The sequence below is a fragment of the Nycticebus coucang genome, chromosome 23, assembly GCF_027406575.1.
Source record: "Nycticebus coucang isolate mNycCou1 chromosome 23, mNycCou1.pri, whole genome shotgun sequence".
In the NCBI taxonomy this organism is placed as follows: domain Eukaryota; kingdom Metazoa; phylum Chordata; class Mammalia; order Primates; family Lorisidae; genus Nycticebus; species Nycticebus coucang.
The window spans coordinates 24,061,499-24,320,238 of NC_069802.1; the positions used below are offsets into that span (position 1 = coordinate 24,061,499).

The 258,740-nt window shown below is 39.6% G+C and overlaps 2 protein-coding genes and 2 pseudogenes across 6 annotated transcripts; 2 read left to right on the forward strand and 2 right to left on the reverse strand.

The window, feature by feature from the left end:
* Positions 1-89,860: 89,860 nt before the first annotated feature.
* On the reverse strand, positions 89,861-91,101 carry LOC128575912 (glyceraldehyde-3-phosphate dehydrogenase-like; annotated as a pseudogene). Its single transcript, XR_008377194.1, has one exon. The product of XR_008377194.1 is annotated as a glyceraldehyde-3-phosphate dehydrogenase-like (transcript).
* A 24,832-nt stretch (positions 91,102-115,933) lies between these two features.
* STIM2 (stromal interaction molecule 2) lies at positions 115,934-241,898 on the reverse strand. Of its 3 annotated transcripts, none has more exons than XM_053577575.1 (13): positions 241,234-241,846; positions 181,485-181,615; positions 167,084-167,198; positions 143,503-143,614; positions 139,600-139,715; positions 136,701-136,878; positions 135,780-135,957; positions 131,348-131,515; positions 131,046-131,069; positions 130,499-130,599; positions 130,016-130,254; positions 120,934-121,207; positions 115,934-117,603 (listed from the first exon to the last, which is right to left on the reverse strand). In XM_053577575.1, the coding sequence occupies exons 1-13, from the start codon at positions 241,634-241,636 to the stop codon at positions 117,126-117,128; spliced, it is 2,517 nt and encodes an 838-aa protein (XP_053433550.1). In that variant the 5' UTR covers positions 241,637-241,846; the 3' UTR covers positions 115,934-117,125. The 3 variants fall into 3 exon arrangements, with proteins under 3 accessions (XP_053433550.1, XP_053433552.1, XP_053433551.1); XM_053577577.1 differs by lacking the exon at positions 241,234-241,846 and adding an exon at positions 238,020-238,038; XM_053577576.1 differs by lacking the exon at positions 131,046-131,069 and having other exon boundaries at positions 241,234-241,898.
* Positions 141,661-142,665, forward strand: LOC128575852 (60S ribosomal protein L5-like; annotated as a pseudogene). Its single transcript, XR_008377186.1, has one exon. The product of XR_008377186.1 is annotated as a 60S ribosomal protein L5-like (transcript).
* LOC128575853 (cytochrome c oxidase subunit 6C-like) lies at positions 177,211-177,581 on the forward strand. The gene has a single exon (XM_053577578.1). It carries the CDS (start codon positions 177,253-177,255, stop codon positions 177,478-177,480), a length of 228 nt encoding a protein of 75 aa, XP_053433553.1. The 5' UTR covers positions 177,211-177,252; the 3' UTR covers positions 177,481-177,581.
* Positions 241,899-258,740: the final 16,842 nt, after the last annotated feature.

Below are 258,740 nucleotides of genomic sequence, written 5' to 3' on the forward strand. Positions count from 1 at the left end.
CATGCAAGAGTGAATTCAAGAATGAGCAAACAAAATAAGGCAAAGGCCAGCTTTACTGAGATGGGGAAAGGAACGAGAGGAAAGTTACTGCCCCAGAGACAGGGCCGCGTTTGTGTGCCACTGTCTGTCTGGTTTTGGGCTTGTCTCTTGTCGTCATATTAAACAAAGGAAGGGCTGTCCAGCGAGTTTCTTGAGAGACAGGTAGACAGCCTCCAAGACCAGGAGATCCCCTCCCATTTAAAACACACAGGACAATTTCTGAGAGTTGCTATGGCATTTGTAAACTCTCAACGGCACTGGTGCAAGTTTATTCTAGCATACTAATGCATTCCCACTAGCATATGGTGAGTAATGAGGGTAACCTGAGACTTCCCATTGCCACCTGGGCTTGGACATGTTTGGTCAGGTTTCTCTGCTATCTACTGTTTTATCAGAGACCTTCGTTCAGGGCTTATGACCCTATGTTGAGCACGGCCTGCTGGTTTCCATCTCAACTCAAGCCCAGTAGTTTGAGATGAGCCAGAGCAATAAGTGAGACTTCATCTCTGAAAAAATAAAATAAAATAAAATATTCTGTTAGACAATGTAAGCAGGAATATTTGTTTTCCATAGCTCATGTCTCCTCCAGGCTTTAGGGAGCACCACCGGTGTAGAGCTTCTGGGCACTCTCTATCCCCAAATCCACTCAATCCACATCAGTGGCAGGGGAACAGAACAATGTGTCGGGCTGGCAATTTTGGAGGACAATTAGCCAGACATATCCCTATGCCCCACTCCAAGGCCACTTGGTGACTGAGCACTTTTAAAAGCATGCAATCTCCTCTCCCCCTTCCGGCTCGATATCTGCCTGGAACGGGACCTCATGCAGGAAACATATACAGGTCTGGGAGCAGACTGCACGCAGTTCAGGGTACAACTTACTTCCAGTGCATGAGCCAGGAACACCTGGAAATAGAGCAGATATAAGAACAAGGCAACAAATTCTTTTTTTTTTTTATTGTTGGGGATTCATTGAGGGTACAATAAGCCAGGTTACACTGATTGCAATTGTTAGGTAAAGTCCCTCTTGCAATCATGTCTTGCCCCCATAAAATGTGACTACACACCAAGGCCCCACCCCCCTCCCTCCGTCCCTCTTCCTGCTTCCGCCCCCCATAACCTTGTCATTAATTGTCCTCATATCAAAATTGAGTACATAGGATTCATGCTTCTCCATTCTTGTGATGCTTTACTAAGAATAATGTCTTCCACTTCCATCCAGGTTAATACGAAGGATGTAAAGTCTCCATTTTTTTTAATGGCTGAATAGTATTCCATGGTATACATATACCACAGCTTGTTAATCCATTCCTGGGTTGGTGGGCATTTAGGCTGTTTCTACATTTTGGCGATTGTAAATTAGCTGCAATAAACAGTCCAGTACAAGTGTCCTTATGATAAAAGGATTTTTTTCCTTCTGGGTAGATGCCCAGTAATGTGATCGCAGGATCAAATGGGAGGTCTAGCTTGAGTGCTTTGAGGTTTCTCCATACTTCCTTCAAGAAAGGTTGTACTAGTTTGCAGTCCCACCAGCAGTGTAAAAGTGTTCTCTTCTCTCCACATCCATGCCAGCATCTGCAGTTTTGAGATTTTGTGATGCGGGCCATTCTCACTGGGGTTAGATGATATCTCAGGGTTGTTTTGATTTGCATTTCTCTAATATATAGAGATGATGAACATTTTTTCATATGTTTGTTAGCCATTCATCTGTCATCTTTAGAGAAGGTTCTATTCATGTCTCTTGCCCGTTGATATATGGGATTGTTGGCTTTTTTCATGTGGATTAATTTGAGTTCTCTATAGATCCTAGTTATCAAGCTTTTGTCTGATTGAAAATATGCAAATATCCTTTCCCATTGTGTAGGTTGTCTCTTTGCTTTGGTTATTGTCTCCTGAGCTGTACAAAAGCTTTTCAGTTTAATGAAGTCCCACTTGTTTATTTTTGTTGTTGTTGCAATTGCCATGGCAGTCTTCTTCATGAAGTCTTTCCCCAGGCCAATATCTTCCAGTGTTTTTCCTATGCTTTCTTGGAGGATTTTTATTGTTTCATGCCTTAAATTTAAGTCCTTTATCCATCTTGAATCAATTTTTGTGAGTGGGGAAAGGTGTGGGTCCAGTTTCAGTCTTTTACATGTAGACATCCAGTTCTCCCAACACCATTTATTGAATAGGGAGTATTTCCCCCAGGGTATGTTCTTGTTTGGTTTATTGAAGATTAGGTGGTTGTAAGATGTTAGTTTCATTTCTTGGTTTTCAATTCAATTCCAAGTGTCTATGTCTCTGTTTTTGTGCCAGCACCATGCTGTCTTGACTACTATGGCTTTGTAGTACACACTAAAATCTGGTATGTTGATGCCCCCAGCTTTATTGTTATTACTAAGAACCGCCTTAGCTATACGGGGTTTTTTCCGGTTCCATACAAAACGCAGAATCATTTTTTCCAAATCTTGAAAGTACGATGTTCGTATTTTGATAGGAATGGCATTGAACAGGTAGATTGCTTTGGGAAGTATAGACATTTTAACAATGTTGATTCTTCCCATCCATGAGCATGGTATGTTCTTCCATTTGTTAATATCCTCTGCTATTTCCTTTCTGAGGATTTCATAATTTTCTTTATAGAGGTCCTTCACCTCCTTCGTTAGGTATATTCCTAGCTATTTCATTTTCTTTGAAACTATGGTGAAGGGAGTTGTGTCCTTAATTAGCTTCTCATCTTGACTGTTATTGGTGTATACAAAAGCTACTGACTTGTGGACATTGATTTTATATCCTGAAACATTACTGTATTTTTTGATGACTTCTAGGAGTCTTGTGGTTGAGTCTTTGGGATTCTCTAAGTATAAGATCATGTCGTCAGCAAAGAGGGAGAGTTTGACCTCCTCTGCTCCCATTTGGATTCCCTTTATTTCCTTGTCTTGCCTAATTGTATCGGCTAGAACTTCCAGCACTATGTTGATAGTAAAGGTGACAGAGGACAACCTTGTCTGGTTCCAGTTCTAAGAGGAAAAGCTTTCAGTTTTACTCCATTCAGTAAAATATTGGCTGTGGGTTTGTCATAGATAGCTTCAATCAGTTTTAGAAATGTGCCACCTATGCCGATACTCTTCAGTGTTCTAATTAGAAAAGGATGCTGGATTTTATCAAATGCTTTTTCTGCATCTATTGAGAGGATCATGTGATCTTTATTTTTGCCTCTGTTAATATGGTGGATAACGTTTATGGACTTGCGTATGTTAAACCAGCCTTGCATCCCGGGGATGAAGCCTACTTGATCATGATGAATGACTTTTTTGATGATAAGCTGTAATCTATTGGCTAGGATTTTGTTGAGAATTTTTGCATCTATATTCATGAGTGAGATTGGTCTGAAATTCTCCTTTTTGTTTGGGTCTTTTCCTGGTTTTGGTATCAGGGTGATGTTTGCTTCATAGAATGTGTTGGGGAAGATTCCTTCTTCCTCAATTTTTTGGAATAATTTCTGCAGTACAGGAATAAGCTCTTCCTTGAAGGTTTGATAGAATTCTGGTGTGAAGCCATCTGGACCAGGGCATTTTTTGGTTGGAAGATTTTTTATTGTTTCTTTGATCTCAGTGCTTGAAATTGGTCTGTTCAGGAGCTCTATTTCTTCCTGGCTGAGTCTAGGGAGAGGGTGTGATTCCAAATATTGATCCATTTCCTTCACATTGTCAAATTTCTGGGCATAGAGTTTCCGGTAGTATTCAGAGATGATCTCTTGTATGTCTGTGGGATCAGTTGTTATTTACCCTTTATCATTTCTGATTGAGGTTACTAGAGATTTTACTTTTCTATTCCTCGTTAGTCTGGCCAATGGTTTATCTATTTTATTTATTTTTTCAAAAAACCAACTCCTTGTTTCATTAATTTTCTGAATGATTCTTTTGTTTTCAATTTCATTGATCTCTGGTTTGATTTTGGATATTTCTTTTCTTCTACTGAGTTTAGGCTTAGATTGTTCTTCTTTTTCCAATTCCATAAGATCTCTTGTGAGATTGTTGATGCGCTCTCTTTCTGTTTTTCGAATGTAGGCATCTAAAGCGATGAATTTTCCTCTCAAAAATGCTGGCCTGGGGAAAGACTTCATGAAGAAGACTGCCATGGCAATTGCAACAACAACAAAAATAAACAAATGGGACTTCATTAAACTGAAAAGCTTCTGTACAGCTAAGGAGACAATAACCAAAGCAAAGAGACAACCTACACAATGGGAAAGGATATTTGCATATTTTCAATCAGACAAAAGCTTGATAACTAGGATCTATAGAGAACTCAAATTAATCCACATGAAAAAAGCCAACAATCCCTTATATCAATGGGCAAGAGACATGAATAGAACTTTCTCTAAAGACGACAGACGAATGGCTAACAAACACATGAAAAAATGTTCATCATCTCTATATATTAGAGAAATGCAAATCAAAACAAGCTTGAGATATCATCTAACCCCAGTGAGAATGGCCCGCATCACAAAATCTCAAAACTGCAGATGCTGGCGTGGATGTGGAGAGAAGGGAACACTTTTACACTGCGGGTGGGACTGCAAACTAGTACAACCTTTCTAGAAGGAAGTATGGAGAAACCTCAAATCACTCAAGCTAGACCTCTCATTTGATCCTGCAATCCCATTACTGGGCATCTACCCAGAAGGAAAAAAATCCTTTTATCATAAGGACACTTGTACTAGACTGTTTATTGCAGCTCAATTTACAATCGCCAAAATGTGGAAACAGCCTAAATTCCCACCAACCCAGGAATGGATTAACAAGCTGTGGTATATGTATAGCATGGAATACTATTCAGCCATTAAAAAAAAGGAGACTTTACATCCTTCGTATTAACCTGGATGGAAGTGGAAGACATTATTCTTAGTAAAGCATCACTAGAATGGAGAAGCATGAATCCTATGTACTCAATTTTGATATAAGGACAGTTAATGACAATTATGGTTATGGGGGAGGAAGCAGAAAGATGGAAGGAGGGAGGGGGTTGGGGCCTTGGTGTGTAGTCACACTTTATGGAGGCAAGACATGATTGCAAGAGGGACTTTACCTAACAATTGCAATCAGTGTAACCTGGCTTATTGTACCCTCAATGAATCCCCAACAATAAAAAAAAAAAAAAAAAAGTGCTTTTGCAGTATCCCACAGGTTTTGGTAGCTTGTGTCTTCATTGTTGTTATGCTCAAGGAAGTTAATGATTTCCTGTTTTATTTCTTCCTGCACCCATCTGTTATTCAACAGAAGATTTTTTAATTTCCATGCCTTTGGGTGGGTTCGAGCATTTTTGTTAGAGTTGAGTTCCACCTTTAGTGCTTTATGGTCTGAGAAGATACAAGGTAAAATTTCAATTCTTTTGATTCTGTTGATATTTGTTTTGTGTCCCAGGATATGATCAATTTTGGAGAATGTTCCATGGGGTGATGAGAAGAATGTATATTCTTTATCTTTGGGTGGAGTGTTCTATATGCGTCTATCAAGCATAGTTGTTCTATGGTCTCATTTAAATCTCTTATATCTTTGTTTCATTTCTGTTTAGAGGATCTGTCCAGCTCTGTAAGAGGAGTGTTAAAGTCCCCTGTCATTATGGTATTATCAGATATCATATTGCTCAGACCCAGTACGGTCTGTTTCAAAAATCTGGGAGCATTTAAATTCGGTGCATAGATATTTAGAATTGAAATGTCTTCTTGTTGTATTTTTCCCTTGACCAATATAAAGTGACCATCTTTGTCTTTTTTGACTTTAGTTGCTTGAAATCCACATGAATCTGAAAATAAGATTGCAACTCTTCTTTTCTTCTGAATGCCATTTGCCTGAAAAATTGTCTTCCAACCCGTGACTCGGAGCTTTTATTTGTCTTTTGAAGCCAGGTGTGTTTCTTGCAGACAGCCAATGGATGGCTTGTGTTTTTTAATCCAGTCAGCCCATCTATGTCTCTTCAGTGGGGAATTCAAGCCATTAACATTTATTGAGATAATTGATAAGTGTGGTAGTATTCTATTCATCTTATTTGGTGAGAGTCCATTGCTTAGTTTTATCTTTTGCATCAGTGTGGAGGTCAGGTTCTGTCCTTTAATTTCTGAGTTCTTACTTTGCTGCTGATCCATTGTGGTGGTCAGTGTGCAGAACAGGTTGAAGTATTTCCTGTAGGGCTGGTCTTGTTGTGGCGAATTTCCTCAATGTTTGTATATCCGTAAATGATTTGATTTCTCTGTCAATTTTTAAGCTTAGCTTAGCAGGGTACAGAATTCTGGGCTGGAAATTATTCTGTTTAAGTAGATTAAAGGTAGATGACCATTGTCTTCTTGCTTGGAAAGTTTCATTAGAGAAGTCTGCGGTCACTCTGATGGATTTGCCCCTGTAGGTCAACTGGCGTTTACTCCTGGCAGTTTGCAGAATCTTTTCTTTTGTCTTGACTTTGGACAGGTTCATCACAATGTGTCTTGGAGAAGCTCGGTTAGAGTTGAGGCGACCTGGGGTCCGATAGCCCTCTGAAAGCAGTGTGTCAGAATCTTTGCTGATATTTGGGAAATTTTCTTTTATAATATTCTCTAGTATGGCTTCCATTCCTCTGGGGCATTCTTCTTCCCCTTCTGGAATTCCTATAACTCATATGTTGGAACGCTTCATAAAGTCCCATAATTCTGACAGTGAACGTTCTGCTTTCTCTCTCTTCTTTTCTGCCTCTTTTACTATCTGAGTTATCTCAAGAACTTTGTCTTCTACCTCTGAAATTCTTTCTTCTGCATGGTCTAACCTGTTGCTGATACTTTCCATTGCATCTTTAAGTTCCCTAATTGACTGTTTCAGTTCCTTTAGCTCTCCTATATCCTTTTTATATTCTTCATATCGTTCATCTCTTATTTGATTCTGTTTTTGGATTTCCTTTTGGTTATTTTCCACTTTATTAGCAGTTTCTTTCATTGTTTCCATCATTTCTTTCATTGTTTTCATCATGTGTATTCTAAATTCCCTTTCTGGCATCCTAACATTTCTTTATAGGTGGAATCCTCTGCAGTAGCTACCTCATGGTCCCTTGGCGGGGTTGTTCTGGACTGGTTCTTCATGTTGCCTGAAGTTTTCTGCTGATTCTTCCTCATGAGTGATTTCTTTTATCTGTTTCCTTACACTAATTTTCCTTTCACTTCCTCTTGCTCTTTAAGTTCTCAAGCCTGTGGACTAAGGGTTACAGGACCAGAAGGGTGAGAAGGTTGAAGAGCAAAAAAGGGATGAAAGAAAGGAAGACCGAGTGATAAGAAAAAAAAGAAAAATAGAGAAAGGAGAGGGGGTGGGTAAAAGGAATATTGACAAAAAGAAGAGAGGCACAGAAAGAGGGAGACAGAGCAATATAGGTGTACAGTAGGGTACTTTGACACAACCTTAAAAAAACCCCACCTTCTGCGGGTGCCCAGTTGGGTGGTTCCCCTGAGGTCAGCAGCTCTTTGCTAACCTGATCAGACACAGTACCCCACCTCCACCAAGTAGAGAGGAAAGACAAAAATGCTATAAATCAAACCAAAACAAGCAAACAGAAAACTTTATGGGATAAAATTGGGTGAAAAAGCAAATAATAGCGGTAGAAACACTAGCAAAAATGAAGTTCTAGTTATTGAAAAAGGCAGCAATGGGAAATTATAATTAAACTAGAAAAATTGAGAAAGAAAAAGGATCTGTATGGAAAAGGTTGAAATTAAAAAACAAAACAACATCAACAACATCAAAATAAACCAAAAAAAACAACCAAACCAAAACAAAGAAAAAAAAAAACACAACCAAAAACAAAGCAGTATGTAAATGTTATTGAATATTGTCTGGGCAACACTTGGTCTTCTGGGAGATGAGATGTTAATCACAGTTCTGATATGACTGGAGGCTGCTGATTTCTCAAACCCCAGCAGGTAGACACCCTAAATCTCTCTTCAGCCCACTTAAAAGGCACTTTGAACTTGTAAACTTGCTCAGCAGAAGCTTTCCCAGGAAAGTGCTTGTCGCTGGAATCACTGCTGAAGTGAAGGCAACAAATTCTTCATGAACTTACATAAAACTTCTGGTGTCTAGGCGTGCCCAGTTTAGGGCCTGGAGTATTTATATGGGGGTGATCTTATTGGTTCCTAAATGTTTATTTTGATTCATGCAACCATTATTTATAGATAGGCAATAAGTTTTAACAGCTGAAGCTAGACCAAGAGATATTAAATAAGATATCTTGATAGAAGGTGTTACTGTCAAGAGCACCCTCATCCAGAGGTGGGATTCACATGGAAGGCCTAAACCAAAGACAACTTGGTCTCACCAAAGAACCAGACGCCAAGGGTCTTCATGACAGCAGAGGTCAGAGAACCCCAGCTAGGAGGGGTTTCCTCACTGACACAGGCCACTTAAGCTTTAGCAAGACTGAGCCTTGCTCTTCCATCCTCTGCAAGCCCACCTGCCTTCACCAGGCAGAGAGATACTGTCTTTGGATGCAGATTACTCTTGCTTGATCTTGAATATTCCCTTGGCTTTTTTCCTTAGCAGGCATTATCTTAGGTTAGGTCCACCAGAAGCAAACCTAACACAAGGATTCATGTGTTAGCAATTTATCAAGAAAGTGCTTCCAGGAAAAACTGATAAGGAATTATGAGGGGGGAGAACCCAAGGAAGGATGCAATTTCTGGTGAAGTCCCAGCCTAAGCCTGAGCCATCAGGGATGCTCTGGAGTGCAAATTATCTCCCAGAATGTGTCCAGACTGTATGCCAGGTGAGCAAACTCCCCAGCACAAGCATAGAGTCAGCACTCTGATAGTCCTGTACAGATGAGATGTGTCTTACTAAGGACCTGGCCTTGATTCTGTATAATTTCTGAGCCCCAGAAGGAACTGCAGGGAGCAATGGTACAGGTTGAAAATTCTACTGCACCCAGGCCTTGAAAACTCTAGATGAAACAGAGCCAAAGGAAGTTGACAAGATAAATTTCAGCCTTGATGCAGATGTACTAGCCAGATTTCCAGCAGCCTTCTGATGATCTTGGCAGTGGAAACCACACATTAGAATGGATTAGAACAGAAAGAAAGAATCTCGGTTTCTGGTGAATTCATGAAGCTCTGATATAGACTCTAACTTTGGATTTTATTTTACAAGAGAAAATTAACCCCCAATTCGTTTAAGCCCCTGTAGTTGGATCTCTAATACTGGTAGTCAAACAAAATTCCTACCTAATACAACTGATGAACTACCATCAGGAATTTAAAGTATAAACTTAATGTTAGAAATCAAAGTCCTGCCAGGTGCACTGGCTAATACCTATATAATCCTAGCACTCTGGGACGCTGAGGTGGGTGGATTTCCTGGGCTCAAGAGTTTGAGACCAGCCTGAGCGAAAGCAAGATCCCATCTCTTTCTATTTCTAAAAATAGAAAAAATAGCCATGTGTTGTGGTGGGCACCTATAGTCTGAGCTACTTAGGAGGTAGTCTGAGCTACTTAGAAGGCTGAGGCAAGAGGATCCCTTGAGCCCAAGAGTTTGAGGTTGCTGTGAGATGTGACACCACAGCACTCGACCAAGGGTGACATAGTAAGACAGGAAAGGAAAGGGCCAAGCTGTCTTTCCAACCAAATATTCTCCCCAAGCAGGTCCACGTACCCACCATTAGGTGGCAGATGAGCTAGTGAGGGTGTTGGGTGTCGATAATACCAATTACTGTCTTATGTATTGCCCCCAAGGAGGGATCATCCAAAAAGTTCAAGAAGTTCTTTATTCAAAATTTTCAATACTATAATCATAAATAAAATCTTCATCAGAGTAGAGAAGGATAGCTATGAAAATGTATATTGAGGCCGAAGTGGGTGGAATGCTTGAGCTCACAAGTTCAAGACCAACCCAAGCAAGAGCGAGAACCCATCTCTAAAATTAGCCGGGTCTTTTGGTGGGCACCTGTAGTTCCAGCTATTTGAAAGGTTGAGGCAAGAAGATCACTTGAGCCCAAGAGTTTGAGGTTACTGTGACCTGTGATGCCATGGCACTATACCTAGGTTAACAGAGTGAGACTGCCTCCAAAAAAAAAAAAAAAAAATCTAAATCCATCTCCTTTACAAGATTAAGAAGAAGTGAAAATAATGTAACCTAAATTTTTCTGCTATCATATTAATTTGAAATTTTTTTTAAAAGTCAAAGAACAAAGGATTTCATACTCATTTTCCAAAATGCCCCCCACTTGGTCATTCCCTACACTAGACATGTGCTGCCCCTCCTTAACCTCATATTCCCTTTCCCTTTACCCTAATCCTTCCACCTTTATAATTTTTTTCTGTTCTATTGAAATCTCCCACCTATTATATATCCATGTGGGGGTTGATGTGAGTCTAAGTAAAAGAAATAGCTTCTAGAAGTGAGATGCAAGTGACAGAATTCAGCAGAAACATGAAATGAGAACAAAAGATGACTGGAGAAAAACATCTAGGCTATTGACACTCCAACTAATTTCACTTAATGACAAAGTGGCTATGCAAGCCTAGTAGGCTGGGAAGCTTGGGAATGCCACAGCAATTCACTAGTCATACATAGAGCTCATTGGAATTACCACTGGTTAAGGTTATGGGGTAGAAAGTTGCAAGAGAATATCAGGACCACATAGAGCACCAAGAATAGGCCAGATAAGCTATAAAATCATTGCTTGAAAAAAAACGAGGAATGGAAGATTAAAAAAAAAAAAACACTCAAAAGGAGCTAAATTCCATAAAAATGTCAAACCCTTCATTAGAGAGAAGACACCACAGCTGCCTTCATCCCTGGTGAAGCAATGAAGAGAGTAATAGACAATAAATAGAGATAATGAGAAAACCGCTTAAATATCCAGGAACTTGTAGCATACGTGAGTTGGCATTGTGGATTAAAATGCTGAGTCAGGAGACAAGATGGCGGACTGAAGCCAGCTTTCAACAAAGGCTCCCGTCCAGAAGGAGAGTTAAGGGACAGGAATTTAGTAAGTATCCTGGTGGACTTGAGCCTCACCAAGAGAGAAGGCTGAAGAACGCACATCAACACCGCTGAGGCAAGTTGTGATCACAAGGACGCAAACAAAAGGTACAAAATCCACCACCAAGCGGACGGGAGTCCCCCTCCCCCATGAGACCGGCTCTGTAGCCCCACAATTGAACAAGTGGGCAGAAATTAAAGCCCCTCCCACTACACTCCACGGGAGAGACCTTCTAAAAACTGGACCTACCTCCCCTACTGGGGTGCCGTGGCGTTCTCCTGCCGGACATAGGGCTGAATAAAACTTTGGGAATCCTTTGCCGGCAACCCTGAATCCCCGGCGCTCCCCTCCCGCCCACTGAGGTCTGGAGGCCTGTCCCCCAGGACTTCGGATCCTTGGGTGATTTCTCAAGGGGAGTGGACAGTCCCCGAGTTGCGTCTGGTCAGCATTGACTCTGAGGCGCGCCGAGTGAGGAGAGGGCACCGGGCTGAGGGGGAGTCACGCCTCGCGGCACTTCCCTGCGGTGCAGTGCACCAACCCTCCCCGGGCATACGGGGCCCAAGACTGAATCAGACTCTGGCCTCCCCGCTGAGAGCTGAGAACCCCTACTCTCACTCGGGGTCTGAGGGCCTATCCCCCAGGAGTTCGGCTCCTTGGGTGATTTCTCGAGGGGAGTGCACAGTGCCTGAGCTGCGTCAGGTCAGCGCTGACTCTGGGATACGTGAGCGAGGAGAGGGCACTCCGCTGAGGGGAAATCAAGCCTTGGCGGCACTTCCCTGCAGTGCAGTGCAGGAGCCCTCCCCGGGCACAAGACTGAATAAGACTCTGGCCTCCCCGCTGAGAGCTGAGAGCCCCTACTCTCACTCGGGGTCTGAGGGCCTATCCCTCCGGAGTTCGGCTCCTTGGGTGATTTCTCGAGGGGAGTGCACAGTGCCGGAGCTGCGTCAGGTCAGCGCTGACTCTGGGATACGTGAGCGAGGAGAGGGCACTCCGCTGAGGGGAAATCAAGCCTTGGCGGCACTTCCCTGCGGTGCAGTGCAGGAGCCCTCCCCGGACCGTAGTATTGCGTGAAACTGAATGAAACTCTAGCTTCCCCCCGCCCCACTCCCAATCCGGGTCTGGGCGCCCATCCCCCAAGAGTTCTGATTCTTGGGGGATCTCTTAAGGGGTGTGGACCCAGCACAAACTGCGGCCGCTCAGTGCTGACTCTGGGGCGCGGGACAGAGGAGAAAAGGGTCGCCTGAGTGCCCACACCAGAGCAGCAGTTCCCTGGAGGTAGATCAACAGCCGTTTTTTCTTTAACGGCAGAACGCTCACTTCTGGATATTCTGAGGCCACACCCCCTGTCTCCCTGGGCAACCAGAGGAGGCCACCTGTGTCACGACTCACAAACCCAGAAGCCTCCAGGGCGGGGCCGACCCAGAGAGGTGTTCAGACGCAATTCTCCAGCAGCAAGGACGTTTGAACTCAAAACAGCCCGTCTCCTGTAGGCGACGACAGGAACAGAGACAGAACCTCACAAAGTTGTCTGTTCTGTTCTGTTCTGTTAGCAGCATCCATCAGGGACGGGGCTAAGCCTGAGTGAACACCTCCTTCCCATCACCTGCATCAAACACTCAAAGATGTCAGGCCCCATCTCCTCCTGCTAGATAGCGGCAGTCTGCGGGGGCCTGGCAGACTTCCTCGCGATTCAGGCAGGTGCAAACCCCTGGAGTGTCTGTTCACTGCAGGCAACTGGGTTAGCCATCTGCAGAGATACCAGTGACTGGGTCCGACGGAGGGGCAAAGTGGGGAAGGAGACGTCAACCTTCCCAGACTGCTCTGTTTGCGGGGTGGCTCCTCCTGACTCCACGCTGCACTGGAGTGAGCTGTCTCAGAGGAGTCACCAGGCCCCTGTGATCCAGTTCCCAGAGACCTCTTGAACCCTCCCACCTGAGACAAGTGCCGATTGAGACAGTTGATTCGGACCTTTTGAACTGGGCTAATAGACTGAGGACTTTTCAGGTGGTGCCCTGGGTGTGCGATTGTAGGAAGGTTTGATTCTCCTTTTCCAACTGGGGCCAGAGGTGGGCAGGCGGGGTGACTTAATTGCTGATTTTTCCACACAGCTGAGACTTCAAGCCAGAGTAGAAGTTGCAATAGGATAGAACAGAAACCAGCTGAAAACAAGACAGAACCACTTTGCTCCACCACACCAGACAGGGCCCCAGTTTCTCAGGCCACAACACTGTACGGGCCCTCGATAAAACCCCAGGGGAAAAACCAAAGGGAGTAAACCATGGGGCGGAATCAGCGGAAAAACTCTGGTAACATGAATAACCAGAATAGATCAACCCCCCCAAGAAAAGATACGGCAGATGTGATTGAAGATCCCATTCATAAACAACTGGCTGAGATGTCAGAAGTCGAATTCAGAATTTGGTTTGCAGACAAGATTAATAAAATGGAATTAGGAATTCGTGGAGAAATTCAAAAACTGTCTCAAGAATTTAACGAATTTAAAGACAAAACCACCAAAGACTTAGACACACTGAAACAAGAACTTACAGCCCTCAAAGATATGAAAAATACAGTAGAATCCCTCAGTAACAGAATGGAGCAAGCAGAAGAAAGGATTTCTGACATTGAAGATAAAGTCTTCGAACGCTCCCAATCTCTCAAAGAGGAAGAGAAATGGAGAGCAAAAACGGATCACTCACTCAGAGAGCTCTCAGATAATTCGAAAAAACATAACATAAGGGTTATAGGAATTTCGGAGGCTGATGACGTGGCAGCCAAGGGCACAGAGGCCCTTCTACATGAAATTATGAAAGAAAATTTTCCAGACATGCCTAGAGAATCTGAAATTCAGATAGCAGACAGCTTCAGAACCCCAGCACGATTCAACCCCAAAAAGCCATCTCCCAGACATATCATAATTAGCTTCACTAAAGTTAACATGAAAGAGAAGATTCTCAAAGCAGCCCGGCGAAAGAAAACTATAACGTACAAAGGTAAGAATATTAGAATAACTGCAGATCTCTCTGCTGAAACTTTTCAAGCAAGAAGAGGCTGGTCATCAACTTTTAATCTCCTAAAGCAAAAAAACTTTCAACCCAGGATCTTGTATCCAGCTAAACTGAGTTTCATCTATGATGGAGAAATTAAATACTTCAATGACATTCATATGTTGAAAAAATTTGCCATAAGTAAACCAGCTCTTCAGGATGTTCTCAGACCTATCCTCCACAATGACCAACCCAATCCTATACCACAAAAGTAAACTCACTCAGAAACTTCGGATCAAACTCCAACTGCCACACTGGCGAAAGGATTAAAAATGTCCACTGGACCTTTGAAAAACTCGATACCCAAAATTCCACCAGACTTATCCTTACTCTCCATCAATGTGAATGGCTTAAACTGTCCTCTAAAGAGGCATAGGTTAGCTGACTGGATACAAAAACTTAAGCCAGATATTTGTTGCATACAAGAGTCACATCTCAACTTAAAAGACAAATACAGACTCAGGGTGAAAGGATGGTCATCCATATTTCAGGCAAATGGTAATCAGAAAAAAGCAGGTGTTGCAATTTTATTTGCAGATACAGTAGGCTTTAAACCATCAAAAGTAAGGAAGGACAAGAATGGTCACTTCATATTTGTTAAGGGTAATACTCAATATGACGAGATCTCAATTATTAATATCTATGCACCCAACCAGAATGCACCTCAATTTATAAGAGAAACTCTAACAGACATGAGTAACTTGATTTCCTCCAGCTCCATAATCGTTGGAGATTTCAACACTCCCTTGGCAGTGTTGGATCGATCCTCCAGAAAGAAGCTGAGCAAAGAAATCTTAGATTTAAACCTAACCATCCAATATTTAGATTTAGCAGACATCTACAGAACATTTCATCCCAACAAAACTGAATACACATACTTCTCATCAGCCCACGGAACTTACTCCAAAATTGATCACATTTTAGGTCACAAGTCTAACCTCAGTAAATTTAAAGGAATAGAAATTATTCCGTGCATCTTCTCGGACCATCATGGAATAAAACTTGAATTGAGTAACAACAGGAATCTGCATACCCATACAAAAACATGGAAGTTAAATAACCTTATGCTGAATGATAGCTGGGTCAGAGATGAGATTAAGAAAGAAATCACCAATTTTTTGGAACAAAATGACAATGAAGACACAAGCTATCAGAACCTCTGGGACACTGCAAAGGCAGTTCTAAGAGGGAAATTTATAGCACTGCAAGCCTTCCTCAAGAGAACGGAAAGAGAGGAAGTTAACAACTTAATGGGACATCTCACGCAACTGGAAAAGGAAGAACATTCCAACCCCAAACCCAGTAGAAGAAAAGAAATAATCAAAATTAGAGCAGAATTAAATGAAATTGAAAACAAAAGAATAATACAACAGATCAATAAATCAAAAAGCTGGTTTTTTGAAAAGGTCAATAAAATAGATAAACCTCTGGCCAACCTAATCAGGAAAAAAAGAGTAAAATCTCTAATATCATCAATCAGAAACAACAAAGACAAAATAACCACAGACTCATCAGAAATCCAAAAAATCCTTAATGAATATTACAAGAAACTTTATTCTCAGAAATATGAAAATCTGAAGGAAATAGACCGATACTTGGAAGCACGCCACCTTCCAAGACTTAACCAGAATCAAGTGGAAATGTTGAACAGACCCATATCAAGTTCAGAAATAGCATCAACTATACAAAACCTCCCTAAAAAGAAAAGCCCGGGACCAGATGGTTTCACGTCAGAATTCTACCAAACCTTTAAAGAGGAATTAGTACCTATATTACTCAACCTGTTCCAAAATGTAGAAAAAGAAGGAAGACTACCCAACACGTTCTATGAAGCAAATATCACCCTGATCCCCAAACCAGGAAAAGACCCAACAAGAAAAGAAAATTATAGACCAATATCACTAATGAATATAGATGCAAAAATATTCAACAAGATCCTAACAAACAGAATCCAGCAACACATCAAACAAATTATACATCATGACCAAGTTGGTTTTATCCCAGGGTCTCAAGGCTGGTTCAATATACGTAAATCTATAAATGTAATTCAGCACATAAACAAATTAAAAAACAAAGACCATATGATTCTCTCAATTGATGCAGAAAAAGCTTTTGATAATATCCAGCATCCCTTCATGATCAGAACACTCAAGAAAATTGGTCTAGAAGGGACTTTTCTTAAACTGATAGAGGCTATCTACAGCAAACCCACAGCCAATATCATATTGAATGGAGTTAAATTGGAATCATTTCCACTCAGATCAGGAACCAGACAAGGCTGCCCATTGTCTCCATTGCTTTTCAACATTGTAATGGAAGTTTTAGCCACCGCAATTAGGGAAGAAAAGGCGATCAAGGGTATCCATATAGGGTCAGAAGAGATCAAACTCTCGCTCTTCGCAGATGATATGATTGTGTATCTGGAAAACACTAGGGACTCTACTACAAAACTCCTAGAAGTGATCAAGGAATACAGCAGCGTCTCAGGTTACAAAATCAACATTCATAAATCAGTAGCCTTTATATACACCAACAACAGTCAAATTGAAAAAGCAGTTAAGGACTCTATCCCATTCACAGTAGTGCCAAAGAAGATGAAATATTTGGGAATTTACCTAACAAAAGACGTGAAAGATCTCTATAAAGAGAACTATGAAACTCTAAGAAAAGAAATAGCTGAAAATGTTAACAAATGGAAAAACATACCATGCTCATGGCTAGGAAGAATCAACATTATCAAAATGTCCATACTACCCAAAGCAATATATACTTTCAACGCACTCCCTATTAAAGCTCCACTGTCATATTTTAAAGATCTTGAAAAAACATTACTTCGTTTTATATGGAATCAGAAAAAACCTCGAATAGCCAAGACATTACTCAGAAATAAAAACAAAACAGGAGGAATCACACTACCAGACCTCAGACTTTACTACAAATCGATAGTGATCAAAACAGCATGGTATTGGCACAAAAACAGAGAAGTAGATATCTGGAATAGAATAGAGAACCAAGAGATGAATCCAGCTACTTACCGCTATTTGATTTTTGACAAGCCAATTAAAAACATTCAGTGGGGAAAAGATTCCCTATTTAACAAATGGTGCTGGGTGAACTGGCTGGCAACCTGCAGAAGACTGAAATTAGACCCACACCTTTCACCATTAACTAAGATAGACTCTCATTGGATTAAAGATTTAAACTTAAGACATGAAACTATAAAAATACTAGAGGAGAATGCAGGGAAAACCCTTGAAGAAATTGGTCTGGGTGAGTATTTCATGAGGAGAACCCCCCGGGCAATTGAAGCAGCTTCAAAAATACACTACTGGGACTTGATCAAACTAAAAAGCTTCTGCACAGCTAAGAACACAGTAAGCAGAGCAAGCAGACAGCCCTCAGAATGGGAGAAGATATTTGCAGGGTATAACTCTGACAAAGGTTTAATAACCAGAATCCACAGAGAACTCAAACGCATCAGCAAGAAAAAAACAAGGGATCCCATCGCAGGCTGGGCAAGGGATTTGAAGAGAAACTTCTCTGAAGAAGACAGGCGCACGGCCTTCAGACATATGAAAAAATGCTCATCATCTTTAATCATCAGAGAAATGCAAATCAAAACTACTTTGAGATATCATCTAACTCCAATGAGACTAGCCTATATCACAAAATCTCAAGACCAGAGATGTTGGCGTGGATGCGGAGAAAAGGGAACACTTCTGCACTGCTGGTGGGAATGCAAATTAATACATTCCTTTTGGAGGGATATATGGAGAACACTCAGAGATCTAAAAATAGATCTGCCATTCAATCCTGTAATTCCTCTGCTGGGCATATACCCAGAAGACCAAAAATCACAACATAACAAAGATATTTGTACCAGAATGTTTATTGCAGCCCAATTCATAATTGCTAAGTCATGGAAAAAGCCGAAGTGCCCATCGATCCACGAATGGATTAATAAATTGTGGTATATGTATACCATGGAATACTATGCAGCCTTAAAGAAAGATGGAGACTTTACCTCTTTCATGTTTACATGGATGGAGCTGGAACATATTCTTCTTAGTAAAGTATCCCAAGAATGGAAGAAAAAATACCCAATGTACACAGCCCTACTATGAAACTAATTTGGGACTCTCACATGAAAGCTATAACCCAGCTACAACTTAACAATAGGGGGAAGTGGGAAAGGGGGGGGTGGGTAGAGGGAGGGGAATCGGTGGGATCACACCTATGGTGCATATTACAGGGGTATTTGCGAAACTTGGTAAATGTAGAATATAAATGTTTTGGCACAGTAACTGAGATAACGCCGGAAAGGCTATGTTAACCACTGGGATAAAAATGTGTCAAATGGTTTATGAAGTGAGTGTATGATGCCCCATAATCATATCATTGTATACACTTATGATTTAATAAAAAAATTAAAAAAAAAAAAAAAAAAAAAAAAAAAAAAAAAAAAAAATAAAATGCTGAGTCCCTGGTAGTGCAGGCCTTTGCAAACTTCAAGGGCCTTCTCTGAGTGCAGGGAGGGAGCACAGTGAGAATCATAGCAGAGCAGGAGACATGAGAGAAATCCCTGGGAGGTACAAAGAGCCTTCATGGAGTGCCAAAAACAGCTGCAGGCCGTGTCCTAGGTCTTTGCCAAGGGCACTGTTGGTATGCAATTAAGGCTAGGGGCAGGACAGGAGGGTAGAGACAGATTTTTCTGGATGCAAAAAGCCAAAAGGAAAGCAAAGAGAACTCCTAGTAACCAAAAAGTTTGTAACCACATTGTAAAGCAGAGAGAAATGCCCCACACTCCAGTTCAGATAGCTGGTGGCTGGGATGTAAAGCATAAAAAACATTCCCAGAGTCTTTTTGGTGCTGAGTTCTCAAGCTCTCCTAGAGAAGAAAAGGTCCTGACACCATCCTCAAAATATTTGAAACCAGAATGGACTGGATCTAACTAAGCCTGCAGCAAGGCCCAGACCCAGCTCAACTGCAGATTAGAGTCACTCAGGCTTGCTCACTAGCCACCTGAAAGGAGGAGGCATAGGGGGGTGGTGCCTGTGGCTCAAAGGAGTAGGGAACTGGCCCCATATAGCAGAGGTGGCAGGTTCAAATCCAGCCCTGGACAAAAACTGCAAAAAAATAAAAAAGGAGGCATGGGTATCACTATTCTTTTGCACACAATAATGAGCATACAAACAAAAATTGTAAGATCTATGATGACCCATACTCAAAAGAACAGTTAGTCTATGATCCAGATGTCAGAATTAACAAAAAGGATTATAAAATAATTCTGATAAAAGATGGAAAATCCATTATCCAGTTGGAGGATAATCAGACAAAAAAATAAAAATGAAAGCTATATAAAAAAATAAAAACTACAATATTGAAATAAAGAATTCATTTTAGATCTTAACTAAAGACTATATACAACATTAAAAATAGAATAGGTTTGAAGTAGTTCAACAATAATCATTCAAGTTTAAATAGAAAGCCAAAAAGAAAAAATTGAAAGGGGAAAAGAGTACCTGAGATTTGTGAGATAGTATCAGATCTTCTAATAACAAGGAATTGAAGTCACAGAATATAAAGAGAAAGAGGTGGAAAAAATAGGATAGAAGTTGAAAATATAATGACCATGAGTTTTCCAAAAATGGTTAAAGATTCAGAAGATTGAGGAAAATCCATCAAATTTCTATTAAAAATTCTTCAGGATTATAGAAAAGGATATCAGGTGATATCTGCAGGAAAAAATGAAGAATTTTAGAAAAGATAAACACATGTACAGGGAAAATACCTATGTGTGTGTGTTTTGTGTTTAAACTTAAAAAAACTGTTAATTATCTAAATCATAATTTAATAGTTTTGTTTTGTTTTGTTGGAGTTTTTAAATACATCGACATAAAACATGAGTCAATACAGAAAAACAAAGATTGAGGGGATGCAAATGGAATTATTACATTGTAAGACTCTCACATCGCACTTGAAGTGGTATGATATTGTTTGAAGGCAGCCTGTGATAAATTACAGCTGCATGTTGTAACTGTAAATAAAATCATAAAAAGTCAACAGAGAAGATAAAATGGAAAACTAAAGAATAATTGTTTAATTTCCACCCCAAAATAAAGGACCAGGAAAGGAGGAACAGAAGAACAAAAAATAGATATGATAAATAAAAATATATAATAATATCAATGAATGTATTAAATGTAAATGGGCCAAACACACCACATAAAATGTACAGATTGTAAAAAAGAAAGCCTTGAGCAATACTGTTTACAAGAAACACACTTAAATACAAAATCATGTATAGAATAAAAGTAGAAGAGTGAGAAAACATTAATATATATCATACAAACACCTGAGCTGATGTGTCTATAAACATAAGACAAAGAGGACTTCAAGACAAAAAATTATGAAAAGTATAAGCATTTAGTAATTATAAAGAGGTTAATTCTTCTGTAGCACTGTGGTTAAGTTTCAGCCACATGCACTGAGGCTGGTAGGTTTGAACCCAGCCTGGGACAGGTAAAACAACAATGACAACTGCAACAACAACAACAACAACAAAAAAATAGCCAGACATTGTGGCAGGCGCCTGTCATCCCAGCTACTTGGGAGGTTGAGGCAAAAGATAGATTAAGCCCAAGAGTTTGAGGTTGCTGTGAGCTGTGATGCCATGGCACTCTACTGAGAGTGACATATTGAGACTCTGTCTCAAAAAAAAAAGAAAAAAAGAAATAATAATCCTAAATGTGTCTTTACTAATAATAGACTTTCTAAGTATATTAAGAAAATTTTACAGAACTAGAAGAAGAAATAAATAAACCTACAATCATGGTTAGAGATTTAATACTTAGTAGAAAGAAAAAAGAAGGCAGCAGGGTAAGAGGGATCTTCCTCATGAAAAGCAGGGGTTCACTAACATCCCATGTGGGGTTATTATTTGCACCCAACGGATACCTCACTTAATAATGCATTGACAATTATTGACTTGTTTCTTTCTTCCATTCCTGTGAGAGTTTCCCACTCCAGGCTTTCCTCCTCTTTGCTCAAATCACTACCATGGAACATTCAATTACCCACTGCTATGTTAGAAAGTTGAAAAAAAAAAAAAAAAAGAAAGTTAGGCTTCTCTTGTGACCTTCCAGTAACCTCTCCATCCTCAACTTGATCTTACAAATGGAGGTACTTCAGCAGCCATTGAAAAGGAAGGACATTTTCCCACTTCTTTGAGCCACCTGACCACCAACTGGCTTCTTATTTTCCAGGTCTCAACTTCAATGAACTGTCTTCAAAGAGGACATCCTTGACCCCTTTCTCAAAAATATCTGTCCCCATCCACAAGTATTCTCTTTCATTAACCTTCCTCTCTGCAATAAAAACAATTTGTAATTAATGAATCATTTGTTTGATTTTTCTTCTCTTTTCCTCCTAGACAGTAAGGTGTAGGATCTAGGACCCTATCTGTCTTGTTTCCTCCATCAGGCACTAGGCATAGAAATCCAAGGTGAGAGAGGCCACACTATTTTCCCAGCATCAGACATCTACAAAGGGACAAAACCCAGATCCAAACACTGGTCAGCCCAGGAGTTCCTTCCCCACAGCATCCAACCTGTTGCGTGGACTCCTGCACGCCCTATATGAACACTAAAATTGTTCCAGGTTTAACAGAACTAAAAGAAGAAACAGAAAAATCTGTAATCACAGTTAGATATTTTCATGTTTTGATTTTCCTCAATAGGAAAAGAAGGGGTTACAGCATGTAAATTCTAAGCAAGTGGCTTAAAATACACCCCAGAGTTAGGGGAGAAGTTGATGTGCGTGAAAAGTGAGTCACTCAGGTGGCCTGCATGGCTCATGTGCCCGCTGTCTGTGCTGAGAGTAAGGACAATACAAGGTACTTTAAAAAATAAATCCCCAGATCTCAGTGACTGTACATAAGAGATGTTGACTTGGGATCCCTGGGAAGTACAGCGTGGTATTCCTCATGGATGAGCAACTCTTCTGCAAGTGATACTGTTGTGACCCTTCTGCAGGAAGAACCTAAAGTGGAAATCTTTAAGGGTCAGATCTGAGTGTGGGATATACCAGCGCTTCTCAAACTGTGACATGCATCAGAATGACCTGCCCCTGGAAAGTCCGATTCTGTAGAACTGGGACTGGGCTCAAGAATTGCCAACAAGCTCCAAGGGGATGCTGAGCCTTGCTGGGTGGCACCAGCATAAATTGCTTCTGCCAACAGTTTTTGGCACGTACTCCGTAATATGGCCGTGCTCAACTACAGGAGATCCTGGCAAATCAAGTCTAACTGTACACTAAGAAAGAAGAGGAAACGGGTTTGATGTATGTTTTTTTTAATTACTAACTTATCCAGGCAGCCAGGGAAACAAAAGAGACTTATAAATTAAATGTACAGCTCCTTCTCTTAAGCAATCCTCTACCTTGGATAAGATTTCTCACCTAAAGAATCACAGTCAATTAAGAAGAGATCAGTGACTATATTCTGAGACCCTATCGCTATATCCTAATATATTGAGGCTAAGAAGGAGAAGGGGGGATAAAAGTTAAGAAACACTCATACACACACCCATGCACACGCGCACACACACACACGTACTATTAGCCAAGGAGACATCTGCGTACCTGGACCTAGGCAAACCTCTTCTTGCAAATAGAAATGCTAATAGGTCCTTAAGTCTTAATAAAATATTATTAGGCCTGTCAGTACATTCACTCACCTACAGGAGACCACACTTAATGCATATAACTCCATGACCTTTAAGATGTTACTTATATTTTTCAAGATGCCCCTGAGAGTGCTTACTCTGTTCCTATCTAGCCATTGGTCACGGGATAACAATGCTTTGTGATATAAGTAATTGCCCAGAATACTCATCACCCTCCAGGGTTTCTCTCTTCCCTATAAAAATTGTGTCTCTGGGTTTGGTGGGACTGCGGGAGGCAATTTATTCCCTTCTGGCCTTTGGCTGAAATGTACTTAAAAACTGTCTTTAAAAATATAGAAATCTTTGAACTTTGCTCAGTAACCCTTTCCAATTTGCACCCACTCTCCCTAGCAAGGAATCCTGCCTTTGTTTAACCTAAGTGCTTCTTGTTATAGTTAATTCATTTTCCTCTCATTTTGTCCTCAGGAGAAATGAGATATTTGGCCAACAGTATTATAAGTTCAAGAACCTTTCAAAGACTTAGAGATCAATGCAGAGATTAACTTTACTGAGCACTGTACCATATGACTAATCCTCTGCTTAGCCCTGGGGATAAAAGGTGGATAAGTCCATTGTCTAGGCAGTAGAAATTATTTGTTAGTAATAACAAAGTATAAATATTTCTTGAACAAAATGTATTCTATAGTTTCTCTTTAACGATGAACCTCAGAATAGTATAGATATAATAGGCCTAGAAGTCCCTCCTTCTAGGAACAAACCAAAATTGCTCTCTCAAGATCCGAGGAGACATTCTCACGGTTGTCTGGGGCTGTGCTCAGCCTAAATGAGCAGTGAGAAAGTCATCCCCAGCACTCCGCCAAGTTCAATACCATTCACAACAATTCAATGAGTGCCACGTCAGGGCAAAGTCTGAGCTAGGTGTTATGACAGATACAAATAAGGGCGAGATTGGTTTCTGCCCTTCTGGAAACTAACAGAGAAGCACTCTATTACAGAAATGGAATTACAACTCTTCTGAATGCCAAATCTTATTCATCAATAGTGGCTGAGCTAAGTGCTATACTGACAATTACAGTGCTTGGTCTAACGTCAGTGAGAAAGGACCAGGACTAATTGACAATGTCTGCCTAGGACATGGAGGGCAGGGTGGCAGTATGTTTTCTAAGTGTTTTCTACCCCTGTCTGGCGTGTCAGATTGGGATTTTACCCGGACAGAGGAAGATTGCTTACTTGACCTGCTACTTTCCGTTACTAAAGTTGCCTGCTGACAAAGGTAGTGTCCAAAGAAGTGGTCACTGGGGCCCCAGGTGCCGGTTGGTCAGCCCTTATTACTCCAATAACTACACCTAGGAGGAAAGTAAGCCTTTGTCACTTTTATTTCTTGTCTAAAAAAGAACACTTGAATTGCACAGGATCTGATCTTCCGCCATGTATGTTTGGTGTGATAATTTCTAAGACCAAAAGCAAACACAAAAATGGAATTTGAAACAAGCCTCTCCCTGTCCAGCACAGGGTTTTTTCCCTCTTCCTTGAAGTGACCTCCCACAGCAATGGCCTCCATTGCTCTTCCTTTAGAAGCAAGACCTAAAAATGAACAAACGCTTTCCTGAGACAGCCTGACACTTTCATAAAGAGTATTATTAAAATGCGAGAGAAAGAAAAGAAATAATTACAGAATTGCAAATTGTGTAAAAACTAACTTGGTTTCCAAAGCACAGGTCTGTGACCCTAAGCATCCCAGTTAGTCACAACTAACAAGAATGAACCCCCAAATCCCTCACCCTCGGGTGACCGTCTCCCAGGCCGATCTGACCAGCAAAAACTAGCAGGGACCCTTGCCCGGCTCCTCCACACCTCTCAGCAAGTGGCCTCCAGGTGCCTGTTTGTCATCCTGGTGTTGGCAGCTAGTTCAAGGACAAACTTGGACTTTCTTTCACAACTCTCACCACCTACCTGCTGTCATCCTCCTCAATTTCATATCTTAGCCATGGACCTAGTTTCCTCAAACTATTCACGGCTGTACTAACTGGCATTCACTGAGATCCAATGAAAGTTACTGCTCCTGCCTTTATCTGCTTTGATTGAATTCCATAAGATCAACTGTGTTGAGTCATTCCTCTATCTCCCCACCTATACTCATAAAGAAATGATCTTGCTAATGTTCACTCACTAGAACCTTACCATATTCCTATTGACCATGGCTTGGCAAGCAAAGCTCTGATTTGCAGAGGCTGAGGCTGGTCCTGGCTTAATGGGAAAGAGTGCAATGATCAATTAGCAATCTTTGTAGGAAGGCCACTGGCGTCAGCCAGTATTTGGCAACCCCAATTGGAATTATAAGATAACTATAACACTAGCCCAGAGTTTCCATCAAAGAAAAGGGACTTTCTTTCCTGGTCAGCTGGGGCAAGAAGCATTCATTTTGGCTCCATGAGACAGCAGCTACAGCAACCACGGAGGAGAATAAAACCAAGTTTCTAGATGAATTAATCCATTTTTCTAATGAGCTCTAGGCCTTTTCCATTGCTCCAGTTCTATCTTCAGCCAAAAAGTAGGTCCTCTTTAAGAAAACTTGACTTCGTCCACGTGACACCTACATGATCCTCTGTTGCACAGATTTGTGGGGGATGCTAAGGTGCTCACTCTCTTGAACATAATGAGGCCAAAACTGCTTAGGCCAAGCAGCTTCTGGGGACACTTAGCCCTCCAGCTTCTGAGTACTCAGAAGAGGTAATTGGGTTGCAAAACAAAATAGAATTCATCGCACTTTAACCTTTTCCTATGTTACATGTCTAAGATCTAAACTGATCATAATTTTATAGATATCTAAAAAGAATAAGTGATTTCACTCTACCAAAAAATACCCAGGAATTGAAGTGCAAACATTCTCATGATGAATATAAAATAAACCCCAAGGATCCCATGCCTCGTCCAGGCTTCCTCTGCTAACCTCGGCTCTCATATAGTAAGAAGTAGGAAAAAACAGTCTTGGTATGTTTTTATGCCAGAGGTTGCCATATCAAAAAAAAATAAAAAATTGGCCAGGTGTGGAGGCTAGGCCTATAATCCTAGCACTCTGGTAGGTCAAGGCAGGTGGATTGCCTGAGCTCATAGGTTCGAGACCAGCCTGAGCCAGAATGAGACCCTGTCTCTAGAAATGGATGGGCTTTGTGGTGGGCAACTATAGTCCCAGCTACTTGGGAGGCTGAGGCAAGAGAATCACTTGTGCCCAAGAGTTTGAAGTTGCTGTGAGCTATGACACCATGGCACTCCACCAAGGGCGACAGAGTGAGAAATAAATAAATACACTGTAAGAAATAAGGTGAAATAAGAATAAGAATAAGAAATAAGCTATAGATAGAAAAAGTTAAAGAGTTCTCAGGTAGCACTCTCCAATACTTCTAGCCTATACCTATATCAGCACTTTAACTCTCATTAAGATTCTCCTTTTTTTTTCTTTTTTTGGTTTTTGGTTTTTGGTTTTTGGCTGGGGCTGGGTTTGAACCCACCACCTCTGGCATATGGGACCGGCGCCCTACTCCTTGAGCCACAGGCGCTGCCCTCATTAAGATTCTCCTAAGACAATGTACTCAGCCCTACTATGAAACTAATTTATGGCTTTCATATGAAACCTATAACCCAGTTAGAACCTAAGAATATGGGGAAGAGGGAGAGGAAAGGGAGGGAAGGGGAGGGGGAAGGATGGATGGAGGGAGGGTGATTGGTGGGATTATACCTGCGGTGCATCTTACAAGGGTACATGTGAAACTTACTAAATGTAGAATATAAATGTCTTAACACAGTAACTAAGAAAATGCCAGGAAGGCTATGTTAACCAGTGTGATGAAAATGTGTCAAACGGTCTATAAAACCAGTGTATGGTGCCCCATGATTGCATTAACGTACACAGCTATGATTTAATAATAAAGAAAAAAGAAAAAAAAGAGGAAAAAAATAAGACCAAAAAAAAGATTCTCCTAAGAACTTTAAGTTTTTCGGGGCATGAAAAATGTTCACATTTTATCAACTTGGTAAAAGATGGGCTAGGCACAAAGCTTCAGAGGAAGGAGATGAGGTCAAAGACGTTTACTTCACTATTGAGGCAAACTCTTGGTTTTACTGCTGCCTGGGCTCCTAGTGAGGTCTCCTCAAATAATTTAGAAATAAAAAGGGTAAGACTGAGGGCAGCGCCCATGGTTCAGTGAGTAGGGCACTGGCCCCATATACCGAAGGTGGCGGGTTCAAACCTGGCCCCGGCCTAACCACAACAAAAAATAGCCGGGCGTTGCGGTGGACGCCTGTGGTCCCAGCTACTCAGGAAGCAGAGGCAAGAGAATTGCCTAAGCACAGGAGTTGGAGGTTGCTGTGAGCTGTGATGCCAAAAGAAATAAAATAAAACCTTTAAAAAAAAAAAAGGGTAAGACTGGAGTTATAACTTTAAGACTAAAAAAAAGAAGCCAGAGAGGAGATAGGCAAGGTCATTTAAGGCAATGGAATAATTTATGTGACTAACTCCCTTCATTCAGATTTCATGTTGAACAATCTCCCTGTTGTAATTTTTTCCCATGTCATCTGTAATGGGTTGAATTACGGCACTCAAAAAGATATGTCCAAGTTCAGCCATCTGGTCCCTGTGAACATGATCCTTCTTGGAAATAGGGTCTTTACGATGTAATTAAAGACCTCAAGATGAGTTGATTCTGGATTTAGGGCAGGCCCTGACTCCAGTGGCTGGTATCCCTATAACCGAAGGGGGGCAAACTGAACCAGGAAGTGCCAGGAACCACCAGAGGCTGGAAGACACAAGGAGGTATCTCCTCTAAAGCCTTTAGAGGGAAGGTGGTCTCTGGAACTGGAAGAGAAAAAAACAAAATCTATTTTAAGCCACTAATTGTATGACAATCTATTACAACTGCCCCAGAAAACCAACACAGCCGGCTCTACAGCCACAAACCAATGGAGAGGGTCCGGTGAGGGACACACAAAAACAAACCATTCCTGACCACGGCACTGGTCTGTGACTGCTGTAAGGGACAGTGCACTCACCTAAGGAGTTACGGGTCTACCCCTTAAATAGCTATGCTCACCATTGGGCGTTTAAAAATTAGCATTCTATTTCCACACAGCAATGTTATGCACTTGGTGTATTAATTAGGTTATACGACAGTGTTTACCCCAGATCTAAGTGTCTTCACCCTGGAAAGCCACTGTTCTGTAGCTGTGTCGTGTGGGACGTGTGGCATATGCAGCAGCAAAACAGAGTGCACTGCAATTTCACACCAACTCCCCTAGGCCTTGATCCAGAGGAGAAACACACAACTTCTGTTGAGAGCCCACCAGCAAAATTTAGTCATATTCCTCACTGCTAAAGCAATGTGAAAGGTATGGGGGCAAGTGAAATATTTTCCCTTTACTGCCATGCTTGTGAATCCACGCAGGTTAAAAAAAAAGACCCTCGGGCGGCGCCTCTGGCTCAGTCGGTAAGGCGCCGGCCCCATATACCGAGGGTGGCAGGTTCAAACCCGGCCCCTGCTGAACTGCAACCAAAAAATAGCCGGGCGTTGTGGCGGGCGCCTGTAGTCCCAGCTACTCAGGAGGCTGAGGCAAGAGAATCGCTTAAGCCCAGGAGTTGGAGGTTGCTGTGAGCTGTGTGAGGCCACGGCACTCTACCCGAGGGGCATAAAGTGACACTCTGTCTCTACAAAAAAAAAAAAAAAAAGACCCTCTTTCTTAGTAGACACAAAAAGGGAAACTTCTGAACTTGTAATGTTGAAGTTTAGTTCTTCAACTATGGCAAATTTCTTTTATGCTTTCTAAGGGGATACCAGGTAGCTTTTTCTGGGCCATATACATCCTACTATGTCAGCACTGTGTGCAAAGAAAACATTTTTAAGTTATTTTTAATATCTACATTACAAAAACACTAAAGGAGTTCTCCAAGATCTTCCCTAGCCTAGCATGCTGTGACTTCACGGGTTTGAGACCAGCCTGAGCCAGAACAAGACTCTGTCTCTAAAAAATTCCAGATATAAAGCAGCTTCTGCCATCATGATACAAATGTGCAAATCATCCCACCAACACCCCTCCTTCCAGGTACTATAAAATTTTTATTCCAGCCAGGCCCATGGATGAGTGTCTATCGTCTTAGCTACTCAGAGGTGGGAGATCACTTGAGCCCAGGAGTTCAAGTCCAACCTGGGCAACATAGGGAGACCCTATCTTTAAAAATAAAATAAAATGTATTCCTTGGAATTTCCAGGAAGAGGATAGCCTGGAACAAAAATTCAACTGCAAAACCAAGACCAAGAAAGAAACCATTGTTATGCCAAAAGTTAATTACAAATTCTTCCTGAAATACCTATCCACCATTATAACTTACTAAGTGGAGTCATATAAACATACCAAAACCATTGATATTTTGAATCACGTAGCACCAGAGGTCTTAATAAGATGCTGTACTCAAAGTAGGATTATCTTTCCCAAAGCAAGAGGAAAAGGCTTTACCTTCAGGGGTCCAAATCATGGACCTCTTCCAGATGTTGTCTGCTTCCAGAAATCATCTGGAATTGCACCTATTCTATTTCATCCAGGTCTCAAGGCCTGAATCCAATCCAACTTCGCTTCCCATCATTTCAAACAACAACAGCAAAATCTGGATCCCAATAATTACCACTGAGTATGATTGGGGGGGGGGAGTAAACACTCTTCAAATTGCGATCTGCTGCAATTTTCAGCTGAGGTAAACAAGCTTTACAAACACAAACGTTTGCAGAAAATTCTTCCTGTGCTGGTAAAAAATGTTTTTAAATTGATGCAGGTGGCCCTGGTGTGACTCCAGCAGAGCATTTGGGTATTCCCTTAGGGGCATGCTCCCTTCCTGCTACTTAACTGTTATTTTTGTCTACAAATTAATAGGCACAGTTAACCTGGAGTGGGGATTTAACCAGTGAATGGGGAATTGGGGCCTCAGAGACTGCTGTACAGAGGAGGGAAGCCAGGTTGCTCCCAGAAGCACTGCCAGTTCCCTGTAACAACACCTTAAGGTCAGAAATAAATGTCTTAGCTTGCAAGGGAATTGGCCTGAAGGAAGAGCAAAAGGAGAGCTCATTTAACTTACAGCAAACAATCCAAAGTGGTGGAACTTATTAGAAGAAATGTCGTGTTCTATCACCAGCCTTGCAGTCTGCTGCTACTCATTTAAAGCAGGGAATCTAGAGATCTCTACTTAGCATCCTCATTCAGTGGTATTATTGGGCACCAGCATGAACAAGGTCCCAGATACTGTTGCACAAAGCAAACAGAACCAGATTCTGCTCCAAAAGGCTGGCTAGAAAGATAGCACTTACCCAAATACTTGATTAAAGGGAAACAAAAGTTCTGCCATGTATCCATACCTAACTTTCTCATGGTCAGCCTAGATTTGAAAGCAAGGCTGTTTTACCACTGTAAGTCCTAAGCCAATGCTGACTGAATGAAGATAAATATGGTAGTTTGTCTTCTCAGCAGATCTGTTGAGAGTTGGATAAATCCAAATGGTAGTCCAAATTTAAATGATCCAGATTAACCTACCAGTAAAAATTTACCAACTGTCTTCTGTCATAAACTATACAGTATCTTTCCTTATCCTTCACTCTTTTACAGAAACAACATCCCCAGTTTTGTTAGTGACATACGTCTTCCTCCACTCCCGTTAGATGATATTAACCCCACAGCTGGCCTGGCTAACAAAATGAGGACAGTGCATCCTTCACCCACCAAGATGGGCCAGGGTAAGCAATCCAATTAAAACCAATGGCATTGGCGGGGAGGGGGGAAGGGGGACACAGATGGAGAGAGAGAATCTTCTATCACCTCATTTTCTGGCTTGGATTAGTCAATGCCAATTTGCCAGGCAGAGGGCGAGGCCTGAGTTAAATGACCACAGCAACAAATCATGGGAAGTAGAGATACCAGGGTCTGACAATCACTGGTGACATCATTTAAGCCTGAATCCAGCCATGCGTAAAGATGAGATTACCTAAACTTTTCAGTTATTTATGTCAATAAATTCTCTTCTGTTGTTGCTGTTTAAATATGTTTGCGGACTGTTACTTTTTGTTACTCCAGACTGAAAGAATAAAGGTTTGTTACTCCAGACTGAAAGAAGAAAGGTTTGTGTAAGTATGTATGTATCTAGCACTGTGAAATTAATATTAAAATACAAAACACATAGACTCTTCCAACAAGAAATTTACATGCTAGTTTAAATAACACATATTATGGAATAGCAAAGTAGACATTTTTTGTTACAATTTAAACAAGGTACCACTCTGGTAGGTTTCCAATAAAATAAAGAACCTGACAAGTTATTATGTTTCCACAAGGAAAGGAAGTAGGCTTACACAAGGTCTCATTTTTCAATTCTAGCGACCAAGCACTAAAAGGACCCATTACAATGATGACATTAGAGTCTTGTTAGAATCATTTAGAGACCCTGAAACCTCCACCTGCTAGCTACCTTCTTGCTTTATTGTTCAGAGTGCCTGAAGCTTAACTGAGATTCTGAATTCTAAGTTAGGGTAAAGACCTGACACTGAAATCTCAGCTACTCCAAGCACAAAGACTGTCAGAGATGCTATAAAAATTATACACAGCAGCAGTGATGAAAGGGAGTTACAAAGAAATCGTGCTCCTCAGAGCTTTATGAAAATAGCATTTCAAACTGAAACTAGAAATCTGGAAAACAATTTGTACTACATAAAAGTGGAGAAATTAGAGTGTTAAGGTCCGTGTTTTTAATGTTATGAATAACCTAGGAATGGATGTAGGAATATTATGATCTGGCTCATTCTCCCTCAGTGGAATAATGCCTTGTACTTATTTTTGTAAACTATATTGAAATGAATCTTTAGGGTAAATATGCAAATTTTTTTATGAAGCCTTTCTTTCTATGATGAATATATTTAGAAAATTGGTATATAAACTAATATATTAAGATGAAAACGATAAAACATTTTGAAAAGTCGTTTCTTTTTTTGCTTCAGGTTAATACGGGGTACATGCAATTTGGTTATATAAATTGCTTTTGTAAGGTTGAAGTTTACATTGCAGATATGTCCTTCACCCAGGAAGGGTGCCACATACACCCAAGCAACATATCTGTTGGGTGGGAACATACCCAACCCATTCTCTCCATTGAAATTTAATTTAGTTTTTGTCTCATTTAAGCAAGTAGTGGTTAACCCGCTAGTTTCAAATTGGTACTGAGCACATGTGATGCTTATTTTTCCATTCTTATGATACTTTGCTTAGGAGAATATTCTACAAATCCATTCAGGTTGTTACAAAAGATACAAAAATCTTCCTCTTGTTTATAGCCGAATAGTATTCCCAAACAGTATACATATACCAAAATGTATTCATTCATTCTTGTACTGAATTCAGGGCACTAGGGTTGTTTCCATGCATTTACAGTTTACAATAAACGTTGGAGTGCAAATGTCCTTATGGAAAAATATCTTTTTTTTCTCTTTTGGGTAGATAACCTAGTCATGGGATTGCCAGATCAAACGGCAGATCACCTTTTAGTTCCTTGAGGAACTTTGAAGCACTTGGTTTCAAGTTAATTACCAAATATGGCTTATGGAAACCACAGTCAATCCAATCCCTCCCCACTCCGGGAGAGGTCTGGTGTGGTTTGCCCAAGACCTCAGGCTGGCGCTAGCTGCCATCTGATCCCCGCTGTGCCTGCTGACTGGAGTGATAGTTCTGCACAGACTTCAGATGAGTCCCAGTCTTTGCCCTACTGGCTCCGAAGTGAGCTGAGATTTAGATCACCCAGCGGGAGTTAGACCACGCAGCTCACTCGGAGCCAGTAGAGCAAGTGGGAGGCCCCAGCACGCTACTCCTCATCAGGGATCCCAGTCTGGTTATCTTTGTCTCCCTTTCACCTGCTTCCTAGAAGTTTCCTATTCCTTCTCTCCTCTCTGAGTGTCCCACATTCACGTTGCCTCTCTGCACTTCTCTTATTTTAAATGTAGGAAACCTGTACTTTCATCAACATTGTAAACACTTCTTGTGTGCACATCTCACTTATTTTTACTACCCAAGTGTCAAGTAATTGTACACCGGAAGTTGCCTGCACCTTTCCCTAATTTTCTTGAGAAGAGCAAGTATGTTGGCTGCTTCTGGTTTGACATTTTTTGACCTTTGTGGGAGTTTTGATATATTTTGGAAAAAATATATATGTAGTTACAAAGAAGTAATGTTAATCTTCGAAGTTTGATAGACATAGAGAATGGTACAAGGGAAAACAGAGTCCTCAGAGATATTTACAAATGATACATGTAAACTAGTTGACATTGCCACCAGGTGATGCTTTTCCTATTTTTTTCTCCCTTCCTCCCCTCTGCAAAAGACACAAAAATGGCCCATAATACAGATACTCAAAGGGCAGGTACATGCATCCTATAAAGCATCCACATTGCTACTAGCCCTTTGTGGCACCTAAGAAAACAAGAAAGAAAGATCATTTTTAAAAATGACAGATTTACTGAGATATAATTCAGCTAAAGTGTATCCTTTAGCTGATTGTGAATTACAATAAACTTCGACTGCATGTGAATTATAAACTGCTGAAACTGACTCAAGAAAATCAATAAAGAGATCAGTAATTTTCCCAGTTCAGTTAGGTTATCTAATTTGTTGGCATGCAATTGTTCATAGCTTTCCACTATACATCTTTTTATTTCTGTAAATCAGTAGTGATTACCTTTCCTTGTCCCTAACTCTAATAATTTGATTTATTTTATTTGTTGGCCAGTACAGTTTAAGGTGTGTCAGTTTGGTTGATCTTTTCAAATAACCGATTTTTGTTTTCATAGATTTTTTTCTATTTTTATTTTATTCTATTTTATTCCTGCACTAGTCCTTATTATTTACTTCCTTTGCATTGTGTTTAGTTTGCTCTTCTTTTTCTAGTTTCTTAAGGTAGAAAGTTGGGATACTGATTTGATATTTTTCTTCCTTTTTAATATAGGAAATTAAAGCTACAAATTTCCTAGTAAGCACTGGCTTACTGCATCCCTTTAACTTTTGGTGTGTGTGTGAATTTTTTTTACTCATCTTAAATTATTTTCTAATTTCCCTTATGATTTCTTTTTCAACCCATTAGTTATTGAAGAGTATATTTTTAAATTTCTGCGTATGTGTAATCCTCCCAGATTTCCTCTGTTACTAATTTCTAATTCCATTTCATGATGATCAGAGAACATACTCTGCATGATTTTAAGCCTTTTAAATTTATTAGGGCTTGTTTTATGGCCTAACACTGTGGTTCCCGACCCCCAGACTGCAGACCAGTACAGGCCTGAGGCCTGTTAGGAATCTGGCCACACATATCACTGCCTGAGCTCCATCTGCTCACCACCCTCCCTCCATGGAAAAAATACCTTCCATAAAATTGGTCCCTGTTGTCAAAAAGGTTCCAGTCAATGGCCTGTTAGGAACAGGGACACACAACAGGAGGTGAACAGTGGGTGAGCAAGCAAAGTTTCCTTGGCATTTACAGCTGCTCCCGTCACTGGCATCAATGCCTGAGCTCCCCTCCCCCATCCATGGAAAAATTGTCTTCCAGGAAAACAGTCCCTGGTGCCTAAAATGTTAGGATCACTGGTCTAAAACATAGTCAATTCCAGAAATAACTCAAGTGAACTTGAGACAAATGTTTATTCTGCTATTGTTGAGTGTGGGACTCTATAAATGTTTGTTGAGTCTAGTTACTTTATAGTCTTTTTCAAGTCTCCCATTTTCTTGTTGATCTTAAGTCTTGTTGTTCTATCCATTATCAGGAATGACTTCTGTGTCTTTGAACCTAATGTGTGTCTATTACAGCATGTATTTGGATCACAATTCTGCCAATGTCTATCTTTTAGTTAGAGAGTTTAATCCATTTACATTTTATGTAATTAACCGATAAAGTAGGATGCATGTCTGTCATTTTGTTGAGGGGTTTTGTGTATCTTATGCCTTTTTTTATTGTTGTCCTCTATTCCTCCAGGGCTACATTCTTTTGTGTAACATAGACATTTTCTTGCATCATTTTAATTCACTTGCCATTTTTTTTCTATATATTATGAGTAAAACAAGATTACTATCTTTCCTCAGTAGTTGCCATAAGGATTGCAATAAACATCTTAAACCGCCTAATCACATTAATACAAACCTAACTTTAATACTATACAAAAATTCTTCTCTAACAAAGTCCCATTCCCTCCACCCTCTGCTGTACGACCATTAACGCAAATTACATTGATATACACTATGAGCCAACCAGAAATGTTATAGGATTTATGTCTATTTATGTCTATGATAATTACTACTTTATGGAATTGTCTTTTTGTGTTTGTTTCCCAGAACTTTATTATTTTTTAGTAAATCATAACTTTGTACATTGATGCACTTATGGGGTTCAGGGTACTGCTTTGATATGCAATGTGAAATGCTTACATTGAAGTAAATAACACATCCATTACAATTATACTCATTTCTTAATAGTTTTGAAATGTACCATTGCATCGTGCACATTAGGTGAGGTCCCCCCAAATACCCTCCCTTCTTCCATATCCCCCCCTCCCTCGCCCTCTCTCTCCTCTTCCCTTCTACTTTCTGGACGATAGTTATGTTTTGCCATGCATGAGTGTGTAGGTGATTATATATTGATTTCATAGTAGTATTGAGTACATTGGATACTTTTTTTTCCATTTTGAGATACTTTACTAAGAAGAATATGTTCCAGCTTCACATCTTTTATGTTTGCCTGGATGCAATTGTCTTTTAAATAAGATAGGAAAAGAAAATAGTTACAAAGATAAATATATTTAAATACATATAAATATATAAAAATATATTTACCTATAGAGTTACTTTTACCAGTGATCTTTAGTTCTTCATGTGGATTCATTTCAGCTCAAAGAACATTTTTTAATATTTCTTATAGGGAAGGTCTACCAATGACAAATTCTCTCCCTATTTTTTTTTTTATTTTGGGATGTATCTCAACATTTCCTGGATTTATGAAAGATGGTTTTGCTGGATATGGAATCCTTGATTGGCCAGTATTATTCTTTCAGCAGTTTGAATATGTTGTTACACTGGCTTCTGACCTCTCTGAGTCACTTCTCCCTTGTTCCTTTGCACAGGATGAGTCACTTCTTTCTTGATCCTTTGCAGATGATGAGTCACTTTTCCCTTGATCCTTTGCAGATGATGAGTCACTTCTCCCTTGCTCCTGTGCACAGGATGAGTCACTTCTCCCTTGCTCCTTTGCACAGGATGAGTCACTTCCCCCTTGCTCCTTTGCACAGGATGAGTCACTTCCCCCTTGCTCCTTTGCACAGGATGAGTCACTTCTCCCTTGATCCTTTGCACAGGATGAGTCACTTCTCCCTTGCTCCTTTGCACAGGATGAGTCACTTCCCCCTTGCTCCTTTGCACAGGATGAGTCACTTCTCCCTTGATCCTTTGCACAGGATGAGTCACTTCTCCCTTGATGTTGCAAGATTCTTTGTCTTTAGTTTTCTTTTTTCTTAAGTTGGAAAATATTTAATATATTATAGTATGTCCATAAAATGGAATATTGTACAGCCATTAAAAATCATGATCTTGAAGAATATCTAATGGCATAGAAAAATATTTAAAACATTATTTTATTTATTTATTTATTTCTGAGACAGAGCCTCAAGCTGTCACCCTGGGTAGAGTACCATGGCATCACAGCTCACAGCAACCTCCAACTCTTGGGCTCAAGCGAGTCTCCTGCCTCCACCTCCCAAGTAGCTGGGACTACAGGCACCCGCCACAACACCTGGCTTTTTTTTTTTTTTTTTGGTTGCAGCCATCATTGTTGTTTGGCAGGCCCAGGCTGGATTTGAACCTACCAGCTCAGGTGTATGTGGCTGGCGCCCTAGCCGTTTGAGCCACAGGTGCTGAGCAATAAAACATTATATTTTGGGGGCGGTGCCTGTGGCTCAAAGGAGTAGGGCACCGGCCCCATATGTTGGAGGTGGCGGGTTCAAACCCAGCCCCGGCCAAAAACTGCAAAAAAAAAAAAAATTATATATTTTTTTTTCTTTTCTTTTTTTTTTATTGTTAAATCATAGCTGTGTACATTAGTGCAATCACCTGTACCCATTCTAAGATGCACCATAGAGGTGGCCCCACCCATTACCCTCCCTCCACCAAAACCTCCCCCTCCCTTCCCTTTCCTTGGCCCTTTCCCCATAGTCTTGTGCTATAGTTGGGTTATAGTCTTCATGTGAAAACTATAATTTAGCTTCATAGTAGGGTTGAGTACATTGGATACTTTTTCTTCCATTCCTGAGATACTTTGCTAAGAAGAGTATGTTCCAACTCCATCCATGTAAACATGAAAGAGGTAAAGTCTCCATCTTTCTTTAAGGCTGCATAATATTCCATGGTATACATGTACCACAATTTGCTAGTCCATTCATGTGTCGATGGGCACTTGGCCTTCTTCCATGACTTAGCAATTATGAATTGGGCTGCAGTAAACATTCTGGTACAGATGTCTTTGTTACATTGTGACTTTTGGTCTTCTGGGTATAAACCTAGTAAAGGAATTATAGGATCGAATGGCAGGTCTATTTTTAGGTCTCTAAGTGTTCTCCAAACGTCCTTCCAGAAGGAACGTATTAGTGGGTATTCCCACCAGCAGTGTAGAAGTGTGCCCTTTCCTCCACATCCACACCAACATTTCTGGTTTTGGGATTTTGTTATGTGGGCTACTCTTACTGGGATTAGGTGATATCTCAGAGTAGTTTTGATTTGCATTTCTCTGATGATTAAGGATGATGAGCTTTTTTTCATGTGTTTGTAGATCTCGCATCGGTCTTCTTTAGAGAAGTTTCTCTTCAAGTCCCTTGCCCACCCTGAGATGGGGTCACGTGTTCTTTTCTTGTTAATACGTTTAAGTTCTCTGTGGATTCTGGTTATTAGACCTTTATCGGAGGTATAACCTGCAAATATTTTCTCCCATTCTGAGGGCTGTCTGCTTGCTTTACTCACTATGTTCTTGGCTGTGCAGAAGCTTTTTAGTTTGATCAGGTCCCAGTAGTGTATTTTTGATACTGCTTCAATTGCCTGGGGAGTCCTCCTCATAAAATATTCACCCAGGCCGATTCCTTCAAGAGTTTTCCCTGCACTTTCTTCAAGTATTTTTATAGTTTCATGTCTTAAGTTTAAATCTTTTATCCAGTGAGAGTCTATCTTAGTTAATAGTGAAAGGTGTGGGTCCAGTTTCAATCTTCTACAGGTTGCCAGTTCACCCAGCACCATTTGTTAAATAGGAAATCTTTCCTCCACTGAATGTTTTTAATTGGCTTGTCAAAGATCAAATAACGGTAAGTATGTCTTTAGTTTTCTATATTGTGTTCAGCATAGACCTCTTCGAGTTTATATTCTTATAGTTCATTGAGCTTCTGGGGTGAACAGATCATTTATCTGACTTGGAAAGTTTTATTGAGAACTTCTTGAGTACTCTTTCTGCCCCTTTCTCTTTCTCCTTTCCTAGAAATCCCATCCCCATGCAATAATACATTTCATGGTGCCCCACAGGTCTCTGAGTCTCTATTCCCTTCCATTTCCTTATAGTTTCTCAGACCAAATAATGGATAATCTCCATTTACCTGTCTTCAAGTTCACTCACTTTGTCTTTATTCACTTCAAATCTAGTCCCACTAATAAATGTTTCCTTTTGGTTACTGCATTTCTCAATTTCAGAATTTCTACTTGGTTCGTTTTTGTAATTTCTATCATTTCATTGATATTCTCTATTTGGTGTAGTATCATTCTCATACTTTCCTTTAGTTCTTTAGACCTAATATCATTTAGTTCCTTGAACATAATTATAGCAGATGATTAAAGTTTAATGTCCAGTAAGTTGAACACCTGCTTTTTCCTATATATCATATTTTCCTATTTCTTCATGTGTCTCATAACTTCTTGTTGAAAATTAGACATTCTAAACAGTATAATGTGCCAACTCTCATGAGCAGATCCCCACTCCAGGGTTTGTTGCTCTTTTTCTTGTTGTTGTTATTGTTGTTACCATCGTTCCTGCTGCTATTGCTTGTTGATTTAATGACTTTCCTGGACTAATTCTGTGAATTGTGTACTCTTCATCCTGGAAAGCCACTTGAAAACTAACCTGTTTGGTTAACTTAGTGGCCAACTAATTATTGCACAGATTTCTTTTACTACCTGAAACCAATACGCCTCTCAGTCTTTGCTTAAGGCTTTGAATGTGTACATACTGGGAGACATATTCATTGTTCCTGCAGGCAGTTTACAATTCTTCCCCAGCCTTTATTTCCTACTTGTACAGAGACTCAAGCTAAGGCTGATGAAATCACCTTAGAGTCCCCTCAGGTCTTTCCAGCTTTTTAGATGCCAGGACTACATCAGAGATTTTCTAAGTTCCCAGGGCATCTCATTCCCCAGTTGGTCTTGCAAGTTTTGTGGCCAGCCACTTGTTAGCCTGATAGCACTACTTCAGACTCCTGTGATGTTAAATAATTGCCACCCATTGTTATAAACAAATGCCTTACAGACAGGGCTGCTTGCACAGAGTAAGTTCTGAGTCAAGTCAAATAATGCCCTGAGAATGAATGGAGCCTTTCAGCAAACTGCCAGGCAGGTTAAATCCAGACACCTCCCTTTGCCTCCTCCATTGGCTGTTCAGCCGCTGGTTTTCACAGCTATCATAGTTGCAAGTATCTTGGTTTTCAAGGCTACCACAAAGCGGAGGAGGGGAGATGGAATTGGGGAACATTAAAACACAATAAGATCGCTGTTTTTATGCATATTCAGTTTGAATAAATATGCCTTTGGTTATCAGAAGCCTTTAATTCCCAGAGCTCTGACAAAAAAACATAATTTAGACCATGTTTCCAGTGTCCTCATTGCTTTTAAGGAGAAGCCCATCTCTGAGGTCCTTACTCTGCCATTCCCAGTGGCAGCGGCTAGTCACATGTGCAATTGTAGCATACGACAACCTCAAACTCCTGACCTCCAGTGATCCACTTCACCTTCTGCAAGATTCCTTTAAGTAAAAAATAAAACTGTAGAAATAAATAACATATGCAATTTAATAGAAAAACAATAGAAATCATGTGACAGTATCTAGAGATAAATAAGTAACAGCATGCAGTTGCCACTGTTTGCTTATTACAACATTTCTAATGTTTTTTTTTTTTTTTTTTTTTTGAGACAGAGCCTCTCTATATCACCCTTGGTAGAATGCCGTGGCCTCACAGCTCACAGCAACCTCCAAACTCTTAGGCTTAGGGGATTCTCTTGCCGCAGCCTCCCAAGTAGCTGGGACTACAGGCGCCAGCCATAACACCCAGCTAATTTTGTGGTTGTTGTTGCAGTTGTCATTGTTGTTTAACAGGCCCAGGCCGGGTTCAAACCCACCAGTCTAGGTTTATGTGGCCAGCACCCCTAACTGCTGAGCTATGGGTGCCAAGCCAACATTTCTAATTTTTAATTTCTACTGCTGAACCAAATATTTAAATGGTGCCTGATGTCACGTTCACAACTAATAGGTGATTATTCCTATGATTCTCAAATATGAGCAAATATGGTTCTATCAAGCAAGAAGAGAGGTTTTATTACAAGAGCAGAATAAAAACAAAATCCCAATGGCTTAAGCTCCAAATTTCATATCTTATCATACTACACATCCAGTAGTGGGGTGAAGTGGGAAATCGCTGGCCATCACAAGGAGATCCAGGCTAATAGAAATTTCTTCCTGATAGGTGATTGCATGATCAGCATTACATGGAGAAGTGAATCTCCCACTGGTTCTTTCTTTCTTTTTTTTTTTTTAGACAAAGTCTCACTTTGTTGATGTTGATAGAGTTCTGTGGCATCATAACTCACAGCAACTTCAAACTCTTGGTCTTAAGCGATTCTCTTGCTTCAGCCTCCCAAGTAGCTAGGCTACAGGTGCCCACCACAAGGCCCAGCTATTTTTAGAGACGAGGTTTCTCTCTTCCTCAGGCTGGGCTCGGACCTATGAATTCAGGCAATCCATCCACCTTGGCCCTCCAGAGTGCTAGGATTACAAGAGTGAGCCACCATGCCCAGCCTCTCCCACTGGGTCTTAAAGTTTCCACTCAGAAGCAATGTCATTTCTGCTCAGATTTCAGTGACCAAAATAAATCACATGGCCATGTCTATCTCTGAATGGATCAGAGAGATGTAATTCTCTCATACAGCAGGAAGAAGGGAAGGGCTAGAATAATTGCAAAGAGCTAAAATATTTACTTCAATGGATCTTGTCATTTTATTCTTTATCATTCTTAATTTAATAAGAACTATTTAAGACTAAGAATATATGTCAATTTCCAGAAGGCTGCTTAACAAACAGGAAAAAATGCTTGATAAAGTATTAAACTCTAGTTATCACTCAACTTATTTTCCTGAAAAATCTGGTAAAATAAATTCTAGTGGGAGAATTCTGGATTCCCCTGTTAGATCTGATGATGTTGATAACTCTGAAGATCTTATGCCCTACAATATCATTAGGTAAAAATGATTTGGAGGCAGAGATTCAATGTCACTTTTTTTTTTTTAAACATAGCTGTGTACGTCAATGCAATCGTGGGGCACCATACACTGGATTTATAGACCGTTTGACACATTTTCATCACACTGGTTAACATGACCTTCCTGGCATTTTCTTAGTTATTGTGTTAAGACATTTATATTCTACATTTACTCAATGTCACTTTTTATATTTATTCTTTCATTCAACAGACCCTTATAAGCTAGCAACATAGAAATCTATTTCACTCATTTAACAAATATTCAATGCCCATTTATTATTTGACAGATTCAGTCCTACAAACACTTATTAGCACCTGCAATGTACTGGGAATGAAAACAATATTCGGACAAGGGAATGCAGAGATTAATTCAATCCAATCTCTACTCTGAAAAGAGAACACGGATCAGGGAAGGGTAGTGGCTACGTGACCAGCTGATGATGATACAATGGTGGAGTCCATTGTACCATCCTGGGGAACTCCCAGGAATTCTCTCTCAGTAAACCTGGCTTTCAAGCCCCATGGAAGGCCTTAGATTGTCTGCCCTCCCACTACCAAAAGCAGGGTGGAGAAAATAGATTTTAGGTGGGTGAAGTAATGATCCCACTTCTAGGTCATGTTTCTCAAGTTTTAGTGTATCAAAGAATTATCTAGAAAACGGTTAGTGATGCAGACGCCCAGGGCCTATGTCAAATGTTCAGATTCAGTTGGTGCAGCCTATGCTGCACTCATAGCCTCACTCATAGACTCTCCTTGTTGAGGATTTATTGTGTCTTCCAAAAAATTCATATAGATTCAAGGAGGAAGACATACTACACACACAGCCCATGTATCTTTTAACAAGAGAGAATTGGGGCATGAAAGTACACAGGAAGGACGCCAGGTGAACACAAAGGCAGAGATCTGGTAACACAGGAAAAGCCAAGAACACCAAAGATGGGCAGCAAACTCCCAGAAGCCAGGGGAGGGGCATGGAACAGTCTCCCTTCCAGCCAACACCTGATCTCAGACTTTGAGTCTCCAGAATTGTGAGACATTAAATTTCTGATTTTAGTCCTCCCAGTTTGTGGGACTGTGACGGTGGCCCCAGCCAAATAATACACTCGTCTTTGCCACCACAGTGACTGGCACCAGAGGTCCAGGTAATCATCCCAATTATTTTTGCCTGAGAGCTTTCTCAGGCTGCCAAAGTTTGCTTTGCTCAGCTGAGTATCAGAGCAGACATGCCAGGATATTAATGCCCCAGAAACCACCTGCCACCAAGCTGGTGTGTAAATGCCACAGATCCCCCACTTCTCAGGACTGATAAAGGTACCCTGCCACCCAGCTTCTCCAGGGCATTAATCTTTGGTAGCCCATAGTGGTAGGGGGATTGAGAACGCACTAATTTCCGGCTGCCTGTCTTCCTTGCCCCCTTTCCCAGTCTTTTACCAGTGTTTCCTTCACCTCCCCTGTTCCCTCAATCTTCGTCATGGGCTCTGTTTTGGAGGGTTGTAAACTAAGACATAGTCTTGGGGTGAGGCCTTGCGATCTGCATTTTAACACACTCCCCATGTCTTTTGAATGAAGGCAGCTTCTGGATCACCCTTGGGGGACAGATTGTTTCAGGGATTCCAAGTTCTGCTCCCAAGACCTTGGAGCAACCCGATTAAGTTCTATTGGTTTCTCTCTGGCACAACCACTTTGCTGAGTCATACTTTTGTATCACATCCTTGATAATTATAAATGAAATAGCTCCTAAAAATGACTTCTAAATTCATCATAAAACTCTAACTGAATATACACAATCCCTCCCAAGAAATTTTTTTCTCCAAGAAATTTATGCCAGGAAAAGTTAAATTTCCTCCAAGGAACCAAGCTGCACTCTGTGACAGTCAGAGGTAGAAGGCATTTTCTCTTTTTCCCTTTTTGCCCTGAGGACCAGGAAGCTCTAAGACAAATCAGATATTCTGTCACTGTAATTATTGAGCCTATATTCATGTCAGTTTCTCGTTGTTTTCATGTTCTTATATTTCAATTCTATCTATATTTTCTTTTTGAAAGATTCAAGAAAAAATAAATAAAGCAAAGATTAGAGTGTGAACAAAGAATAATAAATTTTCCAAGGTTACCCAAGCTCCAAGACAAACAGCTTCCCCTTGGTATTCTCTGTTTAAGACTCCCCAATTTTAAGTGGCACATTTCACTGATAAAGGAAACTGGATAAAGGAACTCTGAGTAAAAATGACTAATGTTGTTTGACCTATACCAGTCACCCAATGACATTCGTTTGGCCTCTCAATCTGAATATTTCCCACACTTAAAAAAAAAAATTCCAGGAAAAGAAAAAAATTAACTCCGTCCATTGGGTCCCCACAGGGAAATTTTACCATCACTGCAGAGTTGTTGGCTGAGAAAGAAAGTAACCAGGCACGTTTCCTCTGGGGGAAACCCCTGGAGAAAGCAAGAATTCTACTTCCCTTTCAACTCCAGAGCGGCCCACTTTAGGACAAGCGCAAGTTTTTTACCTATGAAGTTAGACTCTCTGAGTTCAACTTCCTGCCAGCCTCACGGGCAGTTCGAAGAAACCCTTAGACAAGTTTCCGCATGAGAACAAGCTCAGTGGTCACCCGGAAGTGACAGCTTCTCTTGGTAAAGTGAGAGCCAGAGTGGAGACAGGGAGAGGACCGCAGACAAGCACGTGTCCCTGCAGGCATCTTTGCAGGGAGTTTAGCACACTGTACGCACTCTGAATTTGTTTGGCAATATAATTTATTTACTTGATTTCTAAAATGACATCCTGGTGAGGTAAGTAGGAGGGAAAATGATTTTTATTTCACAAGTAGGGGGAGAAGAAAGCCCCCAAAGAGTGTGATTTACTGCAAATAACTTGGAACTATTTATCCCCAGTCATTACCTAACAGCTTGCAACTCTTCCTGCGTCTGTACCTCCGTGGACATGGTCACCACCCCCTGGCTGAGATTCTGACAGCCAAGCATGGCGCCTCCTCAGCCCTCCCCTCCCGTAACATGGTAACCGAAATCAGGCCCCTCCTCCCCTGCTCATTGCCATGACCCTGATCCTTCCTTATTTCTCATTAGGCTGTTCAGCTAGTCAGTTGCTTCCTAATCCACCATATTTTGACTACTCTGTGCCAGATTCTGAGCTAAAGGACTAAGCAATCATGATAAAGGAAGGAAAGGAGTAATCCTTGCTTCAAAACCAGAAAAACTCCAGTGTGCAAAAGTAACACCATAGGGGTCAGAAGAGGGGGCCGTGGGTCCACAGAGGGCAGGCCTTCATTAATCCATTCATCGAGCAAATACTTAAATAAACATTGGACCAACTATGGACCAACCCTGGCTAGGGTTGGGGATGGTGAACAAGACCATGAAACACTCTCTACCCTTGGAGTTTGTGTTTTCCTAGAAAAGATAGACAAAAAAAAAAAAAAATTGCACTGCTGAAGGATGATGAGATGATAGATAGATACAGTGATATTAATAACTAAAAAAAAGTGAAGTCAGAGGGAAATCAGTAGGTTCCAATATATACAGGATGATCAGAGAAAGCCGCTTAGAAGATGTTGGAGCTGAGACTGGAAGAAATGAGGAAGCGTGCCAACCCCCAGGCACAAGCTTCTAGGCAGAGAGAGCAGCGGATACACATGCTCTGCCACAGGACGTGCACGTCCCTCCAGCCAGGGCCCAGGAAAGCCTTCGAGGAGACAATGAATGCCAGCCAGCTTGAATAATGGATGAGGCTCCAAATGGAAATTGACACAAAGCATCTAGCCCCGGGCAGACGTGAGCAGAGCCCAAAGCCAGAAGAAAGGGGTGGTGCATTCTAGGAGGGCCACATCATTAGCAATATCTGGCCACAAAACAATTTTGCTCTGTGCCACCAGCTCTGTACCCCATGAAATCTCCAGGCTTCCTGCCTCATTCCTGCTCGCTGTCTTTCTGTACAGGGGTTGCACGGAAAGAATTTCCTTGTAATCAGTGACCACATTAAAAATGGCCTGACCAGGCACTACGGTTAAGGCTTTGGTCCATTTCCACATACTGGCCTGGCCTGAGGGTCTTGAGGAGGGGATGGGGTGGAGCACCTGGAGCCTAGCCCACAGGTCCCCTGGGAAGTGCCTTGTGGCTTTCAGGGGTGCCCATCTCCTTTCTAAGCATTTGAGCTTGGGCCTTGCCTTGCTTTAACTGTTTTGCAACAATAAGCACTGCCTCAATTTCTCCATCTGTTCTACAAGGACTCCCCCTGCTTTCAGAGCCCTGTGAGGTTAATTATGCACAGCCTGTAAGTCTGGTGAATTCTTCCGAGTGTGGCTTCACGTCGACATGAGATTAAGCCTTCAGTGGTAGGCAGAGGGCTGGTTTACATTTCTACATCAGCTCTCCCGATTTTCACCACAGAAGCAATTTCATCACTCCAGAATTCACAAGTGGAGGGGGAAAACAAATCCCAGTTTTATTTCCATGCAATCCAGAAACAAACAGCTCCTGGATGTCTCACCACAGAGGAAGCGGGGGGGGGGGGGGGTGGGGGGGGCAGGCGAAGCACCACCAGCAGCAGGTGCGAAGGAGCCTGGTGGCAGGGCCAGCACTGCCAGAAACAGCCTCGGGGGCAGGAAGTAATTTGGTCAGACTGCAAGGGGGGCAGGGAAAGGAAGAGAGACGCACAGCAGAGGCACACAAACACTGCTGGCTGCAACCCATCCCCGGGGACAGGAGGCTTAGGGGGCTTCCCATAAACAACAAGCAGCTCGTCACCTCATCTCCTAAGCCAACCACATCTGCTCTGTCACACCCCTCAGACCACAGCACCACCCGTCTCCATCATCTCACTGAGAACTTGGCTTCTACCCTGGAGTCTCCCCTCACTGTCTGATCAGTCACTAAGCAAGGAAGCTTGTGAGGTGCAAGGCTGGGCTTTTTTTTTTTTTTCATTGAGACAATCTCACTCTGTCACCCTGGGTAGAGGGCCCTGGCATCAGCCTAGCTCACAGCAACCTTAAACTCCTAGGCTTAACAGATCCTCCTGTCTCGGCTTCTCAAATAGCTGAGGATACGGGTGCCCGCCACAATACCCAGCTCGTCTCAAACTCCTGAGCTCAGCAATCTCCCCACCTCGGCCTCCCTGAGTGCTAGAATTACAAGTGTAAGCCACTGCACCTGGCCGCAACACTGGGCTTTAAAGACAGCCCTAAACTGGCCAGCAGGACTCGCTTATCCATGAGGAAGCCTGAGCCAGACAGCGCCTGACCGTGCCCATCTCCTGGAACGAAGCTCCCCACCCAGAGTTGCCTTCTTTCTCAATCACCTCGTCTGTTTCCCAGACCTGTCCTCAGCACCCCACTCCTGCTCTGACATTGCTGCCTGCCCTACAAGACCCTCTACTTCTCAGCCAAGAGCCATGCCCCGCAGACATGTTTCTGGCCTTGGCCTTCTGTTTCCAGCCCCATCATGTTCATGTGGAGTGAGAGGCCAGATTCTGCCTCTGCGGTAACCACCGAGACCTTGATTCATTTAGTTGAATGCATTTAACAAATAAGCAGACCACTCCTGCTATGCGTCACACACAGCCCTGAGCAGTGGGGACACGCAGGTGCATGCGACAGAGAAGACCTCTGCTCTCGGGGAGTTTAGGACAGGTCCACAGGACAGAAAGGGGAGAATTGGTTACAGATGAGATCAGAGAAGTTCCTTAGGGCCCTGGGAGCTATAGTAAGGACTGGGCGTTTCATTGGGAAAAAAGAAGACACCCAAAGGTTTGAAGGAAAGGTTTATTCTGATTTGGATGTGTGTTTAAAGATCACTGTGGCTATTTATAGGGCATGAGTGGAATTAGAGGGGTCAACCAGGAGGCAGCCGTAGGGGTCTTGATGGCGGAGATGAAGGCTCAGGGTGTGTCACTGTGGAAGTGGTGGTCCTTCCTGCCACCCAACACATGGCCTTCACTCCCTCATGAAGACCTCTTCACTGCCTGCCTAGACTGTTACAGTAGCCTCTAATTGTTATCCTTTCCCCGAATCTCTCATTAAATCAGCTCTGGCACCAATGCCCATAATGTGCCCTAAATTACAGCTGTGAAGTCACTTCTAGCTGTCTACCCTTCTAATTGGCATAGCCCCATAACCCAGCTTGGATTAATGAGCGGCACATGGAGTCTACAGGCTAGTGCTTCCCGGACAGACCTCGCTTTTCTGACAAAAATGACAATAGACTCAGCTGGCACAAGTTCGGCCTGGAGGTGGGACGGCCACCTGGTAGGTTTGCAGGGGCTTGAACTATGGTGGCCTGGTTCCTAAAGGCACCATTGAGCCCTAGAGCAATGGTTCTCAACCTTCCTAATACCACAGCCCAATATAGTTCCTGTGGGTCGCCACCCACAGGTTGAGAACATGACCCTAGAGCATGACTGGGTAGCCTGCCTCTGAACTCTTCGTCAGCTGAGAACAGTTAACCTCTATTTTGGTTAAGATACTGTGTTTAGATTTCTATTAAAAGCAGTGGAACACATTTCTTCACCAGAGCAAGGAGCTCAGGTAATGAATTCACCTGAAACGGTAGCAGAAGTTAGTCCCAAGTGTATTCCTGCTAAAACAAAGGGAGAATCAGGGTCTGATGGCAGGTAAGTCACTAGCATGTAAGAATTTTCAATGGGGCAGTCACCAGGACTCTGGGGTCTCCTGTTAGGAGGACATGCTGATGGAGAAAGGTCACTGAGCCAAAGCACTGGCTCAGCTCCTCATAGATGATGGTTCTGGATGCCCGGATCCCACACTCTCAAACTCAGTGCATCATGGGGGCATCCAGAGAGGCCTCAGAAGGTGTGCTTTGGAACAGTCTTCTAAAGGCAAACATTTCCATGAACTGCTGTGTGGGAAGGCTAGACAGTGTCTGGAGACAAGACTTACCCTCCAAGGGCCAAAGGAGCAGCAATCAGAGGCCACCAGTCAGGCTGAAGCATCACATTCCAGCCCCAGGGTTTGGTCCAGGCACAGGGCAGGCAGCTTCCAAGAGGCCAGAGAGATGGAAAGGAAAGTTTCCCAGTAGGAAGAGGGCAAAATCTAGGAGTCACCATGGATCTTGTTAAAATGCAGATTCCAAGTCATTTAGTCTGTGAAGAGAATTTCTACCAAGCTCAGAGGATGCCGAGGTGGTCAGCATATGACCATATTTTGAATAATAATGTGGTTAGCCACACATAGAAGACAGAAAGTAGACCCGCACCTCTTACCATTGACAAAAATTTACTCTCCCTGGATAAAAGATCCTAAGACTAGGTGCTGTACTTTGAGCACGCAGAGCATTGAGAGCAGAGTTTCTGGCCCAGCAGCGTGGAGACAGAAAGTACAGCACAGCCAGGAGCCCAGACCATGAATATCTTAGAGTCTCAAATTCAAATCCAAGTGCCCTGTGAAGCTGTGTTCCCCTTCTTAACAGTTTACTTTTTCTATTTGTCTCCAATTCTGGTGTCCTCAGTTAGGGGATTTAGCCCCAGGAAAGAGCCCATCAGATCTGGTACTGGGCCCCAACGCCCCCAGCCCAGCCCTCCCCAGGCTTGCCTCATCCTGCCGGCTGCCTGCGGGGAAGCCAGCCCAGTGTGTGTGGGGCTATACCTTCTGTCTCCCTCCCTTCATGAGCAAAAGAAATTCCCTTTTACTCTTCCTTTCTCTCATTGGCATAAATCTACCAGCAGCCTTGTCAGCAGAGATCTCAGACAGATCAGAGCATGTCAGTCACTGTAAAGACAGAAAAAAATTAAACTTGCATTATGAACCAAGAATAGTTCACTGGTTAAGAGCCTGGGCTTTGGAATCAGATGTGAGTTTCAACCCCAATATTACCACCAACCAGTGTTGATGTGACCTTGAGCATCTTACTTAACCTCTCTGGACCTTTGTTTTAACATCTATAATTGTCCCAAAGGTCACGCATAAAGTTGCCATACACAGGGAAAATAGGAAATTGTAGCTAAACATACCTTTATTTACAAAATATTCATGGCGAAATTTTACAAAGTGGTGGCCAACATATGGCCAATATTTTGTAAATATTTTTTTGTAAACTTTTGTAATGAATATTTTATAAATAAAGGTACACTTAAGTACAATTTCTCATTTTCCCTGTGTATGGAGACTTTATGGGTGACCCTTGGGACACCCCATAATATCTACCTCTTTCAGTTGATACAGGAATAGATGAGTTAGAATGTATTTGAGACCAGAGCTAATACATGGTAAGGACTTGATGTTTTTATTATAACTCAGTGAAGTGTTATGATGTTTGAATTAAAAAATGCATAGAAAGCCCTTTGCCTTGTGGCCCAGGTATATGGCAAATGCTTCACTATGTAATAGCTGTTAGGATTTCCTCCAGCCCACCACTATGCCAGGTGATGCAACAATCACCAGGGAATTCAAGGCTGTTCCCAGGAAGCTTTGCACCTGAACTAGGGAAGAGATCTGGCATGCAAGAAAAACTGGGGAGTCACTTAACATTCATTTATGTAGTTTTCTCCCCAAAAAACTCAATAAGTTTTTCAAAAAGTCTTATGTGGAAGCCAGAGGTGAAGTCAGGCAAGAGTTCAAGAAGGCAGAGTATTTTTCATTTATTCAGCAAAGATTTTTTGAGCAGCTGGTAAATGTACGCCGTTCAATAGTCTAACAACAGTGAGAGAATGGACGTCGCTGTGGCTCCAAGGCCCTGACCACACCTTGCCCAAAGCTGCCCCTGAAGAATCCTGGGACTCACCCCCTGTCAAGGACCTAAAAGGACCACAGCCAACAGCCTGGGACTTCCAGGCCCTCAGGACCCGCTCCAGGGCTCCCACTCCAAAACGTCACCACCCAGGCCCCAGCAGTTGAGAATATTTTGAAAACAGTCCCAAACACAGTCTAGTGGAGAATACCAACAAAGAAACGATGAATTACCAAACGGGGTGACAAGAGCAGAAATAGTGCTATTCACAGACATGATGCAAACAGCTTTGCCAGGCAAGACGGATCAGCAGAGGGGATGGCAGCAGAAAAGGCCCAGAGGGGAGAAGGAGCAGCTTCTGGCCAGTTAGGAAGGCCCAGGAGGAGGATCGCAGGGCATTTGGTGAGAGCAGTGGCGAGGCGGAGGCACTAGGAAGGTGGGGGCGGGGTCTCTGCCAGCCGGTCCAGCCTGGGGAGATCCCTGCAGAGACAGGAAGCTGGGGTGCTTTCTGCAGTGAGTGTGATGTGGACCAGGGGGCCAGCAGGGTGGTAGCAGAGAAGTTGGAGGCAGGAATTAGGATGAGAAATGACAAGGTCCCCAATCTAACTAGGGACAGAATTGGTGTGTGCTGTCAGGGGAACTGCAGAAGCAGCAGAAAGAATAGGTCTGCAGCTGACTGGATGAGGACAAATGAGGTGATGCAGGCAGGGGGTCACCCAGGCTTCAGCCTGGCCACAGGCACAGGGGACACCATCCCCCAACCCAGGGCAACCAGATGGGGACGATGACGGCCAATGATATATACAGAGGGGGCGAGAGATTATGCAGCCACCTGACCCTCGTGAGGGATTTTTTACAAATGTGCAAAGGATGACATCACTCCGATCGTACTGTCCTGCAAGAGCCGCCTCTCACTCGGAATGAAACCTAAGTCCTCCACCCCTTTAATCGCAGAGTCAGGACACCCCCCACATGCCTCTCTAACCTGAGCGCCCAACCTGGCCTCTTGACTTCAGCAACACTGGCCTGTTTCTCTTCACTATGCCAAGCTCATCCTTGCTCTCAGGAACTTGCCTTCCGCTGTCCCTCCCATGTAGTCTGTGCTTCTCCCCAGTTTCCTTGCCAGATAGGGCAGCACTTCACTGTCACCTTCCCAGAGCTGCTGCCCACCCTCTGCCGCCCACCCAGACGCTCCCGTACATTCTCCTTGCTTCTCTTTCTCTGTCATGGCCATGCCTATCCGGGACGGCCTCAGGCATGCATGATTGGTCTCTTCTCAGTCCCCCCCATCAGGATGTAAGCCCCACAAGGGCAGAGCCTGGGTCCAGCATGTCACCCCTGTGCTCCTAAATGCCCAGGGCAGCCCTGGTCCAGAGTCCACAGTCAGTGACTATCTCTGCATGAAAAGAAGGGCCCATATGGGCTGTGTGCCCATCTGCAGTGCTTGGTTTTGACTTTGGAGGGATACAGAGGGGAAACAGGACACACAGCTGACCAGTCAGGTTGATGATCACAAACAGCACACTCAACAGTAGGGCTGATGGGCATTTAGTAAAGGGGCTGGTGGCAAAAGTGTAGACAGGGACACAGAAAATTTGCACAGGATGAGAAGCACCCCAGGGCCAAGACAGCCAGACACGGTTACATATCATGACAAAAAAGTATCAGAGGGACAATCCCTAGGACCCAGAGATTGCGGGAACCTGCAGGAGCCAGAACAACCCAGAGGAATAGAGCTCAAGGAAGACCCTCACTGTCCCAGCACTGGTCACCTGTCAGTGCCTCTCACTGGATAAATCCAACCAGAAGCCAAGAAGAAGGAAGCCCAGGTGACAATGTTCCTGCAGCTCAGCTCTTCCTGCACGAAGATAGAGTGCACAGAGGTAAAATCTGCCTCTTGGGAGCAAAAGGAAGTCATCTGGGCTTGGTTTTATTAGCACCATCAGAACCACATGCAAAATAGAGGAGAAAGCATGTTCACCAAAGTGAGGCTGGCAGACAAGAGCAACAGATTCGCACTCCGCATACAGATGATAAAAAAAAACAAAGGTCTCCCTTTCCATTGCCTCTCCTTCTGGTCCCTTCGGAGTCTGGCCTTCTTTTTCTTCCCGGAGCCCCTGCCACAGCTCTGCACTGCCCTTTGCTTGTCAGACACGGGACCAGCATGGTGGCTGCCATCTGTAGACACGTCCTTTACATGTTGGAACCGCCCCGGGTTGTGGCGCAGAATAAACTGGAAGCATAAAAAGATCGGTGTTCTGAGATCCTCACTGAGCTCAAAAGCAACGGGAGGCCAGAGATTTGAATTTCATGCGCTTCATCACCTGGGCTGCAAGTGTTGAAGATGCAGAATTCCTAAAATGCTTACCTTAGAAATGACACAGGACTCGGGCTCAGAATCCCTGGAGGATTTGGGCTGCTCTGCGTGCACCCCACAAACTTGGATGTCTGCTTTTCCAGCGCAGAGTTAAAGCCTGCACGCGTGAGTGCACATATTCCCAGGAATCATTGAAGTTCTTTGTATCATTTGTTTCCGAGGCGTATAATTCTGTGTTTCGTCCCAGAGGCATAGCGCAGGCCTCACGAGCATTATCTTCTAAAATCTTTAAAGGTAGCCGAGCTCAATGTCCTTTTTTTCATATAATAGAAGCGTAGGGGAGGTGAGGGGAGAAGAGAAGTTTTAAATTCAATCTTCCTCTTGTCTAAGGAGGCAAATGCCATGCTGTGAGGGACATCTTTCACCTTGGCGAGGGCTGGTGCATGAAACATTCCTGCCTTCAGAACCTGCACTCCAGGGAACAGCAGCGCCAGGCAAACCTGGCCCCCAGAGTTGCAGGCACCCAACGGTTGTTATTTGTTGCTGGGCTTCTTCATAACCGTTGAAGACATGTTCCCATTGTGGATCCCACCACTGAAAAATTTGTTTTCTGCTATTTGCATCATTAAAATCAAAGATCAATGCTGTGCTCCAAGAGGGATTTTGAGGGGCTGATCAGTGCCCCTCGTAGATTAAAGAGTAGCCTGAAAATGTAAAGGTTTTGTTTCTGCAGAGTTTAGAAACAGGCCGGATGGGGCTAGGAGAGCGCTCTGCAGGCCCTGGCCAAGTGCTGGGCCCGTGGAGGCCCTGCGAGAGGCTGACTGGGAGCAGGGAAAGGTGAGAGGGAAAAGGAAGACAAGGGTGAGAAAGTGGAGGCCGCGGAGAGCAGGAAGGAGAAGAGAGGAGGAGATAAATATGATGATTAAAATGATCAGTCCAGGGTCATGCAGCTAGCAAGTACGAGAGACAGGACTTCGATTCAAACCTGGGTCTATTTGACTCCAAAGGCCATCTTCCCTCCCTCACAGGCTGGGGGAGGTGTCCCAGGTGGCTCCCAGCACATGAAGGGCACTCTCCTAGGAAAGCCCCCACTAGATCTGTCTAGCTCTCCTGACTTCCGCAAATGCATTTTTAGCGTATGCCAGACAATGTGCTGGGTGTTTGGGAGCCAAAGATGAAAAAGACATACATCTCACCCTTGAGAAACCCACAGTCTAGTACCGAAACAGATGTGCCAATGGATCACTAGGAAGGTGGGGGCAGGGGTCGCTCTCAGCCAGTCCAGGGAGCCTGTAGTAAGGATAAGAACACGAACAAATAGAAAATGCCCAAAGATCAAATATGAAGCACCGTAATTGATCTAGAGAATATGACAAAGGTAAATAAAGATAGGGATATTTGACCTGGGTTTTGAGGCATGATTAGGAGTTCAGACAGCAGATGATGGCTAGTAAAGGTATTACCAGCAAAGGAACAGTTATTCCAAAATGGAAATATGGGAACGAAATATGGAAGTGATGAAGTAGAGATTTGGTTCCATAAAAGCATAAATATCCCCGAATAGAAAAATGACTTAGAAATAGAAAATAACAAATTCTCCATTGTTGCAAAGGTCCAACCAGGGTGTAGACAAATCCTGTATTGAAAAAATAAGGGCCTCAAGGTGACTTCTACTTAGACTCATCGGTGCTCCTGAAGGCGTCCCAAACTCCCTCTGTCCCTGGTTGAACTTTGGCTCACTCTGGAGCTGGAGTATAGTGCTAAGGTGGTGGACATGGCCTTTAAATCAGATCGTCCTGAAGTGGAAGTGTGGCTTTTCACCTCCGTGAGGGATCAAGTCATTGAACCTCCCTGGTCCTCAGGTTCTACACCTGTGACTCAAACATCTACCTCACCTGTTAGAATTAAATGGATTAACGGTGTGGAGAGCTCAGTACAGTGTCTGGAGTAGATTATGAGTCCCTAATATGGAACCAGGAACAATGACATTATTATTACAGCAAAAGGTGGGAAGCACCACTGAGGTAGATGCCTTTGACCTCTCTTCCCACCTTGCCAAGGTGCTTTGTGCTCTGGAGGCAGCAGCTGCTGGCAGAAGCCAAGTACACAGGCAGCACGCACAGGCCCAGGAGGGGTGAGGAGGGCGAGGCAAGCCACGTGAAAGTGAAGGGGTCAGATCCTATCTTTAAAATTTTATATTGAGTTCATCATAGATTTTTTTCTGCATTCATTGTGATGCTTTTAAATATTGTATTAACATAATATTTATATTGATTCAGGAGCTTTATAGCACCTCTTAAATTTATAGCACCCAGAAATTTATTTATTTCTCCTTCCCCCATCCCAACACTGCAGGCAGACAACCCATCCCCTCCCAGGCCATCCCTGCTGCCTCTTGGGCAGAGCAGTCCACACTGCAGCCCCACGGGTCCCAAACTTGCTTTAAATCCTCCTTCCCAGGACATCCTTGCTGTGCCCAAGGTCCCTCAGATCCCAAGACTAAACAGAAACAGCTTCTACATTTGGTAATACCTGACTCCACTTGGTTTGTCTTTTTTTTAATTTTTTCTTTGTTTTTTGCCTGCTCTATTGTGAATTTTATAAAATAAAAAAGAACTTTAGAATTAGAAGGCTGAGAGCTCTCCATTAGAAAATCAGCCTGAGTTGTGTCATTACCCTGAGGAACCAGAGGAGTGAATTGAAACTAATACATAAAATTCACATCACCTCCAAATGAGTAGTCTTAATACAATCTTTGCTGAGAGCCTGTGCTCCAAGGACCTGTTTTCCAGGTGTAAAGTGTAGCAGGCTTCCACTAAGCGATGGCCAGGCATGTTTTGCAAAGTGTGGGAGACTTAATAAGTCTCAGCGTTAGCAACTTCCTTAAGTCTTGGTCCCGCTGACTTCTCCTGCTCTGCACCAGCCCTAAACGAGGCTGTTAAGTAATTCAGTTTGAAGAACTCTTATGGAGATCAATTTTACTAATGCACACACAGTGTAACAGAGGCCGGGCTGCTGTGGAGAGAGGAATCTCTCTCTCTCTTTTTTTAAATTGGAGAACAAGACTAAGAATTACCGATCAGGTTGGACCCGTGGGCTGGTTTCCCCATGGATTAACATTTCCTGACTTTGCACTTTACAGAAAGGCTACGACTATTTACATTATGTGCAAGCCATGCCTTGCGATCAGAACTTCTGCCCAGCTTTAACTTGACGCTTTTTGGGATTTCAATGCAGACATCAGAATCCCTGAATTTCTGATGAGAGTTGTCACTCAGAAATGGCAGCAAAGGCCTAGAATTAGCACTTCTTTATCTTACTGTTCTCTCTCTCTCTCTAATATATAAATTACCCACACATATTTTACATGTTATATATATATATATATAATTTTGGAGTGTTCCAAAATGTTCTTGATTCCTTTACTGATTAACCCTTCTGTAATACATTTATCGTCTGGATGCAAACAGTTACATTGTGAGCTCTATAACTTAGCAGCTATTCACGAGGTGGAGATCTTGTTCAAAGGCAAACCTTGGTCATGTCTCTGAAGCCTTCAGTGTCAATGGAAGTCAGGAATTAACAAACGGCAAACCATATAGAAACAGTGCATTTGAAAAGGTAGAGGCTTAAATGCTTTTTAAAGAGTGATTTAAAAATATTCTAGAAACTGGTCAGGGAATCATTTTGGACAAAGACAAAGTGACCGTCTCAGTCTATCTGAGCTGCTATAATAAAATACCATAAACTGAGTGGCTTATGAACAACACAATGTGCCTCCCACAGTTCTGAGGGCTGGAAAATCCAAAATCAAGGGGCACTTGAGCCAGTGTCTAACAAGAGCCCACTCTCTAGTTCACAGATGGCACCTCCTAGCTATGTCCTCACATGGTGGAAGGAACGAGGGTCTCTCTGGGACTTCTGTGATAGAGGCCCTCGTCCCCTTCATGAGGGTGGAACCTTCATAACCTGATCACCTTCCAAAGCACCCTCCACCCCGCCACCTCCTAATACCATCGCCCTGAAGGTTGGGATTTTAACATATGAATTTGGGAAGACACAAATGTTCAGACCATAGCAGTGACCTGAGAAGTTCACTCTTATTAAATACAACACTTTTTGATCACAGTGAACAATCTAATCAAGACCCTACATATCTCCCCCCACCCCGCTGTTCCGTATAAAATCTATTCTCTTAAGAGCTCTGATTTCCAGTAACAGAGCTCCCCATTTTCATGCCTCTCTGACTTGGATTTTTCCAATATAATCTTGTCTATGTATTAAGTACATATTCAGCTTGAGCCTATGAAAAAGTAGGACATCAGAGAAGCTTTAGATCACTCAGGCTACTTCATACCACTTAGCAGATCAGGAATCTACAAGGGCACACGAAATGTGTTTTAAAATATCTTTTGCTTTCCAGCATCTAACTTGAAATAGGCTTCCAGGAAAAGAAGACAAGAGGCTGGGAAGGAGGGCGGACACAAGCCTTGATGAGGGTCCTCTGAGTGTCAGACGCTTTGCCAGACACTCACAACCTTCCCCATCATCTGGGCTGTCATGATTAGAAAATATCCATCTTTTTGTCTTTTTCTTCAGTTTCAGAGAAGCTCGTTTGTTCTAAAGTACCTTATGTATCTCATTTTAATTACTCTTTGTATTAATTTGGTTGCAAGTTACAGAAACTCAGTTCAAACCACTTTGAATTGGGTAAAACCAGAGACATATTGGCTCAACTCTGAAGAGAACTTGAGAAACCAGGGAAGCACAGGGATGCCCCCAGTTCTATGACAGGTGGAGCCTGGAGATTGAATATCACCAAGATTTGCTTCCTAGGCTGTCTTTTTCTCTCTGGGTGTTGGCTTGTTCTTCTGCAATGCACACTGCTTTTCTCCCCATACAGGGGGTGGGAGGAACATGGTCCTGCCCAAAGCACTTGAATTTGACATCGTAGAGCTTCTACTTAGGAAGCCAATGTCTCTTATCTCAAGACCAAAAACTTCAGAGAGAAGACTCTTTGACCTAGCCTAGGTCAGGTGCCTAAATTGTGGGTTCAGGATCCACAGGACGGTGCTGGCTGTTGCCATGGCAATGGGAGGAAAGCCGTTTCTGAGAGAGAAGGAACAATATGTAGCAGCCGCCTTCAAGCATTCTACACTCCTCTAGAAAATATTTCTCTTCCTAGTAAATCCTTAGCTTCATTCCTAACATATAACAGGCTCCCGTAAACATTTATTGAATGTCAAGAGTTAAAAATAGAAAGTAGGAGAAAAGGAAATAAGCAGATTAGACAAAAGCCGGAGCTGGCGATGATGCCAGTTCAAAGAAGCATCTCTCCCCCGCGGGGGAGCTCACTATCTACAAAAGCACCACTGAAAGCCTGAGGGAGATTCACCCTCGCTGTTCAGTAGACATGAGGCCACCGGTTCCCCTCCACTGACTCTGAGCTGGGCCCGACCCTCAGACCAAACGATGAGGCCCTCCAGCTGCCAACCTTTCCAGGCTTATTTTATCTTCTCCTGCAACAATTATTTTTTTTCTTTTTAGCAGCCAGGGTGAGAATCCTTCCCCCAGGGAAAGAGCCCCTTCTGTCAGGCGAATGCTTGAATCAACCCACTCCAGGGCTTGGGTCAGCTGTTGCTTGGGATCAGAGGAGCAGGTGGGGTTTCTCTGCTTCCCAAAGGGGTAGGAGGAGGGCGAGGTGGAGGTGCAGGAAGAGGAGACGTCAAGTCAACAGCATATCCAAGGAAGCCTCAGAAGAAAAAGGACTCTGATTGATGGTGGAACATGGCCGGGAGTCTCCCCACGACTCCATGCATCCTTTACAGAACACTCCAAAGCCCCTTCTCCTCAGGGGGTGGCCTTGTTGGAAAAGCTGTGAACAGGATAGATTCTGTGTCCAGAATAGTGTGAGGCACCTGAAGAGGTGGAGCATGTGGGCAAAGGGGGTAACATCTGCCGTGTCCCCAGTGCACAGATGTGGAAGTGACCTGCCTGCTGCGCCTTAGTCTGCACTGGCTGGCCCCCAGCAGGACGCCACTGCAAGCATTTGAGGTGAGGACAGCTGGCCTGCCCAACCTATTCCTTAAGGGAACAAGTTCAAGTTCTAACAACAATTCCATCTGTTCAGTCTAGCCCTTATAAATAGGTCCCATGTTCCTGTTACTTGGTTGGTTTTTCTGACCTGAGGTCTTTGGTCCTCTCTCTCCCTTCCCTTCCTCACTCCTCCAAACCACAGCGCTGTGCCTCCCCCAGCCTGCTTTCTCAATCTCCTACCTCCATCTGGAAAAGTCCCCTTCCTTCTTCATAACTAACCTTCAATGTTCCTTTTCTTTCTTTCTTTTTTTTTTTTCTTTTGAGACAGAGCCTCAAGCTGTTGCCCTGAGTAGAGTGCTGTAGCATCACAGCTCACAGCAACCTCCAACTCCTGGGCTCAAGTGATTCTCCTGCCTCTGCCTCCCAAGTAGCTGGGACTACAGGCACCTGCCACAATGCCCGGCTATTTTTTGGTTGCAGCCATCATTGTCGTTTGGCGGGCCCAGGCTGGATTCGAACCCGCCAGCTCAGGTGTATGTGGCTGGCACCTTAGCCACTTGAGCCACAGGTGCCGAACCTCAGTGTTCCTTTTCATAGGGAGCCTTCACCTATCTCCCCAAAGCTAGGTCCATGTTCCTTTTACATGACCCTGCTTTCCTGGCTTATTTCAAGTATCTCACAGATCTTGATGAGATAATTGTGCACTTGTCACATACCTGCCTATCTCTCCCACTGATCATAAACCACATGTCTGTTCTGTTCTCCATCCCAGCCCCAGCCTTCCCCAAGTACAGTGCCTGTCACACAGTAGATGATCAGTAAATGTTTGTGAAATGTGTTGAAGAAATGATTACATGAATAAATCTCTGGGAAAACCACTAGCATATGAAAACCTATGAAAAAAACTGTCCAGATGGGTCCTCTCCCCACCTGCCCCAGGTCCTCCCACTGTCCCCCACACAGGCACACAGAGCCTGCAGCCACAGCTCTGCCAGCAGCAAGGACCTCTTAGGCTGCATCCCTGGGAGGGGAGCATACCTGCCTCTAGAGTCCAAAGATCCCAGCATCAGGCAAGTGGGGAAGAAGAAGGCCACTCCTCTGCTGACCCCTCCAGTCCACCTGGCCACTGCGACAGCTTCCAGGAAATGTACATGTGTGTGTGTTTGGGGGGTGGGGGGCATACGCCCTCTCCCTAAGGCTGCTGAGTGTAGAAGCAACAACAGAACCTTCCAGAAGGCTCTCATTGCCCTGGGTCTCTGAACACATAAAACAGACAGCACAATGTCCATTTTCAAATGTGGCCTGAACTGCAGCTGAGCAGGCTAGACACACAGAGAGCCCAGGTGTGACCCAGGAAGACCAGAGCGGAGACAAGGCATAAGTGCTAAAACCTCAGGGGCAGGGCCCACAGCCTGGAGGGCTTAGATGAGGTGGATGGAACTGGGCAGGTGCTGAAGACACCTGTGGCTGGAGCAGAGGGGCCGGAGGGCTGGAGAAGAGCCAAAGCCGGAGGGCCCAGAGCGGGCAGCCTGACCCAGGTTAGGAAGTTCGGGCCTGACCTTTAAGTAATAAGGAGGCTTCCCATGCTTCAGGGACAAGCTGTTCTCAAAGAGGAGTTTGGGGACAATTTAATGCTGCTTGAGAAATATCAGTTTGGAAAGAATAAAAGCAGTGGGAATCTAGACCTGGAGCTGGCCAGCTGGCTCGGGGCTGCAGCCACGGCTCTCAAAGGCCAGGGTTGGGGATGGTGGCTAAAACCACAGGCACAAGAGGCTCAGGGAGGGAGAGAAAAGAAAACACAGGGTGTGTGGAGATCAGCTCCGTGGGGTTTTCTATTCACGGCCACAGAGAGGTTTCACTTAGTTGTGGAAAGGAAAAGAAAACAGTTTGAAGGGAACACGTCTGTGTTCTCGGCCTCCTGAAAAGGTCAGGCATGTGACGAGGTATTAAAGGCAGTCCAAGAGACAGCTGAGAGGCAGCAGGATGCCTGCATGCATTACTTATGAGACCCCACTGAAATGTAAATTGGGGTGAGTTTATTGGGTCTCTCGGTCTTAAATAGAATCATAAAGTATTCATTGAGTCCAGCCAAGGCCTTTCAGATCTGGAGCTCAGCGAGAAATACGTGGCATGCTAAGGTTACATTAATAAAAAATAAATAAATGCGTGTCCAGGAAACTCGTGCTTGTGCATTATAAAACTGCCCATTCTGTAGATATTAATGTTTAATGTGTTTGTAAAAAGCAGTCGGCTTTGCCGAGCACAGCAACAAAAATGTCCCACACCCCTCAGTACTTAACATCCCAGCATGTCTCCTAAGTGCTTGGGTGGAGAACATGCCAGCCTGGAGGATGGGGGGGCTTTCCGGGCAGTCTGGTTGAGCCACATTAAAAAGTTGCTTCACTAAGAGGAAATATGCTCACTCCCTCGCTCCTGCTGCTGACACAAGAGAGAATCGAACTTGCCTACCCGTCTCCCTCCACGTTCGACCAGCTCGCTGTGCTCAGGAGAAATGGGGAGAGAAGGTGGTGTTTTCACCTGAATGCATAATGACTAGAAACCAGTTTGAAGAAAGACACTCAAAAGATAACCACTTCAAAATAAACGAAGTTTGCTTTATGGAAAAGATCGGATAAACACCCAACTCAGAGAAACCAAAATATTTCCTTTGCTTCAGACCGCTTCTACCACCCCAGCTGTTTCCTAGACATTTCTAGAAAGTTCACACCAATTGATCAAAATCATCAATTGTGCCTTTTCCTAGGCACCTTGGGTAGGCTGCACTTGGTAGCTGTGATGTTTTGCTTTTGGTCCCGACTCAGTGCAGAGAAATCGCTGTTTCCCCTAAGCCGATTTGCAGTCAGAAAACGTTCCTTCACTCCCCTCCGGACCTGCCGACCAAACCTTACCATGGTACCCTTCACCCTGAGGCACCACTTGGAACTAAATGGTAAAATGAGAAAGGACAGGTGTGGAAAGTGGAGCTGACCACTCGGGAATGGGAATACATACTCACAGCCTGCATCAGGCCCCCACCTCACCTGCCACTGAGGAGCCAAGCGCAGCAGGGAGTGAGATCGGCTGGAGACAGACTCTCCTTCCCTTCCCCTCCACACCCTGGAATTCAGCAGACCGGTTCAGTCCCGTCCAGTCTTGAGGTCCCACTGACAGCGTCCCTGAGAGGACCGGCCTTTAGCTTTAGACATACTGAGCAAAATCGAGCTTTACCCCTTACATAGGGGAGGAAGCCTGACTTCAGACCCTCCAAAGGAAAGCTTTGCTTCTCCCATCCAGTATTAGGATCAGTTTGTGTTCCCCAACAAATATGTTGGCCGGGTGCAGTGGCTCACGCCTGTAATTCAGGCACTCTGAGAGGCCAAGGCACCTGTCTTGCCATTTCCAGGCCTCCAGCACATGCTGTTCCCTGACCTGGAATGCTGTCCCTTGGCAACCTCCAAAACCACTGCTGGTCACCCCTCCTCTAGGAAGCCCTCCTAGATAACCCCATCCAGTGTCGACGGAACATCCGTCATCACCACACATATCCCACCGTACAATGTCCTGCAGTGACCTGGGGCCAGCCAGGGCTCCGTCCTCTGGCTCATGTCTATATCTTCAGGACATGAGATGAACCCCAGATAAATATCTAACTGAACTAAGGAGGTAGAGGCGAGGTGGAAGAGGAGAGAAAGACAGGGATGAGGATGGGAGGACTCAAAGAGAGGAAATACTGAATCAGGAATGGGCCAACAACCATGACAGGTTTGCGTCCAAAGGACTTTGCCTGGAATGAGCCTGGTGGGCAGGCTTCTGCTGAGGAGGCTCCTGGTAGTGGCCTTGGGACATGGTGTGGACCCATCCACTGAGGGAAGACACTGGGGAATGTGAAGTGCCAAGTACTTCCCTCTGAAGCACTCGGGGTTTGGCTTCTGGGAGCTGCTTTCCCCGGGCAGCCTCGTGCCAGCTTGCAGCAGGGAACAATCTTCCAGGCAATTAACTTCAGCCGTGCTAAAGTCAAACTAGGACTCCCCGGAGCCCAGGCTGCCTCGGCTCCCTGGAGCAGACCCGCCTCCATCGCCTTCTGCCTCTGGAGCAGACGAGTGGATGAATGAATCAATTAATGGGGTTTCGCCTGGCGGGATAAATAATACTTGGCCCCAACAGGGTACAAGGAGCACAGGTTTGGGAGTCTGACAGCCCCAGTTTGGCATCTACCAACTCACAGTTCCCACAGTTCTCTGACCAGCTTAGCCTCCGCCAGCTCCCCCTCCCTCAGCGGCAAAATGCCTCTTAGTCTTAGTGAGAACTAAAAACAAATGGGTAAAGTTCCCAGCACCTAACAGGGGCTTAATGTCAGGCATTTCCTCCCTCCTTTATGCCTTCCTTACAACAAGTAACGTGTGAGGAGCGCCCCCCAGAGGCAGAGCCTTGCGTGCTGGGCCATTCCCAGGCATCATCTCATGTAATCACCGCTGCCATCCTTACAGTGAGGCAAAGGTTAAATACTTTCCTGTATTCCTTTTCTGGGGCTGTTGTAACAAAGTACCACAAACCATGTGGCTTAAAATAACAGAAACTGCCCAACAACTCTGGAGGCTACAAGTCCAAGATCGAGGTACAGACAGGGTTGGTTCCCTCCAAGTGCCATGAGACAGAATCTCTACCCCGTGCACCTCATCTCATTTCTGGTAGCTGCTGTGAATCTTGGGGTGCCTTAGCTTGCAGGTGCATCACCCTGAGCTCTGCCTTTGCATAACATTTCCCTATCTGGGTGTATTTCTGTAGAGTCCCACTCTTTTTTTTTTTTTTACCAAGTAAAAAAATTTTATTAATATTTCAAGCATAACAGGGATCAAACAATAAAGGAAGCCCCTGGAAGCTTAGTTTTATGTAACAAATTTCCTATTATCATAACTTCTATTTACATTTGTTTACCTTGTGTCAGCCAAGGCAGTCAGATAAAAATAATAAATAAGCAGTGTAACAATCATGAAGGAAGAAATAGAATTATCATTATTTTTCTGTGATGTAATTTTTTCATAAGAAATGAAAAAATCTAAGAGACTATATTAGAATTGATGACACACTCTTTAGTTTTTTTTTTTTTTTTTAATTGCCGTTTTTGGCCAGGGCTAGGTTTGAACCTGCCACCTCCAGAGCATGGGGCTGGTGCCCTACTCCTTTGAGCCACAGGTGTCACCCTAGAGTCCCATTCTTTATAAGAAGACAGTTGCATTGGCTTAGGGCCCATGGTCAGGACATCATCTAAATTGATCCTCTGCAGAGGCTTTATTTCCAAATAAAGCAACGTTCATAGATTCTGGGATGTCAACATCTTTGGGAAGGGACACAAGTCAAACCCCAGCACCTCTCATGAAGGTCAGCAAGTGCAGAACCAGGACTTACAACCATATCCTTCTTTTTTCTCCCCAGAGCTGCCTTTAGTTTAGTATTTCGTGCAAAAGTCCAGGAAAAATGCAGTGTTCGTGATCTAACCACAAGAGACACCTGCTTGGGAGGTGGCGTGTCAGACTGGAAAGAGATCTTAAAGTCTCCCAGTCTGGTCCTAACAAGGATACTGAGATCAAAAGAAGGACAGTGACTTGCCCAAGGTCACACAGCTGGAGAGAAATAGACCGAGTGTAGAACTCCAGGCCTGGGCCCCTTGCAGAACGTCTCCCCTATTACTCTGCAGCAGGAGCTGCCACCCTGACTCTCTCATCAATGCTGAGAAAGAAAACATTTCTTAAACGCAAATTCTTGAGTAAAAGTTTCAAATACTCAGTTATACAAAAGCGCTGTAGTAAGCAAAGTGTCCGTCTTAAGCAAGATGAAGAAATTATTTATTGTTATCATTACTGTTATTATTATTCTAATACTCTAGTCAAAATCGCCAGTAAGTCTAAGAACACCATTTTCCTCCTGTGTCCAGTTTCAGGAAAACAGGCATTGAAAACAACCTACAGAAATTGAATCACAGTTTCAGCTAAATACATATTTAATTCCTTATGTATTTTTTATATTTTGTTTTGTACAGGAGTGTTTACCCAGTTAATGGTGAAGTGGAATCTATTGTCACCAAGTTGCTGGGGTTTTTTTTTATTTCTTTACCCAGTCTTGAAGTGCCCCCTAGTGAAATGTTTTTGCATTTAAAAATTTGAGAAATAAGCTGAAAAATAAGATTGTCAGAATGCTGCAGAAATTTTTAGAAAGAAATGGGGAGGAAATTGAGGGTAGAGGGATGAAGGTTTTTGATTCAAAGGGATTCTTCTGCAATCCGTCCCTGAGCCCTTTTCTATATGTGCACTCATGCGGTGGCCTTGCAGATACAGCCCTGAGCCGGGAGGGTTTTACCCACAGAACATACAGCAGAGAAATCCCTCCAGCAAACTTGCCGCTAGGCAGAAGGCAGCGCCAGCACAGCCACAGACGCTGTGACCACACACAAATCAGGAATTCCGCCCCTTCCTCACGGAGGTCCCGTGAAGCTTCTGCCAACACGAGGCTGTGCATTTTAGGGACCATCTTTCCACGTGAGGGAAATCTGAGACTCATAAATTGGCCATTGCAAGTCGTGCAAATTTGTATTGAAAATACCATCTGACGAGGATGCTGGGGGGAAGGGGCAGAGTATATGCAAACTCTCTCCCGTTTCCACTCAGTTTTCCTTTAAACCTAAAACTTCTCTGAACAATAAATTAATTGTTTTAAAAATCCAGCATTTGGTAGAGCAAAGGAAATCCAAAGAAAGTGATCTTGGTAGCTAAACATCACCGTCTTCTAATTAGCACTTTCAAGCCTGCCTAAGCACCGAAATCACTTACAGCGCTTTAACAAGATACTGTTCCCGAGCCCCACCCTCAGAGGTGGAGTTTTAATTGGTTCAGGGTGAAGCAGGCAATAGTTTTCCTTCAAAATTTTCCTCAACCAGTCAGGTGTGCAGCCAGAGCTGGGAAAGTCGGACCCAACAAAGCCCGGTGAGGCTCTAGGCTCTCCTGGGGCCTGTCTAGAATGTCATTTGGGTTCCAGTGAGGCCCTCCTACAAGCAGGGGGATGGGAGCTGCTGGCCATGCAGGAGGGACAGACGTGGATTTCACGTGTGCCCGGTCCCTGAACCCCTGTGGCAAGTTAGTAAAGTTGCTTCTGATTCCAAATTGGCATCCCAGGTTAATCCGCTCACAGGACTTAGATCTTCAGGTCAACTCAGATTATCAGGGAAATGTCATAAATGGGATCTACCAAAAAGCAGTGCAGGAATCACAGCGCAGTGCTGGGGAGGGCAGTGTGTGTCCCTAGGGAAATGTACCTGACTCCGGGACAGCCGAATAGCCCAGCAGCACCATGCAGGCCAAGGTCCTAGCCCTGCCTCTGTTCCCTGTCCCCAGCTTTCCCCAGCCTTTGTCTGTTACATCACCATAGAGCTCAAGGCCTGACTACTCCCTGGGGTCCTTGTAGAAGGAAGGGAAAGGCTGTTCCCTCTATCACACACAGGATCCAGCTGTGGGTCTGATGTGTGAACCAGCCAGGGTAATATCCAAGGTGACACCCAGACAAAAACAGTGCAAATTACCTAATTCAATGATTCTCAAGTACCAAAGTTCAGAAGAATTACCTGAGGCCCTTATTAAAGATGCAGATCCTGGGCCCCACTTAAGAGATGCTAGTTCAGTAGGCCTGGAGTGGTTTCCAGGGATCCGTTCATTCATTCAGCAAATATTTACAAGTCCCTACTTTAGGACAAGCAGTGCTGGGGCCTGGGGAAGTGGTATTGAACAAATAGCTCTTTGCTTCCATAAAGGTGACATTCTAGCGGAATCTGCCTTTTTAACAAGCTATGCAAGTTTTTTGGGAGCCAAAAGTTCTGGATCATGCTCCAAGAAATGCTGATCACTCCACAAGTTCATGTTACAGACGTGGACACTGAGAGCCAGACAGGTGCAGCAAGCGGCCGTGCCATCCCCCACCCTGTCTGTGGGCCAGTCCTCCCAACGCCAGCTCCCTCCTCTTGCGCACACTCTGCCCAAAGTCACCCAAACATTCTGCAGATGATATATATATATATTTTTTTTTTATGATTAATCCTTTCCATATTCCCAACTGGATAAAGAAGACACTTGCGTTAGCTACTCACCAGGTCTTCTTGTCACCAGTCACGCAGCAAATTAATATCATGGTGATAAGAACGTGGAGTGTGGTGCCTCCACCTCTCTGGGGAGCTCCATCCCTGCACAGGGCCTTCCTCTGGTCTTAGGACCACTACACTCATCACGCCATGGTACAGTACAGCGGGTTGTATTCCTGAAAGGTTCCCACAACATGCTGGTTCCCAGGCCTGCTCCAGCCTTCTGAATCATTTTATAAATGTTCCCTGGGTACTTCAAATGTGTTTCCAGGTGCAGAAACCACCAACCTATAAGAAACAGCCCACACTTTTGATTCAAACGGGCCCGGGGGGTCCAGCCCCAGCTCTGCTACCCACTAGCTGTATAGCCAAAGGTCAGTTGTTCGACAGCTTTCTGAGATTCAGTCCCTTTACACCTTCCCTCACAGGGCAGGGGGTGAGGACGGTAGGCCTGTGGCACAGTGCCCACGTGCAGGGGGTGCTCAGGCAGCAGTGACTCTCATTGCTAAGCTGCACCCTTCACTGGGCTTGGGCATGGCCCAGAATACGGCTCCAGCCCAGGGGGTTTCAACCTTTTTTATCTCACGGCACACTTGAACTTGTGGTTAAACTTTCACAGAACACTTAAATTATGTTGATAAAAAAAAAATAAAAGAGTAAAGAAAAAAAGAATATACTTACTGTGCTTTGAACTTCTTTAGAAAATAATGATCTTTACAATTTTTCACGGCACAACTAACCTCTCATGGCTCACTGGTTGAAAAATCAGTGCTCTTGACCCACCTGATGTTGGTAAGTTATTTAACCTAAAGCTCAGCTTTTTCTTCTTAAAATGAAGATGATAGTAATCATAATAAATGAGTTAGTTCATGAAGAGTTCAATAAAGCTCTTAGCCCAGTCCTGGCCCCAGGAAAGTGCTCAGCAAATGTTGGGTGTTTTGATAACATCCAGCTTCTGTGCCTTTGTTCACTCCATTAACCCTTTTCTCCAGCCTAATGGACCTTCTACCTCCTCTGGTTACCCCAGCCAGCTACAAAACACCATCAAAATGCAGTGGGCAGGGTGGCGCCTGTGGCTCAAAGGAGTAGGGCGCCGGCCCCATACAACAGAGGTTGTAGGTTCAAACCCAGCCCTGGCCAAAAACTGCCCAAAAAAAAAAAGTGCAGCGGGCAGTCCAGGGGCTATGGAAGCCAGAGGTCCTGGGTTTGAAGGTCAGAACGTGGCCTCATCAGTATTTGTTCTTGATTCTTTTCTTACCATCTCTGAACCTGTTTTCCCAACAGTAAAGCAGCATGTAAGGTTCCCAGACTTCAGAGATAACACTTTGTCAGAGATAACACTTTGATACCCAGCTAATGTAGTCTGAGCTCCATGCTGTGACTTTTAGGATGTATTTCCAACAACCTGTAGACAGCACCTCCGTGTTTCAAAAACACCCTCTCGCTGCAGACCCTGAGCTGACACCTCTGCTGTTCCCCTCTTGCTGTCACGTTGTCATTGCTACTGAAAGCCACTATCCTCTCCATGCCACTGTGTCCCCAGCATGTGAAGTATCTCTTTCCTATTTTTCCTCTAAGCACCGATTCCACAGGCCATGGTGTTAGATAAATGTTGACTGAAGGCCTCAGCAAAATATCAAGAAGTGTCAATACTGAAAAGAACAGTTTCAAACAGTACTATCAGCTGTCCCTACCCTCAAAGTTCATCCTTCTTGCCCCCAATTAGAACTCCACTAAGAAGAAAGGGGGAATAGAACTTCTTGGGGAATGAAAGGACGAGAAGGTCTGGGGAGATCTGTGGGGTACAGCAGCCATCCAGGGGACCCATGCCTTTTCTGCTGATCATGAGAAAATCACCCAAGAAAAAAAGAGGAACCTCCTCCCAAAGGAAGCTGAATAAAGGAACCCAGAGAATGACCATTGCAGAAGCCTTGTCAAGGCCCAGTGGCCACATGGGAACTAAGTCCTCACCACTGGCATTGACCGCCCCCTCCACAGGACCTGAGGTTCTTACCAGGGCAGGAGGGGCCGGCTCCTGAGCCACTGACTGTCCAGCCAGAACAACACCTTCCATGCCACAGGACTGCTGATATCAACCAACTCCCTGCATGAACATGTACGAATAGCCCAAGACACCAAGAGCCGAAAGGTTGGTGCACAGAAACATTTGTTTGGGTGGGGATGGAAAGCCTCCCTACCTCTTTGGGAGGGAACTCATCACCTCTCCTTCCTAGTGCCCTCTACTAGGGGCTAGGGACACCCTTCTTTTTGTCCCAGGCCAGCTCTGCTGTGCCCAGCCCACAGGGGGAAGATCATTGTTCTCAGACGTCCTGCTACCCAGCAGACAGGGGTTGCAGCCAGAGCCTGGGCACTGCTTGATGCAGGTTCTCTGCTGGGTCCTCCCAAGAGGGCCCTGGCTTCTGGTGGTAAAGCGCATCCTGCATTCAGCAAGTCCTATAGAAATGTCTAATGCCAAATCTCATCCAAAGATGACCCTAACTTAAACAAATGGTGTTCCATTTCTTTGGTCAATAATCATGTACCAATAGGGGCTGATCAAGGGTCGCAAACGTCCCATACTAAGGCAAGATGTTAATAATTTGAAGAACTGGAGAGGAGGGGAGACAGAATATATGCTGCTAACTCTATACTTTCTGCTCGATTTCTATAAATCTAAAACTCTATTCATTGAAAGAGGTGCTCATTGGTTTAGTGAGTTTTTCTTGCCATGGGAACATAAGGCCTTACCCACCAAGTTAATAGTTAATTTAAATGTCAGCAGGCAAATAAAATCATTCCTAGAGGAAGAAAGAATCCCACCTGAGCAAATATACACTCACCAGCACGCCCTCCCAGCCCTCCCAGCGGACAGCCAAGTGGCCCCACAGCCAGACTAACACACTTACACAAACACCCACTGCTCAGAACCGCCCTGTGCTCTAGTTCTGTGGTCAGAGAGGCCCCTTGCACCTCCTTAACCATAATGAACACTAAAATGCTCCCTAAATGCTCACATTCGAGTATAAATGAACCAGTAGACTGGAGGCCGGTTGGTGGGGGGCTTTGTATTACATCCCAGCTGCTCTCGGGGCTGGGAATTATTTACTCACAAAGGTGAATCCTTTCCCTGGGGCTGCTCTCCTCCAGCAGCATCCCCGTGCCTGCTTCCTGATGAATGTGTACAGAAGATCACAGCCTGGACGTCCTCACGCCCCAGCGGGCAAGCCACCGCTCTGTCTCTCCAGGGCTGATGAAAGCCACGTCTGCCCACCCTGACTTAGTCAATTTGTCTGCTCCAGGGGGAAAAAATTACATGGAAAGGATGGCCAATTTTAAGACAGAGGTTGCTTTTTCATTATTGTAAAACATTGAGTATAAAGGAATATTTATCACCCTTTGCTTACTGCACTTGACTCTGGTTGCTAAAAATAAGAAGCCCGTGTTCCCATTATCCTGCAGGTGGTCAGGTTTGCCTTGGCAAAGGCGCCAAGGAGCTGAGCAGATCCAAGGGTATGCCAGGATCATCCCCTTGCCCACCACATTTCCTCTGCCCCCAAGTCCTGGGCAGGTATACGATTCTCCCCGGTCTCTGCTCAAACACGAGAAATCTCAGCAAGGCATTTACCGGCACGCCCCCGCCATCCCCGTCCAGGAGGGGCCCTGCGCCTGCACTACGCCTCCCCTGTAGGACAAGCACGATAAATATTCATCACGAAAGCAGAGGGGGAGGAGCAGTAGCAGAGAAAAGAGGGCAGCGCGGGCCCCACACACAGACAAGGAGAAAGCAAGTCCGTTCCTAAGCCCTCTGGCTGACAACTCAGGAAAGTGCTAGGAGACGGACACCGCCAGGAAGACTGGGCTGACAGGGGATCTCTACTGCGTGGCTCTGTTTGGTGATGGACACTGACTTCAAGGTGAAACAACTCAGCCACAGCGCCGCCGCTGGCCGCTGGCCGCAGGCGCAGTCGTCAGCCTCGCCTCGCAGGCGACCTCTAGCGGTGAGCTTAAGACGCCTTCAGCACACTCAGGGTCCAGCCCTGTTCTGTTTCCTTGGGTGGATAGATAATGTCAAAGGGAAATAGCTCAAATTTGCAAGGAGCCCAAAACTGGATAAGAGTGACGGATACCTAGATAAATCATGACAAAAATAATAGTTTTTATTAGTAGTAAAAGACAACCAGAAACACACATGAGATTGGTTTATGGAACTCATTGCAAAGAGAAGGATAAGACACCAGGGAGAACCATGGGCCATTTTAGCAACACACTGACAAGAAGGCCTGGGTACGAGACCAGGCTTGTGTTAGGAGACCGTGAAGAGTTTTTGACTTTTGAGGCTTGGCTCTGGAGAGAGGAGGAGGGAGCCTGTGTCCCTGGGTCACTGGGACACAGGCTCCCTCCTCTCTCCAGAGGGACACAGGCTCACTAAAGGATGAAAATCTAATGGGCTATGGACCCTCCTCTCCCCCACACCATACCCCATCAGCCAGAGCTGGACGGTGTCAGGAGGGGAGAGTCAGGTGACTGTCCTCCTAACAGCTCTACTCCAGAAGGAAGTAAGAACAGGGCAAGGTAAAAAGCAGCCCTCACTGGTCCTGGCCAGGACTGGGAGATGCTGGTGGGGTTTGTGGTTAGGGCAATGGTGCTTCTCATTTTGTCCGCTTACTCTCATGCCTTGGTCCTGATCCCTCAGGGTCACAGTGTAGCCTTGTCTGCAGCTGAAGTTCTGTGAAATTGTCTGTTGGAGTGCCAGGCCAGCCCTGGCTGTCCGGGGGCTGCATTTCTCTTTCCCAGCACTGTTAATTACTACCATTTATTCATACAATAAACATTTATTGAGGTCCTACTATATGCTGGGCTCTGTTCTAGGGACCAAGAATACAGAATAAAGATGATGAACAACGTCTCTGCCCTGTGGAGTTTGCAATGTGGTCAGGGAGAGAGACGATTAACAAGCACGAAACGGCATCACCCTTTGGGAGTTCTGCAGGGAAATTAAGCAGGATGGAGCTAAGGAGGGACCTGGATGATTTGAGGTAGAATGATTCAAGGAAGCCTCTCTAAGGGGATGAATTTGAGGAGGAACCAAATGAAGTAAAGGAGGAAGCCACAAGAATGTTGGGAAGAGTCTTCTCAACAGTGAGGCAAACAAGAGTGGAAGCCCAGAGCGTGGAGTGGGCTTGGCACATGTGGAGAAGCAGCAAAGTACTCATATGGATGGAGGACACAGGGGTCACCCTTGGCCCTCAAGTCATCAGCCAGACTTTGAGGCCACACTCAGGGTCTAGCACACTTGAGCCTTCAGCAAATTGCATCTTGTCACTTACTGTTTCATCACAAATAAAGATTGAATGGGGCAGGAAGGGCTCACTGCAGAACATCCCTGCAGTTGGCAAGACGTCTCATTTCATCAGCCCTAGATCTGCACTGGCAAACACATTCAAACTTTCAGAAGGCATTTATTGATCTTTGTTTGCAATTTTAATCATTTACTTAGAAAGCATTTGCAGCCATCAGCCTAGGACTTGGCCATTAAGCCGGGGCATGGATGGGCAAGGAAGAAAAACGCAAAGGAGGAAATTGTATTTAATCAAAGGAGGAAAAGAAAAAACATTTTACGGTGGGGGAAGGGGGGACTTCCTCCTTCAGCACCCTGGACAGTTTCTTTCTCTGATGAATTCATCTGAGAATTGCACTTTAGCTAGAGTCATTTTTAAAGCCCTTTCTCTTTTACAGAGAAAAAGGTAGGGGGACGTGTGTTTCATGCAATGAGATAGCCCCGGAAGGTTTGTGCTGGGTTTCGCTCAGCGCTAATCTCCACATTCAACTCCACGGCGCTGCTTTCGCTGAGTCAGCGCCGTTCCTCTAAGTGACCTGATTCTGTAATTCCATTATTAATATTATGAAAATGGCTTTCCTCTACACTATTTTGTGCTATCAATGGAAAACCACAGTTCCTAAATGCATTAGCCGGTGCAGGCTCCTGCAGGATTATTTGCATCCGTATAAACCGAGTTAATCACCACCCGCTGGAACAACCAGTCACCTGGCGCCAGGCCCTCCCCGGAGGCCGCAGGTTGCAGCCGCCGCGGGCGGGATCTCTCCCGGGTCCCGCGCTCTCCTGAACGCTGCAGATTTTCCTGCTCGCGATGGCGGCAACATCTTGCAATTTACTTTGCAGTTTTTCCACTCCTGCTCTGACAGTGATGTAAGCCGGTTCCCAGCCCCCTCATCTGCAGGTCGGAGGTGGTAAACGGCTTGTGTTAAAACCGAGAAGCTTAAAGAGGGAAAGAAACGTTCATTAGGAAAAATAATGAGCCAGGGGATAATAAACGTCAGAACAGCAAAGACGTCGCTTATTTTTCACGGTATTAAATTGCCTTTGGTATCTTAGGTCTGGAGGTACTATTTTACTGATTTACAGTTGTTGAAACCAAAACTAAGGCAGAAGGGGATCCAGAGTGGGGAGAGAGTGCAAATTAGATGCTGAGAAGGGGGGTTTGATGGGCTCCAAGCCATGTATCTTTCCTTGCCTAAGCCTCCCTGGATGGTCAGGCATTTCCCATTTCCCACAGACAGTACTGTGGCAATCATTAGAAAATCAGCAAGTTGGAAGCCGTGGAGAAAGAAAGGAAAGGCGAGGAAATCTTAAAATGCAAATCAGATCACTGTATGCTCCACTTACTACTGCAGAGGCCGGTCCCAGAGAGAGAGGAGTCCCCATTTCTGCAGCAGGCAGCCTGGGCTGAGCCATCAAAGCACACACACCCTCCTCTGCTCTCACCCTCCCTCATGGGCTGCATTCTCTCCCCCTTCCCTGGGCTCTCCCAGGCCTCCGTCTTTCTCTGGGTGCACCTGCCCCCTCTGATGCTCCTCCTACCTCACTCTAAATGTAGCAAGTGCCTCCTCAGCCTTCCACTTTCAGGTGATGTCACCTCCTTTACTGCCCAAAGAAGAGGTGGTTGTACCAGCTTCTTAAGCATCCTAGAAATGCTTTATTGTTGTGGTTGTTTGTTATTGTTTGGGGGGCTTGTTGGTTTTTTGTTTGTTTTGTTTTGTTTTTTGAGACAGAGTCTTTCCCTGTCACCCTCAATAGAGTACTACGGAATCATACCTCTCGGCAACCTCAAGCCATCCTCTTTCCTCAGCCTCCTGAGTAGCTGGTTCTATAGGTTCCCGCCACCATGCTGGGCTAGTTTTTGTTTTGGGGTTGTTGTTGTTGTTGTTGTTGTTGTTTGGTAGAGACAGGGTCTTGGTGCTTCTCAGACTGGTCTGGAACTCCGGAGCTCAGGCCTCGGCCTCCCAGAGTGCTAGGATTACAGAATGGCCAAAGTTGAGTCAAGTGTCCACCTCTTATCAACCAGCGGCAGAGAAGGAAACACGGCTGTAAGCAGTGGCCCACCTTCGTACTTCTTGAAGCATAAGGACTAAGCAAATATTGCCGTAGGCGCCCTCTCCAGCTGCTCTGAGCTTGTCCTATATGTCAAACATTTGTATGACCCATTGTCTCTGGAGGCACCAGTATAACTCTGAGGAATACTATATATGTATCTTCAACTTTACTGAATGTGGGCAAATTTTCCTCAAAAATGATTATACCAAATTTTCATTTCCGACAGCCATGGGTCAGAGATCCTATCACTCCACAGCCTCTCCAAAACTTGGTTCTATCAAACCTTTTAGTTTTTGTCAATCTGATGATGTGAAACAGCGTCTGATTTTCCTTGTAATTTTCTTCTCTTAATACGCATAAGGTTAAACACCTGTTCCTCTATTAGTAACTGATGTTTCCACTTCTTTAGTAAATTATCTCTTAACCATTTTACCCATTTTGACTAACCTGTTTGTCTTTTTCTTACTGAGTTAGAGAAGTTCTTTTTGTATTCTAGGTATTCATTCTTTATTTCTTCTTACCTGTGGGTTATCTTTTTTATTTTCTTTTTTTTTTGTTTGTTTGTTTTTTTTTTTTTTTGTAGAGACAGAGTGTCACTGTACCGCCTCGGTAGAGTGCCGTGGCGTCACACGGCTCACAGCAACCTCTAACTCTTGGGCTTACATGATTCTCTTGCCTCAGCCTCCCAAGCAGCTGAGACTACGGGAGCCCGCCACAATGCCCGGCTATTTTTTTTTTTTTTTTTGCAGTTTGGCTGGGGCTGGGTTTGTGCCCCCTCGGCACATGGGGCCGGCACCCTACTCACTGAGCCACAGGCGCCACCCATCTTTTTTATTTTCTTAAAAATGACTTTTGATAAATAGTTTGTTTTCATGCAAATAAAATTTTACAATGTTTGCTATGGTTTGTGAGTTTGGAGTATTATAAAATTTTAAGTTGGGGCATGAAGTTCATACAGAAAGTTTTATTTTCTTATAAACATTTTTAGATTTTCATATTTAAGTCTTTCCATAATTAGGCTTTGAACTCACATGATGTTAGAAGGATGTCATTTTATTTTCTCCATATTAATAAGCAACTGCTAAGAAATCAAAAACCTTCATTGAGGAACGCCGTCTTCTCACCCATCTGCAATGCTCACCACATACGCAGGGCATTGAGTCTCAGCTCTCTTTGCTCAGCTCGTGATCTGCTCACCTGCACAAACACTGTTCATCTTTGCTCCAGCGTCACCATTAGTCTTGCCTGAGCAGTCCTCCTGCCTGTTCTTCCCCTTTGACTTGATCTTGCCCAGGTGTGGCCTTCAGCACAACATAGAATGTGGAGGCTCCCCACTGCCATCCGGAGCCTGTCCACAAGTCCATGAGTAAGCGACATGGGTGTTGCATGACCGGGGATGCAAACAAACAGCAGCTTTGCCGTGGGTGTAAACTCACTCCTATAATTATTAAGTCAAGAAACAGACTACACGAGATGAGATGGAGTGTAGCGAAGATCTTTATTTAGGGGTTTGATTTTATACCTTTCTAGTTACGTACACACTTAATCTATTATCTATTAGTTTCACCATTACCTCAATTTACCTATCAGAAATCAGTTAAAAAGGAAATATCCTGTTACCATATCAAGACAATCACTTTTGTAGTAAACATCTTCTTTTAGACACTGACTAATCTCTGGGCAGGTGTGTAAACAAAATCATAAAGAAGAAAGTAGCCACAGGGGAACAGAGTTAATGGAAGAATATCTTCAAGCATTCACTCAGTTTACTCAGTATGAAGTAATGACTGTGTCTTTTCCTCAGGGCAGAATACCTATAGACCTCTGACAATATGTTCTTAACATATGTCAACCCTCTGGCCCATATCTCTGAGGAAGGGTGGCATGCCCTTTGATCTCAGGCTTCACGGGGTGCACAGTTTCAGAGAATAGCTTGTGGAATTTTAACTCCAGGGACGCCAACTCCGCGTGTGTCCCAGGGGGGTCCAGGTCCCTTAAGCCTCTGGAAGAAAAGCAAGTCATTTTAAACTCACATTGAGCTCACTTTGTGTGCTTGATGTAGGATATGTCTATTTCTAAATCTTATCCTACACATGGGCTATTTGCTTTACTATCTGGACCACTAATAACATCTCTCCCCTTTTCATTTATGCATTCAGCAAAGAAAGGGACATTTTGTACTTCTTCAAGCTGAAAGATCCATTGCCCACCTGAAAACAGACACTCCATGAGCAGAATTGCGCTCACCAGCATGATTCCAGTGCATCAGGTGAACATGGTCTGCGTGCACCTGTGAGAATTCAGGAGGAGAGTGAGAGAGGAGTGGTCTCTCAGGGGCAGTGTCCTCCTCTACAAAAGCCAAGTAAGCCAACCGGGACTTCAGGATCCAGTGTCAGGTGAATAGCAAGACAGGACAGGATTGGAGGAAAAGAATTGTAACCTGGCTTCTTGTTCTCCCCTCTTTCATCATGGAGCCTGCACCCACCATTCACTCCCTCTCACCCCCCTTTCTTCTTTTGCCTGATAGAGCAGTAAGGAGAATTCAGGTTTACCACCCTCAAGACTCTGCTGTCCAAGTCTCATGGTTTAAGTTACTGCTCAGATTCTCTCATCCCAGATTGCTACCATTCGTTCTCCTAAGGAATTCCTGTTTCTTTTTATGTTTCTCTAACTTCTTTTTTTCTTTTTTTTTTTTTGTAGAGACAGGGTTTCACTTTATTGCCCTCGGTAGAGTGCCGTGACATCACACAGCTCACAGCAACCTCCAACTCCTGGGCTTCCGCGATTCTCTTGCCTCAGCCTCCCGAACAGCTGGGACTACAGGCACCCGCCACAACGCCCGGCTATTTTTTTGTTGCAGTTTGGCCGGGGCTGGGTTTGAACCTGCCACCCTCAGTATATGGGGCCGGCGCCCTGCTCACTGAGCCACAGGCGCCACCCCTGTTTCTCTAACTTCTATTTGACATGTATGCTTATTATAAGCATCTTCAAAAATGGCAAAGGGGAAGATATAATCTAAACACATGCCCCATTTCACAGATACACATCTGAGCAATCTGAGCATCAGGGAGATTGGAGAGACCTGTTCCAGAATTTGTGGTGTGCGAGGCTAGGATATCAGACTCTTTGTTCCAGTCCAAGGTCTATCCTTTTTATGTCTGCCTCTTTTCTCATTGGCCTTCTGGACCAGAGAATTAAAACTCTAATGGCAAATTTGGCTGACAAGGACTTACCAGGCTTTTCTTTGCACAGGGATTTCCAGGAAACCCTACTGAAGCAGAACTTGGTTTCTAAGAACAAGGCACTTGTTGCCCTGGCTGTGTAGGTGTGTGGGTGTGTGCATGCACACTGTGTATACCCACTTTAGTAATTAAGCATGCACTTGAAACTCTGCAGGAATAGTGACCACCTCATACCAATTCCCTTTCAATTCCTAACCCCTCAGCACTCCACTGAAGGCAAGGAGTTTTAAAAGCTCCTCAGGAAAGGAGGGGAAAATCTTGACACCAACTTAAAAGCTCCGTTTACCCAGCAGGAACCATCGTTTTGCTATCAGCATGGAAGCCTAGGCTGAAATATAGGGCCTGATGCCTGTTCAGAGTTCAGAAGAAAGCTCTGTAGTAAAAGGGGAGGTGAGGAGGGGTGCAGGGCGGGTTCACTCAGAGAGCTCAGCAGTCACAGGGAAAACTTCCCCAAGTACAAGCAGGTCAAGCGTGGTTGAAGTACATTCAGTCCCACAAGGGCTGGGTGGTTCCTTGTGTGCAAATGGTTATCAGGCCACCCAGCCCAGGGCTCCAGACACTGGACACAGGAGTATTTAGTGCTAGTTCAGGGAGGCTTGGGGTGAGGCCCAGGAATGTGCATTTCTAACCTGTTTCCAGGGAAACCGGTGCTGCTGGAACACGAGCCACTCGGTGAAAGCCACAGTGCTGATCAATCCAATTAGACATGGTAAGAGTCTCCAGTACCATTATAGGTACCAGGTTCTCCAGGGCAGAGAAATAATTAAGGCACAGTATATCCCTCCAGGAGCCTTAAGTATCAAACACTTCCTCCGCTGCTTGCAAAGGTGCTTCTTGTGCTTTTGAGATAAGATTGTGTTTCCAAAAAGCCAACAACTTAAAAAAAATTTCAGGAAGCTTGAAAATATACACACATAGAATTCTCCCAGAAAGTACAGAAATAGCGCATCTGCGATGGGACCCAGGAATCTGCATTTTCAGCAAGTTCCCCAGATAATTCTTATGCACATGAGAGTTGAAGGTGGACTTGAATTAAGGCAGGGTTTTCCAGAAGCCCCAGAACTACTGTAAGGGACATCTCAAGAGTATCCCATTGGAACTCTCACCATTTGGCAAATTATTTCTAAAATAAGCCACTCCTTCCTATAAAAAATCCTGAATAAAGAGCTCTGGAATAACAGGGGAAAGACGGAAAGGACCAAGGAGAGGTAAGTTTCACTAGTCCTGGGGCAGAAAGCAGGAGGCAGTGGGGAAAGGTGTCTGGAGGTAATGTGGCAGGTTGCAAGACGGCCACGACATGTTGTATCTCCTCCCAAAAGAGGTATTTCCCCATCCTTGAGTCTCAGCTGTTCACCTGCTTTGATCAATAGAACATAACAGAAGGGACATTGGGTGAGTTCCAACCCTAGGCCTCAATAGGCCAACAGCTTCCCTTCTAGCTGTCCTTGAAACACTGCAGTCACCCTGGGACCCAGCTAGGATAGCCTGCTGGAGGTTGAGACTACACAGGATGCCCTGGTCAAAAACTATTCTAATCCTTCACAAACCAGCAAGCCCTAGTCTCAGACCACAAAAGATTGAGCAAGATGGACCAGATCAGCTGGAACCTGGTTCAAATCATCTGCAGGGTGATGAGATAGCTAGATGGCTGCTGCCTGAAGCCTCCAAGTTTTGGGGTTGTTATTATACAGCAAAGGTTAACTAATACAGGAAGGAGGCCAGGGAGTGTCAGGGCAATCCTGAAAACCAATTTCATTACTGGGGCATCCTGCCTTAGGCCAGATCCAAGAATGTTACAAGGCCACCCTCTGGCTTCTCCAGCCTCCAATTTCCCCCAGACTTCAAAGCTCTCCCTGAGTAGTAAACAGGAAAAGGCAGATCCTTCCAACATGCTACCTTGGCTCACCCTCCCATTGCCCTGAGCTGAGTCATTGCAGAGGAGAAACAGCAGCCATTTCACCATGTGTCTCAATTTCCTGAGAAGGCAGAGATGGTGGGTCCCCTATACACACAGGTCTGAGGAGTATCCGCATCATCTAGTGCACAGTTGAACCCTGAAAGGGCCTCTGTACAGTGGGGCATGCACACTGAGCTGACTCTTAGCAAACGGGGCAGCTGCCTACGCCAGTGGCCAGGTGGTGTGTCCAGTGAGGAGTGGATCAGCAATCCGGCCACCTGGCTCCAGTTCTGCCTGCTCTCTTTGGCATCTCAGGGTGGGCACTTGGCCTCTCTGAATCCCAGGTCTTCAACTGTTGGATTCAATTACCAACTGATTTCTGGGAATCTCTAGAACAGGACACAAAGCTGAAGTAAGAGATTCAGGCCACAGTTCTGGACAGAGCTGGCTTTGCCAATGTGCAACCTATCAGAGCCCCAGGCTCAGAAGAGCCCTACGTTGGCTTTAAGGCTCAATTGTCGCCATTTTATGGGCTTAATCATTTTATCTTTGAATTTGGGCTTGATAAGTGAAGTCCAAAGGGACGATAGAGGATGCACGCAAGCAAAGGAGATGCGTAAAGGATTCAAATCTGCCTCTCACATTTTCATATCATGGTCACGGTTCCCCCTGAGCACAGAATTCCAGTGCACCCAAGATGTGTGGGGCTTGAGCTGAATTCAGGCCTTTGACTAAGCCCTGAGAGGCCATAATTTCTGTTCAAAATTTGTTTCCAATGCAAAAAGAAGGCAACAGTGCCCTAAGAATCATGGATAACTGAGAGACGTGTTGGGGTGGATTGGGTCCTGCTCCCCCAAATCCCTGCCCTGAAGCCCTAACTCTGAATACCTCCAAATGAAACCTTATTTGGAAACAGAAAGATGCACATGTTAATTAAAATAAATTAAGTTGGGGGAGGACACACTGGACTACGGTGGGGCCCTTACCCAACACGATTAGTGTCATTATGGAAAAGGGAAATATGGGCACAGTCACACAGTGGGGAGAACACCTTGTGAACATGGGAGTTATGTTACCACAAGCCAAGGATCTACCAGAAACTTGGAGAGAGGCCTGGAAGACTCCTCCTCGCACTTTCAGAGGGAACAAAATCCTGCCAACACCTTGGTCTCGGAATTTCAGCCTCCAGACTTGCTAGACCACAAATGTCTGCCGTTTAAGCCACTCAGTTTGCGATACTTCATTACGACAACCCTAAGAAAAAAATACAGAACCCAGTGATATGCTTTCTTCCTCCTGTGACTTCCCAGGATTAGCCAACCACAAATTCTGCAAATGATGACCAAGGAGGAAAGAGAAAGACAACCTACAAATCCTTTGTCTTTCCATCCTTCCTTACTCACCAGTAAGCCAAAGGCAGAGAGTGTTGGTGGAAAGTGTGCACATCAAAAAGTGAAATAGACAGTTGAGTTAACGTTCGTGCAGCATTTCTGCTGTTCTTCTAAGAACAAAATATAGATGCGTGTATATGCTATGAAATTCAAGTTATGTAATTTCAGTAATTGTGCGTATAAGTTAAATACTCTTATATTTGCATTCAAAAGTGGCATTGCATGTTATAAAGATGAACAGTGGAATTCATATTAATGATAACATTTTTAGAGTTTTCTTTCCTTAGAACAACATTAAAGAGCAAATATAAAATGCCGTGATCACTTAAAAAAGAGACCATGGAAGACAGGAAGAAGCTTTACATTTACCTTTACCGGCACTTTGTTCCCTACTTTTGAAAAAGGGGACGTGCACTTTCATTTTGCACTGGGCCCTGCACATTATGTAACCAAGAGCTGTAGGAAATGCTATCATTCTACTCCAAGCTCTGAACTTGTGCTTCTACCCAGCTGCTCAGTCTGGACCTTCCTGATATCACTTCTTATAGCTGTATCTATAAAGAAAACACATGTTTACACAGTCACGTTACCCAGGTGTGCAAAAATGTCACCATTTTCATTTCTCCACGACTGAAACTTAGTTCTCCAGACTGCATTCACCACTGAGGATGCAGGAAAAACATGTGGATAATCCGAGGAAACTCGGTGACTGTGGGATTTGAACTCAGTCAAGCCTGTGCTCTCCGCTCCCTCCCCAGAGACAGATTAAAAACTGAGAACAAGTCTCTGGCCTCCAGAATTTGTCCATGCTGAAATGTATTGAGATATGATATTCTAATATTGAAATGTCTATGTTCTATGTTTACGCTTCTGTCCACAGGGTCCCTCCCCTGTGTCCTTCCTGTGCTAACCAAGAGGTCTTTCCACCTTCAACAGCTTACCTCAGCCTCTTCTTACTTTTCTTGGGTCTGTTGGAGCCTCAGTGGTTTGACTTAAATCTTCCTACCCTGGACCACAGGTTGGCAAACTATTACTAGGGGCCATACCTGGCCCACTACCTAGTTTCATAATGTTTTACTGGAACAAAGTCAAGCCCATTCATTTACACACTGTCCGTAGCTGCGTGCACTCTATGATGGCAGAGCTAGGTAGTTGCTACAGAGGTCATATTACCCACAAGTCTAAAATACTTATTTGGTGCCACCCTGACTTAGATTCACTGGCTCTTATTTCTACCTACATTCCTTCATTATGAAGTTTTCTGCCTCCTGGGGAAGCAGACTTAAGTCCTTTCTACTTTGCAAAATTTCACAAACTTCCCAGGGGGTTCCATCAACCCCAAGGACATTTATCCATGTCCTGAAATGAAAACTCATCATTGCTTTAACCCCCATGGCATTTTCTCTGCCTATTCTCCACCTCCGATGAGCCATCAGATCTTTCTTGCCACTTTGGACAGCAAAAACTGATTTTACATAATTGTGCAGTGGCCTCTCGTATTATCTTTTTATATGTAATAAATTCCCTCTAAACACAGCAGCTCGGGGAAACACACACTTAACACACACTCACAGTTTCTCTGGGTCAGGAATCTTACACGACGTGGCTGGGCGCCCCTGGCTTGGTGTCTCTAATGACATTGCAGTCAATCTGTTGCTGGCCTGACTTCCGTCATCTCAAGGATCAACTGGGGAAGGATTCCCTTCCAAGACTGTTTGCTGGTTCCAAAAGACGTGCTTCCAAGCTCACTCATGTCCACCTTTCTACGGGGCTGCCTCGTGGCACAGCAGCTGCCTGTCCCCAGAGTAAGCAAACCAAGAATGAGAGACAGCATGCAAGATGCAAGGTGAAAGGACCGTCTTTCTTGTGCCCTATTCCTGGACAACATCCTATCACTTCTGCCATATTCTGTTTGTTTGAAGAAAGTTGCCCACACTCAAAGGAGGAGTATCAAAATAACATGTGCACGGGACCTCGGACCCACCACTTCACATCACTCTAATGCTTGTGATACAAAAACGATAACAACAAAGCTTTTGCAGCAGAAGCCTGAGCTATCAAGACAATTGTGTCTGCTGCTACCTTTAAAAATCCATTCAGGAACCTATTGGAAGCCATTGGTGCCATCTTATTGGCCCCTTCATCTCATTCTTCCCATGAAAGCAATAGGTTCAAAAAAAAAAAAAATGCACCATTAAGAAAAACCTTAGTTATTGTCTTCTCCTTTTATCCTTCTGTCTTTACTCGACAAAGTATACTGGAGGTCTAAAATCTATCTGTTCAGACAAAGAAATGAAGCAGGTAAGATGAAATAAAGGAAGACAAGTAGCCAAAGCAATGCACCATGAACCCGCCACAGTTCCCAGCACATGACCAGGTAAGCAAATTAGATCCGCCTAGATCCGCCTACAAATGTCAGCCAACAGGCCCTTCAGAAACAGATTGCTGTAAAGCACTAATTGAAGAAAACTATGGCCACTGCTCAAATGGGACCCATTGTTTACAAAACAGATATTTTCTTCTCTCTGGCTATTCCAGGGTCTTTGCTCAATCCCACAAAAGGAACATTTTACAAGGTCCTACATTCAGATCTCAGCCTTGATTATAACTAATCAAGAAGATTACAAACATTTCTTCAGCTTCCTCTTTTGAAGGAAGAGTAAGTAAGGATAAAAATAACAGCCCCTGTTTCCTGTGCTTGTGTTTTGTGTTAAGCACTTTGCATAAATTATCTTACGTATAATTTTTGTCCTCACAACAACCCTGTTATATTCTTTTTTTTTTTATTGTTGGGGATTCATTGAGGGTACAATAAGCCAGATTACACTGATTGCAATTCTTAGGCAATGTCCTTCTTGCAATCATGTCTTGCCCCCATAAAGTGTGACACACACCAAAGCCCCACCCCATCCCTCCGTCCCTCTTTCTGCTTTTCCTCCCCCCATAACCTTAATTGTCATTAATTGTCCTCATATCAAAATTGAGTACATAGGATTCATGCTTCTCCATTCTTGTGATACTTTACTAAGAATAATGTCTTCCGCTTCCATCCAGGTTACTACGAAGGATGTAAAGTCCCCATTTTTTTAATGGCTGAATAGTATTCCATGGTATACATATACCACAGTGTGTTAATCCATTCCTGGGTTGGTGGGCATTTAGGCTGTTTCCACATTTTGGTGATTGTAAATTGAGCTGCAATAAACAGTCCAGTACAAGTGTCCTTATGATAAAAGGATTTTTTTCCTTCTGGGTAGATGCCCAGTAATGGGATTGCAGGATCAAATGGGAGGTCTAGGTTGAGTGCTTTGAGGTTTCTCCATACTTCCTTCCAGAAAGGTTGTACTAGTTTGCAGTCCCACCAGCAGTGTAGAAGTGTTCCCTTCTCTCCACATCCACGCCAGCATCTGCAGTTTTGAGATTTTGTGATGTGGGCCATTCTCACTGGGGTTACATGATATCTCAGGGTTGTTTTGATTTGCACTTCTCTAATATATAAAGAGATGATGAACATTTTTTCATGTGTTTGTTAGCCATTCATCTGTCATCTTTAGAGAAGGTTCTATTCATGTCTCTTGCCCATTGATATATGGAATTGTTGGCCTTTTTCATGTGGATTAATTTGAGTTCTCTATAGATCCTAGTTATCAAGCTTTTGTCTGATTGAAAATATGCAAATATCCTTTCCCATTGTGTAGGTTGTCTCTTTGCTTTGGTTATTGTTTCCTTAGCCGTGCAGAAGCTTTTCAGTTTAATGAAGTCCCATTTGTTTATTTTTGTTGTTGTTGCAATTGCCATGGCAGTCTTCTTCATGAAGTCTTTCCCCAGGCCAATATCTTCCAGTGTTTTTCCTATGCTTTCTTTGAGGATTTTTATTATTTCATGCCTTAAATTTAAGTCCTTTATCCATTTGAATCAATTTTTGTGAATGGGTAAAGGTGTGGGTCCAGTTTCAGTCTTTTACATGTAGACATCCAGTTCTCCCAACACCATTTATTGAATAGGGAGTCTTTCCCCCAAGGTATGTTCTTGTTTGGTTTATCAAAGATTAGGTGGTTGTAAGATGTTAGTTTCATTTCTTGGTTTTCAATTCAATTCCAAATGTCTATGTCTCTGTTTTTGTGCCAGTACCATGCTGTCTTGAGCACTATGGCTTTGTAGTACAGACTAAAATCTGGTATGCTGATGCCCCCAGCTTTATTTTTATTACTAAGAACTTCCTTAGCTATACGGGGTTTTTTTCGGTTCCATACAAAATGCAGAATCATTTTTTTCCAAATCTTGAAAGTACGATGTTGGTATTTTGATAGGAATGGCATTGAATAGGTAGATTGCTTTGAGAAGTATAGACATTTTAACAATGTTGATTCTTCCCATCCATGAGCATGGTATGTTCTTCCATTTGTTAATATCCTCTGCTATTTCCTTTCTGAGGATTTCATAATTTTCTTTATAGAGGTCCTTCACCTCCTTTGTTAGGTATATTCCAAGGTATTTCATTTTCTTTGAAACTATGGTGAAGGGAGTTGTTCTTAATTAGCTTCTCATCTTGACTGTAATTGGTGTATACAAAGGCTACTGACTTGTGGACATTGATTTTATATCCTGAAACATTACTGTATTTTTTGATGACTTCTAGGAGTCTTGTGGTTGAGTCTTTGGGGTTCTCTAAGTATACGATCATGTCGTCAGCAAAGAGGGAGAGTTTGACCTCCTCTGCTCCCATTTGAATTCCCTTTATTTCCTTGTCTTGCCTAATTGTATTGGATAGAACTTCCAGCACTACGTTGAACAGTAAAGGTGACAGAGGACAACCTTGTTTGGTTCCAGTTCTAAGAGGAAAAGTTTTCAGTTTTACTCCATTCAGTAAAATACTAGCTGTGGGTTTGTCATAGATAGCTTCAAACAGTTTTAGAAATGTGCCACCTATGCCTATACTCTTCAGTGTTCTAATTAGAAAAGGATGCTGGATTTTATCAAATGCTTTTTCTGCATCTATTGAGAAGATCATGTGATCTTTATTTTTGCCTCTGTTAATATGGTGGATAACGTTTATGGATTTGCGTATGTTAAACCAGCCTTGCATCCCTGGGATGAAGCCTACTGGATCATGATGAATGACTTTTTTGATGATAAGCTGTAATCTATTAGCTAGGATTTTGTTGAGAATTTTTGCATCTATATTCATGAGTGAGATTGGTCTGAAATTCTCCTTTTTGTTTGGGTCTTTTCCTGGTTTTGGTATCAGGGTGATGTTTGCTTCATAGAATGTGTTGGGGAAGATTCCTTCTTCCTCAATTTTTTGGAATAAATTCTTCAGGAATAAGCTCTTCCTTGAAGGTTTGGTGTAAAGCCATCTGGACCAGGGCATTTTTTGGTTGGAAGATTTTTTATTGTTTCTTTGATCTCAGTGCTTGAAATTGGTCTGTTCAGGAGCTCTATTTCTTCCTGGCTAAGTCTAGGGAGAGGGTGTGATTCCAAATATTGATCCATTTCCTTTACATTGTCAAATTTCTGGGCATAGAGTTTCTGGTAGTATTCAGAGATGATCTCTTGTATCTCTGTGGGATCAGTTGTTATTTCCCCTTTATCATTTCTGATTGAGGTTACTAGAGATTTTACTTTTCTGTTCCTCGTTAGTCTGGCCAATGGTTTATCTATTTTATTTATTTTTTCAAAAAACCAACTCCTTGTTTCATTAATTTTCTGAATGATTCTTTTGTTTTCAATTTCATTGATCTCTGATTTGATTTTGGATATTTCTTTTCTTCTACTGAGTTTAGGCTTAGATTGTTCTTCTTTTTCCAAATCCATAAGATGGCTTATGAGATTGTTGATGTGCTCTCTTTCTGTTTTTTGAATGTAGGCATCTAAAGCGATGAATTTTCCTCTCAAAACTGCTTTTGCAGTATCCCACAGGTTTTGGTAGCTTGTGTCTTCATTGTTGTTATGCTCAAGGAAGTTAATGATTTCCTGTTTTATTTCTTCCTGCACCCATCTGTTATTCAACAGAAGATTGTTTAATTTCTATGCCTTTATGTGGGGCCGAGTGCTTTTGTTAGAGTTGAGTTCCACCTTTAGTGCTTTATGGTCTGAGAAGATACAAGGTAAAATTTCAATTCTTTTGATTCTGTTGATATTTGTTTTGTGTCCTAGGATATGATCAATTTTGGAGAATGTTCCATGGGGTGATGAGAAGAATGTACATTCTTTATCTTTGGGATGGAGTGTTCTGTATGCGTCTATCAAGCACAGTTGTTCTAGGGTCTCATTTAAATATCTTATATCTTTGTTTCATTTCTGTTTAGAGGATCTGTCCAGCTCTGTAAGAGGAGTGTTAAAGTCCCCTGTTATTATGGTATTATCAGATATCATATTGCTCAGACCGAGTACGGTCTGTTTCAAAAATCTGGGAGCATTTAAATTGGGTGCATAAATATTTAGAATTGAAACATCTTCTTGTTGTATTTTTCCCTTGACCAATATAAAGTGACCATCTTTATCTTTTTTGACTTTAGTTGCTTTAAATCCACATGAATCTGAAAATAAGATTGCAACTCCTCTTTTCTTCTGAATTCCATTTGCCTGAAAAATTGTCTTCCAACCCTTGACTCAGAGCTTTAATTTGTCTTTTGAAGCCAGGTGTGTTTCTTGCAGACAGCAAATGGATGGCTTGTGTTTTTTAATCCAGTCAGCCAATCTATGTCTCTTCAGTGGGGAATTTAAGCCATTAACATTTATGGAGATAATTGATAAGTGTGGTAGTATTCTATTCGTCTTATTTTGTGAGAGTCCATTGCTTAGTTTTATCTTTTGCATCAGTGTGGAGGTCAGGTTCTGTCCTTTAATGTCTGAGTTCTTACTTTGGTGCTGATCCATTGTGGTGGTCAGTGTGCAGAACAGGTTGAAGTATTTCCTGTAGAGCTGGTCTTGTTGTGGCGAATTTCCTCAATGTTTGTATATCCATAAATGATTTGATTTCTCCATCAATTTTTAAGCTTAGCTTAGCAGGGTACAGAATTCTGGGCTGAAAATTGTTCTGTTTAAGTAGATTAAAGGTAGATGACCATTGTCTTCTTGCTTGGAAAGTTTCATTAGAGAAGTCTGTGGTCACTCTGATGGATTTGCCCCTGTAGGTCAACTGGTGCTTACTCTTGGCAGTTTGCAGAATCTTTTCTTTTGTCTTGACTTTGGACAGGTTCATCACAATGTGTCTTGGAGAAGCTTGGTTAGAGTTGAGGTGACCTGGGGTCCTATATCCCTCTGAAAGCAGTGTGTCAGAATCTTTGCTGATATTTGGGAAATTTTCTTTTATAATATTCTCTAGTATGGTTTCCATTGCTCTGGGGCATTATTCTTCCCCTTCTGGGATTCCTATAACTCGTATGTTGGAACGCTTCATAAAGTCCCATAATTCTGACAGTGAACGTTCTGCTTTCTCTCTCTTCTTTTCTGCCTCTTTTACTATCTGAGTTATCTCAAAAACTTTGTCTTCTACCTCTGAAATTCTTTCTTCTGCATGGTCTAACCTGTTGCTGATACTTTCCATTGCATCTTTAAGTTCCCTAATTGACTGTTTTGGTCCCTCAGCTCTGCTATATCCTTTTTATATTCTTCATATCGTTCATCTCTTATTTGATTCTGTTTTTAGATTTCCTTTTGGTTATTTTCCACTTTATTAGCAGTTTCTTTCATTGTTTCCATCATTTCTTTCATTGTTTTCATCATGTGTATTCTAAATTCCCTTTCTATCATTCCTAACATTTCTTTACAGGTGGAATCCTCTGCAGTAGCTACCTCATGGTCCCTTGGCGGGGTTGTTCTGGACTGGTTCTTCATGTTGCCTGGAGTTTTCTGCTGATTCTTCCTCATGAGTGATTTCTTTTATCTGTTTCCTTCCCCTAATTTTCCTTTCACTTCCTCTTGCTCTTTAAGTTCTCGTGCCTGTGGACTAAGGGTTAGATGAGTCCTTTTGGTACAGGACCAGAAGGGTGAGAAGGTTGAAGAGCAAGAAAGGGATGAAAGAAAGGAGGATCGAGTAAAAAGAAAAAAAAATAGAGAAAGGAGAGGGGTGGGTAAAAGCAATATTGACAAAAAGAAGAGAGGCATAGATATAGGGAGACAGAGCAATATAGGTGTACAGTAGGGTACTTTGACACACCCTTACAAAAAAACCCACCTTCTGGGGGTGCCCCATTGGGTGGTTCCCTTGAGGTCAGCAGCTCTTTGCTAACCTGATCAGACACAGTACCCACCTCCACCAAGTAGAGAGGAAAGACAAAAATGCTATAAATCAAACCAAAACAAGCAAACAAAAAACTTTACGGGATAAAATTGGGTGAAAAACCAAATAATAGCGGTAGAAACAGTAGCAGAAATGAAGTTCTAGTTATTAAAAAAGGCAGCAATGGGAAATTATAATTAAACTAGAAAAATTGACAAAGAAAGAAGATCTGTACGGAAAGGGTTGAAATTAAAAAACAAAACAACATCAACAACATCAAAATAAACAAAACAACAACAACAGAGAAAAAAAACACACAACCAAAAACAAAGCAGTATGTATATGTCATTGAATATTGTCTGGGCAACACGTGGTCTTCTGGGGTATGAGATGTTAATCACAGTTCTGATACGACTGGAGGCTGTTGATTTCTCAAACCCCAGCAGGTAGACACCCTAAATCTTTCTTCAGCCCACTTAAAAGGCACTTTGAACTTGTAAACTTGCCGAGCAGAAGCCTTCCCAGGAAAGTGCTTGTCGCTGGAATCACTGCTGAAGTGGCTATCCACTTACCCAGTTGTGCCAAAACCGGTCTCACTCTGCCCCTGAGGGTTAGGGCTGCAGGGCGGCTCAGACCCCACCCTTAGGCTACTCAGTGCTGGTTTACCAGCTCCCACCCAATTCTAGCTCTGTGACCCTGAGGGCGGAGCTTGCCGGGGCAGATCACTCACAATGGCTCCCTGTGGCCCACAGCTAAACACTATTAGCTCCGTCTGGCTCAGCAGCTCAGACTGGGGCCCTAGACAATGGCCAAAGTTCTCCACATTCCGGCTCAGGCTCTCCCCAAGGCAGCTCAACTGAGTGCCAAGTCCAAAGACACCAAAGCAGTTCACAGGTAAGGCCTTTCCGGTTTGCAGTCTCGCTGCTACTGAACTTACAGTTGCGGGCGGGTTTAGACCGATTGAACACACGTGACCACTTGCCGGTTTTCCACTGTTTTAGTCCTCCTCTTGGGGTCCAGAAGTCTCTCACTGACTCTCTGTATCCTTACAGGGGTGATGATAAGCAGATCCCACCAGCCAGAGATGCCTGGAGTCCTATCTCCCCAGACTCACGGTGCCCAGATGCAAGGAAGCTGTTACTTGGCTGCCATCTTGCTCTCCTCAACCCTGTTATATTCTTTTTCTTTTTTTTTTTTGAATTCAGGGAACTTTATTGATGTTACATGACAAGGTGGGGCTCCTTAGGCCCCTCTTGTTCTTGAGGAGGTCTGGTGTGGAAACTGTCGAGGGGAGATTCTCAGTGAGGTAGGGGACTGAGTAGACAGGGGCACCCCAGCAACTAAGGGCCTTTCTCTTCCTCTCGTGCTCTGGCTGGGGCTTGTGGTCTGGGGGTTCTTACTCCTTGGAGGCCATGTGGGCCATAAGATCCACCACCCTGTTGCTGTAGCCAAATTCATTATCATACCAGGCAATGAGTTTGACAACGTGGTCGTTGAGAGCAATGCCAGCCGCAGCATCAAAGGTGGAAGAATGGGTGTCACCGTTGAAGTCAGAGGAGACGACCTGGTGTTCGGTGTAACCCAGGATGCCCTTGAGGGGGCCCTCTGATGCCTGCTTCACTACCTTCTTGATATCATCGTATTTGGCAGCCTTCTCTAGACAGCAGGTGAGATCCACAACCGACACGTTGGCAGTGGGTACCCGGAAGGCCATGCCAGTAAGCTTCCCATTCAGCTCAGGGATGACGTTGCCCACAGCCTTGGATGCACCAGTTGAGGCAGGGATGATGTTCTGGAGAGCCCTGCAACCATCACACCACAACTTCCCAGAGGGGCCATCCACAGTCTTCTGGGTGGCAGTGATGGCATGGACTGTGGTCATGAGTCCCTCCACAATGCCGAAGTTGTCATGGATGACCTTAGCCAAGGGGGCTAAGCAGTTGGTGGTGCAGGAGGCATTGCTGACAATGCAGAGGCTGTTTTCATACTTCTCATGGTTCACACCCATCACAAACATCACCCATCAGCAGAAGAGGCAGAGATGACGACCCTTTTGGCACCCCCTGTAGGTGAGCCCCAGCCTTCTCCATGGTGGTGAAGACACCAGTGGACTCCACAACATACTCTGCGCCTGCCTCACCCCATTTGATTTTGGTGGGATCTCGCTCCTAGAAGATGGTTATGGGATTTCCATTGATGACAACCTTCCCATTCTCAGCCTTGACTGTGCCATGGAATTTGCCATGGGTGGAATCATACTGGAACATGTAGACCATGTAGTTGAGGTCAATGAAGGGGTCATTGATGGCGACAATATCCACTTTGCCAGAGTTAAAAGCAGCCCTGGTGACCAGGCGCCCAATACGACCAAAACCGTTTATTCCAACCTTCACTTTCACCATGGTGCCTCGGAGATGCGGCTGGTGCTGCACTAGAAGAAGCAGCTGTCTGACGAATGGGAGGACCAGAGCAACCCTGTTATATTCTTATATTGTTTTCTTAGATGAGAAAACAAGTTCAGAGGAATTATTTTTCCCAGGTCACACAGCTATAAAATAATGAAACTGATTCAAACCCATTTCTATCTGAGTCTTGAATCTATTCTTTTTTTTTTTTTATTCTTTGCAGTTTTTGGCCAGGGCTGGATTTGAACCCACCACCTCTGGCATATGGGGCTGGTGTCCTACTCCTTTGAGCCACAGGCACTGCCCCTGCATCTATTCTTTTTACAGGATTGCCATATAAGGAATAAACCTGGTATAGGCAGTCCCCAGGGTTTTGAACGAGATAGGTTCTCTAAGTGTGTCCTTAAGTTGAATTTGTATGTAAGTTGAAACAGGTACATTTACCTGTTACTTGAAAATAGCCTCCGTTCATAAGTGTGAGTCATATGTCAGTCAGATGCTTGTATAACTGTATACACATCCTCCTGGAGTACCGATGATCTAAAAAGATTTAAGAGAAAATATTGTTTCTATAATAAAATAAACATGAACATAAAATTAACATGAACATATTAAGTATAGAAAAAAATAACATGCATTAGAGGTGTGGGGGCTGTTTTTGTTTTGTTTTTGAGATAGGGTCTCACTCTGTCACCTGGATTATAAGGTGCTTTCATCACAGCTCACAGCAACCTCAAATTCCTGGGTCAAGTGATCCTCTTGCCTCCGCCTCCTGAATAACTGGGACTACCGGCATGAACCACCATGCCTGGCAGTTTTTCTGTTTTTTGTAGAGACAGGGTCTTTCTCTTGCTCAGGCTGGTGTTGAACTCTTGGCCACAAGTGATCCTTCGGCCTCAGTCTCCAAAAATGCTAAGATTACAGGTGTGAGCCACTATGCCTGTCCCAGCATTGCCAAGATCAAATAAATATCATGCTTTTGGCCTGTGGATTTGGACCATACGTCAAGATCTCTGGAAAGATGGGTTTCCTGTTGGCTGTAATTAAGGTTTGTGCCATCAAAAAGTTCAAGGATCTCAATGCTCCTTGCCTCTTCCCATGTAAGCAACCAACAAAGTGAGAATACCAAGGTACTAGATAAAGGTTTTGATTTTTGTTTTCTAATACTGTCTTGATTCCTTGTGGGACTTCCCGAGCACAGCAATAGCAGCTACTGTACCAGGGAAAACAGAAGATTGTTTTGTTCCTTCCTGGCTCCCCCCATCCCTCCGCCCGCCACCATTGAGTTCAGATGCAATCCTATTGAGATCCTCCAAGGGGAATGAAACATTTTGATTTGCTCGTGGATTTCAAAGGTAACTCCCTGGGAAATACCACAGCAATTGTGTTCAAATTCACCTGAGTACAATGTATTTGCTTATTAGAAAACAAATCTTTGCAACAGGAGCCAGCCCTATATAAGATCAGAAGGACCATGCTGTGTCTTACTGAAGGTTACTGATCATTTCTTGAGATGTGCTAATTGTGTCATGTTTGAGAGGAAAATAAAGGGAGCAAAGTGGAACCATTTGAAAGAGAACAGCTGAATAATTTAAACCCCGTTTGCTGAAGATTCAGACATACCCGAACTAATAGACAAGGGCCGTTTACAGAATGATATAACAAATCACTCAAAACTGAGTGCCTTACAACAACTATTTATGTGGCTTACAGTTCTCTGGGTCAGAAGTTGGGCTGTGCTTAGCTGGGTCTCCCTCGTGTGCCTATGGTCAGCTTCCAGTGTGTCATAGGGAGGTTGGATGGCCGTTGGCTGGAGCGGTGGGGAAGCCAGGCACATTTCTCTCATCTTCCCACAGACAACCCAGGCATGTTCCCACGGAAGCTGGCAGGGCTCTCAGAGAGTGAACAGAAGCTGCCAAACCTCCTGAGGCCCAGCTCAGAACTGGCTTCGCGTCACTTCCACTACATTCTACTGGACAAAGCAAGTCACGAGCCTGACCCAGATTCAAAACTCAAAGATATAGACCCCACTCCTGACGACAGGAGCTGGGAAGTCACATTCCAAAGGGGTGTGTGGGTGCGATGGCTCACACCTATAATCCTAGCACTCTGAGAGGCCAAGCCAGGTAGATCACTTGAGTTCTGGAGTTCGAGACCACCCTGAGTAAGATTGAGACCCCACCTCCTCTAAACATAGAAAAACTAACCGGTGTTGTGGTGGACGCCTGTAGTCACAGCTGCTTGGGAGGCTGAGGCAAGAGGATCTCTTGAGCTTGAGGTTGCTGTGAGCTAGGCTGACACCATGGCAGTCTACCCAGGGTGACAGAATGAGATTCTGTCTCAAAAAAAAGGAAAAGAAAAAACATAAAAAATAACTTAAAAAAAGAGTTTGTGTTGAAAAAGTGGAAAACTTGCAGCTTTTGCAAACATTTACGAACCTATCAGATAACTTTGAGGGGAAGGAAGTAAGTTCAACATGTTTTTTAAGCCGCAGGACTTTTATGCACCCAGGTGGATTTTCAATCTCCCAGAGGAAAGCAGAAAGTGTGGCTTAGGCAGCCATAGAGCTCTCGGGGGTTTGTGCAACTTGTAGGCCTGAAGCTCTGAGAATCATCTCTGGGAAACATCTCTCTGCCTCATTGTGAATTCCCAGCCTGAATCAAGAAATATATCTGTTTTCAGAGTTTAAGGGATGAAATGCCCTTGATGGCATGGACATTTTTTTGTGAGGAAAAATGCCCCTGTTTTATAGTAGGGTTGAGAGGGGGAAGAATGCACTAGATAGTCCCTCAGCCGGGGAAGACCACAGTACGTGTCCCAGCAGCCCCCCAACCCCGCAGCCATTGCTGCAAAGTCAGCTGAATTACTCGATAATGACAATTCTTTGCACTTACCGAACACATGTCCTCTGAGGAGCACCAAGTAATTTACAATCACTTATTAATTAATCCTTAGCACCCACATGAGATGAGGATGTGTTATTATGCATCTTTGACAGATGTGTGAAGTTGGCAAAGGGAAACAAAACGACATTAAGTTTCTGTCCAAGGTCACCGTGTTGTCAAACTCACTGGACACGTTCCCAGCTCTGCAAACCTCAACAGTCATTTGAGGAGCCTCCCTTGATAGCAGCAGAGTTCCTTAGAGCTGAGATCAGGACATTTCTGAAAAACTCTGAGTTTTCTAGACCAAACATGAGGATTTTGCTGTTGTGTTTCATTGCAGGGGGAATGAGGGGAGGTGAGGATCCTTTTTACTGTTTTTATAATAAATCTGGGGTTCAGGTGTCCAAGAAGAGCTGGTTCTAAAGGCAGTTTGTTCACAGAGAAGGTGCACGCCCCAGGCTGAAAGAGGATGCCATAGCAGCTCACAGAGACAAAAGGGGGCTGAAGAAGGAGAGGGGAGCACGTGTTGCCAAGACCGTGTTTTTCATAACAGCATCCAAGTAGGGGACAAACGCAGATCTCACACCAACAATCCACTCAACCAGAGTGAACCTCCCTCGCGCAGGCGAATAAATTCTCAGGGAAAGCTACTGGCTACAGAGGAGGCTTGGAAACCTCTTTCAGGCATCCTTTCCCATTTATTTTCAAAAGGATTTCTTCCCTAAGTTAGTGTTTTTACACACACACAAACCAATAAGAATGGGTTTGTTTTTGTAAAGGAAAGGGAGAAGCTGTTCACATCAAAAGAAGAGCTACAGGCTACCGTGAAAACGGAGAAACTGAGGTTAATATCCCTGCCACCAGGGATGAGACCCGTAGCCACCAACCTTGGAGCAGCACAAAACCAGCTGCAGCCATGCTGGGCAAGTGACAACAGACACTTTGGAAGACACAAAAGTCTAGAAGCCAGTTGGGAGTTTGGGTGTTGTGACATCCACGGTCCACTTAATGACAGAAAGCTTTGCGGTGTCTAGAACATGGATATGACAGAAGGCTGTGCTGACTGACGGAGCTCTCTGTCCCTCTCTCACCAAATGTGTATTGAGCTTCCACTTTGCTGATGGCCCTGTTCTGGGGCTCCAAGAGACGTGGCCACAGACTACAATAAAACATTCAATAAATCCATTTTCTTGGACCTTCTTCTACTCCCACTCTCTCCCTGCAGGCCTGTTTGCCACCTAGGCACCACCTGGGCACCATGTGAGTCCTACTCCCAGCAGATAGGGAGAGGAATCAGAACTCTGTCTGAGGAAACTCTCCCCTAAGGCTTCCTGGAAGACCCAAATGCCCCATCTCCAAGGCAGAAGGCCATCGTGGTGGAGCAGACGTCAGAAGGGCTGTCCCTGTAGGGACAGCAAGGAGCTACCCATCATGGCCAGACCACAGTGTACTGTAGGACCCTTCCCTGAGACAGCAGGCAGAGTTGAGGACTGCAGGGCCAGGGGACCATGGGGACAAGTGTGGGATTGTGCCTGGGGATCAGCCTGGAACTTACAGCTATTGTCTCCCATCTTGAAGTCCCCTGGGGCCACACTACATCCTTTTCATAAGTTCTGTCATCGTGAGCTGCAACTCTGCTTTTTTGTTCCCAGGTCCTGAGATTAATCGTGCATGTCTGTATATGACAGGGGGAAATATGTCCTTACATGTGTTTTAACTAATGGCTTACTAGTGACTGAAATTTATCATCTTCAGTACGTCTCTGTTCCTCCCATCTGCCCTCGCCTGCTCAATGACAACATTTCAAAGCCATATTAACCTGGTTTGAGTTTCGTCTCTGCTTCAGAGTAGCCCTCCATGAAAGACTTAACTTCTAAGTTTCGCTACTCACAGCTGATATCCTTGTGGAAAAGAAATGACGTATCCTACAGAAAGCACTTGGCACAGAGGTGACAGTCAGTAAACTTCTTCCTCTGCGTTCCCACAGCAGGCTGTTCATCCAACTGTATTTGACTTACAAGGTCAGACAATTAAGTTCATAAACTCATCCAAGAAAAAAATGCTACATACCTCATTGCTGAATATCACCACCATCACCATCACAGGCTAGAGACTGCTTTGTATAACAGTCAGTGACAACTAGCCCTTTAAGTTAACAATGAATAATAGAAAAGGGAAGAAGAATCTATGTTGACTGTAAGGGAACAGAGACAGAAATAAGAGGCCCAGCCCTGGGGAGGTCACAGTCATCATAATAGATTTGCGTTTGCACATTCACCGGGGAGTTAGAACCATTCACTTGTTTATGATCAAATCCGGTAATTTCAAATATTTACAAAACCTCCATCAAATCATATGCAGCCACCTTTTAGAAGATAATCTTCCAGAAATTTGCTACATAATCAATTCACTCTATATTTGAAGAGACAAAGGGAAATGATGGATGATAAAACAAGTTGCTTCCAAAAGGGAATAAAAGTATGATACAAAAAATAACGCCTGACAGAACATGTGCAACACTGGTAAAGGATTTGCACACTTTGGGTAGAGCCTCTCCAGGGACTGCCAATGTCGGTTTACATGTAAATTACTAACCTACTTCATATGTACCATACAGAATGCAAAGTTTGGCAATCATCTGAGAAACAGCAAGTAATGGATCATAAGTTAACACATGCACTGTTTGGAGACAAATTCCATTTTTTCTGACCTATTTGGAAGTGAAGGTTAAAAAACAAGATCCTAAAAGAAACAAAAAAAGAATTCTCATTTGAGAATTCTTCCCAAATTCAGTATGTTAATTAATTCCGTACGTCAAGTGACCCTAGGTAAGACTTCAGTTATCTTCTGGGTCTAATTTTTCTTTTTTTTTTTTATTAAACCATAGCTGTGTACATTAGTATGATCGTGGGGCACCATACACTTGGTTCATAGATCGTTTGACACATTTTCATCACATTAGTTGACATAGTTTTTGTAGCATTTTCTTAGTTATTTTGCTAAGACCTTTACATTCCACATTTACTAGGATTCACATATACCCTTGTAAGATGCACCGCAGGTGTAATCCCATTAGTCCCCCTCCTTCCCCCTCCCTCCCCCCTCCCTCCCCTTCCCCTTTCTCCCTATTCTTAGGTTATAACTGGGATATAGCTTTCATGTGAAGGAATTTTTCAAAGGCCACCTGTTTTCTGCATCAAGCTGGAAAACATCTTTCTTTGGAAGCTAAAAGGACTATTTTATAAAAACAATAAGAGGGTCAAAAAATTACCTAGCATCTAAAAAATTGCATCTTTTGCACCAGGAAGAATGTTTTTCCATCTTCAGCAGGTGGTTACCTGCTCTGCATCTCCACCAGGTAGCCAGCCCCAAAAACACCAGAGAGGGACCCGCCAGCACCTAAATTATCCATCAGCCCCTTCCTGTGACTGGCTGGAGAGAAAGGAGAAGCAAATCTTCAAATATCCTCCTACTTTGAGCTCTGCTCAGCACAACAATATTTCTATAATTCCATGCTGTTAAGGAACGAAATGTACCTTCAGCTGCATTGTATTTTGAGCCAAATACACTTTTGGCAATCAAAAAGAGATGATTATTATTCGCTCCCACCCCAGCAATGTCCTCTGTCTTAATTTAGCCCAATAATGGCTCTGGGGATAGAAGTGTAGCCCTAGAGTAACACATTCCCTCGCCAAGCAGGAATCAGAAAAGGGAATGAGATCATAAGACAAGCCAGCAGGTCACCAAACCAGGGGGAAGGTGACTGCTCTCCAGTTCTAAAGGGAGACGCGGAAAAAGCAAGAATCAGCACCTGTTCATCCACAGAGCTGTCATTATATATGACCAGGGCAACAGAGAGAGACGGATTACAGACGTACTCACACATGCAACACACGGGGTCGGCAGAACAAACCAAAATAAGGATATTCACACTGGCAAAATGATGGGGCTTCCTGCACACACAGAGGGGCACGTATGCACACACCCCCGGAAATATTTTCTATAAATGAAGAAATATGATCTTTCTCAACAAACTTAGATTTCATGACCTTCTGCTTGGAAGGTATCACATGACTAATCTGAGCAAACATGAACTTCATCAGGTGAAGGGTGCATGCAGCCTCGGCTCAGCAGACCTTCACATTTTCTATAATAATAGATGGTTGTGTTGTCATAGCACTACTTAGCATGCAGGTTGTCATAATCCCCAGGGTCCCCAAACTCCCCCTTGCTATCTATCACTGAGTACAATGGAGTAAGGCAAACATAATAGATTTCATTCAAATCAACTGCACAATTGGGAGACAGCTTTAAATTTTATTTGGTAATGAGGGTGGTTTTATTGTTGCAGAAACTGGAGGACTGCAAATCAGCCAGATTTCTGGTCCATAAAAGGGCCAGTATTAGAGTCTGGAGGAATGCGATGTTGAAAAGAAGAACTGTTCTCTGGATTTATGTGTAAATAAAGTTAAAGCACAAACCAGGGAAACTAGACTCTTTAATATGGCTGGTCTCCTTTAGAAATATTTATACAAGCCTTTGAACTGAGCCCAACAATTCAGAGTTGAAGCCATGCGGTGTTTTCAAAATCTTATCAAATATTAAAAACCCCATTTTGCAGAAAAACAACACTTTACATGCTGAAAATGCAGAGTAATATTTAAGCAAACTTCCCTTTGTGTTGCACCAAGTGAAACTTGAGGGTTTTTTCTTTCTTTTTTGTCTTTTACATTCTGAGGAACATCTTTTCCTTTGTTGCAGAATCAGTGAGAAGCTGGCATCCTGCAAAGTTTTATTATATTCCTGCTAGATTCCCCTACAGGATCCCAGGCTTTGAGCAGTGGCCGAGCACAGTCCCAGGGCCTGGACCACGTATGGAGGTCGCACAACTGGTCTACAGGGGCCTTGATGGTGGAAGTCACAGTCGCCTGGCAGGAATGCAGATGAGCATAGAGAGTTAAGTCCAAGGTCATTAGCTGTTTCCTATTTCCACGGCTTGCATAGGCTGTCCCATCTACCCAGCTGGCCCTTCCTCATCTCATTTTCTCAGAAAACACACATGTAATTCTAAGCTCAGGACATCTTCCTACCGACCTACCTCCCAGCCCACTTCTCTTCCTGTTCTCAAGTCACTCACCTTTTGCAAATGCTGCCAATTACACTGTGAGCATTTTGACAGGAGAGCTGAGTTTAACACGGGACTTGCAGACCTGAGGTGAGACAAAATTGTCCCGAGGTGGACATGCAGACCGGGTGTTTCCTATAACAAGATTCCATTAGTCAAAGGCTATAGAGCTGGAAATACATGCTACGGATAAAAGGTGACTTGTCTTCAAATCTTTCTTGAAGCTAGAAAGGTTGTCAGAATTTTAAAATGCTCCAGAGACTGTGGGTATTTATTTGCTCTAATTCAGAATCCATTTACCTGGGGGGGAAGGGGAAGCTTCTGAAAACCTGGACGGAAAGATCATAAGGCTTCACGTGTGGGAATCTTTCAAATTACCTCTAGCAGGGCGCAGCTGGGAGTGCCAAGCTTGTTTCAGAGGGAGGAAAACAGTTGGGTCCTGGAAACAGCAGGTAAAGCAGCACAGTCTCAACATTGGACGCAGAGGAGGAGGGACAGCAGTCAGGAGGCAGGGAGGGCCTTTGGAAGGCCACAGCCGCATAAATCAGGGTGATCTGGTCACCGCTGTGGTGGAAGGTTTATGTGACAAGCTTGGGCTGCTTCTCTGATGCTGTAGAAAAGAACTCAGCTCCTGCTAACAGGGGAGCTGCCTGAGAACGAAGGTCACTGAGGACTTTTTTCTAGACATCTGCTGTAAATGTTGCTGAACTTGAGCCGGAATCCAGACTCCAAGCTGCCTAGCAGGAAAACCAGGATGTGGCAGGAGTGAAACAGTGCTAAGTCCACCACTGGCACCCAAGATTCAGGTGTTCAGCTTAGGGGTGCAGAGCATTCAGGGCCCAGTAGAAAGAAGGTCATCTCTGTCATAATCAAAAGCCCAGGCCATGGAAGGCTCTGCACAGGGGGTTAAGCTGTTTGGATAAGCTTGAGAGGGCAGAGAGGGTTTATCTTATGCACCATTTCTGATGAGCTCAGAGCACCTGCCCAGAAGGCTGTGTTGAGAAGGACTCAGGCTCCTCTGGCACAGCCTGCAGCCCCCTGTACACAGCCCTGCTCACTCCTCTGTATTTCCTACTAACAGGGGGAGAGTGTTCAACAGTTAGCCCCAACCCTCAATGGGGCAGTCTTTGTATCAAAACTGTGCCAACCTCCACGTCCCCACCCCAGAGAGTACAGGGGCTTGAAGAGCCAGCTTACAGGAACCCGGAACACTGGGGCACTGGAAGGAGGAGCCCTTCTGGAGCTTTTCCAACTCTTAACATTTTAGGATGTAATCAAGGCGATAAAAACAAGGAAGTTTACATCCCACTAAGATTGGCCCAAGATATCACTGACCAGGCTTCTGTAACAGAGCAGTGCAGAGTCCCTGTTTCTGAGCTCAGCTGTCAAGTGGATTAACCAGGACTAAGAAGGAAGCGATCTCAGAACCCAGCGCACCAACCAAAGAATTCAACCCGCATCATCTTAGTGGGTTGAGCTTGAAGATAAAATTGAATACTTACTATTTGTCTGCTGAATACTAAAGCATATTACACAAAATAACTCAAGGCGAAATATTTAATTAGCTGCTCCAAAATGGATTTGTTCTGAAACCATTAATCTAATTAGCGTAAGCAACTTCCCTTTCTTGGCACTTGCCCTGTTTCTGTGTGAGGCTGACACACAGCTCACGTTCGTCTACTTACGTGTACGGATGTCTCTAAGAGCCTCCCCCCCAACCCCTGGTAATACAGACTGCGTTTCTGCTCCCCGGCTTCCCAGTTTGCGGGTAACATTCATTATCCGCAAAACAAATCGCGCCAAATGAGAAACATTCGATGTTTCAAACTGTACAGACAAGGGGCTATTTTTCCAACGTGCACCGCAGATGTGGCAGCTGGATGCACGCGCGCGTGCAGGCTCTAAATGAGCAGCCCCCATAATAGTGACAATTACACGTCGCAATATGGTCTGTTTCTGCTCATCAACTCAGGAATCTCCAAGGGGTGGGGAATTCATCATCTTGTTCTTTTTAAAATTTCAGCTTTATGGACTCTACCTGCTTACTGATAAATTAGATGTTATTGAAAAATGCAGTAATAAATTTAGAAACAAAAATTATTCCCGCTGAAAAATTACATAATCAACATTGTGAAAGCGGCTGGAGCGGGGAGTATCTGAGATAATACAATACTGCCATCTAGAGGAGGCAAGGAGAAACACAGCCTCCTTTCTTTTTCTGAGTACTTTCTTCCAGAATTGCCAAAATACGCATGTAAAGGAGTTTGCTGGTATATGTGGGGGAGGACACTCAGATTTCTAAATAATACGCTCTCCAGATCAGAGATTTCCAAATCTTTCAGGGAAGCTTAGCTTTTCGGAGCCCCGAGGAGGTGTCTTAGAGGTCTGAGCAGGGTTTGCTAACCAGGAGGGAAGACGCAAACTCAGACGTCCACTAGGCCCGCCAGGAACCTGAGGGAATGAGCAGGCCCATTCTCGCCACTGACTGGTCTTTCTGGGTGTGTGTGTGTGTGTGTGTGTGTGTGTGTGTGTGTGTGTGTGTGTGTGTGTGTGTGTGTGTGTGTGTGTGTGTGTGTGTGTGTGTGTGTGTGTGTGTGTGTGTGTGTGTGTGTGTGTGTGTGTGTGTGTGTGTGTGTGTGTGTGTGTGTGTGTGTGTGTGTGTGTGTCTCTCTCTCTCTCTCTCTCTCTCTCTCTAAGGAAAGCTGAAAGCTTGTACATGTGTGAAATCTCAAGGTACCTTCGACAGCCTCTAAAAAATTTAACTGTGCAGTCTGAATAAAATATACCTGAGGACCAGCCTTGGCTCAAAAGGCAGCCAGATTGTGACGCTTGGGATGAAAGAAAGGCGTTTCCAGTGGCCATTTGAGAAAGGAAGAGAGAACCAAGGGGGTCGTGACTGGCTTAAGAAGGGATTGAGGTGAGATTCTGTGCTGTATGCTGACGTGCCAGTAGTTAAGAGGCAAGAGAAGATTCTAACACAAAGTTAGCCTTACCTGTCCTGTCCTCTGTAACTCAGAGAACTGTGTGGTGTAGGACTTAATGAAAACGTGTACAATGGACCGTACACAAGTGCAGTGAACAGTTTCCCCTCATCACCACTTAACACTGAATCATCACTGTGTTAGCCCAGTCCTTTCTCCTAATCCTGGGGTCACACCTGAGGAATCTTCTCCAAGAATTGTGAACCAGGTGTTGGAAGACACACTAGGACGGAAGGAAAGGACAAGAAAGTCCTCCCCAGCCCCCCAATTTTTTTAATACAAAAATTAGGACAGAAATTGCAAAGAAGAAAACAGGTATTGTTCTGATGCTGTTTTCAAATAATTGCAATGAACAAGGGAAAAAAATCATACAATAGCCAGAATATCCAATAACCAAAAGAGAGTCAGAGAAAAAAATAACAACAAAGTGATGCCAAGCTCTCGGTATGTCTCTGCTGAGCAAAAACGTTTTTGCTGGCAGCAAACAGAAACCAGGCAAGGTGAGATGTAATTGATTTGCTTTCTTCAGCTGCCTTGTACCAAGGCATTCTCTGTTCTGTTTCCCCTCTTGATTAAATAATTGCAGGTGTATTCAGTAGCAGAACAAAGAGAACCAAGACATATGTATCACAGTGTGTTTAGCTAATTCCACGTTCTTTTGTTAAACAGAGGGATTAAAGATGGACGTTTCAAATACGTATGTCTAGAAGGAAAAGGGTCGCAGTGAAGAGCAGGGTAGGCGAAGGTGTAGCCTGCCAACTCCCCTTTCTCTCTCTGTACTAAATTTTTTCTTCTTGTTTTCTTGATTTATGACAAAAGAGTGTTAAAATCCCCGATTTTAATTGAGGGTTTGTCTGGTCTTGCCTTAATTCTCAGAGTTGTTGTTTCATGTCTATAAAAGCTCTATTATTATGTGCATACAAGTGTTCATATTTAGGATTTCTGTGCATTTCTGGTGAATTAGCCCTTTCCTCATTATGAAATGTCCCTCTATGTACATAGTGGTAATCTTTGTCTTGAAGTCAACTTTGAGTGAAAGTGGTATAAGCAAACCAGCTTTCTTATGCTATTTTCATAGTATATCATTTCCCCTCCTTTTTTACATGTACATTTATAAATTGTATCATTCATAGGTATCCAGAGAGTCTGTTCCTTTTAAATGAGTTTAGTCAATTCACTTCAACTAATTATTAGTATGATTGAATTTCATTATGTTATCTTGCCACTTGTTTTATACTTTTCTAATCATTCTTGCTTGTTCATGTTCCTCCATTTCTCCTTATGGTACAATCAGATTCTAAGGATTCTATGTCTTCTATGAGGTTTTAGCTGCACCTTATTTTTTATAGTGTTTGCTCTGGGGATTACAATACTCGTCTTTACCTTCTCACGCTGCACGGAGTTCATATTATATATACTTCATGTAAAATGTAATATGCTTTCAAGATTAGTTTCATTTTTATCCACCATTCTATTACTGTCTTATATTTTGTGCTGCACATTGTCTAAATTTCAAAGTTCAATGTTACCTTTGGTTGAAAGTATTAGGCGTTAACAAGTGGAGAAGTACAAAAGATAGTGTTTTATATGTATATACGTATTTACCGCTTCCAGTGCTTTTCATTACTTTCTGTAGTTCTGAGTTTCCATCTAATAATTCTCTTTAGGCTTTTCTTTGGTATTTCTCATAATGTAGATCTGTTGGCAGTAAATTTTCTCAGCTTTTATCTGAAAATCCACTTTATTCTAATTTTTGAAGGATGTTCATGATGAGTAAAATAGTCTTTGTTGACAGTTTTCTTTCTTCTCTTAATACTTGGAAGATGTTACTCCATGTCTCTGGCCCTCATTGTTTCCTGTTAGTAGTCATTTGTCATAAGCATTACTGGTCCCCTTCAAGTATTGGGTCTTCTTTTTCCTGGCTGATCTGTATCCCTGGCTTTCAGAAATATGGTTATAATGCATCTAAATGGATGCATTTAGAAATTACCTGCTTTGAAATTACCTTGTTTAGAATTTACTGAGCATCTTGAATGAATAATTTTTTCTAGCAAATTCAGGAAATTTTCAGGTATTATTTCCTCAAATATTTTTTCTGCTCCATTTCCTGTCTTTTTTCTCTGTCTTGAATTCCAATTAGGTAGATATTAAACAGCTTAATAGTTTCCCATGCTCACTGAGCCTCTGTTCATTATTTTAATTTTCATCTTTTTTCTCTTTCTTCTTCAGATTCAATAATTTCTATTGATCTCTCTTCAATTTACTGTACTATTGAAGTCTCCAATCTTCTGTTAAATCCATTCAGTAAACTTTTCATCCCTAACATATATCTTTTGTTATATAATTTCCATTTAATACTGTTTATTGCTCCACTGAGGTTTCCCATTTGTGAAGTTGTTATGTCCATCTTTTTCTTTTAGTCTCTGAACATATTTATAATGGAAGCCTTAAAATCTTTGTCTGATAAGTACATCATATGGTTCATATCAATTTTATTGACTGGTTTTTGTTCATTTGATCATAGGTAAAATAAGCCTAATTCCTCACATTCAAGCAATTTTTTTTTATTGTTTGCTGGGAATTGTTGATGACACATTGTGTTTGCTTCGAATAAGGTTAGTTTTGTTCTGCATAGCAACTAATTGTTGGAAAATTTTTCTGCTCTGGCTTGGTTTTATTCTCTGTTAGGGTAGTTCTGTTTTATATGTAGACTTAGTCCAGGATATTATTGCAGCGGTTGGTAAACATTGTTTTTACAAGACCAAATAGCAAATATTTTAGCTTTTGTGAGCTGAATATGGTCTCTTCTTCTTCCTCCTCTCCTTTTTCTCCTCTTCCTCTTCTTCCACCTTTCCTGATGCTGCTCCTACTACTTCTGAAATGTAAAAATTATGTTTAGCTTATAAGATGAATAAAAACAAGGCTACAAGTCAGATTTGGCTGCAGTTTTCTGACTATATTCCCAGCATGTGGCCTGTTTGAGATCTCAATGCGATGCCTGAAGTATTCATTGAAAACATTCCTTTCTGCACTGGCCAAAACTCCAACATTTCACAGTACTCTATGACTCTGGACCAGGGGTGCTCAAACTACGGCCCGCGGGCCACATGAGGCCCACCAAGGACATTTATCCAGCCTGCCAGGTGTTTTTGCCACAGCTGCCTGTCCTGCTTAGCAGCCGACTTGTCCCGGGCCACAGTGCACATGTGTGGAATGTGTGCCAACTCTCCAACTCTGCTCCTTCTCTCTGTCTCTCCCTGCCATGTGATATTGCCATCCTCCTTAGCAACCCACTATCCGGGCTGCAGTGTGCATGTGTGGAATGTGCCCCACACTCTCCGATTCCCCTCCTACTCTCTGACTCTGCTCCTTCTGTCTGTCTCTTGACTCCTCATCTCAGTCTCTGGTGTAATCGGAGGAGTCACCAGGTTGTCTGTGCAAAGCCTGCTGCTGCCTAAGAACCGAGGTAAGAACAAGTTAGGATTTTTTTTTTTTTTTTGAAGTTAGGAGGTCTTTTTTTTTTTTTGTGGTTCGTAGGGCCTTTTTTTTCCTGAAGTTAGGAGGACTTTTGTTTTGCAGATGGGACACTTTTTTAAAGTTGGTTAGTTGGTTGGGGGTAGTTTCTAGGGGGGTTGTATCACAGTGATAACGCAAATAGTCAGCGCTCAGTGCTAATGCAAATGGTCAGAGCTCAGAGGTAATGCAAACAGTCAGTGCTCAGTGGTGATAATTGTAAGTGCTCAGTGTTAATGCAAATGGTTAGTACTCAGTATTAATGCAAATTGTCAGCAGTCAGTGTTATCACAAATGGTCAGCAGTCAGTATTAATGCAAATGGTCAGTGTTCAGTGTTATCACATTGGGGCCCCAAACTGGTAATCTGTGTAGGGCCCCATGGGAACTTAGTCTGGCTCTGCAGATAGCTGAGGAGTAGGAAACCCAATTTAATTGCCAGTAAGTGCATTTATATTCTGATTGCTATTCAGTTGTGTATAATGTTGTATGTTGTGTGCTGTGTAAGCCCCGGTTCACACTGTTGTGATCTCTGAGCAGTGAGAGTTCAGCCATAGGCTTGTATGGCTGAACTCGCATTAGATTCAGAAGAAAAAAGGCACACGTGCCTTCTTTTTTCCTGCAGTGGAATCTGATCATATGGGTCTTCTCACCCATGTGATCAGATTCCAGGGTGAGTTCACAGATCACAGTACGGTTCACACAGGGTAGTGTGAACTGGAAAGGTGGTGGAGGAACCGGCTCAGTAATCATACCTGTTCCCGCACTGCACCAGTGTGAGCCTGAGGTAAAAGTGAAGTTCCACCATATGGGCACTGGCGAGGCTGAAATGATGTGGACTGGCAAGGATGCATTGATGGACACTGATCAGACTGCATTGATGGGCAGTGCAGTCTATATGTCTCTGTGTGGGCAAAGTTATTGCTGGTATATTGTTTTTGGAGCATTGTACATATATATTGGTATTTTACTAATAGCAATTTGGAATCCCTAGTAAACAATGATATCAAGAAAGAGAAAAATTGAGTCAGAGTGTAGGATATTCAAAAAACAGTGGACTTATAATTACTATGTCATCCAGTACAAGGAAAGAGCTGTGTGTTTTATATGCCAGAATATAGCGTCTGTGTTCAAAAATACAATTTGCATCAACATTATCAAAATCAATATAAAGATAAATATGATAGTTTGGTCAGAGAAGTGAGAAAAGATAAAATATTAAAACTGAAATATACATTGACAACTCAGCAAAATTTTTTTATGAAGCAGAAACAGCTAAATACTTCATCACTGTGAGCAAATTTTCAAGTTGCCACGATAATAGTGTACACTGGCAGACCATTCATGGAGGGAGAATTTGTTAAAGAATGCCTTCTTTCTGTTGCCAAAGAAATGTGTCCAGAGAAGGCCGATTTATTTAGTACAGTGTGTCTTTCAGGACCCTCAATTACACGAAGGATTGAAGAAATGGGAGACAATTTGCATCAGCATTTGCAAAACTCCACAAAAAAACCTTTCCTATTTTTCCTTGGCACTTGACGAAAGTAATGATGTTCATGATTCTGCACAACTTCTAATTTTTATTCATGGTACGAATGACTATTTCGAAGTCACAGAAGAGTTTGCTGCACTGCAAAGCATCAAAGGAACAACTACAGGAGAGGATATTTATGAAAAGGTTGGCCAAACTGTGAATAGTTTGGAGCTGGACTGGGCAAAACTAGCCAATGTGACAACTGATGGTGCTCCTAGCATGGTGGGAGCTAAGAAAGGAGTAATTGCTTGCATTAACCAAGAGATGGACAAATATAACCATTCTCATCCAATAGCCATACACTGCCTCATCCACCAACAAGCGCTGTGTAGTAGATCACTGAAGTGGGACTCTGCTTTGAAAACTGTGGTATCTTGTGTTAACTTCATTAGAGGTAATACACTAAACCACAGACAATTTCAGGAATTTCTGTCTGAGCTAAATGTTGCCTGTGAAGATGTTCTGTACCACACAGAAGTCCATTGGCTGAGTTGAGGGAGAATTTGAAACACTTCCATGACCTACCTCCACAGATTACAGCTTTTCTGCTTTCAAAAAACAAGTACCAGAGCTCAATGATGCAGAATGGAAATGGCACCTTGCCTTTCTGACAGATGTTAACAGAGCTACTCAACAGTTTCAATGTGCACCTTCAAGGAAAGGGGAAGCTCATCTGTAATATGAAATCACACATGAAAGCATTGAAGTAATATTAGGCCTCCTCATCAAACTAGTGAAGGAGGAAAATTTCTACCATCTCACAACTCAAAATCTGTTAGCAGAAAATCCATCAGTTGCATTCCCAAATAAAACGTGTGGATTCACTGGAAAAGTTGCAAAAGGAGTTCCAATTTAGATTTGAAGAGCTTCATCTCCATGAATAGGACATGCAGTTTTTCCATAACCCATTTTCTACTGACATTGAAAATGTGGATACGATTTACCAAATGGAACTGGCTGAACTGCAGAATTGTGACTCTCTGAAAGACAGATTCATGTCAAGCAGCCTTCCTAATTTCTATGCATCTCTCCCCTCTAAGACATATCCTAATCTCAGTTCCTCCCAGTTTGTCCATAAAGATACTGGATTGCCTTTTTTAAATGGATGAGTAGTGCTCCACAGTATGCATATGCCACATTTTATTAATCCATTCATGTCTGGGTGGCACTTAGGTTGTTTCCACATCTTTGCAGTTGTGAATTGTGCTGGTATAAACATATGAGTGCAGGTGTTCTTTTTTTCCAAAATAACCTTTTTCCTTGGGGTATGTACCCAGCAGTGGGATTACTGGATGAAATGGTAGGTCTACTTTAAGTTATTTGAGGTATCTCCATACAATTTTTCATAGAGGTTGCACTAGTTTGCAGTCCCACCAACAGTGTGTATGAGTTCTTTTCTCTCTGCATTCACACCAGCATCTGTTTTTTTGCGACCTCTTTATATAAGTTATTTTCACTGGAGTTAGGTAATATTGTGGTTTTGATTTGCATTTCTTTAATGATTAAAGATGCTGAGCATTTTATCATGAGTTTTTGACCATTACTTAACAAAGGAGGTGAAAGATTTCTATAGGGAGGGGTAGCACCTGTGGCTCAGTGGGTAGGCACCAGCCTCATATATTGAGAGTGGAGGGTTCAATCCCAGCCCCGGCCAAACTGCAACAAAAAAATAGTCAGGCATTGTGGTGGACATCTATAGTCCCAGCTACTCAGAAGGCTGAGTCAAGAGACTCTCCTAAGCCCAGGAGTTGGAGGTTATGTGAGCTGTGTGACACCATGGCACTCTACTGAGGCTGATAAAGTAAGATGCTGTCTCTACCAAAAAAAAAAAAAAAGATTTCTATACGGAGAATTATGAAACACTTGGAAAAGAAATTGCAGACGATATAAACAGGTGGAAAAATATACCATGCTCATGGAATGGCAGAATCCACATTTTTAAAATGGCTAGTCTACCCAAAGTGATTTACGGATTCAATGCAATCCCAATAAATTACCAATTCCATTTTTTGCAGATCTAGAAAAAATAATTCTATGTTTTGTATGGAGGGGAAAAGACCCTAAATAGCCAAGGCAACTGTACATAAGAACAAAACAGTAGGCATCACTTTACTAGACTTCAAGCTATATTAAAAGGCTACAGTAACCAAAACAGCAAGATGCTGACACAAAAACAGAGAAATACACCTTTGGATCAGAACAGAAAACCTACAGATGAAATCATCCTCATATTTCCATCTGATTTTTTGACAAAATAGAGAAAAATATACACTGAGGCAAAGTATCCCTGTTCAATAAATGGTGCTGGGAAAACTGTATAGCTACAAGACTCCAATAAGATCTGCACCTGTCACCACTCACAAAAATTAACTCAGGATGGATAAAAGACTTTAAGCCAAAGGCAGAAAATTGTAAGAAGCTAGAAGAAATTGTTGGAAAAACTCTTGTACATATAAGCCTAGGCAAAGAATTCATGAAGACAACTCCAAAGCAATCACAGAAATGACAAAAATAAATAAATGGGACCTAATCAAATGAAAAAGCTTCTGCACAGCCAAGGACACAATAGAAAGAGCAAATAGACAACACACACAATGGGAGAAAACAGTCTCATGATGTACATCTGATAAAGGACTGATAATCAGAATCTACAAAGAACTCAAGCAAATCAGCAAAAAACAACCAAACAAACCCATTGAAAAGTGAGCAAAAGACATAAACAGACACTTTTCAAATGAAGATACATTTATCTGTTTTCTATTTGGTTATGGCAGACCAGTTACTCCATTAGGGCCAGAAATGGAAGTCAAGATAAATTCCACTTTAAATAGGTTGAGTTTTAATGATGCTGAGACCTAGAGGGAGCAGATTATGAGGATGGGCAAGATTTATAAAAATACAAGTTGTTAGTAAAAGACACTTGCTATTACATCAAGAGAGAAAAAACACAGAGATGATAAAATAAAAGGGGGAAATATTGGGTCAAAAATAAAGCTGAGGTCAGAGCTGCACTGGGACCCGAGATGGGCACCCTCCCGGACCTCCGTAAGAACTGCGCCGGGACCTGCGATCAGCACCCTCCCAGATCCCGGTAAGAGCTGCGCTGGGACCCAGGGTCGGCACCCTTCCAGACCTCTGGAAGAGCTGCACTGGGACCCGGGATTGGCACCCTCCTGGACCTCCGTAAGAGCTGCGCAGGGACCCACGATCGGTAACCTCCTAGACCCCCAGAAGAGCTGTTCCAGGACCTAGGATCGGCATCCTGCCGGACCTCCGGAAGAGCTGCACTGGGACCCGTGATTGGCACCCTCCTGGACCTCGGTAAGAGCTGTGCCAGGACCCGCGATCAGCACCCTCCAGGACCTCCATAAGAGCTGCGCTGGGACCCTCGATTGGCACCCTCCCAGAACTCCAGAAGACCTGAGCCCACCCAGACCCCGGTAAGAGCTGTGGGCCACCGCCAGGCCTCCCCACACCCTGACCAGGAACTCCGGGAGCCACACAACCCCGCATCCTCCCTCCTATACCTTACCTGCATCCACACCACCCGCTCATCTGGCCAGGGACTCTGGTAGCTGCGTGCCATCCAGAGCCCTCCCTGCCTCTGCACGGAGCCCTTCTCCTGGCCAGAGGCTGCTGGAGCCTTGGGCCCTCTGTGCCAAAGTCACCGGGTGCCAGGCACTTTCAGAACCATGTGCACCACCCCCAAAACTCCCTGGCTGGGGCATCCCCAGAAGAGCTACACAGGATCACTGCCTACAAAGATCCAGCAACAACAGAGTGATCCCCCCAGGGTCTAATCTCAGAGAGACACCACCCCAACTCTGAGGACGGCCAGAGGCAATGGTGAAAAACAATCATGAGACAAAATCAAGGGGAAAACTCTGGCAATATGAATAATCAGAGTAGATCAATTCCCCCAAGGAACAATGGGGCAGACACAGCACAAGATCCCATGCACAAACAAATAGATGAGATTCAGAAATCGAATTCAGACTCTGGATAGCAAATAAGATTGAATTAGAATTCCAAGCAGTAACCCAAAAGATGTCTCAAGAATTCAACAAATTCAAAGACCAAAGAAAAAAGATTTTGACACATTGAGACAAGAAGTTGCAGCCCTCAAAGATCTGAGAAACACAGTAGAATCCCTCAGTAACAGAATGGAGCAAGCAGAAGAAAGGATTTCTGACATTGAAGACAAAGTTTTGAATGCTCCCAAACTCTCGAAGAGGAAGAGAAACAGAAGGCAAAAACAGATCACTCTCTCAGAGACCTCTGGGATAATTCAAAGAAAATCGATATTCATCTTATAGGGATCCCCGAAAGCGATGAAGTGGCTTCACAAGGCACAGAGTCTCTTCTCCGGGAGATTATGAAAGAGAACTTTCCAGACATGCCAAGAGATTCTGAAATTCAGATAGCAGACGGTTTCAGAACTCCAGCACAATTCAACCCGAATAAGACATCCCCCAGACACATCATAATCAATTTCACTAAAGTTAATATGAAGGAGAAAATTCTGAAAGCAGCCAGACAAAAGAAAACCATTACCTACAAGGGGAAGAATATTAGAATAACTGCAGATCTCTCTGCTGAAACCTTTTAAGCTAGAAGAGGATGGTCATCGACTTTTAATCTCCTAAAACAAAATAACTTTCAACCCAGGATCCTGTACCCAGCTAAACTGAGTTTCATTTATGATGGAGAAATTAAATACTTTAATGACAGTCACATGTTGAAGAAATTTGCCACAACTAAACCAGCTCTCCAGGATATTCTCAGCCCTATCCTCCATAAAGACCAACATAATCCTCCACCACAAAAGTAAACCCACCCAGAAAATTTTGATCAAATTCCAACTTCCACAGTCGCAAAAGGATTAAAAATGTCCACCAGACTCTCGAAAGGCTTATCAATATTCTCAATTAATGTGAATGGTTTAAATTGTCCTCTAAAGAGGCACAGGTTGACTGACTGGATATAAAAACTCCAGCCAGTATCTGCTGCATACAAGAATCGCATCTTACATTAAAAGACAAATACAGACTCAAGGTGAAGGGATGGTCATCTATACTCCAGGCAAATGGAAAGCAGAAAAAAGCAGGCATTGCAATCCTATTTGCAGATGCGCTAGGCTTTAAACCAACCAAAATAGGGAAGGATAAGGATGGACACTTCATATTTGTTAAAGGTAATACTCAATATGATGATATTTCAATTATTAATATTTATGCACCCAACCAGAATGAGATTTATAAGAGAAACTCTAACAGACATGAGCAACTGGATTTCCTCCAGTTCCGTGGTAGTTGGAGATTTTAACACCCTTTTAGCAGTGCTGAATAGATTCTCCAAAAAGACGCTAAGCAAAGAAATCTTAGATTTAAACTTAACCATTCAACATCTGGACTTAATAGACATCCACAGAACATTTCATCCCAACAAAACTTTAATTCTTCTCATCAGCCCACGGAACATACTCCAAAATCGACCACATCCTGGGCCACAAATCTAATTTCAGCAAATTTAAAAAAATAGAAATTATCTCTTGCATCTTCTCAGACCATCATGGAATAAAAGTTGAACTCAGTAACAACAGGAATCTGCATACCCATACAAGAACATGGACTGAGGCTATGTCTTTGAACTTGGCCTGAAGACCACTTGACACCAATTGATTCAAGATAGGAACAGGCCTGCCTGGATAAATCTGAAGAACAATGTCTTTCAACAAAGACCCTGTTTGAAGGCTGGGGATAAGGGGAAGGAAATGGTGTTAATCAGGCTGTCCTGTTCACGTGCGATTGCACCACAATATGCCCACTCACAGCTCTTATCAAGTGTTGTGGCTGGCACCTCTAGTAACTGCAAGCTCGTGTCCTGGAATCAGACTACTAGTTAGCAGAAGCCCTAACACTGACTTGCCTCTGGTCCTGTATGTTCCTGCCACAGCCAATCTCCCCATGTCCCTGACAAACCAGTACCATTAAATTATCCTTGATTTAATAAATACTTTTGAGCTATAGAATGCCTCTCTCCACGAGTTTCTACCTCCCCAACATTCAGCTTACATTTCTATCACTACACTCACACAGGAACTTCTGTCTGATCTGTCTCCCCTATTAGATACAAAATTCCTTTAAAATAGGCAACTGTCATTTCTCATCTTTACACTTTCAGACCTTATCAAGATGTCTGGTATGTGGTAGGCTATTAGATACTGGTTGAATGAATTAAGCAGATTCTATATTGTCTCTTACCTGTACTGCTTTGGTTGGAAAATCCACCTCAATCATGTAAACAAGGTGAAACTCTCCCATCCAAGACCTGAAATCAGGAGATCAGTAAAACCAAAACTTAAACCTAGGGTTTCTTTCACTTACTTTTCAAGTGAGTACAAAAAATACATATATAGTCAAAAATCTTACTGGTTGGTAAATGAAGAATACAAGAATAGCTACATTTGAAAGACTAACTGCAAACAACTTAGAAAACCAGTAGGACCCCAAGAACTTAATGGGGGGAAAAACATAGACAAATTCACTGAAATGAAAAATATGCAAGGCTAATAAAACATTAAAAAAAAAAACCTTTCCAACCTCACAAGATGTTATCTATTAAATTAGCAAAAGTCTAACCAAACAATAATTCCAAAATGATGATGTAATGTCAAAGAGCACTGATACATACTCAAGTCTGGGGGGTATCAACATGGTCAGATGAACAAGCAACCTTAAAAAGTTATAACAAATGTATGCATGTGAGATTACATGTGTGTATATATACGTTATTATGTAGATAGATATAAAAATGTAAACTGAAAATACTTTATATTTTTCTATGAATTTATTTCTTTAGAGGCAGGGTCTTGCTATGTTGCCCAGGCTACAGTGCAGTGGCATGATCATAGATCACTGCAACCTTGAACCCCTGGGCTGAAGCAACCCTCCTCCCAAGTAGCTAGGACTATAGTCACACACATTGCACCCAACTAATAGATTCTATGTTGTCCAGACTGGCTGCAAACTCCTAAGCTCAAGTGATCTTCCTGCCTCAGCCTTCCAAAGTGCTGGGATTGTAAGTGAGAACCACCATGCCTAGCTAACATCCTAAAGTGTTGATTAGAATTATGCAGTATAAGTCAGAAGTTAAGAACATGGCTCCACTACTTACTAGCTATGTGATCTTTGGCAAATTATTAACACTTTGGGCTCAGTTTCCTCATTAGTAAAACTTTTTTTTTAAATAGCCACCTTAGAGAGTTGGTGAAAGATTAAATGTGAATATAAAGTGCCTAGCACAGACAGTGCTCAAAAAATGCTAAAATCTATTTTTCTGCATATTGGAAATTTGGAAATAGCCAAATGTTTAAGGAGAGAATGATGGTTAAAGATTATGGTAAATCCGTACAATGGCATATTATTATACAGTCATTAAAATGTTATTCATGAAGAACTTTTAATGATGTTGGAAAGATGCTTATATTAAGTGAAAAAGCATGATATAAAATTGAATATATAGCATGATTTCAATTATGTAAAATATACATCAATACGTAAAAAAAGATCTAGCGGAAAACATACCAAAATATTAAAAGCAATTATTTTGAGTAGCAGAATTTGACCTGGTTGCTATTATTTTCTTCTTTACATTTTTCTATTTTTTTTTAACAGTAAAGAACGTATTACTTTTAAAGCCAGAAAACACCATAATTTTAAGATGCTAAAATAAGGTAACAAATGGATAATTTTAAAAATTTATAGAAATGATCAACTTTTCACATACAAATGATATAATACAGAAATTATTATAGCTTGCCAAAACTCAATTATTTTGTCTAGAATTTACAAATAAGCATAGAGTATATTAATATTAATGCAAAATAAATATTAATAAGCAACATAAAGCAGTAAATATCCCTTGATTGAATTCATTTATAAAGTGTGAAATTTAGCACAAACAACACATTCCCTGACCTACAGGGCCACCCTGAGCAGGAGTGCTGGCCTCCAGCTGGCCCTACCAGAGCTCCCTGCTGGCAACTTCTCCTTCCTGCTCCATTCCATGCTCCAGGGGCTTTTCCCCTTTCCTCTCTATCCAGCTACAAAGTTCCCACCCCTTTTGCAATTTTCGAAAGGAAGAACTCCTCCTGTCTAGTTGTAAGAGAAAGAAAGAAGATAAGGCTTTCTCACCACTTTGAATAACCCTTACAGAATACTTTCCAATTCTTTATGTTCCATTTTTCCCTTTCTTAAACAGCGTTAGACCCTGTACTCCTCAGTTCTACCTTTCAGGTTATTCTACTTTATCATTAGTCCAAGACACCATGTTCATTTTAGTCAACCAATCTTTGTCATTATAACACTCAGTCTATTAAATATATAAATAGCAGCCTACATAAATGTCATTCAAGTTTTTAACAACAGTACTAAAGAGAATAAACAATTTACAGGAGACATCAGAAATTTCTTCATAGTCTTAATAATTAAAGGCATTTTTTGGAGCAAATCTCAAAACAGACTTCTTATTCATCTATCAGCATTTTCACCTAAAGAGCCCTGGGTTAGACTTTTGTAAGTATTTTAGCCAAAATGCTGAAAAACCATTCTAGCTAATAAGTAACAGCTGTTCACCCAAACATCATCCACATTGCATTAACCAGATCATTTATGACTGAATTTTTCAAAGTGGTATAAGCAGAAACTCTCCAGATGTTAATGTACTTTGTGGCCATACAAGATTTAACTCTCACAGTAAAAGCTACTTTTATACAACCTACTAATTTAATGAACTCCAAACTTTAAAAATTAATACAACTCAATCTAAATGCACCATAAATTTATATTTGTTAATCTTGATGTTAGAACATTTAAACATTTTAAACTACATAAAAATATGACAAACAATATAAAATAGAAAGAACTTTGTTGACAACTTACTTCCAAAACATCACTATTTCTTATAATGCAATTAAGCAACAAGACAGCTTACACAGCTCTTCAAAATATATAGTGTTTTTTAGTGGAGTGTTATCAACCAAAATCAGCACAATCCCACACAATGATGTCTCCAATTTATTACCTTTTCCACAGTACAAATTTTCACAAACCATAAATCCGTTGAAGTTATTCAAAGTCTGTAAACATGTGCCTGAGTCCTCCCATCACCCCATCTCAGTTTAGGTTGTGAATGTTTTAAGTCCTTCAATCAAGTTTCACTCTTCCACTTGCGTTAAGGAATTGAGAGCCCCCTCGCTTTAAATTATGTCTATTCTATCATACAGGCTGCAATGCAGTAAATCACAGTGAAAGCCCTGGGGAAAACAAAACAACATGATCTTTACAGCAGGACTTGAAACTTTACAATATTAAATGCATTTAAAGAAGGCTTCCCATAATAAAAGCGTGGGTTTTCATTTCCAGAAATCAAGTCAATTAGAAACCCTAGGTTCTACTTAAAAATCCATTTTGATCTAAAAGTGAAAACAGTCCCCTATCCATAGTCATTTTATAAACGCTATACAGTTTCACTTGCAGATATTTTCTTTTCCAGTCTGGAAAACAGTAGTGCAATTAGTTTTACTTCTTTTAAGTTATTTAGTCCAGGATGTAAATAGCTCTGTGGAAAGATAAGAAGATGCTCTGGTAAACAAGAAATTTTTGCAAGCCCATGCTGGCTTACTAGTCCATTAAAGCTTGTAAGTCCATAGTGGCTTTCAACAAAATGTTGTATAGACAACACTAGTAACAAAGCAGAAATAAATAGGCAGAAATGACTGTAAACTGTCTCATCTCTTAATGATTTTTCAGTAATAACTGGCTTCATGAATTGATTTTATAGTCATTTAAATAAACAAACAGTAGACAGTTGTCCCGAAGGACACTCCACTATGGCACTCAGTCTGGAAAGCCCCAATGGAGTTACCTTCCGAAAATTAAAACAAAAAAGGGAGTGGAGGGCAGGAGACAAAAGTTTACAGATGCCACTTGAATGGGATTCCATCGAGTCTGCCAGTTCACTTAGATTTCTTCTTAAAAAGGCTTTTGATTTTTGATGGCTTTTTGCTTTTCTCTCCATTATGACAAAGGTCATGTGGGATGCTGCTTATCCTGGCAACATTTGGGGCTTCCTGGACTGGTTTACTGTCATTGCCAGCTGAGGAACATGAAGGGTGGCGAGGCTTAGGCACCGGGATGCCACTGGAAAGCTGGTTCATACTACAGGATTTCTCCAAGATGCCATTGTACACTTTGCTTGCAGGGCTGAAGATCATACTTTTAGTTTCTGTCAGACCTGCACAATCAGGAGAGCCCCGAGAGACATCTGCAGCTATGGGCGAATCCCCTCTGGAGGAATCCTCCAGTGACAGCTCATCTCTCGATATCTTCCGAGGAGACAATGTTTGGTATATCTCAAGGCTCAAAGGAGGAGATTGTTTCCTTCCGATGGAAGAATTTAAGGAGTCACATTCTGAAGCTGTGTCTGGCACTTCCCTGAATGAGAAAGAGGTAAAGATTTTAAATCAGTATGTTCGTAAGGGGTACTAAGCAGACTAGCAGACATTCTAACTAATTCTAACTGAAACAGCTTTCATTATTTAATCTATTGAAATTCCAAAGGGAGACATGCTACAGTTCTATTGTCATTTCAACAAAATTAGAAAATCACTACTTTAAATAATATAATTTCTCAAAACTCAATGTGTAGTTTCTGAAATAAACTGTAATGAGATCTTATAAACTAAAAAACAAGAGAAATTAACACTTTGTCACAGAAATAAAAATGCTTAAATTTTACAAATGATTCTGCTAACATTTCAGCTACTTTTTGCTCATCATTATTGTTTTGTAATGGATGTTTTGTTCATCATTATTTTTCTCTCTAAATCAGATTAAGAAATGAGAGGTAGAGTCCAGGCAAAAGTAACTGGTAAAAGAAATGAAGTGGGGAAGCTCGGAGGTGAAGGCAGAACAGAAAGGCGAGAACACACATGATCACAATCCACCAATGAGAACTACGTCAAGACTGCATCTCCCTTGTCTTGGCAGCCCAGATTATAAGCAAGTGCACAGCACACAGCAAGGACTAAACTCATATTTACACTAATAAAATGAACAAATTGAATGATCTCTCATCTGCAATGGCCCATGATTACTATCATTTTTCATATTATTGATAATGCAGGTTTATTAGGGGTCTGGCATTTGCTTTTGACAAGCATTTTATGTTAATACTACATTATACATTAGATTGCTGAATTTATTTAACCATTTCTACATACTTTACTCAATCATGTGAACACTGTCTCTACTATTCTACAAGCACCCAAAAGGTACAAAACCTCTTGGACAAAGACTTAAATAATGGTTTCATATATCTGTATGTGTGGTACAGTTCTCAAATGCTTTTACAATTTGATAATGGGTAGTGATAACAGAAGGCAAGAAGCAGTTCTGACATGAAGAAATGATCAGACTCAGAAATTAATCATGGACAGGAACATTTCTGCAAAGTTTCTCTTTGGAATGGATGTCAATGAACAGAAGATATCACTGCTCAGATTCCAAAGGCAGAAGCTTTTACAATTTGATAATGGGTAGTGGTAACTAATCAGACTTGGACTGTAAGTAGTACAACTTAAATTAAATTTTCACTTTTTTTAAAATTTCAGATTAATGTGTGGGTACAAACAGATTCCATAGTTGCACTTGTAAAGTTAAAGTCTGATTTGTAGGCCAATGAATTTTCACTTTCAGAGTACATATTCTTTGCAGTGTTGAACTTAAACATGTGGACCATTTATGCTATTTTTCTATTTCTTTTCTTCTCCCACAGTGACAGGTAGTTGAGTTAATTTAAGTTTAACACATGTAAGATGACTTACCTCAAAGGTGAGGTTTGAGTAAGCATAGATGTGCGTAATACATACAGCATAAAAAGTGAGAGTATCAAATATTATTATTTTGTAAGAATTCTAGTGGTTCAATAGAGGAGAGGAGGGAAAGTTCCCTGAATTCAAATTCTTCTCATATTTTGAGCTAGCCATGCGTTTTGACATTACTACTTGAAATAAGAACTGGACGTTCCGTCACTGCAGAAAGTTCCAGTCGTGCAGCTCTGGACTTTTCTTTCCAATTTCCAGAAGCTGCATAAGACCAGTTTCATCAGTAAAGCCATTCTGCTGGTAACTGTGGTGGCACTGCAGAGACACACGGAAAGCTAATCATAAAGCACTGTGTCAAATTCCCCACTTTCAATGAGGATGCAAATCCCTTTGCAACAGGGCACAGTATTGCTTACCAATATGGCACAGTATCTCTTGCTAATCATAAATTTTTCTTTTATTAGGTGATAAAACAATTATGGATTAAAAATTATTTTTAGTGATAATGTCACCCAAAGTCATATGATAGAGAGCTACAAGGACCACTGAGACACCCGGCCCATCCCTTTGTTTCCACATGTGTATGGGAAGACTCTGGGGCCACAAGGCTACTTAGTGGCAAAATCAAAAACTAACACCAGTTTTTCTGACACTTAATACCCTACTGCTTCAAAAGAGGAATGTAGTGTAGAAACAGAGCTCTGCAAAGATTTCATATAGCACTGGTATCCTTCAGTCAAACTGGAATATACTGCTGCTATATCCATTTTGTAAAAACAAAACAAACAAAAAAAAAGAGTTATGAAATTATATGTCAGGAACCCTTAAGTTCCTGATATTTCTTTAAACCTTTGGTTTTGATACTGCTTGTATCTTAGCACATAAAAGAAGAAATTCCTAAGTGGCAACAAATATTTAACAACTGAGTCACATATGCTGTTTCTTTGTGTTCAAGTATACTTAAGCTCATGCTTTCATATTTTACATCTAAAATTGCTCGTATGATAAGTTTATGTTCTGAGACCTGAGTTAATGGAGTTCAGTAATCTCTTTGCAGTTACAGCTCATGATCGGCAGAATTCTAAGATGCCCACCCAATTTTCAATCCCTGGTATACATACGTGGGTCATTATGAACATTTTGAGATGCACAAATTCAAGAACCATAAAACCCACATGGATGGAAACAAATGAAGCCCTCCCAGCAACACTGATAAGTCCAGCAAGTTGAAACTTGCACAGATGAATCAGAAAGGGTGCTGTCAGCTGTGCTCCTTGGAAGTGAAGTGATGGTCCTATATAATACAGTCTTTCTCAAAACTTTCACAGTGACCTATGTATATCTTCTTCTAGTTACTCAACCAAATACAAATAAATGTTTTAAGTGCTGCTATGCAGGCATTTCACAGATAAAATTAAGGCCCCAAACTAACTGACCTTAATATAGAGATTCTTATCCAGGTGAGCCTTTTAAATTTGAATCTAGAGGTCAGAGACAGAAATCAGAGACTCAAAGCAAAGGAGAGATTCATGGAAGTGAACTCTCCGCTCTGGATTCATAGGTGGAGCCCATGTGGCAAGGAACAGCAAACAGACTTTAGGAACTGACAGCAGCCCCCAGCTGACAGCACGCACAGAATGGGGACCTCAGTCCTATAATCACAGGGAAATGGATTGTGCTACAACCCAGGAGCTGTGAAGAGGACCCTGAGCTGCAGATGAGAATGCAGCTCAGCCAGCACTTTGATGTAGCCTTCTGAGACCCTGAGCAGAAAAGCCAGTCACACCAGGTTGGCCTTCAGATATGCAAAACTAAGTTAATAAATGAGGCAACTAAGTCTGTGGTGACTCGTCATGCTGCAATGGAAAATTGACACCACACCCACTCCTCCTCACCCCCACCGGCCCAACATGCACTGTCCATTTTTCACTGCCAATACCATTGCTTCTCAGCAGAGAAGTAAATGGCCTCCTCCTCCTCTTCATTCCGATAAAGTGCAGGGCAGCTTGACACAGACAGGATATCCGGGTCAGGGGAAGGCAAGGACTGCTGCGTGTGCTGGGGATGGTGAGGATGCCGAGGGTGCGCCGGGTGAGGAGCGTGTGAAGGAAGCTGAGCTCGCTGAGACTGTGGGGAGGACGGCACAATGCTGCGGCGAGAACGGCACAAGCTGCTGCTTCTGGCTAAGGATCCAGGGGGTTTAGCCACGGTCCCTGAGAAACACAGACGAAAACGCTCATAAAGTCCAACGCTCTTTAGGGTCACTACAGATATACACAAGAGAACTGATGTCACTAATACGTCACTATTTAATCTCCCTTTATTGAACTAACTATACAATTATTTTCTTCTCTACCATCGATACTAGGAAGATTAAGAAATAAGAAATAAAAATGTAACAAAAGGGAAGACAGCTCTAATAAATGAACAGAAATGAACATAAACATATGAGGCTTTAATAGAAAATCTAAATATACTAACCACAAAGGCTTAAAAATTTACCTAAGATAACAGATCCTTAAATTTAAAAATCAACAGTCTATTCATAAGAAATCTGTATTGTACTGCAAACTTTCTTTAATGACTGTTAGTTAAATGGGGAAACTATCAGTGTAATGTAGACTGGAGTTTTACCAATTAATATCTCTTGAAATATCACAACTTGTTTAAATTTCAAGTAGTTTTTATTAAATCAAAGACATCATTTAACTACTGTATGCACAGTCTCTCAGTTGGTTAGAGCTGAGGTCAAAACTTGGTTCTTGAACATGACTGCCATGGCACTAAACATAAGTCTTAGATCATCCTGTTTCTGCTACTGGTCTCAGCCTAGACCCACACATCTGTCTTCATCGAGTGGGTAGTCCTCTCCTTTCCCTTAGCTGGAACACAGCTATATCATCAAGTCAAACTACCACTCTTTGCTGATGAAGTAACCTTATACTTAGAAAATCCCAAAAATTCCACCAAGAGACTCCTGGAATTGATAAATTTATCAAAGTCTCAGGTTACAAAATCAAAGTACACAAATCAAGAGCATTCTTATACACCAACCAGCCAAGCTGAGGATCAAAGCAAAGATTCAATACCTTTCATAATAGCTATAAAGAAAATAAAATAACTGGGAATATATGTAACCAATGAGGTGAAAGATCAATGCAAAGAGAATGGTCAATCACTAAGAAAGGAAACTGCAGATATAAACAAATGTAAAAACATATCAGACTCGCAGATCAGCAGAAGCAACATTGTTAAAATGTCTATACTACTCAAGTGATCTACAGATGCAATGCAATCCCCATCAAAATACCAACATCAGTTTTCCCAGATCTAGAAAAAGTAATTCTATGCTTCATTCTGGAACAAGAAAAGAGCCCAAATAGCCAAAGCAACTTAAGCAACATGAACAAATCTGAAGGCATCACTTTACCACACTTTAAGCTATCCTATAAAGCTACAATAACTAAAATAGAATGGTAGTGCCAAAGAAATAGTGACAACAGACCAATGAAACAGAACAGAGAACCCAGATTTAAAACCATCCTTATACTGACAAAGCAGACAACAATATACTATTGTCTAAAGAATCCCTATTCAATAAATGGTGCTGGGAAAACTGAATACCTACATGCTGAAGACTGAAACATGATCCACACTTCTCACCACTCATAAAAGTAATTCATCATGGGTAAATGACTTAAATCTAAGGCATGAAACCACAAAAATTCTAAAAAAAAAAAAAAAAATGCTGGAAAAACTCTTCTGGACAGCAGCCTTGGCAAAGAATTTATTAAGAGGTCCCTAGTAACAAACACAACAACAAAAACGAATAAATAGGACTTGATTAAATTAAGACTTCTGCACAGCCAAGAAACAATCAAGAGAGTGAAAAGAAACCTATAGAATGGGAGAAAACACTTGCATGCTATACATCCAATAAAGGGTTAGTGACTAGAATCTACAAAGAACTCAAGCAAAAAAATCAAGGGGAAAAAACCAAACAACCCCAGTGAAAAGTGGGGAAAAGACATGAACAGAAGTTTTTCAAAAGAAGACAGACTAATGGCCAATAAACACATGAAGAATTATGTTCAATGTTACAAATCGTCGTGAAATCCAATTAAAACCACAATAAGATATCACCTAACCCCAGTGAGAATGGCTTTTATTAAAAAGTCCCGAACAATAGATGTTGGCAAGGATACAGAGAGAGAGGAATACTTATACACTATTCATGGGACTGCAAACTAGTATAATCTCTATGGAAAACATTCCTCAAAGAAAAAATCTTACAGAGTAGGAAAGATGAATATCAAATAAGTACATGTTAAGCATGTTCAACCCCATTAGTAATCGGAACAATGCAAAATAAGACCTCAATGGATTGTCAGAAGTTTATACATTTGCCAATACAAAGTGATAAATAAGAAAGGGAATACTTATGTATTGATGATGAAAATGTAAACTGGAACAACCACTTTGGAAACATTTTGGCACTACCTAATAAAATTGAGTATAGCCATATTCTGAAACCCATCCATTCAGGTCATAGGGATACACCCTGGAAAAATGTCTTTTTTTTTTTTTTTTTTTTTTTAGTTCTGTATGTTTGTTTATTAATGTTAACATTTTCTTTTTTTTTATTTTAATTTTTTTATTAAATCATAACTGTATACAATGATATGATTATGGGGCATTATACACTCACTTCATAAACCATTTGACACATTTTTATCACATGTACTTATTTGATATTCATCTTTCCTACTCTGTAAAATACCTGTTCATGTCTTCTGCCATTTTTTTTTTTTGTGTGTGTGTGGTTTTTGGCCGGGGCTGGGTTTGAACCCGCCACCTCCGGCATATGGGACCAGCGCCCTACTCACTGAGCCACAGGCGCCACCCATCTTCTGCCATTTTTGTACTGAATCATTTTTTTGGTCCCATGGTGATTTGGAAGAGTTCCTGATTTATATTCTTAATGCCCATCCATTGTTATGTGTATTGTAAATATTCTCTCCCAGTTTACAGTTTGTGATTTCATTTTAATTATGTATCTTTGATGAACCAAAGTTCTTAATTTCACTGTGGCCTGTATTAAATTAGATCTTATTTATCAATAAGTAATAAACTCCCTCAAACTTAATGGCTTAAGATAACAAAAAAAAAAAAAAAGAAAAAATCTGGTCCCTACCATTTGATCCAGTAATCCCACTCCTGGGTATTTACCCAAAGGAAAAGAAATCATTTTATCAAAAGGACACTTGCACTCGAATGTTTATTGCAGCACAATTCATAATCACAAAGATGTGGAATCAACCCAAGTGCCCATCAAGTCCTGAGTGGATTAGCAAAATGTGGTATATGTATACCACGGAATACTCCTCAGCCATGAAGAAAGATGGCTTAATTCCTTTTGCAAAAATATGGGTGGAACTGGAGATGATTATCCTAAGTCGACTAAAGAATGGAAGAACAAACAACACATGTACCCACTATTAAACTGGAACTAACTCATCAATGCTCGTGGGCACAAATGGAAATAAACTCAGTAGAAATCAAGCAAGGAGGGAGAAGGAGGAGTTGATAAAACCACACCTATGGGTACAGTGAACAATAATGGGGTGATGTGCACCCTTACAACCCTGACTCAAGCAGCACAAAAGCAATCCATGTAACCAAAACATTTGTACCCTGTAATATTCTGAAATAAAATAAATAAAATATATAAATAAAGCCAAGAAGTTATGTTCCAGAATCCCAATTCTTAACCACTACATTATACTGCCTTTCTAAAAATAGAAAACAATAGAACAGAATGGAAGAATCCCCCCTCCCAATCCTTATGCCTTTTTTTCTCTTTTTTGTCTAAGATAAGACCTCCAATAAAATGCTGAAGTAATGGTGGCGCCTATAGCTCAAGTGACTAAGACACCAGCCACATACTCCAGAGCTGGCAGGTTCGAATCCGGCCCAGGCCTGCCAAACAATGGCCGGGGATGTGTTTCAAGACCCCCAGAGGATGCCTGAAACTGTGGATGGTACCACGCTGTATATATACTATGGTTTTTCCTATACATACATATTTGTGGTAAAATTCATAAACTTTACCTATAGGCACAGTAAGAGATTAACAATAACTGATAATAAATAATTATAGCAATATACTGTAAAAAAAGTATTGCAAATGCAGTCTCTCTCTCTCAAAATATACTATTATACTGTATTCACTATTTTTAGCCCATAGTTGACCACAGGTAACTGACACTCTGAAAAGCAAAACTTGACCAATAAAGGGGACTACTCCCTGACTTACTTCGTGATTCTAATATAATCTTGGTGCCAAAATCAAATAAGGACAGTATTGGGAAAAAAAGTATTGACTAATCCAATGTATAAAAAAAAATGCAAAAACCTTAAATTATAAACCAAATCCAACTCATAAAAATAGTACATTGTAGCAAATATAGTTTCACTGACATTTAAAAGATTTAAAGATTAAAATTCAACAGAATACAAATAAATGATCACCTCAAATTATACAGAAAAAGAATGAGATAAAAGTTAACACCCACTGATTTGAAAGAAAAAAATTCTTAATAAATGAAGAGCAAAAATGAATTTCCTTAACTGAAAATAATCCACCTAAAACATAGAGCAAAACTAATACTTTATAGTGAAATACGTGAAATACGGAAACATTCTTAAAGTCTGATATGGTAATCACTATTGCCTGTAGTTACCACTTTACTTCACTATTTTCTTTTTTTTTTTTTTTTGGAGACAGAGCCTCAAGCTATTGCCCTGGGTAGAGTGCCGTGGTGTCATAGCTCACAGCAACCTCAAACTCCTGGGCTTAAGTGATTCTCTTGCCTCAGCCTCCCCGGTAGCTGGGACTACAAGCACCCACCACAACACCCAGCTATTTTTTGGTTGTAGTTGTCATTGTTTGGCAGGCCTGGGCCAGATTCGAACCTGCTGGCTCTGGTGTATGTGGCCTTAGCCACTTGAGCTATAGGCGCCGCCATTAATTCAGTATTTTTTGAAGGTCTTATCTTAGACAAAAAAGAGGAAAAAAGGCATAAGGATTGGGGGGAAAATATATTCAAAATAAAAAACCCCAAAGACTCTCATAAGAGAATTCAATGTTTCCGGATAGAGCATCAGCATACTAAAATCAATAACATTTCTTCACCAGCAACAAATACTCTGAAGTATAATTTTTTTAAAGAAGGGTAATTAACATACATACCAGAAAAAGCTATTAAGGTACCTAGAAATTAATCTTTTTAAAAAATGATATGCACAGCCTACACATAGAAAACAACTTATCACTTTTATTTAAAGATATAAAAGATCTTAATAAATGGAATTTATCAAGAATTCTTCCCAAATAAATCCATTAATTTAAAGAAATGTTTTTAAAAATCAATGAAACATTCCATGGAATTTCACAAACTGATGAACAAAATTGAGAGCTAGAGGCATTTATGTACCTATGGAGAAAAGTGGTGTTACAAATAAGCAGGGCTAGAGCAGGAATGAGGCTAGGACAACTGTTTACCCATACATCAAGGATATATTTAGATTCCAACCTCACACTATGAACAAAAATAACTTCCAGGTGGATTAAAGGACTAAGGGATTAAAGAAAAACTTAAAACCTTTTAGAAGAGCAAATAAGAACATATTATCTTTCAAAAAGATATAAAAAGCACAAATCAGATTCACATATTTGCCACTAAAGAAGCCACATTCTAGGAGAAGATACAACTCTCACTCAAAGAACCAGAAAATAAAAGGAGTGCTTCCAAATAGGTAAGGAATCTTGGGGGGGACTCTACAGTAATACTCTGTAAAAAGCAACCCAGAGAGGAACAAACCTTAATAACAAATGACAATAAATGAAATGGTACTCAACCTCAGCAGTCATCAGGAAATAAATATCTTAACAATAGTGAGGTATTACTTCACACCCATCCAAGTTGCAAAACAAACAAATCGAGTTATTGCAAGTATTGATGACACTACAGGCACACAGGCACTTACAAACAGTGGGCATATGAACTGGTGGAACCATTTTGAGCAACTTAGCACTGTCTAGCAAGAGGTGTCTTTCTACTGACCCAGCAATCTATTTCTAGGTGTCCACACAGAGAAACTGTCAAAGTTATGCACAAGGAGAGACAGGTAAGGATGGTTTTTGCATATTTGTAAGGGCACAAAAGTAGAAAAAAAATCAATGTCAGCAAAATGTGAATAAACTGTAGTTTTAAATATAATAAACAGTGGTTAACTCACAGTTACAGTGAATATAATCCATCTATAAACATAGAAAATTTTTGAAACGTGCTTTTGAACAAAAAGTTCCAAAATAATACATACAATGTGAAACAATAATACACTGAAACAGACAATTGTGTATCTACTGCTGTGGATATATATATAAGTTTGCACTTTTATATAAAAGTGCAACAAACTTTAGAATGAGTCACAACTTCTGAGTAGGAAAGAGAGGCAATTAAAATGGAGGTTTAGCAGCCTTATCTATAATAATTTGCTTCAGAGAAAATAAATAAGCAAATATTAAAATCTAGTTACCTTTGTGGTAGCTGGGCATATTGTTTTCAGTAATTTCAGGTACATATGAAAGCCTTTATTACAAGAAATTTTAAATAAATTGCTACTACATTGTCATTAGGAGAGGACTTAGCAGATATTAAAAGTAGTTATAAGGAAATAACTATCATCCGTTCTACTACCCACACAAAGCTATAAACATAGATAATATTCTATGTTTAGTGTTACTTTGTTCTTAACATACTACAGGCATGCTTAACTTGTCATTATTTCAAAGTTATAAAATTTACATATACCTATGGAAAAAAAAATTTAACTGCTCAAAAGGGTATATAAAAGAAGAGCCTTCGTTCTACTTTAGACGCTAATATATTGCCAAGACTTTCCAGTTTATCCAGTCCAGAAATTATGCTTTTGTAACTTAGCATGGAGTACCACTGCAGTGCCACTGGGTGGAGGCAGAGGCCTCAAATTGTAACGTGTGACATCAGTTTTTTTTCTTTTGGAGATAATACATTTGATCACAGCATTTCTAAACCATATTAAATTTAAAATCAATTCTTGTATTTTTTCATATTTAAAAGGTCAGATTTATCTGTATGCCACAATCATTTAAAACTAGGGTAATTATTCTCATTTAGTATTGTTTTCTTTTAACAGACATAATATATATTATCTATTCCCTTTTGCTTTTTGAAAAAAGCAAAAAAAAACTAGTTACACTAGAAAATGCATCTTCATACACATTTATGATTTTAAGGAGAACCTATGACTTTAAAAAGCTATAGCTTTCAAACAAAAGCATATGCTTATGAATCAGTGTTGTGTTTGATAAGCTTAAAGAAATGTAATTCAAGTAACAGGCACAAAATGACAATATTCAAGTTGCGGATCCGGTCCGGATCTAAATGTGACTTTGCAACCTTCACTGCAGCATAGAGCGAGTGAAATGAATGGGGTCACACACGTCCAGTGTTCACCACATTCACATTCTGTCCACCCCTCCTGCCTCCTTAAGAGCCGAGTGGCTCCTCACTCTCCGTGTATCATCTGCCATTAACCCAGAGAATTAAAACGACAGAAATAATACAAGCACATAGTCACTGAGAATTAAATTTCAAATTCAGGGCTTTATTTCATAAAGTTGCTTTAAAAATTAGAACCCTTTGTAAATCGTAACTTCAGAAACACTATAATGACTAGATAGGAAAATTCAAACTGGAAAAGGCCATACATGATTTAACTGGTCTCAAAGAATATAATTTCCAGGTAAGCTTCAACCAATCAATGACTAAATTCTGTTTTCCAATCTTTGGAACCTTGTTCTAAGATACACCGTCACAAATATTTGAAAGATATATCAGGCAGGCAACAATCAGCATGAAGAGTTTTTTAAATGTTTTCTAATACAATGGTTTCTTCCTAATGCATTTTAAAATTCAAAACTTCTAACTTTGTAAAAAGTAAAAACTAATATATTTAAATTTTATCTTCACTTAAATGATTTCTCACAATGTAAAAATTTTCAAAGCATAGAGCACAACAAAGCAATACCAATTTACATGGAAGAAAACCATCTCTGGAAGAGTTCCATTTTCTAACAACTATATATATGTGTGTGTGTGTATGTGTGTCTGTATATATGTGTATATATATATATGCACACACATATATATAAAGTTTTCCCAAACATAAACACAGTTTTTAAATTTCTTTTGGTAGAAGGTTGAGTTAGTAATACTCTTTCAATAAAAGAGCAGAACTGGAAAAGCAATACAAAATACTAAAAAACATACATAGTAGGAATAGCAACTGAACTTAAATAAATTTTCAGACTAGCTCAAAGCACATAGTTCATTAGTGGCAGAGCTAGGATTTGAACTCGTGTTTCCAAGCTCTTCCCCTGACTTTTATTTCTTCTATAGATTAAGCTTCCATTTGAAAAGATGTCTTCCCTCACAGCTCAGCATCTCATTCGTATACTGATTTGACATTTGTAATATGCCATCCTTACTGTCAATTGTCTCTTTATGTCACTCCCCCATTTCAATTTAATTACAATGTATTATATATCAACCTAATTATTTTTATTTTAACAACAAAGTTTTATATTCACTTAATATAATGAGTTATTACATAATAGTTCCTCAAGTAGACATTGTTGATCAATGACATTAATTAAGCATTCAGGTTTCTTACAAATATGTATATAAATTTATAATGTATATATAAATTTGTAATACATATATACATAAAGTATATATATGCACATATCATACAGTATTCTCAAACAGTAAATACTTAAATTACTAATAAAAAGAAAAAATGAAAAATAGACAAAATTTTTACCATCAATTTCAAAGTACATAATTCCTAAAAGCACACGGTAGAAAGTTACTTTAAAAACTGTACCAATGTTTTCTGTTGAACTCACCACTTACCAGGAAATTGTGACACTATTGGGGGTGTATCTTCATCTAAGTCATCAACTCCTCCCGCAATTGGATAGGGTGGAATAGAGACTCTGGGCATCACCACCCAGCTGTGATCAGAGTACAGCGACGAGGTCAGGCTGGGGAGGCCTGAGTTATGGGCTATCTGAAAGCCACAGATCTTCTCAATCTGCTGCCAACGAAAAAGTCGTTCTCGTAAACAAGTCGTCAGCTCAGAGAGAGCTTTCCTGGAAAAACCAATACAAGAATTACTTATTGCATCAAAGAGTCTTTACTATGGCACTGAAAAAAGGCAATTATATGACCAGACTGTGGCAATTAACTAATTTCAAAAGGAAATTATCCACTGTTAAAACTTCGGTAAATTGTATAATTATATGATTAAATGATAAATTTAAATATAAACTGTCTATAAATTATTCATTTCAACATAGTAGCAAATAAAAGAGATAGCTAAAATAACATTCTCACTTTGCTTCCAGAATTTTGTGGTCTACCTCATCTAAGGAGGAGCTGTGTGCAACATGCAGAGTCCCAAAGACTGTACTTCTCTTCTTTTTAATTTTTTCTGCCTAGAAACCAAAAAGGGGAAAAATAAGACTAGGTTTAAAAAAACACATATGCTAAGGAAGTTTATTCTGACTTTGAATGTACTAATACTAATCATCATAAAACCAGGGCAGAATTACCAACCAAGAAATAGCCCTATTTTCAAAAAAAAAAGACAAAAACAAAAAAAGAAAACAGATGAGGAATAAAGCATGCTGTCCAAAGTAAATCAATTTATCCTGGAAAATTTTTCTCTTACTTCTGTAAGAGAAGGGTCTGTAGATTCAGGTCTTTTACAGACCTGAATCTTCTATTAACACTGGAAAAGAACATTAACTATATCCTACTGCAGTGGAGGTGTTAATGAGTCATCTGAGCATTTTTTTTCTTTGCTAAAATTCAGATTAAGACTTATTCTTAGTCTACCCAATTTAATAAGTGTCAAAATTAATTTCTAGTAACTACTAACCTGAATCAGATAGGAAGCAGCAACCTAGAGGAGAAAAGCTCCGTATAAAACTTTTATAACAATAAATAATGATAATTTTTAAATGACACTAAGGTCATTTTGAAAGGCATACAGTTCTCTAAATATAGTAATTGTACTTTAAAGGCTACGATTACAAGAGCCAATTTACGCAGTACGTTACAATTCAAGAAAAGAATCTGTAATAAAAAAACTTTTATTCAGATCTTTTTATCCCAGTTGGTTAGTGCCTCTAAAATTCAGCCTAAGAAACAAGCTTAGTAAATTTGGAAATACAAGAATACCTCATCCTTAGCAATGGCTAACTGCATTTCAGCATTTTGTCTTTTAATATTGTAATATTGTACTTCAACTTCGTGTGTTAATTGAAGCCATTTTTGAAGTGCATCTGGAACGGACCAGCTGCTTCTTAGTTCAAATTCTTTTTCAGCTTTTTTCAGAGCCATGCGAACCTGGAAGAAGGGAGGGAGGGAAACAGGAATGGAGAGAGGGGAAAAAGGAAGAATTAAAATATTTTTTAATACCCAAACTAAATGAAAAATCAGTTTCATTTATACTCTTTGTAAACACTGTTTTAAATTGCAACACCTAAGTACGTTCTCCTAAGCAAAACTATAAAGCCAGAGGGGATAGAGGGGGCTTATATATATCTTAAGTTGCAATATTTTGATTTTATATTTTAATATCCAGGCTTACTGAAGGAAAAAAATCCAGGGTACATACAAATTAAAACTTTATCACACTTTTCCTATAATATGTATTTGGTTTATGAAGAAATGTACAAAATCAAGTGGATACCTATTCTAATACCGCTTCTGTTCCCAGAAGATCCTAATGTAGTTTCTTAATTATATATTCTTTTTGGTCATGTAATTATACCTTTTTTTCTGTAGTTTTTCATGACACCTTTGTGGCCAGTTATATCTCACTGTTTCAAGCATATCTGCCTATTATACTACATAGTCTGTTTTGCCATTTCTGCTACTTAATTCACTGCTTCTAATATACCAGAAAGTAGATAAGTGAGCATTTGCAGACCATATATAATCTTAAGAAAAAAGGATTCTGAATGGGACTCTACTTAATTTTTCCATGAGAAACTATGCATAGCCCAAACTATGCATAGTATAAGGATGTCAGGGTATTTTTTTCACCTGTCCTTTAACCAAGCCAGACAATGAACAGAGAAAACTAAAGTTCTTAGTGTGTTAAATGGTAATAAAAGTCCTAAGGAAAAAAAGTCTTAAGGAAAGCCTCATTAAGAAACAACACAGAAGGAAGAAACAATACATTCCTGGAATGATGTACTTAAAAACTAGCAAGAGCTCACACTAAAGATGTAGAAAGATACATGATGGAATTTAGGAAATATAAGTCAGGCAAAGTGATGAGTGAACTACAGAGCCTCCTGCTTCTGGAGCACCACAAATGCAGAAAGGTAGAAGGGTTTTCCTCAAAGTGACTAAAGTAACCGAAATTCCATTCCTAAATTAAAGAGCAGAGATTTGTTTGATTTGAACAAACCCATTTTACTTAAACCACGACGAGTACTATATGCAAACTTGTAATAAAAAAATATAGTTTTTAGATACTATAAAAAAAGAATTATGTAGAAAAAAATTCTAGAATTCCAAAATTATAAACAAAAATTCGCAATAGAACACGAAATAGTTAATTTTTAAAAAGAGAGAAATTAACATAAAAGTAGGATGGCACTTACTCACTGCAAATAAATCTCAAGCAACATTTGCCTGGCATGATTCATTACACAATGTCTTGGGAGACTATTGTATTTAATAAGAGAGTTGGGTAAGCCATGTGGCGTCCCTGCTGATCTCTCAGGAAGACAGAACCTGAGCTGAGGTCCTGTGACACGTAGTTGCATATAACATCACAAAATGTACGTCAGCAAGCCCTTTTTCTCAGGAGATTTTAAAGCTAAAATTTCTATACAGTTTTCATTTCCATGGAAGCATACAAAGAATCTCAACACAAATTATTCTCTTTATTCATAAAGATTGTCCATAAATTTACTTCACGTAAAGGAGCTCAATGGAACACATTCAACATGGAAACTACATATATATTTTTAGCATAAAGTGAGGCTGAACACTGATGAGATTAATTGTCAACGTCTCAAGTGGAAATTTTGACCTTTTAATAAGGGCAACTATTTAGCTGTTTCTCTGGTTATTAGTCATATATTTAGCATTTGACCTAAATCCCAATCCTTAAATTTAAGTTATATTGTCATTTATTGTAATAGAACATAGTAAAACATTGAGTAATTAATAGTTTTTGCAAATAAGGAATTACTATTTAAAATTATAACTATTTACATAAATTGTGAATCTTAGGAATAAAACAATAAGTAACAAAAAAAGATGCCACAGAAAGGAACAGACTAAATATCTGAAAACCTGACTTTCAGATTTGACCTTATCATGTGTTACCTTTGACCTTCAGAAGGTTCTTTACCTCCTGGGAATACTGTCTCATGCAGCACCACAGTATTATCACTTGTGTTGACTAAAGTCTTCTTTCTTTAAACTTTTTTTAAGAACCAAAATAATTTATATAAAAATATTTAAATCACACAAAATTTAAGTAATACTATTAGTCACCCGAAAGTCTTTGTTTTAAGGAAAATAACACTATGTAAAATATATGCCAGATTTTTCTGCCTTCTAATTTTAAGAGTTAAATTATCCCTCAGACAAAATACAGCAATGTTTTCAACTATGTGGAATTGTGGGTTATGTAACATTATGCATAATTAATACTTCCCAGTTAAACTTATTTCTATAAACAAAGCATTTAATAGTATGGGAATACACAGATTTTGGAATATGACATACGAAATCTTGCCTTTGCTATGTAATAGCTGTGTAACCTAAGGAAGTTATTTAACCCCTCTACATACCTCATCTCTGCATGAAAATAATATTTGTATTGTGAGGATTAAAATTTATAACCAAACCATTGGCAATGTGTGTAGCATACACTTATGGCATACAATAAGCACCAGAGAACTGTGTTTCTTATTCAAATAAAAATGTTGGATAGAGTTCTTTCTAAAATATGTTTCTTTGGTTTTTATCTCCGACTAACCCAAGATCTCATTAGGATTACTGTGGTCATACTGGTACATCCTCTCATGGTAACTTTCGGTCTACTGACAGGTGCAAAGTCTCTTTGCCAAAACTTCAGATTACAATGTTCACGATTCTTGAGTCCATTGTTATTGTTTTTAATATTGTGTCTTTTCTCTAACTATGAGGCAATCACCTGTATCATTTTATGTCTCTGTAGATACTGCTTTCTGATTTTCCCTTTCTTATCTGCAAAATTTAGAAAAGTAGGTACCAGCAAGACGTCTTGCTGGGAACAGGCCAGGCATTCTCACAGGAGTAAAGGGACCAGTATCTAACTCTTAGACACAGTGTAATTTTGGCTCAGCCTTTTGTGTCAAATTCCCTGATTCTTTATTACATTCTGATAAGGTTTGTCAGGTAAGTGAGACATGACTATAAAATATCTTAGAGTAAATTTAAAATAATAAACTCTTTACAGGGAAGAGATCCAAAAAACAGATGACTGAGGTCTGAGGGAAAGAGTGGTTACCACTAACAAAAGAGATGGCTGCGATTCAAGCACATGAATTTTTGTAAAAAAAAACTTGAAGGAAATAGTAATTCACAGTGAATAATTTCCCATGAGTTGAAATTAAATGCCATTCATCACATAATTCTTACTTAACACTCAGTTGAAAAAGCAACAGTGCATAAAACAGAGTGGAAAGCACAACATCTAGGTTCTTGCCCCTGCTGTACAACTGGTCACCAAGTTTGATCAAGTTTTCTAATCCTTTTTTTGCTCCTGAGTTTATCAGTTAAAAAAAAAAAAAGGTCAAAGTCAGAAGGATATGGGACTACAAAAGCAGAGGTTGGAGTGACTGTGCTCTGAGGACAGAGGAAGGGGCCTTGGGACAAGTAATGTCCACAGCAGAGAAGACAGGGAACCAGGTCCTCCTCCACAGCCTGCAGAAGGAATACGACCCTGAGGACACACTGCAGACGCACTCTGACCTCTGTAACATAACATCAGGATAATACATTTGTGTTTACTTAAGCCACTAAGTTTGTGGTAAACTTTTTACAGCAGGAATAAGAAATGGATGCATCTGCCTATAATGAAATTCTCCTAGAACCTCATCTTCTCCACAGGACTCTGACACCTAAGTACCTACATCCCATCTTGTGCAACTGAACAGAATAAAGGATATCTTTTAGACAGCTTCAGAATGTTCAGTGATTATGTTCTAAAAGCACTTTATAGTTCAAATGGATGTTTTAAGAGATTCTTTACCTTTGCAGAGAATTTCAAAATTAGATATACTTTATTTTACTAGGTTACAGTCAGAAACACAAATATATTACAGATGTTAAATAAACACCTTAAATTTACTCAAGACATTGAACATGGCAAGATTTCATGAATGAGTGAACATGATGACAATTTTATCTTTCAAGTTGCTACTTTATTATTTTGTCATATTGACTTTGACCAATGCTAGAAATATAAATGAATTATTCTTTTATTAACTGAGGAACTGTACACAATGAAATTAAATGCAGAAGACCATACAAAAACAAGACCTGGCTCCTCAGAGTGGCAATACAAATGGCCAAACGATGATTTTTTTAATGTAAATACCTGTTCTAACTCCTGCTCTGCATACTGCCGCCGACTCAGTTCACATTCAGCCCCCTCCCTCAGCTCTCTCAGCCGACAAGCCTCCTCCTTTGCGAAGTTGATCTCATCCATCATTTTGCGCTCTAGATTTTGCTTTTCTACGGCAACATTTCTGTTTTCTTCCTGTGCCTTTTCAAGCCTTATGGAACAATGAAAATGAGAATTCCTCACGTTTCCAAAATCTCATTTTTTACAAGAATACTGTTTTCAAGCAATTAGATACATATTTCAATCTAAATTCACAGCATTTTCTATTAAATGTAAGTTTGGATAATAAAAATATTAGGCAATAACCACACCTACAGTGCATCTTACAAGGGCACATGTGAAACTTACTAAATGTAGAATATAAATGTCTTAACACAATAACTAAGAAAATGCCAAGAAGGCTATGTTAACCACTTTGATGAAAATATTTCAAATTGTATATAAAACCAGTGCATGGTGCCCCATGATTGCATTAATATACACAGCTATGATTTAATTATATATATATATATATATATATAAGGCAACCTAATATACAGCTGTTTTGGTTATCTTGGGATCAAAAGATAGGGATAGCAAAGAAGCATTCTTCTACAAAAGGTTTTTAAGAAATTCAGAATTATTTAAATCCAGTTAAAAATAAAATTTAACTACATATATAATTCCACCTACATTTGGTTTACTTCCACTGGTTTTCTACCCAGGAATTTCCAAGTGTATGAATTTATAATAAACTTCAATTATGACAATATTATACTTTTATAAAACATGAAATATGCATATATTCCTAATGTGTGTAATAACCTAAATAACTGTTTAAGCACATGCCCATACTGTATTTTTTCAAACTGTATTTTCCTCCATAAACTGTAGTTTACAATTTCTTTCACTTACCTCTCTTGTAAGTCCATTAGACTTTGCTCTGCAGTTTGGAGACTTTCTAAGTCTTTCATCATTTTTGCAACATGTTCTTTTGATGACTTATTCTGTGTATAAGCAAACCAGCACCCTCCAACACCAATTACTATAGAAACTGTGAGGATAAAATCTTTCATCCAATTATGAGGTGGGCCTATGAAGAGAATTACAGATGATTAATATTTGAATTATAATAAAACATCAACACACAGAGGCATTTTTAAAAAAATAGTAGGTACCTAAAAATAAAACAAAGGTCTCCTTCCTAATATAAACTCTAGTCTTTTAAAAATCCTTTCTTCAAATTATCAATGTGTTTATTATAACTACCTGATATATTGAACCTACAGAACAGAAATAAACCCATATGAACACACTACACCTCTGCTGGTGGTAGAGGAAGCAGTGCCCAAAGTCACTGGGATCCTTGAACAAGCAGCAGTATCTCCAGTCCTGTGCTGCCAGAACGGTCGTCCCTGGGTAAAAGGAGTCATAGGGAGCACCATCATCGCCATTCCAACTCTTCTCCTCCAGTCAAGTTAGGCAGCTGTCCTGCGTTCAGACATAAACTGGAACCTAATCATTCGCCCAAAAGGATTTTCCCCCAAGTATGCAGCTATGTAACTATTTAGGTTAATGGTGTGTCTCAGCTGTTACTGGCATCTCGTAGGTACTGGATACTGCTGGACATGCTGCAATGCACAAGACAAGGGCCCCTCTATGAGTAAAAAGGAATTATCCAGTCCAAAATGTGGAAAGTGCTAAGGCTGAGAAACCCTGGGTTAAATGATCAGAGCTAGTATTCCAAAACTTTAGATGGCTATGTGTCAGAAACATGCCAGGCAGGCTGTTAACTGTAATCATTAGGTCTAAAATAACGAGTAAATAGCCAGGGCCTACTGTCTTCAGGAACTCAAAACAGAAATTGCTATTCAAATTTCCTTGAATTTGAATTGGCAGCCCTGACTGCCAATACACACCAATATTCAGGGGACTCTCTGGAACAGACACACATGATAGCTAATGTGATATATCACTTTAATGCTCTAAAGAGATATAGTTTACAGTAAAAAACTGCTTAAATACTCAGGCCTCCAGCAAGAAGACATTTTGCAGTTTGATGACATGAAAAGCTCTACAGAAATCCCAGGTTCCTATGCTGACAACTGTAGGGTTGCTCTAAGTTTGAGGAACATGACACGTAGCACGTTCTGCGCCAGAGACCGCCAGTGCTCTACATCCTCACTTACGATGGGGAAGAGACACCAAAGGCAGCGGCAGTCTAAAAGGATTTGTTTTTATTTCTCCCTCAGACTAAGAGGTTCAGCTCAGGCTTCTACTCTAACTACGGACCCTATTCTCTGACTCTAGCTGAAATACCATCACTACAAATAACAATAAATACGTGGAGAAATCCTAAACTCTATCATAAGTGCTACAAACTAGAAAAAAATATAAGTACAAACTCCTTTAAAATGTTATTTCTGTGTTCATTTGACAACGCTGATTTTTTATAAATCCAACCCAGGTGTTCTGACTGTGGGACTCATTCACTAATATAATAATTCTAAGACAAACATACTAAAAAGGTTATGCATCGTTAACTTTTTAACTGGTATATTAAATATTTGTTTACAAAAATATTTTTTTTGGCTTAGAAAGTGTGTTCTCAGATTAATAAAATATAAATATTCCTGATCAAGTTATAAATAGACAAATTCTATACTTTAATTCCTATTTTCACCCATCATTCACATACAAAAAATTTGACAGAATCTCAGAAGACCATCTCCTGATGGATTCACTCAAGAACTCAGACAAGGAAAAGGTTAGAAAGGGATCATCTTCTATGGAATGCTTGGCATCTGAGTAGTGTGCTCCCTCCTAGGGTTTGTAATTTTCACAACTCTAATAACGGGGAGTTCCAGCTGTTTCACCAGCTGCTCTTTTAGCCTGAGCCAAAAAAGAACTACCAGTAGTTACGAAATTGATTCCGCCAAGTCCAGTAACCTTTGTTTAGAAGGGCCATCCTCAAGACGGGAAGCACAGAAACCTAAAAATCTCCTAACTCCAAATACTCAGATAGAATAAACATTAATTTCCTAATTTATAATTTGTAGAAGCCATTTTTTATTAATTATTTTGTTAAATATTAATTTTGTTATTCCTTTTTAGCTTCTAAAAAATAAAACATAACTCCTCTAAACTGTGTACTCTTCACTTTTTTCCAAAGCTTTCTGAAATTTGAAATTAAATTAAATAAACACTTTAAACTTCTCTTCTGGGTTAAAATAGTGTTTCCATCAAAGTAAAGGAATACAAGGTTTATTTTCTTTATAAATACGACCTAACACTTCCTGAAAGGGTCCTCTTCAAAACAATCAAATAACATTATTCTCCTTGTGTTTCTATCAGGGTAGTCTGTTCTTTATAAAGCTTCCAGTGGGCCTTTGCTTTAGATCTGTATCTAAAAGCCCTTTACTTTGTGATTAATGAAATCATTAGGATCCACTACTTCTGCCATCAAGATGATCAGATTCTTGACGTGAAATGAATCTTTGGTGAACTAACATAAACATTAAAACTGTTATAAAGATCCCAAGTTTTAAGTCTAGAAATTCTAAATTATCAACTAATCATAGCCTTTACAACTTTTAATATCAGTAACAAAATTTGAAAATTCCACACTCTTTGTTTCAATGACAGAACATCCTATCATATATACCTTTTGTTTTAAGACAGTATTACATTTTTTTCACAGGCAACACATTATTCTTCTTAGTGGTCTACTACCTTTCTTACTTTTTCCTTCCTTAAACAACATAGAGACAATCACATTATTCATTTACAAAATCCTCTAAGAGAGAATACTAACGTGTTACAGGTCCAAACAAAACCACATCCAGTGCCTTGAGCTGAAGTTTTTGTCTGTGACTCCGGTCGCTGATTTTTAACTGGAAGGTCATAAATGAAGGTTCATGCACTGCTATCCTGTTCATTTACAAAGAAAAAAATATATATACATATATGTGTGTGTGTGTGTGTTAAATGAAAACATTTCTAGTATATAAACTTAAGTAACACACTTTACATTTTATATACTATATACTATTGATCAGAGAGTATCCATTTGTGATTAGTACTTTATTACATGTTTCAAAAACCTTTTCAATGCCAATTTAGCTACAGAGAGACTCCTCTATGTTACTAATGTAGTTGCTATATTGAAAAGTTTTTGTTTTCTAAGGTTACTTTCTGTTACAACTTACTATGTATAAAGTTGAAGATATTTTATAATATTAATTAGCTCTCACATTTTACTATCATTTCACAAAGAACAATAAAAATTGTAACTTACCTAATATCAATAGCAGACTCTGAAAAACAGTCCTCAATTTAGATAATGTTCTTTTTCTTTCTTTACAGGTATCGAAAAAAATCTGTACTTTTATATTCTGATATTTAAACTGTTTAAAACTGAGCAAAATACAGCGAAGCCGTAAGTGGGAAGCAAGAAGCCTCCATGGGCTGAGGTGGTGCGTAGAGGGATTTATGTAGAAAGTGCTGAACCCTTTTATTAGCAACCATTTTATTATTTCTTTAAAGCATGTAAGGGGCCAAAAGGCACAGATGAAATAAGGAAATAAAATTACTTTCGTTTGGACTACAAATCCAAGCAGCCAGTACTCCATTAATATTTCTTTTTTTTTTTTTTTGGTTTTTGATTTTTAGCCGGGGTGGGTTTGAACCCACCACCTCTGGCATATGGGACCGGCGCCCTACTCCTTGAGCCACAGGCGCCGCCCTCCATTAATATTTCTTAACAATCAAGTATGATGCCACTAAAGATCTTGTTGCAAAGTCTAATAATATCACTACAATTAATAACAATGATAATAAAAACAACCAAGTACTGTATGCTGGGTCCTGTGCCCGTGACTTTACTAAGACTCAGATTAATATGAGGGTACAGTGTTTGCATTTGTTAGGTAAAGTCCCTGCTGTAGTTGTGCCATGTACGCTTACACTGTGCCTATTAGGTGAGAGCTCACCAATCGCACCCCCACACCTCCCGCAACTTGAATTGAGTTTTTCTCTGGGGTGGGCCTGTATTAGTTCATCTACTGGCTTCATGTTAGTATTGAGTACATTGGATACTTGCTCTTCCATTCCTGTGATACTTTAAGATGTTTTCCTTTCTGTTCACCTAAAGTCCTCAATGGATTGGATGTGAAAATTAAACTTTTACAATTTTTTTCTATAATAACATGTTCACTATGTTAAAAAATTAATCTTGACAAGTGTGTGATGATGTCTCTACAATTCTAACTAGAATTTGAGGCATCTCTGGTAACCCTGACTGAACCAAAAGAACAAAGTGGCTGTAACATTAATTGTCAAACACAGATCAGCCTATTTATTTCACATTGTTGTTATATTAAAAAAATTCCCAAAAGACAACATAAGAAAAATACTATAATGCCTCATATCCAGGACAACACATAAAATCAAAATACCCTGACTCCATTTTAATAGTGTAACTTAGGAAACTATTATTTAAAAGTAAGAAATGTATTTAATTTTTTTCTTCTTTCTAGCATCTACTTGTACCATGAAAATAAAAGATGTTCAATAAAAACTCATTATAATATTATCCTCAAAATTTCATCATACTAATTATGTGCATAATAAAATCAGAAATACTGATGCTGATATTCAGAATATATTTAACGTAGATTTGAAAATTTCCAACTCAATCCAAGACACAAATTTCGAAGGCTATCTATTTAAATAGAACATGTAACCAAAGTGATTAGTGATAAACATATTATTTCAGTATGTGTAACAATTCAATTGTAATAACTGATTAAAATTGTTTTGATATAGGAAATAATCCAGGAAAAAATAAAATATACAAAATAATCTTGTAGCTTTTTCCCCCTCCCTACTGGGCCTGCAAGTTTGTGTGGGGCCGCGGACGCGGGTCTCTATTCTGCAGGATGGGGTTTGTTAAAGTTGTCAAGAATAAGGCCTACTTTAAGAGATACCAAGTGAAATTTAGAAGACGACGAGAGGGTAAAACTGATTACTATGCTCGGAAACGCTTGGTGATACAGGATAAAAATAAGTACAACACACCCAAATACAGAATGATAGTTCGAGTGACTAACAGAGACATCATTTGTCAGATTGCTTATGCCCGTATAGAAGGGAATATGATAGTCTGTGCAGCTTATGCACATGAACTACCAAAATACGGTGTGAAGTTGGCCTGACAAATTATGCTGCAGCATACTGTACTGGCCTACTGCTGGCCCGCAGGCTTCTCAATAGGTTTGGCATGGACAAGATCTATGAAGGCCAAGTGGAGGTGACTGGCGATGAATACAATGTGGAAAGCATCGATGGCCAGCCTGGTGCTTTTACATGCTATCTGGATGCAGGCCTTGCCAGGACTACCACTGGCAATAAAGTTTTTGGAGCCCTGAAGGGAGCTGTGGATGGAGGCTTGTCTATCCCACACAGTACCAAACGATTCCCTGGTTATGATTCTGAAAGCAAGGAATTTAATGCTGAAGTACATCGGAAGCATATCATGGGACAGAATGTTGCGGATTATATGCGTTACCTAATGGAAGAAGATGAAGATGCTTTCAAAAAACAGTTCTCTCAATACATAAAGAATAACGTCACTCCAGACATGATGGAGGAGATGTATAAGAAAGCTCATGCGGCTATACGAGATAACCCAGGCTATGAGAAGAAGCCCAGGAGAGAAGTTAAAACGAAGAGATGGAACCGACCCAAAATGTCCCTTGCCCAGAAGAAAGATCGGGGAGCTCAAAAGAAGGCAAGCTTCCTTAGAGCTCAGGAGCGAGCAGCTGAAAGCTAAACCAGACACCAATTTTATATATTTCCTGATTTAAAAGAATAAACTTATTCATAAAGCAAAAAAAAAAAAAACAAAAACAAAAACAAAATAATCTTGTAAGGATAAAATGTTCTGGTAGAATCACTGCAAGTTTGAACATGTATATCCTTCAACATTATTAGGTTAACTAATAGAGATTTAGAAAATAAAATATAGAAAAACAAAAACAGGTTTCAGACATCTAAGGAATAAATTATATCCTAGATTTGGGTATTAGATTTGTTTGGGTTTAAATGCTGCCTTGGGCAAAATATTTAAGTGCTTTCTGATAGCTTTTTTAACCTGTAAAATGGGGATGATAATACACCTCATTTTAATTATGAGGCTTAAATGAGATAATATTACGTACTCCCATATAACATACATTTTTAAATGGTTGCTACTATTTATTTTTTCTTTATTAAACTTTATTTTTTTAATTGAGATACAACTGATGGCCATTGTTATTGTTGTCATTAAAAAAACACCAAAACTGTACATTAATTCATTCAAATAGTTGTTTTCATGAAAATGAACCAATACCAAATGAATACTTCTCTCACAGATTTACCAGGTAGTAAGATTTGACTATTGATGCTATCTGCAAATTATATAGTTGACCTGCCTTGTAATTCTCAAAACTACTCTCTATGGAAATAAATTTTTTTAGAGGTCCAATTACTTAGGCAAGAAAAATTTATTAAAATTTGAAAACACTTACTTTAAAAAAGGTTAAGGAATAGATATTTATATTTCCTTTGTGCCCTTAGCCTCACAAGTAACTTGTAGATTTAGCACTGAAAAATGACATCTATTGTATATAATTTTCCCAGAGTAGAAAAATACATTTGGATAATGAAGACTCACCTGGGAAGTGTTGTTCCTTTGACATTATTGTCTCTAAAATTCTTCTCATATTGAGGAAGCTCAACAAATTCTATCAACCACTGAAGGGTGTCCTCAAGGGTCCAATTATGAACTGTAAGAGATAAAAGGGGAATGCATATTTTACATATTCAAATATATACACATGTATTTATAAATACACACACAATAATTTCAGAGAAAATAAAGATGTTAGATTTAATCAACAGGAGCACAAAGATAATAACTAGCACTGTATGAGGAGAAGCTCAAGACAATGAGAGGAACCTCCTACCCTGAGAGGCTTACAGTCTGACACAGAAGAGACAGATAACAGCAATTAGGACAAATACTATTACAGTTAAAGCCAGCATTTATACAAAGCTTTTACTGGATGAAATAATTTATCCTTTTCCTAGCTGTAGAAAATTTACCAGATATGAACTTGTTCATTATTTAATCTAGCCATCCATCCATATAATACGGTAATACTGTAAATGTATCAGGTTCCATTCTAAGCACTAGGCATATAGCAGTGAACAGGATGGATAAAGTGTCCTGGCCCTTATGGAACTAAATTCCCTTGGGGTCGAGGAGGGGCAATCTACCAAAGAAAGAAAAAGGAGGGAAATTTCAGATCATGATTAGCTATTAAAAAAGAAAGGAAAGATGTTAGGATAAGCCTCTCTAAGGAGCTGACATCTAAATCGAGACCTAAAAATTTCAGGAAGCCACACTGTGAATATCTGAGAGAGAAAGATCATAGAGGGAAAAGCTAGTGTTAAAGCTTTCAGATAGGAGTGAGCCAGTGGTGTCTGAGAAACAGGCAGAAAGTCAGAGATAGCCCAAGTCATGAAAGAATTTCAAGAACTCTGCATAGTTTTCTAATTTCAATAAAAAGAAGAGGGATAAAATAATCTGGTTTTAAATGTCACTGTTGAATGCAGAGAATGAGTTGTATGGGATAAGGCTAGAAATAGGGAGAGAGAAGGAGACCATTCCCTACATACACAAGAAAGGCCTTGGACAGAAGAGAAGACGAGGACAAGTGTCAGATTGAGAACACTTTCTGGGAATAACTATAACAAGATGTGCTGATAAAATGGACAGAGGTTAGTAGGTAGAAGAAAGCCAAAAGTACAGAGGTGGTATCATTAACTGAGATAGGAAAGAATGGGAATGAACAAATTGGAGAAAAAAACAGAGATGGCAAATCAACAATCTAATGAATCATCTCAAGGAATTAGAAAAAGAAGAGCAAACCAATCCCACACCTAGCAGAATAAAAGAAATAATGACAATCAGATCAAAATTAAATAAAATGGATAACCAAATTATACAGATGACCAATGAAACAAAAAGTAGATCCTTTGAAAAGATAGATAAAATAGACAGACGTCTTGCTAGATTAACCAAACACAGAAAAGAAAGGACCCTAATAAGTTCAATCAGAAATGAAAAAGAAAATACTACAAAGGATAGCATAGAAATACAAAACATCATCTCTGAATACTATAAAACCTCTATGCACAAAAACTGGAAAATGTTGAAGAAATGGACAAATTCTTAGAAACATCCAAAATCCTTAGGCTCGTTCAGGAACAAACTCCTAACCAGATATCAAGTAATGAAATCAAAGAAGCAATAAAAACCTTCTAAGAAGATTAGTCCTGGACCAGATGTTTTCACAGCCAAATTTTACCAGATCTGCAAAGAAGAACTAGTACCTCCACTGCAGAAATTATTTCATAACATGGAGAAGGAAACGACCCTCCCCCAACTCATTCTACAAAGACAGTGTCACCTTGATACCAAAGCCAGAAAAGGACACAACAAAAAAAGAAAACTACAGAGCAATATTTCTTATGAATACAGAAACAAAACTTCTCCATAAAATTCTAGCAAACCGAATTCAATAGCACATCAAAAAAATAATCCACCACCAGTGAGTGGGCTTCATCCCAAGAATTCGAAGATGGTTCAATACATGCAAATCTATAAATGTGATACACCACATAAACAGAAGCAAGAACAAAGACCATATGATCGTCTCAATAGACATAGAGAAAGCATTTGACAAAATTCAGCACCCTTTTACAATAAGAACTCCTAAGAAAATCGGCACAGAGAGAACATACCTCAAAAGTATAAAAACCAATTTAACAATAAAAAATAAATAAATAAATAAAAAGTATAAAAAGCATTCCAGCTTAGATCTAGAACTAGATAAGACTGCCCAATGTTAGCCATTTCTATTCAACATAGTGCTGGAAGTCCTAGCCAGAGCAATCAGACTACAGAAGGAAATCAAGGGTATCCCCATGAGGACAGAAGAGGTCAAACTATCACTCTTTGTGGACAATGTATTTTATATCTAGGAAATCTCAAAGATTCTTCCAAGAGATTCCTGGAACCAATAACTAAATTCAGGAGAGTCTTAGGATACAAAATCGACATACACAAATCAATAGCATTCCCACGCACCAGTGTTTTTCAAACTTTTTAATCTCACAGCTCACTTGAATCTATAGTTAAACTTCTGCAGCACACTTAAATTATGTTGATCAAAAAATAAGAGTAAAAGAAAAGAATATACTCACTGTGTTTTGAACTTCTTTCAAAAATAATTTAATTGATAATCTTTAAAAGTTTTTGGAGCATACCTAAGATCTTCTCACAGCACATCCATTGAAAATCACTGCTGTACACCAAAAACAGGCAAACTGAGAATCAAATTGAAGACTAAATCCCTTCACAATAACATCAAAGAAAATAAAATACTTAGGAATATATTTAACCAAGGAGGTAAAATATCTCTACAGGAAGGACTATGAGTTACTGAGGAAAGAAATCACAAAGCATGCAAACAAATGAAAAAATATATCATGCTCATGGGTCGGCAGAATCAACATTGTTAAAATGTCTACACTACCCAAAGTGATCTACAGATTCAACACAATCCCTATTAAAACACCAATGTCATTTTCTGCACAGAAACAGATATATGCAGAAACAATATAAACAATAATTCTATGCTTCATATGGAACCAGGGAAAAGCCCAAAAAGCCAAAGCAACCTTAAGCAAAAAGGGCACATCTGCAGGCATCACTTTCCCAGACTTCAACCTATACTATAAAGCTATAATAACCAAAACAGCATGGTACTGGCACAAGAACAGAGACACAGACCAATGGATCAGAACAGAAAACTCAGCTATGAAACGATTCTCATATTGTCATCTGATCTTTGATAAAGCAGACAATAACATACACTGGAGAAATGAATCCCTATTCAATAAATAGTGATGGGAAAACTGGAGAGCCAGATGTAGAAAACTGAAAAAGTTCTGTTTTTAGACATGTTGTGTTTGAAGTATGCATTAGACATTTAAGTATAGATAATACAGGTGCAGTGAGATATACAAGTCTGGCGGTCAGGGGAAAGTGGGGCTAGGGATAGAGATCTTAGTGGGTAGTCGTCAGTATACAGATAATCTTTAGATAGATACTAGCAGACTGGGTCTAAATCACAAACAAAATGGTAACTAATGCCTATGCTCTTGAATATTTATTTTAAATTAAGTCCTTTATATGCATTTTCATCTTTAAGACTTTAAAAAAAAAACTCAAATGAGGTCCTCACATGATCATTTCCACTTTGGAAATGAAAAACTGAGAAGATAATGAAACCAAAACACTAAGTAGCAGGACTAGATTTGAACTCAGGAAAACCAACCACATAATCTGACTTTACACTGTTCTAAAAGCATAATAGTAAACAACAGTGAAGATATAAACAAGTAGGGAAACACTGAATGCAAATCAGGTATTCCTACTCATATGAAGGGTAATGATGAGTTTATCCAAAGGAAAGGATGGAAATGTGCTTAAAGATTGAGAAGTTTCATATTGTTTGCATTTAATTTCAGGGTTTTGGAAAACAAAGTACTGAAAGACCACAGAAGAGGTCAAGACAGTGAAGAAAACAAGAGAGCAATAAAGGAAGGTCTGGGAATCCATCTGTTATAAATAACTCTGAGAAAAGATCTTTATAATAAACTACATACGTTTTCACATTTGCAAGCAAAGCTAGGTTTCCATAATCTGCCCTTTCGTTACGTGTTGTTTCACAAACAATATGTTCAGCTAAAAACTACATATGGAAATTAATAATTCTGAGACAAAGCTCCATTTTATTGGTAATGCTCTCTCTGTCACATGTGCCTGCCATAAAGCCCGGACAGGGCCCTGCGGCTCCTGTATCCATGCAGACAAATAACTTAGGATATCAGCCAAAGCTTCAGGCCCTGGGTGCTTTCCACTGCATTTAATACATTCAAACTAGCTTTTTTCTGTTACGTTTCTTCCTATTCAAGATGAAATACATTGAGAATTGCCCTGTCTTCACTGCCAAAAAACCCTCAGTGCAGCTGCACCTCACACACCCACACAAAAACTTCAGTCAAGCAAACAAGATAAGATTCTCTCTGTCATTTCTATGACTGTTCAACAGTAAAAGCCCCTGATCTAAATAGTCTAGCACGATAAAATAATTTCTCCCAAAAAGCCAGTAAAGAAGAAAAATCAAATGAAAAATAATACATAATTCAAAAGCCCAAATCTTAAATTATTCTACCTACTAAATTAAAAAAAAAAAAAAGTGTAATGGCTTCCTTGACAATAATCTTTAAAACAACAAAATCCTAACATGAAACAGTTCATTTGGGGAGGAGGCTCACTTCTCCTTTTGCTGTGGTTTCTTTGGTGATACCTAGTAAACACCTTTACTTCTCTTCTCATGACCAGGACTTGCATTTTATATTAGTCTTCTCTGTTCCGAATTCTCTGCTTGTCTTTCAATTTTCGGAACAGAGCATACCTGTCTTTCCCTGGGGCCTCTCTACACGCCACTTGCTCTTTATGAGCCCCTTTTCTCTATCCATCTGCCACTCTGGGCCTATCTGTTAAACCCTGTCTCTTCTAAAACTTTAACTCTTCAAGTGAGCCCTTACAAACATTGCTAAACGACCATAAATCCCTCTGTACTTTTTGTACATAGCATTTAACTAATTATAATTGTATGATTATTCCTTTAATGTCTTTTTATTCCACTAAAGCCTGAGTTCTTGCTCACTGCTCTACTTCTAGCACTTGGTACACAGGACGCAAAAAATTATTTGTTGGATGCACTTGAATAAAGTAGGACATATTTAACTAATAAATGTGATGAAAAATCTATTTTTACATTTTAGAAATAGGTATTTGTCCACATAACAAATTCTTGATGGTAAAAGGAGTTATTCATTTAAGAATTAGCTGTTTCTTGTAACCTGCCTGTCACTGGTCTTTCACACACGCTGTTGCTGAACAACATTTCCATCAGAGGGCCGGCAGAGGAAATGAAAGTCCTTTAAAAAATGTATTTCCCAATCTCTAGACTACAGAAATACCAATTTCTGCATTATTAACTTACATTGTTTGTGCTCAAAATTGTGACCGATGCTATAGGTTGAGGTCTTGGGTGATTTTTTGGCAATTTATTCTAAGGCCCGTAGACAGAACCCTGCAATGCAGAGAGCTGATTCTAGTTCTAGCTGTGCCACTGATTCACAGTACGAAATCACAGCCAGCACAAAAGTTAAACATTACATACGAGCAATCTGCCGCACAGAGTTGCATTAATGGACTCAAGATTCTCCTAAAGACATCAACTACACATGGATGGTACTAGTGAGTTCTTCCTCATAGAGGGGACTCCTACAACTTCAAAGAGGGGCTCTGACAGCCTGAAAGGCAAGATTTCAAAGAGCCATGGATTCAGAACTGGAGCACAGCTCTAGAGCAAAGGGAATGGTGAGGGACAGAAGAGAGGGACAGTATGGTGTGTGGAACCAAAATTTCAAGAGACAAGAAGGAGTGGGAATGTAGAATGTGTGGCACAGGGACACATATTTGTGGATTTTTATAGGAATTTTTATAGGCAAGATGAGGCTTCCTATTTCTGATTATTTCCCATCCCAACTTCCTGCTGCTATCAACAGGGTGCTTTTCACAACAGGAAATAAATGATTCTGAACCCAAACAGATTCTCTCTCTCCTGCCTACTTGCTGCTCTCAGTCCCACTACCATGTAACTATTCTGGAGCAGCCCTTGAAAAAGATGAAACTACCTAAGAAAAGAAAGCTCTGAGACAGCAGCAGGGTCCTAGTCATGGGGAGAATGAAGAGATACGAAGGGCTAGAAATAGCCATCATCAGATAAGTAAGTAAACTGGCATTCCCGGGGCCACACAAATAAAGTAGTCCTTTAAAAAAGACACATAAGTCATGCACAGGTACTTCCTCAGGTTGTAACTAGGTTACAAGTAGATGAAATACTTTTACTGACTGTGATCTTTCCCTTCCTGAATTTCTATGTCTACTAAATGGCACATCATGTAAGCTGTCATACTTTGTAATTATTTGGTTACATCTTATGTTGCTACTATATTGTAAGCTTCCATAAGACAAGGACTATTGAGAAAGTTTCCATTTAAATATTAGCTGGATGTAACTGGCTTTTTTCTTCCTTAATAAAAAAAGAATTTGTTTCGTTTTGTTTTGATCTCCTGCTATCTCACAACTGTTTGAAAAATAGACAATACTGTTCTCATGATATCTCATTTCAAAACCGTATTGGAGAATTACTCCAGAACAAGATAAAAGACATCTGTAACACAATGGAGGTACCAATTGAGAGCTCTGTGGTTTACAGTGGTACGAGAAGAGGCTCTGGGAGCCCTACCTTCGGCAAATCTGCTAGAAAGAAATCATCATAAAAGATGAACTTTAGAAAAATAATATATATGTATTTACTTGTTCATCTATAAAAGGCAACCTTACAAAACCATTGCACCCAGTGCACTTAGTTATATACTTGTATTAACTTACAGGCCTAAAAACACAAAACGGCTTAGAAAAGTACTAACATATAAATTTTCACCTCTTATATTCAAAATAAGTACATGGCTATCCTAAAAAATCTTCAAAGCTGATTTGTTTTTTTCGTTGTTGTTGTTGTTTTTGAGACAGAGCCTCAAGCTATCGCCCTGGGTAGAGTGCCACGGCATCACAGCTCACAGCAACCTCCAACTCCTAGGCTTAAGCAATTCTCTTGCCTCAGCCTCCCAAGTAGCTGGGACTACAGGTGCCCGCCACAATGCCTGGATACTTTTTGGTTGTAGTTGTCATTGTTGTTTGGCAGGCTCGGGCTAGATTCGAATCCACCAGGTCTGGTGTATGTGGCTGGTGGCTTAGCCTCTTGAGCTATAGGAGCAGAGCCTTCCAAGCAAATTTAGGTGATTTGTGAAATCACCTAAATAGTATGGGTAATAATTGATTTCTAAATATAAAGTGCTCTGCACATCTGTGGATAGGTATTAATAAACAACAATAGCTAACATTTTGTATCCGTTTGGCAATTTCCAATAATGATACTAAATGCTTTATATAATTATCTCATGAAATTCTCTCAACAACCCTGTAAAATAGGTATCAGAAGAAATATTATAATCATTGGTGTACAGCTCAGGAAGCTACAGCTCCAAGAGATTAAGTAACTTGCCCAAATTCACACAGCCAGTAGGCAGCAGAAACAGAATTCAGCCTCTCCGCCAACTGCTGACACGAAGCCCCAGCTCTTCACTGTCCTGCTTCTTCCCCCCTCCCCTTCTGTGTTTTGAGAAGACCTTAAATACAGCCAATTCCCCATCAGCGAGGACGGATTTTGGATATAACAGACATAACCACAATATTCATTTTGCTTCTCATTTCTTAATTACGCTCCTGATACTTTTTGAAAATGCTATATTCTAAATTTATGATTTAAAAAGTATTTGAAATGTCTCTTGATGTTAAGAAAGCAACTGGTATAACAGTTTCTTTTGGCAAGCTAAAGTATTTTAGAGAAATCAATTTCTGATATCCTGAGGTAAAACAGTAGAGTTAAATACAGTACAATTTTTAAATACATATTCACTGCTTTTTTTAAAAGCAGAAAAATATCTTTATGAGTATCAAAAGGTTTGGTAAGGGAGTCAGAGAAAAGAAAAAAAAAAGAATAAACAACTTTAAATAACTATATTTAAAGTTGGCCATGTAAAATGTTTATAGAAAGAAGTTATATATTTTGAAGCACCATGTACCATCAGCTAAAAACTCACTAGCAGTTTGAAAACGTTTACATTATTGGCACATTATATAAAATACTGTGTTCTAAAGCAACTTAAGTATACACTGCAATTACCATGCTCAAATTCAATTTTAAGTTTAAAGGCCTCAGAAGTTTTTACAATGACAGACATAACTTAACACTGGAAAATTTAATTAACCAAAAGTTCAATATACAGTAGTGGGACTTTGAGGATGAAAAGAAATTTTAACTAATATATTTGTTTTGTTAAATCTAAAAGCTGAAGAAGTTTAAGGCATTCCACATTTCATCTGAACTCAGTTGGTTTACAGACTTCCTGGTGTCACTTCTGAGCGAGACTTTGGATGCTCAGCTGCTCAGCACAGTCAAGATGGGCTTATCTTTAGAACAGTGCAAGAATTAGGAGCTCCTCATATGCACGGTGGTCAGCAGGGCATGTCTTTGTAACATGGACTAAATTCCCACAACATGCTATATTTGGATGCCTAATGCCACACCCTGATCTGGGGGAGTTCAGATTTTAGGAGCTCTGCCAAAGAGAAATACATCCTTTCACTCATGAGCTCCTTACCTTTTATCATGCATGTATTTAATAACTTTTAAAGATACTAAAAATGCTGGTAAACGTCGGAACATTCAAAATTTAAAGATCACTAGGGTATTTTTGTTCTCAGCAGTGATACAGGGGATGCTAAAGGAAGGCTTTATTACCTTTTCAATTATAAACTCCAATCTCATTATCAAGGAGACTGAGTGTATCAGCAACACCGCCCCCCATGAAGATGGTGAGAGATAACAAAGATATATCTAAATAGGAACTGGAGAAACAATGAGTCTAGACTGTTCTGATGATATAACTGACAAATGGACAAAATTTATATAGAAATGACTTTCATGAATGTGACTTATCATAAATAACAAGTATAGAATCAGAAATGTTGTATAAATAGGAAATTCAAGCAACATGCTTTCTTTATAAAAGATTCAACAAAACTAGTGGACTCAATGGCCATAGCTAACTAAATGTTCAATCAAGTTTTTCTAAACACCTCATTATGGTGTCGCTGAAGATGACGCCTTAGGGACAGAGTGGCTAAATGTCTGGGAATTCTTTCTTCCATTTTACACTCATCATTCCTCTTTTTTTTTTTTTAACAATGTGCTGAAAATGAGAATATTTCACATCAAATGAAGTTAAGTTCTTTAAGAACAGACAATATTTCTTATTCATTTCTATACTTCCAACATGTTATACAATGCCAAAAATATAGCAGGCACTAAACAAATGTGGGATGGTTGTTACATAGTAGGAACTCAATATTCACTGGATAAATGAAAGGATGAAAAAAATATTCTTTTAACCAGGCTATCAGGAAAACATCACTTTCACTGATTCCTTTTAGTGGCATTTCTAGAGCAACAAACTTTTCAGAAGTATGACTAAGATTCATAAAATGAAGAGGAACATAATTTCCAAGGAATATGTTTAATGGAAAAGAAATACTACTTCTGAATTGTACTTTTACAAATGCTTGCTTTAATTTTCTGGTATTATTTTTTATTTCTCCTAGAATTTGAAAGTTTCTTCAAAAGATTTTCTATATAGGAAACTTGGAATTCCTTCAATCAGAAAATATTTACTAAGTGCACAGTAATTTGCCTAACAATTGCAATCAGTGTAACTGGCTTATTGTACCCTCAATGAATCCCCAGCAATAAAAAAAAAAAAAAAAAAAAAAAAAATTGAGTAAAAACGTCAGAGTCAAGGAATTATTAATTGCCAAACCTAGCAGAAAGCATGATGTAAGAAGAGGCATTAACTTTTAGAGTGAGTTCAACAAAAATGAAAACGGAAGCCCAGTTAATAAATACTTTCTTCATAAAGGGTATTAAATTAAAAGCCAACTAAAAACTGAGCTTTTAGTGCTAGCTGTCACACGATGTCCAGGTAAGAAGAGACATTACATTCAACACATATAAATGCTGGTTTCTTGAAGAATAGAAAAATTCACCAATTCCAATGGCAAAAAATATTTTCAAGGCAATTTTACTCAGAAAATTTCTGTGTGATCTCCAGTTACACATGCTTTTCCTTAGTGCACTTGGCATTTAAAAATCTAATAATTCAGTCATGTGCAGTAGCACATGCCTAGAGTTCCAGCTACTAGCAAGGCTGAGGCAGATGGATCACTTCAGCCCAGGAGTCAAGACCAGCCTGGATGGTACCTAGTCTTCCAAAAAAAAAAAAACACCTAATAATTCACAAACAACTTCTAGGAAAAGTTCACTTAATTGTGACAATGGTGAAAGCATTAATAATAAGCTTCCCATTCACAGGGATCTTTGTCAATGGCTACAGAGTTAACACAAGGAGGGCAAAAAGTGAATGAGGTACTTCAGTGATAAATATGAATTCACAAACATTGACTCTTTTGCACAAAGTCACTGGTTAATACTCACTTAGATTTCTCTCCATAGTCTTTTCCAACTCTCAAATTCATTTCAAAATCTTTCAACTGCCTAGAGGTAGCCAGATCCCGTATGATGCTGAGAAGACAGGCTAATGGTAGCCAGTGTTTACATAAGGTAGACAGCAAGACGGCGGCCTTGCAAAGGCAGAGCTCCATACGAGGCAGGCTACTGAAGGAGACGGTAGGCAGAAGCAGCCAGGAGGTGGCTATGAGCAGGGGAGTCAGCAAATAATATATTAACAGTAAGAGAACCAGGTTTTTCGCTCTTGGTACAGACAGAGAAAGAGGTTAAGCTAGAATTAACTCAGTAGTGTTGGATTCAAACGAGAAGTATCAGATAACAGTGTGAATTCACGACTTTTATACAGAAGGAGAAATAAATATAAGAGATGTATGTGCTTCTTAATTCTGACTGAGAAGATCTGAGAACATTATCTTAGTAGTAATGAACACACCCAGTGGCGAAATCTTGGTTTCTAAACAGCATTTCAACTAAAAGTAACCATCGTTTTCGGGTCTGGGGCTGAGATTAAAATTCAATGAGCCCAGAACATCTTTTTCTGTCACAAAGTAAAGAAGGCTCAAAAAACAACAGAGATGTACAAAAGGATATAGAAGCCAGTGTGAAACTCCTTCTGCTCTTCAAATTTAGGACAATTTGAGCATCATAACAATGACAGTAACAAATTAGAACACTCTGAATAAAACAGAAATTCAGGAATTCACACTGACACTGACATAAACAGACAAATGCAGATATCAATCTTCAGAACAGTTGTAAGATTTTGAAACTCAGTACTTCCCCAATCTTCAGTTTCAAGATATGTCTTTATTATCGCCCATCTTTTTCAAGGTATTAATAATACACTCTGTTTAAATCTATTCCTTACAGTGGAATGCCAACTGGTAAGTCTAAGGAATGATGGAACTGGAAAAGTTGCCAGTTGGCAGCCATGACAGTACACGTAACAATTAATTCTGATAAGAAACATTCACAGATGTTAAAACTAGTGGGTAGAAGTGAAAGAGGAATGTAATTTTATATACATAGTATTATGTACATAGTATTTTATATACATAGTATTATATTTATAGTATTCAAGTATCTCCCCACAAAAAAAAATTTATTAATCACAGAGAGGGGGCAATTATATAGTTAAAGAAATATAGGAAGCATTACTTTTATCAAGTGACCAAAGTAACACAACTGTTAATAGGATAAGTTGGGACAAGATGCCACCAAAAAGGCTGCAATGAAAGGAATCATTTCTGTGACAGGCTAGTCCAAAATATAAGTTGGTTCTAATGTAAAATTATCAAACAAACCTTAATTTAGATATATTCTACAAAATGACATTTTTGAAGATTATTGGCCAAAGTCAGGAAAGTCCAAGAAATAGTAAGAAATTGTTCCAGACTAAAGAAGTCTACAGAGATGGGACAATTGGGTAAAACACAAAATGCTGTAAAATTTGGACATATAAAGCTATTATTAAGACAAACAGCAAAACTGGAATGGGTCTCTGCACAAAGCATATATGGGAGTTCTTTGTTTTGGTCCTGTGACTTTTCTCTAAATACAAAATCACTTTCAATTAAGAAATCAAAATTTAAAAACGACATTTTTTCAATTCTTCTTCAATGAATAAAGGTAGAGAATTCTATTATTAATTGCTAAATTCTCTACCACTTTGTAGCTTGTAATTTTCTTTAAGAAACCTTTTAATCTTTTAATAATACTAATACCAATAAGAACAAACCCTAAGCCTTTATTAACTCAAGTGTTGTTCTGCATCACTATACTCATTAACTCATTTAATCCTTAACACAGCCCTCTAAAGTGGGTACTATTATCAACTATATTTTACAAATGGGGAAAGGTAGTGACTAAGAAATTAAGTTATTTGCCTATGGTAACAATCTAGTGTTATACAGAGAATTGAATACAGGCAGTTAAAAACCAGCTCTTACTCACTTTGGGATATTATCTGTCTGGAAAAGGACAACTGTACCATGGGGTTTCTCTACGTATCAGTATTTAAAAGGTAAGAGGCCTCTCAACCCATAATAAGTTTATTTGTTGCTCAGAACTCGTAATAAGTTTAATTTAGCAACAAGTTGAAAAGACTTAAGATCCTAAAACCATAATATTAAAAAACTTCTAATGTGGATTTAAAATGTTTATCTACCAAAAAAATTAATAAACCACTATAAAAATGTTTATGATCCCTTCTAAAAACTAGACTTTGAAAGGACATTGTTTTCCTAACTTTGTATTTGGGAATAATATGAAATTTTGGTAGTCTTTTTTAGAAATATGGTGATTACATTAGTTTAAATTACTAAAGCACTTAAATTTTACTATTGTTTTCAACTTTTATGGGCTGGAGATGAAAACAATCTCCACCTCTACCTGTTTACAGATTATTTTGCTTTTTCTAATAGTCTATTCAATAATTCCCAGTTCTATTCATCTGTATTTCTTTGTTCTCTTGCAAGTAATTTACTTCCCAGATCCTGAAGTACTCTCTTATTTTAACTTTTCAGGACCCCCCCCTCCCCTACCAGACCTCTTGCTATGCCAATGAAAGGGAAAGTAACTCTGCTTACTCTGGTGAAGTAGTGTTAGAGACAAACCAAAAAGTTATTATCAAATAACTGAATTCAGAGTCCTTCTTAAACTATAAATTGCCCTTTCTTAATACTGGATATTCCATACAAACCAAATTCTTTATATATCTAGGAAGTAATGAATATTTGTTTTAATAGAAACAAAGAGGCAAATGAAAAGTAATAAAAATGATTTCTAAATCCTGCCCAATCAACTTCCTTGAAAATAAACAAATTCCTATGTTCTAGAAAACAAATATAAATCCAATTTGCAGTTTATACATGCCTTTATTCAACACAACACAAATGCTACTAATATAAATATTGTACCAATTTGGTATTTTAGAGAATTCTGATCCTTGCTTCCTGTTAATATAAAGAAAAATGAAAAGTGTTCACAATAAAATCAAATTAATTTTTTAAAAAATACTATCCCAATATGGTATTAGCTCATTTCACCAAAACAACCAAAACGGGATTTAATAAAATGTCTCAATTTGGGCAATGATATACTCAATTGTCCTAAAATTCAGAGTGGAACCAAAATAGACCCTTGAGAAAATCTATTTACAGTCCAAAAGTTTTGAACCACAAGAGTTAGGAACTTGTAAGACTGTTCTGAAAGAGGAGCTATATTTTATATCACATGCTGCCTGACTCCCCCTGCCCACTCATCCCTGAATCCACCAGAACCTTTTAAAGATTTTCTTTTACCTACTTTACCCAAAGTTTAGCTTTTCTTGCACATCAGTCATAATGGCTACGTACTTCTCTCTGCCTTCTTCTGAGAGAAGACTTCTGGTCACTGTGGGAGGAACATGGGGGGAGTAATAATCAAAGGCCTCCAACCTGGAGATGAACACAGTGATAGGTCTAGAATGGGCCACATGACCTAAGCCAGTTACTTCCTGGCATTTTTCTAACTAGAGCAGGCAGGGAAGATTCCTGTTGCCTTTGGTCATGATACCGGGAAAATGAAAGCCTAAAACAGCCACAGAGCTAGCCTCTAGCAAACACAATAAAATCAAAATCCAAAAGGAAAGAGACAAAGACAGAACCAGGATGGATTAAGCCTCTGACTATGCACCAATATCTTCCTATTAAATATAATTTTAAATTAAGATGAAAATTTGACTTCTGTAGCAAATATTGAAGTGGGTCATTCTATTAATATATAAGCACATCGTAAAATCTCCCATCTTTTAAAAAATAAAAAATACTTCTTTCACATCATACCTTCCTCCAGGTTTCTGAGTCCCATTTCTCTCAAAGTCAACAATATTTACTGCCCTCACTTCTTCTATAATCCACTCCAATTAGACTTTCACTTCTACCCCTATTGTGAAAGTGCTTCTGTCAAGATCAACAACTTTAGTCTGGACCTTGCCGATCCAATGGCAAAGTCTCTGTCATCTTCTTATTCCAACTTCCAGAGCAACTGACAACTTCTGTTCCCTTTTTCTCTCTCTTTCTGTTCTTTAAGAGATGATAGTCTTGCTATCTTGTCCTGGCTGCTCTTGAACTCCTGAGCTCAAGTGATCTTCCTGCCTCCACCTCTCAAGGTCCTGGATTACAGGTGTGGGTCAACACAGTTGGCTGCTGTTACCACATTCTTAAAACATTTTGTTTACTAGGTTTCTAGCCCCCCATTCTCCTGGTTCTTCTGATATCTCACTGGTCATTTCTCTTTAGCCTTCTCCCCTAGACCGCCCCCCCCTCTGCTTTTTGATCTCATAGCACTCAGCCCTCCACCTCTTTGCCTCATGATTTCAACTAGGATTTTTCAACCTTCTCCCCAGCCCCAATCAGCCTATTTAGACTTTTCCCTCTAATTATACCCATCCAAAAAAAAATTCTAATAGAAACAGGTACACAAACCTAAGCATCATTCTCGATTACAGTCACTACCCCCCACTGGTACCATGAATTCAATCCCATAGCAAATCCTGCCAGCTAAACTACATCACTCGTCAGACTTCCCTGCTACCCCCCCCCCACCAGATCACCATCACCTCTCACCAGGTCACTGTCAGAAGCCTCAACAGGTCTCCCACTTCTACTTCTGATCCCTTCCCCAGTAGTCTAATACCCACATGGTAGTTAAAATCATATTTCTGAAAGATCAATCACATCATTACTTTGCTTAAAACTCCTCAACGGAGTTACACTTGCAATCTATTTACCTTCTAATTGCAGTAAGTCCCGTACTCCTTAGTGAGCCCTATCAGGTCCTGTGAAATCTGGTCCTGTACATCTCCCAATCTTATTTGTCTCCACTACTCTCCCAATCCCTCACTATTTTCTAGCTATACCAGCTTTTTTCTAGTCCCTCAAACACACCAAGTCACACTAGCCTCATAGCATTAGCCTGGCTGCTCCCTAAACTTGGAATGTGCTTCCACCAGATCTTCCCCTGGCTCACGCTCTATCAGCACTCGGGTCTATAATCACGTATCACTTCTTTGCAGAGTTCCCCTTTGACCATATTATTTAAATAGCCTTTGTTCTGTCACTGACTACACTGTTATCCTCAATGACTTTTATCATACAACTCATCTGAACCAGCAGTTGTGTGAATGTGTATATGTCCACACATACGCACAAGCAAATCTGTTCACAGTTTCCCTTAGAGAGTGGCAATTCCAAGAAGGCAGGATATCTATTTTGTTCCCTCAAGCCTAGAACAATGCCTGTCTCACAGAAAGAACTCAATAAGTATTTGATAACTGAATGGATAAATGAAAAAATTAAGTCTGATTTTTGTCACTTACATCAAACTTCTCATTACTTGAAATAATTTGAGTTTCTATCTCGTCATTAAAAAAAATTACTAAAACAAACTGATAAAATTTTAATTAAAAAAGAGGATACTCTAATGTCCAGCTAGTCAGTAAAGCATGTTGAACAATCAGTTACGCATAGGAATTTATTAAGCATTTAGTTCTGTTATAAATTCAGCCTCCCATATTTAAAAGAGCCCAAGTTTCATTGGACACTAGAGTAGTAACTCTTCTAGGCATTCCTAGTAGTTTTTGAAAACTACTCAAAAAATCTAGATGCAGCTCTAAAACACTTTAACACATCCACTAACTTAAAACTTACCCTTCCCTCTTTTGAAAGCTTCTAAGTACAGGTTTAAAAGAGAATACAGTCTAATGTCATGGTCAGATTCATGCAATTGAGCATGCTCATTAAAAACAGAGGAGAGAAATTTAAACAACTACCAAAGCAGTTCAATCTACAACTATCTCACACTGAAATCTGGGTTATGCTTACCTTTGCTAAGATCACAGGCTCTGGATCAGTGGGTATGCAGCTAGTACACAGAAACCTATTTTTATTCATTTCAGTAGAGGTGTGGCACTATCATTAAAATTCTCCCATAAAATAAGTGGTACTGCTCAAAACATGGAAAATAATGATATTAGAATTCCATATGTTTACAATATATAATTCAGAAACTAAAGAAATGCTTGAGCCAAGTTAAAAAGTAAGGAATTTCTTAGGCTTCCCCTCTCCAATTACTTGGCCCTCCATTCTCCTTTCCCCATCCTACCTCCATCCCCCTCCAAAGTTTAAGACATTAACAAGAATTGTCTCTCAAATTCTTCACAGGAAATGAATTCCAAGAAGAATTTGAAATGGTGACATGTATGTGAGTTACTGCCATCCCAGTGGAGAATTATTCTGTCAACAAGTTTCTCTTGCTTGTCTAAGCTTAAATTTATCTTTCATTAGCCTAACAAAACCCTTCAATCCATAAACCAACACAATTGTCCATGAAGAAAACAGACACTGATACTAAATGAAAATCTGTAATAAGACCACCTCTTATACACAGTAGGGATTCAAAAAGTACTTGGTGAATTAAATTTCTTTTGAATGCTCAACTTTTAAAATATGAGTCAAGTATTTCCCTTTCTCTTGTAAGCACAGTCGGATCTACCAATTCTTAAGAAAACCCTTTAATTTATCATACTATTCATATGTAACAACCGTTCGATTTACCTCCATTTTCTTGGCTATCACTTAAACAGGGGGTTACCCACTGTTTCTACTTCATGTCTTTCTCTTACTTCTCTTAATTTTTTTCAATCTTGAATAATAACTTACACCTTAAAAAAAGTGGTAGATTTTTATCAAAATTTAAAAGTCCACTTATATTTTCATACTCAGAAGAAAAATCTTATGGATATAAAGGATCTATATACAGGGAGAACATAAAGTTCATGGGCAATTTAAAATAGTTAAACATAGTAAATTACACACGAACTTTAAGGACACCCTATATAAAAAGGAGGTATTTATAATCCTCTTACTTTTAGGAATTTAGTATCAATGGTTAGGAATTTTTTATTTATATTTCCTTTTATATAATATTTATATTTTTGTTGTCCTAAACAGAAAGGAAATATTCTTGCCATTTTGTCTCTGGTGAGGCTTAGGTTGACTCGAAAATAACCATTATTAATTGTCTACATCACTGTTCCCTCAGACAACTTCAGTTCCTTTTAAATTTTAATCCTTAAAAAAATAAACATTCTCCTAAATTTCCAAATATATATTTAATTTATAAATCCCAAAATTAGACAGCAGATTTAGGTAAAATAAGATCCATTCTAGTCAAGTGCAGTGGCTCACACCTGCAATCCTAGCACTCTGCAATTCCAAGGCAGGCAGATTGTTTGCGCTCACAACTTTGAGACCAACCTGAGAGCAAGAGCAAGAACCATCTCTACTAAAAATAGAAAAACTAGTCAGTTGTCATGGCAGGTGCCTATGCTCCTAGCTACTCAGGAGGCTGAGGCAAGAGGACTGCTCAAACCCAAAAGTTTGAAGTTGCTGTGAGCTATGACTTCAGAGCACTCAATCCAGGGTGACAGAGTAAAAAAAAAAAAAAAAAGAACATTCTGAGTAGGATAGAAAGATTACCTCCTCTTTGTCAACCCAGTCAATTTTCACTTTAAAAACACTATATTATTTAATGAGTTATTATTGTCTATTATAGCCATTAAATCTTGTACATAGCCAATAGTTTTCTATCTACATTCTTCTTCATTGGGTATCTGCTACTACTTAAGTACATTCAGTAATTCTCATACCTCATCCGGGTATCTGAAATCTAACACTAGTTTTTAAAATGGCCTTCATATATATTGGATTATTGCCCTGTGCAACTTGACCAAATATTCTCTACAAACACACAAAAAGTTGTGTTCCAATCACTGTTGAAATTTTTCTACTTCAGGTCAGCATCAGCTTCTACATAACAATTTCACTTTTCCCCAGTTGACAACATTCCTCAAAGATCTTGGGTACATTTCACTGTCCACAGATTTGTATCCTGCGATAGTTTAAGTATACAGCCTAATCTATTCATTTTATTAATGAATATTATGAGACAATCAAAAATACTGCAAACCCTTAAATATTCCTAAACATTTAGTTTATATGCAGTATTATTACTGAATGAGAAAAAAAAATCAACATTTAATAAACGCCTACTGGGTTTTGCCAGAAATTATTCCAGGCACTTTTATTACTTTACTCATTTATATTATTCACACAAGAATAGCATCTTAGAAGTGAATTTTAAAACATGCCTAATGTCTCAATGTTCATAAAAAGAAGAGCCAGGATTTAAAATTGGACAGTTTGAAAGCCTATGTACTTCTTATAGCATGCCACTTCCACTTCCAGCAAATTTTCGGGTAACTAAAAAAGGAATGATTTTCATATTGACATGGTTCCTAACTAGCAGGTGCCTCCTGGCTCCCCTGAGGGAGCTACCATCTATGTTCTACTCCCTCCCCTCCTCCCAGAACTGCTGGTCAGCCTTCACACCTACCCTGAACACCGCCTTCTCTGTATAGCACTGCCAGAGAGTCGCTCACTCCCACTGGTGAGCTGACTCCCCGACCGAAACGTTCATTATTGTACATATCACCTGAGGTTGTAATTAATAGTCTGCTTTGTGTACTCTCATCTTTCCTACACTGTCTGCTCTGTATAGCCCAGACCTATGCTTAACTCATGTTTAATACTCAGGATCTGGAATAACGCCTGCTCAATACAAAATAGATACAGTCTATTCTGCTACAGGTGCCTCAGTAACATGAATTAGCTTCAGTGCATCTGGTAATTAAGAATCATGTTGATAAAAAAAAAAAAACTCACATAATTTCATTTGTGACTTTTCCACAGCTGTTATGCTTTCACATGGCTGAGCACAGCAAATGGGCACCAAGTATACTAATCACCAACCCACCAAGCTATGAGCAGGATGTCCACGCACTCTCCTCTGCCACTTAGCTCAATTGGGCCAGCCTCTCTCTTCAGAAATGTTTTTTGGTCAGTTCTCATCCTCATGAAATTTGTCCTTCATTTTTTAGCCTCACTCCTACTTAAGACCCCCTTACATTAAGTTATCTTCAGTTATAGTTAATGTAAATTCCTCTCCTTACTACAGCATTTATTGACTAGGATTTAAAACTCTCTTTGCCTGTATTAGTATTTTCATTAATACAGTTAATGCTGTAGTTACAAAGCTCTATAGGTTTTAAATAGTCTGCTTCAACTCAATTTACCCCATAAATGCTATCATTTTTAAGTTCATAATTTAACAAAACATAATTTTCAGGGATACATGTACCTCATTGTAACAGAAATGCCTGTTCTGAAAATATTTGATAAAATGAATTACTGAGCATCCAGGGCTCAACAGGCATTATACTTTTCATTCATTCAACAAATATTTATTTAATAGCCAAATAAATATTCACTGCAGAATGCAAAGTTTATACACTGCACTCTGGAGACAAAACATTGATGGGCAAAGAACGAGTGTGTCTGTCTGCATAGGTGTGCATGTTTGCACATATACATATTACACATAAGTGGATTTTGGCTCACATCCAACTACACAACAATGAATTAATATTACTGTTAGAGGTACATTCTAATCTCTACTTCAGCAATTTTCAAACCTTTTCAAAACAACCACTTTTTGTTTCCCCAGAGAAATGTTAAATAGAAACAAAATATACAGATAAAACCAGTACCCTCACATTCAACATGCCTGTCCTGAGGCTTGATAAACTACAATTTAAAAACCAGTGCTCTAACAGTAATGCCGTACCTTTACATGACCCTTTTAATAAATAAAAAGAGCCTGGGTTGAGAAAAATCAATGAAGTCACTCTTCCAGTGGAGGCTTGTATCACTGACTCCTCTCCCCTCCTACAGAGCTATCCCGGTAGGAGCCTTGACACTACTCCTCTGAAGCTCTTAGAGGGTGAAAATTAAGGTAAAGAGCCTAGGGAAAAAGTGATGTGGGAGGCTATTCAACTTGAAAAGGCCTTAAGCTAAAAACACAGACAAGGAAACATTCTCATGATCACAAAAGATCTACCGAAGTCACTAGTTGGGAAACCAAAAAGGAGTTTGAGGATAGAATCCCCTCACTATGAGGTACATTAATAAACAAAACAGACAAATGCCCTTCCTCTATTAAGACTTTCATTCTTGAAAGGGGAATGTGTGTGAGAGATAGACAAGGGAAGCAAATAGAATAAATCAATTATATAATATCTTAGAAGGTGGTGGATATCATGATAAAAAGAAAGCATGAAACTGAGTAAGAGGGATCAAGAGTGCCAGGAAAAAAATGTGAAATAGAGTAGCTAGAGTTGGCCTTACTGAGAAATAACTCTTGATAAAAAGTTTAACAAAGGAGGTGAGAGACAGTTAGCCATGAGGACATCTGCATTCTTGAATTTGTGAGACAACAAAGGGTCCTACAAGGAGCAGAATGAGTGAGGGAGATGGATGAAACCGAAGAGGAAAGAGATCACAGAGGTAAGGGGAGAAGAGGCCAGACCATATGAAGGCTTATAGGTCTTTGTAAAAAATTTGGCTTTAATTCTAAGGTCTACTACAAAGTATTGCAGATCTGATTTATATTTTAAAAAGATCACCCTGCTAAGTAAAAAATACACTGCAACAGAGCACAAATACATGTATACAGGGAGACCAATTAGTAAGCTATTGCAATTATCCAGGCAAGAATGGTGGTGGCTGAACCAGGGTGTTCTGAGAATTAAGTGCTCAAGTATTTGTTCTTCATTCAAACATAGTTAAGTGGGTTGCAATCAATGTATCATATACACAAATCCTAAGAAAATACTAGTAACAATGTAATGGATCTCCAATTCCCCTACTAGGATCTAGGATCTATGTAGTGCCAAGATATTTCATGTAAATAAATAAAGTCTGTTACTAATTTTCCACATTCTATCACTTATTGTACACTTATTTCTATTCCCATATAAGTTCATATTATTTTAAAAAGATGTAGTGAGGGGAAATGGAAAATTTTTTTAAGTCTGTATGTCCTTAAAGTCAGTGATAACCTTTTTTCCCCAGTATATTTCAAAAGATGTCTCTTTTCAGAAAGTAAAATCAAACATGTAAGTAAGCTATAAACCATCTTTTACACTAAAAAAAAAAAAATACTGGGCACTGGTAAAATCGTTTTCTGTATCTTCCTCTTTCCAAACGTTACTATTGTAAAGATGACTGATCTTCATAGAGAAATTATTAACTCACAGATTTTTCAGGAAGTGCTAAAATCTATCTCAATCTCTGCCTGCTTTCTTTCTGGCCTAGAAGACCTACAAGCAGCAACCTAAGGGGTAAGGAGACAGTTACCTCTAAACAAACCACTAAAAAGAATAGACAAAAAGAAAATGTAAATTCCTTCTCCTTACATTTCATTCGCTGTCTTTCAGAATTTGTTCCAGAGAGTCCCTAACAAACCATGGGGTATAAATATCAGGCCCCAGGATTGGGAACACCAGTAAAAAGTCTGTTTCCAACCTTGCTGGAGGAAAAACTGGTTCACTAGCAAAGTCTTGAAATAGACTGTACTATGCTCCATTATTTTACCTCCAAGAAATACAGTTGACAGCATCCTTTCTGATTCACCCACGCAAGTTTCAACTTGCTGGGCTTATCAGTGTTGCCGGGAGGGCTTCATTTGTTTCCCTCTTATAGGGATTCTATGTTTATTGATTTCTGTGTATCTCAAAAATTTCATAATGACCCATGTAGAACATTCACTTCCACAATACCTTGTGAATCTGGCTGCAATTACCTTTTCCTCTTTGTCCCCTTTAAATTCAGCCAGTCACTGCCCAGGCCTGTGGGGCCTTCTTCCTTCCTCTTTGGGAGGCTGCTCCAGCTCCCTGCTCCTACTGACTCTCTGTCTCTACTCTCTTTCCTCTCATACTCCCTCTCTCCTTCTAAGAATATAAAACAAAATCTATACTTTTATATCCTAATCTGAGCCTAGAGAAATTCTTTTTACATCTCACACATAGGACCTACTAAGCTTTCTACCCTAACAACTATCAAAAGTCTAGTAAATGTTATTATTTCTTTATATTCCTACTTGGTAATTTGTCCTAGCTTCCTTTTCATGTCATTACTCAAATTTATAGATAAAAAATACATCCTACTAAGATAAGTGCTCAACTTCCATGAAAGAAGAAAAGCACTACTAAAAAGATATTTTGGTTGAATGGTACTAAATAATTAAACTTCATGATTTTTTTAAATACCTTTCTACTATCAGGGATCAAATTGAGGTTTTGCGTCATAACCTTTTTCTGCCCTAAAGAATTACTGTCCAAAAGACTGCAACTATTAAAGGGCTCATAAAGGAGTTACCACAGGGAAAATTTAAAAGTTCTAGCCTCCTAATGACTTTAGGACCTATTCTCTACAATTAAAAAGAAAACTTTGGGTTTCTATACATTTACTTGATAAACCTTTTATAATAGTGTCATTTATTTATTTATTTATTTAAATATCCAATGTACTCCATACTAATATGAACTCAATATATAAACAATTACATGCTCATAAGAATAATAAAACACTAATACAGTCCAGTTTGGGTGTAGAGGGAAGTGGGAGGAGGGAGTGGGGGAGGATGCTAAAAAAATAATGTCATTTAGAAGCTAAAACAATTCTTTACAACTTTAAGCTCTCACACATTTTCTTATTTAGTTTGATATAAGGTATCAAATTATCTGAGAATGGCCTAATGCTTAATAACTCTAACAAATATAAAAATCAACTTTTAAAACCAAAAATGGAAAAATTACCTACTAAAATATAAATATCCTAACAGAAATGTTATTTTGCAGGGTTTTTTTTTGTAAAAACATATGCAATTAGTGAGTTTACAACGGCTAAGCAAGGCAGAATAACAGAAAGAGAGGAGTCGAGATTGCCACGAAAGACTTACCTTCTGATGTTTTCCACTGTTTCCATAAATCCTCAACAGTGATGTGCTTATCTTCTCTGTGCAGATGGCTGTGTTTATTAGTAGCATCTTTATATTTCATATCTTCTCTAATAAACTACAGGAGAGAAAACACTAAATTAAACATACTTAAATTCACTATTTTAGTCTAAATAAAGTGAGAAAAAGATAAAATCTGATATTCAGTAGATGACTATTTTCAGATAATAACCAGCATATTTTTGGCATTTTACAGTCACACTCTTACATGTTTGTAAAATGTATTAATGAAATGTGTTCTACTATAATTATAACAGCAATGACAGTATGTAAAGTACTTACTCAATACTCATTATTTACCAGATACTATTATTAGTTATATAATAAATATGTCTACATAGTTGTCCCTCAATATCTATGCATTTACATCCACTTAACCAACTGCAGATCAAAAATATTCAAGAAAAAAAATGGTTGTATCTGTACTAAACACATAGACATTTTCTTGTCATTATTCCATAAACAATAAAATACAGCAATTATTGAAACAGCATTTACTTTGTATTAGAAGTAATCTAAAGATGATTTGAAGTATCTGAGAGGGTGTGGGTGGGTTATATGTAAATGCTACACTGTTTTATACAAGAGAGTTGAGAATCTATAAATTCTAATGTCTACAGGGGAAACCAATTCCCTATGGATGCCAAGGACAACTGTAAATACACCCAACATGTACAAACACACACATACATACATACATAAATATATAGAGAGAGATAGCAACAGTCATGTAACTTTATGACAGTCTTATAAGAAAAGTATCATTTATCCCTATTTTACAGATGAAAAACTAAGGCCCAAAGAGGTTAAATAATTTTTCTAAGGGTGAAAAGAATGGCAAACAGCAAAGATAAAATTCCAACCCAAGCCATTCCGTTATACTCAACAGTATAACATACTACTTCAATATTTCTGCATATATTTTTACCGAATATTTAGTGATAAGAATATGTATTTCAAAATACAATAAATATTAATCTTCTTGATTATTGTATATTTTTATGCTCTCATGGCTTTCAAGCTATTACTTATAATTGAAGGACATTTGATTATGATGTTTAGAATTATTTTACAAAACTAAAGTATAACCTCTATAACTTACTTTAAAATACATGTAGAAAGAAAGTACTAAAATTATCTTTGCTAAAAACCAATTTACATTACTTCTTCAGTTGTTTCCCACTATCTAACAAATAAAAGGTGCACTCCTTTTTATGGCTTACATATCACTTATTAATCTTATATTTGATAATCTTTTAGGCCTTACCTCTTTACACTTTTCTCTACATAAACTCATAATTCTACTTAAATAAAACTAATCAGTTTTAAACCTATGCTTTCTCTATCTCTGTATTTCTGATTTTTCTTGTTTTATTGTTTTAATTGGCATATTTATTAGTTTTTAAATAGTTCCAAAAATAAGATCATATAAAAGATTATTTCAGGGCGGCGCCTGTGGCTCAAGGAGTAGGGCGCTGGTCCCATATGCCGGTCCCATATGCTGGAGGTGGTGGGTTCAAACCCAGCCCCGGCCAAAAAAAATAAAAATAAAAATAGAAAAATAAAAGATTATTTCTGAAATCCACAATACAGAAAGTAAAAACCCCCCATACTCCAAATGTCAATGGCATATACATACTGACAATGAATATCATCTTCAAACAAAAGACCAAATTTTGTTTTTGAGTAGAATTGTTCTCTCCTGAAACTACTAAGGAAAATTTTAACAGCTGTGGAACACTGAGCAAATCATGTCACTTTTCTGATCACCAAAGGCTTTAGGTGCAAAATTAAGAAACAAGCTTCTAGGATCAATAATACTATTCAATATGTCATCAACAAACTAGTTAGTATCTGTCAGCAAACTGATACTGGTCTATAAGATGTCTAAAAATTGAAAGTAGCAATTTAGGAACTTTTTAGGGACACTTTCAAAGCATCTCAGTTAAGCATGTGACGAATGAATTTACCTTGCAGACCTTGTCCACAATTGACCGGGAATTAAAAATCTGGTCCTTCATCGTCCACAGTTTGAAAAGCACTAATCTAAAAGATCTAGTCTAGCCTTTATGTATTCTGTTGTTACAAATAGTATCTTATTCCTTTTTTCTCTATGCCTCTTTTTTAAGCATAAGTCATTAAATATGAAATGTCTGGTTTCCTCAAGTACTAAGTTTGACACTTGATATCGCTGACATTTCACCTTGACACTTGGGTGTTTTATTTTTATTGTGAAGGTATATTCTCATTCTTTCAAACACACATTTTGGCTTGTGACTGATTATCTTTCAATTTTTTTTTAGAGCAATTTTTGGTTTTCTAAAAAAACATGGTTAAGTTCACCGTATCAACAGAAGTAAAACTAAAAACTATATGATCCTCTCAATAAATGCAGAAAAAGCATTCGACAAAATCCAGCATCCTTTTCTAATTAGAACACTAAGGAGTATAGGCATTGGTGGCACATTTCTGAAACTGATCCAAGCTATTTATGACAAACCCACAGCTAATATTTTACTGAATGGAGTCAAACTGAAAGCTTTTCCTCTTAGAACTGGAACCAAAAAGGTTGTCCTCTGTCACCATTACTATTCAACGTAGTGCTGGAAGTTCTAGCCAATATAACTAGACAAGATAAGAAAATAAAGGGCATCCAAATCGGAGCAGAGGAGGTCAAACTCTCCCTCTTTGCTGATGATATGATCTTATACTTAGAGAACCCTAAAGACTCAACCACAAGACTCTTGGAAGTCATTAAAAAATACAGTAATGTTTCAGTATATAAAATCAATGTCCACAAGTCAGTTGCTTTTGTATATGCCAACAACAGCCAAGATGAGATGTTAATTAAAGACACAACTCCCTTCACCATAGCCCCAAAGAAAATGAAATACTTAGGAATATACCTAACAAAAGGGGTGAAGGACCTGTATAAAGAAAATTATGTAATCTTAAGAAAGGAAATAGCAGAGGACTTTAACAAATGGAAGAACATATACCATGCTCATGGCTGGAAAGAATCAACATTGTTAAAATGTCTATACTTTCCAGAGCAATTTACCAATTCAACGCCATCCCTATTAAAATACTGACATCCTATTTTCAAGACTTGCAAAAAATGATTCTGCGTTTTGTATGGAACCAGCTAAGGTTTTGTATAGCTAAGGCAGGTCTTAGTAATAAAAAGAAAGTCGAGGGTATCACCATACCAGATTTTAGGCTGTATTACATGGCCATAGTGGTTAAGACAGCATGGTACTGGCACAAAAATAGAGATATAGACATTTGGAATCAAATAGAAAACCAGGAAATGAAATCAACAACTCCAGCCACCTAATCTTCGATAAACCAAACAAGAGCATCCACTGGGGGAAAGATTCCCTATTCAATAAATGGTGCTGGGAGAATTGGATATCCACATGTAAAAGACTGAAACTGGACCAGTACCTTTCTCCACTCACAAAATTTGATTCAAGATGGATAAAAGACTTAAATTTAAGGCATGGAACAATAAAAATCCTCAAAGAAAGAGTAAGAAAAACACTTGAAGATATCAGCCTGGGGAAAGATGTTATGAGGAAGACTGCCATGGCAATAGCAACAACACCAATAATAAACAAATGGGATTTAATTAAACTGAAAAGTTTCTGTACAGCCAAGGAGACAACAACCAAAGCAAACAGACAACCTACCCAATGGGAAAGGATATTTTCATATTTCAAATCAGATAAACACTTAATAACCAGGATCTATATATACCAAGAACTTCAATTAATTCACAAGAAAAAAACCAACAACCCCATACATCAATGGGGAAGAGACGTGAATAGAATCTTCTCCAAAGATTACAGACAAATGGCCAGCAATCATATGAAAAAATGTTCATCATCCTTAATTATTAGAGAAATGCAGATTAAAACCACCCTGAGATATCACCTAATCCCAGCAAGAATGGCCTATATCACAAAATCTCAAAACTGCAGATGCTGGCATGGTTGTGGTGAGAAAGGAACACTTTTACACTGCTGGTGGGACTGCAAACTAATACAACCTTTTTAGAAGGAAGTATAGAGAAACCTCAAAGAACTCACCTAGACCTCCCGTTTGATCCTGTAATCCCATTACTGGGCATCTATCCAGAAGGAAAAAAACCTTTTATTATAAAGACACTTGTACTAGGCTGTTTATCACAGCCCAGTTTACAATTGCCAAAATGTAGAAACAACCTAAATGTCCTTCAACCCAGAAATGGATCGGTAAGCTGTGGCATATGTATACAATGCAATATTATTCAATCATAAAAAAAAAAATGGAGATTTTTCAGCATTTGTACTAACCTGGATGGAGGTGGAACACATTATTCTTAGTGAAGCATCACAGGAGTGGAGAAGTATTAATTCTATGTACTCAATTTTGATTTGAAGACAATTAATTAATGACAATTAATGACTTGGTGGGGCATGGGGGAAGAGGAGAGCAGACAGGGAAGGAGGGAAGGGCTGGGGGAAAGGAAAAGAAGAAAAATTAAAAAAAGAAAAGAAAATAGTGACTAATCCACATAAATTGGTTTTAATTTTGACTAAAGTATTACTTACACATTAATTTTCAACTCAACATGTTAATATGTTTAAGATATTATATCCTCATTTATAACTGACATATGTTTGTAATTTCTCCTTTATAATAATATATTTTCTCCAACTTTAATATTAGGGGTACCCAGATCAAGTAGAATGAATTTGATATATTTCTTCTTTTTCTACTGTCTACAAGATTTAGCATGACCTGTTTTTTTGAAATTATCTTTTATTCATAAATATTGGTTGTCTATTTTTTGATACTTGAAAATAAGAAATTAACTGATGACTCTATACTGAATCTCAGAGTCAAAGCATTCTATAATAGACATACTCTTATTTGACAATGTGAATGTTACTTTCTTTGCATTATTATTATTATTGCTTAATATTTCAATGTAGCAATTGTCTGATTGCTTTTCTGAATGTATTTATGTTCATTCGTCCTTTATAAGGTTTTTGTTTCTAATCAAAAACAAAAACACAGATAAGTCAAAAATTCACATTATTTTCAAATATGAGTTCTGTCATGGAACCAATGCAGCACTGGCAGCTCAAAATATCAACGAAGTGCTTTGGGAAGGATGTGGCTAATGAACTCACAGACCAGCTGTTTGAGAAGTTCCATTCTGGTGACTTTAGTTTGAAAAGGAGCCCTGAAGTAACCTGAGGACCCCCCCCCCCCATAATGATGTACTGAAAGATACAATGGAAATGTATCTATCTCAACTTACTTGGAAGTTAGAAGCAAGGTTTGACATTACTATTCAAACAATAATAGACCATCTGAAACAAGTCAGCAAGGTAAAGAAACCAGGTAGGTGGGTTCCACATGAATTAAATGAGCATCAGAGGAGAAATTCTCTCTGAGCTTGCCTTTCATTGCTGACACAACATAAAGGTGAACCATTTCTACACCATATTGTTTTGAGTGATGAAAGACAGCTTCGGGTGGCGCCTGTGGCTCAAGGAGTAGGGCGCCAGTCCCATATGCCGGAGGTGGCAGGTTCAAACCCAGCCCCAGCCAAAAAACCACACACACATATACACACACACACACAAAAGAAAGACAGCTTCTTTTGATAATCGCAAGTATTCACACAATGTTTGGATGAAGATGAAGTGCCAAAAAACAGTCCCAAACGGAATATTCACCAAAAAAAACTAATGATGTCTGTTTGTTGGTCCAGCACTGGTATTGTCCACTACAGTTTCAACAAAGCTGGTCAATCGATAATAGTGGATGGCTGCTGCAACCAATTAGATGAAATGATAAGGATGCTTGTGATGAAGCAGCTAAGGTAGTCAACAGAGACAGGGCACTCCTCTTTCAAAACAACACTCAACCATATCTCATACAAACAACTCTGCTCAAACTACAAAAGCGGGATTGTCATCTACCGTATTCAGCTGACCTTGCACCAATTGACTACTCTTTCTTCCAGACTTTGGACCACTTCTTGCAAGGAAAAATATTAAATTCTCAACAATTTATGGAAAATGCCTTTTGTGATCTGATGGCTCCAGGCCTCTTCATTGCTGGCATAAAAAAGCAGGTAATTATGGTAATTAATTACTGTCATCCTAATGATAATTAGGATGACAAAGCTGTGTTGGCAGTTTAGGAATAATATTTGATTAACTGTACTGCTTCTTATTTGAGATATAATACACTAAACGTTTCATTCAAAATCAGGTATTTCATATTTTAAGGGAGCTCTCTGATTGGCCCAGCCTCTCCTGTCATCCCTCCTATTCTTGACTGACATCTTCAAAGTCCAGTGGAAATACATAGAAAAATCACTGCCACTGAAATACTCAGAAACTACCTCTCACTTGGAAAAGGTCCAAGAGCTGGAGATAAATTCTAGGCTGAAAACCATGATGAAGGTTAACTATGGTTGCCAGTTGTACATTAGAGAAAGGAGGACGTCTTGGAAATGGTCCGATCAGTTGGAACAAATGGCAACTGTTTCATTTAGGTGATACAGATTAAAAAACAATGTCCTACATAATTCTCAGCATCAAATGAACACAACACAAAAGTAGAGTTCTGGGGCTTCAGGATCCACATTTTTTCAGAAATAAGCTAATTTCCATATAGACTGGATGTGGTATTATAGCTATTCATCTACTTTGGAAAGACCAGAATGAGTTTGTGACTATATGCTAAACGTGTACTTAACAAAATGAGAGATTATCTCAAAAAAAGCAAATTTTAAAAAAAAGTTTATGAAGATGCCTATAGCTCATGTGTTATAAAGAAACTATCTCCTCATAAAAAGTTGGGTGAAGACTGAATAAATACACTGAATTAAATTTTCCCTGGAATTACCATCTAAAAATATTTCTGTTTTATGGGTGGGGCCACACCTTTGGTGCATCTTAGAATGCAGAATACAAATGTCTACATACAATAACTAAGAAAATGCCATGAAGGGTACGTTGAACAGTTTGATGAGAATATTTCAGATTGTATATGAAACCAGCACATTGTACCCCTTGACTGCACTAATATACACAGCTATGATTTAACAATAAAAATAAAAAAAAATAAAATAAAATAAAAATATCTCTGTTTTAAAACATGACTGCAGGATATCACCATAACTCTTAACAGACCACACAAAATAAAAGTATATTCTGTATCTCACAGATCTTCAATATGTTGATCACAGAATGTGACTAGAAAACACTATAATGAGAAATACTTTATGTTAAAGCTAAATTGGAAAATGTTTAACTGAACCAAACACACTAGAAATCATCAGCTCCCATTTAACTCTCTTCCCAACATCCTACTGAGGGAAAAAGCATACAATTCTGCCTGTTCAAACTTTTCCAAAACTCAATAGAAAACTGCTAATTTTAGAAATGAGGCAAGCTAGCTAGAGAAATTTTAAAAATGGTCACTAATTACTGAAAATGTATGAAGAAAAGACAAATATTTATTGAAATTCAGGCCTTGAAAGAAAGCTGAAAGTAGAATCTGAAGTTCAGTGGCATTAATCTTCAAATAATGTACAGCAAATAATATAGAGTTCCTTGGTGAACGCAAATCCACTATGGAAATCCTAAATTGACAATACAAGTAAAAGTGGTCACTAATCCCCGTTCTCCTTACACACATAGTGTGACCTAAGCCCCTGTCTCCTCACCTAGAAAACAGGGATATCATGTGTCTTAACCCCCTCAAGAAAAGTACTTCTAAAGATAACGTAAAACAACATATATACTTTATAAACCATGACATTGTAATCACATAGGTTAGGTTACCTAAAGATAAAAAGAATTTACATTACACCTCCCTCATATGTCAGTCTAGCATAGTACTTGACTTCATGACCACCAAAATACTTTCTAGAGCAAAACTGCCTTCAAATACTATGTGGTCAGTGACTTGTAGCACTATGTCCTTACAGAAATTCTAGCAGGCCAAACACTAGGTGCATTCACAGAAAACTTAGGCTTTTTTATAAAAATCTTCAGATATAGGCCCGGCACGATGGCTCGCTCCTATAACCCTAGCACTCTGGGAGGCCAAGGCAGTGGATCTCTTGAGCTCACGAGTTCAAGACCAGCCTAAGCAAGAGCAAGACCCCTGTCTCCACTAAAAATCAAAAAGTGAGGCAAGAGGATCGCTTGAATCCAAGAGTTTGAGGTTGCTGTGAGCTATGATACCATAGCACTCTATCAAAGCTGACAAAGTGAGCCTCTGTCTCAAAAAAAAAAATCTTCAGATATGAACATGTAGTCATCTTTTTGTGTGTGGTAAAATTTCTACTCTCTTCGCAAATTTCAATTATTATATATAATACAGGATTTTTAACTATGGTTGCCAGTTGTACATTAGATTCCCCAAATTTATTTCATAACTGACAATTTATAACCTTTGACATGTAAGGTTACAGGACTTTGCATAATAACCATTTCACAATGTATACATATCAAATGTCGTACACTTTAAATATATACAATTTTTATTTTTTATCAATTATATCTCAATAAAACTGGGGGAAATTGTTTTAAAAAGAAAGAAAATATTGGAAAGCCAAGAAATATATTCTAAAAAAAAAAAAGAAATTACACAAGTATCAATGAAAGGGTCAATGAGGATTATTTTAACATAAAAATACACTATAATACACTATATTATTCTAAAGAACAAAAGGACAAAAAATAATCAATTATAAGAAAGAAAAAGGAATTTGAAAAACCCTGAGTGTTTCTGTACAACAAACTGTACAACATGAAAAGGCTCAGCATAAGAACTAGACTGACACAGAGCCAAGCTTTACTAATAGTACAAATCTTGGCATAAAACTTAGATCAATTTAATAGCAACTTAGTGAGGAAGCAAAAGATAAAGGCAAGTACAATAGAAAGCAGACTGTGATATGCCATATGGTGAGGGCAATTACAAGGCCCATTTGCCTGGACAGTCCTTGTTTACACCTGTTGTTCTAGTGTAATTATTAATAGCACTCTCTTGAACTCTCACAATTATTCCAGTTTGGAGGATAAATTACATGGGCACTCTATCTATAATAATAATATAAGGTTAACAGTGTTAATGTTATAGTAGAGGCAAAATTTTATTTAATTCATTTGTGAAATGGGAATAAACAGATTCAGTACTCATGCAAACTCGTGTACTAAACTCTCCCTATGTATGTATATTTATAAGCAGTATCATTCTGTGCTCCAAAAAAATGCTCAGGGAAGGAGGGAGCAGGACTCGCTCGCTGTACCCCAGGGCAAGAGCTGAAGCAGAGAAGCCCACGGTCCTGATTCATACCCCTATTCCTCTGCCCCCTTCCAGTCTATCCACTATGTTTAATATGACCTTCTTGCTGAGGTAAATTAAAAACTAATGAAACAGGAATGAGAAAAGATTTTTTAAATGAAAATATACAATTACCATGTGGTCTAAGGGAAGCTGAAATAATTTGAGAAAGGGGCTAAATGATTCACTAGTTGAAACAGAGGTGTGGATGGAATGTTTCAATGCTCCAGGATGCCATAAGATAATTTCCAGTTTTGGGCTCTTCATAGACAGATCTCATATTATGCGGTAATCATTCACAATTTATAACTCGATTGCGTTTCATATTGTATACTTATCATTTGAAGTATACTTCTTTCTACAGAAACTGTGTTATGGTGGTTAACTTCCTAGTTCACCACAAAAACCTAATTAATCTATATGTATTATGCCTGAACTAAATGCTACCAATGTTGTTTCTCCAATAGTCAATAAGTAAGGCACCCTCAACAAAAAAAGGAACCCACTATAATAAATCAGAATTTGGGGATAGAGGTAGATGCAGGGATGTACAATCCTTTGGCTTCTCTGCCCACACTGGAAGAAGAGTTGATGGGCCACACATTAAATACACAAACACTAATGAAAGCTGATGAGAAAAAAAAAAAAAAAAGGTACATATATAATTTTCATGACATGCACAACCTAAGATAAAGTCCTCGGGGAAGGACGCGTTCAGGTTGGCATACCCATCAAGAACAGTGACTACCATGGCTTCCAGTGCTTTGGCCAAACCTCAGATGCGTGGCCTCTTGGCCAGGCACCTGCGGATTCACATTGTTGGAGCATTTGTTGTATCCCTGGGGGTTGCAGCTTTCTATAAGTATGCTGTGGCTGAACCAAGAAAGAAGGCATATGCAGATTTCTACAGAAATTATGATTCTGTGAAATATTTTGAGGAGATGAGGAAGGCTGGTGTCTTTCAGAGCGTAAAGTAATTTTGGAATATAAAGAATTTCTTTGGGCTGATTAACATAGACGTTTGTCACTGACCCGTGTTCCTGAGCTATGAATATGAGTGATAAATAAACTATTAATAAAAAAAAAAATAAATAAATAAATAAAAAAAAATAAAAAAAAAAATAAAGTCCTCATATAATCTACGCTCAGACCACAGTTTGGACACTGCTGGATGGTAAGAAATGATAGGAGAAGAGAAAGTTTTCTGGTTTCTGTTGTACTTGCTTTTAGGGACAAGCAAATATATGACTAAAAATTAGTTCTTATCAAATGTCATAAACAAAAAAGATAATTCAATAGCAGTCGGTAAATGAATTGGAAAAGCAAGAGATGGAGGAGGAAGTCCAGTAAACAGGTACTACAACTGTCAAGGCAAGACATAAGAGCCAGGTTATTCAACTAAATAAATGCTGAGGCAGGACAGACATTTCACAATTTAAGAAATATTCTAGTTATAACTAAAAAAATAAAGACACATTTTCTTAAGATCTCAAAAACTTACACAATGCTTCTTTACTATATACGTTAGAGAAGCACCTTAATTTAACCAAAGCTAAGAATCCTCCCTGCAGAAAAAATACAAACAGTTCTTCTTTATAACAATTGCGTGTCCATAGTTTCTTGTAGGACAAAGAAATTTTTAAGGTTGAACGTGGCAAAAGTAAAATCACAAAGTACAGGGAATGAAAACAGTGTTATTTGTAAGAGCATCATAGTAGCCAAATATATAATACTGTGACTAATCTGATAAAAACTCTTATAAAAGCATAATGTAAAAACTAGACAATTTATTAAGGCACAAATGGTAAGCCATGAACCATTTTCTCATTGATCTAATCATAAGAAAATAAGATTTATAATTATACTGTGTAATCATAAGCAGTCAAGGTAAAGCATTTTCAGCTACCATCAGTGTCCTGAAGATTTACCCAGAGGTTTTCAAACTTCACCTGACATCAGAATCACCAAGAGGACTTAGTAAAACAGATTGTCAGACCTGACCCCCAAGCTGCTGATTCATTAGAGCTGAGGCTGGGGTAAGAATTTGCATTTCTAATAAGTTTTCATGTGAAGTTAATACTGCTTGTCCAGGGAGCATAATCTGATTTATTCCTTGGAGCAATTTCTCACAATTTTGCCAACTCCCTTTCATCCACTTCTTCTCTCCCTTGAGGCCCAAGGATTTGGCTGCAAAGGTCTTTGTCCTTCCTCATTCTGCAGGCTAAATACAAACTATTAGAGTGCCCCAAACATTTTTCTACCTTGCTTTTAAAACATGAATATAGCTTCCATATCAACTTGAATAATTTAACCTGAATAGAGAAGAGGTAACTAAAATGACAAATGATTATTTTGTGCTCAATACACTATTAAATATCAAAATGCCTTCAAAGAAATGCCAAAAGATAACTTTCACCCACGTACAGATCTTTCTTCTAAAGACTCCTCTTTACAGGTATCCAAAAATCACTACTTCTAAGGTATCTTTGATCAATAATTAGGCACTCACATTCCAGATATAAATTAAATTTTAAAATTAATAAAATTTGCAACCAAAATACAAAGTCATAGTGACAAATCTAAAGGAAAAGGTTTTTTTCCCCAAGAGAAGGAATAAAATATAGAGCATAATCATGTCTTCCCATATGAAAATGATATATATCTAAATTCTCTGCCTCACTCATTCCCTTTTTTCCTAACTTAGTATTAATATAAATAAGTGGGCTTTTCTTACAGGTATCACAGGTTTCAGAGCTAAATTAAATCGTCAAAAGCAGAACAGCCATCACAAGGTCAGTAACTGATGTGCTAGATGTTGAAGAAACGTGCATAATAGTGACAGTGGAAATCAGAGAATAAATACAATGAGCAGTGTCTCTGGAACTTGCTTTCTTAAAAAATTTTCACAGTTGTCTGTTCTTATAAAAATGGACTAAAGTCTATGTAACTCATGACCTTGATTTACAATTCATTAGTGCAGTGGTCTCCAAATTGGGTGTGGCCCAGCCCACTAGGGATGTACAGTCCAATCTATTTCAGAAAGGAAAAAAAATTAGAATTTCTATTTACATTTAATTTTACCTCACTTTTTATTTTATAATTTAATAACACCAAGCTTTTATATTAATGAAGTTAACCTAGGGTAGAGCCCCTAAATAACTTTAAAATAAGGCCGAACACAAATGATTTTAACTTTCAGTGCCACCCACTGACCTCCAAGAAGATGAAGCTCTTTAAAAACTCTTACAACAAGAGCTGCCGTGAAAATATTAAGGCAATGGGAGGGTGAGATGCATAGAGGGGACATGGGAGCTCTGTGCCCTTCCCCTAATGTCTTGCCCTCATGCCTTGCTCTATGCATTTTTTCCATTTGGATGTTCCTAAGTTGTATATTTTATAACAAGCTAGTTAAATGTAAATAAAATGTTTTCCTGAGTTCTGCAGGCCATTCTAGCAGGTTATCACCTGGTAGGGAGTTCATGGAAATTCTGGACTTATAACCAGTGTCAGAAGTACAGGACTTGTGACTGGCATCTGCAGTACTAAGTATTAGGACTTCAACAAATGTTTTTGGAGGACCCATCTTAACCCACAAATTGGCTCTTTATAGGAAAAGTCTGCCAACTCCTACTTTAGGAGAATAAGAATTGAGAAGATGTATGTCTCTACATGTCATTGAACAGAGAGACATTTAAAATAAGAGAACTGAGATTTTGTTTTAAACATACTAAGTTTAAAGTAAGAACTCTCTAAACATCAGTCAGAAAGTAATACCCACAGATCAGGGATATGGATTGGTTTAGACATAGAGGAGTCAGGAATAACCTGAAAAATGGATGCGCATTCTCAAAGGAAACAGCATGTCAAGACCTGATCTTTAAAGAATGTCACTACTGGATAACAATGTAATTAAAGTATGTCATTGTTATATAACATTAGATAGTAATATAGAAAGCAATGTAATTTAGCATTATATAAACTGAAGGTATTCCAGCAATGACAAATCCAACAAAGAGGTTAAAGAGGTCTGAAAATGACCAAGGGATTTGGCTAGAATAAGACCACAGTCAAATAAAAGTAACAACTTTCATAGAGAAACTAAGAGGAAGACTAGACCAGGGGAAGGTCTATTCTCTAATGATTCAAAACTAAAGACAGTGGGTACAGTAAATTACCTAGTTGGTGGTCTCCAATGAACTACATCTCCTAGTTATCTATATCCTTGTATAATTCTCTCCCATATAGATTCTGAGATTAGCCAAATGAGTTGCTTTAGCCAATATATTAGTGAACGTTGGCAAGCAGAGGCATGGTAAGCTTGCACAAGGGAACTTCCCTCTTGGAACACTAGCACTTGCCATGCTGTAATAAAGCTTGAGCTAGATTCCCAAATGATGTGAGGTCACACAGACAGAGATCATGAAGAAAAAGAGGCCATCTTAGACACCCCAGTCCCAGCAGAGCTCCCAAATGAATACAACTGCCATGGTGACTTCAGCTTATACGTAAGAAAACACAGGAACTGCCTAGCCAGGTCCAGTGAACCCACAGAAGAAGAAGAAATAATAAACTGTTGTCATCTTAAGCCAGTGGTTCTCAATCTTCCTAATGCCACGATGTATTTCATTGTTACATAGGGTTCGCGACCCACAGGTTGAGAACTGCTGCCTTAAGCCATTACATCTTCGGATGGTTTATAAAGCAACAATAGATAACTGATACAGTGGAAACAGAATATATACATACTTAAGAAATCCAAGAATATGAGATTGAAAATTTTTATAGAACTAGGAATGCTTATATACAAATAGGGGACCCAGAAAAACTGTAAATATAGAGCTAAAATTAACATGTAAAAAAAAAAAAAACTAAAGAAGCTAAAAATGAAGGCCTTGAGCCATATGAGGAATCTTAAAGTTAACATTAGAAATGCAGTTGTTGTGTTGTAAGAGAGTATGAGGGGAAATGTTTCTCCACCTACTTCATCACTTTCATCTACTTCAATTCCACCATCTTTGTCATCATCCATTTGTTTATGTATTGTTTGAAGAGCTTCCAGACTAAATCTATCTTCTTCTGTAAAGCATGGTGGACTCAGTGACATGCAGGGATCTGAAATAGAACAAAGGGTAATTACTAACTTGCCATAGCAAAGCACAGGCTACAGTTAGAAAATGTCATTTTTTTTTTTTAAACCGACACAATTAAACTTTAGACTAAGTCAAACTAAGCAGCTTTAACATGTCTAGCAAAGTATTCTTTACATCAAAAGTATATTATACAAACACAACTGACTAAAAATAAATTACCTAATTTAATTAGAATTAGGCAACTACAACCAGGAATTACACTAATAGTAACTTCAGGTTGCCTAAAATCGTCTACATCTTTAACCATTTCTTAGTCAATCTGTTATATTTGTAATCATCTCCCCACTAGAAAAAATGATTTCCCCTCACTTAAAAAAACTAAAAACCACAGAATATAAGGTGCTATTTTTATACAATTCAATTTAGCTAAAATATAAATCCTAGGAAAGTTATCACCAAAAAAAAAAACCAAGGGACGTGCAGAATAGTCACATGATTTTTTTTCATTTTCAAGTTAATCCAAGGGTCTACTCATACAACTTAAATACATACACACCTTCTTAGGGTTCAATAACAACAGAAAAAGGAAAAGACTAACTGAATTCCTTTTTAATCTTGTTCTTCGTGGTTTTCTAATATACATTTATTGGTCAAATCTCTTCCTATAAAATATGAGTGAATCCTCATATTCAGGTTGCAAAAAAGTAACACATTTAGAGAGCAAGTTGGGTTTTTCTTTTTTTCTGGTAGAGACAGAGTCTCACTTTATGGCCCTCGGTAGAGTGCTATGGCCTCACACAGCTCACAGCAACCTCCAACTCTTGGGCTTAAGCGATTCTCTTGCCTCAGCCTCCCGAGTAGCTGGGACTACAGGCGCCCACCACAACGCCCGGCTATTTTTTGGTTGCAGTTTGGCCGAGGCCGGGTTTGAACCTGCCACCCTCGGTATATGGGGCCGGCGCCTCACCGACTGAGCCACAGGACCGCCAATGGCTTCAAATCAGACTGATGAAAATTACCTTCTATTCACATGACTAGTAAACAACCTATGTATCAAAATGGAAAAGTACTGCCGAAGCTTTACTCACTCTCAATCTGGCTGGCTGGTGGACTAATAACAAATTCCAGGAACTTACTTGCATTTTACTGGGTCACCAAAACAATATCCTTTCAAAATGCCGTCAGAGCCACATGTATTTCTAGAAACAACATGGCCTTAAAGTTTAACATGCACAGCATAGGAGAGGGGCCTTAAAGTTTAATATGCACAGCATAAGAGAGGGGCTAAGTTAAAGTTTGATTATACTAAATTTTTAACTATTGATGAAAGTATCATTCTGGCCCTAATCATTAATTAACTACTGTCAGTTAACTGGGGACAAATCACTTGTCCTTGTGTTTTGGTTACCTCATCTCTATAATAAAGCAAGCAGACTAGATACTTACTAAAGTCTACTGCTGCTGTTAAGTACCTAAGAATATCTAATTCTGTGCTTAGGAAGAAAAAAATTGGAAGAAGAGAAGCTAGTACTTGATACTCAAAGATAATTTTATTTTCTAAAACACAATTCTAACTTATATTATCTACAATGTTTAGACTTATAGCCAAAAATATATTTTGGTGATTTAAAATTTTTAATAGTTTAAATTCAAAATCTAATTTTAATTTCTTTAATATTACTCTAATTTTAATTTTTTAAGGAAGAAAACAGAAGAGAAAGGAAACTATAAAACTGCGAATTGAAATTATAAGTTATATGTGACATACAAGTATGTGTACATACAAATACATAAAACACTGATTAAAAATTGCTAAAATTAGGCGGCGCCTGTGGCTCAGTCGGTAAGGCGCCGGCCCCATATACCGAGGGTGGCGGGTTCAAACCCGGCCCCGGTCAAATTGCAACCAAAAAATAGCCGGGTGTTGTGGTGGGTGCCTGTAGTCCCAGCTACTCGGGAGGCTGAGGCAAGAGAATCGCTTAAGCCCAGGAGTTGGAGGTTGCTGTGAGCTGTGTGAGGCCACGGCACTCTACCGAGGGCCATAAAGAGAGACTCTGTCTCTACAAAAAAAAAAAAAAAAAAATTGCTAAAATCTAAGAACTTCTATCATAATGTTCAATTATGATCTCTAAATCACAAACCACCAGAACCTTGCTAGGTCTATGAGTTCCAATTTTTTGGCAATTACTTTGACAGACGGACAGCAGAAGACCATTTCTAGGTACCTAAGCAATGTGTAGTGTAAAGACAATCTGTATACAACGTGTAACTGCCTCCAGCAGACCTGTATTTTACACATACTTTACTTTGCTAAAAACCATATAACGTGAATGAATTTGCTGCAGCTGGTATATAAAGAAAGGGTCAACATCATTCACTCTAATTAAATAGACTTTGTTGTTAAACTCTCTGAGTTAATAATGAGGGCTGTACAAAATTTAGACAGCTTTAGGAGAAAATTAGGAGTAACATATGACCTGAAAAAAATTCATATAAAAATAAAATCAGTAATTACTTACTTAAATGAACATATTTCATAAACACTAACTCTTCTAATGAAATTCTCTTTCAAGGTCTACCTCTCTCTCAAGATCTACTTCAAGATGTAACTTCTCCATGAATTGTCATAAATACTATCTCCCAGCATTCACTCTTTCTCCATTCCATCCATTCAATGACTAACTACCAAGCACCTATCACGTGCCAGTCACTGGAAAACTCATAAAACTTATATTCTAGTGGGGGTCTATGAACATAACAAGATAAATAAGTAAAAGGCACAGCTGTATTAGTAGTAGTATATATTAAGGATAAAAACTAAGCAAAAAGCAGATATGAAATATCAAGGATTTGAAATTTGATTATATCTTGATGTTCAAATCGTTTTACCGAAGTCACACTTAATGCTCTTCTTTATTAATCTCTAAATCAGCAGTTCTCAACCTGTGGGTCGCGACCCCTTTGTAACAATGAAAATACATCACAGCATTAGGAAGACTGAGAACCACTGCTCTAAATGATTTATACGTCACTTATCTTAAATCATTCCATAAAACTAACTAAGATTATAACAGGGCAGGGAATCTGTTCTTCCTTTCTCACATGTTCATAACACCCAGGACTTAGCTTGGTGTATTTTAAGCCTCTGATAAATTCTGTTACTTCACATCTTAACTAAATCACAAACTTCTAGGATTTTCTACCATGCAAGGCAGTGACAGGCATTAGAAATTAAAGAGATAATAGAGTGTCCTGTATTCAAAGAAGCTCACAGTCTAATGAGAGAAGAGACATGTAGACCCCCCTACATTAGGCAAACTTGGCGCATTTTAACTGACCTGTAGTTGACAACCTTGAGAAGAGAAGAAAAATACCTGGAAGAAGACTGATTTATCATATGTTAAGTGACATGAAAAGACCATGGAGATAATATCTGCCTCACATGGGGCATTCAGAGAAGTGCTAGTGGGTTAATATGCCTGAAGTATAAAGAAAATATGGAAATGGGGTAGAACACTGCTCAGAAGCCAGATCTCTAAAATCTCTGTTTTCCATACTACGGGATTTGGATTTTTTCCTGAAAACTTTAGGAAGCCATTAAGGGTTGCAAGGAAGAGACTAACACAACCCAATTCCTTACAGAAAGATCACTCTGGCGACAGTGGAACAGGATAGAGGCAAGACTGAGAGGCACAGCTGTGGGCACAAGCTGCAGCAACCCTGGCAGCACTCGGAAGTCCAGGCCTCCCAACAGCAGAGGAGCCAGATGGGGAGACTGCACTAGGGTTTGGTGCTTTGCCAAGTGAGAAGAAACAACAGGAGTTGACTTATGGCAAAAGTCATCCATTTCTTCACATAAAACTTTAATTCCTTTAAAGTACAATCACTTACAGCTTATAAAAAGCTCTGTGCCTATAGTTAATCTGGTATAATGATTTCAAAATAAACTGCTAAACTACAAAAACTGTCCTTCTTTGTCAATATTTCATGGACATCTACTTTAGCTACCCAAAATGTGCAGGTGCACCTCGTGTACTCCCTACCCAGATCATCTTTCCCATTCAAACAGAATTCACTTGTTCATCCAAACAGAATGCAGAGCGCCTGTAACGCGTGGGACTTCCTCCACTCTGTACCCTCACCTGGGTTAAATGCAATGTGATATAATGTGTCTTTTTAGCATTACATGCTGAGCATTCTTTTCTTTTCTCTGGATCCACAGCGGGACTTCATACTGAGGGAAAAGGAAGTATCTGGCAACAGAACGAAGCCAAACCGAAGCCAGCAATCAACACCACAATTAAATTCCACCTCGTTTTCCTGTATTCTGAGCCAAACATGAAGGCTGATTATGCAGAAATAAAGTTAAATGAATTAAAATTATTTCACCTAATAAGAAATGTCTGCTGTATTCTAGAAACCAATTTTATTTTATGTACGTATTTGATTCCCTGCAACCTTGTGTGAGGCACGTATTATCTCCATTTTTCAGATGTGGATGTGAAACTCATGAATAACTTGCTTAAAATTATACCCCTAGAATTGACAGTTGACTTCTAACCAAGTCTTTAAAACTCCAGATCTATACTCAAGTGTCAGTATAATGAACATAAATGAGTCAGTGTCACTACTGTCATAAAAAAATAAAGTATTACTTTCAGAGATATTGTCAGGTCCTGGCTGAAGGACCTGAGGAGCTCAGAGCACCAAGAAGCATAAATGTGGCCAACGGAAGGGGCTCACTTTACACTTCTGGAATATTCACCATCTAGAACACATACCTATACCTTTACTTTTCTTTTGATTGTGTATCTCCACTTTAATTCACATTTCCCTTGACAAACCAAGAATATTAAGTATATTATACTGTATGATAACTTCAAACTTAACTGTCAGCATGCACTTTATTAGCTTTGTCCTCTTGGTGTCTACCTCAATGATTGACATATTTTTTGAATGGTTTAGATACCCATAATATTAGAAGCCAAATAAATTAACTCCTAACTTCAAGTAATGTATCTAATGAATATCTAAAAGTCAGACTCTACCTAGGTTAGAGGCCAGGCATACAAAAGGTAAAAACAAATAAATAAAGTTAAATATGGCAGATATATGTAATAGATATATAATGGTAGCAAATCTAAGGAATAGGCAAGTCTACATGCCTAGCAAGAAAGGCTTCAAGAGGCGGCGCCTGTGGCTCAGTGAGCAGGGCGCCGGCCCCCATATACCGAGGGTGGCGGGTTCAAGCCCAGCCCCGGTCAAACTGCAACAAAAAAATAGCTGGGTGTTGTGGCGGGCGCCTGTAGTCCCAGCTACTCGGGAGGCTGAGGCAGGAGAATTGCCTAAGCCTAGGAGTTGGAGGTTGCTGTGAGCTGTGTGACGCCACGGCACTCTACCGAGGGCAATAAAGTGAGACTCTGTCTCTACAAAAAAAAGAAAGGCTTCAAGAAGAAGTGACATTTACACTGACTCTTTAAAGATGAGTAAGTGGCTCAGCGCCTGTAACTCAGCGCCTAAGGCGCCAGCCACATACACCAGAGCTGGCGAGTTCCAATCCAGCCTAGGCCTGCCAAACAACAATGGCAACTACAACAAAAAAATAGTCGGGTGTTGTGGTGGGTGCCTGTGGTCCCAGCTACTTGGCAGGCTGAAGCAAGAGAATTGCTTAAACCCGAAGAGTTTGAGGTTGCTGTGAGCTGTGACACCAGAGCACTCTACCGAGAGCAACATAGTGAGACTCTGTCTCAAAAAATTATAGTAATAATAAAGATGAGCAAGTATTCTCTAGGAAGACATGTATAGGCAAGAACATAACTTGCTAGCCATTATTACACTAATAAAATGGTAATAACTGTCAATTATGGAGTGTCCATTATATATCACATAAAATATATATAAAAAATAAGTATTCTATATTTCACTATGCCTACAATAGGCATTATTCCCAGTTAGTCAGGTAACTAAAAGAAAGACAGCATCAGTGTCCATCCACAGGATCTACAGATTTTTTTCAAATTAACAATGAAGGAAAGGGTGGCACAGTGGCTCAAGGAGAAGGGTGCTGGCCCCATATGCTGGAGGTAGCAGGTTCAATCCCAGCCCCAGCCAAAAAAAACTGCAAAAAAAAAAAAAAAAAAAACAATGAAGGAGAAAAAAATATTGATAAGTTCTTCACTGAAAGCCCCAACTCGCAGGTTCTTCTGCGTGCAAAGCGCTCTCAAATGTATCCAGGGCTGGTTAACTCCTTTTATTCCGACTCAAATGTTCCTCCTCAGAGGCCATCTTATCTCCCTATCTAAAATAGCCTTCCCTTTGAATCTCTCTGCTTGTTTAATTTTTCTTCACAGCACAGTACACTACATTATGTATTTATCTGCTTACTGTCTAACTCCCCCACTACAATCCAAGCAGGAGATCACAGGCTTTTTTTTTTTTTTTTAATTATTCCTCTTGCCTCAGCGCCTAGAACACTACCCGGCACATACTAAGTGCTCAAAACATATTTGATTGCCAAATTAACCAATTAGTTTTTCAACATAAATGTTTGAGAAATTACTTAGCTGGTTATAAAACTAAGATGTAGAAATTAACAACAAAATTTCTGACCACTTTATGACACTGAAGTCAAATCTAAATAGTCGGTACAAACCTAGTAACATTAGTCTTCTGCTTAAACTATTCAATACCCCCAAGAGCCTAAAGTCTCTCCCTTATCAAACACCATTGTTTAAATATGTATTTAAACAATATGTATTTTTGTTTACTGAACAAAATACACAACATACCATGCAAAAATAACCAAAGGTGAAGGACTAGGCCTGCTTTATCTTTCCCTAGACATTATTACTATTATGTTATTATTACTGTTATACATCTTATTATATACATATATTATTTTACATTATTATACCTAATAATCTGCCTGACTTTTACATGTAAGCAACTACATTTTCGGTGGCCTTATGAAAGACAAATTGGATTTCAGTAATCATGGTTAGAAAAGGAGAACACAAGCACACACAAACAGGAGACAAGACAAGCTGCGGTAGCCACGGTAGGACAGACTGTCCAACAAGCTAATTCTCAACTGTGAGTACTGTAGTGCCTCCCTTCTTCCCTCCCAGCTGCTCCTGGAGGTCACTGGTACGAGGCACGAGAGAAGGAAAGAATACTGAATAATTGCGATGCAGAGGCCAATCCCACACAGCAAAGAATTGTCCTCTGCCGCCGTGCCAATAGGAAGAAGAAAACACCAGCACAGGATGGGTGGAGTAGCACTAAGAGGTGAGTCTGTACAGACAGCCTGGGGCTATCAGTTAGTGAAACACAATGAACACCAGTAAGAAGAATCTAAAAGGAGCCACGGATGGTCTTTAAGCAAGACTGACATGATGAAAGCTGTAACAGGAGAAATAAAATTTATTACAACTTTTGTGTAGCACTTTCAAGTTTAAAAATGCTTTACCATGTAGTCAGTTTTATATTTTTTAAATGCTTTGTCTTTTAGAGCAGTTTTAGGTTCACAGCAAAACTGAGCAGATGGTACAGAGACTTCCCACATGCCCCCTTGCCCGACACAGGCACAGCCTCCTGCACTACAACACCCCCCCAGCAGAGTTGTACACGGTACCACTGATGAACCTACACTGACACATCGTTATCACCCAGAGTCCATAGTTTACTTTAAGGTTCACGCTTCGTGTTGTACATTTTATGGTTGTAGACAGATAAATAGCAACATGCATCCACCATTATAATATCATGCAGAGTGGTTTCTGTGCTCTGCCTTAATTCGTCACTCCCCTCTAACCTAAAGCAACTGCTGGTATTTTTACTGTCTCGATGATTTTGCTTTTTCCAGAATACCATATACAGTAGAACCTTTCTAAGTTGACCACCCAAAGGACTATAATAAACTAGCCAACATACAGAGGTGGTCAACATATGGAGCTAGGCCTCTTGTACTGATACATACATGTGGTGCATGCCTGGTCTATGAAAATCAGGTCAATTTAAAGAGGCTATCAAAGTAGGGAGGTGGTCAGCTATGGAGATTCTACCACAGTTGAAATTACGCAGTCTGCAACCTTTTCAGTTTGGCTTCCCTCACTTAGTAACATGCACGTAAGTTTCCTTCATGTCTTTTCATGGACTGATGACTCTTTTCTTCTACTGTCTGGATGCACTCAGTTTATTGATCCATTAACCTACTGAAGGACATCTAGGTTGCTTCCACGTGTTCACAATGGCAAATAAAGCCACTATAAACATCCACATACAGGTGGTTGTGTGGAAATAATTTTCCAACTCTTTTGGATTAATACTGGACTGCAATTGCTGGATTGTACAGTAAGAATACCTTTGTAAGAAATCACCAACCTGTCTTCCAAAGTGGTTGTATCATTTTGCCTTTCCACGAACAATGAATGAGAGTTTCTGTTGCTCCACATCCTTACCAGAAGTGTTGTCAGTGTTCTGTATTTTGCCCATTCATTCTAAGAGGTGTACAGTATATCTCACAGTTTTAATTTGTGTTTCCCTGCCAGCATATGATGGGGAACATCTTTTCATATGCATATCAGCCATATGTATCTCCTTTAGTAAGATGTGTCACATTTATTTCAATCTAGAGTATATGTTTGCTATCAAAGAATGCCTATCACAACAGTCTAGGCAGAAAGTAACAGAATATGAACTTCTACAGAAACGGCAGTAGGAATAGAAAGACAAGGTTATACTGAAGTGATAACTGAATGTAATATGAAAATGGAGACAAATATGGCTGACATATCAGGCCTAAAAGTCATCCAGATAAAACAAAGGTATATTTGTCTTCTATTTAGCTGAGCCAGGCCAAAACAGAGTTACAAAATACATCAAATGTGATTCCACTAAATATTCACTGGAAGAATACATATGCCATATTCTATACTTTGTCATCCCAGTAAACTGAAATTGAAAATAAGAACTTAAAGAAATGAAGATGAAAAAAGTAAATGAAGTCTTTAGAGCTAGTTCCCCTCCTATAATGCCTTTTAAGTCAGCAAATTTCATGTAGGAAAAAAACAACTAAAAAGGGAGCCAGGTGACTCTTAATCACAAACCAATGGCTGTGGCCTACTATCAGTGTATAACATCATATGCTGCCAAGAACTTGGCTTACAATGCTGGCAACTATTCATGAATGTCATGATTTAGATTTTCTTAATTACTACCACTGTGAGAATTCTTTTTTTTTTTTTTTTTTTTTTCCAGTTTTTGGCTGGGGCTGAGTTTGAACCCACCACCTCCAGCATATGGGGCCAGCACCCTACTCCTTTGAGCCACAGGCGCCGCCCCACTGTAAGGAATTTTTTAAACAAATATTGTTTGTATTTAGTACTTTTACTAATAGTTCTATCATTTGGCAAATCAAATAATTCACTACAAATATTTTTATAGTAAATTTTCTCTAAAATCTTTGGGATTACTTCTTCGGTATCATTTTTCAATATACCAAAGACCTGATACAAACTCAAAAGGAGAGTGAATAATGTCTTCCTTCTCTTCTGATAGCCTCTCCAGGGCAGAGTCTGTCTCATACTCTGAGTATTCTCTTACATTTCCAGTGTCTAGCACACCATAAACACCTCACATAAAAGGATCCACAGATATTTCTTTTAAAAAAAAAATGTAATAAATAAATAATAAGGATGCTGCATCCTTTTTTAAAGAATAATGAATACCAATATATAACATTTTATTACCTGGTACATGATAGACATTCAAAATATGCTAACATTTATGGACAGGATATTATATGCCAGAACAATAAATGAGAAGGGGGACGTTGTAATTGGATAGGAATATACAATGCTACACCAGGATGCTATAAAAATGCATGCTATACAGGGATAGGTACACACAATATTATATCCAGGAAGCTACCAAAATGCAGGCAGTGAGAGAGGATACCCAGAAAAAGTAAGGTCTAAGAGAACAGAGGTCTTCTCCAGGAGGCCCCAAGGATACACCTGCAAAGTCCTCCCCATGATGACTCTGCTCTTAGGAATTTTTAGACTTAACTTCCTGGGACCTGGAAACTTACGCTTCTGTAAAAGCCTGTGGTTCTATAAAAGTTGGAACCCGCTTCTCCAACTTGATTCAAATTAACCAATAAGAAAGCTACCCCCGGGCTGGAACTTTTTGACCGGAGATAAAAAGGAAAAGACTGAAGCAGTCAGGGAGCACGGCCATATTTAATTTTTCTGTGCCATAGCTTGCTGGCTAAAATAAAGCTCTTCCTCTTTTAAACACAGTGTTTGGGTGTTTACTCTCTGCCATTGGGCCTCATCTTCCTGCAACAAGGGGTCTCTAGAATCTCTACTACCTACTCAGTCACTGAACAGTTCAACAATTAAATCTTTCGAGGTTGGAAACTACTGCAGATGTTCCCTAATCATGGCTTAAGTATTATTCTGAATAGAAAATAGAGGGCCCTTCCTGAGAACCCCTCCTGACTGACTACTGCCTCTTGGAGCTCTGAATCTCTATAATCACTAACTTTGCAAAAAAAAGTACCTATTAATTTACCTGAACCCTAGCAAAAAGAAATGTGTTAGCTAAAAATTCTCCTTTAAAAAATTGCTAACATCACATATACCTTCCAAATTGTTTAAATAGTTTCATCTTACACAAATTCAGCTCCTTAGGTCCCTTCCCACTTTTCAGGAACATTTTAAAATTTATCATCTTCTGATTACTTCACTCTCACCTATTCCCCCATCTGCCCCACCGCCAGGCAACTTAAGTTCCTGTTAATCTTCTCAGATCCTCTCCAAATAAAAGTGGAAACCACGAGGTACTCCCTCTGCCTCCAAATTATCTTCATAGGCACTCAATTTACCAACACCCCTCTATCCAAAAAAATCTCTACACTTATATCCACAGTTAATGATATGTTCTGTCAGAGTATGTAAGTAAAGAATAGGTATTTTCTTGCTTTGCAGTTTTTGGCCGGGGCTGGGTTTGAATCCGCCACCTCTGGCATATGGGGCTGGTGCCCTACTCCTTTGAGCCACAGGTGCTGCCCAAGAATAGGTATATTTATACAGCTATATTTATCTATATCCATTGACAGCTACCAATTTTTTTCCATTTGTTTAATACTACAAGCTCCTAGAAAGCAATAATTTTTTGTCTATAACACTGTAACATCTTTAGTATGTTGGAAAACACCATTGGCAAGAGGCACAAAAAGAAAATAAATAGGTCCACTAATACAGTTATTTATTGACTCCTGGTTTCCAGGTGCTACTGAAATTTTAATGAAATATGTTACACGTAAAAGATTTGGGCATACATACCCATACAAAATCCCAGAAGCAATTCCCAACTTTTCTCCAAAGTTCAGAAAAATCTCACTGACATACACAACTGTAATGAACATAACCAAAATAATTGAGAACCAGGATTCCAAGAAGCACTGGCTTTTTTGAAAACATTATCTCATGCCAATAACATTTTGATTAACACCTTATATGCACAGAGTAGCGAAAGAGCTATGCTTATTTTTACTTATTTTGTATTATTTTGGAGAAGAGACTATAATCATTCAAAGCTATCACAATACTGTGAATGTAATTAGCACCACTGAACTATACACCTAAAATGGTTATAATAGTTAATTTTATATTAGGTGTATTTTACCACAATAAAGAAAGAAAGCTACAATCAAAACAGAAGCTACAGTGAACAAAGATCATTAATACTACCCTACCTATACCAACACTAGGGAAATAAAGAGAACACTGTTATTCCCAGGCACTAATCCAAAAGCAATACATGGTTTATTTTACTTCTAAGCGCAAGAACTGAACAACAATCATACACATTTTATAAATGAGAAAGGTTGAACACTCTATAGATAGAAAAAGAACTTTCAATTTATTCTTTCCCTCCCTGCTACTGTATAGCTTCGGGAAAGTTATTTAACCCTTTGCCTTAATTTCCTTATCTGTAGAATGAAAAAAAAATAGCAACCTCGCAAGGCTACTATGAGATATATAACATCTAACAGTGTATTACACATATTTGGACTCAATTAACAGCACTGGATAGATACATATTAATGTCATCTACAAAGAAACATACAGTGCCCATAGCTAATAAATGGCACAGTAAGAATTAAATGTTAAGTCTCCTGAAATTTAAGTCCAGTCTATTACATTAACAGTTACCAAAAATTTATTATTTTTAAAAAATTAGACTTAATTCTAATTATCTTTTGGCTGATTCCAAAACAAATAAACAAATAAATACAAAGAAAGAAGCAGGGAGAAGAAAGAATTTATTGTGTAACTACTACATTCAACATTAATTGGATGCTCTGCCCCATTGACTAGTTCAAATGTTTCCAGCAACCCTGCATGTTAATATCAAACTACTTCTCATGATAAATAAACCAAGCTTTTTCATAGGTAAAGTAATTTCCCCAAGATTAAACAGCTAGTTGTCTTGCTGAAATTCAACCCAGGTTTTTCCAAATCTAAAAAACTTTATTTTTTCCTGTATCCCATAACTTGTTAAAAGAAAAAGATTGCCTAGTTTTAAAAATACCCCCCAAAATATCATGCAAACAAATTCCAAAACAGGAATTCTAAAAGCAGGTTCATTAAAAGTGCCATTTGTTAGAAATAAATAACCTTTAAAGCACTATTTTGAAAAAGAAAATGCTCATTTAAAGATAAGTTTTGCCTATTGGATTTTGTGTTTGTTTCAACAATTATTTTAGAAAGGTCTTAATATTTCCAAGTAAAAACAAATTCACATTTCCAGCAGGGAAGCAGAGGCCATTACCACATCACCTCGTCTCAGCAACAAGGATAATATCTCTTCCATGTACTATTCCATGATGAGAGAAGATTTACCAAACTGTACTACAGTCATAAAGCAAGAGGAGAACCAAACCTACCTGCAATGTGCTTGTGCCACAGCAGGGAAATGAGGCCGCAACCAAGACTTGATGTTCAGTGATGTTTGTATATCAAGTATTTCTAGGTTAGGAACCACTTATACAATGTAAAAAGAAACAGCCAACGAATCTCTTTTCTCATTAAAAAAAAAAACTCCAAACACAGCCACTGTTTTTGTTTTGTTTTATTTTGTTTTCATAAAATCCATTCACATTAAAGTTCTGCAAATTTCGCCTCAAAGACACAGGGCTATAAAGTAATGTACAAAGGTTACTGAAATCTTTATTGGCGCTTAAAACATCAAGGCAGAAAACATAATAATGTCTCTAAATTTTGAAAACACTAATATCTTCCTAGTTTTAAAAAAACAGCCTCTTTAAGACATGCAAAGGCAGGAGAGAGAAATTGGAGATGTCAGTACTTGTTCGCAGCCTGCAGAAAGCTTTCATGCAAAAATTTGAATCTGGAAAAAGATCTGCTTAATAGTTTATGCAAGAACTGACACCAAAGTCTTAAAATCGTTTACTTCATTCTCCAATACAACTTTTTCTAACTATCCTATTTCACCTGGCTTTTTGTACCATATAAAATTCTAACATCTATTTCTGCTGTCAAAAAAGTAGGTAGAAGGGAAAGAAAGAAATTCAGAATTAGAGTTACTGGAGATTCCTTACATGTAGCAAACACTGCTTGTCAACCAGTATGTAAGCTAAAATCTTCTCGGAGTAACCTCTTTTCTCTGAAAGTGTTCACTTCAACTCTTCCACGGTAATGATCCAAGGGCTCTCTCTCACAGAATGCCAGGTTTTATTGAAAATAACACTAAAATATAATTATTTAATCAATATATTAAAATATATGCATACAAATTAATATTGCCCTTCCTATTCAAAGTTGTCTCTTAGGAATGTATATACAATTGCTCCACCAATTCATCCACTGTCCAAAATTCATAACACTCTTTAATTACCCAAAAGAATTACTCCAAAGCAATTGTAATGTTTTCTGCATATTCTTAACAATAGCATAATTCCTTCCATTTATGGTAGATTTAAACTTTGTAAACTACTCAGGCAATCAATCTGTAGAATATCATTTCTGATGCAAATGGGGTATCAGATTCCAGTAAGAAAAAAAGTATTCCCATGTGGTCCATAAACAATAAAATAAATTCCAATTCATTAGCCCTCCAACTTACTTTTATATTTTTTTAAATAATTGTGATCTTAAAAATAACTGCATAATAATGTAAGTTTCTAGAAGAATAGTATCAAAGATATAAAACGTGCCAGAAAATACATATCCATAAAGCCAACTGAACCACCTAACAATTACAAGGACAATATAGTTTAAGATACAACAAGCTCTTTTATTTAATACATTTTCCAAACTACTGTTTTCTCAATATGAACTAAAATTAGTGAAAGTTATTGACATATATGTTCTGTTCAGTGTTATAATCCCATCACCTAGAATACCAATTGGAACACAGAGAGTAGAGCAGTGAACTCAGAGAGTGGAGCAGAAGCTCTGTAACGGACCACTGCTCTACACTGACCACCTCCCTAAGATGATGCACCACATGTATATATCAGCACAGTAGGCCTAGTTCCTTACAGTGACCACCTCCAAATGCTTACCAGTTTGTTATAGTCCCTTGGCAGGTCAACTTACAGAGGTTCTACTGTATTTACCTATTGAATGAATCAACCATACAGAAAATTAATATATGCCCATGGATTTAGCTGATTTATATTTTCCTGGCTTAATTACACTAAAAAAAGTTCTCTTTTTCTATGGAATGATCAACAAAACATAACCGAACCACAGACTATAATAAAGTACCAAACACTTCAGGTAACAGCAACTTCATTCTTAAAACTGCTCAGGCCAAAAGTTCTGGAGTCATTCTTTTACTCTTCCCACGTATATCCTATCCCACATCAGGAAATCTGTTGGCTCTATCTTCAAAGTATTACCCAGACTCTGCTCTATTTGAAGCTACATCACGTCTTGCATAGGCTACTGTCCCTCACCCTCTGACGTCTTCTCTCCCCTCCTTTCCCAGCTTAATCCATGGCCACTCATAATCGCTCCTCTGCAAACACCCTTACTGCCTGTCTCTCATTTTCATCACATTTGGTTAGCAAAGTTAGCAAACACTGGTTAACAAACACTGGTTAAAATCTAAGTCTTCACCAACCCTGCACCTACATCCATGCACCTAAATAGAGGCTCGTATAATGTTTCCAGTTAATAGCCACACACCTCAACTGCACCATAATGCCACCAGGCAAGTTATACTACAACTCCCTGGTATGTTTACTCTCCCACTCTGTTTCACACCTTGATCCTCAATAACAAATGCTTTCTCCCCCTCCTTACAGTGATGACTTTGCTTCCTTTATTTCACTGAAAGAAAAAAATTTTAATGAATTTATCAGGAGTGAACTTTTATAAACTCCAATGACCAAGCAAAATGAACTAAATCACACAATTCATTAGCCCTCAAACAATTAATTCAGTTCAAGAGCATCACTACAAGAATTCATCCTTAATATTTTGCTTTCAATGAATTGTTCCCATTAGCATACTAGTTGTTTCTCCCATTCTTAAAAAAATAAAAAAGGCAAAAACATTTTCAACCTCACTTCACTACTGTCCCATTTTTTTGTTCCCCATTGCAGAAAATCTTGAAAACATTCCTAACTAACCATCTCCAATTTTTCTCCTCTCTTTCTCTTGTAAAATCCACTGCAATTGGACTTCTGTACACACCACTCCACCAAAACTGCCCTGGCCAAAATCACCAATAACCTCTCCATTACTAAATCCAATAGATAATCTCATTTCTCATGTGACTTTGCCTATCAATAAGCACTTGCCACTGCTGGTTATTTTCTCCTTCGTTAGTTTCTGAGACAACATCATAACCTAGTTCTCACTGACTGCTCCTTCTCAGTCTCCTTCTACAAAAGACCTGAGAAAACTTTGGGGGATGATGTTTATGTTCATTATCTTGACTATGGTGATCGTTTCATGGATATATGCATATATTAACACTTAGAAAACTAAACTTTAACTGTGAACCATTTATTGGATGTCAATATACTTATACTTCAAAAAATGTTTTAACCTATCAAACCTATCAGCCTGCACATACCATTCCTACTTTTGAGATTGTTCAGAGATCATGAAACCAGGATTGTTAAAGGTGTCTGCAGGGCCTAAGATGTTTAAAAAAAAATAAAATAAAATCCTGGCCACTAAGAACAGTTATTTCCTTCTCATACAATTTTCTCTCTGTATCTTGGAACTACCATTTTCGATTAAACAATTATTTTCCTAACAAAAGAGAGAATCAGATCAGGCTCACAGAGAGTTATTACATTCCTTTTGTCTTCTAGTACCATTACAGCATCAGAAATAACCTGCTGCCTTCCTTGTTTTGTCTCCAAATATAATATCTAAAAATGCCTTTTATTATTCTTAGTATTCTTTGCAAGCCTCAGCTGAGCCTGGCCTTTAGTATCATGAAGCTAGCTGTCAGTTATCTCTGGCAATTTCTTGTTTACTATCAATTATGTGTCCTATTTCTATCTTTTTACAATTTTATACCCTGTCTCAATTAACGGCTACCAGTATCAGATATCTCAATAAATATTATCAAGAAATAGGTAAATAAGTAAAGTAATACTTGAAGCATAATAGGAAGAATTGGTTCATTAAAATATTTCACAAAAATCAAGCACTTTTACATGTGTCTACACAAAATTGTTGAACTAGCAAGCCTTCATGGAAATCAAATGCCAAAGGAGCCTCTCTGGTTACAACTCAAAGCATTAAACAGAACTCATTAGCAATAAAAGACTCAGGGAGGCACGGATTAGACAGTGCCAGATTTGTGTTCTGCATAAACTATTCACACAGTTGCAGAATGTGGATTAAGAACAGACTGGAGGCACAGAGACAGGTTATGTTATTATCTCAAGCAATGAGAGGCTGTGCTAATAAGGTCAGACAAAAACATATTTACAAGGTAAATTTTACTAGCTCCTGGTAGCAGGAACGACAGTAGTTCCACTATAGTATCCATCCACCATAATGTGCCACCACATAGGAAAAGACTTAACTTATTATCAAGTACAAAGACAACTTTGCATTTTGTAATTCTAGAGAAAGTTTAAGTAGCTATTTAAACTAAATTTCTGAATGATTAGATCTAAAAACTAAACTCATACTATCTACCATAAACTTTTTTTTTTTTTTTTTTTTTGGTCAAAAGGAAGCCTCTTCTTATAATCTAAGAAAATTCCATCTATCACATGACAGACTGGAACACTGCAACAGTTCTCCTCCGCTCAGGACAAAAGGAAAAGATAGATTCAAGGTGGCATTAAATAGGCAGAAACTGGCCTGGGAGGATATGCTGTCAAAAAGACTGACAATTACTGCATTCTTCCTGCCTGCAGAACTCAATCAGAATTTTCTAAGAAATTATTTCAAATGAACTAGAATGAAATGAAAAAAATCATTCATGAAACAGTGCTGATCATTTTTAAGTAATATTAGCTTTGCTTCCTCAACTGCTATTATTGTGTAGGTCCTATATAAAAGTCTTACTTCCACTGATACCACAATCCGGGCATAAAGTAGCTTTCATCTAGAGAAACAGCTTTGTCACTAAAAGATGTGATTTCTCTCCTAAATGTAGTAATCCTCCTCACAGTTAAGATTAATATTCTTTGCAGATCAGAAATATGAAGATGATCAGAAGAGTGGGTTGGTCTTCCAAAAACAAACATTTAGCTCTATTCATGATAGGCAGAAAAAATAAGTGAGAACATCTGGATTTCATCTAATTATTAAAAGCTCAAATCCAGTTCCCACCTCTCCATCTCTCCTCCACTCCCCTAAAAGATAACCTCATCACTTCTCTCAAAGCCTTCCTATAATGGCGTCCCTATCTCTAACACCACCCCACAACAAATGTACTCCCCTTTATTGCATACTATTCATGTCATATTCACAACAAAGACCACCAAAGGGAGTCAGACCAAAGCTCAAATCTCAATTCCACTATTTCTTAAGGATGTAATCTTCAACAAACTTCTTAACATCTTTGCATCTCAGCTTCCTCAGCTGCAAAATTAGCATAAAAGAATCTCTCATAGGTTGCTATGAATAAAAAAATAAACAGTTCTAGAAAACCCATAAAACTAATGTAGCTAACATCTATAAAACCCAAAAAAGAATATTCAACCCTTTCTCTATGGCAGGCATAATTCATACCTCTGTAATGAGGATATATGTAATACATTCTTTAAAAGAAAATGTTTTGATTTTCAGAAGAAAAAAGCCACAAGTCAATATACTAGCTAAACCCAAATTAAATCCACTATTCAAGTCAATAAAAGTATAATTCAACACATATGTTCACTGAATTCTCATAGAACACAGCCTCAGTTAATAAAAATTTTGCATTCAAAATGTTGACAAATTTAGCACTTGATGGTGTTACTTCCAAAAAACTAAAAATCTGACCAAAATAAGTAAAATGTTTTAAAACTTACTGAAATTATGCTATACATATTCTCTACAAAGCTACACAGACAAAAATGCTTGGGATTTTAAAATTTTAAAAGCCTCACAAGCCTGGGTTCCTCCTTTAAACATGTACATAAAGGATCTATCTCATCATTTCACAAGTAGAGGAAGGGTAAGAAAGGAAGGAAAGAGGAAATTCTTAAATGAGATCGGACAACAAAACCAAGGATAAGGATTAGCAATTAAAATATATGCCCTGCTTTTCGGAGGGGCAGGGGTAACAGGGACAGAGCAGGAGGGAAGGAGGGTGCTGAGCACACTCCCCCGCTCATGGTTGGCCCTAGTACACTACAGAGAGAGGGAAGATGTTCCCTCTGGGCAACAAGAAACCACAAACACTGTGCAGCATATGGAGGTTTCAAAGCTCAAATAATAACAAACCTTTCTATTAGCAGTATCACCTTTAAGAATTTGAAGGAAACATTAATTTTCAAAAATATATTTAGAGACAATAAAGAATTAAGGGTGGAAATACTGGATTTCAAGGAGCTACTCCAACAAGCACAATTAGTTTGAAAGTTTTCATGCCAATTATTAAGATTTTACTAAAATAATACTAAAGTAATGGTTTTTTAAGTAAAATTTCAACTGAATTTCTAGCAACCACAGAGGACCTTACTTCTTATTGTATTAAATGAATTTTAATCCCTGAAGAGTATAACAAGGCTCTCTTTGTCTAGATTCTGAGGGGGAAAATTCAATAAATACTTTGACAACCGTTTTAATTACCTGTAACTTAAACTAAAGTCTTAAAATTCCTTCTTCCCCCTAATGTCACGTATACGTTTCTACTAAACTTTTGGGAGTAATACACTTAACTATGTACCTGAAGAAGTCAAAGTCTCTCTCAATCACCTAGCATTTCATTTCAAGGGAAGCAAAACAAGAAAAGCCCACTGACTCGGGAATTGGGAAGCCTGGGTTGCACTGTCAGCTGAGTACACTAGCTAGTTATAGATAATACTGGGCATTTCTCCAGCGTCCATGGACTCCATTCATGTAAACTGGAGGCTCACACAGACCTCAAAGGTTCCTTCTAACTCTCTTTCTTTGACATTTTACCTACATTCACCAACTTTAAAATCTTCCACTTACTTGGTTTATGGTAGCACTTCTCAGTTGTCCTCACGAAATCTGTGTGAAATAGATAATTCTTTTTCAGCTGCAGAATGTGAGGCCCAGAAAGTGGGAAATATACCCAAAAAAGTAACCAACAGAGCCAGAAGCAGAACCTAGCTCAAAGTCCTTTGGGCTCCTTCAAAGATTGATTATTCAGAAATCTCACAAACTTGAAAAGCTTAAAACACAAATATAAACAATTGTATTAAAGCAATGTATAGCACATAGTCTATTTTTAAAATATAATGTATTCATATACTAAATAATTGTGTACGGACAAAAAGTATGTGGCACGTACCTCAAAACATGGAGACAAAACAGACCAACTCAACCTATTTGATAAAAAGTATTAATTGGTGACTGAATCTTTCACTTACAACTACTAGTTTTGTCATCATAGAAAGATGGTACTTCTATCTTATGCTCTTCAAAGAACTCAAAATTAAACCATATGGGATTTTTTCTACCACAAAGAAAGTTCCCAACCCAGATGTCTGCATTAATGAATTCTATCAATAATCAGGGGGAAAGAAATTCCACTCTTAGAGAAACTCTACCAAAAATTAGAAAGAAGAGACTTCCTTATAAGGGTAGCAAATTACTTACACCAAGACCAAGAAAATAATATTAGAAATGAAAAATTTAAAGCCTTCCTCACTCACGAACATAACTATAAAAATCTGAAAGTATTAGTAAATTAAACTCAACCACAAAAAAAAAAAAAAAATACATCATGATAAAGTTGAATTCATTCCCGCAATGGAAGATTGGCTAAACATTAGAAAATCAATTAATGCCAGGCGTGGTGGCTCATGCCTGTAATCCTAGCACTCTGGGAGGCTGAGGCGGGTGGACTGCCTAAGCGCACAGGTTTGAGACCAGTCTGAGCCCGAGCAAAACCTAAAAATAGCTAAAAATATATCTAAATATCTGAAAATAGTCCGGTGTAGTAGCAGGTGCCTATAGTCCCAGCTACTTGGGAGGCTGAGGCAAGAGAATTACGTGAGTCCAAGAGTTTGGAGCCGCGACACCAAAATACTCTACCGAGGGTAACAAAATAAGACTCTGTATTAAACAAAACAAAAAGAAAACTAATATAATTCACGTTAACAGGTCAAAGGGAGAAAACTCATTTAATCACGAGAACAGATGCAGAACAATATTACATAAATTTAAACATTAATGAATGAAAAAATGTATAGGAATATAAGAGAATATCCTTAATCTGACAGCAAACTACATTCTTATTGGTAAAGAACTAGAGAAAGGCTGCATTATCTTCATTTCTATTCGAATAGTACTAGAGTCCTACTCTGGTAAAAAAAAAAAAAAAAGAAAGAAAGAAATGCAAGGCAGAAAGACTTGAAAAACAATAAAAACTGTCATTTGCAGATGAATGCTCTAAAAACAAATTAAGCAAGAACTTAGTAAGGATGCTAAATTTTAAAAATCAATGTACAAAAACCACTTATATTTTTAAATATCAACAGATAGAAAAAGAAAGTGTAAAGATGCCATTGAAAAGCATCAAATACTTTTTTAAAAACTCAAATTCAAAATGATACACAAAGAAAATGAACGGGGAAAAAAATCACCTCATTGGTGTCTATTGATTACTAGGATACCAACTCATTACTCTGAAAATTGATACAGAATTGAGTATTTTTCCTTCCCTTTCTGTGTGAACTCTATTTCACGAAAACCACAAGTTGATGAAAGTTCTTAAAGGTCTAACTGATAAATGCAAAATAGGGTGTGACTATAAAGGGGGGGAAACAAGGGAATTTCTTTGTGATGACAGAACAGTACTGTGTCTTGGCAGTGGTTATATGAATCTATATAGAGAGTTATAGACACATACCAAAATTTAAAACTATTATAAAAACTTGTGAAATTTAAGAAAAGTCTAGAGTCTACTTAATAGTACTATGCAGACTATAGCTGTTACTTACGTATCTGTTTACTCTGATTAAGTAATGTACTACATTTATGCAAGACGTCACCTCTGGAGAAAAGTTCCGATTTTTAAGACCTCTCTGTAAAATTTCTGCATCTTCTTGTAAGCCAATAATTAGTTGAAGACCAAGATGCTCCCTGGTGGTCTAGTGGTTAGGATTTGGTACTCTTATCATCTTACCTATAATTAGTTCAAAATAAATGCATCTTTTTAAAAAGCAATCCAAGAGAGAATAGCGAGGAATTTAAATTTTCGTGCCTAAAACACAGTGTGGAAGGAAGAATTCTAAATTGCTCCCAAGATTCCTGCTCCCTGTTCTATACACCCTGTGTAATTCACTTCTCTTGAATGTGTGCAGTACTTGTGAATACAAGGGTTATCACTACTCTGATTATGTTACATTTCAGGCCAGAAAGGATTTTACAAATGTAATTCAGAGCCTAATCAGTTGACTCTGAGTTTACTTCATAAGGGAATTTATCCTACACTGTCATGACCATATCCAGTAAGCTCTAAAAAGAGGTCAAAGAGATGAAAAGTATGAGACAGATCCACCTGCTGGCCTAGAAGAAGCAAACCTCCGGGTGCTGTGGAGAGTCACATGGTAAGGTATTCCCAGGCTGTTGCTAGGAAGAACAATTTGCAAAAAATTACCAAGAAATTGGAGACCTCAGTACTATAACCACAGGTAACTAAATTATGCTATCCGAATGATACTAGAAGAAGAGTCCATACTCCAGATAAGAACCACCACCTTGGTTTCAGCCTTGTGAGACTGAGTAGAGAACCCAAATAAGCTATGTTCAGACTCACCACCAACAGAAACTCTGAAATAATAAACATATACTGTTTTAGGATGCTGAGTCTGTAGCAATTATTATGCCAAACAGAAAACTAATACACTGAGTTTGATTAGTATTCCTTAAACTTGCTTACAAAGAGAATGACTCTGAGGTAGTAGATATGCCAAAAATAGATCCATGTACTTTTGCGAATTAACACGAACTTTCAAACTTTGAACCTTACACCTTCATGTTCTGGCTTTCATGAGACCAAACTACCCAAAGAATTTCCATGGTTTGGGATTGCAACTCTAGGTAGCCCTCATAAATGACAGAGCAAGATGAAAACTTAAAACTGATGAAACTTGATTATGGCCAAATTCAAATTATAGGAAAAAGCAGTTTTTTACAATTCTCATTTGTAGCAGATTTTCAGAACCCAAACCAAACTCTTGCTTCTCCCTAGGAAGAGGCAATTCTACTAAGAAATTTCAGGAAAAGGAAAGGAGTATTTGCATGTTCATGTTTCCTAACATGCAAAGAATTCTCAGAATGTCCAGATCCATAATACTTGTTATCCTAAAGATTGGGAACTGGCAAACCCATTTCAAAAATAAAATGCTAGAATAGATTCAAAAGGCAAAGTGGGGTGATCAAAACAAAGTACCTGGTAATAAATAAAATAATGGCAAAACCTTTAGGGAAAAAAAATGTTAAACTTTATGAGAGCATTAAAATGACTTCAACAAAGATAGATATACATATACCAAATTGCTAGATTGGAAAACTGAATGTTATAAGGATAATAGCTGTCTCCAAATAAAGTTAATGGAATAAATGAAGTTCCACTCAAATTCCCAATAGGTTATCCCCAGAGTTTTTAAGCTGATTGCAAACCTTATATGAATATGAAAAGAGCAAAAAATAACCAGTCTTTAAAAAGAACACAGTAAGAAAACTTTCCTATATAAAATATTAAGACTTGTGAGATGACAGTAACTTAAAAACATCGTAAGTATTGTCAAAGCAATAGCAAAATAGATCAGTGGCAAAAATAAAGAGCTCAGAAACAGACCCACACACATAACAGACACTTGCTATGTGACAAAACTCACACTACAGATTGGAGCTGGAATTGACTGAAGATCCATATGGAAGAAAAAAATGGAAATCAGACCTGAATCACAAAACATGAGAAATCAGTTCCGAGTGAATAAAAAACCTAAATTTGAAATACTAAGCTAAAACTAAGCTGAACTACAGGTAATACAATAGTACCATAAAAGTAGGAAAGGATTTCTTAAATAAGACACAAAAAACATTAAACATAAAGGGGAAATCCAGTTAATTTGACAATACTAACATTAAGAACTTTATCTACCAAGACACTATAAAGGACATAAAAAGACAAGGCACTAATTTAGAAAACACAGAAATATAAGGAATTAAAACAAAATCTGTAAGAAAAAAATGGACCAACACAATAGGAAAATGGACAGAATACTTGATTCTACAGTCTCAAAAATCTAATTAACCAGAAATATGAAATGATGTTCAACTCCAAAAGTTATGAGTGAACTACAAAGTAAAACTCATCAGAAGATACTATTATTACATGCCTATCACATACAAAAATTTTTTTAAATGTATAATGCCCAGATTGATGAAGCTAGAAAAGTAAATGAAGCTAGAAAAGATATATCCCTTTGACATATAACTTGGCATTATAAGTGAAGTTAGTACCATCTGACCCAGCAACCTACATAACCTTGAGAAACTCTGAAAGATACGCAATAAAGGGATTGCATAGGTACTGTTCAAAAAAGGCCAAAACCAGAAAGAAACAAAATGTTCATTAGAAAAAAGAATAACTTTGGAGTATTTAGAACTGAAATATTGCAGTAAGATGAATTAACTACAACTACATACAACAAAATGGACAAATCTCACACTTTTATTTAGCAGAGACAAAAAATACAACACAGAGATTCTATTAAAATATAGTCCAAAAATATGAAATTAAATAGTATCATCTAGGTAAATAAACATATGTAAGTGGTCAATGTAAAAAGGAGAGGAAATGGTCAGCCCAGAAGTGAGGATACCTCTGGCAGTAGGAGAGACTGTAATTAAGAAGAGAGAACATGGGGGAAGGAGTCCTAGAGAGGGTGATGAAGTTCTATTGCTTGACCTGATGGTGTTTTTAAGTGGTTCCCTTCATTATCCATTAGACTACATAAATGTTTTAATGTTCTTTCCTATATTTTATATCTGACTCCAAAAATATTTCACTCTAAAATATAAGTATGTATTTCATGAATAAAACGTAATGGATATTTATATTAAAATGGCTACTATCTAAAATCAGGTAAATTAATGTACAGTCAGGCATTGCTTAACAACAGGGATACATTCTGAGAAACGTGTCACTGGGCAATTTCCTCATCATTCAAACATCACAGATTATACTGACACAAACCTGGATAACACAGCCTACTATATATACAACTAGATGTACGTCACAGTCTACTCTTCCTAGGCCATAAACCTGTACAACATGTACTGTACTAAATACTGTAGACAACTGTGACACAATGGGAAGTCTTTGTGTATCTAAACACAGAAAAGATACAGTGTAAATACAGTATAAAAGATGAAAAATGGTACATCTGGCAGTTATATGAAAGCACCATCATATATGTAGTTTGTCACTGAGCAAAACATAATAGTTATGGACTGCATGACTATATAAGGATATAAAGCACATGCTCCTATTAAAATATTTTAAGTGATTCATCTGAAAATTGCTTCATGTAGAGGACTAATAACATCTATAATAGTAGGATTTATATGTGGCTAAGCTATACTACTTAATTAATCAAACACTAATATAGACGTTGCTATGAAGGAAGGTAGCATCTAAAATCAGTCCACTTTAAACAAACAAGATTATACTCAATAATGTGAGTGAGCAAGATCCAATCAGTTGGAAGGTTTTAAAGGCAAAACTGAGGTTTCACTGAGAAAAAAGAAACTGCCTCAAGACTGCAGCATCAAGGTCAGGCACAGTGGCTGGTGCCTCTAATTCTAGTACTCTGGGAGGCCGGTGGATTGCTTGAACTCAGGAGTTCAAGACCAGCCTGAACAAGATTGAGAACCCATCTCTAAAACTAGCCAGGCGTGGTGGGTGCCTATAGTCCCAGATACTCTGGAGGCTGAGGCAAGAGATTCATTTGAGCCCAGGAGTTTGAGGTTGCTGTGAGCTAAGCCACCAGGGCACTCTACTCAGAGCAATAAAGTTGCTGTAGAAAAAAAAAAAAAAAAAGAAAGTAAGAAAGTTTGCAGCATCAACTCCTGCCTAAAAGCTTCTAAGCCTCTCCACCCACCGTATAGATTTCAGACTTGCTGGTCCCCCACAATCACATAAGGCAATTTCCTAAAATAAATCCCATTTCTCTCTCTCTCTCTGTCTCAACACACACACGTTCTTTTCTCTATAAGAACCCTGACCGATACTGACTTGGATAGCCAGAGTGGTTACAGAGGAACAGATTTTTAAGGATTAGTTTTCTGAATTGGGTCTAGGTCTTCTGAACTTGGTTCTCTACTCTCACTAAATGTAGGCAATAATAATTCTATTTCCAGTGGTAATGAAGGCAGGTAACTATGCACTTAGGAAAAGAAAATTAATCAGATTTTGTGAGGATTACTTGGTATTAGCTCTGAAGTGGTACTGATTTCACTAATCCAAAACATAAGTGTGGCCCAGAGTTAAAAGTAGGGACTGGAAGAGGTCAGGTGATCATGGGGCTTTAACTCAGATTCAGCTCAGAATGGGTCCAGAATATTCTATATTTCCAAAGAGGCTATTTCCCCAATTCCAGAATGTGTAATTAGAAAACACATACTTAGCAACAAGAAAAATGCCCACTTTGGTTCCCAGACCTATTGAACGGGGCTACTAAGTAGGAAAGGCCTAGGAAAATAGTAAGCCAAAAGCAATACCACATTCCTGGAGGGACTGCACAGAGCCATGTCAAGGACTTGGAGGGTGCAAGGGTAGTGAGTCAACCACATCCCCATTCAACTTACTTGCCCTGTGCATAAAAGAGGTGGATTCTGGAGAATGGCAGTATATTACCATCAACTCAACCAAGTGGTGACTCCAATTGTAACTGCTGTACCAGATACGGTCTCATTGCTTCAGCAAACTAACACATTCCCTAGTATGCAAATATGGATCTGGCAAACGCTTTTTTCTTAACATGTGTTAACAAAGACTGTCAGAAGCAGTCTGTTCTTAGCTGGCAAGGTTAACAGGCAAAACACTTTTACCATCTTACCTCAGGGTTACCTCAACTCTCCAGCTCAACAGGACCTTGATAAACGTTCTGTTCCACAAGACATCACACTGGCCCACTACATCCATGACATTATACTAATGGGACCTAGCGAGTAAGGTAAAGCAACTACTCTAAACTTATTGGTAAGTTATCTGTGTGTCAGAGGGTAAAAAATAAGTCAGACAAAATTTCAGGGGGTTATGCATGCATTCCCCAAAAATTCATACGATGAAATCTTAATTTCCAATGTAATAATAATAGTAAGTGGGGCCTTTGGGAGGTAAGTCAGTCATGAGAATAGAACTACCCTGAATGGGCTCAGTGCTCTTATGAGACAGGAGAACATACGGATTCTGTGCTCTCTGCAGAGGCTACAAGGAGTAGGTGGCCATTACAAATCAGGAAAAGTGGCTTCACTAGCCCCTGGATCCGCTAGCACTTTGATCCTGGACTTTCCAGCCTCCAGATCTGTGAGAAATAAGTGTTTATTGTTTGTTGTTTAAGCCACTCAATCTTTAGTAATGTGTTATAGCAGCCTAAACAGACTAAGACAAGAGGCGTTAGTGACATTTCTAGTGGTGTATAGGTATAGGGGATGTAGACATATCCCTTCTAAGGTGAAGGATAAATTTTATTTGGTCCATCCTACAAACAAGAAACACACAATGCCTACTGGGCCTCTTTGTATTTTGAAGGCAGTTCCTCATTTGGTTGTGAGACTTGGGCCCATTCTGAGTCATAGTTTTATAGAAAACTCTAAGAGTTTAGTCTCAGAGTTTTCCAGAAAAACAGAATCAGTAACCAATATGTGTGTGTATATTTGTATGTGTATATATGTGAATGAATACAAGAGATTTATTTTTAAGGAACTGGTTCCCAAGATTACCTGAGTTACAATTCTGAAATCTGCAGTGCAGGTCAGCTGCTAAAAACTCAGTCAAGAGTTGACATTACAATCTTGAGTTAAAAATCTAATAAAAGCAGGCCAAATGGTACAAACTCATGCAAGATTTCTACATTACAGTTTTGAGGCAAATTTTCTTCTTTTCTAGGGCATCTGTTTGCTCTTAAGAACGTCAACTAATTGGATAATGCCCATCCATGTTATTAACAGTAATTTCCTTTACTTAGAGCCAACTGATTGTAGAAATCAATCACATCTACAAATTACTTTCACAGCAACATCTAGACCAGGAGTGTCCAACCTTTATTTTTTCTCTGTCCCACATTGCAAGAATAAGAGTTGTCTTGGGCCACACAGTAAATACACAAATACTAAGGGAAGCTGATGAGCAAAAAAAAATCAGTGCATACTTTTCATGATAGACAACACCACAGATAAGCAACAAAAGTCCTAAGTCAGCATGCAGCCCGCAGGCCACAGGCAGAACACTTCTGATCTAGACCAGTGTTTGACAAAAAAACAGGCACAAGGACGGCGCCTGTGGCTCAAAGGAGTAGGGCGCCAGCCCCATATAATGGAGGTGGTGGGTTCGGACCCAGCCCTGGCCAAAAACTGCAAAAAAAAAGGGGGGGTGGGGAGGCACAAGAAACTAGCCACGTTGACACATAAAATTCATCTCTCACACCAATTGAACTCAAAAACTTAATTTTGAATGTAATCCAGAAAAAGAAAAGGCTGTGCAACAGGCCAAGCTGCCATGCAAGCTGCTCTGATACTTGGGACACACAGTGCTTTAAGTGTCACAGGCAGAGAAAGATGCTGGGTAGAGCCTTTGGCCGGCTCATATAGGTAAACCAGAGTGTAGACCCTTGGGATTTTAGAACAAAACCCTTCTGTGGAAAATGACCCCACTTTTGAGAAAAAGATTTTAGCTCACTACTGAGCCTCATCGGAGACTAACTCAGTGGTTCTCAACCTATGGGTCGCGACATCTTTAGGTCACCTAAATACATCCTGCATATCAGATATTTATATTACCATTCATAACAGTAGCAAAATTACAGTTATGAAGTAACAACAAAAATAATTTTATAGTTGGGGGTCACTACGACATGAGGAACTGTATTGGGGTCACAGCATTAGGAAGGTTGACAACTACTGGACTAACTGCTTAACAGTGGGCTACCATGAGACCTGAGCTGTCGTCATGAACTGGGTGTTATCTGACCTACAAATTCATAAAATGGACATGCATGGCAGCACTCTGTTATCAAAATATAAGTCGTATAAGCAAGAGCAACCTCAAACAGGCCCTGAAGGTACAAGTAAGTTATATAAAGAAGTGGCCCAAATGCCATGGTCCCCATTCCTGCTACATTACTGGGCCAGGTTTACAGATGACTCTGCACAACATGCACACACCACTCTGAGGTGAACAGATACAGCAGATGGCCTTTTGGGGCAATCTTAAGGACAGTGACAAAGGGAAATCCTCCTAAAAGACAGAACTTTGAGCACTGCACTTCACTGTTTATTTTGCTTGGAACAAGAAATGGTAACATGCCAATCTGTATACCAATTCATAGGATGGTCAAGAACTTGGACATAATTGGGAAAGTGGTGACAAGGTCTGTTAAAGAGCTATGTAGACAGAACTCTTTGAGAAAAAAGGTGAAGATATCTGTGTCCCATGTGAATGCTCACCACAGGGTGACCTCAGCAGAGGAAGATTTTAATAATCAAATGGATAAGATAATTTGTTCTGTGGATACCAGCCAGCTTCTTTCCCCAGCCACTTCTATCCTTACACGATGGCCTGGGAGAAAGGTTATGCATGGGCTCAAAAATATGAATTTCTGCCCACCATAGAAGATCTGGCTACAGCCACCAATGAGTACCTAATCTGCCAGCAACTAAGACCAACACTGAATCTCCCACACGGCAACACTCCCCAAGGTGTGTTGGGAGCCAGCTAACTGGTGGCAGGTTAATCACACTAGATTGCTTCCATCACAAAAGGGGCAGTGTTTTGTTCTTATGAGAACAGATACTCTAGATATGGATTTGCCTTCTCTAAATGCAATCTCTCAAACCCACCATCCATGAACTTACAGAATACTTTATCCACCATCAAGGTATTTCACACATTGCTTATGATCAAGGAATTCACTTCACAGCACATGAAGTGTGCCAATGAATCCACACTCATGGAATTTACTGGTCTTCCCATCACAGAATGATGGTTAGACTTTTGAAGACTCAGTTACAGTGTCAGCTAGGTGGCAATACTTGGCAGGTATCAAACAATATTATCCACGAGGCTGTGTATGCTCTAAATCAGCAAGCAAGATATGGTACTATTCCCCCCACAGCCTGGATTCATGGATCCAGGAAGCAAGAGGAAGAAACAGGAGCGGCACCACTATTACCCTAGTGATCCACCAGCAAAATTTTTGCTTCCTATTCCTACAATCTTTTGCTCTGCTGATCTAATCGTCTTAGTTCCAAAAGCAGGAAATGTTGTCACCCAAAAGACAGAACAATTCCACTGAACCAACATTAAGACTGCCTCCTGGCCACTTTGAACTCTTCATGCTCCTGAATCAACAGGCATAGACAGGAGTTGCTATACTGACCAGGATTGCTGATCCTAACTGCTCCATACAATGGAAGTAAGGAAGAGTAGGTCTGGAATACAGGAAATCCCTTATAATATCTTGTATTACTACCATGCTCCACAATTAAAGTCAATGGAAAACAGCAACAACTTAATTTAGGAAGTACTACTACATTCCCAGACCCCTCAGGCGCAAAGTTTTGGGTCACCCCACTAAGCAAAGAACCCCAACCAGCTCAGGTACTTGCCAAGGACAAAAGGAATACAGAATGCAGGGTGGAAGAAGGTAGTCGTAAATACTAGCTATGATCATGGGATCAGCTGTAGAAAAGAGGATTAGAATTATTAAGTCTTCCTTATTTTGTAATGAATAGATTTATGTATTTAAATATTAAGCTAATACCTGTTTTCTTGACTCTTTCATCCCTTTATCACCTAACATAAGATACATTAATAATAGTTAATTTAGATCATAGTACTTAACTTACAAATTGTCAACAAGAAGAAGGAATATTACCCAAAGATTTCACATCCTCCACTAGAATGCAAAGGGTTGGCGTGTTTTCAGTTCACAGAATAAATTATCTTAGGCAGGGGCATGACTTTGTTACAGTCTTTACTTGCAGATTAAGTATGGTTTAAGGAGATGTGTATGGGTGCCAAGTTGACAAGGGTGGACTGCTGTGATGGCTGCCTTTTATGTGTCAACTTGTCTAGATATAGTATCCAATTATATAATCAAAGACTAATCTAAATATTAGTGACAGTACTTTGTAGATACAGTTAACATCTACAATCAGTTGACATCAAACAAAGGAAATTATTCTTAGAAATGTAGATAGGCCTGATTCAAACAGGCCTTCCCTGTGAAACAAAAATAACTGTTTCAAGACCATAACATCATCACCTGCCCAAGAGTTTCCTGCCTTCTAGCCTGTCCTATAGACTTTGGATTTGCCAACCCTTAAAATCACCTGAGCCAATGCCTTTAAAAAAAAAATCTCTTTATATCTATCTATCTATATCTACATAGATACATGTGTACCAAACAACTAACTTATTTTAACAATATTTTAAGTATTTAAAATGCAATTAAATTTTTTTAATTTTTTTTTCTTTTGAGACAGAGTCTTGTTTAGTCACCCTGAGTAGAGTGCCCTGGCATCATCACAGCACACAGCAACTTCAAACTCTTGGGCTCAAACGATCCTCCTGCCTCAGCCTCCTGAGTAGCTGGCATTACAGATATGCACCACAATACCCGGTTTGTTTTCTATTTTTTAGTAGAGATGATGTCTCACTCTTGCTCAGGCTGGTCTTGAACTCCTGAATCCACCCACCTTTGCCTCCCAGAGCACTAGGATTACAGGCATGAGCTACCACGCCTGGCCAAAAATCATAATTAAATTATTCATAACATTAATAATTGCACATGCATGCTATCTAAAATTATATTATTTTAATAAGGATTGTGTATTCATTCTGCTGGTTCTAATTCTGTGGTGAAACCTGACTAATAAGAGCCTTTCAAAATATCAGGAGAAAAAGCAGCCATTCTTTTTTGCTTCAAGGAATCTAGAACCCATAGAAAAGTACTCAAAGATTTTAGCTGACTAGTTCTAGATCTAGAACCCATAGAAAAGTACTGAAAGATTTTAGCTCACTATAACAAAGAGCTTTTTACAAACCAAGCCTATAATGGAAAAGATCACTCAGAACCAATAAGTTCTCAATCATCCAAAGTATTTGAGGAGCTAATAAATGAAAATGTATAAAGGGTGCACCACGGGAGTTCCTGTAATTAATAGAAAGTTTGAACATTAAGCTTTGTACATATCTTTCAACTTGAAGTCTGTAATTCTGTAACAGCATGCTGATATTAGATTAGCAAGATAAACAAGTCTCAACCCAAGTAGAAACTACTTTGTTCTTCCCAGTTTCATTTATTAAAACCAAAATGAGCTTCTGCTCTTCTCACAAGCAGCTCCCAGAGGGCTTCACTACTTGATGCCTTATGCTTATCACAGGTCCAGGAAAGGCTACATTTGCATCTCTGTAATTCTTTCCAAAGAGACCAGGACATTAAAAAAAGAAAAAGAGAGAGAGAGAAGGCAAAGGGAGCAACAACTAAAATCCAATCAAGTTATTTCTGTATACTGTTCCTCTATTAACTCTTTTTAAAAAAGTAACCTAATGGCTTACAAGGAAACAGAGATAATAACCATTTTAGGTATTACTACTGCTGACCAGACATCACAGCAGACATTTATATGCACTTTCATTTAATTTTCCTGAGCCTTCCTTTTTAATTTTGAAAGACAGGTATCATGTTTCCTATTTTATAGACAGGGAACAGAAGTCTAGAATACATATATACTTGGCCAATTTAATGAATGGCAGAACCAAAAGAGTAATTCATATTGGTGTGATTGCCATGGTTGATTCTTGCCACAGACTGTAACAACTGGAGTACATATGCATATGCATAAGTTTTTAAATGTGTTGTATGATACAACGAATGCCATTTTCAAAAGATAAGTAAAGAAATAAAGAAAAACTAATACAAAGTGAATAAATCAAAAGAAATAAGCATTTAGTAAGTACATTTATCTGCTGAACACTGCTAATAATTCACTATTCTTGCTATCTTTCACAATAAAATAACTAGTTATGTAATCATGCAAAATAACTAAAGTTAGATAACAAACAATGATACATGTTTCGTAGAATTTAAGGCAATGTATAAAATAACAAAAGAAAGGCCAAAATCTGAAAAACTAAAGAGGAGAAAACTGGTTGACATATAGATAAATAAAACAGATCAGGTATTTATGTGTAATTACATTAGCCAAGAAAAGGAAGGCTGAGGATTAAAAAAGCAAAGTTAAGAGAAATGAAAGTAGTAGCAACCAAAAAAGACAGAGACTCAAATAAACCCTACACTTTAAGGGGATGGGGCCAAGATGAAAGACAACAGAGGCTATGTGGTTTGGTGCTCGTGCTGTCTTTATATGCAGCACCTGTACACCACAGTAAGTTTGTTCCGATGCTTAGCTCTATATAAACCATAAAATTTGGGCGGTGCCTGTGGCTCAGTCGGTAAGGCGCTGGCCCCGTATACCAAGGGTGGCAGGTTCAAACCCAACCCTGCTGAACTGCAACCAAAAAAATAAATAAATAAATAAACCATAAAATTTTATGTCTTTACATCACAACAAATTTTCCATTACAGTGAACTTGATTCTCAGGCCAAAAGAACACAAAGGCTTTCACATATTTAGTACCTGCATATAGCACACCTATAACACCTCTCATCACTCCACCGCTGACACAGGAGTTCACCACACTCCCTACTGAACAAAACCTCTTCTACAGTCTAATCTCAGTGAAATTGCTGAAGTGATCCTTTTAAAACATCAATCATATCATATTATACCTCTTCTCAAAAACCATGCAGTGGCTCCCCGTCTCCACGTACATGACGGTGTCCTCACACCTTGTGGACCTGTACATTCTGGTCTAGACCACCTCTCTGATCTAGTCTACTGCTCTTTCCACAGCTTACTCCACACTAGCCCTGTGGTCTCCTAGAATTTTCCCCAAAATCCAACAATACCATACATAAAGGCCCATGTACATGCTGTTCCCTCTTCCTAAAAGGGTACCTAAATCACTCTGTCCCTCCCTTCCCTCTTCTCAAATGTCTTCCATGATAATTGATTACCACGTATAGTAATAAAATATCAGACACACATACACTTTTCCTTGACATTCTCTAGCCCCCTCACCTATTTTTCCTCCACAGCACTTATCTCCTGATATATAGTTGTTTATTTGTTTACCATGTTACCTCAACTTAAACATAAGCTAAATTTTTTTGTTGTCGTCGTTGTGTTGGAGACAGAATCTGGCTCTGTCGCCCTGGCTAGCATGCCATGGCCTCAGCCTAGCTCATAACATGCTCAAACTCCTGTGCTCAAGCAGTCCTCTTGCCTCAGCCTCACAAGTGGCTGGGACTACAGGCCCGTGCCACCCAAGCAAGGCTAATTTTTCTATTTTTAGTAGATATGGAAGTCTCATTTTGCTTGGGGGGAGAGGGAAAGAGGGCCTTAAACTCCTGACTCCAAGCAATCCTCCTACCTCAGCCATCGTGCCTGGCCAGGTTTTTTTTTTTTGTAGAGACAGAGTTTCACTTTATTGCCCTTGGTAGAGTGCCGTGGTGTCACACAGCTCACAGCAACCTCCAACTCCTGGGCTTAGGCGATTCTCCTGCCTCAGCCTTCCGAGTAGCTGGGACTACAGGCGCCCACCACAACGCCCAGCTATTTTTTTGTTGCAGTTTGGCCAGGGCTGGGTTTGAACCCGCCACCCTCGGTATATGGGGCCGGCGCCCTGCTCCCTGAGCCACAGTCTCACTCTGTTGTCCAGGCTAGAGTACAGGGGCATCATCACAGCTTACTATAACCTCAAACTCCCACACTCAAGCGATCGTCCAGTCTCTGCTTCCTAAGTAGCTGGGACCATGCCCAGCTAATTTTTTTATTTTTTGTAGAGACCTGGTCTATTGACCAGACTGGTCTCAAACTTCTGACCTCAAGAAATCCTCCCAACTTAGCGTCCCAAAGTGCTAGGATTATATATGTGAGCCACAGCCAGCCTCACTGTTTCATTTTGTTTATTACTCCAGTACCTAGAAAAATGTCCGTTAAGTATTAAGTATATGGTGAAATCATGTATTAGCCATAAATTCAATCCGTCGTTTCAATTATGTGAATATGCTATTAAACAGTAAAAGCTTTAAGCAGGAAAATTTCATTTACTATCCTAGTTCTCTTTCCACTCTTGGGTTTATAACAGCTGGGAAAGGAAAGTGAATGTTCCCCCTGTCATAGTTCTTTTCTTTTCCACTTAACCACAAATCATGAACTCCCATACTTTCAACTTCTGTATTTGCCAAATAAGAGGAACTGACCCATGATGATCAGTGTCCAGAAAACCTAGTATCTAAAAATCATATTTGAAGCAAAGTTTATATGTAATTTTCAATAAATCATGCAATTTCTCAGTACTTAGGGTAAATCAACATTATATACTTATGTGTACATATATACCCTATAATCTGAGGTTGTAAATTTAGCTTCATTCTAATAATGCAAATAGTACTGAACGCCCTAGTTTAAGTTGTACTACTCTTAAAAATTCCTTAGTCTGACAATCACAGTAAAAAGTTTATCTGAAAGTCACCTATGACTTCACCTAGGGAAAACATAAACCTGAAAAAATAAAGACTCAGAAATGAAAACTACGTCACAAACATCATACACCAAAACCCTATATGCTTTATTCAAAGGAGGATCCTTCCTACTACCAATATTTATGACAACTCATGACTTGATACCCATCTTCCTGCCGTAGCAGATACCAAAACATAAAAAAATTATAGTTGTCCAATAAATAAACTATGATAACTTTATGCTGATGATTACACTTATACTACATTCAAAAACAGGGAAGCAAACGGTCTATGAACCAAGTGTACAGTGCCCCATGATCATACTAATGTACACAGCTATGATTTAATAAAAAAAATTAATAAAAAAAAGAAAAAAAAAACAAGGAAGCAAAGCTATGCTATTAAACCTTGTGCAGAGGCACAGAGTGAGTTGAGAGGATAGAAGGGACCTCTGAGGTGAAGGCAATGCTGTTTCTTGACCTAGGTGCTCGCAACATGTGAGTACTGACTTTGTGAAAAATAGCTCAGCTGCATCCTGATCATTTTTGCCCTTTTCTGTACTGTTATCCTGTACTTCAATAAAAAGCTTATTATGGAAATGTCACAGTAGTTTCATTACCATGAAAAATAAAGTAGAACAAGAACAGCTCAACAAATCAACAGTCTTTAAGAATGTCTGTGTTGGGCGGCGCCTGTGGCTCAGTGAGTAGGGCGCCGGCCCCATATGCCGAGGGTGGCGGGTTCAAACCCGGCCCCGGCCAAACTGCAACAAAAAAATAGCCGGGCGTTGTGGCGGGCGCCTGTAGTCCCAGCTACTCGGGAGGCTGAGGCAAGAGAATCGCGTAAGCCTGAGAGTTAGAGGTTGCTGTGAGCCGTGTGACGCCACGGCACTCTACCGGAGGGCCATAAAGTGAGACTCTGTCTCTACAAAAAAAAAAAAAAAAAAAGAATGTCTGTGTTTGGGCATGTGCGCTAACACTAATACTGTGTCTATTAACTGTACGCCACCCATTCTAATTAAGAAAGGAAATAAGTAACACAAATAATCCGCCTCCAAAATGTTTGAAATAAAACAATTTTATAATTCAAAGGAGTTAAACTTCAATTACTCAAGAGGCAAAGGAGCACTGGTTTAGAATGTAAGTCCTGTTGCAGGACTCCCATCTCTACTACCTCCCCGCAATGTGAATTTGTACTTAACCTCGCCACGTGTGTGAACTTGCCTATTAAATGGGATCTACCCCATATGCTTCTTGTGAGAACTAAATGAATGATTTTATGTAAGGTGAATTCAGAACAGTGCCTGACATACAGTTAGTGCTCACTAAATGTGCCTCTTTATTCACATGGGATACTTAATCCCCCAGTGGGGCTAAATAAACAGATGTTTCCACTGTAATCACCTAACAGATGAACACTGAAAGATAACAGAGCCCCTTCTTAAAATAACCTGTACATTACACTATCTAAGTAAAATCGTTGCCTGTTACCTTTCTTTATATTTGAATTTCCCAAACCAGGTGCTTTTGTAGCAATAAATCACACTCCAGCTCCATTTTTACTCCTTTTTAATCCTTCATTACAAACAGCTTTAAGAATTAAATAACCATTTAGAACACTGCTTCATCATAGAAAGAAACTGTAGAATTTCAAAATAATTATAGTAAATGCTTTTTCTCAGAGATACTATGCAGTAAGCATGATAAACGTTTTTCCTATATCGATCGTTTTTACTGCTCACAACAACCTTATTAAGTAGGTATATTGTTCACCTTTGACTAAGATGGCATAGGCCCACTTTAATCAAGAGTGCATTTATTTCCTTTATTTTCTTCACCTTCATGAGCTGGCACAGTGTTTCCCACACAGGAGGGGCTCAAGAATATTTGCAGGAATCAGTTTTTTACAAAGATAAGAAACAGTAACTCAAGCACTACTTGCACTTGAGAGAATTCTAGGGCCAACACAGTCTCTTCCAGAGAAGTAGAAGGAACTCAGATATTTAATTCCATTATTTCAGTCCCACTTGAGGTAACTTTCTTGGTTTACCAAGAGGCTCATCTCTTTGCCACATATTAACTCAGATGACAATTTGATGTGCTAACATAACATTTCAGAAACTAAGATAAATGCTGAGGATCAATGTGATAGCCATATAATATGAAAATAAGTTATCAGTATCATATCAAAACATACAACCTTGCAGATTTATACAAGTCACTCAGTACAACACACTCCAAAACCATACATACTTTATTCCATCAATTCTGAAAGGAACACTGGGGAGGTGCCTGTGGCTCAAGAAGTAGGGTACCGGCCCCATAAACTGGGGGAGGCGGGTTCAAGCCCGGCCCTGGCCAAAGCTGCAAAAAAAAAAAGAACACTGATACAGTATGAAGCCTCCTTCAAATAGATTAACAAATGTGATAGAAATTTTTCATTTTTTTAAATTAACCTTCAATTGTCTTTTCATACCTCATTTTAATAGTAAAACTCTACTTCGACTGCAGCTATGTCACAAAGAATGAATCTGTTAAACTACATCGTCCACCACAATAATTTACTGTGTGCTTTCAGCACCTCAGGCACTGTCCTAGCATATGCTAGAATATCTCATGACTATTTCCCAAGGGAAAAAAATAGCTAATTTACTCAACACTGAATTATAAACAATACAGGACATAAGTATGTTTGCCAAGTTAATCTTCATTATCTACGGTCCCCAATCCCTGGGCCGTGGACTGGTACTGGTCCATGGCCTGTCAGGAACTGGGCCACACAGCAGGACATAAGCAGCAGCCAGCGAGCCTATCTTCCTCTGAACCTCCGGCTGCTTGCCCACTGCTCACATCACCACCTGAGCTCTGCCTCCTGTCAAATAACATAGGAAAAGGTTCATGCACAAAAGATATTAATCAAGGCAACGATTAACAAAAAAATCATAGGTAGTACTTATGGTATACTGGGCATTTTCCAGCTACTATATGAACACAAGTGCCCAATTCTTTCACAGCTTACTTACTGTGGGTGAGCACAGATAACAAGTCAATAACATAATTTCTGATTATATGCCTTACAAGGGAAATAAACAAAATGCCGTGTACATTTACATTTACATTAACAAAGAAGGAGACTTCTCCTATAGGAAATTACCAAAAAAAGTCCTCAGAAAAATACAAAATTAAAAACTAAATAATAATAGCCAGCTAGGCAAAAAGGTGAGCGGGGACAATCAAGACACAGGAAACCTTGAATGCTAAGGCTCAGAAACAGAGAAAAAAATTGGCATACTCTAGCAACAGACAGGAAGTCAGGTAGACGAAAATGGTAGAAAGAGATGAAGCTGGAAAGGTAGACGGGGACCAGACCATGCAGGGATGTGAAAGCCACGGTGAAAAGTTTCTCTTCTATCATAATTACAAAGAGATGCTACTAAAAAAAGAGGAAAGGAAATTACTATCTGTAATTTTTACAGGCTTCTGAGAGATTAGACTGTAGAAGGCAAAGAGTGATAACAAGAAGTTAAGACAGTACTACACAGAAATCCCAGTAAAAGGTAATGACAGGCTGAACTAGTGTGACGATAATGGAATAGAGAAAAGCAGAAAAATTCAAAATATAGTGCAGTGGTTAAAACAGGTAATACTGACAAATGATCAGAACATAGGAGATAAGGGCCCAGAACAAACAAGTATAGCTCTTAGCTTTCTGGCTGCATCGTTATTTATAAGGCTATAATTAAAGTGTGTTTCCAATAACAAGAGAAATGAGAATATTATGAAGGATCCATCAGATGTAACATTAATAATGTCTGTGGAAGGTTTGCTTTTCTTTACTATTTATGAGGTAACGAGCATGATACCTAACTATGCAGGCCTTTGGTTTCCCAAAGAGTTACTAGAAATAGTACCTACTGTGCTCACAGAGTTGTTGAGAGGATTAAATATGAACCTATGAAAAACACAAGACAGTGGCAGTACTCAATTAACAAAAGCTGTCACAAATCCCAGTAATAATATCTCAGTACCCATAAAAAAGAAGGCATTCAATAAATTTTTTTATGGTTGAACAGATAGGCAGATAAAAGAAATGATGGAACATCCTAGGTCATCTGATTCTACCCCATACTCCTACAAAACTACGCACTTTTCACCAAAGGTTAGTAAAAAAGATTAACAATTTCACAACTGTTAAACTGTGAAACAAACTAAGGAGAGTTATGGAATCCTCATTAGAGACTTTTTGGCAGAAATTACACAACAATCCAAGGTGTAGAAGATTTAGTGTTGTATGTAGTCAAGTAGATTAACTAGAATAATAGGTAATTTCTGAGTGACAAAAATAATTGAAAAGTGTACTGGCCTACTTATAGGCTGTGAGTCAACGAATGCAATACAAAAAGAGCCCGTGGGGGTGGGGGGTGGACAAGGCAGCAAGAGCTAGATGGGGAATACAAGTGAGTGCCAGAATAAAAGAACAGAATCCAAAATCTCGAGAAGAGGGCAAAATCACAAAGAGGCAAAATACCAAAAGCCTAGATTAGTCAGAGTGTGAGAGATAGCCACAGATCAGAAGAAGCAGGTATCTACCTCTAAGGCAGTTGTAAGAAACCCTCTCACCCACCGGGCCCAGGCTTAAGATCCACTGCTCCTAGGAGAGAGATAGAAGTACAAGTGTATTCAGTAGAGGGACAAGAAACCCTTCAGACCCAGGAGCCCACACTAAAACTAAGCAGAAGTATACTACTGCAGGGGGAGGGACAGGAAATTCTCTCTGTCCCAAGTCCTACTTCAGACACCAGGCAGTTTGGCTGCCCCTGAGGGGGGAAAGAAAAAAAAGAATGAAAAAGCCTCACTCCCAGGACTCAGGCTCACAGCCTTATCTAAGTAAGACTGATGGTAGACCAGGAAAACCAAGAACTCTTTCACTCCATCACAAACTTGACACATACAGAGAAAAACCATCTGCAGTGGGTGGCACCCATAGCTCAGTGGGTAGGGCACCGGCCATTTACACTGAGGCTGGCAGGTTCACAACCCTGCTGGGGCCAGCTAAAACAACAATGACAACTGCAACAACAACAAAAAAAAAAAAAATAGCTGGGCGTTGTAATGGGCGCCTGTAGTCCCAGCTACTTGGGAGGCTGAGGCAAAAGAATAACTTAAGCTCAAGAGTTTGAGGTTGCTGTGAGCTGTGATGCCACAGCAGCACACTACCCAGGGCGACAGCTTGAGACTCTGTCTCAAAAATAAAAAAAATAAAAATATAAAAAACCCTCTGCAGTGTAGAATGTTGCAACAGCTGCTGATGGAATAGTGTCTATACCCATTGTGCTGCTGAAACAGAATACCTAAGACTGCAATTTATTAAAACAAAGAACAAGAATTTATTTCCTCACAGTTCTGGAGGCTGTGAGGTCCAAGATTAAGACACCAGCATCTGGGAAGACCTTCCTGCTAAGTCATTACATAGTGGAAAGACAGAGAGAGAGAGAGAACTGGGCTGAACTCACCTTTTGATGAGGACATTAATCTCATCTATGGGGGGGCAGAGCCTTAAGGGCCTACTCTCATTTTAAAGAGCCGTTTCATAATACTGTAACACAGCAGTTAAATTTGAACATGAGTTTTAGAGGGACAAATATTTAAACCATAGCAAGCAGCAACACTACAAAGGCCATACAAAGCACAAATTAACAGCAGCCTGCTACTAGAGAAATTTCCAGTCTGTGATACACTGTTAATAGTAACCACAGAGCAATACCCAGCCATACCCAGCCATACCCAGCACAACAAAACTGACTTAACCTACTTTACCAATAATGTGACAAAAGACGTGCATCCATTTATGGATAGGTAACATACGCCAAAATCTCCACTGTTCTATCATTCAAAACATATCAGAAAAAAAAACAAAAACAGCTAGGAAAAAAGAGATAAAGCAAATAACAAAACACAGAGATGACCCAGATGATGTCACTATCAGACAGAGATACTAAAATAACTACAATTAATTTGTAGGTTAAAAGATCTAAAGGAAAAGATTAATACAGTTGAAGACCTAGACAACATGATAAACAGGAAATTTCAGCAGAGATATAAAGAGTATTAAATTAAATTTAAATTAAATACTAAATTAAAAAACACAGTATGAAAGATGGAGAATTCCCTTAACAGGATTTAACTTAAGTCAACACAAATCACCCAACTGAAACCAAAAAAAGTATTTTTTTTTAATATAAAGAAATCAGAGGGGGGCACTAACACTAATATCATACTGACATATACTTAATTTAAGTCCAAAGGGAGAAAAGAAAAATCATAGGACCAAAGAATTATCTGAAAATATCATGACCAAAACTTTCTCAATTAAAGACAGCAAACCACAGATCCAAAAAAGTCAAAGAGCCCTCTTAAAAATGTGAAGTTATTGTTTCCTTAAATCAGGCAAGTCAAAGCAAAAGGTTTATACCAAAGACATAGCTTGAAATGCCTGCTGGAATGTACACAGCAGAAAAACTATTTTCTATTACCTATAAAAAGACAACAGCATACTATTTACCAATCTCTACATAAAAATGAACCAGAAGAAAGAAAAAAAAAAAGATGAAAAAACCTGAACTACCCACAGGGGTGTCTAACCTTTTTTTTTTCCTCTGCCACACAATGGAAGAAGTAGAGTTATCTTGGGCAACACATTAAACACACAAACACTAACAAAAGCCGATGAGCAAAAGAAAGGCCTCTGAGTAATTTTTGCAATATCCACCACCACAGAAAAGCAAGACAGTACTCACATAATCTGCATGCGGCCTACAGGCTGAAGGCTGGACATCCCCATATAATAATTAAATACATTATCATTGTCTTCCACAAGCTACTAATACTGATATTTAGATTATAATAGTTTAGCTAAAAACTGTCGATTTTCACCAAGAACATTAAATAAAGGCAAGTATTTATGAGCTATAAAAATAATTATTATATATGAATTTAGTAAGTCCCCAGGATGCTAACCATACTTTGTAAAAAATCTATTACCCACAAATTTATCTATGCTTTATCATTTCCACTACTATAAGAATCTGTATAAAGTGGAAAAAGGAGAAGGCTGGGCGTAAACAGCTCACACCTGTAATCTTAGCACTCTGAGAGCAGTGCAGGTGGATTGACTGAGCAAAGTGAGACCCTGCCTCTACTAAAAATAGACAAACTAGCTAGGCATTGTGGCAGGTGCCTGTAGTCCCAGCTACTCAGGAGACTAAGGCAAGAAGATCACCAGGGCACTCAGCGAAGGCAACAGAGTAAGACCCTGCCTAAAAAAAAAAGGAAAAAAAGAAGATCTAGAGATTGGTAACAGTAAAGTAGAGAAGAGCCAGATTTGAGACTTTTAAAATGCAATCTTGAGTTGAAGGAAACCCAGGTAAAGTCTACCTGGCCATAAAAGTGTGTCCATATGTGAAAGGTGAGGAAGAGCTACAATTCAAAGACCCATCTAAGTGCTGGGAACAGAGCCAAGTAAGACTGTCTAATATCCTCACGTATAGGAAGAATTCAAATTTTACCAATACTCCATGGATTACTGAAGATGTTTCAGCCATACTAGTGGGGACACTCAAATAAATTTACCCAAAGCTTTCCCCCATTGCATTTATTCAAGTAAATTAACATGTCTAAGACCACTGTGGAGGTATGAATGAATGATTCCAAGTAACATAAAAAAAATACCTAATTCTTCAGTGGACTAGATACTAACTCATATACTAAAATGTTCCTTAGTGTACATACTATCTGGTACAAACTAAAATGGGTTTTTAAGCATCTCATATGCTATAGAAGGGAATTCTGAACCCTTCTTTATAATAAAAGGATGACAAATGAAAGTTAACTTTTCGAATTACTGAATTCAGAACATGCAAATTATTCTTTACTATGGTACTTTCTTTTAGCAAATACAAATATGTATTAATATTTATTAATAGGGGCCTTTCTGGGGCCTCACTCCACAGCCTGTTTTCCCCCAAAGATCTGAGTTTTTGTATTTCTAATTCTTCTAGGATAAGATTTTGCTCCATCATAATTAGGAAGGAATGGTCTATAAACATTCCATGTCTTGCTGTGGAATTTGTATTTGACCAAAAACAGCTGCTGTTTATCTAGAAATCTTAAAGACTGACTAAATACAAAGACTTACTTACTTTACTATCTTAATACAAAAATTTATTTCACTATCTTTTCATTCTTGAACAGTCTATTCTCATGTTACTACATTATAAATTAGAGGCCTAAGAATACAAGAGTTCTTTATTCCTTTACCAATCTAGAATATGAAGAAAAAAATAATCTCAATTATTATTAAGAGTTTGACAGTCAGGGCTTATAATGAACCTATCATGACTCTCAGTCACCTTCCTGAAAAGAAACTCTGAAACAGAGTTCAAAGTGTAAAACTAAATTTTTAGCACCCTATAAAAATTTAGCACCCCCACCAGATAATTTTATAAATAAATTTAAACAATTAATTTAAATTCAGAGGACCATACCAGCATATTTGCATATTTCTGTAAGATTTTTAAATAGATACCATAAAAAAATTACATAGCATATGGCAAAAACAACTCAAGACTAGGAGTTACTAGATCTGAGTTCCAATTCTAGGTGTATTATATTAAATTAAAGTTGATAATAAGGTAAGAATACATGTATGTAATACTTAAAGACATTTATCATTACGACTTATATAACTGATACTATAAATGAGTAAAAAGATTAACAAAACCAATGTGCCACTCAGCTTTAATTGAAGGAATCTGGACACTAATAAATACTGGAATCCGTAGCCATCATAAAATGAGGATGCTGCCAGCTTGTTCTAAAATCATATACTGTAAAACTACGAGGTGTCCCAAAAGTTGCCCCTAAAGTTACCATACATAGGGAAAATGGCAAATTGTAGCTAAATGTACCTTTATTTACAAAATACTCATTATAAAATTTTATAAAATATTTATAAACATTCCTTACATGTTAGCCACCTCTTTGTAAAATTTTGTGCATTTAGCTAAAATTTCACATTTTCCCAGTTCCCCATTTGGCAACTTTAGGGGCAACTTTTGGAACACCCTATACAATATATAACATATAACAAAACCAGTAAATAACCAGAACACTTAAAGTCATGATAGCAAAAACTTTATTAGTAAAATCATGACAGCAAAGACTTCATTAGTTTTCTCTTATTTCCCCAGCACCTAAAAAGTATCTAATGCCCAGTATTTAGTAAGCATTCAAACGTTTACTGAATAAATATACTACCCAACTAAGCAGCATATTTTACATTAACCAGTACTTTTTAAATGTTTAAGGTCTGTGAGACTGCAAGTTGATAAAATTCTAACCTTTTAAATAATTGTATCAATTTATTTCCCTAAACGCTTTCAAAAATATGTGAAGAATCAATTAGAGTTCATGATTTTAGCCAAAATGAGCAATATGTTAATCATAATTACTCAGTTTATACAAATGAAGAACTGAAAGTTCATCCTATAATGTTTTCCACTAGAAGTTAGTAGTCACAAATAAAGATGTCCCACAGTTCTCCCTAAAAGTATTTAACACAAAAAATTTTTCAAGTGCCAATAAAGATATTTTAGATAAGACCAGATGTCAATGATTAAGTCATATTATATTCCACTCTAACTACCCAAATATTTTAAAATGTTGGACATACTGAATCAAAGTAATATCTGTAAACCATTAATCACTATCCAGAGGTAAGGAATCAATAACTACAATACATTATAAAGACAAACTTTCAAGTCAAAAAATATTTATGAAGCTATGGAACAACTTCTAAAAGAAAGATGCTACAATAGAAGCCTAGCATGAATAAAAAAAAAAAAAAAAGTCTACAGCATAAGTAGACAGAAATCTCTAGCTAGAACTGTCATGAGGAAGATGTAAACAATCTGTTAAGAGAATTCCAAGGTGTAAGAAGAAATCTTTTGGAAGATAGTTCTGGGAAGACCTTACAATAGCAGAAAACACAGAAGAATGGGAACATGTCAAATTTTGCCATCTATATCACCAACTCATACAACAGTGCACTGAACACCAAACGTTCACTGAACAAGCAAGCGTTGGAATGTACCTTGAGAAAAAGCGAGAACACTTTAAGATGAAGAAAAAACTTATCATGGCTCAGCGCCCGTAGCCCAGTAAGTAGGGTGCCAGCCACATACACAGAGGCTGGTGAGTTCGAGCCCACCCAGGCCTGCTAAACAATGACAACTGCAACCAAAAAAATAGCCAGGCATTGTGGGGGGTGCCTGTAATCCCAGCTACTCCAAAGGCTGAGGCAAGACAATCATTGCTTAAGCCCAAGAGTTTGAGGTTGCTGTGAGCTTTGATGCCACAGCACTCTACCCAGGGCAGCATAGTGAGACTGTGTCTCCAAAAAAAAAAGGGGGGGGGGGAGGAAATAAGGTATATTCAAAGAACAAAGAGTAGCTTAATTTTGCTATGCAGAAATAAGCAAGGGTTTGTCTTCAGTATGAGCTACAAAGAAAGTTTAGATTTAATTTAGTATTAACCAGAAATACTAAAAATTTCATTAATGAAAGTGTTTATAAGAGAATGCAAGGTGAGTTACAATATTATTGCCTCCTTTAGCCCAAATGATTCAGTTCAGATCTAATATGGTACCAATGAAAATTAAAAGAATTGAGGAGTGGGGCCTTGGTGTGTGTCACACTTTATGGGGGCAAGACATGATTGCAAAAGGGACTTTACCTAACAATTGCAATCAGTGTAACCTGGCTTATTGTACCCTCAATGAATCCCCAACAATAAAAATAAAAAAAAAAAAAAAAAAGAATTGAGGAAAGGGTTAAATGTTAACTCTAAGAATTTGTGCTTGGTTAATCAGAAAAACAGTTGTACCATCAAAAGAAATGCAAAGTCAAAAAAAAAAAAAAAAAGATGGGGGAGAAGTCAGGCAAAGAAAATGAAATTGAGCATTCTTTGCTATGCACTTCAAACACACTATTTTACTTAATCTTCACAATAACCCTATGAGGCAGTTATATTCCCCTTTATAAAAAAGACAAAAGAGATCAAGATCTTTCCCCAAAGATCATAAAGCCAATTACTTATGTAACTTTTCCTCCCTTCTTCCTTCCTAAAAGATCCTCAGGAAGATGAGCCCCTCCCCCCAACCCTAGGGGAAGGAAGCATGTTTCTATGTCCCTTGGCCAACAACCCAATGAGACACAGGAGAAATATGCTAAAGGCTTCTAGAAAGGATTTTCCCAGTGGCTATTAGCATCATGGAATTCATCAGAAACCTTAAAGGGAACAATGCAAGAGTAGTCCTTGATTCCACCTTTCTTTCACTCCTATTTCCCAATCTATCTGGGAAAGATAGATCAATTTGATTGTTTTGGAAAGCCAAATCAATTCTTATTCCAAAGTATACAATAATTTAATGAATTTTTACAATGTTTCCATCAGTTCTGCTTGTTACTGACTGCCTGGCCTCTCTTCGCAGGTGATGCTTTCTCTCCCCTCAGAAAATATTTATTCCATTTATACACTGCCATTTTCCTCATGGCATTATCCTCATAAACTAGGACTAACATGCCCACTCTTGCCAAGTTTAACAAGAAATTTAATGTTGACTGTTGCTCTAATTCAAGCTTTGACATTGTCACAACAGCACAGAAAAACATGCAACAAGAATGAAGACCACTCAGCAAGACACTGCCTCATGTCAATAGGAACACAGCTGTGAGACAGATATACCAAGGTTATGAAACTTTCCCTAGTTGTCTGTACAGTGATGGCAACTTAAGCACACAGTGGCAAGTTTGCAAACTTAATTGTCAAACCTCATAATTAAAAACCCTATCACTTTACCCCATCCTCTGAATATAGCCAAACAAGGTAATAAAGTCTATGAGGCTCTGTGCCATCTGGCCCTTCTCTATGCTACAGCCAGATCTCATACTACTCCCTCTCTCCCTCAAGATGTTCAGGCAAAATGATACTCTATAATTGCTTCAAATAATTAAAATTCTTTCTTGCTTCAAGGTCTTCGCCTAAGCTATTGCCTGCCTCTATGTGAAATGCTATTGCCTAATTCCTCACAGACTCTGCTCTTTATTATCCTTTGGTTGTCATCTTAAATGTGACATTCTTAGCCTCCCCTAACCAGCCTACCTAAATTAACAGGTCTCCTCACATCATCCACATCATTTTCCATTTTATGTCTCTTTTTTTCCATAATAGCATTTCTTACAATTTAAAATACTGTTTTTTTCTGTCTTGTCAACTAAACTGCAAGCTCCATGGGAACAAAAATCACATTGATTCCATTCCTCATTGTGTCTCAATAAAAAACCTGGCATTCAAATCTGTACTACGTACTTTCACATTAAAAAAAAAATCAGTAAGTCTATTATTAAATATATGTATTATTAAATATATATAAATTTTTAAAAGACTGTAGAAAATAAAATTTTGATGTTATACTTATCTCTAGTTATTGAGGTATTTTCTAGGGTTACTTTTCAGTATGTTCTAAATTTTCTATAATAAACTTTTATAATCAGAAATTAAAGATTTTTAAATCTAATATTTCTACTACACAATGCTGTAAATCTTTATGTCATATAAAATAATAAAAGCATAAAATGACTTAAGCTAATGATACATACAATTAATTTTTTTTTAATATCACAGTACTTTTCAATCAGTCCGGTAGACTTAGCTTCATATTTCTACAAAGGTTTAACTTATCTTAGACCATTAATGGTCTAGTAATTTGGATCACGGAAGTGCCTAAAACTATGCCTTCACACTTTTTAAAAACCAACAAAAAACATCTTAATAATACTCAATAAATCATAGCACATTTCATTACATTTCTTTTCACTTATAAATGCTATGTTTACCTATAAATAAGCAAACCATATCTGAACACTTAAGACTTACTAGGCCCTATTTTATGAACTTTACATAGATTAACTCATTCACTCTTCAAACCTCATTTTAGAGATAAGGAAATTTAGGCACTAATAGATTAAATCATCTACCTAAAATTACAAAGCCACTGTCAGCCTGAGATTCAAAACCAGGAAATCCTGTTGAAGTCTAAAAAGTATGCTTCTAATCACACTATACAAAAGTGGAAACAGACATATGGCCCAGATAAAAGTTCAAGATATAAGATGTTATGCTTCTTAAAAGTTACATTCCATCATCCTTAAAATTCATCAAAAGCAAGCACAAAGCAAACAATTACCCACCCATCGAGGATACTGATTTTAAAAAGGTATATTCATAACATGCAACTGGGTCTCAGAAACTATACGTGTTAATGTAGTAATTTTTTAAGATGTCATAATATTTAATAGCGAAATTGTTATCTACCAAAGACAAATGAAAAAGAAACTCATAAGGCCCTTAGACAATGAAGACTTAGAACTTAATATTAATCAGAATGTTTAATTCTGCTATGTCTCCAGCCTCATTTCCTGATTCATCTCCAAACATACCTCATGCTTTACCATAAAGATCCTTGGCACTGGAGGATTTTTAAGATGCAAACTACACATATTTGAGATCCTAAATCTCCATTACACACAGTAAATTAATATGGAGATGATAACTCACTAGAATTCTCTAGGAATTAGATAAAACATACAAAATGCCTGCTAAAACTGTGAATCCCACAGGCAAGGATGGATGTCAGTAACCTGCGAGCAGACTCGCCACTGCATCTGTCCTCCTGGGTATCTGGTAATTAACAATCACTTCTAGCATTCTCAAATGCCAATACCTACAACACATTCCCCACACAGCTTCCTCTTGTCTCACCTTTGACTCTCCACTCCAGTGGTTCTCAACCTTCCTAATGCCACGACCCTTAAATACAGTTCCTCATGTTGGGGTGACCCCCAAACATAAAATTATTTCGTTGCTACTTCATAACTGTAATTTTGCCTCTGTTATGAATCATAATGTAAATATCTGATATGCAGGATGTATTTTCATTGTTACAAAGGGGTCATGATCCACAGGTTGAGAACCGCTGCACTAAGCCCTTTCCTATCTAACAAACTCTTATACTTTCTTAGCAAACAACTCTACTCTGGGGGGAAGGACGAACTTTTCACTAAACAGCCACTTTATATGTGGAAGTAATTCCATCACTGTAATTCAGCAAGCATCCTCCTGTCCCACCTAGCACTTTCCAATAAGCCCTTTCCTATCTGACAAACTTACACATTCTTAGCAAACACACCTACTGTGGGCAGAGCGGACTCTTCACTAAAAACCCACTCCTCCAAGTAACTCCATCACTATAATTCAGTAAAATACAGCATATACACTTAGGCCCTTATGCCCTTGTCACAATGTATCATCACCCATTAAAGGTTATACCTTCTACTAGACTACTGGGCAGGATGAATATCTTACTGATCTTGAAATTCCAAACACCAAACCAGCATCTTGCATATAGGACCTAATAAAATTTTTGATTTGCTTGCATGTTTATTTTTAATAAAGAAGAAAACAGAAAAGACTGAACAAAAAAGAACCATACATCAAAAATATGTACATCTATTACGTATCAATAAAAAATATTTAACTACATTTATTTATATCACACCTTGTTCCAAACAAGGGGGAAGGGAGACTTATTTTTAATACTGCAAATATATGACAGAAAACTTCTAATACGTATTCTAATATATACTTTTCTTCACTTTATTGAGATGTAGTTGACAACTGAAAAGTGTATATACTTAAAGTATATAATTCAATGATTTAATATGTATGTGTTGTGAAACAGTCAATATGATGAAGCTAATTAACATAACCATCACCTCACATCCTTACCTTTTTTGTTTTTTTAATGTATTAAGAACACTTAAGGTCTACCCTCTTGGTAAATGTCAAGTATAGTATAGTCATAAAGTAAATCTCCAGAACTTATTTATCTTGCATGACTGAATCTTTGTATCACCTGACCAACATCTCTCTGTATCTCCCTCCCTCCCGCGCCCCTGGTAACCAACATTGTATTCTCCATTTCTGTAAATTTGACACATATAACTGATGTCATGAAGTATTTATCTTTCTGTATATGGGTTACTTCACTTAGCATAATGTTCTCCAAATGGCAGATTTTCCTTCTTTTTTAAGGCTGAAAAATATGTCATTATGTGTACGTGTATCACATTTTCTTTAACTATTTAATCCATCAACGGACTTTAGGTTGCTTCCACAGCTTGGCTAGTGTAATACTGAAAAGAACATGAGAGTACAGATATCTCTAACAGATACATTTAGCAATACTACTAAAAAAGCTACCGCAGGAGAGCCTCTTAAAAGCAAATAATATATACATACTTTTTTTGGATTATGCAATCTACTCTCAAGAAATTTTCAGGTTTATATTGGTCTTGCAATGATAAAAATAGTCAATTCCAACATCTTTATATCTCCAGTTCCTCACATCCTGGTTAGCACAGTAACTAAATAATGTTAAGAATTTACAAACACTTAGCCAGGCGTTGTGGCAGGTACCTGTAGTCCCAGATACTTGGGAGGCTGAGCCAAGAGAATTACTTAAGCCCAAGAGTTTGAGGTTGCTGTGAGCTGTGACGCCATAGCACTCTACCAGGGTGACAAACTGAGACTGTCTCAAAAAAAAAAAAAAAAAAAAAAAAAGAATTTATGAGCACTTATGCACACACATACATTCATCAAAGACTTTCTCACTTTAACCCTCTGAGGTTTTTAGCACCCACTGTAACACCCCTAGATCCAAACACTGAATGCACAGAAAGTATATTTAATAAGGCAAATTTAAAAATAGCAAGGGGTGCCTCTGGCTACAACTGGACAAACATTTAAAGTAGTTTTTGCTTTTTTATTTTTAATTTGGTACCCAAACAGAAGAAATAACAAGAATTAACACCATCTGAATATGTGTGGCAAAGTAGAAACAGCTAAAGGTAACAGTTCAAGGCAGTGGGGAAAGAGAGGAAAAATCACATGTATATCATACTGAAAAGTTAATTTATTGCTGGACACTAGGAATAAGAAGGGAGATTATCTAAGTACTCAACATCAGATGGTTTTTAAAAGGGGGAGAATAGTAATTGAAAGAAGTCATGGACCTATGAAATGAACGGTCGTGTTGAAGCAGATAAAACTTCAAATAAAGGTTTAAAAAACCTTTTTCAGGCTCTATCTAGATAAATAAAGAGATTTATTTAAAGGCATTGGGCGCCAGCCACATACACGAAGGCTGGCGAGTTCGAGCCTGGCCTTGGCCTGCTAAACAGCAATAACAACTGCAACCAAAAAATAGCCGGGCATTGTTGCCGGCACCTGTAGTCCCAGCTACTCAGGAGGCTGAGGCAAGAGAATCGCTTAAGCCCAAGAGTTTGAGGTTGCTGAGAGCTATAACGCTGTCGCATTCTACAGAGGGCAACATAGTGAGACTCTGTCTCAAAAAAAAAAAAAAAGCCTTTTCCAGTTATTTAAGAAAAAACACAAATCACTTTCAAAACCCAGGGGGGGGGGGGTGTTGATGAGGTTGTTTAGGATTTTGCAATCACATAAAGAATGGCAAGTATTTTTTTTTTAATATTAAAAACCCAGCACTTAATTCAGTAACAGTTTTTGAGGTGTTTCAGTTCCATTTGCTGGCAAATTTAGGAAGATCAAAGATAGCAGAAGAGAAAGAAAGTGAACAGAACTAGAGGAAAGAGTAAATAACACAGAGGCCAAGATCCATGAGCACACATGAAGACAAATTTATATGCAAGAAGAAACACTTGGACAGACACAGGCACTTGGGTTCATACATGAATGTTACTCCAAGTAAACTGTTCTTGCCTGGCTGTGGTTTCCTGGGCCTGCACACAGGAGGGAGGCAGGGAAAAGTCACTATCAAACATTCTACAGCTGCTCTAAGCCTTAATTCTAAAGTTTCACTTTAAAGAATATGGCTGAGAAAGCTTAGAAGAAAGGAAATTACTCTCAGGACTGCAGTCATGACAGTTGTGCAGTGTCACCTCAAGGGCCAAGTGAAATAAAGCCAAAAGTCAAATCAATCATTGGCTTGGGGTTCCCTATCCCCAATTTAGAACTTTCCTAGTAATGAAGTTCTCTGAGGAGGAAATGTTCAGCTTGGCAGAGGAACACAAGACTGAAAACAGAGAGTAAGGAGTAAACCACCCTTAATATCAGCAACAATGAAACCAGTCACGGAAAATTGTTACTGAAGGTAGGATTAGAAAGTATCAAGAGGGGGGCAGCGCCTGTGGCTCAAGGAGTAGGGCGCTGGTCCCATATGCCGGAGGTGGTGGGTTCAGGCCCAGCCCCGGCCAAAAAAAAAAAAAAAGAAAGTATTAAGAAGGGTGGTGCCTGTGGCTCAAAGAGTAGGGCACCAGCCCCATATACAGGAGATAGTGGGTTCAAACCCGGGCCCGGCCAAAAACTACAACAACAACAATTTAAAAAAAAAGAAAGTATCAAGAAAGCCAGAATATCCAATACCTACTAATAATACAAAGATCTCGATTGATAAAGAAAAGAACAAATCCTTTAGATGGGGCATTGAAAATTATCATCCACAGATCAAGCTTAAAATTCACAAAGGAATAAAATTAAGAAGTTAATTTTGAAACAAATAATATGCCAGGACTTTGAAACATTGTCATTTACAGGGTGAGGGGTGGGGGAGAGTTGAACTCTTGATTTACAACATTAGTTCAATCTGGAAACCAAAGAATTATCCTTTGTTAAGGAATAAGCACATATTTTTACATATGAAATACTAAAAGGTTTATATAAGGATCTTATGGAATGTACATGGTCTTAAGCTATCAAAAGTTTTTTGGTTTTGTCAAACAATTGGCAAGTATATTTGCAACTGTCTTCCTGAACCCAGGAAGTATATTTAAGTTTAAAATGCCTTTTATCTTACCATAACAGTAAATTTATATTCTTCATAATATGTGTTTAGTATTTTAATTATCACTGATTAAACACTTAATGTTTCTCACATGATCTAGTAAAATGGTTGTCCCAAGAAAACATGTATTTTCCCTGTGTTTTGTGATACTCCCCAGCATATGACTAAGAACCCCAGTTTAGACGTGCTTTATACATACTGAATGCAGGAGGAAATAATGAAACGCTTGATCATTTGGCCCCATCCTTCCTTCCCTTTGCATTTCCCACTACTCTGCGTATACTCTAGGCTCAACTCTACAGAAAATTTTTAACTTACTCTTTGTTCTTGTCTATGCCTCCTCCTGAAAACCCTTTCACTCATCTCCACAAAAAGTCCTAACTACTTATCAAGTTCTACATCAAATCCGACCCTCTCTCAATGTAATACTTTCTAACAACCTTCCTCCCAGCAGTTTCCCCAGCAGTTTGTAGTTAATCACACTAGTTATCACTCCGTTTCATATTATGTTTAGGTATTTGTACAATGATGCATATAGCATAGCAGTTAAAAATCAAAACTCTGAAATCTGAGAAACCCCTGTCAACATCTAACTCTGTTACTTATTAGGTATGACCTGGGCAAGTTATTTAAAATCATCCTGCATTAGTTTCCTCATCTATTATATGAAGATAAGAACAGTTATTTAACAGAATTAAGTCTCAGAGTCAAAAAATGGTGATGTATAAAAAGCAGTTAGCACAATGCTGACACCTACACTATTACTAAATGTTTCTACCATTACCCTGAGTTCCCAATGTGTAGATATATATATTTTTTGTATTCCTTCCCATTCTTAGTATGTGGTATTCTGCACATTTTATAATTGTTTAGTTGATGAAACCTGATTAATTCATATGTAATCTCATAGGTAGATCCTAACAAGGTAGGGTCCAAATTCTAGCAAATGTCAAAATTGGCTTGCTAACCATATTAGCTTCTAATCTTAACATTAACATAACCAGTTTATACTTTATACCATATACAGACCTCCAAGCCATCATAGTGAAAGTGTTCATACCACCTTATCAATGATTAGGCCAACATCCAAGATGTTTGCCCAGTGGACTCAAAAGAAAATTCTAAATTAATCTAAAAACATTAGCATGTATTCCACACATGCCATGAAGTAAGCCTAAAGCAAATTAAAGAATTACTGTGTATCCTTTTATATAAAATTAGGCTAAATCTTAAATCCACTTTCCAACTGCACTTCTGAGTTGTTTTTGTGCCATGAGATTTCCAACAGAGATAAACCTGTTCTGCCATGCTATTTTTTTTTTTTTTTGAAAGATAATCTCATTCTGTTGCCCTGGGAAGAGTGCAGTGACATCACAACTCATAGCAACCTCAAACTCTTGGGCTAAAGCAATCCTCTTGCTTCAGCCTCCCGAGTAGCTGGGAGTACAGGCACCAGCCACAACGCCCAGCTATCTTTAGAGATAGGAGGTCACACTCTTGCTCAGGCTGGTCTCCACCTCCTCAGCTCAGGCAATCCACTTGCCTCGGTCTGCCAGCGTGCTAGCATTACACACATGAGCCATGGGCGCTCAGCCATGCCATGGTATTCTTAAGGGTACCAAGGCAGGGCGGCACCTGTGGCTCAAGGAGTAGGGCGCTGGTCCCATATGCCGGAGGTGGCGGGTTCAAACCTAGCCCCGGCCAAAAACCAAAAAAAAAAAAAAAAAAAAAAAAGAGTACCAAGGCATACAGTGTTTTGAAACCAGTAAAATTACTCCTAATTCTTAAATGTTCCTAATAGATTAGATCGAATGGATACAAATAGATTATTTTAATCCTGTAGTTTGCAACAAATACAACTACAGCAACTGTCAAAGACTGGTGAAGAACAGGACAGTAATGATGATAACTAACGGGGAAAAAAAAAAAGGATACAACAGAGAACCATCAGAAGAAGGCTTTGGGAAATTATTAGCTAAATTCAAAAAGCAATGTCACAGAAGAACAAAAGTTTCTAGTACTATGTGAACTATACTACATGTGTAACTATGTCACAATGAAAATATTGTGTAAATTTTTTGTAGCCGTGCACACAAACACACACACATATACCACAATCAAGCCAACTAAAAACAAACAAAAAAAGTGACATTTACTGGATAAATGGTAGGAATGCCAAGTAATATAATTAAAAGCTCAGTCTAAGATTTCTCCAATGACAATTGTGCCACTTTGAGGTATTCATGAAAATCTTACAACACAGATGTGTTTAACACTTCCGATTCAAGTGTACTACCTAAATGGTGTTATGCCTTAAACTAAGAATATTTTAAATTTTAAACTTTCATTGAAATTTTAATACTTCTAAAAGATACATCTCAAAATATGTACTTTATAAGGAGATCTTTCTGAGATGCTAGTAGTGTTCAATGCTTTGATCTAGGTTCTCATTACACAAGAATATTCATTTTGTGAAAAATCATCATTACTGTACACTTCTAATTCATACATTTTTTGTGTGTGTATACACGTATAATACTTCAAGAATAAAAAAAATTTTTTAAACAAAATAAAATATGTACTTTATATTTCTAATACACATATCATGCCAAATTAATGACATGGTATTATAATTAAGAAAAAGCCTTTATATATGCAATAAAGAATGTTACTTTAATTCTAATTTTAAAATTTGATAGAAGCAAATATTTTCAAAGTTGAAATAGACTGGAAGAAGTGGTTCATGCCTAGCACTCTGGGGAGGCCAAACAGGATTATAATCCGGATAATCCACTATTACCCTATCCTGTGGAAGGATTCCTTGAGGCCATGAGTTAAGAGACCAGACTGAGCAAGAGTTAAGACCTGATCTCTACTAAAAATAGAAAAATAAGCCAGGCATGATGGCCTTCACCTGCAATCTCGGCTACTTGAAAGGCTGAGGTCGGAGGATGGCTTGAGCCCAGGAGTGTGATGTTGCCTTGAGCTATGATGACACCACAATACTCTCTCCCAGGTGACAGAGCAGGATCCTATCTCAAAAGAAAACGAAAATCCTGAAATAATTAAATATATATAAAAAATTCAATGTTTTAATTATTCTGCATATTTTGCCAGAACAAATTCTGTGAGACATATATATATATACATACACACACATATACATATTCATTGCCCTTTCACAAACTATAACTGATTGATTCTGAACCTGTTAAACGAAAAAAAAGAAAAGTAATGTTTTGAATTCTTAAAGGACTGCTTTAGAATCATCAAGCTCTCAGTCACCAATCTCTAACTTGCTTTAAATTTTAATTTATTTGTACTACTGTAAATATGTAATTTTAAACCCCTATGTTACTATTTCTATATAACTTTACATGTATAAATATTGATTCTACCTTATTAGAACTAAATCCTTAAAAGATAACTGAAAATGAAAAGAAAATAATAAACCCAAACAATGGGTCTGTTTATTTTAATGATTTTTCATAGCCTCTCTTTTATAAGAACAGTTTGCCTGCTCAAAACTCAGCACAGAACAGATAATTTAAAGGTAACTTATTCTTAAAATATACTAAATACCTAAAGTAAAACCTAAAGAGACAAACTCCAGTGGAAAATAATGTTTTTTAGATTTAAATAGCAAAAGGCAAACTATTATGAAGTTTCTGAAGGTGAGCATTAAAAATACCAATCTGAAGAGGAAAAGATAAAAGTGATTTGGGCTGTCACTTTGCAGAGCTGTTAAGAACATGCACAGCTAAATCACAACTTTACCCAAGAACCAGAGAAAACAATTCTCTCAGAATCCTTTCAAAATTTTTCAATTAGTTCTCTTATTAATGATGCTTTATCCATTAACACTGCCTAGAATAGGACACTGCAGCATTTTCTAAGTTCAGTCAGTCTATGGTTCTATTTCCTAAAGTGTACAATAATACTAATAAATTATGTTCTGGGCTTAGCACAGCATTTACAAGTAGAACCATAAAAGAAAGCATTATACAATAATGGCCTAAGGCCACACAGTGCAAAGAAATTTTTAATGTGTTGTAACTTTATCATGAATTTTCAGTTTACCTTTTCCAAGATACCAATGCTTCTGACTGTATTTACATAAACTTAATAAAATGACTGTAATTTAACTAGGATATTGTATAGTTTTATGATCTTAAACTTTAAAAGGAAATGTTTAACTTGGTAAAAATCAATATTCTCACAAAAAGAAACAAAAAAAAAACATCAGAAATATTTCAAAGCTAACATTCTTGAATGTTACTTCAAGAACTTCTTTGGAAGCCCTACATCATAAATTCATCTTGCATGATATTCAGACGAATAAGAATCACCCTTTCTTTCCACTATGCCATAAATAATTACAGAGAACTTAAAGTCTTAAAAGGAAGAATTATAAACTGCTTATTATAATAATATTCCATCTAAGTATTTCTCTTGATATTATCTATACAAAATATATTTGTGAGCAATCAACAAACACTGCATTTTCTAAACTGCTTTCCTTTTTACCAATTACATTTTGATAAAGCATTAGCCAATTGTTTACTAACCAAACTTTTCTGCTCCAGAAACCAAGAGGCACACACCTAATAGCATCTAAAAGCCCAAATATTTCTGCTCCCTCCCTTCCTGCATGAGGCATTAAATCTTCAAATTAGTGTTATCTAGCTACTTTTCTGATAATCACTTGTTCACATTGTTATCTGCCACATTTTTATTTGGAGAATAAAGACTATTCAAGAATAAACTAACTTATTCTCTCAAACTATGCTAAACTTATAACAAAATATTCTGTAATCATTTTATCCAAATTACCCAGTGATAGATCTGATGTTTCAAGTTCCATTTAAGAGGACTTGATGTATTTCAGGGTAAAGTTAAACATGCTCATCATTATGTTCCATACCCCAAAACATCAAAAGTGCTTGACGAAGATTACCAACATCCTTTCTCTAGAATAGTAAATATCCTGTGGCAGAACCGGAAAATACTGCTTTGCACTAAAGAATATAGCTCCTGTGCACTTCCCAGAGCAGCTGTTAGTAACTTCCAGACGCCTGTTGGATCGTCACTTGGGTTAAATTAATCATGGGCTGCCTTATTCCACTTTACGTTTTCCTTTTTAATCTTGCAATTAATATAGAAAATCTACAGAGATCTATTTTTAAAATAAATGAGTTGAGTATTAAGAAAAATAAGCATTAATTACTTCAGCGTACTATTTCCTAAAGTAATCATTTCTTAAACCACCACAGATAAGTTGGAAATGATTAGCTTTAAAAATATTACAATTTTCTAATTAACCTCAACAAACATGTTTGCAAGTTATCAAACGCGAGAATGTTCTATATTAAAAAGGTGTACTGTGATCTAGGAGAACAGTGCTGCTCAAATGCAAGCTCCAAATATCCTGCACTTTGCAAATTCCAGGTGTATGTCTGGTTACCTGCTGAGCTCTCTGCACCCTTTGTCACCCAGTGATACTCTCACGAGCAAATACTTTCCACCCTTTAAAAAAGGGCTTCCTTCCACCCCTCAAAAAACCCACAGAAAACTTGAGATGTTTCTGCATACTAATGCGGAACCACTAATACCACTAGGTATTATGGCTCTCAAAGAATCCTCTTTAGCAGCCTCCCTTGGGACGTTGTGCTCAGCGAAGCTTTGAACCGGTGAGTCTCTCTGCCAGCTGCCCTTGCAAAAGCAGCACCAGAGGCGGACTCAATACCGCATTGCTACTGCTGACTTTTTCTAGCAGCCTCAAAAAAAAAAAAAAAAAAAAAAATCAGTCATGAATCCTGCAGACTCTGCTGGATCTTCTGCGGCACTAAAGAGAAACCACTGCATTGCTCAGCTTAGAAGATCGCGGAGCCCGACAGAAGGGCGGGGAAGCAACTGCCGTCGAGAGGCCCGGTCGAGGGTGGAGTGTTGGGGTGAAAAGAGAAGGCGTCCGGAGTGCAGGGGACCACGACCAAGCAGCAGCGTGAGCGCCGGTGTGCGGGCGCCGGGCTCTGCGGCGTGCTCTGGCCGGGGTCGTCGAATAGCGGGCGCCCGACTGGGACGCCGACCCCTCCCGCGGACCGCGGTCCCGCCGCCCCCCGGGCCCTCACCTGTCAGGAGCGCCGGGCTGTCGCCTGCCCCCGCGGCGGGAGAGGACGCGGCTGCCGCGGCGGAGCCAGTCGCCCGCCGCCCGCGGAGGTGCCTGGGCACCAGCTCGCATCCGTCCGCCGCTCCGGCCACCAGCAGCCCGAGCACCAGCAGCGAAGCCCAGCGCCGCCGCCGCAGCCAGCCCGATGTTGGGCCGGGAGTCGCGGCGGGATGAAGATGCAGACGCGGAGCGGGCTGAAAGCGCGGCGGCGTCCCGGCCACCGGCCACTCGCCCGCCCCACCAGGCGCCGCCGCCACTGCCGACTCCTCCGGCCGCCCCCGCCGCCTCAGAAGCGGGTTCCCGCCGGGCGCCAGCCTGATCTCGGCACCGGCGGCCTCCGGAGCTCGGGTCCCAGCTGCGTTCATTGGTTCCGGTGATTCAAAAAAAAAGGTGGGGGGCAGAAACGTCTTCAGGCGGTGCGCTACAGCCGCGCTGCTGCCGCAGCGAGACCGGGAGCCGCTGCTCTGGCCGCCAAACACCAGCCCCAGCGCCCGCGCCGCCGCCGCTGCCGCTGCCGCCGCCGCCGCGGCGCATCCCCCCGCCCCCTCCGGCCCGCGCTCGTCGTAGTACCTCGCTCCGCGGGGACGCCTCCCTCCCCTCACACATTCGCTCGCATACCAATCCCCCGCCTCCCTCAGCCCCGCCCAAGCGCTGGCGCGGCGCGGATGCACTGCGCGTGCGCGCTCCCGGCCCCGCCCCTGAAGGCGTTCCCAGACCAGAGTGTTGCGGGGTGGTTTCTAACGCTTCAGCCAGCCACGAAGATAGGGGGCGGAGAGGAAGAGGACACTTCCCCCTTCCCAGTTCACGCCCCCACCGCCCCTCCTGGGAAGCTGGGAGAAGAGAACAGACATCCCAAATCTTTAGGGCAAGTCAAAGCCTTGTGGAGGGCAGCAATATTAATTGTACCGGTCGGGAAAACTCGGTAATCAAAAACAACGGAGTTCCCATAATTTCAGGCGGGGCATATAAGTAGCTAATCGTACTAGTTTTAAGTTAGCATAGCATACTTCCCGAACATTCAACAATGCGCTTGCTATATGCCTATTGTGCCAGGTATTCTTTAAGTACTTTACAGATTTGTACAGTAATTACCGTTGTCATCCCCACTTCACAAATGAGGGCGGTAAGGCCTAGAAATGTTAAGTTACTTGCCCTCAAGGTCCCACAGCGAATAAATGGACAATGGACCAGATTTACCAGCAGCTGAATAAAGAATTTGCGCTTCAGTTTCTGACTCTGTGTTCAGGCATTATCTGAACTCCCTTCCCTCGTCACTGCCCCATCCCAAGAAGTCTTTGCTGTTAGCTGAACAGGCTGACAGAGGTCAATGGTGTAGACTTGACTTGGCTTCGCCTACCTAGAATGAACTCAAGTTCTTGTGCACTCAAAGTCTGCTTTCTATTGTAGATCCTCCTCAGATCCAGCCTAATTGGTTGGAAGAAAAAAAGAACCGGAATCTTTCTTATCTAAATTAGTTGCCTACACATTTTTGAGGCCACTTCCCCTCAAATATAAAAGGAAGTGAATGTAATGTCACTATAAATTTAAAGCCTTGTAAATTCTCTCTCTCTCTCAGCATTCTCTCTCCCAGGGGCATAACGTTTAAAATTTGAACTAGGGTTCTCATACATAAAAGTCCTGTTTGCTATTGGGTTTTGTTGTTGCTTTAGTTTTTTATTGGTTTGTTTGCTTGCCTTCTGAAGTCAAAAAGATCTCAAATTACACATTCACATTCTCCTAAAGCTATTAGGCGGTACAGCCAACATAACCAAGAATATCATTTATTGTGGAAGGGCAGATGTACACTTCTCGAGAATGTCTTTGAGGCTACCCAATCTATCAAACAATTATTTCTTGGCAGACTTCTTGGGGGCATCGTGTTCAGGTGGCAATTCTTTATAGGGCAACAGAAGATTATATTTCCCCTGCTGAAAGGCAAAGCAATGAAGTCACACATTTGCCGAGTACCCCCCACAAAGAGATAATTCTCCTAGAAGACCAGGAAAAAAAAAATTTTTTTAAAGGCTTGTCCTGCTCTCCAGGAGGCATTATTTCATTTATTAAATATTTACCGGGTGCCTGTTCTGTGCCAGGCTAGGTACTGAGTGATTCAGTAGAGAATGAGACATTTGAAAAAGTCAATTAAGTCAGCATTCAGGGATATGAGACAGACAACACAGCCCTGCCTGGAGAATCTTACAATGTTGCTTAGGAGATAAAATTTACAACCATTAAACAATTAGAGGCTAATACAAGATAGTGGTTAATGAGTTGCTAAATTGAGTAGTGCAAACTGCATTACAGCAATCACAGTACAAAGCCTCTAACAAATTAACAAATCTGGGTCAAGCTTCTTTAAATTAAGATGGTACAGCATTTTTTTCTTCTTTTAAAGATAGGGAGGTTGATAACACAGAAAGTACTGAATTTGGAGTTATGTTTGTTCCTCTCACTAATGAACCACAAAGGAGCAAAGGAAACGCGTACAGAAGTTTCTGGCTATTAAATGAGCAGCCAGCATACACCCTAACAGGTACAGTATCACTTTACCTCATGGCATAAGCCTGTGTACAGAAAAGAGAACGTCCATTGCTTTGGAAGAAAAGCCCATGCCTAGAATTACAGATGCTTCTATTTGCGGGCCAAACGCAAACACATGGCTCCAATAGAGGCAATCTCTTACCTTTCTCCTCAGGCTTCCTGTCCCACCTCCAAGCCTTTCCTTTCACTCTTCCTCCTGCCAACTCCCATTCAAAATCTACCTTGAGCTCCCTTTTCTTGGCACCTACCCAACTCCTACAGCCCCGCTTATACCACTTAACGTCCAGACCTCACGGTTTGCCGCTTATTTACACAACGTCTTTACTGTCTCTTTGTCACCAAGTTATGACTTCAAACGTCTGCTGGGCAGCACTGAGGTTTGAAATCAGACAAATCTGATAGAAATGGGAAGGAACTCCACAACTTCTGAGCTGTGTGTCCTTCATTTTCCACCTGTAAATTGGGAACCCAATAATGCCCGCCCCAAGGGTTGCAGGTGGCAGCGGTAGAACAAAATAGGGAAAGCCCTTCCGCGGAAGCGGGCGCGCAGATGCGTTACCATCCCCGGGGGAGAACTGGCCCTGGGCTCTGGGCTCCGGGCGTGTACTCCAACCGTGTTCTTGCCTCAAAATAAACACACGGCACCCTGTCTGCCCGCGTTGTTTGAGTTCATCTTCCTGCAAATCCCAAACTCTTGGGGCGCGCCCAGCACAGACATGCAGCAAGCAGGATCCCTTCACCTGGTTCCTCCCCAACCCAGAGGCAAATCCGCCCTTCCTAAGAGTCGGGTTCCCTCCCCATCTCCTTCTCCCCTGGTGCCCCAGCAGCCAGGACAGCCCGCGCCGCGCCGCCAGCGCCAACTTGGAGAACCGGTTCTCGGCTGGTGACCAACGCAGGGCGCCTGCGCCGCCCAGGAGCCTCGCGCATGCCCGCTGCCTCCCGCCTGCTCGCCCCAGGTGCGCGAGCCCGCAGGCTGCCGAGGTTCCGGGACGCCCCGCGGAGCTGCGTCCCCCGCCCCCCACGGCTTCCGGCTCCCACTCCGGGGGCGGCGAGCCCGGGCGCCGGGCGGCCGCGCGATGACGTCACCGCGTGGGCGGGAGCGGCGGGCTGTCGGTGGGGAGCGCGATGGGCGTGGAGTGAAGTCGGGATGGACTTAGAGGGATGGGGAATTCCGGTTCGAGGTTAACCGGGAGGGGTTTTCTCCAGCTTCTCGACGGTCCACGGGGCTTCTCTCTGCTGCCTTTGACCCAAAGGAACATTTCTCAGCCTCAGCTGGGTGCCGGTGGACTACTGGGGGCTCACCGAGCACCGAGGACCACCCTGGTTACCCCTGAGCTAGCTTTGGTGGAAACCCTGTTGTGTACCGGATACTTTTAAGTTTTTTCACTAACTTATCACACAGGCTTGCAAGGGTATTGAGATCCTGAGAATTTTGGAAACAACTCCGAAGTTACACAGTTCCAGGACTCCAACAGTGAAGACCATGTATAAATATGGTCCCCAACGTATTGAATAAATTACAGTACTAAGAAAAAATGAATGACACAGTGGAAGTAACTCATTAGCAAGACTCCCTAAATCCAACTAAGTGTGGTGTATTTCTCAACGAGTTTAATGAAAATGGAAAAAAGTCGTTACAACTTTCATAGAAAGAAGTCCTTTAACAAGTATCTTGCAATAAGGGTAGGAAATTAAAAAACCTCAGAATTTTTAAGTTATTGACATGATTTCTAAAACGCCACTCTAAAAGCAAGTTAACTTTGTCCACCAAAACCAAGAGTGTCAGTGTGCTTGTGAGGTGGATACTTTCTATTATTAAACAGGATCTGTTTGCTCAGTTACTGCTTTAGTTATGTGAATATTTATTGATCACATATCTGATAAGTGCTGAAGCAGTAGTAGTGTTGATACTTCCTGTAAAAAGAGAAGTAGAATTATGATGATTAAGGGAAAAAAGGTAAAGATAATCACAATTGAAAATTATGAGAATATGAGAACGGTTTCATTTGCACATAGATGAAATGATGCATAACAATGACAATTGTGAAGATGAAAGGTAAGTTATGCAACAGGTAAAACATGGTGTGTCTTTGCCCTTGACAGCAAGAGATTCAAAAAATGACAAAATGGAAAAACTTTAGAGTATGATGCCAGAAACTGAACTGCCAACTCATACACCTACTGCCCTAATCTTAATTGACATAAGATCAAGTGCTTGTGCTCAGGACAGTAAAATATATGTATGTTTCAGGCAAAGTATGGTCTCACGGGTTCAAGGCATCAATCAAATGTACATAACACACCAAAAAACTATTAAAACTGATAAATTCAATAAAATTACAGGTTACAAAATTCATATACAAAAAAATTATGAGAATTTCATTAACAACAAACTATCTGAAAAAGAAATTGAGGGTATAACCCCATTTACAATAGCATCAAAAAAATAAAATACTTAGGAGTAAATTTACCAAGGAAATCAAAGATCTGTAAATGGAAAACTATGAAACAATGATGAAAAAATTGAAAAAAACACAAATAAATGAAAAGATATCCCATGTTCATGGATTAGAGGAATAAATATTATAAAAAATGTTTATCCTATCCAAAGCAATCTCCACAGTACAATTCCCAACAAAATTGCGTTGTCATTTTTCACAGAAGTAGAAAAAAGTAATCCTAAAATGTATATGGAACCAAAAAAGATTTCAATTAGCCAAAACAATCTTAACCACAAAGGACAAAGTTGAAGGCATTATATGCCTTGATTTCAGAATATTGCAAAGCTATTATAATCAAAACAGCATAGTAACAGCATAAAAACAGATATTAATACATCAACCAATGGAACAGAACAGAAAGTCCTGAAATAAATGCATATATTTATGGTCAATTGATTTTTGGACAAAGGTACCAAGAAAAAACAATGAAGAATGGTATCCTTAATAAATTGTATTGGGAAAACTGAATATCTACATACAGAAGAATGAAACTGGACTCTTATCTCACAGAATAAACAAAGATTAACTCAAAATACCTAAAATATTTAAACACAGAGACCCCAAACTGTAAAGCCAATAAAAGAAAACATAGGAGAAAATCTCCAAAGCATTGGTATGGGCTATATCTTCAATAGATCTCCAAAAGCACAGTCAAGAAAAGCAAACATGGACAAATGAGATTGCATCAAACTAAAAAGCTTCTGCACAGCAAAGGAAACAACTAACAGAATGAAGAGACCACCCAAAAGAGAAATTTGCAAATCGTATATCTAATAAGGTGCTATTATCCAAAATATGTAAGGAACTCAATAGCAAGAAAACAGATAGCCCTAATTTTAAAACAGGCGAAGGATCTGAACAGACATTTCTCAAAAGATGGCCAACAGATATATGATAAAAATGCTTATCTCTATCATCAGGGATATGCAAGTAAAAGTCACAATGAGTTATCAAAAAGACAAAAGATAGCTGGGTACAGTTGTTCACATCTACAATCCTAGCATTCTGGGAGGCCAAGGCCAGTAGACTGCTTGAGCTCAGGAGTTGGGAGACCCCATCTCTAAAAATAGCCAGGCTTTGTGGCAGGAGCCTATAATCTCAGCTCCTTGGGAGGCTGAGAAAGAGGATCTTTTAAGCCCAAGAGTTTGAGGACCTATGACCCCCTGACACTCTATGGAGGATGACAAAGTAAGACTCTGTCTCAAAGAAAAAAAGACAAAAGATAAATGTTGATAAAGATTTGGAGAAAAGAGGACCTTGTATGTTGTTAGTGAGAAAGTAAATTAGTACATCCATTTTGGAAAATAGTATGGAACTTCCTCAGAAAACTGAAAGAATTACCATGTGATCCAGCAATCCTACTGCTGCTGGTATAAAAGGAACTGAAATCGACATGTCAAAGAGATAGCTGTACTCCCATGTTCACATCAGTATTATTCCATAATAGACAAGATAGGGAAGCAGCCTAAGTGTCTATTAAAAGGATAAATGGATTTAAAAAATACAGTATGGATGCATATTAGAATACTATACAGCCTTTAAAAGAAAGAAATTTGTTAACAACATAGATTGAACTAGAGAATATTATATTATCCTTAGTTCATAAAATCTGTGATTTATGAGACAGAAAGATCCTAAAGCATTCCCTACAACACTCAAAGAGATTATCCAAAAGGGAATTGCCAATTTTCAATCTCAAAGTATATGAAATATCTACTTTAGAAAAAGGTGCCATAGAAAATAATCAGTAAGGAGAAAAGTTTAAGAGTTTCAAAGGGCTGCCCACCTCCCTCTTACTTACGGAAAACCCATTCAGGCTCTGAAAATTTATACTCCTTCTTGCTAAGTTTGAATGTATAAGAAAATGACCACAAGTACAAGCCATTTAGAACCTAAACCATTCACAAGGAGAAGAACTCCTGTATTTTTGTTTCAGGGAAGCCAGGTACTTGCTGTGAACTTATTTGAGGTATGATGTCTCCAAGAATCTGAATTCTGGGGTCCATACAGTCATTTACTAACTGTGTGACTTCGCTCCAATTATTAAACATCTTAACCTCCATTTCCTCTTCAGTTAAAAAACAATTATAATAGTACCTAGCTATAGAGTTGTAGTAAGGTAAAAATGATTGTAAAGGTGCCTGGTGAATAGTTACCTATTGTTTTCTAAACCATTATGGGTATGAAGGGCAATTTGAATTAAATTGTGCCAAAGAGCAAAGTGGGAAGGAAAACACGAGAACAAAATATAAGAACACATACCACAAAATCAAGCCTGTAAGAATCTTCACAGGCTTAAAGGGACAGTCAAAGGTGGTCTTTGGATTCAGGTACCCTAGATTCCTTAGCAAATACAACCCCAGGGAAGCACAAGTGACAGGAAAGGAGATGTGAGCCAGGGAAGGAGACAGAAAAAAATCAAGGAGACTCAGCACTGAACTGGCCACAGCTTTGCAATAAAGACGCCTGGCTGCTCAGTCTAGGGCAATATCTCCATAGGAAACTGTGGAGACCATCGGTTTGGGAACGGCATGAGAGGAAGAGAGAAAAATGGAGCTGTTAACTCCCAGCAGTTTCTGCAGGAGATGCGACCTCCCCCGCACTTTTCATTTATGCCACCTGCTGCTACAGGCAGCTGCCAGGGAAGCCAGATCCCTGAACAGCAGTGTCATTATCCATGCACAGGCCGAGCCAGCAAGTGAACGGGAGCCAGTAGCACGCCCCAACTGTCCACCTGCAGCCTGCAGTTTTTTAAGAGAATCTACCACCTCTGCAATAGGGAAGCCCCAGGAGAAAGGGCTGGGATTTAAGGCAGTAGGCCAGACATTACTTACTGAGTCATGCGCAGAAGCAACATTAGAGACCTGGCGCAAATGGAGATCACACATGTTGGCTCTTTACCATCAAAGCAGCCACACAGCTCAACAAGCCTTGCTTCAAAGTAGACTGAAACATCCCTTCTACAACCTGAAACAATACTGTTTTAGTGTAATGTTTCTGGAAAGTAATAGTAGCATCCAGCAGAAAACTATGGCCGAGCAAATACAGAGAGGTGTGTAAACTGGGTTCCATGTAGTAATAATGGCACAGACATAGTTCACAGCCAAGGTGTTGTGAACTAAGAGAAGCGCTTTGTGATTCATACATCAAATATTGAATGCATTTTAGGGTCAGGTACTAAATTAGGTGCTAAGATAAATAAGATAATAAAAGATAAATAAGATAATCCTTACTCTAGGATCCAAGGAGCTCGCAGTCACACAATAGCAATAAAAGGATGTTTCATTCATTTATTTATTCGTGTTTTGTTAATTATTTAATAATATCTGTCATATAGATATCAATAATATCTGGTTATATAATCTCTGTTATGGTTAAGTCTTTCTAAGGAAACACAAGGTTTCAAGATATTTTTGCCTCAGAAAATTAATATCAATTGAGTTTAATGAATGATCTCATACTTCACATGATGAAGCTGCCAGGAACTGGTAAAAGTAGGCATTTGTCTGAATGTTTTAATATTTACACAGTGGTGTTCCAGAATGTGTTTGCAATGGAGAGAGAAATAGTTAAAGGAGTTTGGGGACAAGCTTTCTGACATGGAGAGGAAGGAAAACAGCCTGTAAATGTGGGTGTTCAAATTATGGAGGAGCACATCCCCATAGCATTATTGCAAATCCAAAAGAAAAGATGAGATTTTTTAAGTTTGTTTGTCAGATTGGGACAAAGTAGTGTTATTTAGACAAAACTTACTGGGCCCTTTACTATGTTGCAATAAGAAAAGAAAAACTCCTGTTCTCTTGGGATTTACATTCTAGTTGAGAAAGCTGAAAATATGGGAGACAAATACGTAAAATATGTTGTATGTTCGGTAGTGATTAAGTGCTAAACGGAGTGTGGAGCAAGGAGCACGGAAGTGACTTTTGAGTGAAGACCTAAACAAGATGATTATCCAGCTACCTGGGGAGAGAGGCTCCTAGTCAACAGAAAGGCTTTGGAGGAAAGAGTGTGTGTGGCTTTTTCAGAATTAGCAAAGAGGCAGGTGGGAGAGAATGATGGATGAGAAGTAAAGGGGGCTGCAGGCAGGATTCTTACAGGTTATACTAAGAACTTTAGCTTTTTCCTCTGAGTTTGAAAGCTGTTGGAAGGTGTTGAGTAGAGTGATACAGGGTCTGACATATGTTTCTATAGGACGAAGCTGAAGTTGCTTCATGGCAGGAGCAGGGATTACAGACAGGAGGCTATTGAACAATCCACACGAGAGATGATGGAAGTTTGGACCAGAAGAGTGACAGTGGTAAAAACTGGTGCAAATCTTGGTAAATTCTGAAGGTAGCATCAACAAATCAACAGGCTTTAAATACCCATGAAATGCAATGTGGGGGCAGGTGTGGTGGCTCACACCTGTAATCCCAGTCCTCTGGAAGGCCAAGGCAGATGGTTTGCTTGAGCTCAGGAATTTGACACCAGCCTGAGCAAGAGGGAGACCCCATCTCTACTAAAAAAAAAAAAAAAAAAAAAAAAATAGCCAGGCAATGTGGTAGGCACCTTTAATCCCAGGTACCTAGGATGCTGAGGCAAGAGAATTGCTGAGCCCAAGAGTTTGAGGTTGCTGCACTGCCATGGCACTCTACTGAGGGCAACTAAATGAGATTCTGTCTCAAAAAAAAAAAAAAAAAAGAAAGAAAAGAAAAAAGACATGCAGTGTGTGAGAAAGGAAAGTCAAGGATGACACTGAAGTCTTTGCCTGAAGCAGCTGGAAGAATGGGGTTGCCATGAACCAGAATGGGGAAGATAGTGAGAAGAGAAGTTGGGTGCAGGTGACAGGTGGTGTCAGAGAACAGGAAAAGCTCAGTTTTGCATATGGTCAATCTGAGATGCCCAATAGGCATCCAGGTGGAAACCTCAGAGAACAACTGGATATCAAGCCTGGAGTTCAAAAGAAAAACCTGCAGTGGAGAATATAGATGGCATTTAAAGCCAAGACATTATTCACATTTTCCCCAAACATATCATTTCTGTTTTGTGCTCCACGCATCAAACAGGTGCCACTATTTAAGCACTTGTTTAAAAAAGAAATAGTACTTCTGACAGCCAAAAACACATTTATAGATTTCCCTACTCAGAGAAGTACTATAGTATGAAATATTTAAATGACAGCAAAGAAAATTTAATTAAATTGATGGCCACACAATCCAAAGTAAGTTTATTAAGGAAAATTCAGCACTTTAAATTTATATCCTGTTCACCCCTCACCCAAGTCTAAGGTGTTAAGGACATAATTTCACAATAAAAGAATAAAGCTTTGGAACAGGTCAACCCTGGGATCAGTCCACTCCATTTGCCATTGAGGAAGTAGATTATCTGTTAGGGCTGCATGTTCTAGAATTCTAGAAAGAATTCTCCAGGTCAAGCACAGTGGCTCAGCTGTAATCCTAGCACTGTGGAAGGCCAAGGCAAGTGGATGGTCTGAGCAAGAATGAGACCCCATCTCTAGTAAAAAATAGAAAAACTAGCCCAATGTTGTGGTAGGCACTTGTAGTTCCAGCAATTTGGGAGGCTGGACTCAAAAAAAAAAAAAAAAAAGAATTCTCCAGAGAGACAGAACCAATAGGAAGGATAGATGGATAGACAGACAGACATATGAAAGAGGATCTATTAGGAGAATTGGCTTATGCAATTATGGAGGCTGAGAAGATCCATGGCTGGCAGTGTGGCTCTAAGTCCAAAAGCCTCCGAACTAGTGAAGCTGATAGTGTAACTCTCAATCCAAGACCAAAGCCATCAGAACTCCAGGGGCCCACTAGTTCAAATCCCAGAGTCAAAAGTCTAGAGAACCTGGAGTTCTGATGTCCAAGATCCAGAGAAGAAGGGTGTCCCAGCTCCAAGAGCAAGAGAGAGAAAACAAATTTGCCTTTCCTCTGCCTTTTTGTTCTATCCAGGGCCCTAGCTGATGGGGTGATGCCTGGTCATGTTGAGGATGGATCTTCCCCATTAAATCTGCAGTGGACTCACATGCCAATCTCAAAAAACACCCTCATAGACACACCCCAAAATAATGCTTTCCCCTCTATCTGGGTATCCCTAATCCAGTCAAGTCAATACCTAAAACTGGCTATTACAGGCTGCCATAAAACTACCTTAGAATGGGGTGGCTTAAAACAGAATTTATTGTCTCATGACTGGAGGCTACAAGTCCCAAATCAAGGCATCGGCTGGGTTAGTTCCTTCTGAGGACTGTGAGTAAAGGATCTGTTCCTGGCACATTGTAGACAAACAACTTCTCTCTCCATCTCTTCCCATTTTCTTCCAGCTGCACATGTCTGTCTCCAAATCTCCCCTTGTTACAAGGACATCAGTCATATTGAATTAGGACCAACCCTAACAACCTCACTTAAACTTGATTACCACTATAAATAACATATCTCCAAATAAAGTTGCATTCTGAGGTACTGGGGGTCAGTAATTCAATGTAGGGCACAGCACAGCCCACAACAATGCCTATATAAAAATAGTGAACCTGAGGCTTAAATGAGATACTTACAGTATCTGACATAGTACCTGATAATTAAGTTCACAAATTCATATTAGAAAAAGTGCTATACACATCATTCCTGAATATCACTATGGTACTTCGAGTACTTCCCCTTGGGAAGCTATGCATTGATACCAGTGCCTAGTGCACCCTTCAAAGCAATTTTGAAACTCTTTTTCTGGAATGGTCATCAGAACTGTCTTTATATTAGCCTGACGTCCTGAATGTCATAAAAATGTCTTCAGTATTTCTTTTATCTTCAGGTACAGAAAAAAGTCATTGAGAGCCAGATCAGGTGAGTAGGGAGGGTGTTCCAATACAGTTATTTGTTTACTGCTTAAAAATTCCCTCACAAACAGTGCTGTGTGAGCTGGTGCATTGTCGTGATGCAAGAGCCACACCTTTCTCATGCCAAGATTTTCAGTTAAGATTTGCCTGTTTCTCTATCAATATTTCCTTGGTCTGCTATGCTTCTTTCATTCAGCTAATGATTTTGATGCACAATTCAACAGACTTTTGCATGTTTTTATCAGTTGTGTTCATTGCTGGCTGTCCTGACTCTTCCTCAGTGGCACTTTCTCTCCCTCAGAAAAACATGTAAGCCATTTATTTAATCCAGAAGAACCTGCTGTTTTCTTCATGAGATTACCTCCATAAACATGGACTAACATCTCCCTGACGTCACTTGTACTCATGCCAAGTTTAATAAGAAATTTAATGTTTGTTCATTGCTCTAATTCAAGCTCTGACATTCTGATGGCGGCACACAACAATAATGAACGCCACTCAGCAAGACACTACCACATGTCCACACGAACACAGCTGTCGGCACTGACCTACCAATGTTAGGAAACCTTACTGAGTTATTTTATACAGTGCTGCCAACATTAGCACCCGGTGGCGAGTTCTTGAACTTAAATGTCAGACCTTGTATAGTAGGCAATCAAATTGTAAAGTGTCAGAAAATGTGATTTGACAAACAACAATCTAATAACCTACAGATAAGCCCTAAAAATGCCTTCCACTGATATAAGTTGGCTATAAAAATAATGAAAATGGGGCGGCGCCTATGGCTCAAGGAGTAGGGTGCCGGTCCCATATGCTGGAGGTGGCGGGTTCAAACCCGGCCCCGGCCAAACTGCAACCAAAAAATAGCAGGGCGTTGTGGCGGCTGCCTGTAGTCCCAGCTACTCGGGAGGCTGAGGCAAGAGAATAGCTTAAGCTCAGGAGTTGGAGGTTGCTGTGAGCTGTGTGAGGCCACAGCACTCTACCGAGGGCCATAAAGTGAGACTCCATCTCTACAAAAAAAAAAATAAATAAATAAAAAATAATGAAAATGGGGCGGCGCCTGTGGCTCAAGGAGTAGGGCACTGGTCCCATATGCCGGAGGTGGTGGGTTCAAACCCAGCCCCGTCCAAAAACCACACACACACACACAAAAAAAATAATGAAAATGTTATTCTTCTTTAGAGTCATCCAAAGGGTGCAGATTTAAGTGTTTGCGTGACCTTATAACTTGGGAAATGACTTAGGATTTAAAGTTGGCATGATATGGATTTAGAGGTCCCCCCAATAGCAAGAAGTCTTTAATTGATCTGTGTGGAAATTATGGCTATCTCATCTGCAAAGGGCATTAATTTTGTTTGGCATACATTTATCAATTGCTAATGCCAGTGTATAAGCCATGTGTGGGGCATCAGAAGTTAGAAGGACAGATCTCCCGCTCCTGAGAAATTTTCCATTAAGCAACGGAGACAAATTAACAAGTACTTAACAGTAAAAATGTGATAATAAGGGTAAAAATAGGATGCTACATAACCACAATTCAACTGGGGTGCTAGTGAAGTTTTCTTAGAGAAGATAAGAGTTCAGATGGCTTTGAAGGACAAGAAACTGTTACCAAATTAAAAATTAAATAGACAGGAAGGGAAGATGTTTTGATCAGAAGTATGATTATCTGAATCTTTTTAAATATATAAAGTAAAAACTTTCTTGCAGAGAAGCAAATACGCAGTCTCTGAAGAACAACTGTATTTTGTTCAACATTAGCATATAAATTGGGTAATACATCTTGGCATCATGAGGACTCTGTGTGTGTGTGCTTATTTTAATAATGAACCACTTGGAAAGTACTTAGCATACAATATTATAATTTGAAAGGTCTAAACCTAAAAGCCTATGTCTACCAAATAAACAATATGTTCAGATGGTTAGATGAAAGAAAGCCACATTAGTGTGTACCCATGGGAGCAGAAATGAGTGGGAGAGGATCTTTGGAAAAGCTAGTGGCTTACTATCATGAAGTAGAAAAGCTTCCAAGGACAGAAAAGCTTCCAAGAGTTTGATAAGTAACATTTATCCTTTGGCTGCTAGGGATCTCAAAGGTAAACTTGCTGTGAAATGTTAATGACCTTATAGGAACTTACACCTGTAACACTGACTCTTTTTTTTTTTTTTTTTGGTAGAGACAGAGTCTCACTGTACCGCCCTCGGGTAGAGTGCCGTGGCGTCACACGGCTCACAGCAACCTCTAACTCTTGGGCTTACGCGATTCCCTTGCCTCAGCCTCCCGAGTAGCTGGGACTACAGGCGCCCGCCACAACGCCCGGCTATTTTTTTTTTGTTGCAGTTTGGCCGGGGCCAGGTTTGAACCCGCCACCCTCGGCATATGGGGCCGGCGCCCTACTCACTGAGCCACAGGCGCCGCCCAACACTGACTCTTTCCTCTCAGTTTTTAGTTCTCTACCGTAATGGTGGTTCTGTATACATACTAGTGGAGAAGAAAAGAGGAGAAGCAATTGAATTGGGAATGTGTTTATAGTTTGACAAGCTTTTGATACGTGCAGGTGCAAAAATATCGTGTTTAAATACAACACAGAAAGAAGAGAAAGGGGAGAAAGACTGATTTTGTGTGAGAATTTACCATGTGATTATGGAAACTAAAATGTCCCATGATCTGAAGTAGGCAAGCTGGAAACCCAGAGAGCCAGCCATCATTGTGGTTCAAGTCTTAGGAAGAAAATTCTGATGCATGCTGCGCCATGAACCTTGAGGACATTATGCCAACTGAAGTAAGGCACACACAGAGGGACAACTATTGTCTGATTCCACTTGTATGAGGTACCCAGAATAGTCGAGTGTGTAGAGAAAGAAAGCAGAATGGTGGTTGCCAGAATCTGGGGTGGGGGGAAGTTATTTTTAATGGGTAAAATTTCAATTCGGAGCGATGAAAAAGTTCTGGAGATAGATAGTGGTGATTGTTTTACATCGTGTGAAGATATCTAATACCACTGAAGTGTTGACTTAAAGTAGTTAAAATGCTCAGTTTCATATCGTATATTTTGCCACAATACAGTTTTTTAAAAATATATAAGAACTTTAAAACGACCCAGTAATTCCACTTCTAGAAATTACTCTTATGGAAATAAAGCAAAATTTAAGCAAAGATGTTTATCTGAATGTTACTCTTGGAAACAAAATGATGGTCACCTCCACGGCAGCACACTCCCACTAAGCTGGCAGCTCTCGGACACCAGCTTAGTGGGAACCTGCCTGTCCTCACTCTGTGTTTCATTCCAGCTCTCCCCACCTCCTGTGATGCTTGGCACACAGAAGACACCCCACATATACTTACTGATTTAGTTAATGTGGTGAAGTGCCATGTAGAAGAATATTTATAAAGGGTTTTAATGACATTGGAGAATGGTTTGATACAATAAGTGAAAGACAACCAGAGAAGACACACATATGATTGGATTTCAACTCGAGCTCTTGGGATGTGAAATAATGAATTCCCTTAACCGGCCTGAGTTGTGGTTTATTACACCTGAAAACATCTGAACGGACCTTCCCACTCACGCGAGAACTTGACTCATAAAGAGTTCCTCTTGCTTGCCCAGAGATTATGAAAGGGAAAAGCAGAAAAAGAAGTGGTACCATTAATAAAAGTTACCTGGCAGTAAAGAAAAACACAGGAAAATTATTTAAATAAAGTGCAAAAAAGCAACCATAGGGCCATCGCGCACAGCCGGCTGGAGCCACTTTGTGTAGGATCAGACAACTTCATAGACTTGCATAACTTTTCCAGCTATTCTTATAATAATGGATATTTGTAATAATCATTCTGAGTCACCAATAAAAATGTCCAGTTTGAGCAATCTATTCTGTTTGAGAAGATGGTACATTGCATGCATTATATATAACACAGTTTAGAAGGATTTTCATTAAAGTGTTTAAAATATTTAAACATTTGGGGACTTAATGGGGATAAACTGAAATGAAATTCTTTTGGAAAATTCACTTAGCTGGAACTCCTCATTTCCCCAATATTGCTGAAGAGAAATTAAAAGCTATTTTATAGGACCATCTAAAAGTCTTGTATTTATGTTGGAAATTTGGTTTTCCTAAGACATGGAGTACATAATGGGACACCTGGAATGGGACAGAGGGATTATTTTTTTTAATTTACTAAACCATAATAGAGGGAGAGGGGAGAGGAGAGGGTTTGTTTTAAAAGGAGCTCCCTCAGCCCTTCTTCCAAAGACTCTCATCAGCGGGTCTAGGGTAGAAATTAAGTACTGGAACTCTTAACAGGGACCCCAGATGATTTGAAATGGTAGAATCAAGATATGAAGACTTAATTTAGGAATTGTTAGAGAGCTCTTTGCTTTACCAAGGCTCCAGTTCAGAACATATTAATGCTCGCTACTCCACACAAGAAGAGGCAGAGACCCTCACCTCTTAGCTTACTTTACAGGAAAAAGTACTAACCTACCTAACAGTTACGTTTAAGATAGTTGTGGATAGGATCTGTCCTGACTTTACCAAGATTGTATGCTTATGTTTTTAACTAGAAAGAAGATTTGGGCTGCAATTAATACAATTTAAAATAAAATTGAGGTTAACAACTTTATCTCAGTAAAGTTTATATTTATTGTTGATAAAAATGCAATATAGTATGTGTATTAATGGTCTCTGGTATCAATACAATATTTTAGTGGAGTCTTTTCACTGAGGTGCTGTGGCACCATCACTGCTTTCTCTGACTCCATGAGATGTTTAATCCCAACATCTGATCCTAGATGAATGGTGAGTCATTTATAAGACACTGGGAAAAGCACTAAGGAATCTAGAAGAATCTTAATCAAATGTCTTACATGACTGAAAAGTTTAAGGAATCATAGGAACATGACATACCTTTCTCCATGAGTGGACATTAACCAAAGAAGCATGAAGCTTTAAAGAGTTTCCTATAAACACATTCCAAAAAAGTTTTCAATATAGGAATTATTTCTTAACTCATTAACTGTTATTATGTCATGTTTCTGCCCAGAAAGGAATTTTTATTCCTGATTCTCCTTTTCTGGGACAAGTCTGGGCTCTAAGGGACCTTTGAGCCACCCAGATATCTCTAGAATTGTATCATACATGCTGTCCAAAAATCAGTTCATGCTTCAAACATCAGATCGTATATTTCCCTCTCCAAGAAGCCTTTCCCTAATTGCCCGGGGAGAATTAGTCATTCCCTTTTCTGTGATTGCACAGCCTGCTAATATAACACTCATCTCATTCTGCAGTGTAATTACTCATTTATACGTCTATCTCCCCAGAATAGACTATGAACAAGCCAAAGGCAGGCCCTGTATCTGGTGGCTAGCGTTTCATTCTGAGCATGGAAAACAGAAAAGGGCATGCAGTGTTTGGCAGAAGGATAGAATCTGGTGACCAACCACATGTGAGAAACAGAAAGAACAGAGAGAATTGAAAATATCTATAAGGTCCCATTCATTCATTCAACAATTTAGCGACTACTCTGTTACGAAAGAATGGGTGAGAGCCTGGGGCCTTCTGACTTCAAGATTCTTCTTTTTTAAGAACATAAGGAGGCAAAAA

What these genes read in the sequence shown, in the direction of transcription:
- STIM2 (XM_053577575.1), bottom strand. Translation starts at nt 241,636, where the DNA reads ATGAACGCAGCTGGGACCCGAGCTCCGGAGGCCGCCGGTGCCGAGATC. An exon ending in ACAGTGGAAAACATCAGAAG is followed by an intron (nt 143,615 to 167,083) that starts GTAAGTCTTTCG and finishes TATCTCTTACAG; the next exon opens with TTCATAATTGGACCCTTGAG. An exon ending in AATAGTGTCACAATTTCCTG is followed by an intron (nt 121,208 to 130,015) that starts GTAAGTGGTGAG and finishes TGTGTTTCTCAG; the next exon opens with GGACCGTGGCTAAACCCCCT.
- LOC128575853 (XM_053577578.1), top strand. Translation starts at nt 177,253, where the DNA reads ATGGCTTCCAGTGCTTTGGCCAAACCTCAGATGCGTGGCCTCTTGGCC.